Here is a 235967-nt window from a genome sequence, read left to right as displayed (position 1 = left end):
TTCAGTAGTTATTTTTCCTAAATGAATGTGAAAATTATCAAACAGAAAAAGCCTCCAGGGAAAGCAAGAAGCTATGCCAGAGATAGAAGGTATCGTTTGTTTTTTTTCTCCCTGAGTCTCAGCTGCAAATGTTATTTGCATGTTTGTAATGGTGCAAACACTGAATGCAGAGCCAACTGAGCCTGTCATTTAATTGTTGAGAGTGTGGTGGGGGCAGGGAAGCAGAGAGCTACATCTTCGCCTTCCCAAATGGGAAATCGACAGATTGTGACTAAAACTGACAACAAGCATACTGTTTAGAGTCAAGATGGTAAATACTAAAATAATCAACAGAAGAGGTGAATTCAGCTGCCTCTGGAGAGAAGAGTGAGTATGCTGTTGCTCTAAGTTGCCTCAGTCGTGTCCGACTCTGTGCGACCCCAAAGACGGCAGCCCACCAGGCTCCTCTGTCCCTGGGATTCTCCAGGCAACAACACTGGAGTGGGCTGCCATTTCCTTCTCCAATGATGAAAGTGAAAAGTGAAAGTGAAGTGGCTCAGTCGTGTCCAACTCTTCGAGACCCCATGGACTGTAGCCTACCAGGCTTCTCCGTCCACGGGATTTTCCAGTCTAGAGTACTGGAGTGAGTTGCCATTGCCTTCTCCAGAGTGGGCATACAGAGGGGCTATTTTTCTCCGAACAACTCAGGTGGGAACTATTGGAATCCTTAAAGTGGGGGCAGGGCTGATTTTAATACCTGAACCTCAGGATTCTAGATAGGATTCTTATTCTATTTTCCATGTCAGAGATTAGACTTGTTCATGGCCCTCTTCCTGATTTGGGGGACTTGAGAAGACTTAACTCATGTCTCCACCAAACACTGGCTTCTGCAGTTGAGTCTGTGTCCACATCACATCCACCCAGCTGTGGGGTCAGTGCTTTTCCTCAAGGCCCATCTCTGTGAGGTGGGTGCAGACTTCACCTACATTTGAGGAAGTGGAGGGATTTACACCGCAGACACCTTCTACTTCCAGGTCAGGTTTTTTTGTTTTTTTTTTTTAAATATGTTTTGAATCTTCCCAGAGCAGGGATCAAACCCATGTCCCCTGCCTTGGCAGGTGGATTCTAACCACTGGATGACCAGGGCAGTCCCAGGTCAGGCATTCTTGCTGCTGTTTCTGCAATCTGGGCCCTTTCTTCTTCTTCCCCTGCTCTGAGAAGGAATTCTGATTTCCACCAGCTCAGTGAGAACCATCTGACATGTGCTCCTTGATGAAGCCTTGTAACCATTGAGGACCATGCTCCCATTTTGCAGAGAGGATAACTGAGTCAGGAGTTGTGAGTATCTAAGTCACAGATTTCCCTGGTGGCTCAGACAGTAAAGAATCTGCCCACAATGCAGGAGACTGGGGTCTGGGATGATCCACTGGAGTATACTTGGCGACCTACTCTAGCATTCTTGTCTGGAGAATCCCATGGACAAAGAACTTAGCAGGCTACAGTCATAGGGTCACACAGAGTTGGACATGACTGCAGTGACTTGGCACACATGCATGCATTCTTGGAGCAAGGATTTGGAGAGTCCCAGTTCCTGCCAAGGATGGCAGGGCCCAACTGCAAACAAGGCCTCTATGCAGACAGACCAGCCTTCCTCGGGGTCAGCTCCGAGAATCTGACAGCCCCCAGGCTTCTCTCTTTTTCCCAAGAAGAGTGAAGAGGTCAGGAAGAAAGATCTAGAGATGCTGACTTGAAGGTTCTACACACAAATGGCTCAGCATGTTATCCACCGTGAAGGTCACCGATAGTCCCTGTCATGCGCTCAGAGCTTCCAATTAGCTTTTTAGTCCCCAGTCTTACATATGAGCAGAACTTTCAATGACTGCTGAGGAATAGCTCATACATTAGAAAGACCAAAAAATACAACCAACCAACCAACAACAGTAAAACAGAAAGCATCAGTGAGCGGGAGATGTCCAAACTAAAAGGGAGCAATCATTATTTTCAGAGGAAGAGGGTGAGAACAAGAGGCAAGCACAGGATGCTGTTTAAAAGAGCATTCAGAGAACAAAACATGGTTTGCGGAAATAAAAATATTATAGAAAAAAAGAAAAACTCAATAAAATGTTTGGAAGATAAGCTGAAGAAATCTTCCAGAAAATGGAGTTTAAAAAAAAAAATGAAAAAAAAAACAACAACTAGTAAAGAGTCTCATATGGGGATTTTACTGGTGGTCCAATGGTTAAGACTCTGAGCTTCCAATGTAGGGGATGTGGTTTTTCAATTCCTAGTTGGGGAACCAAGATTCCACATGCCCAACTCTGTGGCCAAAAAATAAAAAACTAAATAAACAAAAATTATTGTTAAGAAGTCCTATATGTCAAAGACTGAAAAACAGAAATTCCAGGAAAAGACAACAAAGAAAGCAGAGGAAAGGAAATTATAAACAAAGTAACATGAGGAAATTTCCCAGAAGAGAATGCAAGTTTATTGATTGAAAATATCACCCAAGTGCCTAGAACAACACATGAAAATAGAACTTTACACATGTTATTTCAACACAGTAGAGAGAAAAATCATGTTCTACAAATTGTGAGATACAGAGAGGGAAGCAGAGGGAAAGATCACATACAAAGGGTCAGCATATAAATGATCCCAGAGCTCTCAAAGCAACACTGGAAACCAGAAGCCAGACTCCAGTGAGTGCCATATTGGGATATTCACATCCTCAGGTGTAGAACTCTTCCACACTGATCAAACCAGTCAATCCTACAGGATAGCAACCCCGAGTATTCATTGGAAGGACCCATGCTGAAGCTCCGATACTTTGGCCACCTGACGTGAAGAGCTGACTCAGTGGGAAAGACCAGATGCTGGGAAGACTGAAGGCAAAAGGGGTGACAGAGGATGAAGAGGACGGTTGGATAGCATCACTGACTCATGTATGCACATGAACTGGAGCAAACTTCAGGAGATAGTGGAGGACAGAGCAGCCTGGTGTGCTGCAGTCCAGGGGGTCACTAAGAGTTGGACACAACTTAGCAACTGAACAGCAACATAGGACTCGGCTGAAAGGATGGGATGTGATGTGTGGCGAGGCGTTTGAGGCATCGCAGAGTCTACCTGGCTCTCTTCTGGATCACTTGTTCAGGGGGAGGTCACCCACCACAAGTGAGAACAGTCTCTATGGAGAGGTCCACTTCAAGAGGCAATGGGTCCTCCTGATAACCGCCTCCGTAATTTGCTAGTCCCGTGACTGAATCATCTTGGCAGCTGACCCTCCAGCAATAGCGACAGTTTTACTACAGCCTCATGAGTGACCCTAAACTGAACCAACCAGCTAAGTCACTCCTAAATTCCTGGCCCACAAGAGACATGCTTACTGTTACTCTTTCAACCTACTGATTGTTTCCATGTGCTACATTTCGGGCTAATTTTAAATGCTGCAATGATAAGGATGGAAAACAGCAAATCTCAAAATGTTGAAGGAAGATCATTGCTAACATATTTCTTTACTTACCTAAATTCTGTACCCATCGGTTAAGCATGAAGATGGCATAAAGAGTTTCATGGGTGTCAGATTTTTTTAACACTTTCATCTCTTGTCCCCTTTTCTTAGAAAGCATCTCAAGGATGTGCTCCACCAAACCAAGGGGGTAAACCAAGAAACAGAAGGATACGAGCTCAGAGAATCAAGAGTGGAATTCCATCTGGATAGTCAGGAGACCCAGAACAGACTTTTCAGAAAGATGGAAAGATAAAACACCTGTAGAGCCCAAGGATCCTTTAAAAAGCTTTTTTTCAGTAATCATTTTTCCTAAATGAATGTGAAAATTAAGCAAATGGAAAAAGTCTCCAGGGAAAGCAAGAAGCTATGCCAGAGATAAGAAGGTATCATTTTCTCTTTTTTCCTCTGAGTCTCAGCTGCAAATATTATTTGCATGTTTGTAATGGTGCAAGCACTGAATGTGGAGCCAACTGAGACTGTCATTTAATTGTTGAGAGTGTGGTGGGGGCAGGGAAGCAGAGAGCTACATCTTCACCTTCCCAAATGGGAAATCGACAGATTGTGACTAAAACTGACAACAAGCATACTGTTTAGAGTCATGATGGTAAATACCAAAATAATCAGTGGAAGAGGTGAATGCGGCAGCCTCTGAGAAGAGTGGGCATACAGAGGGGCTATTTTTCTCCTAACAACTCAAGTGGGAACTATTGGAGTCCTTAAAGTGGGGGCAGGGCTGATTTTAATACCTGAACTTCAGGATTCTAGATAGGATTCTTATTCTATTCTCCAAGTCAGAGACTAGACTTGTTCACGGCCCTCTTCTGGATTTTTGGGGACTTGAGAAGACTTGACTCACATCTCCACTAAATACCTGCTTCCACAGATGAGTCTGTGTCCACATCACATCCACCCAGCTGTGGGGTCAGTGCTTTTCCTGAAGATCCATCCTTTTGAGATGTATACAGACTTTACTCACGTTGGAGGAGTGGAGAGATTTACACAGCAGATACCCTCTACTTCCAGGTCAGGCTTTTTTCTGTGTGTGTGTGTGTTGAATCTTCCCAGAGCAGGGATCAAATCCAAGTCCCCTGTCTGGCAGGTGGATTCTTAAGCACTGGATGACCAGGGCAGTCCCAGGTCAGGCATTCTTGCTGCTATTTCTACAACCTGGGCCCTTTCTTCTTCCCCTGCCCTGAGAAAGAATTCTGATTTCCCCCAGCTCAGTGAGAACCATCTGACATGTGCTCCTTGATGAAATCTTGTAACCGTTTAGGACCATTGCTCCCATTTTACAGACAGGATAACTGAGTCAGGAGTTATATCTAAGTCACAAGTTTCCCTGGTGGCTCAGACAGTAAAGAACCTGCCTGCAATGTGGGAGACTGGGGTTTGATCCCTGCATTGGGAAGATACTCTGGAGGAGAGCATGGGAACCCACTCCAGTATTTTCTCCTAGAGAATTCCATGCACAGATGAGCCTGGAAGGCTACAGTCCATGGGGTTGCACATGACTGAGCAACTAACACTTTTAAGTCACAGAGTTAGTGTGACTCAGGTCCAGTATCCCCAGAGATGGAACCCATTTTCACTGCCTTCCTTCATTTCTCTGATCATACTAAGATGGGCCCTCCTGGAGCTTGGTCACTGTCGGGCCTAAGACGGGGAGGTAGGGCACGAACAGTGGAGGTCCGGGCAGACACCCTGCTGGGAGCACCAGGGTCCTTAGGCTGAGCTGCCCTGCAGATGGAGTGGAGTAGCTCCTAGAGGCCTACAGTCTGGTGTGGCCTTGGGAGGTCACCTGATGCTATGTGGAGTTAATAGTATCTACCTTCCTTCCTTCCTTAATTAAGGTTAAAGGAATTAAAGCAGGTGACAGGACAGTGCTCCTCAACTGGCCATCATTAGTCTTCCTTTGCCTGGTACTCACCTTGTAGCCCAGATAAGTCCTGACTTCACCGGGCCTCCCAGGGAGGAAGACCTGGTGTGGAATGGGGAATTCAGCTTGGGGTCAGACTTGCTGACCAGGGATGAACATCAAAAAGTGCTCCGAGTCCAAGAGCTTCAGGACGATGGAGAAGCCCAGAGAGGGTGGTGACTGGCCTGAGGCCACCAAAGGAGTAGGTGGCAGAGCCAGACCCCTGTTCCCACTCCCATTATGACTGCAGTCTTAGCCCCTGCTGAGTGGGGACTCCAAAGTGGGTGCCCAGGGTAGGGGTGGGGTTGGGGGGACCCTCCAACTGCCACCAGGTTGGAGTGACTCTCTTGTCCTGCTCCCTGCCCCCTCCGTCTCCCAGGTTAACGTGCTCCCTGGCCACACCGCTGCCGAGGGCAGATGTGGGGCCGGGATTGGTGAGGCCAGCTCTTGCAAGGAGTGAGGACCTTCCTTGCCAGTCCTGTCAGGAGTGGGCTAAAGGCCCCCTTCCCCAATCTGTACCCCGTTGTGGTGACTCTGGTCCCACCACCAGAGCCCCAGTCCTGGCAGCCAGGAGGGCTGGGGCGCCTGCAGGTTCAGCACCTTGGAGAGGGGACAGTCCTGTGCCCACAGAATCCTCGGGGGCAGCTGCCCACACCTGCTTTCTCAGCCTCTCAGCACTTGAGGGAAGTTTCTAGGAACTTACCAGAGGGGACACTCATGAGGAGGGGAGGCAGAATTTGAACCCAGGTCTAAAATCTGAGCCAAGTCAAGGTACCTAAGGTGCACGCCCAAGGAATTGGATCCCAACCAAGCTCCAGATAGCTGCCTCTGGGGTCACTGCCCCCACCTTCCCCATGATGGGACCTGGCCCAGATTCTTCTGAGAGCCCTGCTGTGCAGCCCCAAGGGAAGGCAAATCCCTTGATTTTGACAACTTTCCAGCCCAGACCCCATGGGTCTAACACCACCAACCTTGTGTGGGGCTTGGGGATAGAATGATTAAGGGCCGTTTCTCAGGACAGACTTGGGCCAGACTGTTGCATCTCTGGGTCCTACAGAGCTCAAGGGGCTGGCCCAAGGTCACACAGGGAGCAGCCTGCCTGCTCCCACAGCAGATACTTGGAGGCCAGACGGGGGCGCCAACTCAGGGTCTGGCACACAGGAGAACCCACTGATGGCTGAGGTAGCCCCTGCCTGGGCCGATCTGAAGTCCAGGGACACGCAATCCAGAATTTTGTTATAAATACATGTGTTTGGTGAGTGAGGGGCAACAGAGGTGGGGGAGATGCTGTACACAGCTGGTATAGGTTTGGTGGCTGAATGCCACCCAGAGGAAGACAGACAGTCCACCTGGCAGGGCCAGCCGGACAGCATTCTGGGGCCTGTAACAGTCAGTTGGTGGGCAAGCCAGCAGGGGTCTTGTCCGGGGCTGGTGGGACCCAGGTGCCCCAGAGGCTCCCTGTCCGAGGTCATGGGCGGCATCAGCAGCAGTACGCGGGCTCAGCTCACATCATTCAGGGCCTGGAAGGACACAAGGCCTCGTCAGGAGGGGGCTGGGCTGGGGGGGTGGGCAAGATGGCCCTTCAGGGAGCCCTGGGTATGCCCTGCCCCGCGGCGGGTGGGGCTCACCTTTCGGGCAAACTCAGGCAGGACGAAGGCCGCCCGGTGCACATCGGAGTTGTAGTATTTCAGCTGCATCTCTTCCACCTGCTTCTGCATCAGTGGCTGCAAGGGCTCCCGAAAGTTGGTGCTCTGGGGACAGGGGTGTGTCTCAGAGACATGCTCTCCTGGCCCACCTGCCAGGCTCCCGCCCCGACCCGGGGGCCAGTCCACTTCGGCTCACTGGGTTCTTGCTGCACAGCATGAAGCCGATCTGGCCGCTGGGGTAGGTGGGGATGGTGCAGTAGGCGTAGTCCACCACTGGGAAGAGAGACCTGCAGAAGTGCCGCATCTCCTTGATGAGGTCCAGGTGCAGCCATTGGCACTCACCTATGGTGGGGGGGTGCGGGGCGGGTGGTCAGATGATGTCAGCACTGGCTGGGGGCAGTGCCTGGTCCAGCCCCAGCCGGACCCCTCCCGGCGGGAGCCCGGCTCAACCAGCAGCACCCAGTCCACCCTAGCCCCCTCACCCTGGCAGCAGAGAATGCCGTCCTCCTTGAGGGCAGTCTTCATGAGCTGGTAGTAGGACTCCTTGAAGAGGCTCTCAGCAGGACCTGCAGAGGTGGGGGGCGGGAGTGGGGGGGGACAAGCACCAAGGGACACCGCCTGAGCCTGCCTCTGGGGGCATGAGGGCCACTCTCACCCCAAGATACACATCCACACAGCCACCAGGGGGCAGAGCTGGGAGTTGAAAGCCAGGCCTGTGGAACTCAGAAACCAACCAAGAAGAGGGTGCTTTGGAGGGGTGCAGGGATCCAGTGCCCCAGTGTGAAGGGGCTACATGTTTTAACCCCATTCCTGGGGGATTCTTGTTGGCACTGCATCAGGGCAGTCTCCAGCCTGGGCCTTGGTTTAAGACTGTATCACATGGAACTTCCCTGGTAGTCCAGTGACTAAGACTGCATTCCTAATGCAGGGGGCTCAGGTTTGATCCCCAGTGGGGGAACTAGATCCCACGTGCTACAACTAAGACCCAGTGCAGCCAAATAAAAATGAGTGTTAAAAAAGAAAAGAAAAAAGATGAGATCCTTGCACATATCCTGATGCTGGCCTGTCGGGGGCAGAGAGGAGGCTGAGAAGGAAACTGGGGCCTCAGTGGACCAAGGCCCCACTCTCCTCCAGGCTCTAAACCAACTCTGGGCAGTAGCCTAGTGGCCCTACTCTGCTGAGCCATGTTTGAGGGGGTAGGTGACACCTCAGAAGGGAAAAGAGCCGCACTAGTTCTGGAGGGCCCCTCCACCCTCTACTCTGCAACCCAGGCTTGGGACACAGATGGAGATGCTGGCCTCCCCTCTGGTGGCTGCCAGAGGCCCCAGGCCAAACCCGCTTACCCATGGGATCTGAGGAGTCAGTGATGATGACGTCAAAGGCGTCCTGGTTCTGTTTCATGAACTCAAAACCATCACCCACGTGTAGGGTCAGCTTTGAGCTGGAGTAGCCAATGGCCATACTGGGCAGGAACTTCTTGGAGACTTGAATGACATCCTGGGGAGGGGACAGGAGGTAACAGGTTGGGCCACAGGGGTTGTGGACCCTGGAGCCAGAGTTGAGTGGGACCCCTTCTCAGAGCCTGATTCACCTTAGACAAGCCATTCATTTGTGGAACCTCAGTTTGCACATCTGTACAGCAGGGAGCAGCTTGGTACCTCCCCTTCTCAGAGGGCTGACTCCCACCAACAGCTTGGCCCACACTTCCACCACCCCTGCTCCCCCTCTCCAAACCCAAGTGCCCCAGGAGAGTGGTTTCCTTACTATTTCAGAGTGAGGAATTTATTTCAGAGGGCTGGAATTCCACCTGGCCTGTATGCCTCACTACGCACACCTTTATCAGATAACCTTTGACTCCTAAGTTGAATGTCAACTCCAAGGAGGCAGGACTAGACCTGCTGATGTACCAGTGAACCTAGCACCTAAATGCTCATGAAAGCCCCCAGCTGCTGTAAAGGACAGGAGTCCCCGGGACTTCTGCAAAGCGTCAGCTCTCAGTGTTACTAAGAAATAGCATCAGCCGCACACCTACTGTGCACCAAGTGCTTTCCTGTCTGCTTTTCCTACTGAAGCCTCCAACGTGCTCTGGAGACCAAGAAACAGGCCTGGAAAGGTTAAGCAACTTGCCCGGTGGTAAACAGCCAATTCAGGGCAAACTGGGACTTGAATCCAGACCCACCCAGCTGTGCGCTCACCTCGTCAATCTCACACTGGACCACAGACTCCACAGAGGAATGCTTGACCACCTCCCGCAGGACGCCTCCGTCCCCGCCCCCAATGATCAGCACCTGCCAAGGAGAGGAAGAGTCAGCCAGGAGCGGCAGGAGCCCCACCAAATAGGCTCCAGCGGGAGTTAGTGGCCGGCCTCTCTGCCCCCTAAACCGCACTGAGCAGACAGAGCTCCCTGGAACAATTCCTCAGCTTCCCTGTGTCACAGACCTAATCACTTCATCTTCCACTTTGTCCCCTTTGCCTGGGAACTCCTGCCAAGGCTGCTCCATCTCAAGCTTCAGGTCTCAGCCTGGGTGTTAGCCCCCACCCCTTGTGAAATGGGCAGCTCCTCCCCTCTAGGCCCCTCGTCCTCGCTATCACTTCTCTGACAACCCTTTGGGGAGGGCTGAGCACTGAGCACTCCTGGGGCCCCGAGCACTGTTCTGTGGGGCTATCCCTCGGCCCAGGGCTGGATCTAGCTGGGATGGGGTACCTTGCGTGGGTTGGGGTGGCTGCAGAGGGGCAGGTTGGCGATCATCTCCTGGTAGGAGAACTCGTCCCTCTCCGTGCACTGGATAACGCCGTCCAACACCAGCACATTCCCGTAGCTCTTACTGAGGGCGGGAGTGACAGTCAGCGACCTGGGCTCCTCGGGAAGGGGGCAACGTGCCCCCCACTCGCCCAGGGTGAGAAGAATCTCTCCCAACCTGCCGAGGGGGCTCCAGGGGTGAGTCCGGGGGGTGACACGTGGCGAGGATCGGCGGGCGGGCCCGCTGGGTGGAGGCTGGACGCGGGGTCCCGGCTCTGACGTGTCCGGGACTGACACGTGGAGCTCGGCGCAGCGGGTCGGCGCAGATTCCGGCTCCCTCCCCGCCGAGGTGGACCGCCCGAAAAGCCGGTCCCCAGCCCAGCGAGAAGGATGAGGGTTGGGGAGGGGACGGAGGGAAGAGACGGGCCTAGTTCACGAGAACTTCTGACAGTTTTGCAGGGGAAGGAGCGGGCAGAGACGGCCGGGGGCGTCCGGAGGTAAAACGCGCAAGACAGGAGTCCGGCAGGAAGAGGGTCGGGCTGGGCCGAGCCCAGGGCTGGAGTGCCGGCGGGCTGCGCGGGGCCGGGCGGCCGGGGCGCTGGGCCGGGCGGGCGCGGGTACCTGCGGAAGACGAGGATATCCTGGTACCGCGAGCGTTGATGGTGTAGCAGCTGCTCCACCTGCAGAGACAGGGCCTGGCCGGGCCACAGGCTGCACGTCTCGCGGAACCAGCCCTCGCGGATGGCAGCGGGGCCGGGGGCGGCGGGGCCGTCGGGGCCAGGCTCCATGGCGGGCTGGCGGGCGGGCGGGCTGGCGGTGCGGGGCGCGGGCCCGGGACTGCAGGCCGCGCGGAGCCACAGCACAACGGGACCAACTCCGCCCGCCGCCCGCGCGGCAACCTAACCCGGCCGGCGGGGCGGGGCCTGTTGCCAGGGGCGGGCCCCAAGCCCCCCAGTGGCGGCGCCTGTGCGAGGCAGCCTGGCGGCCCCGCCCCCTCCGGCGTCCGAGCACACTCATTGGTCTCCGACCTGCAGCGCGGTGTCCAGTGGCTGCGGCGGGCCGTCCGTCTGCGGCAGCAGGCTAGTGCGGCAGCTTCCCTGGGCCACGTGGGGCCGGGCTCGGGGAGGCACGGACTGGCCCGAGAGGTAGTGAGGGGTACCCGACTCCGCAGGGGAAACCTGAGCTGACATCTCGGGCCCGGCGCGGCGTGTCGGAGCGCCGAGACGTCAGGGCTGCCGGCTTGAACCCTTGGGCTGGAAACACTGGACCGGGTGGCTACACTGTCGAAAGAAGAGTTACGTTGTTTCGCTGGAGCTAGAGTAGAATGAATCATCTGTACCGCGTCCGCAAATTTGAGTCCGTGTTGGACTTCAGCACTGCAGTGTGCTTGGTCGGGGGCACAACGAGGGTTATATTTACTTGAGAAGAGCATCACAGCCCCAGGACTTAAGCTCGATTTAGGCATTTCCCCTTAGATTCTCTGATCCTTGGGCGTATGGCTGCTGAATGAGAAAGAGTTCTTTTCTAAATGAGTTTCTAAATTTACCAGCAGTGTCCCGGAAGAGGCCAACACATGCATATTCAGCACCAAAAAGACTGGCACACAGGGTTTTTGTTTTTTGTTTTTTTTTGACAAACTGGGCCTCGCTCCTTGAAAGGTGGGCGGGAATGTGCTTTCTGATTTTGTGAAAATGTCAAGGAACTTTTCTGAATCACATTAAGCATGCTAATTACCAAATATTAAATGCTAATTGCTCTACATGCTTAGTTCTTCGCATGCCAGGGCAGGGAGGTGAAACTGGCATAAGCCACGGGTGACATTATGACAAGGGTGTTTTTTTTGAGGGACTTTTTGTAATGCTGAAAGCTCAGCTTCTCTGTATACTGGTGCAGAATCAAATCTCAGAGACAGTTTTGGGTGATACTTCACCCAAATACTATACCTTTTCTACCGGAAAGGGTAGCTTTCTTGCTTCACCAGGTAAAGGATACAGAGGGCTCATGCCCTCAAAACCATGTGTCCCCAACTTGGGGAAGACAGTGACAAGTTTTCTAGTCATTGTTTAAAGAGGGCATGATCAGCTCGTGGACATTCTTCTAATGGGTTGGTGGTAAAGTAAGTAGGAGTCCACATGGTCAACCTTCAAGTCAAACTGGTATGGGGTCTATGTGCTTGTGGGCAGCATCAGATCAGTTCAGTCACTCAGTTGTGTCCCACTCTTTGCGACCCCGTAGACCGCAGCAGGCCAGGCTTCCCTGTCCATCACCAGCTCCCAGAACTTGCTCAAACTCATGTCCATCGAGTCAGTGATGCCATCCAACCATCTCATCCTCTGTCGTCCCCTTCTCCTGCCTTCAATCTTTCCCAGCATCAGGGTCTTTTCTAAGGAGTCAGCTCTTTGCATCAGGTGGCCAAAGTATTGGAGCTTCAGCTTCAGCATCAGTCCTTCCAATGAGTATTCAGGACTATTTCCTTTAGGATTGACTGGTTGGATCTCCTTGCAGTCCAAGGGACTCTCGAGAGTCTTCTCCAACACCACAGTTCAAAAGCATCAATTCTTCAGCAATCAGCTTTCTTTATGGTCCAACTCTCACATCTATGACTACTGGAAAAACCATAGCCTTGACTAGATGGACCTTTGTTGGCAAAGTAATGTCCCTGCTTTTTAATATGCTGTCTAGGTTGGTCACAGCTTTTCTTCCAAGGAGCAAGTATCTTTTCATTTCATGGCTGCAGTCACCATCCACAGTGATTTTGGAGACCAAGAAAATAAAGTCTGTCACTGTTTCCATTGTTTCTCCATCTATTTGCCATTAAGTGATGGGATTGGATGCCATGATCTTAGTTTTCTGAATGTTGAGTTTTTTTCTCCAGCTTTTCCACTCTCCTCTTTCCCTTTGATCAAGAGGCTCTTTTTTGCTTTCTGCCATAAGGGTGGTGTCCTCTGCATATCTGGGGCTATTGATATTTCTCCTGGCAATCTTGATTCCAGCTTGTGCTTCATCCAGCCTGGCATTTCGCATGAGGTACTCTGCATAGAAGTTAGATAAGCAGGGTGAAAATATACAGCCTTGATATACTCCTTTCCCAATCTGGAACCAGTCTGATGTTCCATGTCCAGTAACAACTGTTGCTTCTTGACCTGCATACAGATTTCTCAGGAAGCAGGGAAGGTGGTCTGGTATTCCCATCTCTTGAAGAGTATTCCCATCTCTTGAAGAATATTCCACAGTTTGTGGTGATCCACACAGTCAAAGGATTTGGCATAGTTAATAAAGCAGAAGCAGATGTTTTTCTGGAAGCAGATGTTTTCTCTTGCTTTTTTTATGATCCAATGGATGTTGGCAACTTGATCTCTGGTTCCTCTGGCTTTTCTAAATCCAGCTTAAACATCTGGAAGTTCTCAGTTCACGTACTGTTGAAGCCTGGTTTGGAGAATTTTGAGCATTACTTTACTAGCGTGTGAGATGAGGGCAATTGTGCAGTAGTCTGAGAATTCTTTGGCATTGCCTTTCTTTGGGATTGGAATGAAAACTGACCTTTTCCAGTCCTGTGGCCACTGCTGAGTTTTCCAAATTTGCTGGCATGTTGAGTGCAGCACTTTACCAGCATCATCTTTTATGACTTGAAATAGCTTAACTAGAATTTCATCACCTCCACTAGCTTTGTTCCTAGTGATGCTTCCTAAGGCTCACTTGACTTTACATTCCAGGATGTCTGGCTCTAGGTGGGTGATCACACTATCATGGTTATCTGGGTCACTTTTTTGTATAGTTCTTCTGTGTATTCTTGCCACCTCTTCTTAATATCTTCTGCTTCTGTTAGGTCCATATTGTTTCTGTCCTTAATTGTGCCCATCTTTGCATGAAATATTCCCTTGGTATGTCTAATTTTCTTAAAGAGATCTCTAGTCTTTCCCATTCTGTTGTTTTCCTCTATTTCTTTGCACTGATCATTGAGGAAGCCTTTCTTATTTCTCCTTGCTATTCTTTCAAACTCTGCATTTAGATGGGTATATCTTTCCTTTTCTCCTTTGCCTTTCACTTCTCTTCTTTTCTCAGCTATTTGTAAGGCCTCCTCAGACAACCATTTTGCCTTTTTGCCTTTCTTTTTCTTGGAGATGGTTTTGATCACTGCCTTCTGTACAATGTCACAAACCTCTGTCCATATTTCTTCAGGCAACCTGTCTATCAGATCTAATGCCTTGAAACAATTTGTCACTTCCACTGTATAATCATAAGGGATTTGATTTAGGTCATACCTGAATGGTCTAGTGGTTTTCACACTATCTTCAATTTAAATCTGAATTTGGCAATAAGGAGTTCATGATCTGAGCCACAGTGAGCTCCCGGTCTTGTTTTTGCTGACTGTATAAAGCTTCTCCATCTTTGGCTGCAAAGATGACTTGCAATCAATCTGATTTCAGTGTTGGCCATCTGGTGATGTCCATGTGTAGAGTCTTCTCTTGTGTTGTTGGATGAGGGTGTTTGCTATGACCAGTGCATTCTCTTGGCAGAATTCTATTAGCCTTTGCCCTGCTTCATTATGTGCCCCCTGGCCAAACTTGCCTTTACTCCAGGTATCTCTTGACTTCATACTTTTACATTCCAGTCCCCTGTAATGAAAAGGACATCTTTTTTTGGTGTTAGTTCTAGAAGGTCTTTTAGGTCTTCATAGACTTGTTCAATCCTGTTTCCCTATCCCTGTGGGCAGCATACCATTGTTAATCACTAAGTTCTCCCTCCTGGAGGGGGTTTCCATATCTGCAAAATAGTTCAAAGATAATATTGTCTACTGGAGATAAGCTACTGGAGATCAGTGGAGAAATAACTCCAGAAAGAATGAAGGGATGGAGCCAAAGCAGAAACAACACCCAGTTGTGGATGGGACTGGTGATAGAAGCAAGGTCCGATGCTGTAAAGAGCAATATTGCATAGGAACCTGGAATGTTAGGTCTATGAATCAAGGCAAATTGGAAGTGGTCAAACAGGAGATGGCAAGAGTGAACGGTGACATTCTAGGAATCAGTGAACTAAAATGGACTGGAATGGGTGAATTTAACTCAGGTGACCATTATATCTACTACTGTGGGCAGGAATCCCTCAGAAGAAATGGAGTAGCCATCATAGTCAAAAAAGGAGTCTGAAATGCAGTACTTGGATGCAATCTCAAAAACGACAGAATAATCTCTGTTCATTTCCAAGGCAAACCATTCAATATCACAGTAATCCAACTCTATGCCCCGACCAGTAACGCTGAAGAAGCTGAAGTTGAACAGTTCTATGAAGACCTACAAGATATTTTAGAATTAACACCCCAAAAAGATGTCCTTTTCATTACAGGGGACTGGAATGCAAAAGTAGGAAGTCAGGAAACCACTTGGAGTAACAGGCAAATTTGGCCTTGGAGTACGGAATGAAGCAGGGCAAAAGCTAATAGAGTCTTGCCAAGAGAACACACTGGTCATAGCAAACACCCACTTCCAACAATACCAGAGAAGACTCTACACATGGATATCACCAGATGGCCAACACTGAAATCAGATTGATTATATTCTTTGCAGCCAAAGATGGAGAAGCTCTGTACAGTCAGCAAAAACAAGACCGGGAGCTCACTGTGGCTCAGATCATGAACTCCTTATTGCCAAATTGAGACTTAAATTGAAGAAAAGTGGGAAAACCACTAGACCATTCAAGAATGACCTAAATCAAATCCATTATGATTATACAGTGGAAGTGACAAATAGATTTAAGGGACTAGATCTGATAGATCGAATGCCTGATGAACTATGGATGGAGGTTCATGACATTGTACAGGAGACAGGGATCAAGACCATCCCCAAGAAAATGAAATGCAAAAAAGCAAAATGGCTGTCTGAGGAGGCCTTACAAATAGCTGTGAAAAGAAGAGAAGCAAAAAGCAAAGTAGAGAAGGAAAGATATACCCATTTGAATGCAGAGTTCCAAAGAATAGCAAGGAGAGATAAGAAAGCCTTCCTCAGCTATCAATGCAAAGAAATAGAGGAAAACAATAGAATGGGAAAGACTAGAGATCTCTTCAAGAAAATTAGAGATACCAAGGGAAGATTTCACACAAAGATGGGCTCAATAAAGGACAGAAATGGTATGGACCTAACAGAAGCAGAAGATATTAAGAAGAGGTGGCAAGAATACACAGAGTTCAGTTTAGTTTAGTTGCTCAGTTGTGTCCGACTCTTTGCGACTCCATGAATCGCAGCATGCCAGGCCTCCCTGTCCATCACCAACTCCCGGAGTTCACTCAGACTCACGTCCATCGGGTCAGTGATGCCATCCAGCCATCTCAGCCTCTGTTGTCCCCTTCTCCTCCTGCCCCCAATCCCTCCCAGCATCAGAGTCTTTTCCAATGAGTCAACTCTTTGCATGAGGTGGCCAAAGTACTGGAGTTTCAGCTTTAGCATCATTCCTTCCAAAGAAATCCCAGGGCTGATCTCCTTCAGAATGGACTGGTTGGATCTCCTTGCAATCCAAGGGACTCTCAAGAGTCTTCTCCAACACCACAGTTCAAAAGCATCAATTCTTTGGCACTCAGCCTTCTTCACAGTCCAACTCTCACATCCGTATATGACTACAGGAAAAACCATAGCCTTGACTAGACGGACCTTTGTTGGCAAAGTAATGTCTCTGCTTTTGAATATGTTATCTAGGTTGGTCATAACTTTCCTTCCAAGGAGTAAGCATCTTTTAATTTCATGGCTGCAGTCACCATCTGCAGTGATTTTGGAGCCCCCAAAAATAAAGTCTGACACTGTTTCCACTGTTCCCCCATCTATTTCCCATTAAGTGATGGGACAGGATGCCATGATCTTCGTTTTCTGAATGTTGAGCTTCAAGCCAACTTTTTCACTCTCCTCTTGCACTTTCATCAAGAGGCTTTTGAGTTCCTCTTCACTTTCTGCCATAAGGGTGGTGTCATCTGCATATCTGAGGTTATTGATATTTCTCCCAGCAATCTTGATTCCCGCTTGTGCTTCATCCAGCCCAGCGTTTCTCATGATGTACTCTGCATATAAGTTAAATAAGCAGGGTGACAATATACAGCCTTGGCGTACTCCTTTTCCTATTTGGAACCAGTCTGTTGTTCCATGTCCAGTTCTAACTATTGCTTCCTGATCTGCATACAGATTTCTCAAGAGGCAGGTCAGGTGGTCTGGTATTCCCATCTCTTTCAGAATTTTCCACAGTTTCTTGTGATCCACACAGTCAAAGGCTTTGGCATAGTCAATAAAGCAGAAATAGATGTTTTTCTGGAACTCTCTTGCTTTTTCCATGATCCAGCAGATGTTGGCAATTTGATCTCTGGTTCCTCTGCCTTTTCTAAAACCAGCTTGAACATCAGGAAGTTTACGGTTCACGTATTGCTGAAGCCTGGCTTGGAGAATTTTGAGCATTACTTTACTAGCATGTGAGATGAGTGCAATTGTGTGGTAGTTTGAGCATTCTTTGGCATTGCCTTTCTTTGGGATTGGGATGAAAACTGACCTTTTCCAGTCCTGTGGCCACTGCTGAGTTTTCCAAATTTGCTGAAATTGAAGAAAGTAGGGAAAACCACTAGACCATTCAAGTATGACCTAAATCAAATCCCTTATGATTATACAGTGGAAGTGACAAATAGGTTTAAGGGACTAGATCTGATAGAGTGCCTGATGAACTATGGAATGAGGTTTGTGACATTGTACAGGAGACAGGGATCAAGACCATCCCCATGGAAAATGAAATGCAAAAAAGCAAAATGGCTGTCTGAGGAGGCCTTACAAATAGCTGTGAAAAGAAGAGAAGTGAAAAGCAAAGGAGAAAAGGAAAGATATAAGCATCTGAATGCAGAGTTCCAAAGAATAGCAAGAAGAGATAAGAAAGCCTTCCTCAGTGATCAATGCAAAGAAATAGAGGAAAGCAACAGAATGGGAAAGACTAGGGATCTCTTCAAGAAAATTAGAGATACCAAGGGAACATTTCATGCAAAGATGGGCTCGATAAAGGACAGAAATGGTATGGACCCAACAGAAGCAGAAGATGTTAAGAAGAGGTGGCAAGAATACACAAAAGAACTGTACAAAAAAGATCTTTACGACCCAGATAATCACGATGCTGTGATCACCCATCTAGAGCCAGACATCCTGGAATGTGAAGTCAAGTGGGCCTTAGAAAGCATCACTATGAACAAAGCTAGTGGAGGTGATGGAATTCCAGTGGATCTATTTCAAATCCTGAAAGATGACGCTGTGAAAGAATACACAGAAGAACTGTACAAAAAAGATCTTCATGACCCAGATAATCACAGTGGTGTGATCACTCACCTAGAGCCAGACATCCTGGAATGTGAAGTCAAGTGGGCCTTAGGAAGCATCATTACGAACAAAGCTAGTGGAGGTGATGGAATTCCAGTTGAGCTATTTCATATCCTAAATGATGATATAGTAAAGTGCTGCACTCAATATGCCAGCAAATTTGGAAAACTCAGCAGTGGCCACAGGACTGGAAAAGGTCAGTTTTCATTCCAATCCCAAAGAAAGGCAATGCCAAAGAATTCTCAGACTACTGCACAATTGCCCTCATCTCACACGCTAGTAAAGTAATGCTCAAAATTCTCCAAACCAGGCTTCAGAAATATGAGAACCATGAACTTCCAGATGTTCAAGCTGGAACCAGAAATCAAATTGCCAACATCCATTGGATCATAGAAAAAGCAAAAGAGTTCCAGAAAAATATCTATTTCTGCTTTATTGACTATGCCAAAGCCTTGACTGTGTGGATCACAATAATCTGGAAAATTCTGGAAGAGTTGGGAATCCCAGAACACCTGATCTGCCTCTTGAGAAATTTGAGTACAGGTCAGGAAGCAACAGTTAGAACTGGACACGGAACAACAGACTGGTTCCAAATTGGGAAAGGAGTATGCCAAGGGTGTATATTGTCACCCTGCTTATTTAACTTATATGCAGAGTACACCATGAGAAACGCTGTGCTGAATGAAGCACAAGCGGGAATCAAGATTGCCGGGAGAAATATCAATAACCTCAGATATGCAGATGACACTACCCTATGGCAGAAAGTGAAGAACTAAAGAGCCTCTTGATGAAAGTAAAAAAGGAGAGTGGAACATTGGCTTAAAGCTCAACATTCAGAAAACTAAGATCATGGAATGTGGTTCCATCACTTCATGGCAAATAGATGGGGAAATAGTGGAAGACTTTATTTTCTTGGGCTCCAAAATCACTGCAGATGGTGACTGCAGCCATGAAATCAAGACACTTGCTCCTTGGAAGAAAAGCTATGACCAACCTAGACAGCTTATTAAAAAGCAGAGACATTACTTCGCCAACAAAGGTCCGTCTAATCAAAGCTATGTTTTTTCCAGTAGTCATGTATGGATGTGAGAGTTGGACTATAAAGAAAGCTGAGCACTGAAGAATTGATGCTTTTTGAACTGTGGTGTTGGAGAAAACTCTTGAGAGTCCCTTGGACTGCAAGGACATCCAACCAGTCCATCCTAAGGGAGATCAGTCCTGAGTGTTCATTGGAAGGACTGATGTTGAAGCTTAAACTGCAGTACTTAGCCACCTGATGTGAAGAGCTGACTCCTTAGAAAACACCATGATGCTGGCTAAGATTGAGGGCAAGAGGAGAAGGGGACGACAGAGGATGAGATGGTTGGATGGCATCACTGACTCTATGGACGTGAGTTTGGGTAAACTCTGGGAGTTGGTGAAGGACAGGGAGGCCTGGTGTGCTGTGGGCCATGCGGTCACAAAGAGTTAGACACAACTAAGTGATTGAACTGAACTGAATGTTGTATATATCTGTTGATAGAGAAACAGTATTGCTTGTTTCTCCATGATCTCGAATCCCCTCCCTTCCCTAATTAACAACTGGTTGAATCTGCCCACTGAAACTCAGAGAAGTTCCTGGAGGCTGAATGAAGGCTGTTTCCTATAATCAAAGGAATGGGGGACATGGAGGCCTTGTGCCCAGGAGCCCCACAGGGCCCTGCATGGGATCAATACTCTCCTTTTCTTTGATACTCCTCAACCTTGAGAACAGATGTTGGATGAGAAAAGGGAATAATTATTTTTGGGTAGAACTCAGCAGAGGATGGGATTTCCTGGTGGCTCAGAAGGAAAAGAATCTGCCTTCAATGCAGGAGACCTGGGTTCAATCCCTGGGTCAGGAAGATCCCCTGGAGAAGGGAATGGCAACCCATTCCAGTATTTTTCCCTGGAGAATCCCATGGATAGAGGAGCCTGGTGGGCTATACTTCATGGGGTCACAAAGAACCGGACATGACTGAGCAACACACACACACACACACACACACATCAGAGGAACTTGGTTTTGGGGGAACTCAGTTTTAATCCCCACTTGGTTTTATCTTTCCCCAAATCTTTCAGGGAATGAAGTGATGACCACTGTAAATACTTTAAGCTGAGATGGGGCATAGTCCTGCCAACTTTGAGGGAATAGATACCGAATTGGAAATAATTGAGTTCCATGTCCTGGATCCAGGTCTCATATGATTAAATCTCAATCCCTTGTTCTGCCATTTTGGTGCAGCAGACCCAGTTAGAGGTGAAAGGAATGACAGCTAGAACTTTAGTAGACAGAACAGATTTCGTTTCCTTAGGAATTCGGGAGAATAAGTCTGAAAACCAGTCTGGAACTGGCACTTCAGAGGCTTATTGTAGCCAGTTGTTTCCAGACCATTCCCTACATGGGGAAAACCCATCAGAATCCAGGGGAGACCTGGAAATAGGAAGCTGGCCACATAACTAGCAGTTAGAATGATTGAAAGAATCAGCATATGAATCTATAGGTAGAAGGTATAAGAAAGGGTAAGAACACAGAACTTTCACTCTGCTTGTTGGAACAATACAATGTCTGCTTCTCAGGAGTCTGCTTGCTGACTTGGCTGGTCATCTGGTAATCTTTTTACTCTGGTGTGATGTACCCACAGTTTTACCCCATCCAATTTTAAGAGAGGTGTGAATAGTAAGTAGTAAGAAGAATGTTATAGGGTCCCTTCTTTTATTTTCAAGCTGCAGCTCAGGTTATTGCTTTTTTCACATTTTCAGTAGCATTCAGTTTCTTGCTCTGAAGGGATGGAAGGAAGCTTCTGGGTGGGGGTGGGGGGTGGAACACAAACTTATGCATAGCAGTTAATAGTTGTCCAGTCAGTTGAATATAGAAATTGGCAAGACCTTGTCCCATTTTAGATGAGTTTTTTGCATTGCTTGGCAAGAGTTTTCTTTATAACCTTATAGTTAAGAGTTTTTCTTTATAGTTTCCTTAAGAAGGGTTTTTGTCACTTCCAATGCCTTTTCCTTTCTGACTGGAAAAGTCTCTATTCAACCTCTCAGTCTTTAGCCAAAATCTTATTGAAGAGGGTGGGGGAATTTTAAAATCCTTGTGGATTGTGATATAGCTCAGAAAATTCAAGTTTGCAACAATTCTGGAATGATCACATCTGAAATCACAACCACTATGGTCACCTAGTACTCCATTCTGACTTTCAAATGCATTCCCCTCCCCAGTGTTAAAGCAGATGTCACTGTTAATGATTTCATTGCTTTTCTAGATATGGGAAAATGCAAGAATTCAGGCTCATAACATCTTCTGAAAATATCTAACTACCTGAAGTCCTGTTCAGCCAGTTTTTCTCAGGGCACAGAGTGCCTCATTTCTGATCTCCATTCTTAATTCCTTTACTCAAGGGGTGTTGAAGTTCAATGACTGAAGTGGCCATTGACTTAATCTTTGCAGAGGCAGATGGCAAGCGCCAATTTTCATTTGGCAGGGTCCCTTCAGGGTCATGTATGTGACCATGGTTTGGGGGGCATTTAATGACCATTCCATCCCATGGTGCTAGGAATGCTTATTCCCAGGTCTGGTGAAGACAGGCCACTCAGTGTGCTGCTATTATTGGACCAGGCCTCCTTCTAACAGTGGCAAAAGACTCTGGACCCTTTGTGTCACTAGCCTCTTTAGGAAAATACTGCCTCTTATTCTTCCCGTATCTAGAGTTATACTCTTACAGTCATTGATCTCATATGGAACTATATATCATTATTTTATCAGAGGCTCAGTCACATATCTGATAATGCAGTAAACAATACTTTTGTAAAACAGGTAAAATAAAAAATAACATAGCTAGCAGTATTAGTCCTTAGTATGATTTAATTGTCCCCAGCATAAGGGACGGAGAAGGCAATGGCAACTCACTCTAGTACTCTTGCCTGGAAAATCCCATGGATGGAGGAGCCTGGTGGGCTGCAGTCCATGGGGTCGCTAAGAGTCGGACACGACTGAGCGACTTCACTTTCACTTTTCACTTTCATGCATTGGAGAAGGAAATGGCAACCCACTCCAGTATTCTTGCCTGGAGAATTCCAGGGATGGGGGAGCCTGGCGGGCTGCCGTCTATGGGGTCGCACAGAGTCGGACACGACTGAAGTGACTTAGCAGTAGCAGCAGCAGCAGCATAAGGAAGCCTGTAAATTTAAATGACCATGGCCTGGTGTTAATCTCCTGGTTGTAGATTATGGAGCATCTGATCTTTATCCAAAGATTAATTACATAGTTAGGCTTCAGAAACAAACTTAGTGTTCTTCTGACAATTAAATTTTGTAACAATATGATGCAACAACAAGGAAAGTGGGTAAACATAGACCTTATTTAACAAAACTAGAATTAACATTCAGTGAAACCTCTTTTTTCTAGAATCACCTCCATTTTCATCAAGTACAGCTGAGACTAATATATTTTTAAACTAAGTTTGGTCCATTGACCACATGGATTCATCCACACTGATTCTGGTGTAATTCCTCAGTAGGAGTCTCAGATGAAAGTTTCAAAAGTCCCCTCAAGACCAAGAAAGCCATGTCAAAGGCCTGCCGTCAGATTTTGCCTAGGTGACTTTTTGTCTTCTATAGAGGTCCTCAGACTATCAAGATCCCCGCACATGCCAGAAGAGTCTTTCCCATTTGTTTGATAAGGCTGCTCAGAACCCAAGAGTTTACAATGTTTGAAGGGAACAGGCAGAGGGAAAAGAAAAATATCTCAGTTTTACTCATAGAGGTATAATTTACCAAACTGTTGTAAATCATAACCAACTTGAGAAGAAGGGCTTCGCTATATCTGGAAAACATGAGTTAAAATCAGTGACATTTCAGATAAAACCTATAAAATTATTACCATATTCAACAGTCCATTTAGTAACCAATCCTGTTTTTAACTTTGTATGAAGCAATCAGGCTTTCCCTTAGGACTTTCTTCCTTACCTAGTTCCCCAGTATAACCTGAGATTTAACAGACTACAACAGTGTTGTCGTTGTTCAGTCCCTGAGTATGTCCAGCTCGTTTCGACCCCATGGCCTTCAACATGCCAGGCTCCTCTGTCCTCCACTATCTCCTGGAGTTTGCTCAAATTCATGTCCATACATGAATATACATGAACACAACAATAGCCATCTATAAATCACAGAAAGACTTTAAAAAGGAATTTAAAAAGTCATAAACATTTGGTCACAATGGGATTGACAAAATAAACTGAGTTATTGTGACATGCAACATTTTAAAACAACTAGAAAATATTGACTGATAACATTTTACTGGGGCATACCAGATTTTTAGAAATCCCATGAAATTTAACATACTAATTATTAAGTGTTTCTCTCTGAAGCCTTGACCTTCTGCTGCTGCTTAGTTGCTTCAGTCTTGTCCAACTCTGTGTGATCCTCTGGACTACAGTCAGCCAGGTGCCTCTGCCCATGGGATTCTCTAGGCCACAGTATTGGAATCGGTTGCCATGCCCTCCTCCAGGGGATCTTCCCAACCCAGGGCTCGAAGCCGGGTCTCCTGCATTGCAGGCAGATTCTTTACTGCTGAGCCACCAGGGAAGCCCTTTTAGAATCTGTCAAACAATATTTACTTAACCAAAGTAAAAGATTTCAATGGGAAATACAGATTACTTAAAAGCAAAGGAACTCACAAGCTGTCATGTAAGCAGAATTCCAAGAAAACTGAAGAGTGAAACCAAATCTCTAGCCTACTCCCAATTAAATCCATTTACCCAATTAGATTTAATCCAATCTAACAAAATCCTATGGAAATCAACCCTGAATATTCATCAGAAGGACTGATGTTGAAGTTAAAGTTTCAATACTTTGGCTACCTGATGCAAAGAGCTGACTCACTGGAAAATATTCTGATGCTGGGAAAGACAGGGCAGGAGGAGAAGGGACTGCCAAGGATGAGATGTTTGGTTGGCATCACTGACTCAATGGACATGAATTTGAGCAAACTCAGGAGATGGTGAACGACAGGGGGACCTGGCATGCTGTAGTCCATGGAGTCCCTAAATTGGGTACTATTAGCAACTGAACAGCAAGAGTTTTGTAAACATACCCTACGAGGGGGCTACAAGATGCAACAGAGTTCTGGTTGCCCATAACAAAGCTAGTCCAAAAGGGAAAATCCCAACCAACATTCCATCACAGGCAAAGCCTGATGCAATAGGGAAGGATTCCCTGGTGTTGCCACATGGGAGCCCTGTTGTTTAGTTGCTAAATCATCTCTGACTCTTTTGTGATCCAGTGGACTATTGTCCTTCAATCTCCTGTGCCCATGGAATATTACAGGTAAGAATACTGGAGCAGGTTGCCATTTTCTCCTCCAAAGCAGGAGACAGGTTCAAACTTTGGGTTGGGAAGATCTCCTGGAGAAGGGAATGGCTACCCACTCCAGTATTCATGCCTAGAGAATCCCCATGGACAGAACAGCCTGGTGGGCTACAGTCCATGGGATCACAAAGAGTCAGACATGACTGAGCAACTGACACTTTCACTTATGTTGTTGTTCAGTCGCTAAGTCGTGTCCAACTCCTTTCGATTCCATGGACTGTAGCACACCAGGCTTCCCTGTCTTTCACTCTCTCCTGGAGTTGGTTCAAATTCATGCCCATTGAGTTGGTGATGCTATCCAACCATCTCATTCTCTGTCTTCTCCTTTTACCTTTGCTATATCCTAATACAAAATAAAAAGTTGTTTTTAAAAAAAGAATTGCTAGGAGATGGCTCCCTTGGAACTGTTAACATACTCAGGGTCGGGATCACACAGCCAGCCAATGAGAGTCAACCCATGCCAGTTACTGCAGGCTGCCTGGGTTCAGCCCTGTACTCGGGTCATGGCGCTCACATCACAGCCTGCACATCAAGACACTTATACATACTCTGAGTTGTGACAGTCTGCTTACTTCTGTGTGGCCTGAGCCAGACTGTAAGCAGACTAGGGATGGTGTTTATAGCTGGCAGCACTGGGTAACAGGCTGAACATGGGCGGCCAGGACGCGGGCCCAAGCACCCGGTGGAATCAGCTGTCTTGGCTTCCACCCAGGCACTGCACAGCTGAGCCCAGGTCAGGGCCCTGGCATTCCTGGGGCACTGCATGGGGGTGGGGGTGGGGCAGCGGGAGGTCAAGTCTGTCCCGTCCCTCCTGCAAGCTACACAAAGCCGTTCTAGCACGTGCATCCGCAAATGAGGACAATAAATGACACCCTTGACCCTCCTGTAGAGGAGATAGAGCTGTGGTCTTGGCCTCAAATACCAACAGCAAGCGGGACCTCTAGGATAATTTGTACAGCAGTAGCCCAGACCTTCCAAGTTGAAAGAAAATGAAGGTCCTGAATACATTTTAGGTATGAGCCCAGAAAGGTCACCCAGTTTCAGATCACAAGGAGGAAAAACTGGTTTTGCCAGAAGTAGCCACTGTCAGATAGCCCCCTTAAATCTACAACTGATAGGGAAACTCAGGACGGGGAAACCTGAAATGTTCCCTTGCATTCAGACCAATGTGTGTTTACAACTCAGTGGTAAAGCGGTACCGTTCAGTAGGTCAACTGTCTCAGCCTCCTAAGGGTAGCTAGTTTATAAGAGGACAGGAGGGGGTGAATGGCTACTGTCCAAGCCGATGGGGCTGCCACAGGGCAGGAATGTGTTTCTGTCACTGATTAGCACTTGGGAGTCATTTTTTTAAGCATTGTGTGTAGCCAGGTAGACAGCTGTGGTTCTGAGTGTAAACAAATTTGGCCAGTACATGGTGTTACTCGGTTGAAAATGCTTATGGCAAGCTTCCTAAGGGCCACAAACAGCAGTGTACCTCCTTGAGCAAAAAGCCCTTCTGCTCCGCTTCTGCTCTTAAATTCTCTACCTCCAACCCCACCCGGTCCTGCCAGGTTGTCTTCCCAGAGCGCAGGGCCCTTCACAGACTCCATGGTTCGGAATCACCAAGCAGTTCCTGACTGACATGTACCCCCACCCCCCACCTCACGCTCCTCCCTGGCCCTTGAGCATCCAATCAATCTCCCCACGGCTTCAAGCTTCAGTGAAATGGAGCTACAGATGTTCTCCAAACCCCCAAGGCTCTTGGCTCCATCCCTTGGCTCAGTGGTCCTGGACTTTGGGGTTCCAGGGACCCGTAAAATTTAAAAAAACACACTGGGGCACTGATATCAGGTTGCCAACTTTTTTTTTTGCAAAATAAGACACTTAGAAAAGACCTCTACTTGTACAGTTTACAGTCTCCATCTTATTAAAAAACAAAATCACGACTTCCCCGGTGGTCCAGTGGTTAAGACTCTGCATCTCTACTGCAGGGGCACAATTTGATCTCTGGTTGGGGTGGAAAAAACAAAACCAAAATGACAACAAAATCCAGACAAAATGAGCAAGGATAACTTCCAAATTCAGGACAAGGAATCATTTTACCTCCATGAGAAATTTACTACATTGTCACCACTATTCATTTCACCTCTGAAAGGTGGTGAGCCCCCTAAACATGAGGCCCCCTGCCTTGCGTTCAGCACTTGGTCTTCAGAGTTAAGCACACACAAAAGAACCACCAGGAGAGTTCGGACGGGGTGGGCCCACTCCCCTAGCCTGATAGGGCTGGTCTCGGGAGAACCTGGGGCTCTGCCCACTCTTTGAGTAAAGCTGGCAACAAGGTTCTCTGCACTTCTTACCTTATGAAGCCTCCTCAGGGCATCCTCAGTAGAATATAATCTCTTTGGTTAAAAATTTTTTTTGGCTGGGCTACGTGTCATGTGGAATTAGTTCCCCCGGGATCAAACCTGTAGCCCCTTGCATTGGATATGTGGAGTCTCTACCACTGGACCACCAGGCAAGTCCCATGAATATAATTTCTTAAAAAAATTCCCATCTTTTTTTTTTTGACCAGGGATTGAATTCAGGTCACAGCAGTGAAAGCCTGGTGTTCTAACCACTAGACCACCAGAGAACTCCCTCATCTAGCTTTTATAGTGGAGACTCCTCTCATTTTCTGGCAGATGACTGCCTCAATGTCCATTCTTACCAAATTCTGATTAATTATAGAATTACAGAACCCTGGATTTTCAGCTGGGCATTGAACTAGTGAGTTTCTCAGTATCCTTTGATGTGGTCATGTGGCTAAGTTCTGGCCAGTGGGGAGTGGAGGTTGGGTGCTGGTCTCCCCTCCTTCCAGCTGAACAGAATGAGGATGTGGCAGGTGGCATGGGGGCAGTCACCAGGCCCGGGAGGTGGGAGTCCTGTGCTCGAGTTAAGGATGGTAGAGCAACAAGATGGCAGTCAGAGTCTGAGGACCACGTCACTGCACCAGCTCTGGGCTGACTGCATTTACAGAGAAGTGAAGTCATTCAGTCGTGTCCAACTCTTTGCGACCCCATGAACCATAGCTTGCCAGTCTCCTCCATCCATTGGCTTTTCCAGGCAAGAATACTGGAGTGGGTTGCCATTTCCATTCAGAGAAAAGACATCTTTTGCTAAGCCAGGGATAGTTTGGCTTTTCTGTCACCTTCGACCACTCGAGTCCTGCCTTGTTCACACTCTGGCTGTCCTGGACTGCTCTCCGCAGCACAGCCATGTCTGGTCTGGCTTGGCAACCCTGCGGGGTCTCACACACAGTCAGCCCTCTCAATAACTCATGGGAAAGACTTCCAAGAAAACAGGTTCCTTGTTTAAATATTTGTTAAAAAAATATTGGTATCATTCTGTGCTTTCTTGATAGCCCACCTAAGGACTAAAATCAAATGGAATTTTGAAGAATAATCAAGAGACTGGGTCAGGAATTTATACAAAAAATTCAGTGTTACATTAAGCATAGTACAAAAATGGTGGTCCCACGGTTAAGAATCTGCCTGCCAACAGGGTACACAGGTTCAATCCCTGGTTCGGGAAGATCCCACATACCATGGGGCAAATAAGTCCACGTGCCACAACTACTGAAGCCCGTGTGGCCCTAGAGCCTGTGCTCTGCAACAAGAGAAGCCGGTGTAATGAGAAGCCTGAACCCCGCAACTACAGAGTGGCCCCTGCTCGCTGCAACTAGAGAAAAGCTTGAGTTCAGCAATCAAAAAAAAAAAAGTACAAAATGGAAACCTAAATGTTGAATGATGTGCATTAGCTAAAATGAATTTCAGGATGAGAAAGGTCTCATAATATAAATTTTAAAGGTGAAACACTATAGAAATATAAGGTCATTTGGAAAGTATTCACAAGTAAGGTAAAAAGCCTTTCCATCAAAATAGTAAACATTCTCTCTGTGCCGCAAGATTAAAGATGACTGAATTTTTCTCTTTGCATTTTTCTATGTTTTTCTCATTTCCTATAATAAACATGTTATTACTTTTATAACGGGGAAAAAACAAATGTTAAAAAAAAAGAGAGAGATAGGAATAGAGAAGAGACCAGGCTGTCGAGAAGCCCCAGTGGCTCTAAGCACCCATCAGTCCCTCTTCCCGAAGGTACTTTTCACCATCTTGCTTCATTTGCATGATGTGCAGGCGTGGACAAGTGCGTCCTCTCAGGATGGAGAGTTGGGTGGGCATCGTGCCCTGGCCTGTGGAGGCCTCTCTTTCCTGAGTCCCGGGGTGTCTCCTGCATTCCTCCTCAGGGGAAGTTTTGGATTTCTCCGGAAACCACACTCCAAGGGCACACTTACCCCAGACCGCTGAAGAGGGTGACCTGGACAGGACGAGGTGTGTTCTTGCCTGCCAGAGCTGGAGTGGCCGCAAAAGAAAAGTCAGGCACCCACTTTCTTCCAGCAAGAATTATTTTTTAATGGTTTAAAAACGAGTCTGTACAAAACCAGCACCACTATCTGGTGCTTCCAGTCCACCAGGGGATCCTGAAGCTGTCTTCCAACACTATCTCTTTGGCCAATTGTGCCTGAAACCTCTGTAGAGACAGTGTGAAAACAAAAGGTTTAGTTCTTGCAGTCTGGCTGAATGGTGGCAGTCAGCCAGTTTATAAAACGTTGTGAGCCTTAACACTGCAGAACTGAGGGACAATGGTCTGTTTGGGGTCGAGGAGAACTGAGCTGGGCAGCAGAGTGCCCCCGGCACTCCAAAGGCACTCCAGGGGACAGGAGTGGAGGCGGGAGCAAAACGTTGTGAGCCTTAATATTGCAGAACTGAGGGACAATGGTCTGGGGTTGAGGAGAACTGAGGTGGGCAGTAGAGTGCCCCCGGCACTCCAAGGGCACTCCAGGGGATAGGAGTGGAGGTGGGAGCAGCAGCGCCCTGTGGCCTAGTGAGGGAGGGCTGGCCAAGCTGAGGATGGTCCCTCCTCTGCTGTCACATCCTGGGAGCGTGTCCTCCGACTTGAGGGTCTGCTGCAAGGATTAGGGTTTCAGGCTTTTAACTAAATTACCCTTCTCTGGGTGATGCCATGCGACTTGAGGGATCTTAGTTCCTCAACCAAGAATTGAACCCAGATTATCAGCAGCAAACACACTGGACTGCCAGGGAATTCCCTAAAATATTCTTGGACAACAATGACTATCCATATTTGCTTACTGATTTTTTTTCCTCTTTCCTCAGAAAGGGGCTGATGTAGGCAGATTTCAAACCTATTTGCTCTGGGATGACCCTAGGAGACCATGTGGTGATGGGAGAGGGCTGAGGGTGACTGGAGTCCTAGGAGGCGTGGTTACGACTGTGGTTTCCAGTGATCACCTCTCCTCCTCCCAGCTCAGTTTTCTGACTGACAAAGATGGGGATCAGGCCAGGAGATGTGCTCTGAGACTCTCTAGGTGAGGCCTCCCCGGGTTTCCCTGGCCACGATGGCGTCTTGCACGTACCTGTCTGACTTTCCAGTTGGAAAGGACATGCTTTTGTTTCCAATTGACTGTTTAATTTTTTTGGCTGCAATGCATTTCTGGAAAGACAAGAAACCATCTAGGCTGAGTGATGACCATAACCGCACGACGCACAGGAAAACCCGCCTAGGCTCACACGGCCCATCAGAGCCTCCAGTGCCAAGGGGATGACTCTTGGGTTTCCTTGCAACTGGACATTTCTGGGTGTTAGAGAAGGCAAGGCTGTACAGATGAGCTACTGAGGGAATGGCCAGGCTCTACACAGGGCTGGCTTGCCCTCCCCATGCCAGACGTCCAGTCACATTGCACTCTGGCGGCAGCAACACCCGCGGGGGCGACGGCAGGCCTGTACTGGTACCACAGGGAGTGCTTCCAGCCTGCTGCTGTAATTCCCAAGGCAGCAAACAGTAACACCCTTCAAAACCACACACCCACTTTTAGAGACACAACATTTTTTTTCTTGCTGAAATAGGTGATGGGTATTGTTTGTGCCTGGGAAGAAATGAGGCGAGGGAAAAGCTATGCAGACAGAGAGGATTCCTAGATGGGCCAGTCTTGCCAGCAGTGGAGGGTCAACAACATACACCTCAAGCCCCCTGGAATTCTCAGTCTGTTTCTTACCTTGCCTGACTGGGGCTGCTTGCTTGGGTCAAACTGGGAAGAAGGTTTGGATTTGCTGTTTCCTGAAAGGTAAGAGAAAAGAAAGGCCGGTGACCATGTGAGTGAGTTAATACATACCACAGACTCACTACCGGGCCAGGTGCACAAGATCCAGGCAGTGTGGGCTGTCAGCTCACTAGCCCTTCAGAGACAGAAACTTCTGGCTTGTTGTCACCTCACAAATCATGTTCTCAGTAGCTAAGGGCAGCCCAGAGGCCAGGCTCGTTTCTCATAGGTCTATTCTCAGGTCAGGGGCCGGTGGCTAAAGCACTGGCCAGTTCACATCAAGGAAATCCCTCTGGTTTCTGTGAAGGATGAAGCCACTGTCCGTAAACTGGGGCGAGAGGGGATGTTCTTGCAGAAAAGACGGCTGTGTCGCCAAGGAGGCTGCTCTGTCATCAGGAATGTCACTGCAGTCCTTTCAACAGACAGGCTCTCACAGGCTGAGGCGGCACACAGCGTCATCTTCTAGGCACCAGGCTGTCTCAACAAACCACATCTTTCTCAACAATCCACATCTTTCCTCTATGTGTGTATGTCTGAGAAAATGTGTTTCCGGGCACAACTTGTGAAGAAGGCTGGAGCCACAATTATTGACAGAATGGACACTACCTTGATGAACCACCAGAGCGGCTCCTGCGGCTCCTGGGGGCCGAGGGTGGTGGGCTTCTGCCCTGCCCCCATCATGTCCTTGTGTTGCCCTCACAATTCCAGGTTGCCTGCCTGGCCTTGGGTGGAGCTTAATCTCCACTGAAGTTCTGCTCTTTCCTCCCCTCCCTGTCACCTGCTTCCCCCCATGGGATGTGGTCAGGTGGTCCCTGCGGGACACCCCCTCCGGCCTCACCAGCAAAAGCCTTGAAATCCGACTTGCTGTAGTCATAGGGAGTAAAGTCTTTTTCTGGTGGATCTGGGTCTTTTGGCTTCTTGGAAATTTTGAGGCGTTTCTTCTCTTGCTTCTGTTCTGTCGTCCTCGGGTCACTCGTCGCCCGCTCTCTCTTCTTGGCAGCATTCTCTAGCTGTGGATTGAACAGATCTGTAAGAGGGAAGCACAGCCACGACCAGGGCAGGAGGCCACTCTGTGTGTGTGACCCCTGTGAGCACCCTGTGAGGCACACGATGCCTCCAGAGCTGTAAACACAGGCTTGGGGATGGAGAGAGGAGCACTGGCGGTGGGGGGGCCGAGCTCCCAGCTGGAGGATGACGTCAGGCCACTAGGAAAGGCCAGAGCTGAGCACTCCAGGGTGCTGGGGAGCCGGGGGGCAGTGGGTGAAACAGCTCCCAGGTGGAGTGGGACACAGAGTGGGCTTGATGCCTCACCTCCGTCTACAGGCCAAAGGCATGTTTATCCCAAATGCAGCGGGAGAACCATCCCAGATGGACAGTGATGTTAACCTTCTGGGGTGGGGGGAGGGGGACGGCCACGAGGCAGCACTACTGGACCAGCAACCGGAAGACGCCTAAAACCCAACGCTGAGGGTGAGCCCTCCCGACATTCCAGACCAACCCAGACCACGACCAGAGAAAGCAGAAACGCAGGCACGTACTGCAGCCTGCTGGCGGACAGACACAGCCTGCTCCGCGGCTGCCCTATACTCCTCTTGGGCCTGGTCCCGGGTGGCTGCAAGAGAGAAAGAATGGTCTCTGTGATTGTGGCGGCAGCCGGGTCTCTAGGCCACACTGCTTGCGGCATCACCCCTGCTGAGCGCGGCCACCCTGCCCCTCAGCCCCAACCCCTACATCCCTGGAGGACCCTGCCTCGCGGCTCAGCCCACGTTCCGCTCCTCATCAACCAACCTTGGGGTCCACACCCCTGCCTGCTCCTCTCCGTGACTCCCCTGAGGACGCGGTGTCAGGATCTCAACCTTAACAGGTCAAGGACCAGAACCAAAACCTCCTCCGCCTCTAACCCGGCCCCCTGCAGCCTCACTGTCCACACAGCCCCGCCTCCCAAGGCACTCAGGATAAAACCTCCTGTCCAGGACTACCTCACCCAATGCTGTCAGCTTCTCTATGCGACATGCCAGGCTCTGACTTGCCACCACCTGCCCTGCCCCCATGACGTCCACACCAGTGTCCCCCTTCATCTGCACCCTGTGCTGCCTCCTGACCAGACTGCCTGCCCTGCCCTCTGCCCAGCAGTTGGTGAGGCCTCCACACCTAAGTCAGGGTACGGCCCTCCCCTGCTCAGAGCCCTCCATAGCTTCCAACTCACTTGGAGTAAAAATCCCAAAAACAGACCCCTGCCTGCTCTCTGTCCTACCCTCCACCCACCCCCCGCCCCCATCCCTTTGGCCTCCTGGGTCACTCTGAGCAGTATTGCAAGCTGTGGCCTTGGCTTCGCTGGGCTGCCAATCTGAACACTCTCCCGTGATGGCTGCGGGTCTCGGCTCAATGTCACGTTCACTAGACCGCCTCCTGTACTGCTGTACAGAAGCAGCCTGCGCCCCATTAGGCCCAGCCGCAGCACTTCCTTCCTCTCTCTTTGCGTTAAGTACCTGCTGCCCTGATAGCTCACACATCTCCGGCTCACTGCCTGCCACCCCTCGGCAGAAGGGAGGCCGTGGAGGGGAGGGCTGGGGCTGCTCGGCTGTGCCTAGAGCTTTGCTCGAGTAAGTGGACAGAACAGTGAGCCAGGGCTGCTCTCAACCAAAGGTGCCGGCTGAGCTGACAAGGGGGTGTGCGCTACACTACCTGTGTGCTCAGCTGCCTTCTTCTTGGCAGTTTCTTTAGGTTCTCTTTGTACCTGTACTTGGCTTGCCAGCTTCCAACGGTTGCTGATCTATAAATGAAAACAAACACAACAAAAAATCTCCAAAACTCAGCTGCCTAGGCTGATTCTTTTAATGAGGTGATGCAGAGCATGCTGACTGGTAGCTATACACATTCTAGGTCCTAAGTCCCATTATCTAATGATCCTGTATCTAATGACATTAAAAATAAGACCTCATGCTGGCTTTATTTATAAAGTACTTATATTATCTAGGCACTGGGTTGGATGCCTGCATATCCATCCATTCAGCCCCTTCTATGACTCTGAGGCAGAGGTACCATCATCACACCCACTTTACAGACAGGAAATAGGTTGGGAGGAGCTAAGTAACGTGTCCAAGGGGACATGGTTAATAAATGGTAGAGACGGTGTTCAAGGCAGGACTCCTGCAAGTCTAATGTGCTTCTTTACAACACATTTACCTGGGGCATGAGAACACATCTCGGTGACAGGAAACGGTAAGTCTGGTGGGCAGGGCAGGGGGGTGGGGGGCACAGATGGCTGCCCTGAGTAAGCCACAACCGGGGGGAAGAGAAGAGACAGCAGAAACCTCACCTGACTCCCTGTTTCTAAAAACAGCAGGCTTACCAACAGCAACAGGGCAGAGGCCCATCAGGGTTTCAGCCTGATTCTCTTTTCTGTTTTGTTTTTTTTTTTTGGCCGTGCCACACGGCACGTATGATCTTAGTTCCCTGATTAGGGATGGAACTCTCGTCCCTGCACTGGGAAGCGTGGAGTCTTAACCACTGGACTACCAGAGAAGTCCCTTGGCCTGACTCTCTGGCCTAAAGAGAAGTGCAGGGGTGGGGGTCGGTCGGGGGCAGAGGGAGCCAGGCCACCCATCTGATCAGAGCACCACCTCCCGCAGGGAGGAAGAGGGCTTTTAACAGACAATTTACATGCTGGTTCCCAGGAATATCTCATGGGGATCCAGGGAAGATGGATTCTCATTCTTACTTAAAATGCTGTTAAAACAAACCACACAACATACAATAGAATGTTTCAAAATTTAAGCTGTCATCTTTAGGAGCGTTAAAGTAATATTCATAAATAGAAATGCATGAAGCTGTACATTTCATATCTGTATACTGTATACCTTGTAAATTAAACTTTAATTAAAAAAAAAACAAAAAACAAAGACCTGTTTCTTTAAAAAGTTCCCCAATGCTTTCAAGAATCTGATTAAAGTCTGGCTCCTCTCTCTGGAAACAATGCTTATATATGAAGTGTTTCTTGCACTCATTTTCAGGGAGGTTCAAAGATGGGCTTGTTTAGAACAGAAACCTGGTTTAAGAAATTAAGAAGTCCTCTTTTCTTAGAAAGTTCACTCTTATAAAGGGTGACAAATCCACTTACTTCATAGATCTTCGATGACGGATCAAACTTTGCTGACTGAGAAATGTGAGCCCGGTGTTCTACTGAAGGCAGAAACTGGAGAAATGGAAACAGTCATGTTAACTGCTGAGAAACAGAATATGGACCCAGAATTCGGTGGCACTCAGATGCGGGTGTCCTGCTGGTTACATCTTAGGAGGCCTCAATGCAAAGTGTCAGCCTGGCCGCAGCTGCCTGGCCCTCAAGTGGGGTCCTCTTGTCGATCTGGTCTCAGAAGACCTGACTCAGGGTCTTGACCGACTGCCAGGGATGACGTCACGGTGGTGAGGCTTCTTCGGTCTCTGAAGTCTCTCGGTTCCTTTTTCAGGCAAAAGGCACCTACAGCTGCAGAAAGCTCTGCCTTTTCTGTCAGCCCTTAACATATGCAACCAGTACTTACCATCCGAAATGGATTTTCAAAGGACTCCATTATGTTCTGGGCTTTTTTCTGTGCAACTGTTAATGGACTTTTTTCATTTCCTTCAGCACTAGGTTCCTGCAGGGACAGAGAACAATGCTTACAGTCGTGACCATTTTATGATATTAGATGCCACAAGAGGAGTAACAGTAATAGCAATAACGCCAACAGCTGGCTTTTTAAAGTTACTTATTTATTGGCCACGCCACACGGCACATGGGATCTCAGTTCCCCAACCAGAGATTGAACCCGTGCCCACTGCAGTGGAAGCGTGGAGTCTTAACCTCTGAAGTGCCAGGGAAGTCCCAATACACACTCATTGAATTGATGAGTTCTCACCACATCCTTACAACCTACAAGGTATGTGGCGTTACTCTCACCATCGTACACATGAGGAAACTGAGGCTGAGAGTGCTTAAGAAAGTCTTCCAGAGCCTTACAGCTAATAGGGGCAGATTAAGGATGTAAGCCCAGATCTGGCTGACTGGAGAACCTGGGGTTGTAACCTGAAATTAGCTGAAATTTAAAGTCATACACCTTTATAGGTGACCAACAAAACTATGCAACAGAATGTCGCTCTCACCAGGGACATCAGCCTGTGCTAGCCCCTGGCCTTCTCTGTAGTCAGGCTTCCTGAGCACCAGGAACACGGATGCAGCCTCTGCTAGACAACACACAGCACTTACACATCCATATAGCCGCAAGTTCATGCTCACATCTTTAGCTGCCTAATCACCTTGGTCAACTAAAGGTCCTAGACTTCTTTTTGCACTGGCTACTGAAACAAGACCAACTGTATGTAGTTAAGAGAAAAGGAAAGTTCACTCCCAGACAGTTAATACATCTTGCAGGTGGTACTTCACCTCCCTGGCTCTGGCGCAGCATCTGAGTGTGATGGGAGAGTTGTGAATGGGATTGGACCACCCAGCTTCTTACCACCTGAACACGTGCTAAGAAAGAAACTTGTTCTTTATCCAGACAGTATTCTTGCTTCTCTTTCTCAGTTCCTTCTTTCCAGAAATTATAGTTTTTCCTTCTTACCACATCTGTTGCATCTCCTGGTGGCTCAGACGGTAAAGAATCCGTCTGCAATGCAGGAGACTCAGGTTTGATCCCTGGGTCAGGAAGATCCCCTGAAGAAAGGAATGGCCACCCACTCCAGTATTCTTGCCTGGAGAATTCCATGGACAGAGCCTGGTGGGCTACAGTCCATGGGGTCATAAAGAGTTGGACACAACTAAATGACTAACACTTTCACTTTCTTTCACATCTATTATGTGCTGTATTCAGATTTTATCTGTGTGATTTCCTTTTTTCCTGGTCATCTCAGTAACTATCCATCCCGACCAGCACATACACCCTGGTCTTCCTTTTGCACAGAACCCAGAGCTCATGTCTGTAGTGGAAAGGAGAAGCATGATGGGTTGGATCGACCAGGACAAGCTCTATTGTGTCCCAGGCCGGACTCCAGGAACAAAGTCCCCAAGTGTGCCACACTGGATGGAGTCTCTACTCAGCCTCCCTGGGAGGGGGGAACAAGCTCCTACCCACTTCCTGGTACTTGCATCTCCTGCTGCTCACTTAATCTAACGGGCCAGATTGGGGAGAAATGCTTTTCTTTTTTCCTTCTTTTCATCCAAAGCACACATAGATGATGCTGGCGGTCGTCAGGAAAGTATACCCAGCACACGCTATGAGTTCACTGGAAACACTGTTCCACCCCTTCTGGGAATCAGGATAAACTGGCCCTCGATTGACCTTGGATGAATAGGGAAGAAAGGCCCCTGTTTATATGTCCCTGGAGCTCCTGTCCGGCTCCCTGGGGGCACTTCCCCTGAGGATTTCCTCAGGCAGCACACAGAACCCTCCACCACCCCTCACAGACCTCATCAGGGCAGCAAACACCATCCGGCCAATGGGCTTCCCGCCCACCCCCACAGCGACTGGCTTCCACTTCCGGCAGACGGCCTCCAGTCTGATAAAGCCAGCACACCCCCCCAGTCTGGGTCACGTCCCGGATGGTGTCACTCACGTTAAATAATGTGATGACAGCGGTAGCGACGAGACATCTGATGTCTGGCAGGGTCTCCTCGTCTTCTTGGGCGGAGAGGAGGCCCTCCTGTTTCTGCATCGGCACAGGCCCTACAGGGAGGGGAGTCAGCACGGGCCAAGCCTACGGGGCGGCACACCGGGCAGCCCCACCCCCAGGACGTGCCAGGGGCCTCTTCGTTACCGTCGGGTGGGACGAGAGGGTAGCCGTCTGATGGGGTATGGGAGCAGTCATGGGGGCCAAAGAGAACATTCTCCAATCTCTGTGTCAAAAAGAAAGCAACAGGCTGGCGTGAAGGACCTGCAGGCAGGCGGCGGCTCTGTGACTAGGTGACAGGCCCTGGTGTCTGTCAGGGAGGCTGGGTCTGTCCAGGCTGTGACTGGTTCCCCCTCCCTCCCTCTGAAAAAGCCACAATGAACACATCACGGTACCTCAGGGTTGGGCAGCGGCCCACTCTTCCTCACTCCCGCTGCGACTTCAGACTAGAGTCAAAACAGAGAGAATGTGAGGAAAGTTCCCTAAATTTGATGACACAATCATTCTCTTTTTTCTCTCAGTGCAGACGTGTCTCTTCACTAGACGGTGTTTCTCAAGCGCCCGAGACTTTCTCTCGTCCCTTCACCCCTTCCAGTGCCTGGTACCGTAATTACTTGTGCTCAGTAATTATTTGTTGGATGAAAGAATAAAACCCTTTATCACAGTGAGGCACAATACAGAAGGACTCCAAAGAGCTTGAGAAAGATTTTTGTCTAGTCACTGGCGTTTTGCTCTTTACTTGGACAAAGTATAGAGTCAAGAAAGAAATATTAGGATGAAGACATTAAATGTGCTTATCCTCAGATTCTCTTCTTTTTTACCTCAAAGGGGCTGATTTCAAGTCGCCTGTGATCAATAATCTTTCAAAAAGTTAAAAACATGTTTTACACATGCTAATATTATTACTGAGACAAAACATTAAAAACTGTGCCAATTAAAACACAAATCAAAACATGCATATCTTTCTGAACACCCTCTCTCCCACCCCATGGCAAGGGCAGAATAAATGTTTGTATGGATTAAAAACAACAACACACACACACACACACACACACACATGTAAAACTACACATAATCTTGTGTAGACATACTGTAATATCTACACAAGAACACCGGTGTGTTGGTATGTGTGTACGTATGGGTTTGTATTATGGGCTGGGCATCCTGCTTCCATCTAAATTTGCCTAAACTTTAGCAACTTCTTCACAGTTAGCTCTTTCTGAATTTCCTTCTCTCCGGGGTGCTCCTGTTTCTTGTCACCTCGGCTTTCTTGTGTGGAGTGGGTGGTCCTTAACTCCACTTCCATTATCTTCAACTCTACTTGCCATTCAGAGAACACCTCTAAAGTACTTAGCATGGTGCTCAGAAAAGAACCGTGGCCACTGTCACCACCTGGTATAAAGTTCCGTCAATCTTTGCTTTTGAAGATGTTTCCTGAACCTGTCTCTTCCCTTCTATTCCTGTGACCGACACACTCATCAGGGCTCTTATCATCTCACTTTGGACTACTGCCAGGCTTCCAAAATGCGGTCTCTGTGCTGAGATCCCCACTCCATTTTATCCTGCAAGGCTGACTGCCTCGGGACAACAGCTAACCAGCCCATCATCAGACATCATGAGACATCACTGGCCCTTGGATTAACAAAGATAAGGTTGCAAAGAAAGAAGGATGAGGGTTTCCCTGGTGGCTCAGTGGTATATAATCTGCCTGCCAATGTAGGAGACGTGGATTTTATCCCTGGTCTGAGAAGACCCCACATGCTGTGGAGCAACTAAGTTCATGTGCCACAACTACGGAGCCTGTGCTCTAGAGCCCAGGAGCTGCAACTTCTGAGCCAAACTACTGAAGCCCGTGCGCCTTAGAGCCTGTGTTCAGCAGCAAGAGAAGCCACTGCAATGAGAAGCCTGCATGCTGCAATGAAGATTAGCTCCTATTTGCCGCAAATACAGACAAGCCCATGCAGCAATGATGCTCCAGCACAGCCAAAAATAAACATATAAAATTTTTTAAAAAAAATGATGAACTTTAGCTTCTGACTATCATAAAGACACACCCACTGGATTTCCTAAATCCTATTATTTCCTCTGGCTTTTTTTCAGAGTGGAGACCAACTCACGTGTGAAGGAGACTATAAGGAGCAATACGCCAACAGACAGAGCTGAGAACCTGTGGAGTTGGGGAGCTTCTTACCTTGAGCAGAGGCATCTCTCGTGCCTGCTGAATCAGAAGGTGCATTTCATTGATCTGCTGACGTACAAGAGGAGGCACAGGGTTACAGCAAGCGATGATGCCCTGAGGTTCCCTGAAGGAAGTGAGAACACATTCAACATTGCCCAGGAGCTCAGCCCACAAAGGCTACAGGAAAGAACAACGACCCGGTGAAGCCAGAGCGTAGGCGCTCAGGTGAGAACTGAGGGAACACGGTCTGTCAGGGTGGCCCCGCTGGCTGTTCCAAGACGTGCTCTCTGCTGCACTTAGCCCTGAGCAGATGCCTCCTACTGCTGCCTCCTGCTCTCAGGGCAGGCTGGAATGCAGCCCCACAGCTCTGCTCACCTGCAACCCTGCAAGGAGGTGTCAGGTGATGATGAGCTTTGATTCTTTGCTTACACTCCAATTAACATCATAAGACATCTAAAATCACAAGCCACCTTAATCCAGAAGGAGGTACAGATGAAAGAGTCTGAGACACTTTCTCTCCTTTAAAGTGGATGCTCCAGGCTCAGAGACTTACACGCTGAGGCTGCTGTTAGGTCACTCGGTCGTGTCCAACTCTTTGTGACCCCCATGGACTGTAGCCCACCAGGCTCCTCTGTCCATGGGATTTTCCAGGCAAGAATACTGGAGTGGGTTGCCATTTCCTCCTCCAGGGGATCTTCCCCACCCAGGGATCGAACCCATGTCTCCTTCATTGGCAGGCGGATTCTTTACCGCTCAGACACCTGAGAAGCCCAGAGACTTACACGGGAGTCCATATAAGGGATAAACATGGAAACAGCTCCAGTTCAGAAGCTCTGCTTCCTAAATGGCAGCGCACGGGCAGAGATTCTGCATTCCTTGGACTTGCTAACTTCCTCAGAGCACTAATCTGCTCTGAGTAAACAGCCCTGAGGTAACAACAATCAGGGAAGCCGGATCTGAAGGACAAGTACTTTCTCTACTGAGGAAGTCAGAGCACATTAATCAGCCCTCACTCACTTGGGCAGCTCCTCAGCTATCTTTAGCATCATGTGGTTTGGCAGGACGTATCTGGAATAAAACACACAACAGGATCCCATTAAATTCTGCCAACAAGCTCCACGATGTGCTTTAACCCTGGGAAAACATAATCAACTTTCACGGTGAAAAGAGTTGAAAAAGCCCATTATTTCCTTGTCACCAGACCTAGCAAGAATGAAAGGGATCGACAGTCCCTTACCCGTAACTCTCATCTTCCCGACGAGCTGTTTTATCCCTCCAGGCAAACAGCAGCTGAAAGGCCGTCAACTGCTGTGTGTTCAGATGCTTCTTCTGCTTCCTATAGAGTTCCAGGTAAGATTCGTCTGTGAAGATGGGTTTGATGAATTTCTGCAAAATATTAAGGAACATTCAAGATAAGTGGGAATCAATACTGTGCCCTGGGCTCTTCAGGACACTGGGCTCTTTCATGAACGTAAACAGCAAAGCAGACATGCACCGCCACAACCACTGAGCCCTTGTGCCACAACTACTGAAGCCCGTGTGCCTAGAGTCCATGCTCTGCAATGAGACGCCACTGCAGTGAGAAGCCCGCAAACCCCAACTAGAGAGTAGGCCCCACTTGCTGCAACTAGAGAAAGCCGTGTGTAGCACCAAAGACCTAGTGCAGCCAAAATAAATTAACTCATTTTAAAAATTTTTTAAAAATAAAAGAGCAAAGCAGAGCACGGGGACCTGAGCAGAACCTGGGCCCGGGCTGTACCTTGAGGCAGATGTCGCGACTGCGCTGCCACACCACCTGCAGCTGTGTGGGCTGCTCGTTGCCGCGCTCCCACAGCTCCAGCCGCATCTTATCATAGATGTACAGCAGGTAGTGAGTGTCGTCTCGGGCGTAGCTCAGCATTTCCTCTGGCAGAGGTCTAGGGTTGCAACAGAGAACGCTGTTTCCCTGGTTTCCCCCGAGGTGGCAGTTTGACTCATCAACCCTGTGGGTTCCTGCTGAAGTTCAAGAGTCTCCCCTGGCCAATACTACAGCCCCACCAGCTTCTCCAGCATCCTCATGGGACAAGCCACTCTTGCCACAGCTGGGCAGAAGGGGCAGTAGGGCAACGATGTGGTTAAAAATCAGGGCCCTGTGTTGAATGTGAATCTTATCCCACTGTGTGGCATGTGGCAATGGTCAAGTAAAAGGAAGTGGCTTTTAGATTTTATCAATTTTCATCTTATAGTTCAACTTTACTAAATTCTCTTGAGAATTTCTGGCATGAGACGTGCAGAAGAGTTTGGTGCTTTTGCATACAATAGCTACAGCCTCAAAGAGGAAGCCAGCTATCTGAAAATGACCAAGGGGAGCAAGAATCCCACAAAGTGTGGCAAGACTCCCTAACAACCTTAGATTATAGTAAATACTATAAATTACTATACTATAAATTATTATATTTATATAGTATATATTTATGATGTGCCATATTTACTATACTGTAAACTACTCTACAGTAATTACTCCACTATAAATTATTTAGATTACAGTAAATACCGCTTACAAAGCTAAGTCAGCTCTGTTCTTAGACTTCTCTCACACTTATGGGAGACCATTTCACACACATGTACCAGGGAGATGTGGATTATAAACAAGAGACTGACATGGACAAACGCTGACATGGCATGGCAATTTCAACTATTTCCATGAAGCATGATGCACTATTTATTTGTTTATCTAAGATAGTAATTCCTGACTTTTTCAAACATGAAACATTCTTTTCACTTTAATTTTTCTTATAATTTATGTTCAAGTACAATCTAATTTCCTCCTTGATAAACATGAAGCATTTTTTTAAACGAAATGTACTTCCATTTTAAAACTTTTAAATATTTCACATCACAAAACTAAACTGAAATTTATTAACATTCTCCTCTATGTAACATAATCAGTCCAACATAAACTCTACATTATTCTAAACCTTCCAGCTGACCTTATGCCACTAAAAACAAATGGAGAAAAGCCCAATGACATTCAACTCAAGATCCAAATGGGGTACTTCCCTGGTGGTCTAGTGAGTAAGAATCTGCCAGTGCAGGGGACAGGTGTCGACTCCTGGTCTGGGAACTAAGCCCATGCACCACAACTACGGAGCCCACCCCTCGAGGCTGGGGTCCGCAACAAGAGAAGTCACTGCAATGAGAAGCCCAAGCTCTACAATAAAGAGTGGGCCCTGCTTGCAACAATGAAGACCCAGTGCAGCCAAAAATAAACTTAAAAAAAAGAAAGAGAGATCCAAATGGTGTTACAACCACCCAGGCCTCCCTCCGCCAGCCCTGTTTCCTCATCAAGAACAAACTGACCGTATCCGCCAGTCGGCCAGCTGGTACTGCTTGTTCGACTCCACGCTGCAGTAGAGCTTCAGCAGGTGGTCCAGGGAGTGCCTGCCCAGGTTAAGAAGGCGAGCTGCCTGGTGGGTATCAAACATGTTCACCACGTACAACCCGAAGTCCTTCTGGAGCCATTCTATGTCTGAATCAGCACCATGGAAGACCTGAAAATAAAACCAAAGCCGTGCAGTACAGAGGCACAGGGCCGTTCATGCTCTGAAATGAACTCTGTCCCTAGGTTATTAGAATACTGGAATAGATGCCAGGATAAAGATAAAGATGGTTCAGTTTTACATGCTTCTTTTAGTTTGGGCCACAGTCCTCTACAATCCTAATTGCACGCTTTTAAGTGCTAACAGCTGATGACGCTAAGAAAGCCACGTTGCTAGCTTCAAGGACAGTCATTAAGTCCAACAATCTTGAGATCAAGGGCTCGCTGCAGTATTCATTAAAGTGCTTTAACATTTTTCTGGGTGGTGATGAGCTAAGTCTTAGCTGTTCTAACAGAGGGTTAGAAACAAAAGCGTCTGGTACCCTACTGGTGTTAGTCGCTCAGTGTCCAACTCTTTGCGACCCCATGGACTATAGCCCACCAGGCTCCTCTGTCCATGGGATTCTCCAGGCAAGAATGCTGGAGTGGGTTGCCATTTCCTTCTCCAGGGCATGTTCCAGACCCAAGGATCAAACTTGGGTCTCCTACATTGCAGGGAGATTCTTTACCATCTGAGCCACCAGGGAAGCCCACCCGAGTGGAGGAAGTTACAATTTTTTCTCTCAGCTTTCCTGGGGCTATGCTGAAATGACGACAATAGTAAATTGAGAAGCACTTAAATCGTGTGCTCACATGTAAGAGTGGGAAAAGGCTGGCTAACCTTAACAATAGCTGGGTCTGTGAGGCTCTCGTTGAGAATATACATGTCGCTGCGAAGCTCCAGAGTGTCAATGATGAAGTCTTCTGTCCGGGTGGAAATCTGCATCAGGCAGGTGAGCCCCAGGAAGCTCCTGTAAGAGTGGTGCTAAAATACACAGAAAGAAGGGGAAACAGCGAAAAAAGGATTTGTATCAGGCTTACAGTTAAATTGATTTTGAAAAATCAGTAATAAATAATATGATTGTTACCAAAAAAACAGGTTTAAATTAGTATTAATTTTATACTTCTTGAATAGGTGAACTCACAGAAAATGTAAACACTTCCTTCTAGGTCACTAATAAGTTACCTCCAAGTCTACCGCAAATTCTTGACACTTCAGGAGCTTTTCGTTGAGTTCCACTAGTTCATCCAGTGTGGACACGAAGTGGCAGGGTGTCTCTCCTACGGGTCTGTATAACTGCATCACAAAAGTATAGGGAGAAGGAGAAGACTATGAACCATTGTCTTTCCCTAAACGACAAAGTGAATTATGAGTCCAAGAAATGATCTGAAGTCACACCCTTCTATTTGGGTAGCCAGAAAATTCGTTCGGCTTTCCATAACATCTTACGGGAAAACTCGAACGAATTTTTGGCCACACCAATACTATAAAAGCAACTAAAGAAAGCCAAAACTGCATCCAGTCATTGATGTACCTGCTTATTCCTGGGCTACCTGGGAACTACCATCAGCTGAGATCGGCACTCACCTGAGGCTCTGGCTTTTGAAGGACTGAGTCTGGTGGCGTGAAGTGATCTAGTTCATATTGATAAGGATGCGCAAACCTGAATCAGTAAAACGAAAAGGTACAAACAATAAATGCTGGAGACGTGTGGGGAAAGGGCAGCCCTCTTGCACTGCTGGTGAGATTGTAAATTGATACAGCCACTATGGCAAACAACATGGAGGTTCCTTAAAAAACTAAAACTAGAACTATATGACCTGGCAATTCCATCACCAGGGGTATGTATACCCTAAGAAAACTGTAACTCAAAAAGACACGCGCACCCCGCTGTGCACTGCAGCACTATACACAACAACTAGGACACAGAAGCAACCTAAATGCCTACTGATGGGTGGAGGAAGACGACGTGGCATATGTACACAACGGAGTATTAGACAGAAGGGAGCAAAACCGGGTCATTTATAGAGAAGTGGATGGACCAAGAGTCTGTCAAACAGACTGAAGTCAAGTCAGAAAGAGAAAAACAAATATTGTACATTAACACACATATATGGAATCTACAAAAACTGTACTGGTGAACCTATTTGCAGGGCAGGAAGAAAGATGCAGATGTTGCGAATGGACCTGTGGACATGGTGGGGAAGAAGAAGGTGGGACAAATGAAGAGTGGCACTGACATACATCCACTACCATGAGTACAACGGCCAGCTGGTGGGGAGCTGCCGTACAGCACAGGGAGTCAGCCTGGTGCTGTGACGACCTAGTGGGGTGGGATCTTCAAGGGGTGGGTGGGAGGGAGGCTCAAGAAGGTGGGAGGATTTATTTGTACATATAGGTGATTCCTTTTGTTGTACAGCAGAAACACAATGCTGTAAAGCAATTACACTACAATAAAAAACAAACAAAAAAAAACAAAAAGAAAAATCTTCGTGATTAACTCCATGATTCAAGGAAGAACAACTCTTTTAATCCAGTTTGTTAAAACAAACAAGAAAAGACCATTGTGAAAATATTTTAAAAAGCATCATTGCTTCAATGATAATTCAAGTGCATAAAAAAAAAAATTAGGTGCAACTTGTTCACCCTTAAAAGTATAACAATTAAAAATCTATTCATTTATAAACATTTGCGCACTAATTGGAAAAACACTGTATAGCTGCTACTGCAGATAATACAGAAAGGTGAAATATATAATTTTTTGTGATCTGGAATAATGGATCTGTGAGGTGAGAGAGGATGGGGCAAATACCTCAGCTGTCATATACTAAACGATGCATTTTCTTCAGTTCTGCTATCAGAATTCTGGCATAAGAATCTGCTATCAGATTCTGGCATAAGAATCCTGTCTTTTTTGAGTTCCTTGAGGACAGGGCCGCCTTTCAGTACCTTTATTTCTCCAGCACTTGATTTGAGGCCTCACAGTGCAGAGCTGGGGCTGAGGCATGAATGCCCCGACGCTCTGGCTAAGTGTGAGAGAAGGACCAACACTGACAAAGTCCCCCTCATCTTTTTTCTTTACACTGAAGGCAAAGTCCTATTGTCTGTTTATAGCAAAGTTTTTCCAAGTTGCTTATACTGCCAGGGAGAAGGCCTTTTCTGTGCTAAGTTTACAAGTGAGCCTTACCTTCCTGTGTGAGACCCCACCTGACAAGAGAGGCAAAGTGGTACAAAGGAAAGAAAATTCTAAGAAAATTTGGGTTTGAAGTTCTAGTTCTGTGGGAAGTTAGCATCTCAAGTTTGGTTCTTTCATCTGTATAGCGGGGACAAGAGCAACTGGCAGCTCTTAGGACTGTGTGAGGCCCTCTGTGAGCACAAGCAGGAGGTCAGCTGGTAAGATTCACCTTGGGTTGAGAGGAAGAGTCACCCACTCCTCAGGTTCTGCTCTCATTCATACATTTTACAAAAGTGACGCAGAGTGAAAACACACCTGGTGGTCAAGTCTCACAACAGGACACTCAGACAGGTGAACACTTACATGTCCTGCTCCACCTGCTGGGTTCTCTGCTGATGGATTAAATCTGCCAGGGCAGGGGGGACATCCAAGTCCTCAGGGCGGTCTTGTGGGCGTTCCCGCCTTTCTTTGGAGAGTGCTGGAGACCCAAGCAGCAACAAAGACAGGTTTACACTTTGTCTAGTTACCAAGGGTTAACTGGCTCCCTCTGAATTTGAACAAAGGAAGATGGGAGGGAGACCTCTCCCCCTTCACTTGTGTTGTTGGGCAGAGTTGGCACCACTTACCCTGAGGGAGGGGTTTCTGAGCATTGGGCTTAATGAAGATTTTGGGAAGAAATGGTGTGTTAGAGTTGTCGATCTTCTCTCGGAACTTAAGCTGAGGTCGGATGATGTTTTTTGCATGAAGCAGCCGGAAAGTTTCAGATTTTGTTTTTTTGCTATATTCTCCTGCCTATGATCAACAAATACAAATACTTTATAACACAGCAACTTGAAAACTTAGAAAACTAAATTCCGTTTTACGCCAACGGCCATCCATTAAAGAATGTATGTGTGACACTGGGGTTGGGTGGTGGCTGCAAAGTCGACTAGAGGGTGGAATTAGGTTGTGTTTGTTTATGAGAACAAGTTAGGCAGTGGCCAGTTCTGTGTTCAATAAATTAGAACAGAAATGCAAATGAGAAAGGGCAAAGGCCCTAAGGTTGGTATCAGATACTCCAGTGCCTCTGAAAAGCAGCCCTCACCTTCCGGTTCCAGCTGGATACTATGGTTTTGGGGACCTGTAATCCTGCAGGGAGGACAGGTTGTTGATTCTTATTCACGCCTGATGCTTCGTCCAGTAAAATGCCCTAAGAGTGCAAGAGGTATTAGTTTAGTATCTTCCTTTAAGGGTTAACAGAGTTAATTACCTAAAATTTTACGAAACATAGCCAGAGAATTACATGCAAGAGTACACATTTTTAAGAGCGAATAACTGTAGGAGACGTGATTTGAAAGTCAACCCAAGTAATTAAAGCATTACTTGCTCAAAGGTAGGGCAGTGATCAGGCACTCCCAGACCTTGACTGACTCTCTTCACAGTTCTGAATTGGGCTGAAAATTCAAAAGTGACTTAACAGGATGATGCGGCCTACCATCCTAGCCTGCATTAAACATTAGAGGAATGGTAATCAGAGTGAGAATGGCAGCTGTCCTCATCTACCCGTATTTTGTACAGCAGCACCACAGGTGGGGTCTCAGTTTGGGCACTACCAACAGTGCTGCACCTAGCTGACAAATGGTAGGACTTGAAATCAGAAAATTTGAGGAAACCACTGAAAGACCTGTGGGCATCTAGACCATGGAAGAGATGACTTCATGGGACAGGACAGCATGATTTAAACATCCACAGGACTGTCATATGGCTGAGCTTGTGTTTTGGACAAACTGTGTATTTTTGTAAGGAATATTCTGCCACAGAACTAGACAGAAGAAGACGGTTGGCTCGCTATCTCAATGAGCCACATCTCCCTCTAATCACGGAAGTCAGGGTAATTAGAAGACTGAATGTGTGTGTGCTCAGTCGTGTCCAACTCTTTGCAACCCCATGGACTGTAGCCCAACAGGCTCCTCTGTCCATGGGATTTCCCAGGCAAGAATACTGGAGTGGGTTGCTATTTTCTCCTCCAGGGGATCTTCCCGACCCAGGGAGTGAACACAAGTCTTTTGTTTGTGTCTCCTGCATTGGCATGCAGATTCTTTACCACTAGCGCCACCTGGGAAACCTAGTAAAAATGGATTAAATGTTGGTTGTGCCCTGTATCCAGAGGCCTCTTCTCCTGCAACAAAATGGAACTGACAAATCTGCAGGGTAGATTTCTGATAAAGGCACTTTAAAAACAGGCATCCCCAGGGGAAGTAATATTCTGAAGTGATGTATCTGAAGACAACTGTGTTAGTTTTTGGGAAAAGAAGCCAATCATCAGAGGAGGGAATATTGTTATGGGCAAGAAATGCTAAACTTCCTTTCTTTTCATTTCCTGAAGTGCCTGGGTTTTCTTTCATTATTTAATAATACAAAGGCTCTTCATTTGTTAGTTACCTTAAGAGTGAAGTGAAATACTCACCACTCTTTCCAGAATAACATCATTGGTGTCGACCAGCAAATCAAACTTGTCCTCCAGCTCGGTCACTTTACTCCGGTCCTTAATGTTGCTTCGGCACCCATGGTACTGCATCACCCTACTCATGCTGGGAAGGACAGGAAAACCCAAATCAGTCTGTATACTTTTGTCTGCTTGTTTACTCATCTGGCAGAAAGCTCTCAAGGCTTAGCTCAGACTATTCCCAACACTTTCTATAACAAAATATTTATTTATTTGGCTGTGCTGAGTCTTAGTTGCAGCATGTGTACTCTTAGTTACGGCATGTGGGATCTGGTTCCCTGACCAGGGATCGAACCTGGGCCCCTGCAGTGGGAGGGCAGAGTCTTAGCAACTGGACCTCCAGGGAAGTCCTCCCTAATACTTTTTGATCAAACTGACAAAACCTGCACCCTTATAGCAAAAAACATTGCTAGTTGTATGGCACTGGGCAATTCACTAAATCTCACAAAGACTTATTTTCTTCATTCGTTATTTGAAGGGGTGGAAGAAATTACCCCAAGGCTTTGTTTACATTCTAAAAAATATATAACACTATGTAAACGATATACTCTGCATTCACTGTTTTAACATGAAATCTAAAACAGATTCTCCAATTCTGTCATGCAACAGTTCAACAAAACCAGTGTCTGTGTAATGTCTGTCCTAATACACTTATTAGAAAGCCATTACTAAAAAATAAAATAGATTAAAAAAAAAAATAGAAAGCTAAAACTTGTGACTCCACAGGTTGTGTGAGAGAAGCTTGGCTCTAGGTTTTCAAGTCCCGTTAATTTAAAAAGATTCACTGTCTATAGCTGCAATAGTCAACATATATATATTTAAAGTTAAACTCAAAATTTACCAAATAACATTCCCTAATCAAAATCCATTGTCATTTTTACATTTTATAGCTCCAAAGCACAGAAAATTATGGTAAGAAAAAAATACAAATCTCAGGAAAAATCATCTACTTCTTCATAGTCATTTCTTTCAACATGAGAAAAGAATATATAGTACTTACCACTGAAGCAACCTGTCTCCCTGTGTTTCACAAAATGCCTGGAAGCCAGGAAAACTTCGGTAAAAATCATACTCATCACCAAACTGTGGTAGGCCCCCAGACGCCTTGGTGACTGCCACCACTGCCCCAAGAGCGAACTGTCAAAACCAGAAAAACAAGCATGTTTTAGACACGGGTCACCATTCATCCAGCAGCTCATTTTCTTTTCCATGATCTACTCTATATAAGGAACTGTCCTAGATGGTTGTTGGGGATTTTTTTCCCGGGACTTGGAAGTGACGAACCTGAAAGAAGGACACTCGGACAGTCTCTTGCAAGGACTGACAAGTTTATTTCTGTAGTCAAGCCTTTTTATACAAGTAGGAACAAAGAGCTTAGAGTATACAGCCAGCAGAGCGCGTACGGGGTTAACACCTAATCAGTAAAAATATTTCAAGGACAGCACACTCTAAGTGACCCATGTGTTTATCTCATAACCCATTTTTTCAAGCAACATCCTTAATATTTATTATTAAATCTTGGCGCCGGACATAACCAAAGGCAGGAGATGTTTTTCTGTCCGGGCACATCAAGCTGGGGTACTTCTGGCCCTTCGCCATTTTCCCAAGGACTTCTTCCAATCGGCTATTTTGTACTGGGCTTCCCAACAATGATGAAGAAACCCAATCTCCACGCATCATTTAGTGCCGATTTTACCCCAACCCTTATGATACACAAATGAACGTGAAAACGAGTTTTGGAGCTTACATTCTTGGGAGAATGGGTATAGATATAACAAATACATATATAATAAGGCTAAGATTCAAAACAGCCTGGTACTGTGACCTTAGGCAAGTTATTTTATTTATTTGAACCTTAGTTTCTGAATTTGATAAACAAGTGTAAGGGAGTTCCCTGGTGGTCCAATGGTTGATACTCCATGCTTCCACTGATAGGGGCATGGGTTCAATCCCTGGTTGGGGAACTAAGGTCCCACAAGCTGCATGGCTCAGCTAAATAATAATAATAATAATCATAATAGATACAGACAATATAAGAATATTCTAGATCTTTCATATGACTGATTTAGAATGGTTACTATCCACAACTGGACTTGTGTTTATGGCTCAGTTACTGTCAAGGATGTCTCTATTTCAATTTCTGTGTGGTAATGAGAAAAAACCTGAAGTAGCACTCATGGGTAAATGATGGTTGGTCACATGAAAGCCAAATGACATCACTGTAAGCTGTGTTATAAATGTTTTCCAAGAAAAAAAGAGAGAAAATGGGAACTTGAATCATGGTGGCATTCCTGGTAGCACAGAGCCACCCAATCAGGACCATGGCTAGTGGCCCAGGAATTAATCAGAACCAAATAAATGAATTTGTGGTAATGATAAATTAGACAAAATGCAAGTGGAGTTTTAGGGAATTTGTAGTGCTAACTTACAAGCTATTTTAGCTTCATGGTCTTGTAAGAGCTATGCATGAGATGTTTAATTCCAGATTTGTTTGTTCATATTTAAGCACCATTAGACAAATAATCCAAATGAACTCTATGGAAGGAGGCACTGATCAATGTTCTTTGGCACCTGCAGGAGGGACACTTGGTGGCAGCTCTACATTAAACCCAGGGTTTAGGATTATGTAGGGCTGGACCTCAGGAGAGGGAAGAAGGGCCATCCCCGCCGCGGGAGGGGAGGACAAGTGTGGGCAGCTTGAAGCAGCCGAGCCTCTCCAGAGAGTTGTTTGAATGGCTCAGGCCTGGGCGGGGTCGGGGTCGCGAGGACTGGGGGCTTCAGGGTGACCAGGAATCCCTTCCTATGACGTGGCGACAGCTCTCCATGCTCGGGACTGCAAGGGTTCAAACGGGAGATCCAGGACCCTGGGGTGTGGGGAGTCCCCCAGTGTCAGCGAGCGAAGCCCCGTCCCCGGAGGGTGAAGAGGCAGATTGTGCCGGGAGAGGGCACAAGCCCCTTTAACCCTCTCCCGGGGCTCGGCTGCATCGTGCACGCGGCCTGGTGGGCGGCCGCCCAGAGGGTCCAGGCCTGCTTCCGGTCAGCATCGGGCGGCTCCCGATGCCCTCGAGGCGTCACGAACTCACCTTCACGAAGCTGTCTGCGTCCGGGAAGCCCGGCAGCACCTTTTCCCCGTCAGACTTGGCCGCGGTCGTGGCTGACTGGGCCTTGGACTCTCGGGGACTGGGAGGCGCCATTTTTCCGGCTGGCGCGGCTCTTCTCGCGAGAGTGCCTCGGCCAGCGCGACGTGCGCGCACTGCGCATGTGCGGAGGCAGGTCTTGCTGGGGGCAAGCTGGGGAGTTTGAGTTGGGGTGGAATCAGCCTGAGAACCCGGCTCCTGCCGACCCCCACTCCGCCCCTACCCAGGGAGGTTGACATTTTTCTTTAACCTCGTATTATTTCATACCAACAACCCAGTGCTTTACGGTGAGACGCAGAGGACCCAGTAATTCTCAGATTTAAAGCCAGCTCTTCTTAGGCTCTGGTTTCGTGTCCCCCTGACCCATTTGATTTGATTCCTGCAATTCTCCCTGTCTGGTGTCTTCCCTCGTTGCTGGTTCTTCCGTAACAGACTACAAGTATGCTGGCATCTCTCCCAAATGAAAGGCAAGACAGAGAACGCCACTGCACCCCACACCTTCCAGCCACCGCAACATTTCTCTTGCGCTTCATAGGTAAGCTACTGGAAAAGGCGTCTGTTACCTCCAGCGCTCTGGAACTTCTCCAGTTAGAGGTTTCTCCTGAAAACACGACCGCTGGAAACACAACCTAAGGCACTTCAGTGTGAACTCAAACGTTTGTGAAATGAATATCTGCAAGAAATCTTGTTAGGAGGGAGGCAGTATTAGGCAGCTCAGGAGTGGATTTGGGATGCCTCTAGGGTGTATCCTCTCTCCTGAGATCGGGGATGACACACCCTTAATACAGTTTGTTTGGCTTAGTAGGTGTTCAATAAGTGTCAGCTGTTACCTTTTTTTTTATTGCCAGGCCTTGCAGGATTTTAGTTCCCTGGCCATGGATTGAACCTGGACCCTGGCAGTGAAAGCACTGAGTCCTAACCACTGGGCTGCTAGAGAATTCCCACCTTAGCTGTTATCTTAGTCAGAATATCTTTTTTTTTTTTTTTTTTTCAGAATATCTTATTAACAGGATGCTTTTTTCAGTCTCCCCATCCCCTCCCCAGCCATTTGTGTACCTCAGGTACACAGGTACCATGGCAGAACAAAAGCTAGCCTATTTCTTAAAAAAAAAAAAACAAACACAATATATTTTGGTTTGTTTTATTTTTGGCTGTCCTGGGTCTTCACTGCTGCACACAAACTTCCTCTAGTTGCTGCGAGTGGGGGCTACTCCCTAGCTGCAGTTCATGGGCTTCTTATTGTGGTGGCTTCTCTTGTTGCTGAGCATGGGCTCTAGAGTGCATGGACTCAGTTGCCCTGTGGCATGGGGGATCTTAGTTCTCTGACTAGGTATTGAACCAGCGTCCTCTTCATTGGGAGGCATATGGTTCAACCTAGGCTGTGCTGGGGTGCTTTACATGGATTTGCACCCCTCAAAACAATCTGATGGGGTAGACTCACATTTTCATTGGAGGAAGCAAACACAGAAAATAAGGAGCTTTTCTGAAGTCACACTGGTAGGATGAGACAGAGTTGAGATTTGAAACTAGTTAATTTGTTACCTAGTGGGCACAATAAAGGACAGAAACAGCAGAGACCTAGTAGATGCTGAAGAGATCAAGAAGAGATGGAAAGAATACACTGAAAAACTGTACAAAAAAGATCTTAATGAACTGGATTACTACGATCATGTGGTCAGTCACCCAGAGCCAACATTCTGGAGAGTGAAGTCAGGTGGGCCTTAGGAAGCCCTGCTGTTAATAAAGCTAGTAGATGTGATGGAATTCCAGTAGAGCTATTCAGATCCCTAAAGAATGATGCTGTCAAAGTTTTACATTCATTATGCCAGCAAATCTGGAAGACCCAGCAGTTGCCATAGGACTGGAAAAGGTCAAACCTCATCTCAATTCCCAAGAAGGGTAGTACTAAAGAATGTGCTAATCATCAGACAATTGCACTCATCTCCTATGCTAGTAAGATCATGCTTAAAATCTTGCATGTTAGGCTTTAGCATTATGTGAACCAAGAACTTCCGGATGTCCAAGCTGGGTTTAGAAAAGGAAGAGGAACCAGATATCAAATTGACAACATTCGCTGGATCATAGAGAAAGCTAGGGAATTCCAGAAAAACATCTACCTCTGTTTCATCGGGGGCACTTTCCTTCTAATGTCTATGTTAGAAGATTTCTCTGTCCCTTTTTATACTTTAGTAAAACTCTGCTACACAGAAGTTTTTGAGTGATCAAGGCTGGTCCCTGGTCCCGAAGCTAAATCTTCAGAGATCACAAATCCAATACTGTTCACCGTAAGCTATCATCTTAGGGGCTTGCCCGGGATCTTCAGGATAAGGTAAGAACCCTCAGAGCTCTAGCCTCTCTGCTTTCTCAGTACACACGTTTTCTTATTTACTAACTCTACGGTGTGCTTGTGTGAATGAATGACACGCCCTGTGCAAAGCAAGTGATGAGCCCTGTTCTGCGGTTTCGTGGTGCCTCATAATGACTGAAGGCAGCCGCCAAAAGGGGAGCCTTGTAGGGGGTTTATGCTGACCTGCCAGTGTCAAGAGACACCCAGCGTCCTTGAAAGGGAGGCGGCCAGAAAGGGCGAAGCATGTGGACCAAACTTTCCTTTCTGGGTCAGCTTTTCCTGTTCTCTTTGGCTGTTTCATAACTGAGTGGGGAATTAGAACTACTAACCTAATCTGTTGGATCGCAGACTTTCAAGGGACTTGTGATCCATGCTGTTACTATGTGCTTTTACTTAGACCCACGGTGTGGAAGCGCCTAGCCTTGCTAGGAGCTGAAAGTTGCAAGAGCATGTTTGGGAATGAGGTGGAACTCTAGCTCCAGGAATGTCTCTCAGGCTAGAGGTCACTCTCTTGGCTGCCTGCCTCAGGGTCCAGAGTCCTAAAAGTGAGTCTGTCATGGCTGTGCCTCCGATCTATGTGGATAGAAGCACTGCTGGTGGCCATGAAGTTTTTGAGGACGCAGATTGGGAATTGCAGGATCTGGTCAGGTTGGAAGTGCAATGGGCTTCTTTTGGTAGTACAGGGCTTCCCTTGTGGCTTAGCTGGTCAAGAATCTGCCTGCAATGCCAGAGACCTGGATTCTATCCCTTCATTGGGAAGATCCCCCAGAGAAGGGAAAAGCTACCCACTCCAGTATTCTGGCCTGGGGAATTCCATTGACTGTATAGTCCATGGAGTCACAAAGAGTCGGACATGACTGAGCGACTTTCACTTCTGTTTCATCAACTATGCTAAAGCCTTTGACTGTGTGGATCATAAAAAACTGTGGAAAGCTCTTAAAGAGATGGAAATACCAGACCATCTTACCTGTCTCTGTGGAAAGCTGTGTGCAGGTCAAGAAGCAAGTTTAGAACCCTGTATGGAACAACTGATTGGTTCAAGATTGAGAAAGGAGTATAACAGGGCTGTCTGCTCTCACCCTGTTTTTTTTAACCTATAGGCTGAGCACATCATGAGACACGTTGGGCTGAGTTACAAGCTGGAATCAAGATAGGTGGGAGAAACATCAACAACCTCAGATATGCAGATGATACCACTTTAATGGCAGAAAGTGAAGAGGAACTAAAGAGCCTCTTGATGAGGGTGAAGGAGGAGTGTGAAAGAGCGGACTTAAAACTAAACATTAAAAAAACTAAGATCATGTCATCTGGCCCCGTTACTTCATGGCAAATAGAGGGAGAGAAGGTGGAAGTACTGACGGATTTCCTCTTCTTGGGCTCTAAAATCACTGCAGATGGTGACTATAGCCATGAAATCAGAAGACGATTGCTCTGGCAGGAAAGCTATGACAAACCTAGACAGTGTGTTGAAAAGCAGAGACATTACTCTGACGACAAAGGTTCCTATAGTCAAGGCTGTGGTCTTCCCAGTGGTCACATACAGTTGTGAAAGCTGGACTGTAAAGGACGCAGAACACCAAAGAATTGATGCCTTTGAACTGTGGTGCTGGAGAAGACTCCTGAAAGTCTGCTGGACAGCAAGGAGATCAAACCAGTCAATCTTAAGGGAAATCAACCCTGAATACTTGTTGGAAGGACTGATGCTGAAGTTGAAGCTCCAGTATTTTGGTCATCTGATACAAAGAGCTGAGTCATTGGAAAAGACCCTGATGCTCGGAAAGATTGAGGGCAGAAGAAGAGGGCATCAGAGGATGAGATGGCTGGATGGCATCACTGATACAATGGACATGAACTTGGGTAAATGGTGAGGGACAGGGTGACCTGGTGTACTGCAGTCCATGGGGTCGTAAAGATTCGGACACGACTTGGTGACTGAACAACAACAATTTGATACCACAGCCTTAACTCTCACTGCTTTAGTTGTCTCTAAGGTATTTAAGGCCCTCCCCTCACACTGGTTACTTGAAACCATCCTGGATTAATAGGGGGATTAGGCTGTCTTTAAAAACTTCTACAGAATTCCCTGCAGTCTAGTGGTTAGGACTCTGAACTTAAACCGTCAAGGGCTCAGGTTCAATCCCTGGTCAGGGAACTCTGACCCCACAAGCTATGTGGTAAAGCATAATATTAATAGTAATAATAATATAAAAGCCTCTATTAGCACCTCACCTTCCTCTGCTAAGTCATTTCAGCAGTCAGAAGGTTTTGCTTAGATATAACTTAAAACCCATTGGATTCACCAAACATCTTAATGCCAAGAACTGTCCATGTCCTAAGAAATATGTCTTTATCATGGGTGGCCACCATTTTTCTGAGTCCATCCATTCTCATGCCATTTGTCTTACAGTGACGGTGACATCACTGTAGGCATTGATAGTTGTTTCATGTAGAACTTGGTCATATTTTGGGGAGCAAAGTGTTTATTTTTGGCTGTGTCAGGTCTTAGTTGCAGCACATGGGCTCCTCGTTGCTGCACACAGGCTTCTCCATAGTTACGGCATGCGGGCTTTGGCACGTGGCATCTTCGTTCCCCGACCGGGGATCAATCCCTTGTTCCCTGCATTGGAAGGCTGATTGCTAACCACTGGACCATCAGAGAAGTCCCACTACTGAGATTTAAGTCTATCTTTGTTTTTAACAGAGGAGTTCTCCAGTAAGTGTTTATGGAGCACCACGGTGCACCTGCTTTTCTGACGGATTTGGGGGATACAAAGTCCCATAAAATATGGTTCCTGGCCTTGTAATTCTCATCCAAGCGCAAGTGTTAGTCGCTCAGCCATATCTGACTGTTTGCGACCCCATGGACTGTAGCCCACCAGGACCCTCTGTCCATGGGATTCTCCAGGCAAGAATACTGGAGTGGGTTGCCATTCCCTTTCTCCACGGGATCTTTCTGACCAAGGGATTGAACCTGGGTCTCCTGCATTGCAGGCAGATTCTTTACCGTCTGAGCCACCAGGGAATAAGTTCTTTTTAAAAAATTCTTATTGAAGTGTAGTTGATTTACAATGTTAATTTCTGCTGTACAGCAAAATGACTCAGTTACTCTTTTTCAGATTCTTTCCATTATGGTTTATCACGGGACATTGAATACAGTTCCCTGTGCCACAGTAGGGCCTTGTTGTTTATCCATTTTGTATGTAATAGTTTGCATCTGCCGGTCCCAAACTCCCAATCCTTCCCTCCACCTCTCCCCCTATCCCCTGGCAAACACAAGTCTGTTCTCTATAGCTGTCTGTTTCAGTTCTGTAGATATGTTCATTTGTGTTGTATTTTCATTTTATTTTTTGGTTGCATGGTGCGGCATGCAAGATCTTAGTTCAACCAGGGATTGAACGCTTGCCCCCGTCAGTAGAAGCACAGAGTCTCAACCACTGGGCCACCAGAAAAGTCTCTAATTGTGTCGTATTTTAGATTCCACATGTAGGTGATACCATATGGTATTTGTCTTTCTCTTTCTGACTTACTTCATTTAGTATGATAATCTCTAGATCCATTTTACAAGTTCTTTCAATCACTTTTATGAGTCAGTAGTTCTCACTGGGTAGCTGTGGTCCACAGGAATTTAGAAAAAGAAATCTAGCTCAACAACTGAAAACAGTATTTTTTTGAAGAACTCGTTAGGCATGCTCTTTAGAGGAATCTACCTAGTGCTTGCCGGCTCTGTTTAAGTTCTCTCATTATTTCAACAGCTTTTTTTACTGGGTTTTGCAAACTTTTAATTTTCTTTCCACCTGTTTGATACTAGTTTCTTTAAAAAACCCTACTGAGATTCTACTTGTTTTAAAACTTCACATGGTTCCTTCCCTGCCATCTACAGCATCAGGTTCAGACTCCTTGCTGCTGGATAGTGAGGCAGCCGGTCTGGCCTGGATCTACTTTCTAGCCTCCTTTTAGTTCCTTTATTTCCCAGTGACCACTGAGCCGGGCATGCTGAGCCGTGAGGCCCCAGTGTGAGAAACCGCTGTTTTTATGTATAAAAAGCACCCTAATACCTGCAATCTCACATGGTTCAGGTTCACGCATGCCCTTCCTGCACGGTATTGTGCTTTCCACCTCTTTTCTGATGAGGACATCCTCACTTGCTTCATTTGACAGACACCCACTCCCATTTAAGACCCCTGGCCAGTGTCCCCTTTCTGTGAGGCTCCCAGTGGAACCTGTGCCCCTTACCCAAGGCTCTCGTAGCTTTCTCTTCTCACCAGGTGGCCAGGTGGCTCCTAAGAGATGTGGCTGTGTCTTGTCTGGCCTGGGAACACCCCGAGGACTGTCCTGCATAGTCCCAGTACTCAGTGAATGTTGAAGGAATAACTGTTTCTTTCATGAACTAATATACAGGAATAAAAAGCCACTTATATTCATGTTTTTAAAATTCTGATGTCTTTTATTGGCACAAAAATTATTCAGATACAACATGGTGTCTAGACATGGCTACACTTTATACTTTGTGCATTTCATTTAAGATTTCTTTTGCTCCTACTTCCCAACATGTTCTAGACCTTCCCTCTCTCTGTCAGCACCTCCATGACAGCATTTCTGTATTCCAAGGCCTTGCTCCAAACGGAGGGCATTCAGACCTCACTGAAGACATCCCAGAACCAGGCCGGGAAGGCCAGTGTGGGCCTCCTACTGCACTGTGATCCCCTCTGTGCGCCTGCCTAGCCGAGGCTGCCGGGAGATCTGAACAGACTCTCCTCTGAGTGGCTCGGGTCTTGGCTTGAAGTGTACATGTCGCAGCGTGGCGGGTGAGGCAGAAGACTGACCTTTCCCACCCATTTTGGCCCATCTTGCGAGGGTTGTTGCTGCATCCACGGACCAGTGAGGTAATGAGATGGGCGAAGGCGATGAAGTCAGCTTCTCCGTGTCTTTACAATCCAGAATCCTAATCCGTGTCCTCCATGACCTGAGGCTTTGTGACTGCGCTGAGTTTGCTGTGTCCATGTTGAGAGGAACGACTAGGCCATTCTCCTGTCAGCAAACACTTCTGAGTTCTTTTGTGAGTTAAGTCAAAACCCGTATTTCTAAAGTTAAAGATCTTCTGTTCCCCAAAATCAAGGGCTTGATTTCCGTAGTATTACTGTGTTTACTGTCCTGGGAACCAAATCAAGCCTTGTGTTTCTGACAATATATTCTTTAACAGCAGCTAGAAAGTTGGTTCAAACCAACTTATAATATACAGTAGTTCTTTTCATTTACATTTCAGAGCTGAACTTTCTGACCATGGTTTCAGTTTAGTGGAAGCAGATACCAAAGTACAAAAGCCTCAAGAGAAGTGCTGTGGGCACGTCTGTGCCTCCAGTTACCAGAAAGGACACCTAATGAGACAGGGAGAAAAGGAATATTTTAATAATCTGCGCTTCTTCAAAGCTTTATGCAGATATACTGAGAATGCAAAGAGCAAGGTCTGCCCACCCCTGGGACCCTCCCCGAGATCTCCCACAGCTAATTGTGCAGGACAGGCGTTATCGTTTCCAGCCCAGGCCAGACGCCTGCTGTGGTCCCGCAAGGACGCCTTTCTGTCACCCTCTCTCTCTAGTTTCTACCTTCAAGCATGCCTCAGGCGATTAATCAAAGCAGACCCCAGAGTGGTCCTTGAGGTTACAAACGTGGATGATAAATCTGTCTTTTCATCTCCTCTCTGTCACCCCTCTGGCTTCTTCTGCTTTGCCTTTCCTGTATCTCTGAATTGACAGCAAAACCCCCAAAAGAACACCCCCACTCCTCAAATAAGGGGGCCTCACCTATTCATCTAAGTCAATTTAACATGTCATTTTAATTCACTTTGGTGTTTTGCCTTCCAAATACACATCCATATGTCTCCATTTTCCCCTTTTTGGAACAATGAGCACACCCAGTCAGTATAAACTTTTGAAGAGATTTGAGACACAGTTTCCCTATATGGATACCCAATTTCCCTGTATGGATAACCCCCCATATCTTTTTTGTGACTCTGGCTTTGAGGCACAGGGTAGGGGCCTGATTGCTTATTTGAACAGAGGTGCTCACCAGCCAATGTAGCACTGGCAGAGGTTTTCATGGGATGTCGCTTGTTTGATGAGCAGCTCGACTTGTGTTGGGACATCCAGGGTTTCGTCATGAGAGAAGTCCCGACCTAGGACATGAGGAACAAAAGCGTCCAGTGTGCACCAGGTACCAACCACCCAGCTCCAGTCCCCCAGCCAGGCTCAACTGTCCACACAGCCTGAATCAGTTCCCCCTCGTACGTGAATATAAATGCTATATAATACTTGGATTTTTAAATTCACCTCCACATGACCCATAAACACCTAATATATACTAATAAACACACTAATATATACTCGGCTCTTGGTTTACAGAAGGTAAAGTCCTACAGTGGGCAGAGTGCAGGAGTAGCAAAGATCTGGCCAGTGGGCTTCTATTCCATAATCACCCCTGAGTCGGGCAAGTGGCCAAGAAGCCTCTTTCAATCCTACCAGCCTCTCCTTCCAACCCCTTGTCCTGCAGGGCTGCCTGCTTTCATCACACACTCATAGTCTCCTGCCTTACATGGGCGCTCAGCACTGCCTGGCCAGCTCCTCTGGCTATACGCCCTTCCATCTCCACCACAAAGTTCTCTCCTCTCCTTGAGCATCCAAACCTCCTCTGGCTCCTTACCCTCAGCAGGTGCCCTCATCTCCTCCTCTAGAGCCAACTGACTTACTAAGGGCAGAGTTCAGAGCCCTGATATGTTGGGCAATGTTCGAGGTGCCAGCTTTGTTCAACACGAGCTCCCCCTTCTTCCTTTCCATCACCCCGGAGAGTGGGCCCTCCTCCCATTTAAGGCCAAGTTCACTTGCACTGTGATCCACCGCCTCCTCTTTGTCAGGAGCCTTACAATACTGACCATCCTGCCTCTCATTCACGTCTGCACTGTGTCCCCGCCCGCCCATGTGCTCACTTTCTGTAAACACATTCCTCCTCCTGTTGAAGGAAACAGAGCCGTTTATCCAACTTCTCCCTCTTCAGCTATGTCCTCTCTCCTCCCTGCAAAGCCAGACTTCCTGAGAGCTTTGAAACTTGTCTCTGTTCCTTCTCTCTCACTTCGCATTCTCTTCCACTGCTTTATTCTGGCTGCCAGGCTCATCAGAGCTCTCAGAAGGCCACCAGAGACCTAGAACCACCCTTGATCCCTCCCCACCCCTCACGGCCCATCATCAGTCCTTTGCATTTTCCTCCTAAACAGCTCTTGACTCCATCTCCACTGCCATCCTTGTCTAATCAACTGTCCAACTGGCATTGACTGTGGCAGCCGCTTCCTCCCCTCCAGCCCCTGCTTCCCCCACAGTCAGAGCAGGCAGGATCTCACAATGCAAACCTGCCCAGTTCCCCTCCACCCCCTTAAAATTCTTCAGTGGTTTCTCACTGCCCACAAGATACAGGGTAAAAACAGAAGGCCCTGCATGGTCTGGCCCTGGCCCTCTCAGAGTCCAAACACTTTGCATCGTGCTCCTCTCACCTTCTTGGGGGCAGTTTGGTCTGCCAGGCTTTCTGACCTTTTATTCTTGCCATCCTGCCTCCTACCACAGGGTCTTTGCACATGCTGTTTCCTTTACCTGGAAGAATCTGCCCTAATTAACTTCTAGAAAATTTTGGATCCTAGGTAGTTTGCTGAGGGAAGCGTTTCTGGAACTCTTGGACTTAAATTCCCCTGTTACTGTCCTCACAGCCCTAGTCTTTCTTCCACTTACAACAGTATTCCTCTTTAGAGTCTAAGTCCCATGAAAGCAGGGAAGATGCCTGTTTTTAACCGACACTGTTTCTTCAATATCTAGCGCTTGCAGGTGCTCAATGAACCAATATCCCTTGATGATAGAGCTTACGTGCTGGGCCTCCCACGTCCCAGTTCATCCTCACCACCTTCTGAGTGAGGTGTTCTTGTCACTTTGTGGCCAGAGGAAGAGACACAGGCCTGTGGGGTCCCAGCAGTGGTGCTGGGCCTTTGGCCTCCCTGCCTCCCACCCCCATGTCACACCACTTGGTCAACGTGACACATCTCCTGTTCAAAAGTGCACGGTGTTCCCATCCAGGCTCTCCATTCCGTAACAGCTATCTGAGCACAGGTGGGCAGTGAACCAAGTAGTCAGATTTGCTCTAATATTAAGCCATGATGATTAATTTTCTTGAATTTGGCTGACTTTGGACTCAATAGAACTTTACTGTTAAACTTCGCTGTTAAAATGAGATTAATAACATTACTTAAAGGAAGTTCATTGGTCATTAGAGAATCAGAGAGAATCCTTCACTGATGGCCTCAGAGACACGCCAGTTAGCAGCACAGAGTCACAGTTTAGGCACCAATAACCACTGGAAACCGGGCTGAATACCCACTCAAGGAGATTTTATGTTCCTTTTAAGTAAACACATATACACACTCACCAGTGAGCTTATCTCGAACCCTGTTAATAATTTGAATAGCTTTCTTATTTAGGGCCTCTGGTTTCACCAAACCATCTCCAACTGGAATAAACAAAAGCAGAAATAATAGTAAGATTGGATCATCATAACAGGTTCAATGCACACCCCTGTTTTTCTCACATATTCACTTTTGTAAGTGTGGAGCAATTCTTCCTCTTTGTCTATCTTTGTCCTCAGAATATAATGAGAAATTCATGGGACCTTTGCTGCTCAAAGGCAGTTCTGTTGCTTCCTCTTACTGACCCTCCTCCTGGTGTTCACAGCTGCTCTTTTCTTAATGAGCTAGTCGCTGATGCAATTCCTCAGAGGCTGGACTTACTGAAAGAATGAATAGATTCTGGCACTGTGGTCCCCGTTTTCTTATGGGCTGGTTCCCCAAGTTCCACACCATCCAAAATTTCTAGGAGGAAACAAAAAAAATCAGCAGAAAATTCAAACACCAAGAAGCCACTGTTCCAAGGTATTGGCTCTAATTCTTCACGTACGATCTCTCTTTTAACACCTGCCCCACCTGTCTCAGAGGAGAAAGGAAATAGGAAGTGTTATGCTCTTTATGAATTTAACATTTTTTAGGGAGTTCCTGGGTTGTCTAGAGGTTAGGACTCAGTGCTTTCACTGCTGTGGCTTGGGTTCAATCCCTAGTCAGGGAACTGAGATCCCGCAAACTACACGGCACAACTCACCCACCCCCTCAAAGAAAGTTTTGAAATCTGCTTGAATTTGCAAACACACAGCATTAATAAAATGTTCTGACATACAGAATAGGCTCATAGGTCAAAGATCTGGCCACAAAATTTGGTTGGTTGGACCCAAACTGGTCATAACATAAAGAAAACTAGCTTTCAAAGGATCACACATGTGACTGAAATGTTATTCCTTGGAGGAATTTATACATCAATTCTCAGGAGAAGTCCACAGGCTTTAGGCTCACCCTCTGCAGACTGTGGCCTTCAGGAGAGGTATCTAGAATCAGAACTCTGAAGCTATTTACACACGGCCCTGGGATACGACAGGTCTTCAAACCGAAGCTAGTGATGATAATACTTTAATTAATGAGTCCTTGGAACTTAACTTTTGAGGCACATACAAGCAACCAGGGCTACACCACTGGTGCCCCCAGAACAAGCTGTCCTGACTCCCCTCGGTATATCACAGGCGGCACAGGGGAGTCCCCAGTAATGTATTAACAAGGCAGACCCTGAGAGTTATACCAGTAAGTGTCACATAGTCTGGGTGAGACCAGTCATCCGCACAAGGCCCCCAGACACTGTGGGTGATTCAGGGATTCCCAAGTCCTATCACGGTGTCCAGGGTAGAGTCCAAGCTATTTGTGGATGACATGGATCCAGGATGCCCATTTCCTGGAGAGAACACTCTCTTCCTTTCTACCCATCCAGATTCCACTCATCCAGTAAGGCTCAGCTTCAATTCTACCACCCCACGGGCTCCCTTAACCCTCGCAGTTCAGAGTGATACCTCCTTTCTAAGGCCTACCACCCCCTGGTTCCCAACCAAACCACATGGCACCTGCCTACACAGTGCAGTGAGCTGCTCTATTATTCCATATACACTCTGGGATTCTGTGCTTCCTCAGAGCATGCTCAGTATGTCACACTGTTTTCTTACCTCTGAATACCACTTGGCTTAGCTGGTAACCAGTTGCAAATGTTCCATAAGTATTTGGAGAGAATATTTAACTGTTTTACATCCCAATGGTATTTCCTAAATATGACTATGTAGGATGTTGTTGAATGTGGGGGTCAAAGGGTTGGGTTAGGGGGAAGGGGTAAAGGGGAAGGGTAAACAAGTCAAACAGCTTGACTCTAAGACGTCTGAGAGCAGGGAATACACAGAGCCTGTTCTGGCTCTGAGAGGCACATTATCTTCTTGTAACCCTGCTTTGCGGACCACATTCCTGGGAACAGTGTTTCCTGTGGCTTCCTAGATGCTCAGGTAGCAGTGTGTGTATATTTCCGCTGCTTCCATCTTCCCATTTCTGAGCTATTCCCAAAGCTTTAGAATGAAGGTAATGTAGCTAATAATTATCCCAGACACTATTAAAGGGCATGCTAAAGACTGGTTAATATTCAGACATACTTAAAAAAAAATTTTTTTTTAATTTATTTGACTCTGCTGGGTCTTAGTTGCAGCACATGGAATTTCTGATCTTAACTGTGGCATGTGGAATCTAATTCCTGGACCAGGGATTGAACCTAGGCCCCCTACATTGGGAGTGTGGAGTCTTACTCACTGGACCACCAGGGAAGTCCAATTCAGACATACTTTTAATTGATTTATGTTTTTACATGTAGATTAAGATTGGATAGTGTGATAAAAATTTCTGAGCTTTAGGTACCCACTTCTTCCTGAGAGTCATTAAATAAAAAATACATTAGATGCTTATTATTTAAGTCATGTCTTCTAAGGCAGTGACAAGGCTTGCCCTATTCTAGAAATACCCTGGACAAAAAGGACAGTCTGCAGCACTCACCTACTGACTGGCCAGCAGAGTAGGAATCTGTCCTCGTCCGTGATCGCTTGTTACCTTTGGTATTTGCTAGGGAAAGAAAGAAAAGGAGGTTAAAAAGCGCTTCAAACTTTGAAAAAACTTGGCTGATATACTTTCCCTTAATCATAAAAATATAATTTTCCCAAAAGCCATAACTAAGATAAAACCAAAAATGTACCCCTCAGGAGTACATGGGTGGATGTTCACAAGGCATCTGATCCTGAGGGGCATTTTATATGGCTGAGTGGGATTCAGACGATGTAAACTGGATAACAAGTGAGTGTGTGACGACTGCAGTAGAGAAGACGCCTCTGATTAGTAAACACCTTCTGAGGAGGTCGGAATGAAGAGTAGACTAAGACACTGTTGAGATAACACAACTGTTTGCAAATCCTGTAAAAATTCCATCTGCTATTCAACATGAAACCTAACAAAAGTCACTAGAGTACTTACTTATTCTGAAAAATGTTTTAATCAAGATCTAAACTGATGACCAGAGTTTTCTTAGTTAATAAAAATACTTGAAATTAATTTCCAGCTACCACAGCTGCCCTGTGGAAGTGTGGTGCAGCAGCTGAGTACTGGGTCTTGGGCTCTGTGTGTGAAGAGGGGCAGGACTGTGAACTGGCCACGCCCGTTGTTGGAGGGGGTGAACCCCAGCACCTGGGCTCTTGCTGAGACTCACTGTCCATCAGCCTCCAGTTCAGCAGGGGGTCATAGACGAAGGCTTCCAGCACGGCCATGACGCTGTCCTTGTGCTCCCGGAGCACCTCCATCACGGTGTGGCACGTGATCCTGTAGTTGCCATCAAGGCCCGTGACCTGCAGATGGGCCAGAGCTGCTCACCACGGAAGTCACCACGCTGGTTCCCGAAGGCCTTACCACCCAGTGTCACCTCAGAGGGTGTGTCACCCCACTCAGAGAGAGATAACATGGCCATCGCTGAAGGGCCAGGCTGGGAATGCCTCAGAGCAAAGGGTCAGGACTGTCATTCATATGAAACAAGGTCTGGCGTAAAGGCTGGGTAAGACTTTTAAAGACTGATCATTTCTAACAGGATGGAAAATACCAGGAGGATACGACTACAGCATAAGCTGGGCATTTGCGGAGCTGGAGATCTAACAAGGAAGGAAGTCTGTCCTTGGAGAGGGGATAGCTATACTGGTCCCACTTCAAAGCAGCTTGTTACCAACATCCACTCACCTCCATAGCATTGGTCAGCATTCTCGTTAGTCTAAATGGAATCTTCTCTGGGAATTTCTCTCTGGTCATAGCAACCTAAGGGTAATAAGGGAAAACTCAGGTCCACTGGTTAGACTGCCTTCCTCAGCTGGAGCCAGGTGCAGGTAAGTGGCTTTCCTTTGCATAACCAGCACTGATTTCAATTACAGCATAGAAAGGAAACAGTGTGAATCTAGTTTAGTGATGGGACTTATCGCTATAATTTAAGACACCTAAAAATTTAAAAGTAAAAAAAGAGAAGGTGGGGGAGTGGGGAGGGAGAGAGAGAGAAAAAAGATAAGTGTGTATCATGCACAGGCCTTCAACCAGCATCTCCTTTTCTGAGTCCTGTAACAGCAAGAATCAAATAGCACATACTTCATCTGTTAGACTGATGTTCTATCACCTTGAGAGAATACGGCATTTGGGCTTTTAAGTTTGCCTAAATGGTTGGAGCAGGGTAGAGGGTGGTCCTCTGGGTTCTGGAACATATGCTCACCTCAAAGCAGTCCCCAAAGTCAATGTGCAGGATCTTTCCACTCAGCCGGTCCAGCATCAGGTTGGATGGGTGTCTGAGAAACAGGAGAGAACAGCTCGGATGAACAAATCCCCAGGTCTGTGAGACTGTAGGCCAGGGGTTGGTAATGACAGCACTCAGGCCAAAGCTAGCACTCCACCCCCAACTTTTACAAATAATTTTTATTGGAACACAGTCATGCTCATTTGTTCATGCATTGTTTTGGGCTGCTTTTGTGCTGCAGCAGCAGAGATGAGTACTTGTGATGGAGACTGTAAGGCCAGTGAAGCCTAAGATATTTACTATTTGGCCCTTTACAGAAAAAGTTTGCTAACCCCTGCTCTAGGGCTCAAATGAGAATTGATCTGTGTGAATCACAAGTTGCCCCATGATACCAAGACAGTTTGTTTTCCCAAGGTCTTTGGTCACAGGATAAATGGTCACAGGTTCCTGGCAGCGCTGGGATCTCAGAGTGACAAGGCTCTTCGAGATGGGCTCTCATCTCCCTGAGTCCCTGAGCCCCTCCAGGCAGAATCATCTGGGTATTCTGGACAGGTGCTCTACTAAGTTTTTTAAAAACAGGAATTTATTATTTTTGTGGGATTCAATTTTTTCACTCTCAAATAATTGCATGAGAATGATCCCAGAAGAAAAATTGTAGACATCAGAATATTATTATGTTTTAAAATTTCTGAACATTCCTAAATGACTTTTGCAGTCAGTACATTTGATGAAATTTAATATGTAGAAATATCAGACGGATCTACTTTGGTTGGTTTTAATTATAGAAATAGGATTATTTGTCTTAGCATAGTGATGATTGATAAATGTTTATTGAATCAATAAAATCAACTGGATTTCATATGGTTTTTAATACATTAAACCAACCTATGGAGAAAGTACCCCTGAACTATGGTTTTTCTTCTCTTTAGTTTGACGTGTTGTTTTGATGGCATGGACAATAATAGGGACTAAGGTTGATGCTGCAAAAAACGGCTAAAGTACAAAATACAAATATTTACCAAACGGTCATAAAGCTCACTGGAAAACAAAATGAAATCATTCAAGAAAACCATGTAATGGAGAAAGAAGATTCAAAGAAACAAATTCACTCACCTATCGCCCAGGCCCAAAATATACCCAACCATAGACATGACCGCTAAAGAGCGGGTATAATTGGTTCTTCGATCAAACCACACCTAGAACACAGAAGCACATGCGAACCGAGGCTCTGAAAACTAACTGGTTTTCAATACAAATTATACCCTAATCAGTTGTTTGCTTACAGTCCAACAATAACCAGTTAGAATGTATGAGGGAACAAAAATCATTCATAATTATAAAATTAATAAACTGCTCAGAATAAACTTAATTGGAAATGTGTAGAACTTAGATGACTAAGTAAATTAAACTTTGCTTAGAAATATAAAGACTAGAGTAAATGAAAATATCCATAAAAAAAAAAAGAAAGAAAGAAAGAAAGAAAATATCCATATAAGGCTATCCACTTAAGATTGAAAAGATGTAATATCCTTCCAGATTATTTAATACATTTAATGTAGTTTCAATAAAAGTTCATTGGCACTTTCTTGGGAATCTTGACAAAATGATCCTAAAATTTACCTGGAAAAAAATTACATGTAAATAACTAGTGAGAAAAGACTTGTATTAACAGTGGGATACTTGAGGATAAATAGGCAGAAAAGATCAATGATATGGAAATTCTAGAAAGAAATTCAAGGGCATATAAGAATTTAGTATATAATAAAAGTTGATTCTGTTACAGGATGGATTATTTGGTAATACTGTGTGTGTGCTAAATCACTCCAGTAGTGTCCGACTCTTTTCGACCCCATGGACTATAGCCTGCCAGGCTCCTCTGTTTATGGGATTCTTCAGGCAAGAATACTAGAGAGGGTTGCCATGCCCTCCTCTAGGGGATCTTTCCAACACAGGGATCAAACACATGTCTCTTACATCTCCTGCATTGGCAGGCAGGTTCTTTACCACTAGCACCACCTGGGAAGCTCCTGGTAATACTGTCATGTTGGTTAATCACCTTAAAAAAAGAAAATCTATACCCTAACTTTAAATTCCAACTTGGGTTAAGGATTTAAATGTAAAAACAAATCTTATAATTAGTACAAGAAAATCTTGAGGTAGAGCGAGCCTTTCTAAATATAAAGCCAAAGAAACTTTAAAGAAAGGATTAAAAAAATCTATTAACTTCTAACATTTAAAAATGTACATCAAGACCAAAACAAAAACTTCAAACCTAGAAGCATACTATTAACAAAACTGAAAAACCAGATCTATAGGAAATTAATAATATATATGAAAAAGATTTAACAGCCTTAATAAAATACTGTTGTAAGCAATGGTTGAAACATGAAACTAACTACAGCTAGACTGCGTGGCTCAGCCACTTGGTTTCTGCTCTAAAAGACTACCCACCACCTACAGCTACTCGTTACAGGACACGTCCACCGGGCGCACAGGAGCAAACAACCTTCCTGACCAGAGGGGAGGTTGGTGGGGCAGGAGCGCCATACCTCGGAGCTGGGGCTCTTCAGCCACAGCAGTTTGGCCAGGTCGTCCCCAGCTGTGTTGTTGACGGCGTGCTCAAACACCTCGACCTTCTGCATCAGAGTTAGGTGGTCATAGTCCGGAGCCATCTGCACCAAGACACAAGTCTGAGACGAGAAACTCATATCCAGGAAGAAACAAGGCTCTGAGGCCAGGCAGAGATGGGTTCTAATTTCACCATTGCCACCAAAAGGAGAAGGGGAATAAGGAGAAGCAGTGGCCACTCTAACCTGAGGACCACAGGAGGGGCCAGGGCACAAGGGGCAAGCATCAGGCCTTGCCTTGGTACCAGCTTCAGTGTGAATGAGAGCACTGGGAGGTTCATAAACTTTCTCAGTTTTCTCCCTCACACACTACTGAACACCGCTTCCCTGCTTCCCCATTCAGCCAGTCAGCACTCTGTGTACCATGTTAGGATCAGCAGATATATGTTGCCTGATGAGTAAAATACTGTCCAGTCTCATGGAGGGTGATGAAAACCTAATTGCTAGGCTTTAGGATCCTGTTATCTGCTTGAAGACTCATACCATTAATTCTTCATCAATAGCTAATTCCCTTGAATAGATTTTTCAGTAATGGAACAAGGAAAACAGCTCTGTACCAATTCCTGAACTGACTTGCGAGCTTCACCCTCAAGACACTGAAGGGTTGGGTCTGGCAGCCTCATCACATACCCGCAGCATGATGCGATGCTCAATGTTGAGAAGGATCTTCTTTTTCTCCCTGTAGTCCCGGATGAGGGCGTGCAGTGTGTCACAGTGGGGGACCCAGCCGATGAGGCCCGAGTTGGTTGATAATGGAATGACAGCGTATCTCTGGATGCTAAAGCCCATAGGAAAGCAGGGTCAATGAACAGAAAACAGAGCAGACCTTTGAGCCACTCATGGCACATGCAAACTGGTTTTAATGAGCCTGTCCACAAAAGGCTATTGTGGGGCATGTGGTGAGGGACATGGTGCGAAGCATAAAGCCTAAAACACAATCGGGGTTGATGGTATAAAGGTACCACAGTGTTCCCAACCTGCCTAACAAACTCACCGCTTTGGGGGAACAATCCCATGATGACGTCTAAGCCTAAAATGACCTCCCCATTAAACATCCATGTTCTTAACAGAAAGAGGAGTGAAAGAAGCCTGAGGACAGGAAGGCTTATTAGGGCTGTCATTTCATTTGGCGTAGAACCCATCAAATTTGTCGAATCTCCCATCTAAAGGCCATGAAATGTTCCTTTCTGAGTCCTCTGAAGGACTTCCCCTGAGAACACTCTAAAACCAACGGAGAGTCTTTCTCTTTGACATCTTGGCTACTGATGACCTCCTGTCAGGTACAGAATCATTTACTTGGCAAAGGTAAGTGACGACCTGGAAAAGAAGTAAGAAATAACTAGATTTCTCTAGTTATCTAGGGCTGTCTCTGTGGCATCCTGAATACCTGAGGTTTTTCCGAAGAGACGTCGGGTCATTGGCCAGAAGGGTGTTGACCAGGCCGAAGAGCTGCATCACCCGTTCGTCCTGCCGCAAGTCCTCATGGCCCTTCAGGAGGAAGACAAACTCGTGCCCGTTGCTGCCTGCGGGGAGTGAAGCGGGGAGCAGTCAGTGAGGATCAGAGGGTTTCCATCCTGTCGGCTGGGGGACCACTGCTGCATTTGCAGGTCGGCAGACACGTACCATATCCAGTCACACTGTCCTGACAAACGGAAGAAATGTGCCCTAGAATGGGTGAAAAGAATGGCCTTCTTTTTGATGGTCCCCCAGTGAGATGTTCCAATCAACAGTATATAAAGTTTTTTAAAAAGCTCTGTCTTCAAGTGCCAGAGATGGTCACTCTACATGTTACTCCCCAACCCACTCTCTGTTCTGCTCTGACCTTAGAAGCCTGACTCCTAGAGACCACATCCCCTGGGCTCCCTGGTGTACTTGGCCAATGGGGTCACTGGCAGGAGGTTAGAGGGTGGAAGAGGGAGAGGTCAGAGTACCTGCCCCTGACAACTGGCCAGGTTCTGGTTCTAGAAGTAGCTCCCTCCCTTGGTCTGGACCATGGCATCAGGGGATGTCCTCTCTTTCTAGGTTACAGCCCTTGCCGGACTCGGTGCCCTCTAGGTCTGAAGGGCGGGGGTGAATAATTATACACTTCATACTGCTGGCCCTCTTAACTCAGCCATGCTTCTGAAAACAGTCCTTCGTTAAAGTCCCTTTAGGTAGAAGCTGCTGAAAGCTGACCAACACGCATGTTAGTATTAGAAGAGACCAGCCTACAGAAAGACAACCACCCAAGGACCAGCATTCGCCACTGCTGGTGAATAATCACTGTTTAAGAAACGTGAGTACTGTTAAAGGTGCGAGAGCTCCGAGTACCAGCAGAACACTCAAGCCTTCAAAACCACCCTCCTGGTAGCACACAGCACTGTCAGAACTACTGCTTCACTAAGTTCACTTTACAAAGCATCCCCGCAAAGAGAGGATGTGAAGTATAAAGAAGGACACTCCAGCCCAGGTGGCCCTCCTCAACGTGGCCTGTCACCTGCTGTGCTACATCCGCAGCCTTTTCCTCATCGGCTCCCTGACCGGCCCCCTGCCAAACCCACCTCCATGCTGTAGGCCTGCACGGTTCCCTTCCACCTGCACTGGGGTGGGGCTGATAGGCCTCACTTAAGGAAGCACAACAGTAGGAATCAACTAGAAGTCCCAGCAAGGATGTCCTCCACTCGACTCTCAATACATGGGAGAAAGGTTAGCAGTGTGGACAGCAAGCAGTCACGTCAGGAGGGGAGGGGTCCCCCAGGCTGGGAGGGAGACTCAAGTACCAAAAGTGCACGAGAGGCCTTACCCATAAGCGTCAGCTTCCGGGGCCTCTGCTTGGATGTGATGACTTGCAGAGATGGCGCGATGGACTGAATGCGAATGATGGGCTGGTTGGGGTCGTAAGTTCCCGGCACAGCCAGTTCCAGATCCCGGCACATCAGAAGTTTGGGGGAGACGTACTGCAGCTCTAAGGATGTGAGCTGTGAATAGTTACCACAGGGTTTAGCTTTCTGCCTCTGAAATGGTGTTTACATATTTTCAACGGATTGCTAGTAGCCATGACTTGTCCCAAAGTCCGCAGATAGAAGTGGAGCCAGGTGCTGGGGACTTAGTATCAGAATGTTCACAGGCAGCGGAACAGAAAGGACTATAATGACTGGTAACCCTGCTAGAGCCATGAGATCCTACCTGAGGCAGCTGCTTGGAGATTCGTCTGAATACGTGGTAATAGAGGTCCCAGGCTTGGGTGAGGTCCTTGACATTCCCTGATTTCATGTACTTCCTGCACCATTCCTGGGCCTCCATTAAATCTCGACCATATGCCTGAGAGGGGAAGCAGGAGAATGCGCAAGGTGTCACTTGCGTTGACTAAGCCCAACTCTGAGTCCCCAGCAGGCAGCAGAACTGCTCAGGAGGGTACGCTGGCTGGACGGCACTGGCTGGGTTGCTTGGCAGCTTTCCAGTCCTGGAGCCCAACCCTCAGAATGGCTTCTCAGGTAAAGTGAGGTTGGAAGAGAGACGAGATGGCCTTGTGAGGTACCTTGTGGTTTTCTAGTTAAAGTTTTGGAAGGGTTCTTGTAACTTCATGACAATTCTATTTCTGGTGTTTTATATCCTGTGACCTCCCTCCATCAAAATACATTTTATTCAAGTCAGCAGAAAGGTTAGAGGGAAAGGAGACTGCTAAGGACTTTGGGGTCCCATCAGTTCATGTCTTCTACCTGGTTAAAGGATGTTTCCTTCAGTGTCTGGGGTCCCCGCTCCATCATGGCGTGCAGGGGTTCCAGCACCTCAAACATGCCTTTCACGTTCCTCTCCCCAAAGTACAAGCGAGACGCCTCTTCCAGGCCTTCATGCCACATCTCGTGCCAGAGGATGGCCACTCGGATCAGCTCCTCACTCACCTGGATCAGAAAGGGGACAGAGGGATGTGCTCAGGGTGAGCTAAGCTCAGAAAGGCCCGTCTCGGAGAAACAGGAGGAACTCCTGCCATCAGAGGGAGTACATGGCCTCGCCCTGAGGAAGGAAGGCCGTCTCATTCGAGACCTCTGCTTGGTGGCTCAGGTGTCTCATTCGAGACCTCTGCTTGGTGCCTCCAGTCTGCCCGGACTCACCATCATGGCCTGCTGCACCAGGGTGTTGCTGTGTTCGCACATGTTCTTCAGGATTTTGTTGGCTGCGTTGTGCCGGGCTGTGGTGGTGGACTTGGAGGCCACTGTCAGTGGGTAGATGAGGGCCTGAAGCAAGCACAGAAGGAGCGTTTGCAAACGTGTAAAAGGAGGATGATAAGAGCATGGTGCTGACACTCATCCGAGTCTACCAGGCAGGGGCTGTGTGGCCTTGGGCGGAATTTTTTCTTTCCCAGAAGACCCTGGGTCCCTGAGCCTGCCAGCTGGGCAGACCCTCCTGGGGGCAGGACAGGACTCTTGGCTCCCAGGGGCATTTGTGTCCCTAGAGCAGTTTTAGGAAAGGTTGATGGCCAAATCAAAGGTCAGTGGTTAGACAGAAAATTGCCCGGGGTCTCCACGCACCTGGGGGTGGTACCGACCAATGTCTGTGAGAAGCTGGTGGATAAGACGTCCCACCAGGGGCCTTGGCGTATCAATTCTTGCAATGAGCTGAGGTATAACCTGATATTCAGAAAGACACAGTATGCAGCCTATGAGATGTGGAAACAACTCCAGTTATTCTTCTGAGACATGAACAGCTCTTGCAACTGGTTTGATAGATACTGCTGGGCATGGAAATGGTTCATCCTCTTCAGTTCTCTAAAGGAACTGAAGAAAATATGGAGTCTTGACCTTGGGGTTGATCGCTGCTTCCTTACCACTGTATAGTGCCTGCTTCCTTGCTCCTCTCAACACTGCATGATTCCAAGAGAGGCGACGAGCAAGACCTGACCCATCCTCACCTGTACCCAGTGCTCTCACCTGTAATCCAGTGCCCTCATCTCTAACCTAGTGTCCTTACCTGTAACCCAGTGTCCTTACCTGTAACCAAGTGTCAATCTGGATTGCTTTCACCCCTTCCACTAAGGCTTCATTTACATCTGGCCAGTGACCATAATCAAACCATAAGGTGAGGACTCTGGAAAAGAAAAAGGAAAGTCATAGAAACTTTAATTTGCCAGGTTTTGCCTGTTTTGTCATCTTTGAGACTCTTTCGAAGAGAAGTGCTGGCGGGGTCCCAGGTCAGTGGCTCCAGTGTGCTTGGTCCCAGGAGCACTTAGGAGTGGGGTGGTGGTGGCTGGCAGTGCCTGACTGGACACAGACCATCCCCAGGGAAGGCCTATGTCACTCCAGACAACAGGGAGGGATCACCATGCCACCAGTTCACACATCTAAGAGAGGAGTCCATGGATAAGCTTTGCATGTGTAGGAAGAGTTGCCTCTAACACAGCAGCAACTAGTAGACTTGGCACTTAGCTGGGAAACCCCCAGACGCAGGAGGGCTGGACACTGACAGCCTCTGGACTGACCGGCCTGTGCTATTTGTTTGGGCCTCTCAGAGTCACCTCCAAAAGCTGAAGGGATTCTAGCAACACTCTGAGAAAGAGCTGGGCTTCTTCTTCCTACATAACAGGTTACACACCGGAGTCCTCAGGCATTGCTCCTTCCTCTTTGCATATTTCACCCACACGAGTGAGGCCCAGTCAGCTGCGACTCTGGGATGTACTCATGGGGGTGGGGAGGGGAAGAGGACTTTATGGGTGACTCCTGTGACCTGCCCCCGACATGGCCCACCAGGACTTTCCTTCCTGATACCTGAGCGTGTCCTGGAGGTTGTTGCCTCGTGACAAGGAGATGGAACGGAAGAAGCCCTGGACAGCAGGGACAGTGTACATCAAGAGGGTTTTGGACAAATCCTGTTGGAATACACGTATGTTAGTGACACTCCCACCTCAGCTTTCTCATCTGTAAAATGGGCAGAACAGCCCACTAAAAAGCACATCTCCAAGAGTGGTTATGAGGATTAAATCAGTTAATATACAAAAAGCCTTTAGATCAGCATCTGACATGTAGCAAGCACCCTGTAACTACAATGGTGCCCTAACTGTTAATATCTTGGGCTAAGAGTAGCTTCCTGGACAGGGCGGCAGAGGAGGTGGGGCCAAGGCCCTGAACATGCTGATCTCTGGGCTTATCAGCTGCCCCAGAGCTTGAACTGACTGCCCCAGGGGAAGTGGAAGGGGACAGAAAAAAACAGTGGATTCTGCTGGGCTCTGTGCTCAGAGTGGGCTGCAGATGTGTAGGCCACCCCCACACAGGTGCCAGGCATTAGGAGAATGAGCTCAGCTATGTGGGAGGCATGACAAGGACCTCATTCTTCAGCACGGAGGCTACATCAGGTCCCCAAACACAAATACACATACAGAAGTACCGTCTAAACAATACCGGATGGCAAGCCATGCTTTCTGGCTTCCTCCAGGGCTTCAGAGCAGAGCCTCAGGCTCCTGTAAGGCTAACCAGGGCTCCATCCTCAGGGCGCCTGGTGCCTGGGTCAGTCCGTGATAGTGGGGGGTAGGGGTTGGGGGGCGGGTACCTCGGTGACCTTCTTCTGCAGAGGAGACGGGGTAGGGCTGTTCTCGGCGCTCTCAGCCTCGCTCTCGCTGTTGCTGCCCTCGGTGCTGGTGGTGGTGGCAGTGGCCGTGGCCGCTGTGGTGGCAGCAGTGGCTGCATTAGTGATGTTGGCCCCACTGGCGTGTCGCAGCTTCTTCTTCTCGTCGCGGGCTTGGTTCTGATGTTTGTAATGGAGCACAGCCTCAAAGTTCATCACTGCCCATGCATGCCAGGCCTGGGGGGGTGGGATGAGAGGACAGACACAGGGGCTGTGACAAGAGCTGGGGCAGGAGGCTCGGGTATCAAGGGCCTCAAGGGGTGTGAGGCCACAGCTGAGGCTAAGCAAGGGCTGCCCTTTCTTCTCAGTGGTCAGTAAAGCGAATCCTCACTTCACTTCAGCGGAACACTTGGGAATGGGGCGTTTCACTAAGTCCAATGTGATTCATTCATCCTGCGGTGCATCTGTTGCATCAGGGACTTCGGCGGATGACATAGGATGGGGGGGGCCTGTGAAGAGAAGCACGCCATGGGCCTTGACTTAGGACCTCTTCATCTAGAGAAGAGGTTGCTCAAAGACCTACAAATAGGCAGAATGGGACAGGGGCAACGAGAGAGAGACAACGGGAACGCCAGGTGCAGGGCTGGGAAGGCTTCATGGAGGAGGGATTTGGGGCAAGTCTTGAGCCATGCCAGATGGGTGAGGAGGGAATAGGAAGACACAGCAAGGATGTCCTGTAAGAACAGGGATGAAGATGCAGGTGGGCAAGCAGCGTGGTTCACAGAAAATAGACATGTGCCTGAAGCTCAGGACACACACAGGAGGGCATGGAATTCCCAACAGAGCTTTGAAAGATGGCTTAAGGGGCTTCCCTGAAGGTCAGTGGTTAAGAATCTGCCTGCCAATGCAGGGGACATGGGTTCGATCCCTGATTTGGGAAAATTCCACGTGCTGCAACTAAACTCGTGCACCACAACTACTGGGCCAGCACTCTAGAGCCAGGGCTGTGCAGCTACTGAAGCCAGTGCACCAGAGGCCTGTGCTCTGTAACAAGAGAAGCCACTGCAGTGAGAGGCCCGCGCACCACAACCAGACAGGAGCCCCCACTTGCTGCAACTAGAGAAAAGCAAAAAAGACCTAGCACAGCCAAGAGCAAATAAATAAGTACAGTTTAAAAAAAAAAGAGCTTAAGGAAATTCTCTGGTGGTCCAGTGATTAGGACTTGGTACTTTCACTGCTAGGGCCTGGGTTCAGTCCCTGGTCAGGGAACTAAGATCCTACAAAGTATGGCTCTGCCAAAAAAAAAAAGATGGGTTAAAAGCTGGGTTTGAAAAATTCCTTTGGCAGCAGATACAAAACAGATGATGGAGGAGAGCAGAAGTTCAGAGAGTGAAGGCAGAGGTCTTAACTAGGCAGAGAACAGTGGGAAAGGGGGCACACTAAAAGAATAGGCCAGCCATGGAGGGTGACTCGTGGTCACTGCTTGTCCCTCACACCTGGCTGAGGGCCTGTCAGAAATGAGTGGTCAGTGACTGCCAGCCAGAAGAAGCCTTTGGTGCCAACTACTCACACCTCTGAGGGTTTGAGCTGTAGTAATGCTTTGAGATAGCATTGCCTGGTGCACAGGGCATGAGGAAGAGTTTGATTTGGAACTTTGTAAATTTGCGATGATAGCAAGACATTAAATAATCCACTCATAGTTGCAACTTTCTGGATAACTGGTATATTTCTTTGAATCCCTTGCTAAAAACCTTGCTTTAACACAGAAGTGTCCATTTCCCCAGCTAAGCAGAGTAGATGAATCACAATCAACTTCTACTTGATGAATAAGAATCCTACAGTGACCTAGGCTCAGCTTTCCCATACCTTCATTTAATCCACAAATACCTGTATATGTACAGTGAGCTGGGGGGTCACAGCAAACAAGACAGAAAGAGTCCTGCAGGCACGTGGGACTACCATGCATCACTGATGGGAGACGACAGCACAGACTCAATAGGCCCAGACTAAAGCCAGTTTTTTTTTTTTCCTTTGATTCATTTCTTTCAGAAAAGTTGAAGGAAAGTAATCTGGTTAGGACACAGTTCTAATTAGTAAGGCTCCAGCTGGTCAAAGGTTCACTGGACATATTCTTCCAGTCCTGGACTGAAGCTGTCCTAGAGAGAATAATTACTGCTGCTTTCACAAAATGGGCATTTTTCAGATCAGACTGATACATGCTTAAAGCACGGCAAGAATTTTACTGTAGATGTTTCCAGGGCCTTCAGATGCAGGTTTTGACCCCAGAGGGATTCATTCCCAGAGTATTAGCAGGTTAAAGAGACACCGGAAAGGAGTGGATGACATTTGCCTCACAGGCAGTCTAATCAGGAGGCTCCTCAGAAAAGATATTAAAAAAACATGAGAAAGCATGCTGTCACCGGAGGTGTGTACTTCCAAGACTTATTCCTCTACCAGTCAAGCTTTTATACATTTTCTAGTTTTCTTTATCTTCTTGAAAAATTTTCTATTATATAACAGGATGTTACTCAGAGCTTTCCAACAGAAACAGAAAGTTCAGTTCTTAGATGAGGAGCAGGCAGGGATGGAAATCATAAAGAAGCTGGGAAGGAACAGATGACCCAAGGGAAGATAAAGTTTCAGAGACTACAAGGGAAGATAAAGTTCCAGAGACTACAAGGGAAGTATAAAGTTCCAAAGACTAACTGTGTGTCCACATGGTCTAGGAAAACAAGCTGCTAAGAGTCTGTAAGACTGGAGAGGATATGAAGAAAAGGGAACCTTTTGTGCTGCTGGTGGGAATGTAAATTGATAGAACCACTATGGAGAATAGTATGGAGGTTCCTTAAAAACTTACTAGAACTACCGTAAGAACTACCACAGGACCCAGTAATCCCAAGACTGGGCATATACCCTGAGAAAATGATAATTCAAAAAGAGATATGTACCCCAATGTTCACTGTAGCAATATTTACAATAGCCAAGACATGGAAACAATCTAAATGCCCATTGACAGATGAATGGATAAAGAGGATGTGGCACATATACACAACAGAATATTACTCAGCTATAAAAAGGAACAACATTGGGTCATATGTAAACATGTGAATGGACCCAGAGTCTGTCACACAGAGTGAAGTAAGTCAGAAAAACACATAGCATGTTAACACATATATGTAGAATCTAAAAAATGGTACAGATGAACCTATTTGCAGGGCAGGAAGAAAGATGTAGATGTAGAGAGTGGTCATGTGGGCCCAAGGGATTAGGGGAGGGTGGGACGAATTGGGAAATTAGGATTGACATACATATACTACCGTGTGTAAAACAGACAGCTAGTGCGCAGGGAACTCAGCTCTGCTCTGGGATGACCTATAAGGGGAGGGGGTGAGAGGAGGTCCAACAGGAAGGGGATATATGTACACACATAGCTGATTCACTTCAGTGTACACAGAAACTAACACAACACTGTAAAGCAACTATATTCCCATTTAAAAAAGAATAAAAAGACAACAGCATCTCCACAGCCATGCACACACTCATGGTGTAATAAATCTTTTTCAAGTGAAAGAATCTCTCAATCTTTCTGTATCAGTCAGACCTCTGACTGACTAGCTCTTGGCACTCAAAATCAAACTCATGGTACCAGACCAGGCCACCGAGGCTCTGCGGTGAAGCGTGAGCGCCCTGGGCCACACTGGCCGGCGTCTGGAGGCAGCGGTGGGGAGCCCGGCTCACTCCCGTCTCCGGTTACCTTGTACCAGCTGCGGTCGTGCTCCGTGGCGGCGCTGTAGTACTGCAGGACTTTGGGGATCGTGCTCTCGTTGATGCCCTGTAGGTTCAGCTGCCACTCCCCGAGTTTCAGGAAACATCTGAAAACAGAGAAACAAACCCTATGTTGCTCCCTCCTCAGAAGAGCCGTGCTGAGGATGACATCCTGGGAGCGCAATGGCCTTCCTATGGTTGACTCCCAGTCTACAGAGGCAACATGACTGAACCACCTGGATTCTCAGCCACCTGGAGGAAAACAGACAGGTTTTGGGCACCAATTTTTTAAGGGATGGTCTCTTCTTGCTCTCTGTCAATGCTAACATAAACCAGGTAACTGGCACACTGAAGTCTGAATGGACCTGGCTTCCCCAAATTCATTTCGGTGGGTGGCAGCTGCTGAGAGTAATTTTTCTTATCAATTGCTTTATGGCTTCTCCCTTATTTTCTGGCCGTGCCATGCTACATGCAGGGATCTTAGTTCCTTGACCAGGAATAGAACCCAAGGTCCCTGCAGTGGAAGCATGGAGTCTTGATCACCGGATTGCCAGCAACGTCCTCCTTCATTCTTTGTATGATGAAATTAACAGCTAACGTTCACTGGTTGCTACTCTGTTCCAGGTACTGCTCCAAGTGCTTGACATTTTCTTTCCACTAATCCTCACACCATCCTGTTCTACCCTAGGGAAAAGGAACTCTTACTATCCCCTTTTTATATAATGAGGAAGCTGAGGCACAGAGAGGTTAAGTAACTTATCTAAAGTCACACATCAAACCAGCAGCATTTGAAAGCTAGGAGTCTTAACTTGGAAGCTGGACAGCAGGAGAACAGCACACGGGTGCTCTTGGGCTATTGGATCCTGGGAAAATAAGTGGCAGAGACTGTGCAGCACTGGAAAAGGTGAGAGAGATGCAAGCAACTGGCTGCTCTGGGAGCCTTGACCATGACCATGGGGCAGAGGCTGCTGATGGGGCAGGGTTGGGGTGTGGCAGGCCTGGCCGTAGCGAGCTCACCGGGCCATGAGCTTGTGCAGCTCCTGCTTGTGCTGCTGGTCCTCGGTGGCGATAGCATGCTGGGCTTGCTGCTGCATGGTCTGAACAAAGTGCTGCATGTGCTGGAAGGCATCAATCTGTAGTAGGACAAAGCACAGGGAGTCACTTGGCGTCTGGCCCAACACCAGGGGAAAGGAACTGCCGTTCACCCTCTCCCAAAGAACATCCTAGAGCATGGGGTAGGACAGGGGGTGAGGGCATAATGCTGAGAGATGGCTGGACTTGTCAAGAGGATTCATATTTTTTTAACTCAAGGAGTAACTCTCCTTGGCCAACTGCAATTACTAGTTTAACAAGCCTTAGAAAATCTACTTGCCCAACTTCCCCAAATAACAATCCATATGAAGTAATCAGAAATCACTGCTTAATTCACTATCAATATACTGCCTTGGGGGAAATCAGACTTCTTGGGAGTTGTTTCAGGCTAGTGAACCCTTAGTATTTGTTTAAGACACTGTGTACCCTGGACAGTAGCACAGGAAAAATTATAGTGTAAAAAATCGAATAGATCCGGGGACAAACCACAATGGAAAAGAATATAAAAAACAGTGTGCCTGGTGTGTATGCACACACATGTCTAAATCACTGCCATATAGCAGAAATTACACAACCTTGTGAATCAACTATATTTCAATAAAATACATTAAAAAGATCTGACAGAACCCTCAGTACCCAAATAAGAACACAGAGATGGGGGTGAGGCCCCTCATACATCCAAGTGGAGTGGGGAAGACACTAGCCAAGCATTTAGTTGAACAGGTTGGCTAAGAAGCAAAGGCTTCAGAGGGTCCTCAAGCAGTTCCATCTCTTTACATGATTTTATACAAAGTGAGCAGGAGGCATCTGAGTTCATAACAGATAGTGGAACTAGGGAAGAGTAGAGCCAGAGTCAGAAGTTTGGGAGTCAGTTACAAGCCACTTGTATAAACCTGCCATGTCCACATGTACCAGCATCATGATAAATGGAGTCCAAACTCTTTAAAGGGCTTCAAGGATGAAGACAGAACACACAGACAGGAGAAGCACAAGTGGGAAAAACAGTGGATTCCAATCCACAGACACAGAGAGGGGAAATGGCGTGGGACAGAAAATGAAAGAGAATATGTATTCTCTGTTACAGGAAAGGAGAGAAAAACCCAACACTTCAAATAAATAAGGTCAAAATGATCTCCTTATAAATTATATAAGGTTTCCTTTCCTTTTTAAAAGTAGAAACATGTTAGTAATGATAGCTCTGAAGGAAAATGAAATTCCCTTGCTTGGGGGCCAGAACCAACCTCAGATACTTTTAATATATAAAGAATTAAGTAATTAATTGGCATCAAGAGACAGAGGGCTTTACCCAGAGGAAGAATGACGTGTCAACGCTTTACCAGGGAACTAATCCACACATGAGGACAGCGCAGACACACACATGTTCTAACACTTAACAAGAAACCTGTCTCCCTCACATCTGCCTTTAGTTTCATTCCTCACCACTGGCTTTGAAAAATGAACTATATTAGCCTCCCACACCTGAGAAGTGTAAGTATTCTTTTAGTTTTTCTTCTATGGAAACTACACTGACTAGACTTAAATCTGATTAGGAAGAGAAAAGAGAATTGACCTCTCATGACAAAGATGGAGGATAACTCTGGGGCTTCACTGGTGGCTCAGCTGGTAAAGAATCTGCCTACAATGCAAAAGACGTGGGTGTGATCCCTGGTTTGGAAAGATCCCACATGCTGCAAGCAACTAAGCCCACACACGAGAACTACTAGGCCTGTGCTCCAGAGCCTGGGAGATGCAACTACCGAGTCTACACACCACAGCTACTGAAGCCTGAGAGTCCTAGAACCTGTGCTCTGCAATATGAGAAACACTGCAAAGAGATGCCCGCACAATAAAGAGTGGCCCCTACATGCCGAAACTAGAAAAAAGCCCGTGTAGGAACAAAGACCCAGAACAGCCATAAATAAGTAAATAATTATAAAAAGACAAAAAAAACCGCCTTCTTTTCTTCATCTCCAGGAAATGAGGAGGGGGTAAAAATGATTCTTTCTCTCTTACAGATAGATCACTCACTTGGAGGATGGGGCTTCTCTTAGGCTGAGTGTGAGCTGGGCAGACTCTTCTGGCTCTTGACTGCCTGGGGGCTTGTGGGCAAGAACTAGGTTCTTGGCTTAGTGAAGTTTCACAGAAGGAACCAGACTGTCTCTAGATTCTGTGAACTGTCTCTTCTAGAAGAACACTGGCCATACACCTATTGCCTGATGTTTTCCTGCAGAAGGGGACCTGCTTTTCCCCATGTCTACCTGACTGAGGCAAGGCAGAGTCCAGTCCTTATTTACAGAGGAAGAACGTAATGCTCAGAGAAGTAAAGTGACTTGTTCAACAGCACAGTTAGTATTAATAATCAGTCTTCTTGGAGTAGCTCCTGAACTCTTATGAAGATGTGGCATCTCTAGCTCCAGGTTTGAAGTTCAAGCACCTAATTTTAAATTGATTTCTAAATTTTTAATCCATGTGGTTTTGTAGTCTGCCTCCAGAATGTGGGCTCCTAAGAAAAGGCCATAATCTGTGAAGTTGGGCTGTAGTCCTATGTTGAAAGAAGCCACTCCGTGGCTGAGATATTAGCCAAGATATTCCTTATGCTTGCCTTCGGCAAGACATTCAAAGACTTGGAGGCTACACATAGGAAGGAAACCAGACTACATTCAGATCCAGTACCTTCTGTTTTTCTCATTTGCCTGGAGGAAGAGCAGGCTTTGAATCAGAAGTGCTCTGGCCTGGGAGGCACACTAAACAGAGACTAAACAAACACGTTCTCCCAAACAACAACAAAAGAGAAAAACCTTAAACTGCACATTTGGAGGACACTCGGGCCATTACTTTTGAAGTATGCCCCAATCAAAGACAGGACCTGGGTGCATGGCTGTGGCTCCCACCCTGGGTGGCATTTAGAGTCACAGAACCCACTACCCACAAAAGAGGTCAACTCCCAGCCACAGTCCAAGGATCTCCCAAGTGGGCCTTCAGCTCAGACCTGACTGCTCTTCTCTCATATCTCCCACAGCCATGGCTTCAGTGGCTGCTCTATGTTCCTTCCTCACCTCAGGGACACTGTGGGCACAAAAGGGAGAAGACAGCTGGGACTCCCTCCTCTGTTTCCTTAGGAGGATGATGAGGAGCCAAAGCAGGTGCTGACGGTGCCTCCAGGATCTACTTTGGGTTAATCACCACCATCAGCCAGGGAGATTGTTTTTAAAAATAAAATAGAAAAAAATCCCACCAGAAGTCACATCTATTTCCCAAGGCCCTGTCTGTAAATAAAGTCAGAGGAATACCACATTGGCTTCAAGATGAGTTTCCTCACTGTTTCTAGCATTACACCCTGGGTGTTGCTGCTTGTGAATCCAAACTGACGAGTAGAGAGGAGACAAGAAGTCTGAAAAACCAAGTTGGTCTTATGAAAGCTTCAGTCTGTTTTCATAAATACACTGCTTTTTTGGGTACTTCTCTTAGGGAAAAAAACAAAACAAAACACAACCCAGAAACCGTGCTTTTTCTGTTGCAGCACATTCTAGCTGCTCATAAAAAAAAACTGATTACATGCATTGGTTTGATCCATGAGTATACGTGCATCTCCCTGAATGTGATTCACTTTTTGAAATCTGGCCCAAACAGCCTCCCCACGGAAGCAAACTCCCTGACATGGTGGTTTGGACACTGTCTACTTTCTGGCCTGGAGGAGGCAGTGAGAAGCAGACTAGGCGAGTGTTCTACAGAAACGTGGTCTGCTGCTGCAGTCGGGTACAGACCTTACGGGCGCTCTTCCACATATTTTTCATGTAGGCGTAGGTCACCTGGGGGTGAACCGTTGGCAGAGGATGGTCAAGTTGCCGAGATGGATCAACTCCCAGGAGCAGCACTAAGGTTTTGTGAGCAAGCGCCTTCAAGACAAGGGGTCAGGTTAGACACAGGACTGGAGCAGGAGCAGGATCCCCTCCTCAGCCCCCACCCCAAGGAGGGGTGGGACACTTACCAGCCTGCCACTCTTGCCACACAGGCTTGCGTACTTGAGCCAGGTCCTCATGTCCTCGTGAGGGCTGACGACGAGTGACCGCACCATGAGGATTTTCTGCCAGTCCTCCACAATACGCTGGCAGCCCTGGGATGTTCACAAGTGAGGATTAGATATGTGCTCTGCTACATCTTACCCCCTCAAGGGCAACAGTGAAACCCACCCCGAAACAAAAAAAGAGATTCATTTTTTTTTTTTTTTTTTTTGAGATTCATTTTTATAATCTCATATTTCTCAAGAGAAGGGTACTGTGAGTGAACGCCTCTTAGGAACTTTTCAAAATTCGAGAAGCTACAGAGCAAGACCTCTGGAGCCCGAATCGCGGCCCATCCACTTACTACCTATCGTGACTCTGGATAAGTTACTTAACCTCTCTGTGACTGATCTGTAAACTGGGATAAGAACCGTACCAACTTCATGGGGCTATGGTGAAGTTTAAATGAACTAAATTATTTAAATTTCTTTTCTGCATTGTAAATAATGTATTTTTAACTTTTTTTGCCTCAGTCTCTCTGGTTGAAGATGACTATCGCTGACAAAAATTAAAGATGTATCATTCAAAATTTTAAAAACTACCTAAGCGTAAAAAAAAGTTTAAATAAAGTTTCAACTGATATTATTTGAAAGTTGGTGGCATTTATATTCCTGAAATTATTAGAGCCTAAACTTGCACTCAGATCTTGGCCTTGTCTTTCCTCTTCATTTTTTTTTTTTTTTTAAATATCTCAGATCAAAAACCATACACAGAAGGGAAAAGACCTCATTCATTCACACGTATAAATTCTTTTAAATTAAAAACAGTGAACTAATCACTATCAAAAGGGCCAAGTTAATTTTATATTAAAAGACTGTTGAGAACACAGTAAGCCTCTCCTCCTCTACCTTCCTGATAAAAAATCAGATGCACAGACGAATACCGGGGGGACGGGGTTCTGAGATCTATCAATTCATCAGAGAATTCCATGAAACCAAACAAGCTGTCTTCCATGGAGATAGGTCTAAAAGTCTAGCAACAATGGTTGAAGGCTTTAAAATAACTTCACAAATAATTTTTATTTATTTTATTTCTGGCTGTGCTGGGTCTTCGTTGCTGTGCAGGCTTTTCTTTAGTTGCAGTGAGCAGGGGCTACTCTTCATTGCAATGGCTTCTCTTGTTGTGGAGCATGGGCTCTAGGGCAAGCAGGCCTTAGTAGTTGTGACACGGGGACTCCATAGTGTGGTTCCCAGCTGAACAGTTGCAGTGAATGGGCTTAACTGCTCCGCAGCACGTGGGATCTTCCCAGACCAGGGACTGAACCTGTCTCCTGCATTGGAAGGCAGATTCTTTACCACTGAACCACCAGGGAAGTCCAGTTGCAGGCTTTTAAACATGACAGGACACAGACTGAGTCTGAATAAAGAACCCAAGGCAAGAAAAGAACCCAAGGCAAGAAAAGAACCCAATGCAAGTAAGGCTGACCTCTCATACTGTCCCATGGGAGCTACTGGCTGGGGAGTTCAGCTGAATGGATCACAAAATGGCAGTCTTCCAGCCTAAGCAGTTAGTTGAGTGTTCGGACAGCAAGCCATCCATAAGAGCCAAATTCCTACTGCAAAGTTAACACTGTATTTTTAGCCTTTGGACCATCATCTTTCATCCCATTAACGACAATGATTTGGAAAGTTAGAAAAACACAACAAAGTACACTGAGTGACTGTTCTGGTGACTTCTCATCTGCCAGCTTCTCTCACATGCTGAAATCCCTTGGCTCTGGAAAGCAAAAAGTGTCTTCTGTCTCAAGGTAGGAAGGTCATGAAGGCCTAAGGTGATGATGGTATTATGGACACAGTAAAGTCAAACATGGGTCTCCCTTCTCTGAGACTCGTCTAGTCCACCCCCTTCTAAGTCTCTGTCTGGTCAAAGTCCCACTTGTTAGAAGATTCATCAGATCTCTGATTTGGAAACCCTTCACTCCATTACAGGCACTTAAAAAAATAAAATAAAAATGAGGGTGTGGACAAGCGGGAAATTCTGGCTTTGTGGAATTCTTTTCTGGGGTTCAATAGACAATTTTCCACCAAAACATTCACTGGACATTTCATAATTGCTAATAAAACATGGGAAGGAACTGCATGTGCTCATTTCAGAGCATAAACGACTGTGCTCATGGGCGAGCCTCTGCCCCACTCCTTTCCTTTCCAGAGGAATGTGCCCGGAACTCCATGGACAGGAATGCAACTTGGAGTCAGAAGGCTCTGTCACAGCCTGCTGAAAAGCTGGAAGCACAAACTTCGACTGGTCTGGGGACAGAATTTGGAATTAAGTGTGGATTGGATCAAGAGGAAACCGCTGACAATCGAGGGAGGTTGATTACGATGAACAGGGGGACAAGTGCCTTCTGGAGCAGTGAAGGCTTTGCCAATGAACTTCCCTTCTGTCTCCTCAGGGGGTGGGAGAACTGTCCTTTCCAAGAACACTTGAGACTCCTGACTCCCAGGTTGGGAATCGACAGCTCCTCATGCTAAAATGATCAGAATGTACAATGTGAATACTAATGGAGAATCTGGACTAGTCTCTCGGTGAGGGGAAACTTCGGTGGAAAAAAGTTTGCAGAGATTATCGTGTGACTAAGACCTGAGGAACTGTAAACCACAGAAGTTAGTAAATGAAAACATCAGCGCCTCCCCCCCCTCCCCCCCCCACTGAAAGGTGGCCAGCAAGTGGATTTAGAGCAGTGGATCTCAGCATCAGCCACATCCTGGAATTATCTGGGAAGGCTGGAAAGATACTGATCCTGGGTCTATCCCCAGGACTTTTGTTGATGTGGTCTGACGTGACCTGGGTATTTCAATTTTTAAAAGCTTTCCAGATCATTCTGGGCTTTCCAGGTGGTGCAAGTGGTGAAGAACCCAACTACCAATTCAGGAGACATAAGAGACCTGGGTTAAAACCTTGGGTGGGGAAGATCCCCTGGAGGAGGGCATGGCAACCTATTCCAGTATTCTGGAGAATCCCGCAGAGGAGCCTGGAGGGCTATAGTCCATAGGGTTGCAAAGAGTTGGTCATGACTGATCTGACTTAGCACGTAGTACCAGGTCATTCTATCACATAGCTGAAGTTGAGAACCACTGATTTTGAGGTCAAGATTCTCAACTGGCTGGCCATAATGTCACTTATTTAAGATATTTTCAAGAATTTCCTGGTGGTCCAGTTAGATTAGGACTCATTGTGTCCATTGCAGGGGGCATGGGTTCGATCTCTGGTTGGGGAACTAACAACCCACAAGATATGGGGCATGGACCAAAAAAAAAAAAAAAGATTATTTTCTTTTATTCCCTGAGAAGGGTAAAATGAGGTTGGGAAAGTGGTCATTCTCTCACAGCTAAAGGCTCAGGTGAAAAGTCTGTGGGTGTTCTGCTCTGAATGTATACCGGGCCTCAGTGAGGAGGCAGGGAGTGGATGCCAGCGGGGACTGAAGGAGTGGGGAGGGTGGCACAGGGCTTTCCACCAGGCTCACCTGCAGTCTCTCCCACCAGATCTGGCGGATGATCTCCCGTCGCTCGGGCACAAGTTTGTACTGGATAACCTCCTCCAGCTCAGACAGCATGTGGCAAGAAACCATGGCCTGATGGAAGCAAATCACATTCCAACTTAATACAGCATGAACAATCCAAAAGCCAGGCTTCATTTCAGTCATTCCTTCTGGTCCCACAGGCACACTCCCAGCAGCCTGTGTGTACTCATGAGCCCACTCTGCAAAAAGAACTGAACTGAGCTGGAAACCTGGCACTGCACAGGCAGTCCACACTCACCCCATAGGCCCGGCTGTAGCTCTCTCCCGCCATCGCCGTTAACTCCGCGTCCAGTAGGTCCCGGGCTTTGTCGATGCACTGGAAGAGAACGAGAAAAGCACAGGAATGGAGCTTCAGGCTTGGGAGCTGAGGGGAGCACTGTGATTTTTGGGCTTCCCCACCAGATGCACAAATTCCCTGTTTCACTGAAATCCCAGTGATGAAGAAGGGAAGAAACCTTTTACCTGATTTGAAAGCCCAGATAAAAGCATTCTCTGATTTCTCAGAAAAAACAGAAATATATGGCAGCCAAAAGCTCACCGTCTTAGAGCTTGGGTGACAAAGGAAGGGAGACGTGTGCTCAGAAAGAGAATCACTGTGCTCTCACATCTCAAGAGGACAGCCTGTGGATCCATCTGCTTTGAACTTCTTGCTGGGCATACTGATAAGAACAGACCGTGCAAGCACTCAAATGACCCACCTGCTTTTAAGCACCTTGTCCTCCTAAGAAAGGGTCTCTGAAACTGGCAGAAAAATGCCCGATCCTTTCCAGGTAAATGGGAGCTTTTGTGTCTAGAATGTGAATGGCCCAGGGCTGTTTTCACATAGTGTAAACCAGAGCTCATAGGACTGCAGTCTGAGGCTTCTCTGTTTGATCAGTTAAAACCCCAGCATGGGGAACTCTTCCTTTCTTGAACGTTTCAGGTTAATGACTATGTGCCCGTCCTGGAGTGCTCAGGGCATTCACCCAAGAACCTCACCTAAGACAGTCTGGTGCCCGACAGGGTGGGTGTGATCACCTCATTATTTTAGTCTGCCAGACAGCAGAGGATTTCCAAATAAAGTGCTGGCTTCCCTAGAAGGTGACCAGTGTGTGACATACCCTTACAGCCAGAAGAGGTGGGATTTCTGCTGCAAGGGGCGCACTGCTCTCTGAATCCTCCTTTAGTGGATAGTTTCTCTCCACCATAGGGAACACTAAAGCAACATGGTAAAAAGGAGGCCATGATGACCCAAGAAGCCAACTCCAAAAGCAATCTACATGGTAACTTTCAGAACAGGTGTCCCTCTCAGAGCAGAAAGTGGCTGACGTGCTAGGAGTTGTCTTCTCACTGAGTCTTAAGCTCCTAAGCCATTCTAGCGAGCCCACAGAGCCAAATGCCAGAGCCTGTTTACATAGGTGCCCTGTGCTTAGCAGCTGACTGGGCACCCTTGATTACCATTTCATACTAGAAGGTTTTGGTTACACATAGATTTTTACCTGTTGTGCCAAGGAGAAGAGGTCCTGATGTAGCGCCAGCACGGCTCTATAAAATGCCCCGTCGTGGGTGTCCCGAGGGATCATACAGGTGTACTCTTCCATGCTGTCCCACTGACCTACATGTGCATACACGCACACGCATATACAGAGAAAACATCAGAGTGGTAAGCTTGCTGGGCTAAAGGCAGTATATCAAATAGGCCTTGTCACTGTTACTTGCATTTAGCTTGGGGTTCAAATAGGACAATCTAGAGGCTGATGCATCAGAATCCTGCAGAGAGCCTCTATACTCTGTGAGGCTGAACAAGCCAATTTAACAACATCATAGCTGTCTTCCAAACACAGGCCTCTGTGGCTGCCCCTGGGAGTTAGTTCCATGAGAGATGGAAGGAGCTACATGAGTATGAGCCCACAGGTCAGGAGGGGGAGTGCAGCACCTCATTAACCTAGAGAACTCACCAGGGACTCTCTCAGTGAGACCAAGAGCCTTTCCCCTACCAGTGGAGCATCTCACAGTTCAGTAATACCTTGGAAATTACATTTTCCCGCAAACAACTGATATGGATCATTATCTGGACAGGGGACAGGATGAGACAGTTAACTCGTCTCATGCTGGCAGCACCTTTGCCTCAGGAGGCGATAAATATTTTAAGAGGCTCCATTACAACAGAAAGATGGGCTAGGTCATAGCACAGTAGTCCTGTATCACGGCAGGCTGGGGAAATGGTGGCATCTGGGAACGATATTTGCTTCCCCTGGTAGGGTGAGCATGTCTCAAATGCCAGGATTTCTATGACCATCTGCAGAAAAGACACTGGCTTCATTAGTTGCACGCTGCAGGGCCCCCAATTTTATGAGGCCTTTCCCTGCCTTTCACTCCAGACCACCGGTGCATCCATTCTCTGTGCCTCTGGGCAAAAGTGAATAACAAAGAGTGACTCCTCAGGAAGCAATTCATTTCTGAAAAATGTTCTGGATCCAGCTCAGAGCTCATGAAAGGAGAGGATGTGAGCTCTGTGACTCAGAGGGTGGGGATGGAGGCGGACGTTATGTAACCTTCCTCTGGACTCCACAGGTGCAGCTTCCACCTGGGACACCCACGGACCCTCCCTCTCTGGCCAAGAGTACTTCTGGGACAGACGGATAATCCTCTCTGCTGGGGCCTGAGATCAGAACGTGACACTTTTCTGTGGGGATTAAAAGGAAATCGCTGCTTGAAAACACTCAGGGAGTGAGAAAGGTGGGTGAGTGTTGGGCAGCAAGGAGGAGAAGAGAGAAAACAAGACTATCAGAATGTCTGTAACTGCTGGAGGAAGTGAACAGCATATAGGGACTCATTGTACTATTTACTTTTATCATCGTTGGGAAAATTCTACAATAAAATTAAGAAATCAAGGAGATAGACAGCTGACTTCTTTCATTATTCCTGTGGAATAAAAACATGCTGGTAGAACTCCAGCAATCATACTGGATCATGACACAGAGGCCCCAGGCAAAGCAGAAACGCAGAAAGAGGCTAATGACAATGGAGCCAGAATGCAAACTTCACTAAGCATCTCAATGTTGATGCTTGCGCACTGTTTTCCCTGGCTTCCCTGTGAAGAGAGATTTTTATGCATATCTAACAAGTTAATCAAAGCCATGAAGACAGAAAGGACCGACGGAAGAGGTGGAAGTGGACATGAATGGCTTCACGCTTCTGTAGACCTGACACTCTGCCTACAGCCACAGTGCCTTGCTACTCAGAGGCGAGCCTCCAGCTTCACTGTCCTCCCCATGCCTGGGAGGGCAGCCTTACCTAAACCCCACGCAGCTGCAGCAGCCATGCGGGCCATCTTGGCTTGGGTCTCATCATTAACCAGAGTCCATTTTTCGCAGCACTGCTGGTGAAGCTGCCCCCTGAAGGAAAAGAATTATACAGTCAGGTTAACTGAAATCACCTCCATGATCTGCTCATCTTTCTCTCGAGCCCCTTGGGTTAGCTGGGGGGTTGCAGGGGAACTGGATGATAGGGGCCTGCCTTCATCTGGAAACCTTTAAAGAAAAAGTGCTTTCATGATATAATTGAGAAGTGTCTGGTGATTTGTCGTTTCTATGGCCTGGTGGCTCAGAATTTTCCTGACAATGAGTTTATCAAAGAGAGGGACTGTGTCTAACTCGATGTGACGTGAAATGTCCTAAACATCTGGCCCTCTTTATAAATATTAAATAACTTCTTTCCTATGCCAATGACCTCTGGGCTCTTTCCCTTTGGCAGGCCTACAGAGAAAGCAATCAGAAGAGACACATCTGGACATTCACTTTGGGTTCAAAGCTATAGGGACAATTGGCTCTTATAAGTATTATACAAATGGCTGCAGTCTGAAATGAAATTCAAATGAAATCAATCAGAAGGCCCTACAACGGTCACATCCAGCAGAAATCCAGATGCTGCTTACTCTCGGAATTTTGTACAATTGACTGTGAGTGTAGGTGTCACTAGGAGACAATGAGATGCATTCGATACACAGAGCAGAATCCCTCGAGAAGAGACGTCCTGCTGGCAGTTAAAACTGCTGCCCTCCTATGTGGCACTTCTGAGTGAAAGGAAACAAAACTCTGCTTCTGTGGGAATACGAGCTCCTGCATTCATGTGAGCTTCAAGACACACATGGGCTAGGAGACTCCTCAATCTCTCCTGCTTTCTGAAAGAGATACTGCAGGATATTTTAGCCTGGTATTGGGATTGGAGTCAAGAGAAAAGGTACAAGCTCCAAGTGGCCCAGCTCAGAAGCCTTGGGGCCATAAGTGCATTGTAAGGTGACCTGGGGGACTGTGAATAGGGAGGAGATAAAGATGCTGAAGGGATCTAGGCTGAGCTCCCCTAGAAGCTGACTGATGACCACATCCAGGAGAACTGCTTGGGGCCACTATCCAGCATCGCGACCTGGCAGTCATCACCTTCCACTGTCTCTCTGGCACATAATGAAGACAGTCAGGGACATGAGCATTCTAGCTTAATACATGGCCAAGATAAAAAAGAGGAGGTGGGCAGCCATCCTGCCCCATGGACTTAATGAAGCTCAGTGACAGCAGCTGGATGACCTCAGTGCTGGTTTCTTGCCACCTAAACCTAGAAACCTTCACTCTGGGTCCTGCTGAAGGTTCTCCTACAGTAGCAGCTCTTCCTGCAGAAGACTTAAATTTGATCCCTGGATTGGGAAGATGTGGAGAAGGAAATGCCAACCCACTCCAGTATTCTTCCCTGGGAAACCCCATGAACAGAGGAGACTGGGAGGCTACAGTCCACGGAGTCACAAAAAGACACGACTGAGTGACTAAACAACAAGTTTCCTAGATGACACAGATGCTGTGATCCAAGGGCCACCGTTTGAGAACCACTGGCTCAGGGCACAGCACAGATCCTCTGGGCAGCGTATTCTGGTGGGAATCCTGCCTGGAGCTAAAGAAAAGCGATGTTCTGTCTCTGAATGGTCCTTCCAACTCTAGAATTCAAATCTGTACAGCTCACAGCCGCAGGCACTTCAGCCTCCCTCTATTGTTTCGTCAGGACATTCCATTTCTGTGTTCCAAGTCTGAGATTTTGCTCTGCTCTTCACCTTGAGCCGGGGAGTGAGTTCAGTGTGAAACACCACATACTGTCACCTCCAGAGACAAAGCAAGGAGCACTGGAGAGCGGCATCTTAGAGAGGAGGCCCGCCAGAGGATACGGGCACCGCCTTCAAGCTGCAACTGTGTCAACAGCTGTCAGACCCTGGTCAGTGTGCACAGAGGCAGGGTTCCTCTCCTACAAAGACTTCTTACAAATAAGAATGCAGAATATACTAACTCCTAACTCTCAAAGGCAGGGAGGGGAAGAGAACCAAATAGAGAAAAAGTATGAGACTGTCTATGGGGCAACCACGAGGAGGTTCTCTGACAACTCTTTGTGACTCCAAGGAGGTTTGGGTAAAAGGTCCTCCAAGACTTTGACTTTCTTGCCTAGAGCATCAGCCAAAAGCCTGGGGGAGCATTCTTCGATCTGGAACACCTAAGTACTTGGCTGTCTGGGATCTCATTCGCAAGGAATCTGTCCTCAGGATGCAGAGGCCACGCAAGGGAACTGTGGGGAGGGGGCTTACTTAGCTTCATGTGGCTGCAGGTGTGGCTGGGGCTGGAGCTGGGGGAGAGGGAGCTATTTCTTGTAAGCATGGGGAAAGGGGGTCTTCCACTCACTGGTAACCCCAGATCGTGCCAGACAGCCACCTCCGGTGAACACCTGCCTCAGGCACGTTCAGGATATATACTCAAAGCAAAAGCAATTTAAACACTGCACTCTAAATAGAATTGACTGAATAAACCATATAAAAAAAACCTGCATATGATCAGGAAAAGAATTCTGCTTCTTTCATCTCTTTTAAAAATCTCTTCTACTCTGCTGCATTTTTAAACCCCTTGGTCAGCATCACTGGCCACTTACACTTTATAGGTAATTATAAAGCTGGAAGGAATCCAAGACTTCAGGGGTGGATGGCACTGCGAAGTGCAGCGTCAGGAGGCCCAGAAGACTCTGCTCTCGAGAGGCCTCAGGGCAGAGACGTCAACTCCTACGAGCCTCAGTTTCCCAACTGTCACATGCGGAGATGAGACAAAATCACACCTAAAGTCACTTCTCACAACCAAGCCAGCCCTGGGTTGGACAGTGGTTGTTTTTAACTGTGAAAGGGGGAAGGCAGGACAGGTTTCCAAGAGGAAGAAACAGTTCAGGTGGAGCTTGAAAGATGCAGAGAATTTCAAAGGAGAAAAAGGGGAAGAGGTGAGCAATCCAGGGCAATGAATGAAAGAATGCAAAGAAAAAAATTCTATGGGGTTTGGAGAATGGCCTAGCAACAGCCCTTTGGTTAAATAAAGTTCAAGCTCTAACTTGTTCTACATGCCCGACTTGGCCTGGGCCTTGCCGAGTTCTCCTGCCCCACCTCTTATCTCTTTTCTGTATCACACCTGACCCCACAGCCACACTGAACTTTCAGAACCCATAACATAATACTGTGCTCAATCCTCCTCACTGTCTAGGCCAGAGTTAGAGCACTTCTTCCTGGAAGCCTTCCAGAGCCTTCCAAGTCAGGATTAGGGCCCCTTCTTCTATCCCACCAACCCTGGGCTTCTCCTTTATAACTATATTCACTCAGTGCTACAGCGGCCTGGTCATCTGCCCTGCCGGCTCTGAGAAGGCAGGGGCTGTGCCCTTCTTGTTCACACTGTGTCCTCAGGGCCCCAGCACAGATGCTGGCAGTGGGCAAGCACTCAATAGTGACTGGTTGAATGAATGAATGGAGGGCCCTCAGTCTTACAAGCAAGAGAAAGCGGAGATATCTGCTCCTGGGGAGGTAGTAAGGCATTTGTTATTAAACACTGTAGTTAAACTAGTTCATGAGTGTGGTATGGCATTTTATTTTAGCTATTTAAAAAAACTGCACTTCATGCTGGAAAACATCTCCTAACAACTCCCCAGGCCAAGACCATGGCAAATGTCCTCAGCTGAGCATCGCTGTTGCTTCCACCTGGAATACCCCTTCCCCTCTCTCCACCTGTCTCCCAGCCTTGGTCCTTCCTCCAGGAAAACTGCAAGGTTGCCCCACCCTCATGTGTGTCTTTCAGAGTTGTCTACAGACCACTGTCCCTGTACCCTCAGTAATTGTACAGTAACTGCCTGCAAGCAGGCATCGGTTCTTCTTTCCTAAAATCACTAGCATATAGGTAATAAAGAGAAAAAGAAAAATCAAGGTTGCAGAGTAAGAATGTGAAGTCTTCATCAGCCAGTCAAGGTTAAGAGACAGAAAGAACAGGTGTAGATCCTAGGAACACACCCATTCCTGTCCTGTCCTAGAGCATTACGAAGACTAAGTGAAAGAGAGAGAGAGAAAGAAAAGAATCTTTCTATTTATCACTGAGACAAAATAGAGAAACACTCCCAAGTGAGAGATGCTTCCTGGGAAAACAAATGAAAGCAAAAGCAGGAGTCTTGGGAGAGAGCTCTGGGAGAAGTCTTTCCAAGGCAGTTGGGCCTCCATCCCACTGCAGCTCACCATTCCCCCAAGGCCTCGAGGCAGCGCATGCGGCCCAGCATCAGTTCTGGGTCGTCTTTGTTGGTGTCCATTTTCTTATCATAGGCCACGAGAGCATCTTCCCACTCGTGCAGCTTCTCATACCAGGTAGCCTGGATCTCCTGCCAGGGAGAAAAGAGAGGACTGCTGTGAGGCACAGAGAACATAAGGCTGTGTTTTGTTTATCCACAGACTTTCCTTCCTTGAGCATGCCATGTTGTATGCGTGACACCGCACCCAGCACAGTAGGCCTTCAGAGTATTCAGAGGTATGTACAGTGCTGGTGGGGATGCTGGCTCCTTGGCACAGTGTTGGAACAACCCGGGGATAACGTGAGAGCAGCTGTCAGGCCATGTCTTTCCCCATCATTTCCTGCTCAGACACAGGAGTCACCAGAACTCCAGCATGTGGGCATGCAAGGACAGGGCAAATCATCTGGATGGCAGGAAGCCCTGACAAGGGCTCCCGTAAGGAGGCCAAGGCCTGGATCTGCTGGAATGCTGACAGTGGGCCGCCTGGCAGGGCCAGCAGCTGCTTTCCTGATGAGGCCAGAGAGACCAGGCCACATCTGCATATTTGCTGGAGGAAAACAACTCGCTTTTCAAAAGCTCTTTATTCTCTGCATTACTTAATACATTTTTAAACTTTCAGGAAATAATAATTTAAAATACAATATAACACTGCCACTTAAAATTCTTTGGAAAAATCTTCCTCCCTTCTTCTACAGTCTCCCATCCAATGTTCCCTCCTCTGACCACTTGGCAGCTTCATCACTGGCAGGGGCCAAAGGACGGAGTCCATCACCCAGCAGATGGCGTGCCACGCTGCCATTCGGTGTTGGCCACGTGAATGAGCAGCCACTGCAGTCTAGAAGGTGCAGACTACGGTTCTCTGAATGGCCCGAGGACTGTTTTATGTCTCTGTCTGCCCTCCATCTGCCGCCACCCCAGTCTGTCTTCTGGGCTTCTTCCTCGCCAGCTTGGTGACGACTAGTTCTCTACCAGGCCAGGGAGCGGCTCTCCAGGGATTTCTTTAACAACAATCTGATCCTGCAGCAGCGTTCGTGTGACATGATACAGGGCCCCCATTCATTCTCCACATTACGCTCCTTCTCCTCGCCAAATGAAACTCTAATTTGAGTAGCATGTATGAGCACAGCTATGTGCTATTAAGCTCTCTGAAAGAATCTTTTCTTCTTGAACGGCTGTGAGGAGGTCACGTCTATTTTAGGCCATTAACCTGTGCCTACTTCCCCTCATTTGTCTTCGGCAGAGCCAGTCCCCTCCGCTTGCCCTGTCCTCATCTGCAGCCACAACAGCCTTTGCCCCAGTGTCCGTGTGAGTGGAGTTTGCCAAACTGGGCTCTAAGCTTCATTTCCTGAGCTCGTTTAGAATCATACTGCTCCACTATGCCTAAATATGAAAGACACAACTTAGAAAAGAGTGGCTTCAGAGACTGTAACATTAAAAACTCTTAAATTAAAAAGGAACACTGGTAAATTTCCCATTTTGAATTTCTATACTGGGTGGAAAAGTGGGTACTAACATATGGTACCCACTCAGTATGAACAAGCAGAAAGTAGGGGGAGCAGCGTATGGAACAGGTCAGGTAGGGGGCAGGATATTTTGAGTTGCAGTAGACTGCAGGAACTATAAGGTTTAAGCAATGAATCACACACAATTCTAATGAGATTGCTGTTACATAAATTGCGCTGAGAAAGCACAGGCTCTGCCAAGAAAAAGCAAACCATTGTCGAATTTAATATGATTCAGCTACCTAAATATAACAGAAAATCCACCAGGGTTTAGCAATAATCCTGGAGCTAACGGCCACCTTCAGAACCTGGAGATGGGGATCTTTTCATTTAAGATTGGCATTCTGAGCCACCAGCATATAAAATCACCCAAATACCAGATGTTTGTGGAATCCTTGTTTCAACTACTGCAGTCTGAGGTCTAAGGATATCAAAGGAGAGGACATCTCTGTCTGAGTGGACTACATTAAGCACCCTCTCTTCTGACTTTCTTCCCTCTGCAAACAAGGTTGTGGCAAAGATGGATGAGACACAGTCCTTTCTGTTTTGTCATCTGGAGATGCTTTCTTAGCTGAGTTACAGGCATGTGCTCAAGATGGCAAAATACTCCCTTAAAATTTTCAGTCCAATTGACCAGCCATTACATAAGGCAGTGAAGTAGTCAATTTTCTTTACTCTAACACACTGGGCTCTTGATTAAGGCAAACCGGAGTAAGTAACTGGCACAACTAATAAAAGGTTCCTCATCAAATATATGGACCCAGAACTTCTTGAACTTCCAGGAAGCCAATGTTAAGTTGATTAAGTCAATGTTTATATATGGTTAGGAAGTTACCAAAGCACCCGCCCAAGACCACAGAGAGTAACGGAAACATTTTAATATTGGTTGGGCAAAGATGGCAGGAAGGAAGAAACTATATAAGCAATAATGAAATGGAACAATCCCTCAATATCATGTATAAATTATGGCATATTTTTTCTGGAGAATTAGTCATGGTTTCTTCCGAAGTATATACTGAGCCTCTAGTATGGGCAATGGTAATGCTGGTTGTTAGACAACACAAAGATAACTCGGGTCATAGTTAAACATCTGGGCTCTGACACCAGGTTCTGCCACTTATTCACTCTGTCAGCTTAGGTAAGGCTGTTATCCTGTTGGGACTATAGTCCCTCTCATTCCTGTAAAATGGGATAACAATAGTACCTGTTCACAGGTTGCTGTGAGGACTGAATTAGATGAAGTACATAAAGCACATAGCAAAGAGCTAGGCACATGCTATTTGATAAATACAAGTCATTACTGTTCATTAGATTCTGTCCTCACAATCTCTGTTTAGCCTGAATATACTCTATATGGCCACTGCTTCCCTCAACCTCAAGATACAGGTAAGTCAGCATCAGGCTGTTAATAATTGGGGAAAAACAGAAAAGGAAAGTAACTTTCTCAAGGCTGTGGCCTAGTGCTTCCCTAGCCAGGTAGCTGCCCCTTGCTCTTCTAAAAGGAATGAGACACTTACCAGCTCTCCAAAGTGCTTCATGGCATACTCCAACACCCCAGCAGCTGCCTCTGGCTGCTGCAGCTTATTATTAATGCTGGGAAAACAAAAGGAAGCGGAGGTTATACTCAACACGTCGGAGGGTGGGAAGGGCAGGGTCGCTTGTAGGCAGATGGCTCACCAGCACGTTGGGGACAACGTCTTACAGAAGCAGAAAGAACATCAGTTACCTATTATATTACCACTCGGGAAGCTTGGCCTGATAATTTCATCTTGACCTCACACTCCTTATCTTGAAGGGGCCACATCTGGTGGACAGGAGGCCTCACCTGCCTGGGGCCCTTCCTCCAAGCAGCTGACTGACTGGTTTCCTCTCTGATATCAGACGTCAGGCAGCACGCGTCTGTTTTTAAACTAAGAAACCCTGGCTCCAGAACCATCCCAACCAACACAACAGATGAGGTACCTCTGAACTTTTAGCTTTTATGTCTCAATGATAAGAATAACCAAAACAAACAGAAACCATCAGGCTCTGTGGGAGACACAGAAGTGGCCCTGAGGCTGGGTCATCCACGTCAGTGACAGAGAACCCTGGGGCCTGTGGCTGTGCAGCTGTCGCGACTGCTCACTGATGAGGTCCACGGCTTTCAACTCCAGATGCCCCCTTATCCCTCACACGACTGTGCTCTGCCTCTGAAGCAGGCTGTGAAGGGACCACATCCCAAGGCACTTGCCTGGTCTCTGGTGGAGAAATGTTTTTCATAACCACACACAACGCTGCTGATGTCATCCTAAGGGCAGTTGGGGCTGGAGGACTGTAACTATATTGGGGCAACTAGGCAGAAAAGCTGGAAGGCTTGCTGCCTGGAGTTGGTTCATCAGAGAGGCTGTGAAGACATTCTGAAATGGAGAGGAGCTGCAAGGCTCAGACCCTTGTTCCATAAGGTAAATAGCAGCTAACCCTACACTAAACATGAGCTTGAGTTATGAGAAGGAAGGAAGAGAGGGAGGGAGCAGGCCTGAGAAAACTATAGGATAATAATGACCGTATCTGTTCACACGTAGGGAGCTGTGACAGACCAGCTTGGGAGTCCAGACTGGTTTAACAAGCTAGGATCTAATTTATTGCCCTAAGGACAAACTGTCTACTGGACTCAAATTAACTTTTAAGTGGTTTTGGGAAATTCCAGGACGTGGGTTCAACGTGGTAATATGGCAAGAGATTGGTGTTATAAAATACTATTTTTAAAAATTCAAATTCCACCACATTTCTTCCAATAAAACTGAGAGGTAACTGCCCAGAAATCTGATGAACTAGAAAAGTTAACATTTGTGAAAGTAATAATCGAATGCCTCATGTTTGCAAATCACATCTCAAACAATCTTTCCAATCTATTGCTCCTCTGACCTCATGCATCCCTGAGAGGGTGGGTAGGGAAGGGTATTATTAGGCCTGTTTTACTCCTGGGGAGACAGAGGCCTGGGAGGGCAGTGACTTTCCCCAAGGCCCACATGAACGGGGACAGTCTCCATACAACCTGAAGCAATCTTACTGTCTCCTTCACGGCATTCTTCAGGGAATCAAATGAAATAATGGATATGAAATTAAGCATATAAGCAGGTTCTTATATGTGCTTCTTCCTTCATCTGTTTTTGTCCAAGGATAGAAGCTTCTGGAATCTTACTTATATGTTTGTGTACAGAAAAAACATATGTCTAATGTTCAGACTTTTTTTTGAAGTGGGGGGGCTCCAAAATCACTGCAGATGGTGACTGCAGCCATGAAATTAAAAGACGCTTACTCCTTGGAAGAAAAGTTATGACCAACCTAGATAGCATATTCAAAAGCAGAGACATTACTTTGCCAACAAAGGTCCGTCTAGTCAAGGCTATGGTTTTTCCAGTGGTCATGTATGGATGTGAGAGTTGGACTGTGAAGAAAGCTGAGTGCTGAAGAATTGATGCTTTTGAACTGTGGTGTTGGAGAAGACTCTTGAGAGTCCCTTGGACTGCAGGGAGATCCAACCAGTCCATTCTGAAGGAGATCAGCCCTGGGATTTCTTTGGAAGGAATGATGCTAAAGCTGAAACTCCAGTACTTTGGCCACCTCATGCGAAGAGTTGACTCACTGGAAAAGACTGATGCTGGGAGGGATTGGGAGCAGGAGGAGAAGGGGACAACAGAGGATGAGATGGCTGGATGGCATCACTGACTCGATGGATGTGAGTCTGAGTGAACTCCGGGAGTTGGTGATGGACAGGGAGGCCTGGTGTGCTGCGATGCATGGGGTCGCAAAGAGTCGGACACGACTGAGCGACTGAACTGAACTGAATGTTCAGACTTGAGCCAGCACTAGGCAACCATCCATGCAAGTTCCATCTTGAACAGGACTATTCGAGTGGGCTCCAAGCTCAAGGTCCAGGCTCTGCAACCAGAGGTGAAAGTAGCTGTACAGATGCCCTTCTCCTTTACTTACAGGAGTAGACGGGTCACCTTGTGTGGAATCTACTGCACAGGCTCTTTGGCGCTTCTAAGCGGGTCCCAAGCAAAGCACTGAACCTGAATGTTTTCCATAGCTTTCTGCTGCAGGATTCAGAAATATTTTTAATTTCAAAGTGATGCTGTAACGTCATGGTTTTCTTTAGGCAGCCCTGTGAGAGTTCAAAGCTGAGAATGAAAATCCGAGTTCGAAGGGACTCCCTCCACTGCATGCTCACTGTCAGGCAGTTTCCTATTCCTCTTGGCCTCAAAAGTCAAGTTCTTAACTTTGTTCTCACTTATGTGGGGCTGTGCAAACTGTATTAGTAATCAACACTACTGGGTATATATATTTGTGATCATCTAATTCCTTGAGCCCAAGTAAAGATTTGGCAGTATAAGAAGACAGGAAATAAGAAATCCAGTATATATTCTACATATTACTTATGATATATTATACTGGGCTTCTCTGGTAGCTCAGACGATAAAGAATCTGCCTGCAATGTGGGAGACCCATGTTCAATAGCTAGGTTGAGAAGATCCTCTGGAGAAATGAATGGCTACCCACTCCAGTATTCTTGCCTGGAGAATCCCATGGACAGAGGAGCCTGGCGGGCTACAGTCCATAGGGTCACAAAGAGTCAGGCACGACTGAGCGATTAACACTTTCATACTGAAATATGTAATATATCATATGTAACTATCTATAATGATATAGTCTATATACTACTTTGAGTCCTAATGTGGACTACTGGGATGGCCCTGGTAGGAATATAAAGTATTTTGATGAGAAAGATATGGAAAGTGTTCTTTGCCTGAACCAAAAAAAGTTAACTCTAAGAATCAGACATAAAAAGTCCAGGAGTTCTAAGAACTGTCTTCCAATCTCATGTTCTGGAACATATTCTATTTTTAAGATCAATTTATAAACATTACCAAAACTCGCCTTCCTCTGGGATAAAGCAACAAAAACAAAAGCAAGCGAAAGCCATTTCCCCCTTCACTCTCCTACTTGTTATACATAAAAAGGAGAATTTTACAAGAAACTGATCAAAATCAGGAAGTTGTAACTAGAGCCCTCAGAGGAGAAATACAGATTTTATCTTACTATTGCAATGACTTTGACCTACCTACTCTAAGGACAGACCAACATAGCTTTGCAAATGTGACAAGAAAACTCATCACATGGCCCCAACTCCTTTAAGAGCAAGTCCAAATAAGACACCTGTATAGTACTTCCCACTTGAGTATGTGTGGAGGCAGGTGAGGATGCAGACAGAGCCCTGTGGGAAGGAGAGGGGTTGGGCTCATTGAGGACTTACTGACCAGCCCTCCATCAATGGTCAGGAAAACTGGGCATACAGCTTGACATGCAAGCTAAGCTCTTGTCCAACTGTAAGGACAGTCACTGAAAAATGACAACTTTGACTAAATGGACTAAAACATACCCATGAAAAAGGAGCGTGAGCAGAGAAAAAGGGTCCCTTTGATAAATTAAGTTCTGGTTTGAGGACCCGAAAGAAAGGAGACCGTATGCACCTATAGTCAACTGTTCAGAGAGGAGAGATTTCAAGTTAACTGGCTGTTCTCTCCCTGTTAATTTTCTCCTGTTGCATTTTTCTTTCCCACAGAACTTTCTCCCTAATGCACCTCTCTCTTCTTTTCCCCCAAGGGAGTCTCCCACATGTGCCTGCAAGGCTGCTGGAGGACACAAGTGCAGGGCTGAGGATCTGTAGATTCTCTCAGTGCTTCAGAGAGTCTGCCACCTCATTTGAGATCTTAACTTTTTATCCCTTCTCCACGGCTTCTGGCACTTTGTCATGCGAGGCCAAGGATTATAGCAACAACAAAATACCTAAATTTACTGAGAGCTCTGTAGGTGCCAGGCACTGTGCTGACTACTGCTGATCCATGATCTCTTAACCCTACGAAGTAGACACTACTATTAACATTTCCATTTTGCATAGAAAGAAGCTGTAGCCCCGAGGGCTATCCTGTCACTTCAAAACTGTACGTTTAAAAGGATCTCAAGTAATAACTAAGGGTACAGCTCTGCAGGAGGAGGAAAGTGTGTCAGCTGTCTACTCCCCGCATCAGTGGGCGCCAAGCAAGTACATGTGAAGTAAGTGACTGAAAGCAGGGAACAGATGGAAGTGGGGCAAGGACGTCTCCATGAGCTAATTCCACATGCAATTCACCATACAGGACAGGAGCCCTACTGCACTTCACTTTAGCCTCCTCACTCATACTGTGGTTGACACCCTGCTCTGACCCCTAAGCTGCCATTCCCTAGTTTTGTTTTTTTTTTTTGGCTGCATCACCTACCCTCTGGGATCTTAAGTTACCCAAGGAGGGATTGAACCCGAGCACTCTGGAAGCTGAAGTTGTAACCACTGGACCGCCAGGGAAGTCCCTCCCATTCCCTATTTTTGATTTCCCTTCAGAAGCCACTGCCTCCATGCCTCCCAGGAGGACAGTCCCCATGCAGCCACAGCGGATTTTTCTGGGGCGCTTGTTTGAGGCTGCCAGGCATACAGACAGAGTCCAGGCTATGAAGTGGGGCATAAGTAAGCCTCCATGGAAACGCAGCAGTTCCCAGCTACTAAGTCCCCCGTTGCCTGCCTACTTGGGTGACACAAGACCATCCTTTGAGATACTGCCCGCTGAAACTCAGATGTGCTTTTATGAGACTGGAGGGAGAGACAGTATGTGTGACTCACGTGCAGACTCACGTGCAGAGATCACCTTTGCTCAGAAGCCCCCCTGATGAGGAGCTCTCGTTTACAGGGCAGCTGGGAGTCTTCCACAGCCTGTTCTATAAACGTTCCTGTGTGTACCCTGGAGTCTTTCCCTATTAACGCTGGAGGCTTATAAAGGGCAAACTGTTCAAAGCTTAGCCCAACAGCACAGGAATGCTTAACGACACAAACCAGACCTCACTGACGCTGGTTGGGCTGACAAACAAGTTTAGAGAGAGGGAGGCTTTGACAGTAATATGCCCACGACAACATAGAGATGACAGTCGGCCACAGGGCCTATCTCTTCTCCATGCCCACTGAGGCCAGAAGGCTAAGATGTCTTAGCTGCTGTCTTCAGCATCAGTGTCGTGGTATATTTATATTTTACTTCATATCCCAGTGAGAAAAACCAGTTGAGGTTTCATATAGTTGCGAATCTATACAGCAAACAGAAGCTGCCTACCCACAGAATAAAACGCTGAGCCCACAAATGAACCTGGTGTTAGAAATACAATGAAGACAGGAAAACACAATGAATTAGGATGTCAAGAAGGGAAAAGGCAATTATTCAGACATATTCACTCATTCATTCCCACCTCCCCTCTCCTATTCCAAGATTTAATTTTTATTAAAGGAAGCTGAGTTGAAGAGCTTGAAACTGGGAAAATTCACAAGTGAGGGAAGCACTTTCTAGAACTGAGTCAAATTAACAATAAGAAATGGCCTCATTGTCTTCTACATTACACAGATTACCCCAGGCATCTTTTCTTCACTATCCGAAAATCTCTTTCCAAATGTAGGGAAAGTGTGTAAGTGAGCAAGGAACTCAGGCATGAGGGAGCTTCTCACTGCCTTGGTGGGTTTCCTGTCAAGAGTGATGGACAAGAAGCGAGTGCTCGGTGCAGGGCCTGTCTGCTTTCCCATGACTCTCCCTTTTGAGCTCTTCCTCAGGGCTTTCCACAGGCAAGTGGCGACCAGTGTCACTGAGGATGCGCCTGAACAAAGGGTAGATCATGAACTGCTCCAGGTTCTAACCCCAACTTGTTAGCAAACCAATAGGGGGGTCACTGGCTCAGCATCCAAATGCCATTCCTACCACTGGAAGGGAAACCTGAGGAACTCTATCGTCTCCTAAGTCACTGTTCCACAGGCTTCTGGACTGACGTCAGATCCAAAATCCTCTGGCCTGGGAATTCCTCCCGGTAGAGTTCATTTGGTCATCGACCCCATCTCTCAGCCTTGGTGACCTTTGGCTACTAAGAGCAAAGTGATGCAGGCGCACTCAACACTAGCCGGAACCCACAGCAAAGCCAGTCACACGAGGAGCGTCTGCAGTGGCATCTGGGGGACTACTCAGGCTTCCTGGTGCTCCTGTCAGGAATTTATGAGAACGTCATGCACTGGCTTCCCAAATGGCTCTGGGCCTTCTCTCTCCTGTCTATTTCTAGTGCAGACTACTGTCTGCATTTTATTTGGTTTCCTGTCAAGGAAGAATTCTCTGAATTCCCTCAGTGCTGGGCTGGTGACACGCAACACAGTTGACAGGGGACCTCAGCAGGTCTCGCTGAGGAGTTCGTGACCAGCCAAGTTGTGAGGCCAATGGGACCCATTTTACGCTGAATCAAGCTGTATCTTTCTTATTTCTCTCTTAGAATCAGTAGCTGCTTCAGACCATCCCTGTCACTTCTTCTAGCACCAAGATTCATCTCTGTGTCCAATGGGTGATTAGAAACACAACCGCTTGATTCCTGTACAGAGTCAGGAAGATCCAGGGTTTGTAGGGCCCTGCTATTTTCATGAGGCAGCTCCCTGGGGCTCTGGGGAGCTCAAGGGGATGACAGTGCCTTTTTGAGCAGGACAGCAGTGAAGACAGAAGGCAAGGTAAGAACGTCTAAAATGCACACCAGAGAAAGGCAGTGGGGCAGCTCAAAAGCAGGTGGCAGGGAGAGCAGAGGGAACCAGCAGACGTTATAGTTCCCTCACTTAAAGTCACAGTCAGGTTGTGAAGATAGCACCCAAGATCTGGCAGGTCAAACTTTCCTTTCTTACTCCAAGAACTTAGGAAAAGTAACTTTACTTCTCTTCTAAACATTAAAAAAGTGGAGGCTGGCCTTGTTAGAAGGTTTCAAAGCTGGGACATTTGGTGTCCCTGGAACTCTTGGGGGCCTAAGGCATGAAGACAAAAAGAATGTGATACAAGAGAGGTGGGCTGCCTCGACATCAAATGGGCTCCTGACGCCTTACCCCAGACTGGATTAAGACAAGTCAGAAGAGTTCTGACTTGTCTCCACTTTTTCCTTTGGTCACGGTATAAGTGACATGTCTGTCATAGTATCTAGAAGACTTGCCAGATCTGTATGTGAGGAAGTGGGACCTTAAAAATAAAAAAGATAGGACTTCTCTTTTGGCCCAGTGGTTAAGAATCCATCTATTTGGATAACAGTATGGTGATTTCTTTAAAAAAAAAAAAAGAAACAACTAAGAAGAAAACTACCATATGACCCAGCAATCCCAAGACTGGGCATACACCCTGAGAAAATCGTAACTGCAAAAGACAGATGCGCCCCAGTGCTCACTGCAGCACTGTTTACAGCAGCCAAGGCGTGGAAGCAACCTAGATGTCTGTGACAGATGAGTGGGTCAAGAGGCTGTGGTACATATATACAATGGAATTATTACTCAGCCATAGAAAGGAATGAATTTGAGTCAGTTCTAGTGAGGTGGATGAACTTAGAGCCTGTTATACAGAGTGAAGTAAGTCAGAAAAACAACTATCATGTATTAATGCATATATATGGAATCTAGAAAATTGGTACTGATGAACACATCTGCAGGATAGGAACAGAGACTCAGACACAGAGAAGAGACTTACAGACACAGCAGGGGCAGGAGAGGGTGGGATGAATTGAGAGAGTAGCATTAAAATATATACATTACTATAACGTAAAATAGCTAGCTAATGGGAAGTTGCTGTATAACACAGGGAGCTCAACCCAGAGCTGTGTGACAACCAAGAGGGCTGGGATGAGGTGCGAGGGAGTTTCAAGAGGAAGGGTTCATATGTATACCTATGGCTGATTCATGCTGATGTATGGCAGAAACCAAGTAACAGTATAAAGCAGTTATCCTCCAATTAAAAAAATAAATAAATTTGAAGGAAAAAAAAGAGAATCCACCTACCAATGGAGGGGGCACAGGTTTGGTCCCTGGTCCAGGGAGAGTCCACATGCCTCGGGGCAGCCAAGCCCGGGTACCACATCTGCTGAGCCTGTGCACCACCACAAGAGAAGCTGCCTCGATGAGAAGCCTGCATACTGCAACTAGAGTAGTGCCTGTTCTCCACAACTGGGGAAAGCCCGTGCACAGCCAAAAATGAAAAGCAAAAAGAATTTAGAAGACAGACGCTAACAACTGCAGATTAGGGAAAGGAGAGAAAAAAATTCCTGTCTTTTCAATTCTGGTGCATATGTGCTAAATTGCTGCAGTTGTGTCTGGCTCTTCCATGGGCTATATGTAGCCCACCAGCCTCCTCTGGTCCATGGGATTCTCCAGGCAAGAATATTGGAGTGGGTTGCCATGCCCTCCTCCAGGGGATCTTCCCAACCTAGAGATTGAACCCACGTCTCTTACATCTCCTGCATTGGTAGATGGGTTCTACGTCACTAGCACCACCTGGAAAGCCCCTTTCAATACTGGTAGCGGGAGGTGTGTGTGTGTGTGTGTGTGTCTGTATATATATATATAAGACATTTTTTAATTTAAAAAATTGGGATAGGAGTTCACGATATCAAAATGATACTTTTGCCTATGCATATTCTGTATAAATGCATATTTTAGACATAGTGCTAGTCAGACTGATGATATAGTACTGTATTCTGCTTTTTTACATGACACAGGCATTTCCCACTTTATCTGGAGTCTTCACAAAAACTTTTTAACAGCTGTGTAAGAAAATGTCCTGCGCTGGATCTTATGTCTGAACCAGTCTCTTGGGCACACCCTTGTGGCCGGGTGAGAGCAGCAATAGCTAAGCCACCAAGGTGTGGCAGGAGCTCACAGGGGATTCATCCTGCAGATGTCTGCAGGCTTGCCCCTAGGAATCAGAGCAGCCACCCAGAGGATGGACACAGGTCCAGCAATAAGCTGGACAAGCTGTCCCGTTTCACTCATCACTTCCAGCACCCCCTGGCTGGATAAACGGGGCCTAAATGCCCTAGCACAACCAGCGTGAGGCACTGAGAAGCCGCAGAGCCCTGGAGTGTCAAAGCACACGATTTGTGCTGGCCAGGTTTGCAACCCAGGGGCCTGTCAGAGGCGTGTTGTAAAAATGATGAATGGCTGTCACATTTCCAAGGCTCTGGCTGATTTAGGGAGCCACTGGCAGGCACATCACTCCCAGCGTGTCAGCCAGTTAATTACTTCTAACTTTATCTTTCTTGTCAACACTTCTTGACAAATTGGCCATTATCTTTTTATTCTACAACAATGAGCACTGCTTCTTTTCTGGTGAGGCCTGGAGGATTTTCTCCTCATTTCTGCTTCTTCATATCCAGAGTGAAATGAAGAGATCTGAGAGAGAACATTAGGGAAAAGAAGCTGTCAGGGAAACAGAACAAAGTGGGGAGGGTTGACAGACGGAACCCAAAACTTATTTTCAACTACTTTGACTCAAAATAGAGTAGATATTTTGGGTAAAAATCCATCCTGATTTCTTGGCTGCTGCATGTCCAAGAGCTCTGACTCAGGCTATTATGTGGATGAAGTTGGGAAACAAAAATTAAATGAGCTGGCATCCAGGGACTTGGCAGCTCTGAACTCTCCTCACTTATAACTGTGTAAGGAGATGTGCCCTGGCCCTGTGCTCTGGTAGAGTGAGGCCACACTGTAGAAATACTGATGCCCGTCCTGGAATCGGGAAAAGGAAAATATGCCTACCTTCCTGGTAAGGAAGAGCTGAAAGATGAGGACTACAACACACTAACTGAATCATCAAGATTTACAGCCAGTGAGATGTCCAAAAGAAGCTCGAGAGACCAATGGTGTCATCACTGACACTTTTCACTGTCACTGGGACAGACTGTCAGAGACGGCCATGGGGCACCCACTGTATTTCATCAGTTCTAAGATGCACCCCTCTTAACATTTCTGAAATCATGATACAGCTTATGATTCAAGGTTTCAGAGTACCATGTCCCAGCTTAATTGCCAGTAGTCTGCCCCTCATCATACAGGTACATAAAAATCAGAAGCACCTTTGCTAACTCACCATAAGAGTGGTCCCTTTAAATCTCTACCCATTCCTGGGGATGAGCTAGATGCAGTGGAAGGGCAGAGGTTAACTACTAACCAACAGCAAGCTTTTCACTGTGTTCATGGGGTTGCTGAAGCTGAAGCTCCAATACTTTGGCCACCTGATGGGAAGAGCCGACTCATTTGAAAAGACCCTGATGCTGGGAAAGGCTGAGGGCAGGAGAAGGGGGTGACAGAGGATGAGATGGTTAGATGGCATCACTGACTCAATGGACATAAGTTTGAGCAAACTCTGGGAGACAGTGAAGGGTGGGGAAACCTGGCCTACTTAAGTCCACAGGGTCACAAAGAGTCGGACACAACTTAGTGACTGAGTAACAACAGCAGCAGCATGCTGTGCCCTTTAGAATGGTCATGGGTGCAATGGAAGACCCTCTGTCTTTCTGGTCAGCTCTGGGAGAAACCCCAGGTCTCTGCCCTTTGAATAGCTCCTCACTGACAGCCAGCTTTCTGTACTGAAAGCAGTTTTCCTTGGAGTTTGTAAGATACTCTACAGAGGCAAGCTGTTGTAAAGTGAACCTGTAAGAAGTCTTCAGAGTGGCCAGAAATAAATTTAAGCTCTACTGGTGACTGGTGAGGGACTTGGCCTCTTGGGTAATGGCTGGATGTAAGGGCATTAAAGAAAAAGATGGGTTGAGAAAGAAAGATACAATCTGTGCTCGTGCTCTGCTTACACTAGGGTTTCCTTCGTCTGCCCCCTCTTTGCTGCCTGGAGCTTTTCTACAGGGTACAGATTCCTAGAGGAACACTGGCACTTCTGAAGGCAGCATGAGTCCAGACATTTGGAATGTGTTTTTACCAAGAAGAGAGGAGCTTTGAGCAAATCCTCACCCCCTGCACAGAGTGTATTCTCTTCCAGCAGAGGTGCGGGAAAGAGAACAAGACTTTACCTTTTCAGGAAGCCAGGAAACAACTGTAAAGGCTAGGCTCACGCTTCCAAGCAACACAACAGACACCTTGGGAACATGTGTTTAGAGTTAAGACAGAGTGGGCTTGTTTGTCATCCAGCCTCTCGTCTGTAGGCTGTAAAGCCCAGTCACCCTCACAGTTAACTGGTTGCTCAGGCACAAACTGGCTCAATTTCTTTAACATTCTCAGAGAGTTACAGGCCATTTCCCATTAGTGCTGCCTAAGTCAGGGAAGCTAAGGCCCAGCCAAGGGGACACTTCTCAGTCCCTGGGCAACTGCACATGGACTTGCCATCTCGTCCTGCACCCTGGCTGGGATCTGTCTCTGGTGAAGGGTGATTTTCTACAATTACAAGGTAATGTGTGTGTGATTACCCTTTGGAAACAAACAAGATCTGTTAGGTTCCTGGATTAATTATGGGGAACACAGCTGCTCAGACATACGACATGTTACTTTCTCTTTCACATGAACCTCTGCGTGTGGCTCCTTGGGCTGTGATGAGGGTTAACTGACAGGCCAAAGCAGGGTCAGGCTATTGCATATGCCGTTCATACAGGCCTTCAGAAGATACAGGAGCGGGGAAATCCCTACCCCAGATGCTCTGAGGCCCTCTCACTCATCTTCACATGTAACAAAAGAGGTTGCCACTGTTTGCTTTAGTCTTTAACTCTTTTGTGATCCTACAGACAGTAGCCCGCCACTCTCCTCTGTCCATGGAATTTTCTAGGCAAGAATACTGGAGTGGGTTGCCATTTCCTTCTCTGGGGAATCTTCCCCACCCAGGGATCGAAACTGTGTCTCCTGTATTGGCAGGCAGATTCTTGACCACTGAGCCACTGGGGGTGAGATGTGAATCCATGATTTTGAGGGATATAAAGTTATACAGTAAAGATGCTACTTTAAGTTATTGGTTAAAAAAGAAGAAGCCTGAACCAAATGATCCCAACTCTCCCAGTTATCACTTTCTTTGATTCTATAACTAAAACCTATGGAAGAAAATGTTAAAGCAGGAGAGAAGACCATGCCCTGCAGTGAAGAACTCACCATGATGAAGACTGGCAATGACCATGGAGAGAGATTCTAAGTCTCCACAACATATGCTTATTTAGCGGGAGACAATCTTCTTCTGGGAAGTCATTCTTACAATTGGCAAGTATCTCTTTTGTCCCAGCCTTTGTGCTAAGTGCTGGATGCTAGATCTACTGTGGGAGATAAACCAGGGCAGGTCTCTGTTTTCACAGAGCTTACAGGTCAGGGAAGTAGATAAGCAAAATGCAAATGGAAATAAGTGCTGTGCAGGTAAGCACCCTGAAGAAGACAACACACAAAGATGGAAAATAGATTTACGTGGGCAGGGAGGTTTTTCTGATGAAATGATAATCCATCACCTAAATTAATACTACTTCAGATTTGCTAGATATGGACTATGTGTCAGACACAATTCAAAGTGTTTTATAGCTCATATAACTCAATAACAAAAAAACAAACAACCCAATTGAAAAATGGGCAGGAGACTTAAATAGAAATTTCTCCAAAGAAGACATACAGTGGCCAACAGGCACATGAAAAGATGCTCATTATTGCTGATTATTAGAGAAAGGCAAGTCAAAACTACAACAAAGTGCCACCTCACACCAGTCAGAATGGCCATCATTAAAAAATCTACAAATAAAAAATGCTAGGGAGGGTTTGGAGAAAAGGGAACCCTCTTACACTGTTAGTGCGAAAGTAAATTGGTAAAGCCACCATTGAAAACAGTACGGAGGCTCCTCAAAAAACTAAAAATAGAGCTGCTATTTGATCCAGCAACCCCACTCCTGGGCATATATCCAGATGAAACTATAATTTGAAAAGATACAAGCACCGCTATGTTCATAGCACCACTATGCACAATAGCCAAGACATGGAAATAACCTAAACGTCTATCAACAAAGGAATGAATAAAGAAGACATGTAATACTGCATGCAATGGAATATTACTCAACCATAAAAAGGGATGGAATAATGCCACCTGCAGCAACATGGGTGGACCTAGAGATTATCACACTAAGGAAAGTAAGAAGTCGCTCCATCATGTCCAACTCTTTGTGACCCATGGACTGTAGATTTCCAGGCTCCTCTGTCCATGGAATTTTCCAGACAAGAATACTGGAGTGGGTTGCTATTTCCTTCTCTTAGAGGATCTTCCTGACCCAGGGATTGAACCTGGGTCTCCCGCACTGCAGACAGTCTCTTTACTATCTGAGCCACCATGGAAGCCCCAAGGAAAGTAAGAAAGAGAAATACAAATACAATATAATAACATGTATATATGGAATCTAAAATACAACACACATAAGTGGAAACAGACTCACAGACATAGAGAACAGACTTGTGGCTGCCAAGGGGAGTTTCTGGGGAAGGGAAAGATTGGGAGATTGGGAGTAGCAGATGCAACCTATTACATATGGGATGGATAAACGAGGTTCTACTGTATAGCATAGGGAGTGAGGGAAAGTCACTCAGTCGTGTCTAACTCCTTGCGACCCCCATGGACTACACAGTCCCTGGAATTCTCCAGGCCAGAATACTGGAGTGGGTAGCCTCTCCCTTCTCCAGGGGATCTTCCCAACCCAGGCATCGAACCCAGGTCTCCCGCATTGGGCACATTCTTTACCAGCTGAGCCACAAGGGAAGCCCAAGAATACTGGAGTGGATAGCCTATTCCTTCTCCAGCGGATCTTCCCAACCCAGGAATAGAACCGGAGTCTTCTGCATTACAGGCGGATTCTTTACCAACTGAGCTATGAGGGAAGCCCATATAGAACTGTAGTCTATATTCTGTGATTAAACCATAATGGAAAAGAATATGAAAAAGAATACATATATGTATAACTGAGTCACTCTGCTATAAAGCAGAAAATAACAGTGCTTTAATCAACTATATGTCAATCTAATTTAAAAAAGTGTTTTAGGGGCATTATCTATTTTTAAAGAAACTTTCAGACTGAAGTACAACATACAAGAAAGTATACACTTAATTGTACAGCTTGATAAATTATCACAAAGTGAAGTTACCATTATAACTACCAACCAAACCAATAAACAGAACACACTGCCAGCACCGCAGAAGCACTCAAGCCTTTTCCCATTACAGCTTCCCTCCTCATCCTCAGAGGTAGCAACGATCTCACTCCTGACCCAACTGGTTAGTTTCACCAGGTTTTGAACTCTATATACATACTCATCATTGCATTTACGAGATACATCCATGTTGCTGCATGCCATGGCAGCTTGTCTTTTTATTGCTGAATAGTCACTGTATGAACCCACCACAAGTGAATTATCTTACTGTCGATGGAGGTTTTAGGTTGTCCTCAGTTTGGGGCTACTGACGTTACCACAAACATTCCTGTTTGTGTCTTTGCTCCTACTTCCGTTGGGAACAAACCTCGCAGTAGAACTGCTGGGTTTCAGGGCATGTTCAGCTTCAGAAGCTACTGACAAATGGCCATTGTAAGTGGGAGGGTACAGGAATCTCAGATGCTCCACATGTTTGTAAACACTTGGGATTCAGTGTTTGCCATTTTAGCCATTTTGGCTGCTTTATAAGTTGCATCTTATAGTTTTAAATTTGAGCTTCCATAATAACTAATGAGCTTGAGCAGTTTTTCATGTGTTGACCAGCCTTTTGGATATAATCTTTTGTGAAATAAGTCCTGTTCACATCTCGTGCCCATCTTTTTAACTGGCTGCTTTTTGTCTGTTTGTTTGACAAGAGTTCTATATATACTCTGGATATAGTACACACAGAGGAATGTACAGGAAATATCTCATTACCTTTACACTCTCTTCATGATGGTTTCCAGTGAAAAGAGATGACTCCCTATATTACATTTGATAAAGTTTTCCTTTATGGTTAGTGTTTTTCAAATCTTCTTTAAGAAATCTTTGCTTATCCCCCAAATGCTGAAAATAATCTCCTATGTTATCTTCTGGAAGTGCTCCTGTTTTCAGATTTATAATGTAAATCTCCAGAACTTGAGGTTTTGGGTGTGGTATGGGGTGAGGGTCAAGAACCTTTATCCCCCACGAGGCTAGGGAGTCGACCCAGCAGAGCTCACTCTTCTGTCATAAACCCAGCTCACAAATGTGCGGCTCTATCGTGGGACATTCACGTCTGCTCCATTTATCTGCTCCTCTACCCTGTGCCGATACCACATTGACCTAGTCACTGGCTGCAGCTTTAAGATAAATCTTGAACCCCAGTATGGTAATGCCTCCAAATTTATTTTTCTTTTTCAAAAATGCCTCAGCTATTTTTAATCTTTTGCTATATTTAACTTAGTCTTCACAAAAACCCTGCAAAACAAAGTAGTTATAATTTTAACTAACATTTTTTTGGGAGCTACACTGTACGGCATGAAGGATCCTAGTTTCCCAACCAGAGACTGAACCTGGTCCCCTTGCAGTGGAAACATGGAGTCCTAACCACTGGACCATCAGGGAAGTCAGGAGTAGTTATAGTTTTTATCCCATTTCATAGAGTGGTCAACTCAGAGGTTAAGTTGCCCTGGGGTCATATAACTTATCAAGTGATGAGAGGGGATTAGAACCCAGAATTATCGGATTCTAGACCTAAGACTTAGAAGTCCTTCAGATACTGCTTCCTTAATCCTCAAGCCAGATGAGCCCTCCTGGGCATTTAATATGAATGCATTACAATGTTAAGAAATTCCAATGTTCTAAGCCACCAACTTCCAGTTAAAAATCTTGTTTGGCAACTACAAAGAGCCAGTGTTCTGGTGAGACTCAAGAAAACAAAGCAAGAAGTAAAAGCTTCCCGGCTTTCTCCCACAGCCCCTGTCTCTGGAATACAAGGGCCTGGGGGCCCGGTGCCCCTCCACCCCTCCAGCTTTCATTTCAGCCACCACTCCTCTTCCTTCTCGCCCCCCCATGCCACTCTTGACTACTTAGATTGTATAAGCCCAGGCTTTTCATACAGCTACACTTTGCCTCAGGATGTTCTCTCCAATCTCTGGCTGCTACTTCCTTAAAAAACAAAACAAAAACACCACAAACTCTGGGTATCGGGCTGTCCAGAACCTCATCTGGGTTGGGCATTCCCCCTCTGCTGTGTCCTCCACTCCAGCCTGTCAAACAGCCCTGCAGTTCAGCCGTCTGTCTCTCCAACTAGCCCGTGAGACACGTGAAGCTTCAAATTCCTAAAAGGGGTCAGAGACAGACTTTTTTTGCTAAGCGCTATAATTACATGGTAGACTCTAAGAGGAGGCCTGAAAGAAATGGTTTCTGATAAGTCCAGGGTGCACTCGTGGGTGCATGTGTGTGAGCTCAGTTGTGTCCGACTCTTTGAGACTCCATGGACTGTAGCCTGCCAGGCTCCTCTGTCCAAGGGATTTTCCAGGCAAGAATACTGGAATGGGTAGCCATTCCCTTCTCTAGGAGATCTTTCGGACCCAGGGATCAAACCCACGTCTCCCGTGTCTCCTGCATTGGCAGGCAGATTCTTTATCACTGTGCCACGTGGGAAGCCCACACTCTAGGTATGAGAGGCAGTTGCTAGGAGGCTTAGGGAAGAGGTGGCCATACCTTCTGTGATACACTTGGGCTTTGTGCTGAGAAAGAAATAGGACTAAGTGGTAGATAGGTCAGGATTAAATGGCCACATGTAGAAAGGCAGCTGTGGCTCATTAGAAGACTTCAGAAGTAAAACATGACCATGAGCACACAATTCAACTAGGAACAAGGCAGGTTCTTCTGAGATGTATTCATTCAACAAACTGAGAGTCTGGCACTGAGGGCAGCTGTCCCTCCCTCACCAGTTAGGAAGCATGGTGTAAGAGCAGGCTGGGGCAGGAATACACTGAAAAACAAGGAGTCTCTCCAATAGGAACATTTTCAAGAAAATGAGATAGGAAGTCCACACACTGGGGTAGAAGGAAAGACCACCTCTAGGCCCTTCTGAGCTTTGGACTCCCCAGGCTGCTCAGATACCTCCAGTCCTTGGTGCCAGCCCAAGGTGGCACAGCCAAGAATGTAAGATTGATTGATTGGTTGGTTGGTTTTTTTGGCTGTGCCCTGTGGCACGCAGGATCTTAGTTCTCTGACCAGGGATTAAACCCAAGCCCCCTATATTTGGAGCACAGAGTCTTAACCACTGGCCTGCCCGGGAAATCCCCATAAACTTTATTTTCATAAACATCTTTCCCAGGAGCACCAAGCTGACCCTCTTTCACCACCAGAAAAATGGAGAAGTGGAAAAACTGTACAGTGTCCAACCCAGGTTTTTCATATTTTCTTAATTAATTTCCATTTCTTATGGCCACTTTGTTCACCAAAGGGCAAAGAAAGGATTAAAAGCCTCTCAGAGAAGGGAAAACCACTCTAGTCTTCCACATTTGTTCTGGTTTTCTCTACTGGCTTAGCTGTACTCAAAACAAGGACTTATTTTTCCTTCTTTTAGAAATTCAGAATCTAGGACATTTAGGGTTGTGGATGTTTTGGAGAATAGATCTTCTGGCATGGGATATATGCCTAATTAGCTATTTTTCTCAAAGGAGCAGGGCGGGGAGGGGGAGGATTGAGATTTGGGCAGTTTAGATAATTTAAGAAAATCTTCAAATAAAAAAGCTTCTGTCTCCAACTTTTATGCCTTATGTTAGAAATAAGTTTCCAGAAAAGAGATGTCAGAGAGGAGGTACTCATGCTAAAAGTTCCTACCTTTCCTGGAAAGGATTACTCCACGGGTTGCTAATATGAATGACTTCAGAGTGCCTGAAGAACTATGGACAGAGGTTCCTGACACTGTATAGGAGGCAGGGATGAAGACCATCCCCAAGAAAAAGAAATGCAAAAAGGCAAAATGGTTGTCTGAAGAGGGCTTACAAATAACTGTGAATAGAAGAGAAGAGAAAGGCAAAGGAGAAAAGAAAAGACATACCCATTTGAATGCAGAGTTCCAAAGAACAGCAAGGAGAAATAAGAAAGCCTTCCTCAGCGATCAATACAAACAAATAGAGGAAAACAATGGAATGGGAAAGTCTAGAGATCTCTTCAAGAAAATTAGAGATACCAAGGGAACATTTCATGCAAAGATGGGCTCAATAAAGGACAGACATGGTATGGACCTAACAGAAGCAGAAGATATTAAGTAGAGGTGCTTAAAAAGAATACACAGAAGAACTATGCAAAAAAGACCTTCACAACCCAGATAATCACAATGGTGTGATCACCAGCCTAGAGCCAGACATTCTGGAATGTGAAGTCAAGTGGGCCTTAGGAAGCATCACTATGAACAAAGCTAGTGGAGGTGATGGAATTACAGTTGGCTATTTCAAATCCTAAAAGATGATGCTGTGAAAGTGCTGCATTCACTATGCCAGCAAATTTGGAAAACTCAGCAGTGGCCACAGGACTGGAAAAAGTCAGTTTTCATTCTAATCCCCAAAAAAGGCAATGCCAAAGAATGCTTAAACTACCGCACAATTGCATTCATCTCACACACTAGTAAAATAATGCTCAAAATTCTCCAAGCCAGGCTTCAACAGTAGGTGAACTGTGAACTTCCAGATGTTCAAGCTGGATTTAGAAAAGGCAGAGGAACCAGAGATCAAATTACCAACATCTGTTGCATTATCGAGAAACCAAGAGAGTTCCAGAAAAATATCTACTTCTGCTTTATTGACTACGCCAAAACCTTTGACTGTGTGGATCACAAGAAACTGTGGAAAATTCTTAAAGAGATGGGAATACCAGACCACCTGTCCTGCCTCTTGAGAAATCTGTATGCAGGTCAGGAGGCAACAGTTAGAACTGGACATGGAACAACAGACTGGTTCCAAATTGGGAAAGGAGTATGTCAAGGCTGTACATTGTCACCCTGTTTATTTAACTTATATGCAGAGTACATCATGAGAAACTCTGGGCTGGATGAAGCACAAGCTGGAATCAAGGTTGCCGGGAGAAATATCAATAACCTCAGATATGCAGATGACACTACCCTATGGCAGAAAGTGAAGAAGAACTAAAGAGCCTCTTGATGAAAGTGAAAAAGGAGAGTGAAAACGTTGGCTTAAAACTCAACATTCAGAAAACTAAGATCGTGGAATGTGGTTCCATCATTTCATGGCAAATAGATGGGGAAACAGTGGAAGACTTTATTTTCTTGGGTTCCAAAATCACTGCAGATGGTGACTGCAGCTATGAAATTAAGACACTTGCTCCTTGGAAGAAAAGCTATGACCAACCTAGACAGCATATTAAAAAGCAGAGACATTAGTTTGTCAACAAAGGTCCATCTAGTCAAAGCTATGTTTTTTCCAGTAGTCATGTATGGATGTGAGAGTTGGACTATAAAGAAAGCTGAGCACCGAAGAACTGATGCTTTTTGAACTGTGGTGTTGGAGAAGACTCTTGAGAGTTCCTTGGACTGCAAGGAGATCCAACCAGTCCATCCTAAAGGAAATCAGTCCTGAATATTCATTGGAAGGACTGATGCTGAAGCTGAAACTCCAATACTTTGGACACCTGATACAAGGAATTGACTCATTGGGAAAGACCCTGATGCTGGCAAAGATTGAAGGCAGGAGAAGGGGATGACAGAGGATGAGATGGTTGGATGGCATCACCAACTCGATGGACGGGAGTGTGAGTAAACTCCAGGAGTTGGCAATGGACAGCGAGGCCTGCACGCTGTGGTCCATGGGGTCGCAAAGAGTTGGACACGACTGAGCGACGGAACTGAACTGATTTATTTTCTACAGATATGAAAATCTATTCATAACATTTTTCTGTTTGGGCAGGGGAAGTGGCTACTGGAAAGAAAAAACAGAAAGCTGGCCAGAAAACCACAAAGCACCTTTCTTCCAGGATGTTCTCTACCAAGATGGCAGGGTCACGGGTGATGCCGCACAGGAGTGTGTGACACATGGTTTGAACTCAGGGTCGTTTGCTGGGTAGGAGATCATCTTGAAGATGCCAGTGGAGTTTAGCAGACCCTGGTGAACCTGGTGGTCGTGGCCAGGTTCACCACAGTGAAGTGAACACCATGAGCTAAGGCTGCCACGGCCAGACATATGCCAAGAGAGGGCAGGGGTGGGCTGATGGCGCCAATGCTGAACAAGCCCAAGAGTGACAACTGCCACAGGGCACCAGCAGCACCCTCGCTCCTAGGCAGGCACCGAAGACAGGCAGTAAGCAAACCAACCCTGATCCACCTGATCCACTCCTGCTTTTTGATTTACTGGGGAAAAAAAAAAAGTGTCTGGTAACTCCAGCTGCCTGAAAAGTAATGACTTTCGGAGAAGCAGAAGCCCTGACTAGAAAAGGGCTCTGGGTCACGGCAGGAAGGAGGGCCTGAGGCCAGGCCTCACACTCGTGTGTGAAGGGCCCACACGGAATAGCCACAGAACATACAACAACTGTACCTGGAAATGACAAGCGTATGTTCCAAAGACAGTTACCATGTACAGAAAGAGGGACCTTTGTTTACATTCTTAGTGAAAAGCTCATTTTAAAGATTTAAAATGTGCTGAAAACCCAGTCTTTTTTCCCATTTGTTTTCAAAGGAGGAATCTCCTTTAAATACAGGACACAAAAGATGACAATATCCCTATTTTCAGGAATATAGATCATATATAATGAATCTGGAAACCATATTCCACAGGAAAAGGGAAATGAGACTCTAGATGTGCATTATTAGGCCATGGGGATTCTTTTCTCTATGTTTTAACTTTCCAGATTTAGAACCTGGGCTGTGGCTGGGCCTGTGTCTTGCTCTGCCTGAAGACCATGGACATGCGGATGCCCACGCAGGTAACAAGTCCTGTAGGGATCATGCCCTGCGTTTCTGCCCCACTGTCATTGCTGACACACCTGTGCCAAGAGGCTAACACTGGCCCACTCCTTATTGAAGGAGAAAGTATGTAAAAAGACAGACAACTGGGTAAACCCTGTGAGTACAAACTACAAAGTCCTTTTTCACTTCCTAAGAACTTTACTCTATCCTCCTATTTCTAAAGCTTTTTCTAGGTTGGAAATATTCAAATGAGAGATGGCATTAGATCCTAGCCAAAAGAAGGTTTTGTAAAACACTGAATGCTGATCAGAGAAAGGAATAACCAGCCTTGTTAAAAGCACACTCAGAAGGATGCCAAAATAGACTAGAACCACATATAAACAGCATGGATTGCATTAACAGGTCTCCCGGGGTGAGTGGAGAGTCTTATCCCCACTCTCTTTGCCTACCTTGTGCTCACCCCGTGGTTATGTAACCTTTAGAATGGAATCTGGAAATTCTTCTGACCCTGCCCTGCTCACTGATAGAGCTGAGCCAGTGGCTGGCAGGGGCACAATCTAATAGGCAAAACTGGAAACGCACGAACTCAGCCCTCTGGTCTCGGCCCAGAGACTGTGCAGGCAGGGAAAGAAAGACGCGCCCCTGTCTCTCCCCTCCCCTCCTCTGGCCTAAGTTTGCACTGACTTCACTCAACAGGCACCTGACCCTCCCAGATGAGCTGGGAGGGGCTAAAGCGCCCTGCTTGGCCATGGTAGGGGTGGAGGTGCAGCAGCAAACAATATTTAAGATGCTCAGTTTGTTGAGCATTCAGACTTGGGAAGAAAAGCTACGGGCTACCCAACTGAGCTGTACTTTCAGAAACGCGAATTTTGAGAAAGGCTAAGAAAGAGCAAGGAGAGCGAGAACAGCAAAGTGGTAAGTCCATACGAGTGAAAGTCTTAGGTTTTAATCTGCCACAGCTTTGCACACCTCAGCTGGGCATAGATAGCTAGGTTCCCCTGAGGAAGAGCCTTCCTCACCCAGGCCCACGAAAGATGCTGAAAAAGACTCTCTCGGCTGTGGCGTGGCTCTGCATTTTCCTCGTGGCCTTTGTCAGCCACCCAGTTTGGCCACAGAAGCCCCCTAAGCGCAAGACCCCGGCAGAGCTCACCGCAGCCACCTGCTGTGAGGAGGCAAAGGCGCTCCAGGCCCAGATCGCCAACCTGAGCAGCCTGCTGAGCGACCTGGGCAAGAAGCAGGAGAGGGACTGGGTCAGCGTGGTCATGCAGGTGATGGAGCTGGAAAGCAGCGCCAAGAGCATGGAGACGCGGCTCACTGAGGCCGAGAGCAAGTACTCCGAGATGAACAACCAGATTGGCATTATGCAGCTGCAGGCAGCGCAGACGGTCACCCAGACCTCGGCAGGTAAGGAGGACGCAGGCTCACGCTGCTCGCCACCTCCCGCTCACACAGCTGAGTGCCTTCCGTCTGCAGCCCTGCTTCTAGGTGATGTGGTCAGAATGCTCCCTGGGGTTTCTCATGGAATTTAGTTTCTTGGGTATGTGCCACCAGCTCTAGTTTCTCTTTTGCAAAGGCTTACAAAGTATTTCTTTTGATTTCTAAGATGCTGTAAATTTACCCAGGTCTATCTTTACTCCTGCAATGTTTTGGCATACTGAAGGTATGAATCGCCATCCTGGAGCACAGAGAGATCAGGCGGTCTGCCCAGAGTCACACAGCAAGTCTTAGAGCTCACGTATTCCTGATTAGTCCATTTCCTTGCCCAGAGCTGACTGGCTGTCCCCTCAGTCCCAAGGAAGTAGGAACAAACACCAAAATCATAACATCTCTAGAAGCAAAGTTTTTACCAAAAACAGTTTTCTTGGGTTCCTGGGATTTAGTGGGCTGGGCAATAATGGAACTTGGTTGTCCTATTGGCCAATCTCACTCTTCTCACTGGCTCAGAATTAAGTGCACAGACACTGCTCAGGGCATCTAAGGAGTCCTTTGTGTTCAAAAAGGACTGGTTCCTCAAGGTTCCTCAATTCTATATTTCTACTTTTTTCCCCCCACAATCTCAAAATTGTCCCTAGTCATACAGGAAAACGCAATGCTGAAATTTGCATTTTTTAGTAGGCCCAAAATAAGATACGTTTACTACTCTTTTCTTTTGCAAAACAATTCTTAGTTTCTAGTTAGCTTGGCTCAGACAGGCCAGGTGAATTCGTTGTTTAGACAGAAATTTGGTTTTCTGAAAATATCAGCAAATTATTAGTTACGAGGAGCAGAATCTATAGATATGTCACTTCTTACTGATACAAGAACAGAGTAAGTCACTGGTAATCCTTAGTTCAAATGAAGAAAAAGTTTTAACTGGAAATTAAGCCTAAAATTTTGTGTAAATCACTTTCTCAGTATGTACTTCCTGACCCTCAGCTTGGGACAAGAAAGGTATTTTCAGTCCATTTTTCAGACAAGTGAGTCCTGATTTGGGTCTGTGAGATGAAACAGATACGCAGGTGACCAGGGAAGGTAGAGGAACCTGACCTGTACCACCTCCAAACAGGTCAAGGAGCTTCTTGGGCGTCAAGGGCAGCTCCCTTGCTGGGCCTCATCCTTCTACTGCCCAGGCCCTCATTCCTTACTTCCCTTCTCTACTAGCAGATGTGGGGGCACCTTTACATTTTGTAAGGACTTAGCCCCTTGGAGAGAGCAGTAACAGGAAGTGAAGAACTCTGATGGCAAAGACAAGGGTCTCCCATTTCCCCTCTGCAAAGCACTCTGCCTCCAACAATTCCCACCATGGAAGAGTCACCATCTGCAACCGTGTCCTCTTCTTGAAGGCTGAGTGCAGTGATCACCAAAAAAAGAACTCCCAGACAGAGAGGCAGGGAGCATCTTCTGGCCAGGCAAGGGTTTCTGCTTTCTGATCCTATTTGGAAAGGCTGTCCCTTCCACAGTGCTCTCTGATATTCAGAACAGGAGACACAATCCCTCCTAAGGCACTAGCCCCCAGGGCAACTGAGGAAACATTAAAATCAACCAGAGAGAGAAAGCCAGCCTGCTCAAAGCTCTCATTTCCTTGTTTTAATAACAGTGCCAGGGGAAGGCCTGCAGGGGTTCCTTAGACTGTTTGCATTTTCATTTGTCGAGCAGTGTTGAATTAAGGTGGAGAAGATAAAATTATAAATCTTTGCTAATAAGGGATCTGGTAAGCAGTAGCCATTACCTCTGAAACACAACAAAACAAACAGAGAAACAATAAAACCAAACCCTCTGAGATCCTCTTGACTTTTCTGGGAATAGAGGTCTGCTGTCCCAGAAGCTGAATCCATTAAACAGTAGCATCTGTTAGTGGCCCTCATGCATTATAAAGACTCCAGAATTCATGCCCTAGAACCACAGCAGGATAATTTACTTCAGCACAAACCTTAAGCATGTTTGTACTGCTGTGCAACTCAGGTGAAGGGCTTCCCTACCTCTCAGCCCTACCACCATTCAGGCCAACATATACCTATTCCAGATCTCCTGATATCCATGTCTCCCAAGTCTGGACACTGGCAGCAATGAACACTCCTATGAATTTTGTGGTAGAAGGAAGTCTCCCTTTTAAACTTTCAGTGTAGATGCAGCAGGGGTGTGGCCAGCGCTGGAGCCTGGGCCTGGATGCTCACCCTGTGGCTCACTCCTGCAGATGCCATCTACGACTGCTCATCCCTCTACCAGAAGAACTACCGCATCTCTGGAGTATATAAGCTTCCTCCCGACGACTTCTTGGGCAGCCCTGAACTGGAGGTGAGGCCGTCGCAGCTCACTGCCTGGGTTGTCATCTCTTCTCTACCTACTCAAAGACTGGGACAGCAGGGCTAGTCAGTCTAAAGAGTGGGAAACTCAAGACAGGGACGCAAGCACACCAAATACCAGAGAGCGATCTAAACACTCCATTTACAGGGGGGAAAAAGTCCAGCCATCTGTTTGGCTCCTTCAAATCATTACCAACCAAACACTAATCCTTCTGATGTGGTTAGATCACGTTCTCACCACAACCTACGTGCTGTGAAGTCTCGCCACGGCCTACGGCAGTTACTCTTTGGGGAGGAGAAAACAGAGAACATGTAGGGAGCATGTCAGAGGACCTGGATGCTTTTCCTTCAAACTACGTGCACTTGCTCTCATCTTCGATTTGATCTTTCTCAGCAAATCACCAGCCTGCCCAGCTTGCCAATACTGGGGAGAATTGCTACCTAGTGAGCCAGTGGCTGTGGAAGGGCATATGTCCATCAACTCTGGGGGCAAGAGAAGGTGAGAAGCCGTGCTCAGGCTTACGTCGCCTGTCTCGGCGGGTCCTGACCAGGGCGTCCCCTCCGTTCCAGGTGTTCTGTGACATGGAGACTTCAGGCGGCGGCTGGACCATTATTCAGAGACGGAAGAGTGGCCTCGTCTCCTTCTACCGGGACTGGAAGCAGTACAAGCAGGGCTTTGGCAGCATCCGTGGGGACTTCTGGCTGGGGAACGACCACATCCACCGGCTCTCCAGGCGGCCCACTCGGCTGCGCGTGGAGATGCAGGTGAGCACGAGGCGCAGTCCCCAGGACTGGACCAGGGCTGCCACACCCAACTCTGCACAACTCCGGGGTGTCATTCCTATTCCTTTCCACCATCGGCTGGGATACTTGCTATGATGGTTTTCCTGCAGGTTGTAGGACAGTTGAGGAAGAATAGGTTTTTTTTTTTCACCCCTGTATTTTTCATAAAAGTGAGACTGCAGGTACAGGAGAGGCCAGACTCAGGCCAGAGCAGAGGAATCCAATAGTCAGCTGGGCTGAAAGACTGTTCCCTGCCCTGGCCTGGGATATAAGGACCTCTGCAAGCAAACCTTATTGATGTCAGTTAGTTATCTTCCTTAAAGGCCCTGAAGCGTCACTATATTCTCAAGTTATTCTTATGACACCTCAGAGTAGGATACAGCAAAACTCAGGTCTACACTTCACAGACAGCAGAAGAGAGAATGAAGGGGAAGAGAAAGAGAGACTTATCAAGCCATATGGGGACTAAGGAGGGAAGCCTGATCTAGGACTCTTGCTGTCCGATTCCCAGGTTAGTGTGTTAAACTAGAGACAGACAAGTAAAGTCTTGCTACGTTCCCTGCAGTAAGAAGACATATGGCTGCAGCTAGAGAGAGAAAAGAGGGGCAGGGTGGTATGACAGGAGGCCCTGCCAGTTTTTCTAAGGCTCTGCCTCTCCTGACAGGACTGGGAGGGCAACATGCGCTACGCCGAGTACAGCCACTTTGTTCTGGGCAATGAACTAAACAGCTATCGCCTCTTCCTGGGGAACTACAGCGGCGACGTGGGGAATGATGCCCTCATCTATCACAACAACACAGCCTTCAGCACCAAGGACAAGGACAACGACAACTGCTTGGACAAGTGTGCCCAGCTCCGCAAAGGTGAGAGTCGGGGTCTGGAGCGGGGAGTTCAGAGGCAGGGCCACAGTCCTGGTGGAGGAGAAAGTGGATTTATAGCTGCACAGTCAGTTTTCTGGCTTTGTACTCCTTTGTGACACTGACCCTAAAGGCTTCAGTACATCCCTGCTGCCCAGGGTGTCAGTGGTCTCTGAGGACACCAGAGGACTGACTGTTTCCCATCGCAGGTGGATACTGGTACAACTGCTGCACAGACTCCAACCTCAATGGCGTCTACTACCGCCTCGGGGAGCACAGCAAGCATCTGGATGGCATCACCTGGTATGGCTGGCACGGCTCCAGTTACTCCCTCAAACGAGTGGAGATGAAAATCCGCCCGGAAGACTTCCAGCCGTAAAAAGAGGCCTGCTCTGGAGGAGGACTGGAGAAACCAGAGGCTGGGAAAAGGGCAGAGGAGGAGAGGGAGGGAGTCTAGAAAGGGGAGGGATGGGAAGTGGCCCATCATCTTCAAGGAGAGGGGGGTCTCTTAGGAGAACAGGACTCTGTGCTGAGAATGTTAAAGTATGTGGGAGGAAGTATTTAAATGCACCAGGTCCAGACACACTCTTCTCAGGGGGTTGGCCTGAGGGGGGCTCCCTGCCTGTGATCCCTGACGTAGCAGCAGCTTCTCTTTTCCACACAATATTTCTGTGGAGGAAAAACAATTGTGAGTTCATTTTAGCCATTTTGCCTGAGGCCGAGGTGATGTGAGGGCAGAAAATGAACCGTATTGCTTTGATTCTCTTGGGTGTTAGAGAAAGGAGTGAAGGGGGTGGTAGGGGCGAGGGGTTTCTATTTTTAAACCCAATGAAATTACCTTCAGTCTACACACTTTTTTTTAAAAAAAAGACAAAAATTGTTCGGCTGGAGGTGAATGGACCCAGGCTGGAATTGACCGGAGGAGGCTCCAGGGTTCTGGGCCTTGCACTGGTCTCTGAGCACCTCCCCTGCTCAGCCTGGATCAGGCGCAGCACTGAGAGGCAGGGAGTAAGCCCAGTGCTGGCAGGAGCTCAACTGGAGGGGAAGATAAGTCCCTGTGGACCCTCGCACAAAACTGACTTAAAATTTTCTCAGTCAATACAGATACATCTATTTTTATTTACTTTATGAGAAAAGGGATCAAAAAGCTTCCTCTTTTATCTCGTCTGTAAAAAAATGGCTGAAACAGGAAAGTAAATGGCACCATGGTTAATAAATAATTCATGCTGCATATAAATAAGCATTTTGCTTTGTAAAAATAAAATACTGTAGTTTGTTTTCAACATTCAGTTTTTTTCTTCCTTCCACAATAAAGTCTTTTAAATCTTGTTCCTTTTAAAATGATTACTATTACCACTGAGGGCATGGTGAAAAGTTTTAAGTGAAAAATCAGAGTGAGCCATGAGGACGAGACTCTGGGTGTGCTGCAGTCTTCAGGGATGCCCAGGGAGGAGCAGGAAGCTGAAGACAGAAAAGCAAGGGAGAGAAAGGGCAGCAGGAGCTGGACGAGGTCAGACTCTGGTCTACCCACCTGACCCCCCCAGAGGCTGGGGCCACTGCCTGGATTCAAAATATTCTGCAAAGCAACACTCCTACTTTCTACCTGAGCAAACTTACATACACAGAGGGAAAAAAATATCTTTAGTCATCACAGATGTCAAATAATTTTGGCCTTCAGGAAGTAATTTTTCTTTCCCAAAAAGAACCATTCCCTTGAACCAGTCAGGGTAAGGTAAGCATAATTCTCTAAGTGACTATTTTCTAATGTACCTAGGGTCCTTTGATTGTTGGGAACCCACTTGACCTTAAAAACAAGATCATCAGGATTTTCAAAGAAGTAAAGTGAGTAGAGAATAAGTATATTGAAGCAGGGCTTCCTATGGGACAGGCAGTCAGACAGAAACTTCTTGAAGCAGGCAAGGGATCTGAGATGCTCAGAAGCGGGCACAGTGCTGTTTGGAGAGAGGAGAAAATGATTAGGAGATGAAGAGAAGGAAGAGCACAAGATGACTGGGGCAGAAGAAGCTAGTAATTCTCTCATAAACTATATACCCCACAACTAAAGAAAACGGAGGCTCTAAGCAACAAGAACTAAAATAATTAAGTGGGACTACCTCAAACTAAAAAGCTTCTGCACAGCAAGGGAAACAATCAAAAAACTGAAAAGACAATCTACAGAATAGAAGAAGAATATCTGTAAACCATAATCCCTGGGTTAATGTTTAAAATATATATAGAACTTACATGACTGAATAGCAAAAAAGCAAATAATCCAGTTTAAAAATGGGCAAAGGACCTGAACAGTTCATTTTTCCAAAGAAGACATTCAAACGGCCAATGGGTACATGACCAAGTGCTCAACGTCACTAATCACCGGGGAAATGCAAAGCATAACCACAGTGAGATACCAACTCACATCTGGGAAGACGATGATTATTAAAAAGACAAAAGATAGTAAGTGCTGGCAAGGAACTGGAGAAAAGGGAACTGTTGGTGGGAATGTAAACTGGTATAACCACTATACCAGTCTGGCAGTTTCTCAAGAAATTGAAAACAGAACTACCATGTGATCCAGCAATTTTTCAGTTCTGGGTTCATATTCAAAGCAAACAAAAATCACTGTCTTGAAGAGATATCTGCACTCCCAGGTCCACTGCGGTATTATCCACAATAGCTAAGAGATTGAAACAACCCACAATGTACTTTAGGCTTTCCTGGTGGCTCAGAGGTAAAGAATCCACCTGTCAATGCAGGAGACATGGGTTCAATTCCTGATCCAAGAAGATCGCACATGCCTCAGAGCAACTAAGCCCATGTATCAGAACTATTAAGCCAGTGCTCTAGAGTCTGGGAGCCACAACTACTGAAGCCCATGCGCCCTAGAGTCTGAGCTCTGCAATAAGAGAAGCCACTGCAATGAGAAGTCTGCGCACCGCCATGTAGAATAGTCCCAGCTTGCCACAACTGGAGAAAAGCCCGCACGGCAACAAAAACCCAGCACAGCCAAAAACAAATAAATAAATAGCACATGTGTGTGTAAATATATACACACATATATAATATAAACAATGGACTATTATTCAGCCACAAAGAAAGAAATTCTTCCATTTGTGACAACATGGATGAATCTGGAGGGTATTATGCTAAGTAAAATAAGACAGAGAAAGACAAATAACATATAGTATCACACATGCAAAATCATGTTTTTAAAAGTGATTTCATAAAAATAGAGACTAGAATGGTTGTTGTCAGGGGACAGGAGAATGGGAAAATGTGGAGATATAGGTCAAAGGGCACAAACTTCAGTTATAAGATGAGTAAGTTTTTAGGATCTAATGCACAGCATGGTGACTATAGCTAACAAAACAGTTTTGTATATCTGAAATCTGCTGAAAGTAGATCTTAAGCATTCTCACCACACATAAAAAAATCAGCCATGTGAGGTGGTTATGTTGATCTTAGTAATCATTCTATAATGCATATCAAGTCATTATGGTATACATTTAAATATATACAATTATATTTGTAAATCATTCCTCAAGATAGTTGGGGGGACAAAGTACCTATATCAATCAAAACCTATAGTTCCTGAAATTGACTCATATTTATATAGATATGAAATTGAATAACTGAAATAAAAACCTTTTTGTGGCAAGGTTAATGTCGAAAAAAAAAAGTCACCATAAAAAAAACAAAAACCAAACACTGAAGCTCTAATTCAGCATCTGCGGTTTACTTCACCCTTCTGGGAAAATGTCTGAGAGATGAGGGAAAGCAGGTGGAAGGAAAACACAGAACGTAACCCACAGAGGTGCAGGTTCTGACAGTAACGATCACTTTTAAAACATTTTGTCGGGGGCAAGGTGACATGGATTCCAAGGACTTGAAGGTGAGCACAGCACAGCCTCTACCTTCAAGAGGACAGAAGCACAAAAAGGAGAGCTCACCGCTCCTGAAGGTAAAGAGCACTGTGTTCTGACACACCCTCCAGGGTGTATGAGAGAAGGTACAAAGGGTGTGAAAGAGAACAGGACTGATGGGCAGTTGGCAGAGCTGATGCCAATTGTAAGCACTGGAATTTTCTCAATCAGAAAATTTTCTTAAAATGGGATAACATGTCAGGGGCTGGGCAGTGAGAGCACCAGTTTTGATCAGACCCTGTCTTCTATTTTGGGTGGAGAAAGAGAAGCAGGTGCTGTGGACAGAATCTGCGTCTCCCTGATGTACTCCCCAACCCCCCCATTCATATTTTGAAGGCTAATTCCCAATGTGATGGCATTTGGAGACGGGAGCCTTTGGGAGGGGATTAGGCCATGACTGTGGAGCCCTCATGAAGGGGATTAGTGCCTTTATAAAAAGACCCCAGGAAGACACACAGAGCAACCAACGTCCCAGAAGAGGGTCTTGCCAGAACCCAACCATGCTGGCACCCTGATTTTGGATTTCCCAGCTTCTAGATTTTTCTCCTAACTGTGAAAAATAAATGATGTTCAAGCCACCCGGCCTATGGTAATTTGTTATACAGTCCTGAATGAACTAAGAATGAGCAGGACACCAGATCTTATCCTAATGCTAATACACCAAGTAAAAACTGTGCACATGTGTAAGTACAGGAGCACCTGTGTTTCAAAGTACCTAAATACTCATTTAACTCTCTGCTCCCCAAATAAGCAGTTATACTCACTGATACATACAGCGTTGAGAGTTTGTAGGCCCCAGTTTGGGGATTACATGTGGATTTAATGTGTCCTAGAGCAGGTGGATAAAAATTCCAACAGGTAGGACGACAGATTGAACCAGTAGCAGAGAACAGTACTGTCAGCACAGCACAGCTTTTTATAACAAAAATAAAAACTAAGAATCAATTGTGCAAAGATGTTTCTGTGTACGATTAATCTGATTGCTTCAAAAAGAATTTAAGGCAGTTGACTCAAATGTATATACTAAACTTTAAAATAAATGACAAATGCTAAAGAGAAAGTAACAGAAGGAAAAATAAAATTAGAGAAGGGAGTTGGACAGTAGAAAACACAGGTAAGATGTCTGCAATGTGATACAGGTGGGCCAGGAATTGAGCTTTGAGCTCTGTGAGGAAGGGAACCCAACTTCTTAGTGAACAGTAATGCCTCCAAGACAAAACCAAAGTCATGGAGGAGGGTCTGGGCCATGGGAGGAGTGTCTGTGAGGACTGGGGTAGCGCCGAGAGCAACTTCTGAATAAGCAGCTTAAGGCTGTTTCTTAAAACTTTCTTCACTGAATATGACGGCATAACGTGGCAATTGTGCTGAGAAAAAGCAGTTTTACAAATTTAGTAGGAAAAGCTACAAGCAGAAACAAAAAAGATGGGTATTGGGAAGATACAGGAAACCAACCGAAGGGCTGAGCTGAGCTGAACCTGAACCAGCTGAGCTGAACCAGACTTGGAACCAACCAGAGTGTAGAGGCCCTGGCTTCACTGGGACCAGAGGTTTTTGTTTGTTTTCTTAAAGCCAGTATCAATCTGCAGGGAATTCCAAGGATGTATTTTCAATTACTGGAGAAGGAAATGGCAACCTATTCCAGTACTCTTGCCTGGGAAATCCCATAGACAGAGGACCTGGCGGGCTACAGTCCAGATAGCAAAAATCAGGAACGACTCAGCGACTCAACAACAACATTTTCAATTACACTGGCTTTAAGAAGTTAAATGACCTTCTGGAACACTTTTCCAGGCCTCTGACTACATCTTCTACTACATATCTGCATAAACACTAATACTTCAGTGATTGTCTCAAATATGGAAAAAACTGGGGGTTGGATGAGGGAAGTTTCAGAGAGGTATCAAACAGAAAAAGGCAAGCAAGGAAATTAATGTTCAAAAACTAGTTACTTAATGCTGAGTCACAATATTCAGCTATGGGGTCTTCTTCCAGTTCTGAAGCAAGATTGCATTATATAAGCCAGAGACGGAAGGAAGGAAGGAAGGTGTCCGCTTCTGCCTAATTTGAAACTGAGGCCTACCCATAGGATGGCACATTTATAACCGTTCCTGTGTGGTATTTTAGAAATCAGCATTCTCTCCAAGTCCAATTTATTTGGGCAAAAACACGCTTCTATTTCTTTTTGGTCACTTTGTAAAGCACTCAAAGGAACAGAGTTTAGCATCTACTCAAAAGCAGAGCTAGCAGAGAACTTGTTATTTGATTATCCTTACAAATGAAGGTAGCGCCACTCACAGCAGGCTGTTTCAGCCACAGTGGAGGTCCTGATTAGCTGCATGAGTTTTCCTAAACTATTTGTAGTGAAATAATCTACCATGTTAGCATTTACATGAAGATAATTAGATCTCGGAGTTAATATTCTCCGATAATCATTAGGGGAAGTAAACAATTCTCTAGGAGCTGTGGAGCTAACATTTAAGGCTGCTTGTAATTTCATAACAGCGAAAAATTTATTAAACAACCTATTTTTTCCATACCCAGAAGACTCAAAACAACCTTATGAGAGAACATAGCAAATGAGAGGAAAAGACCACTGGATTTCAGACATGGCTCTGCCTTTTACATTCACACTCCACAGAGGAAGACTCAGGTACCAACATATTTAGTCAATAAAACCCTAGCCTGCCTGTGGCTGGTCTCTGAGGCACAGAAATCAGCTCCTACTCCTAAGCCAGAGAGTGCGGTCTAACCCAGACATAAAATCTATCTTTCCTAGGCTGCTCTGGTCACAGAACTGCTTTAGGCTGATTTCATCAGGACAAGTAAGCACAGGTTGGAAAAGAATAGGAGCCCAAGTGCTAAGGGTCAACAGAAGTGACAATTCTGGCTAGAGTACCAAGAAAGGCCACCTGCAACCACAACTCGTTTACACATGTGGCAGACCCGACGGCAGATTTGACAGAGCAGAGGTCTCCAAGGGCCTCCAGGGAACTGGCAACAGGCAGTGGGAGAAGAGAGGTCATGTGAGACGCAGGCATCAAGAGAAAGGGTTTATGGCCTACCTGATGAGAGACTCGAGAATGGCGGGGGTGGGACCTTTCTGGAACTCCAGTTCTTTGTAGTGCAGCGCTTTGGCATATGCTCGGCACTTGGCAGCCCTCTCGCCCAGCAGGACAATGCCATTGTCATCTCTCAAAGGCAGGGGGCCCTGGAGGAGAGCAGAACCCCACAGCATAGGAAACAAATGGCAGACAGGCCACAGGCCAGAGTGGGTTATGCGGTGCTTCCCCTCTTCCCGCCAGCTGGCTCCCTGACAAGCTCACCTTGTCACTGTGTTCCATGAACTCAGCCAAATTTAAGAGGGTTTGCGTGACTTCTGCGATGTCTTGAGAGGTGAGGGCCAGCTCGATGCTTCTGATGAGCTCATCCTGCTGGTCCTCATTCAGCTCAGACCAGCAGGACACAAACGCAGCGTTAAAGAGATCCCTGAAGGCAGACAGGAGTGGAGACAAATGTTGGAAATGCCCCTCCTGCCTCTGACTGGTGCCACAAAGCCACAACTTAACAAGCTACTCCTGGCACTGATAATGGTTGTACAGGCCAAGGCAGTCCAACAGAACTTGCTGGAAATAGTCCCTATCTTCCCCACCCAATATGGCAGCCACTGGTCAATGAGCACTCGAACAGTGATAAGTATGACTAAGGAACTGAATTTTAAGTTTTAGTTACTTTTAATTAACCTAAATTGAAATAAGCACATGTGGCTCTAGTGACTGTTCCATTTTTCAGCACAGGTCCAGGGAAAACTGTGGGGGCAGGATGGAGTTGGAGAACGAAGAGCAAAACAAAATGACTTGTCTCCACAGCGTTTGCATCACTCTTTTTCATTGGAGGGGATGGACAGAAAGGGACTTTTAACATAGAAGCTGACATAACAGATTCAGTTAACATTCATCTTCAAATGATTCTTGGGATGTTTCTTCTCAGGCAATGTGAAAACTAATACCAGAAGTAGGCATCTGCTATTGCTTTTGAAAACATAAGCAGAACCCTTAGTTGGGTGGTCATAAACAAAGTGAAAACAGAGCTTAAGAAACTAGAAGCATCAGAAAACAGAACCCAAATCCGTAAGTCTTAAAACATTCCCTAAGCCAAACCTCTAACAGCTGGGGCCTTGGGAAGACCTGGGAGCAGGGGTACCATTCCCAGGATCACAACAACTATTTAAGACCACTACAGCACCACTTGGGTGGACACGTTTGCTACCCCTGACATCTGGACTTCAATCCTACCCTCTCGCTTTTGGTGAACGTGTGGAGAGGGAGTTGGAAACTACAGGATATGCCTGTATAATGTATGGGCTTAAGCACCTGACGCCTATACATCTATTTTTATTTACATACTTAAAAGGTTAGATCAGTTCAATGTATACATAATTTTGGAATCTGATGAAAGAAAACAAAATCTGAAATTCATAGGGTAACATGAAGACCAAGAGAAGCCCTGTGTACATTAAGAAGTAAGCTTTCTGATCTAGTTCCAAGGCTACGGGGGCTCCCAAATGAACATGCTTGGCATTAAGGGGACAGACACATATGTGTGTATTTATCACAAACCTCTTTTGGATGAGGGTGTGCTCAAAAAGGACTTGAAGCAGATGAGAGGAAACACTATTTTTGCATACTATGGAAATAGAGAATGTGAAATCTGCACACTATGGAAACAGAGACTCCCTAGGAACAATTTTTTTTAAGCATTAAAAAATATTTGAAAGAAATCAGATGAACCAAATCATGGCATCCAAGTAGCAGTCTCAGGGACCATCTCTATTTCTGCTAAATACACTCCAAAGAGCAAACCAGCGGTGATGATGAAAGTGAAATGGAATACTTCACTTTTTTGGTTCCTGCTAATGAAAAGATAGCTAATGAAATCATGCTTCATTACAAATAAGCACTGTCCATTGTAGAAAAACTTAGAAAATAATGAAAAAAAGAAAATAATTGCTCCTTAAATCCTCCTAGAGATAATCATTATTGTATTACTTTATAATCTTTTTCCTAGGTACACATATTTTTAATAGTTGAAATCCCACATTTGCACCATTTTGTATTCCATTTTATTCACATACATTATACCATAAATCTATATGTGTTACAACTTTTTATAAACCAAATTTTCAAGGACTATTTAAGATTCACTGTGTAGGATTTACAGTATTTTTAAGGTAAATTCTATTTTCCAAAGATGCTGCAGCACTAGCTCCTGTTCCACACATTCTTCTATGATCTGTCCTGCTGCTGCTGCTGCTGCTGCTGCGTCACTTCAGTCGTGTCTGACTCTGTGTGACCCCATGGAGAGCAGCCCACCAGGCCCCTCCATCCCTGGGATTCTCCAGGCAAGAATACTGGAGTGGGTTGTCATTTCCTTCTCCAATGTATGCAGGCATGCTAAGTCACTTCAGTCATGTCCGACTCTGTGCAACCCCAAGGACAGCAGCCCACCAGGCTCCTCTGTCCACAGGATTCTCCAGGCAAGGATGCTGGAGTGGGTTGCCATTTCCCTTTCCACTCCCCTATAAAAAAGTGGCATCCACATCTCCTCTCCTTGAGCCTGAGTGGGTCTTTGTGACTTCTTTTGATGACAGAATGGGGCAGAAGTGATACTACATGACCCCCAAGGCAGGTTGTACAAGCACCACACACTTCTGTGTCATGTGTCAGTCCCTTGCGGTCACTCACTCCTGAATTAAGACAGTATTCAGTGAGGAAGCCCAAGCAACCCATGGAGCAGGCCACATGGAGAGGAACCAAGGCCCTGGCCAGGGCTGAATCTTTGGCCAACCGTCAGCCCCAACTTGGCAGATGTATGAATGGGCCATCTTGGAGGTCAACCTTCTAGCCCCGGGACTAATACCCCTGCTGATACTGGGTGGGCCAGAGACAAACTGTTCCCACAATTTCTGCCCAAACTGCAGATTTGTGCGTAGAATAAATAATTTTAGATGACTGTTGTTTTACACCACTAAGACTTGGGGACTTATGCAGTCACATGTAACTGGAACATCACTATTATTGGAAACAGATTATATTAAACTATTACATAGTTGTTTTCAGAGTTATAAATGACTTTGTAATTAAAATTTTGGACCTAAATCTACTAATGAAAGGTCTATTAGCAAGGTTAAGATGGATCTTCTTCCTATAATAAGAGCATGTTCAATTTGCCTTTTTATTTTTTACCCCAGAAGTTAACAAAATTAAAAATACCTTTTTACTCTTACTGTTAATAAAAACTAATTATTATATATTGCTTTCTACAGGCTAGTCCTCTTGATCACAATGTGAAGCTGGGAAGAAGGGAGCCCTGACACACCGCACCTGGCCATCGGGTTGTAGGCCTGTGCTAGGGCCCAGCAGGAGCGCAGGGAGGGTGACGAGGAGTCCTTCAGCAGCTCCAGGCTCAGCCGCCGCAGCCATTCCAACCAATCATCTTTGGAAACCCTTCTGGCAGCTCCCCAGGCCTATACACCACAGGTGACAAAGGAAAACCATCAGCTGTGAGGGTCTATTGTAAGGAGCCCTCGCCTAACTAATGATTATCCCACTTCTTTGGTTTATACAATTGTACCTCTCATGACAAAACTCCCTGAGTACAAATACAAAAGAGTAATATTTAATTAAAGTCATAAAACAAAAGCAGCAACCTCTGGAATATAACACAATATAGAGAACGCCTGTTTTACAACTCATCTGTGCTCAACTCCATCTGCCAAGCAGAGAGCTCCACAACCCCAGAGTGGATGGGGATCATCACACTAAGAACGGCTTCCAGCAGTGTGGGAAGCGCCCAGGGCACCCTCCAGTGGGACACTGGCTCATCTGACAGTGCAGTCACACACGGAGGGGGAAATGCTCAGATCTGCACCAACATCAATAGTGTGACAAAGCCCAGAGGACACAGCACTATGTTGGAATGAGACAAAAGGAGCTGAACAGATAGAACTTTTACTTTGCAGTTAATCCCCTTCAATTTTCCTCAAAACTCTGAGCCCTCCTGGCACCAAGAGTTACTAGCAGGGGCAGCTTAGGGAAGTGGATGGAAAGACTCAGGCCCTGGGGCTGGGTAATAGAGGGTACTGGCCAGAGGCTACATTCTGTGGAGCTCGGCAACTTGAGTTCAAATCCCAGTTATGTAACGTATTGGGTGCCTAGTCTTGGGCAAGTTACTTAACTTTTCTGTGCCTCAGTTTCCTCCTCTGTAAAGTGTGGATAACAGTCCCCACTTCAGAGGGTGTTTTAAGGATTAACTAAGTTAATATGTGTAACAGACTTAGCACAGTGCTCAGCACAAGTTACTGCTCTATGTGTGAGTGCCTGTCTGCTACTCTGAAGTTAGAAACACCTGGCTGGAATCCTGGCCCTGCCACTCAGCTGCTGAAGAAACTCTGGGCAAACTACTCGTATGCGGCATTTGAGTCTTAAATCTTCCTCCTCCAGGAAAAATGCATCTAAAGGGTCTAGCTGGAATAACGAGCAAAACATTGTTGCTTTTATTATCAAAATGACTTCTCTCTGAATTGGCCTAGCCCTAACTACTAAATCTTTAACTTCTAAAATATATTCTTAAAAGATTTTTCTGGCAGAACAGACAGGTCAATCCTCCCTCAACTAAGGGAGGATCAGATAAGTTACAGCAGAAGTTCTCAAGGCAAGTCGTCCAGGGAGTGAGAGACCTGTGTGTGCTACATAACCTGACCACCACTAATCCAACTCACCATTTTCCTGGGATGAAACAGAAGTCTGCTGTAGCTTATGACGAGTTACCAATAAGTGACAGTACATCAACTATTACTGTACATCAAAAACTGAAGTAGAGATACTGTAAGAGACAGCTTAAAAATTTTTGTCAATTCTCACTGACACAATGAGAATTCCTGAACTAGAAAGAAGAGTGACACTAGATACCAAAGACTTTTAGACCTTATTCTGTGAAATGAAATGGGAACATCAAGTCCTTTTCAATTCACAGATTGCTGGTTTCCACCCTACACAGTGAGTCTCTGCATAGCAGCACTATATTACAAGGTATTTAAAAGTCAGTCATATACAAGGAAGTAGTACTAACGTCTTTCGCCCTCTAAAGATGTGAGGCTGAGTTTGGGTGAGGCAAAGACAATGCAGCACAGTGGTTAAGAGACTGGTCTCTGGAGTCATACCTGGCTCATATCCTTGGCTCCTCCATCTACTGGCTGACATTGGACAAATTTCTCAACCTTTCAGTGTCTCAATGTCCACATGATAAAAGAGAGATGGTAATGACAGCACTGAACTCACATGGTTACTGTCAAGATTAAATGAATCAATACATATAAAGTGCTCACAACAGTGTCTGACAGACACATGGGAAGTGCCCAACAAATGTAGATGGTGGTTACTGCGATCATTAACATTAGTACCATTCGATAAATGGTAGCAAATAGCTCTCCAAAAAATTTTGGCTTAGTGAACAACTGCACAATCTATCAAACAGAATATGTGCCTCACAACGGCCTTTCCCCACTGCTTTGTAATTTAAAACATAATCAACTCTCAATTCTCTGAGTTTTACAGCAACTGTTCAAACTCCAGTTTCCTCTCATCACCCACCTTCTGCTGACTGCCTTATCTGTAACACTGGTGCACGCTGATGGAACACCAGCTCATTCATTTAGAAGGTAAGCCCGAATCAATTACCATAAGACAGGAAAGCAGCTGAGAATCTTGGAGGCATGCTAGAGGTATATATAAATGGTTTTTATGTTTACTGTACTATGTAAATCCTCTATTAGCATAGCCAATAGAAGGGTGACTGAGGTGGCAAATTATTATTTTGAAGGCTGGTTAAAACTGACAAATACACCAATCCCTAGTTGTCATCACATGAATACATAGAAGCACAATTTACTTTTCGATGAAATGAATCTGAGCTTTAGGTGTAGAGAACTTTGCTTAGGGTTTTTGAACTTGATCTGTTCTTTCAGGTGAGACAAACTAAGATGCCTTCTTTTTCTCAAATCCTGGGTAAAAGGCAAAACTTCCTGGAAGCAAACTAGACCACTGGCGAATTTCCTAAAGCAGGGCGGACAGCTGCCTGGCTGGAAGGACATTCTGCACCAAGGCAGGCTGAAAATACCTGGGTGGAAACATGCATCTGGCCTCCTTGTCCAGCCCCTCCCTCCAGGGTGAGGTGTTAGCATGGTGGCCTCAGCAAACACTTGGGAATGCCAGGTGTCAGCCTTTCTCCTCCTGAGGTCTGGGACTAGCAATTACAAAACACACATAGGAGAGCAACATCATTCCTGACCCAGGGGTATTTTACCACTTTCATCTTAAATCATCAAACTTTTCTCAGTAGTGGTTACTTTGCAGTTGCCTATGTGGGTAAAGGCTGATGTCAGGAGTAAAGGCCAGTGTTCCAAAGCTGTATGTGAGCACATGCACACAGGTCTGCGTGCAAATCTTTATGGGTTTGGCCAAGAGACCAAGTCAGCTGGGACCAGCCCTGCCTAGTTCTTTACCTCTATCTGCTGCTGCACAGAAGTGCAGCTGCCTTGGGTCAACTGGTAATAAAGGAAAGAAAACTATGTTGAAATACAAACCGGGAGCTGTTTTCAGTCACCAGAAGTACTAAAGACTGATGCAAAATGTGGAAAATAAGCAACCTGATAAATTTATTTAAAAGTCAGTCAAGTATATGATTACTCTGTTTAGATCCATCAGAGATGCTTTGAACTGCCTATTTGTAAGTGGATCACTGGTGGCATACGTGATGAGAAGCTGGTTTTATCCCGGGCTTTGGTCAGCACAGAGAATCCAGTATCGACCTGCAGAGATCTAAAATCCTTGCTACTCAAAGTGTGGTCCCGTGGACCACTGGCATCAGCCATTACCTGGGAGCTTATTAGAAATAGAGACTATCAAGGCCTGAGCTTCAGCTTGAATCAGAACAAGCATTTTAACAAGTTCCCCAGCATATGGTTAAGCCCAATGAGTCTGAGAAGTTTCTGAAGGACTGCTTTCAAGAGCCTGCATCAGTCTCAGTGCTAACTACAAGGCTGACTGGTTGTGTTCTATTCATGTAAAAAATGAGAATGCAAACTGCAACAAGTTCCACTGGGCTTTCCTGGTGGCTCAGTGGTAAAGAATTCACCTGCCAACGCAGGAAACACAGGTTTGATCCCCGATCTGAGAAGATCCCACGTGCCATGGTGCAACAAAGCCCATGCGCCACAACTACTGAGCCTATGCTTCAGAGCCCAAGAGCCGCCACTACTGAGCTCACGTGTCCTACAGCCCGTGCTCCACAACAGGAGAAGCCACTGCAATGAGAAGACCATGACCCACAACTAGAGAGTAGCACCTAGAGAAAAGCCCGCACAACAACAAAGACCAGGGGAGAAGGAGGAGGAGGCGGTGGTAAATCTTTTATAAATGGCGCCGAAGCAGGACCCGAAGCCTAAATTCCAGGAGGGTGAGAGAGTGCTGTGCTTTCATGGGCCTCCTCTTTATGAAGCAAAGTGTGTAAAAGTTGCCATAAAGGATAAACAAGTCAAATACTTCATCCATTACAGTGGTTGGAATAAAAAGGATGAATGGGTTCCAGAAAGCAGAGTACTCAAGTATGTGGATACCAATTTACAGAAACAAAGGGAACTTCAGAAAGCCAATCAGGAGCAGTATGCAGAGGGGAAGATGCGAGGGGCTGCCCCTGGAAAGAAGACTGCTGGGCTGCAGCAGAAAAATCTTGACATGAAGACAAAAAAGAACAAACAGAAGACACCTGGAAATGGAGATGGTGGCAGCACCAGTGAGACACCTCAGCCTCCTCGCAAGAAAAGGGTTCGAGTAGATCCTACTGTTGAAAATGAAGAGACATTCATGAGCAGGGTTGAAGTAAAAGTCAAGATTCCTGAAGAACTGAAGCCATGGCTTGTTGATGACTGGGACTTAATTACCCAGCAAAAACAGCTCTTCTATCTTCCTGCCAAGAAGAACGTGGATTCCATTCTAGAGGATTATGCAAATTACAAGAAATCTCGAGGAAACACAGATAATAAGGAGTATGCAGTCAATGAGTTTGTGGCGGGGATAAAGGAGTACTTCAATGTGATGCTGGGCACTCAACTGCTCTACAAATTTGAGAGGCCGCAGTACGCTGAGATCCTTGCGGACCACCCTGATGCACCCATGTCCCAGGTGTACGGGGCGCCGCATCTCCTGAGACTGTTCGTACGAATTGGAGCAATGTTGGCCTATACATCTCTGGATGAGAAGAGTCTTGCTTTATTACTGAATTATCTTCACGATTTCCTAAAATACCTGGCAAAGAACTCTGCAACTTTGTTTAGTGCCAGTGATTATGAAGTGGCTCCCCCTGAGTACCATCGGGAAAGCTGTGTGAGGTGTGTGTACCCACCCATGTTTGATCTCTGTAAACACCTTTTTGTTTCTTAGTCCTTCTCTTGTACAAACAATGTACTTTGGAAATGTTCGTGTATAACAAAATTGATGTTTGTTTTCTGTTTGATTTTAAACAGAGAAAATAAAAGGAGTTACAGCTCCTTTTTTCTTTCCTTTTTTTCATTTCAAAGTTGCTACCAGTGTATTCAGTGATGGACAACAGAGAGACATACTGTAGAGTGTTTTATTGCTTAGTTGACAAAGCTGCTTTTGAACGCTGGTGGTTTCTATTCCTTTGACACTACGCACTTTTATAATATGTGTTAATGCTATATGACAGAGTGCTCTGATTACTAATGCCAAAGGTTCAATTCAGTGTATATAACTGAACACTCATACATTTGTGCTCCCCCCCTTTTTTTTTATGGTGCTTAAAGTAAAGAGCCCATCCTTTGCGAGTCATCCATCCATGTTGTTCCTTAGGCATTTTATCTTTGCTCAGATTGTTGAAGAACAGTGGCTTGTTTCATGGTTTTTGTATTTGTGTCTAATGCACGTTTTAACATGATAGACGCAATGCATTGTGTAGCTACAGTTTTCTGGAAAAGTTAATCTTTTAGAAATTGTTTTTCAGATCTTCAATAAATTTTTTCTTTAAATTTCAAAAAAAAAAAAAAAACGAAGACCGGCACAGCCAAAAATAAAATAATCAAATAAAATTATTAAAAAAAAATAAGTTCCACTGCCAAAGCTCCAAGGGAACATAAAAGGACACCTTGTTCTTTACTTTCCTTATATTAAAAAACTGTATAATTCAGATAGTTGGAGAAAGACAAAATGACCTAAGTTCATGGTATCTAGATTTTCAGAAAAATGCTTGGATTTTGGTTATTTTAGATAGAAGATAGCAAGAGCTGAAAGTTTCAAACAAGCAACAAGAGCAGGGCTCTCCTTTCCAAGCCCCCCAGGACACAATGGACTTGCCTTTTGGAGGTTGATGGTGCTGACGTGCAGTTTCTTCATGGGCCCCGTTTCCACTGGTCCACTGGCTAAGGCATCACCTTGGCCGCTCCTCAGCATTCGATGCTGGTAAATCAGAGGGTCCTCCTCCTCATCAGCCAGGGTATACCCCTGCAACCAGAGTTTACAGAACACCTGCGACTCCGCAAGCTGCTCCAGGTTAGAAAACACCCTTAACCCTCAGGTGGGTCCCACCTTTCAGAAGAGCCAGGATTTAGATATGATTCCAGGTATGGACAGAATGAATCATGAGTGGGCTGTATTCTGCACTGAGACCAGTCTGCGTTGGTCAGTCCCAGTTGCTGACAAGCACTGACTTAGTATGAGCATGCAACTGGCACATAAGCAATAAACGTGATGAAGAGCTGGGGCAGCAAGGAGCTGCTTGCTGCCTGTTTTTGTCAGGCCTAAGGGCTAAGGCTGGTTTCTACATTTTTTTAAATGACTGAAAAAATAATTGAAAGAAGACTGATATTCTGCAACACATGAAAATTATTAGAGAATCATATTTTGGTGTCCATAAATAGTTTTACTGGAATGCACCCTGGCTCATGTGCTTATGGATGCCTATGGCTGCTTCCAGGTGGCAGTGGCAGAGCTGAGTAGTTTCATCAGAGACCACCGAGCCTGCAAAACTGAAAAAATGCACTCTCTTGACAGAAGTTTGCCAATTCCTAGTTCAGAGCTAAAGGGCTTCCTCAGTGGCTCAGCGGTAAAGAATCTGCCTGCGATGCAGGAGCCTCAGGAGACAGGTTCGATCCCTGGGTAGGGAAGATCCCCTGGAGGAGGGCATGGTAATCCACTCCAGTGTTCTTGCCTGGAGAATCCCGTGGACAGAGGCGCCTGGTGGGCTACAGTCCATAGGGTTGCAAAGAGTTGGACACGACTGAACCGACTTAGCTCAGCACAGCATAGCACAGCACAGTTCAGAGCTAAAAAGCTGCATATACTCCCATTGCTAAGAATACCAGTTAAGAAAGATGATGAGGGGGCTTGAGAGCAGAAACGAAGCACAGCTCACCTTGACTATCCTGCAGATGAGGACGTCGTAGCGCTGATGGTTGATTCGGTGTCTCACCAGAACTTTGTTCACCATTGGAATGAAAATTTGGTACTGCAAGAGGAGAGCAAACAGATCAGAAACCATTACTTTGGAGAGTGGGAAAGAGAGAAAAGATTATTAGCACTGCCTTATTACAGCTATTACTTCGGGGTTTGGGACTAGCTCTGTGGTTGCAGGAGAATCCCTTTCTGGCCCCTGGGCTATGATCCTCACGCCCACCGCCTTCCATCTGGGTCACTGCAACTGGCTTTTACTGTAATGGTCTCTCTGCTTCCACTCTTGGCCCAGTCTGTTCTTCCACACAGCACTAAGAGCCATCATTTAAAAATGTTAGGTCAGATCACAGTATTCCTGTGCTCCATCTCTCCAGAGACTTTCAGTGTTGCTCAGAGTAAAAGCCAAAGTACTTACAATCAAACAGCGATGTGCAAATTCTCGTGGGCATCAGAATCACCTGGAAGGCATATGAAACCAGAGACTGCTGCGCTCACAATCAGAGCTCTGGCTCGGCAGGTCCTGGGGAACCTGCAGTTCTAATGGCACCCAGCTATGTAGATACTGATGCTGCCTGTCGGGGAATCACATTCTGAGAACCACTGGTCACAATATGTAGCTTCCAGTGGGCCCATCGCCAGCCCAGCCCTCACAAGGTTCTCTATGATCTTTCCAAGCCCTTTCCCCTGCTCCCCTGCTGAAGTCATTACTCTGCTGTTCCCTCCCTTCAGGTTCTGCCTTCTGGAACCTGTGCCTTTGCTCTTCCTTGTGCCTGCAGCCAGCTCCCTGGGCCTGGGCCTTTCTGTTACTTAGGTCTCTGCTGAAATGTCACCTTATCAGAGTGGTATTCCTCACCTCCCCTAAAGAAACAGTGTCTCTCCCCACCCATCACCCTCACGAGATAAATGATGTCTCAGAGTTTGCTTCACTGGAACATGAGCTCTGTGGGAACAAGGACATCGTTCTGTTTACTGCATCGTCCCCAGAACAGCACTAAGCCCACAGAGGTGGCTCAATAAATACTTGCTGAATGAAGAAGGGAAAAAGGGCGTAAATGATTCCCCTCTCTCTGAGAGTGGTTGATGCCTACAGACTGACAAGCGAAGAAGTTCGCTAAGACAGAAGAGCACGTATGTCGAGGACTCCCGCCTCACCTTCTTTCCCAGCTGAAAGACGAGTGAAGACAACGTGTCCATTGCTGTGGAACGGAGTTCTGGGCTCTGGTCCAGTGTGCGTACAATCGGATGAATGATCCGAGAGGCATAGTCCGTGAAATCCAGAGACTCCGTCAGACGGTCCACAGTCTCTAGCGCGGCCCTACAACAACCGCTGAGATATAGTAACTACTGACACATAGCCCAGAGTAACAGAAACAACTGAGGGCTACCTTAACAATTGGCACCTATTGGGAAGGAATGGCTTCTGACGTTATTTTGGGTGCACAGAGCCAACACACACTGCAGTGGGATGGGGACAGTTAAGATTTCCAGAAGCCTGGTACACTTCTGGACTAACCTAATGGGAGTACATTTCTGGACTAACCTAAAATGACAAAAAAAAAAAAAAAAAGAAAGATGGCCCAGGAACTTAGGAAAAGGACATTTTCAACAAGACATTTTAATGGTTAACTAGATTGATGACTGTTAGTCCCAGAGGGCAGGTGCTCACTTTCGAGAAGGCAATGGGGCTTCGGGGGCGTCAAATAACTTCACTATCGGGGGCAGCAACAAATGCAGATAGTCGTCCAGGTTGGCACCGAACAGCTGGATTGCAGCCAGCAACTGCAAAGAGGAGCAGAGGCACGGCAATGAACAAGTACAGTCAGGGACCAAGTTCCTAAGTCCACAAAGGGTGGTAGTGGTAGGATAATTGAAAATTTGGGGGGCACTCTGAACAGACTTTAATAAGTGACTTAGAATTACATTCTCTTGGTAGCACAGTCTCCCCTCATATTGTTTTGCTTATATGCTACTTTTCTTTCTCTGAGCGTACTTCAATTGTAAGGAATCAGTGGCTGGGTAATAGAGAAAACTGCTCTGCCATAAACATTTACCAAGATTATTCCATTAAAGGAGACAAAACATAAAGATAATCAAGAGAGGGTCAGAAACATTGTATAAGCTGCACACTGCACACTTCAGGTACTGAAGTATTCCCTAGATTCAGTCTTTTAGGCTGAGCACCACCCTGTCACTCAGAACAGGTTCTCATCTCTTAGATGACCAACTGGGGACTCTGACAGACTCTGGAAACCTCTCTAGAGGATGCCCTGGGATACTTACCTTGATGGAGACGATGCGGCCTGAGCTATTGTCATGCATGAAGACACGAAGCATGTGTGGAATCAGCTGGGGCAGGTAGAGCTTAAATTCACCCCCGAGGGCTACCACAATCTGCTCAATGAGGAGAATGATTGTGCTCTGGATGGAGGTGTTCATGACCCAGAATTCCTAGGAAGGGGGAAGACAGAGGAGCAAAGTCAGGGGCCCTTCTGTTGAAATAGGAACCAAGGAACTAAGATAGCTAAAAAGAAGCAGAAAGGCAGGGAGCATGGTCTGCCCCATGGAACCCTTCCCTGTCCTCTGCTCCCCAGGTCCTCCTGTACCCCACATCACAGTGAACAGCTAAGCTGTATCTCCCCGAAAGCACCAGACTACTTTCATCCTCTGTGCTTCGCTCATGCTGCTCTCTGCTTAGATCCCACCTCTTGTTCAGCTAAGCCCCACCTCTTTCCAGACCTGGCTCAGGCCTCATTTCTACTCAGAAGCCTTTCCTGTCTCTTTCCATCATCCACTGTGGGTCCCTCTGCTCTCCTCTTTCCAGCACCTGCAATACTTAATTTTTTTTTTTTTTTTCTATCCTCCCTCTATTCAACTGTAGGCTAGTTAAGGGCCTGAAACCTGCTGATACATCTGTCTCCCTGAATCCAGCAGAGAGCTTGGTATATTCCAGCCACCCAAACCCATTTACAGAATGAATGGACCACCAGCTCTGCAGTGCTCTAGGAGCTCGCTAGTTGTCCAGGGTGGTTCTGCTTTGGGTACCACCTGGGCTCTGCCAGGGGGCAACTCTAGTGTTAACAAGATTTCCTGCTCTTTCTAAATAGACTTCGCTCAACAGCATCTCACATCTGTCCCAAACCATTTTCAGGACAAGAGAGTGCCACAAAGAGTATTTTTCTACATTCATCCAATTATATACCACATAAGTTACTAAAATGAAAACCTGGCCAACTGGCTCCAAATCCTGTCTTAGTACTACAAAGCATATTGGTCTAACCTCTCACTCCAAGGAAAGCTGTCACTTCAAATCAATTCAGAAAGATCGTTGCCTAGTACCTTATTTAAAACCTCCAGACCAGGAGACTTAATGATGGCAACATATGCATATTAGTACTCTTGGTTGTTGCTAAGTCATGTCCGACTCTTTTGTGACCCCCATGGACTGTAGCCCACCAGGCTCTTCTGTCCATGGGATTTCCCAGGCAAGAACACTGGAGTGGGCTGCCATTTCCTTCTCCAGGGGATCCTCTTGACCCAGGGATTGAACCTGAGTCTCCTGCTTGGCAGGTGGATTCTTTACCACTGAGCTACCAGGGAAGCCTGTTGGGCTTCCATTTAAATCAGAGTAGAAGTCAATGAAAAAACAAAAAAAAAGATAACTCCTTGGATGAAAGGAGTTAAAGGAAGTCTAAGTGGCTCAGTGGGCCTGCCAATGAAAGAGATGTGGGTTCAATCACTGGGTCGGGAAGATCCCATGGAGAAGGAAATGGTAACCCACTCCAGTATTCTTGCCTGGGAAATCCCACAGACAGAGGAGCCTGGCGGGCTGCAGTCCTTGGGGTCACAAAGTATCTGGCATGACTGAGCAAGCACACATTACAACTACTACTCTCCACTGGAAGACTACTCTCCACTGGAAGACTACCGGGACTCCTCACAAGGGGTTTCCTCTACCTCAAAGAAGCCAGACAGCCTCCCCAGGGATGTCAGCTGGATCACTGTTCACAAAGCCCAAGCTCTCCCTGGGTTGGGGGGAGCTTACTAAAATGCTGGATCAAGAGCCAAGGCAAGAGCCTTGTTGCACCTTCTGTATCCTGAAGGGAGTGAAAGCTGGATTTGGCAGGCATAAGGCTCCCTGCCCCAAACCCCTATGCTTTGGCCAGAAGTCTTTTTTTGGGAAGCAAGTCACAGATTACTTCAGCTTTGACCCAAGAGCACACTGCTTCCTCCTGTGCCACTCCCCACTTCCCTAATTGCATCCGACAGGCTCTTCAGCCCCCTGCAGCTCTCACTTATTTATACATATAGGAGTTATTTGGTTCTGAGGACTCATTTTTGGGGAAGCTCCATTTTTGAAGCCAGTCATTTGATTTTAGTCCTGCTGCCTCCTTCAAGCCAACTACAAAGCGCTGGTGTAGAAGAACAAAAATGACTGGAAGAAGTGTCTTCCAAATTTTTTAGGACACAGCCATCTCTGCAAAGCAACCTCCCCAGCAGAGACACTGAAATTATAAAGAACAGTAGGAAGCAGCCTCCCCCATTTCAAAACAGAAAAACGATACTATGGGGTCAATGGGGTGTCCTGTGTACCTGCTTAAAGCACATTATAACATCTGGGATACGAGCCCCCTCTCAGATGTGACTGCAGTCAGAAGGCAGCAGTCAGGCTGTAGAAAGCATCAGGGGAAAGCATCACCTTCCTCCTCAGAGTCTGACAGGAGCCCATCATATTTAATGGCCCCAGGAAGGCCCAATCCTCAGTCCTCTCTTAAGGCCATGGTTTTATAGGCAGTAAGAAAGAGGGCTTTTGTGGGAATACTGAAGCACTGCTGTGATATTAAAGTGAAATTGCTCTGCTGTGTGTGAGGCAAGGATCTCAAGTCTATTTCTGGCAGAACAATTACTTCAGGATTTCTCCTCAGACTTCACACCTTGAACTCCTGTACCTGGGAGCCTGTAGCCACGGCCCCTCCACCCTTTCATGATCCACTGGGATACCATGCTTCACTTTTCATCCTCAGGTTGTAACAGCTCTATGATGACCCATAAAAAATATGTCCACGTCATCCAAACCTGCTTCCAGACGCTCCCGGACCCAAACCCCAAGAAACAGGCCAAAGCATTCATTTCTACTCACTCTCATGAGTGTGACTATCTCATCCATGTAAGGTCTGATGTGGCTCTTCACAAAGGACACCAACATTCCCAGCTGCTGGAACAGAAACTGAAACAGAGAAGAGGTCAGCATGCTGGCACCACAAACGATGTGGAACTCCCAGGCCTACCCAGGGTCCATGTGAACCAATAAAGACAACCATGGAATTGGCTTCTGTACCACCCTATCTGCTGAGACTAAGCTTCAAAGAATGAAATTTAAAACCGTCGGCGGGAATGGTGGTGGGAGCTGAAACAACTGTGTGAGGCAGTTTCTGCTCAGCAGGGGCTTTGGGGCCAGACTAGCTGTTCTGAGTCATTTCTGTTACCTACTAGCTTCATGACCTTCATTTAACTTCTCTGCACTCAGCCTCTTCAGTGGGAAAATCAGAGATAACAGTTCTTATCTCATAGGCCTGGTCTAAGAGTTAAATGTGCTGATACCTGGAGAGCACTAGAACAGGGACACAAATACTGTTAAAAACCCAGCAAACATCATCTACTGGTGAAGGATTACTAAAAACGTAAAAAATGACATGAAATTTTTAATTAACTATAAATGTATCTTTTATTAATTTAGTTAATTAACTGTAAATGTATTATTTTGCTTATTTTGTTTGTCTTAATTTACTACCACTTACTTTCTAAAATAAATACTTCTAACCATTATGGGCATCGTGATTCATTTGTAGTAATTAACTTAATTAGGTCTTAATTAATTAGCTAATTGTCTCTCTAAGACATTGTAAACCAAAACAGCAAGCAAATTGAGGGATGGGATGGGATAAGGAGATTCTATTTAGGATGGTATCTTGCCACTATCAAGAGATGCCATTCATGAAATAAAGTTAGGAGTAAGGACAGCTTTGGTAAGAGAAATCCCAACTCTTTCCAGGTTTAAGATGTCTTCGAGGCATAGTTTTTATTTTGTTATGATCCTCAGATAGTGCTCCATGTCAACATCAAGTAGCAAATCATACTCTAAACCCATGCCCCCAATTTTTATAGCTCTCTGCCTTTGCTGCCCTCCACTAACAAGGATAATTTCATACATATATATTTCCACCCTTATCCATGTTTTAAAACTTGGGTAAGTTTTAAAAATAAAGTGCTTCAAATAGTGAGTAATGGGCCGACAGAACTCATTACCTAAAGAAGTGAGATTGACAAGCCTCTTCAATTATAGGACTGGGCTCACAGAGTATGGAATAATTCTCCAAGTTCAATGACACCAGTGGATTCTAAGGGGGTTAGAATCCAGTTCCACATGGGACACAGGCCTGACTCAGTGGAACTATCTCTTCCTAACTCCTGGGCACCTCCTCACAGAACCGCTGCTGACAGTTTCTGTGAAATGGTCCCTACAGTACATTACAGAGATCAAGGGACAAGAGACTCTAAAATACAATAGTTCTTGAGTTAAATTTGTGTGATGCACAACATAAGAGGAGGCAGAAAGTCTAAGCTGGAGGAAAAGCAGGGCACTGCGGATGGCAGGGAGGTCAAAGGAAACCTCGAGACAAAAGCATCCTGATCATGCTGTCGTTTCCCATGAGGTGTCCAGCGGCAGCCTCTCCAGTGGCTGATTCACAGGATATACACAGGCAGGCACATCAGTCCCAAGCAGGGAGCCCAGGCAGTCACCTCATTTCTTCTCCCTTAGATTCTTTCACAAGCTTTTTTCTCTTTTTCCTCCTGAATATTAGTATTTTAAAAGAACACATAGTTTTGTTCCTGAAAATACTTTCCTGGTGGCTCAGATGGTACAGAGTTCACCTGCATTGCAGGAGACCCAGGTTCGATCCCTGGGTTGGGAAGATCCCCTGGAGAAGGAAATGGCAAAGATACTCCAGTATCTTTGCCTGGAGAATTTGTGGACAGAGGAACCTGGTGAGCTGCAGTCCATGGGGTCACAAAGAGTTGGACACGACTGAATGACTACCACTTTCACTTCGAGATGCCCTCCCAGGTCCCCTTGCTATGAAAAGCCTAAAAATAATGCATAAAAGATGACAAACACTGTTGGTAGATTATCTGAACTGAAACCTTTCACATAAAGCCAAACCTTCAAAAAGTTACATATTAAGAAAAATGGTGAGGCTCTCCACCCCACAATCTGTCCACTGGCAAAAGGAGACAAATAATCTGCCAGTCTCAACTTGAGGTCGAGATAGAAGACAGTCTTCCTAAAAGTGTGTAATTTTAGGCCACACCCACACGATGAGTTTAGTTAACTTTTAACTACCTGTGTGGCTTGAGAAACTCTAAGCCAAGAATCTAACTTCAGTTCTCCTGGACCACGTGGTAGAAGCAAATGCAAACCCTCACTGGAGAGACGCAAGTTCAGAGCATATATTCCAGTATTACTGCTCCAGGGGGAGCCCAGCTGAATATAATGCATGATCCAAAATTGTAAAACATACAAGGACAGACTTACAGGCTTGCTGCCAGCATGACTTGGCAAAAACAATAAACAACGGAATTAGACCCATCAAAAATCCTATATATACTAGAATTCAGTTCAATTCAGTCACTTGGTCTTGTCTGACTCTTTGCGACCCCATGGACTGCAGCACTCTAGACTTCTCTGGAATTTGTGGACAGAGAATATAAAACAAATCTGCTTAAAATGCTTAAAGGAATAAGAATGAGAATTTTTAAAAATGAGTCAGGAACAAAGTACTATAAAAATATTAGACGTGTTGGAAAGAGCCCAGGATGACTTTAGAAATTATAAAATGTAGTAGGAACTAAAAACTCAATAACAGATCAAAAACATGGTTAAAGAATCAATGAACAGAAAATGGATGTGAAGACACATTCAGAATGCATCTCTGAGAGACAAAGATGAACTACATGATAAGAAACTAAGAGACATTAAGGAGAAAGTGAGAAGCCCCACATGTTGAATCAAATTCTGGAAGAAAAAATAGAAGGATGGAATCTTCATATTCAGACAGTCCACAAATCCCCAACAAGGTAAAAAAGAGAAATGCAAATGCAGGTTTGCAGTCCTGAAACCTCAGGACAACAAAAACAATGAGAAGATCCCAAACAGTCACAAAGGAAAGGGAGATTAAATACAAAGGAATGATAATTTTTCAAGAGCAACAAAAGAAGTCAGAAAACAGTGGGATAACATCTATAACTGAAGGAGAACCCAGGATCGTATTCTCAGCTAAAAAGGTTTTAAAAGAAGGTGAAATAAAGATTTTTTTTCAGATAAACAAAAACAGCATTTACTTCAATGGATGCTCAGAAAAGGTTATCTGCCTTAGAGAGAACGAAAATGACCCTAGGAGGAAGCTGAAGTGAGATTCACTTCATAAGAAATAAAGTGGCAAATGTGGATAAATATAAACAAATATTGTTTGCATAAAATAATATAATAAGGTTTAATTTGGTGTTAAAAAAAGTGATACTACATAATATAAGAGGGAAGGGAGGTACTTTGAGCAGTCATCCCAAGTTCTGTATATTGTTCAGTGAAAAGGCTAGACATAATGATTAATTTTAGACTTTGCTATATAAGATATGCAAATCGAATTTTATGGGTGAAAAAGATAAATTTGGATCCGTTTCTCAATCTGTACACTGGGACATATACCAAAGAGCTCAAAGATCTAAATGTAAAAAGTGAAGCCATTTAAGTATTGATACAAGAAGAAACAGAGGTGAAAACGATGTATACACAAAGCTTTTCATTGGGGGATTATTTTAAATACCAAAGACTGGAAAAAATACAAACAGTCATCAGCAGTAACTGGTCAAATAGCTATGGTATGTTCACACAATGAAGTCCCATGTGTCTCTAAAGGAACGAAGGCGTTTCTCAATACACTGCTATGGTGTGAACTCCAGGATATGCTGCTGTGAAAGAGGGAAAAAAGCGAAGTTCCGAAGGTTTATATTATGTTACCTTCTGAGGAAAGGATGCAGTAGACAAATATTTTCTCAAATTTTCAATAATAAACAGTGAAAACATAAAATTTAAAAACTGGAAAAGCTGGTTACCTTAGAGGGAAGCGTAGTAGGCAGAATTATGGCACCCCCCAAAGACGTCCAGGTCCTAATCCCTAGACCTGTGAATAAACTACTTTACACGACAAGGGGGGCTTTGGAGGATGTGATTAGGGGGTCAAAACGCCAAGATACAGAGATTATCAGGGTGGGCCCAATCTAATTACAGGGATCCTTAAAAGCAGAGAGCCTTTACCTGTTATGTTCAGAGAGAAAGATCTGAGGACAAAAGAAGAGTCAGAGATACAGTGTTGCTGACTTTGAAGAAGCAAGGAGGTGGCCAAAGAAGGCAGGCAGCCTCTAGAAGCCAGAAAAAGCAAGGAAAAGGGTTCCCCCTAGAGCCTCCAGGAAGGAACACAGCCATAAGCGCACCCTGATTCCAGTTCAGTATGATCGATGTCAGACTGACGACCTAAAGACCTGGACAATCAATCTGTGTTGTTTCAAGCGCCTACGTTGGTGGTGACTTGCTACAGCAAGGCGAATGACAGAGGAAAGAAGAAACAAGGTATGAGAATGGAGACAGAAACTAGTCTTTGCTGAATATATCAATCTCTTGTCTTACAGTTTTGACTTAGCAATTATGCTAATGTCTTACAAAACTAGAATGAAAGTTAAAGTAGAAAAACACAAGAAATTTCTAAAAATTGAAAGGAAATAGGAATATATAAATTTAACTATAAACCAAGTTGGTTTCACATCACTCAAAGGATTATTTCAAGTGACTCTGAACACAGTATTTTGGTGTATATTCCCAATAGGACACATCTTCAGAACAAAAACAAACTGCAATAAACCTTGACCTGCACTCAGTAATCATAGTTAATGCTTGGTCATTTACTGTTTATATGTATACACAATACATATACTCTGCAATATAAAACAAGTACTTACAGAGATCTCAGAACAAAGGAATCAAGATTTTCAGTGTAACAGGAAAGAGATACAAGTATAAAGTCAAAGAAGTAAAAAACAACTCTTTAATCTTAAATTTGAAATATCAGTATTAAGGTATGGATTATTTTTCCTTTTTAAAAACTACATATTTCTAGTTCTATTCACTGAGAAGGCCTAGAAACAGTGACACAGCAGCAGCAAAGAGCATTCTAGCATACAAACTGCTGTCTCTATGTTCCATCTCTTACTTGAAGAAACCACAGCTCCTTGAAAGTGGCTATGCCCAGGCTGGAGAATAAGTCTGAAGTATCTTTTTTTTTTTTTGCCAGAAAGAAAGAAAGTGATCAAAGACTAAGATCACTGGGCAGTTTAAAAAGAACACAAAGCTGGGTAGATTGAAATAATTAGATCATTAAAAGAAGACTGTCTTCAATACATAAATCCATGCATTGGCAGTGATATTCAAAAAAATGTCAGGGGGTCGAGGGGGTTGCCTGGGTTACCCTTTGAGAGATTGTCAGGGACCTGATTCATTATTCTGAAAAAGCGATGAAAGAATCCTGCGTCTGTTCTGCCCTTCCTGAATGAACTATCCTTTAAATTGACTAAACTGTTGATGACATAAAGTTTTTTATAGATGATTTCTAACTAATAAATCCAGAAGGAATAACAGAAAATCACCACTTTGCAACTGCTATTCAAATAACAGTTCTAGGAAACAATAATCAATAAATACTAAAGTGATTGAGATAAAGGTGGATGAAGAATGCAGAATCACACCGCCTGAATCCTCTGGTGAACCTGCACTTCACTAGAAGTGGATCATTCAGAAAATACCTGTTTACTAAATGCCCAAATACAAAGTATATGGTACCACCTATGAAGTATTTCTTGCCGAAAGAATAAAACCTGAAAATAATGAATCCTCTAAATCTAACCGGTCTACAAGAAACATTAAAAGACATCTTGATAATACAAGCAGGCAAATCCAGAATGGAAAATTCTATAGGACAAATGACCTGGTTTCTTCCACAAATACACAGAATGAAAAGCAAAAAAGTGAGGGGAAAAGGAGAAGATACAGAAAGAGAATTAGATATATCAGCCAAGTGCCATGTTATTTGGATTCTGATTTGAATAAGCCAAATGTGAAAAGAAAATTTTAAGACAAACAAGGATATCTGAAGAAGGGTTGGTATTAGATTACATTAAAGAATTTCATTAATTCATTAATTTCATAGGTGTTGTAACTGTGGTTATACGGAGAGGCGAGAATTGAATGGTGAAATATTATTTTATCTGGAATTTGCTTTAAAATGCCCCAGAAAAAAAGTGTGTGTGAATGTGTGTGTGTGTGTGTGTGTGTGTGTGTGTCTAGGGCGGGAGGGGGGTAGGTAATAAGATGAAACCAAATTGATAAGATACTTATAACTGTTGATGAGTATGAGAATTTAATATAAGTTGTCTACTTTTCGTTTATGGTTAAAACATTCCATTACAAAATAGAGGGCAAGAGATAAGAAAATGAAAGCTCAATCAAGTCCCAGAAAGAAAAGAAAGAAAATACACAAGGTAGGACAAAAATAACGCACTATGTAAGATGGTGGGTATCAACCTAAATTTATCAGCAATCACAATAAATGTAACTGGACTGAAATGTACTACTTGAAAGACAAAGATTTTCAAATAGATTAAAAAGTTAATCTAGCCATATTATTATATATATTATTATGAAATACCAACCTGAAGCAAAAAGTCACAAGACAGTCAAAAGTAAAAAGATAAGAAAAGACACGCATCTCCAAAAAAAGCTGGTATAATTAAATTAACATTAGTCAAAACAAATCTCAAGGTATTATCAAAGACAAAAAGGGTCTATAAAATGATAAAAGTTTCAGCTCACCAGGAAGATATGATGATTTAAAATGTGTATGCACCTAATGATATAATCCCCAAATTAACTACACTATGAGAAATTTATAAATCTATCCTTGTAAAAGAGAATTTTTATCTCACTTCTCTCAGTACTTGATAGATTAAGCAAACAAATATTAATAATGATATAAAAGATTCAAATACAAGTTCAAATCTAATAACATATGTAAAATCTTGTGCCTAACATTAGCAAATACACCCTATTCCCAAGTGCAGAGGAAATGTTTGCTGAAAACAATCAAGCATTAGATGATTAAAGCAGTTTCAGCTCACATCAAAGAATCATAAACCCAAAGTAATTGAGTTAGAAACTGCTATCCAAGAAAGAAATTTAAAACCCTACATTTGCAAATTAAAATACCTACTTCTAACTAACTCGATGATGAAAGAAGTCATAACAAAGATTAGAAAATACTTACTTCTGAACAGTAATGAAAATACATTATTATTCAGCAATAAAAAAGGAATGAACAACCTGAACAACATAGATCAATCTCAAAAGTGAAAGAAGCCAAACACAAAAAACTGTGTATGCTTCTAATTCTCTGAAATGTCCAGAAAAGGCAAATCTACAGAGGCAGAAAGTAGGTAAATGGTTGCCTAGGGTCGGGATAGGAATGGAAAATGACTGCAAACGGGCAGGAGGTTTCTCTCTGGGGTTATGAGAATTTTCTAAAATTAGATTGTAGTGATGTTGCAACTCTGTAAATATACTAAAAATCATTGGATTTTACATGCAAGAAGGACATAAGAAGGATATATTTTTACGGCATGTAAATTTCACCTCAATAAAGTTTTTGAATGCAGCAGCTACATTTAATTTGCAAATTAAAATATACACATCTAATTTAATTTGGAGTTAAATTTACAGCCTTAACAGATTACATTTAGACAAGGAGAAAGATCAACCATAAAGAAGCTAATATCTAATAATTCTTTTTTAAAGCAGAAATAAGAAAATAGGAGCAAAGTAATAGTAAAGAGCAGATTAATGAAACAGAAACAAAGATATAAGAGAGAAGAGAAACATGGGACTTCCCTGATGGTCTAGTGGCTAAGACTCCCAACACAGGGCGTGCAGGTTCGATCCTTGGTCAGGGAACTAGATCCCACATGACACAATTAAGAGTTCCCATGTTGCAACTAGATCCCTCATGCTGAAACTAGGATCCAGGGCAGCCAGAAAATAATACACGTAAATTTTAAACTTTTTTAAAAAGAAGAGAAACAAAAGCAAAAATTGGTTCTTTGAAAAATACTATGACAAACCTCTACCAAAAAATTAAAATATAAAACAGTGAACAACTTCATACCAATAGATTTTACTATTCAGATAAAACAAATACTTTCTTAGAAAAATGTAACTCAAATTGTCTTAAAAAGAAACAAAAAAGCTAAACAGATCTTTGAAACTGTGGTTAAAAAAAAATTATAGGTCAATTCCTCTCAGGAACACAGAGGTAAAAATTCTAAATTACATATTAGATAGAAAATCAATGTATTAAAAAATATCATAACCAAGATGATTTTGACACAAGATATCAAGGGTATTTTAGCATTAAAACATGTATCAGTGTAATTCAACATATTAATATATTAAAAGAAAAAAGGCATTGATAAAGCTAATACTTATCCATGATAGATACTCTTTAGCAAATAATACCATAAGGGAATGTTTATACCTTTAAAAAGCTACCTATCAAAAAACGACAGCAAACATTATGTTTATTGATGAAATTTTAACTGCAGACCCATTACATCAGGAACAAGATTAAAGGTTTCCTCTATTACAGTCTACTCAACACTACAATGAAGGTCCTAGGAAGAAAAGTAACAACAGCTTTACAGACTAAAACAAAAAAGGCAAAACCGCTTTTTATTTTCTGCAGACTATATGATTATCTAGTGAAACCCTGGGAAAATATACAGGTAACTTATTAGAATTAGTAAGAAATCAATGAGGTTGATTATGTAAAAATAAACTGCACTTGTACACTCCAGGAGCAAAGTTAGAAAATACATTTTCTAAAAAACATACTATCTTTTCTGAATGTACATCAAGTTGACCATATGATCAGAGAAGGAAAAATAATTACTTCCAATATCTTTTAAAGGCAGTACTCTGACTGTATACCCTTGTGGAATATATTCTAAGAACAGTAGGAACTGCAAAGCCACCTTGAACTGTATTCAGTAGGTCTGCTGTGGTACAGGTATGGTAATCACAGAACCACAGTGCGGGCTCTATGGTTTAGAGAAAGAAAAAGACCAAGAGAGAGGAAGAGAAAGGGGAAAATTATTCTTTACAGAAAAATGCCAGCTATTAGAAGCAGAAGGAATAAAAGAACTAAAGTCATTACTTTACAAACAGCATGATAACTGATTTCAGCAAGGATCCTCAATGGAGGCTAAAATCACTGGGTGAAAGGTAGCTGGGGAAGAGGACAGTTACACAGTCTCAAAGTTATCACCCCACACGCTAGTGATGACTGAGGCAAACAGGTAACTTTACATGGAGAGATCTGATAAACATCAACCTTACCACGTGCTCAAACTTAGGACCAACAATAACAGGACAAACTGACATTACCAGATCCAATAAGAAGTACTGTAACTGCACCTCTGGAGTATTCCCACAAGCGTGTGACTTAAATCTAGTCATGAAGAAGAAATCAGAAATCCACTGTGGGATGTTCCATCAGATTACTGGACTGAACACTAGATTACTGAGAATAACAATGCTGTCCCGTCCCACCAGCCACTCATCTTTTAGCCACTCTGAATGATATGACAGGAAGCTGGGCTGAGTTGATGAATCCTGCACACCTAGGTGTCTGAAACTCAGGGAAGTTAATGGCGAGCAAGCAGAGTCCATTGTAAGGAAGCCAAGGTGCAGATGGACCTTCCACACAGGCACTGGGCAGGGAGGAGCAAGGGTCAGGGGTTTAGGCACTTACTTCCCGGATGGCCCCGTCACAAACCCGAATGACATTCAGGAATGTGGGCATGACCTGTGGCAGGAACTGCACGCACTTGAGCCCCAGGGACTTGAAGATGAAGGTGATGGCCTGGACAACCATGGTGTGGTGGTGAGAGAGGGACTGGTCTCGGAAGATGCGCATCAGGGCCACCATGGACACGGCCGGGTAGAACTCGTCTAGAGGCAGGTTCCCCATGTTGACCAGCATCTCACTGGTGCTGTAGTCAGCTAGGACCAAACAGCAATGAGGGTCATGAGCTACATGCGACTCGCACTGTGGACAAAGCATGGTTAACAACAAACAAAAATCCTCCAGACACTCATTAGCATTCGTGTCTCTCTCCCTGCCACATTCTAACAGCACTGGGAATACAGGGTATATTAGGAACCAATGAATAGGCTCTCACCATGAAGGACACACAGTTTTTGGCTTGTCTGTTATCTAAACTATGAAAGCCTAAAACAGTACATGATAGGTTTGCTTTAAATTGCTGTGTTTAATTTAGCTTCTTATCATTCCAGTTCACAACTTTGTAGCTGAAACCATCAATAAAAATAATTACTCCCCCAAGTGAAAGTAAGGGGGATTAAATTAGGCAAACATCTGTTCAGCAGTTGCTTGGTCCCCCTGGGGAATTCAGACAAGTTACCAACAAATGCTACCTGACCTGAACAACAAGGATCTCAAGGACTGGGGGTGGAAAGGGTATGGAGGGTGGGGGAAAAGGACCCTGAGAAGCAGAACATCCAAGAGACCGGATGACACGGTGCTGAGGGTGGAGGAGCACCTGGAAGACATGGCTCGGGCTCCGCTTGACAGCTGGGGGTCTGACAGAGCATCATCACAGGCACACTTCTCTAACATACAGAACACACTGGAAGCAGAAGGGGCCCATCCACAGAGTTCAGAAACAAATTAGTTTATTTACTTTATTTATTTATTTTATTTTGCTGAACTGGATGGGGAAGCCACTGTTGAACTTTCCTACTTTCAGATAAGTCTGCCTGATGGAGACAGTGGGTTAAGTCTAGAAAACTTGCCCGCATCCCCAGGCCCTACCCAATCTCTCAGGCTATTTATCTAAAGGCAAAGAACTCCAGGGCCAGACCACTTGATGGAAAAAGAATTGTGGATTCGGATTGCTACCTGCTTTTCTATGCCCTCTGAGCCTTGTATCAGATTTCCCTATCAATTAAAATTGGGACAATCAGTTCTACCCTCTTCCTCCTTGGGTGCCACAGGAAGAGAAAACATCAAACAGGCACTAACAAAGAATGACAGATGAACAAAGGTGATGGGGTGGGTGATAATTCACCGCACATAGTCTGTTAACCCTTAACAAAGAACCCAGGCAAACAGGGAGACTCTAGACACAGCGCCCTTCCTATGATTCAAGAGCAAACTACTGACGTTCCATTCAAAAGTCACCAAGTGAACCAGTGAGGGATCATTTCATAGTTATCCAGCACCAGGCTCTTTCTAAACACGGCCAGTGAGGGCTTTGTGAGGCAAGCACTTGGCAAGCCACTCACAGATCCCCTCAACTTACAAGAATCCTGACTTGACTTGGACTCTGACAGGCTGACGGCAGAAGCGTCCCGGGACTGGTCGATCATGCCAATGTTCACTTTGTGCTTGTAGGGATCCAATGCCCCCAGGAGCCCCAACACACGGATAGCCTGCATGGGAAAGGGGTGGGGGAAAAGGAAAACATTCATCACAGCACCTGACTACAACAAAACAGTGCTCACGGACACTCCTCTCCTGTTCCCAGCTACAGGGACAAAACAGAAAGGGAGAGGAAGTCTCATCAGCACCGCTGGAATGTGTTAATGCCGCAAACATCTCCCACTCTCTCTCCATTCTCCCAGCAAGTCAGTAAAGACTAAGTCTGACAAGCTTCCTACCTCCCGCCGTGTACCCTGGTTTTGCTCAGTCTTCAGAAAGTTCAGCAGCACCTCCAGCAACGTGGGGTACTTCCTGTAGGGCTCAACCACGTAGCCAGTGCTGGCCACCAACTGCCCCAGGGTCCACAGAGCCACCTGGACAGGAAAAAGGTCACATGACTCATACAGCCAGTAAGAGAGAAAAGAAAACATACTTCGTACTCTTTGTTAAATGGTTATAACAAAGAGTTAAAGGCTACTACAAGAAAAGAATTTCCAGTGAAGACACTAACCATAAACACAAATCCTGAGAGCTGGGACATAAAAACAAGGCTACAAATCAATACAACCATCACTGGATCAAAGGTAAAGAGCAGACCTGCCTTTCTCAAAGGAAATACACAGTCCTTCTCACCATGGATGATTGATAGAAGAAGTCTGACCCAAAAGGAAATTAAGGTTGGTCTTACTTTTAGTCTAGGCACCTAATGATCTCAATGACCAAAGTGAAACCAGGGCTGGGGAGGGTGGGCTGGAGCTCTGTTGGCCTCTACAGCCAGAGGCCAAGGCACTCTTTTTCCTTTTAGGGGGCCGGAGCTCTGATGGGTGATCTGTAATTTTTTTTTTTTGTCTAGAGGAAACGGCACTGGTCAGCTCTAACACTGACAACAACTCTGGGTCAGGATGACAGCTAATTCGGTTCCAAGTCTTTCTTCTATTTACTAAGTCAACAAATGTTTCCGAGTACCCACTATGTGCTAGCCATTGTTTGGGGACACTAAGGTGACAGAGGTCCCTGGCCTCATGGGCCTGTCCTGTTCAAAGAGGAAGTAGTGCTACTCACCTGCCTTTTGGCCAACAGAGAGGAGTCTTGGAGCATGTCCATGATGATAATAAAAAGTTCATCAACCCATTTCCTCATTTCAAGGCCACTAACCTACAAAATGAAAAAGGAGGTGGCAGACGGCATTAGAAATTACGGCATTAAGAAGTATTTTGACCGCATCAGATGTATCATCACACTCTTCCCATCCTAAGGAAACACAGTTGTCACCTTACCTGAGCCAACTCTCCTATTGTAGCCAAGACATTATTGATCACACCCGGGTTTGGATCAGGGTCTGGATCTTTCAGTTTCAAAATTAAAGCCTATGGAAAGAAGGTACAAGAAAATGAATCCTGGTGAGAGTTGACTAGGAAACTTCTTTTCACATAAGTAAAGTTCACCCCAGAGACCATCTCAGACACAGGTAAATTACTTCTCCGGCTTTATGAATCCAGGGTTCCTCTGGAATGTAAATTCTCCTTTCTCCATACTGTACAAGTCTGACGTAGGAGGGAGCTGGGAAGTGCCATGATTCACAAATGTTTCCTATGCCTTTTCTAAACTGTATCTGTGTGGCCATGTACCCACATTCACATAGGTTGTGACACGCTTCACATGACTCAACATATCAGATTTGAAGGCTGTCTCAGATGAATATATATTTTTGCCTGTGTCCTGCGACATATGGGATCTTAGTTCCCTGACCAGGGCTTGAACCTGTACCTCCTGGACTGGGAGAGCAGAGTCTTGGCCACTGGACCACCAAGGAAGTCCCACTGCCTCAGATTTTAAAGCTCACTTATTTCTTCACTTTGGGGGAGCTACTTTATGCTGCTATTTTCTCCTCTCCAAGAACATTTGATAATTGATGATGTGCTTGAAACACTACATCAGGAGGAGAGCGCTTTCCTGCAACTGGTGAAATTCTTGGTATTCTTGAGCTGCAGGTGCTTGATGCAGCTCTTGTCCCTGAGTGTGGGACCAAAGAAATGATCTACTTTGTTCAGTGTACCAGTGAACAACGAAACACTCCCTTTGTCCCAAGACAGCCTGGAGAGATAGTACCTGTCTCTGTCTGCTGCAGATTACCTTCAGAATAGGCTCCATGTAGGGGCGGATGAGTCGCGGGGCGTTGGAGACCAGGTGGCCCAGCATGCGGGCACTCTGCTCCTTGATTCTTCCAATGCCGCTGTGCTCCAGCTCTGTCAGAATCTGTAAGTAAGAAAGGCTCTCTATGGCAGAGGAAACTCAACAGCTGCTGTGTGTCTGAAGGGAGAATGAGGCGGGGACTAGAGGAAGGAACCAGAACTGGGGATACTCCACAAGCAAGGCCATCTCTGCCGCTCACAGAACAGTCCTGGAGACAGCAATGACAAGCAGAAAAACTGCTTGAAACCAGCCCTTCCGTCATACTGCTCCACGGGCCCTTGGTCCTCTGTGAAACATAGCATTTAACAGTGTAGACAGTCATAGGAGACTGAGAAAACGCAGGGCTCACTGTCAACAGGGTTTTGCAAAAATAAAGACTGATGGAAGGGCTCTCTGCAAAAAAAATCTTTGCAGATTCCAGTCAGCAAATCACTCAGAGTGGCTATAAATGATAACAATGGAATCAAAGACCGATGATGTTGAAAGAAATACTGAAACTTAGCAGTGCTTCTGGGCACCTCTAGATAAACCTAAACAGGGATCATACCAACAGGATCCCCTTGAATCTTAATGAACAGAGATAACACGTGTGATCTAACCAACCTGCTGAAAACACCAGCAAATCAGCATGTTATACTCCTGGGGACACAAACAACTTAATATAGACAAACTTCTGAAGAGCTGAAGTTGCCAGAAGGAAACCTCTGCACAGTGGGAAAAGGGAGAAACAGAGCTCATGTTAACTCAGCTACCCAGAGGAGGAGTCCCCAAGTTAATGTTTCATCTTAGATTATTGCTTTACTAATCTCGATTTCCTGGACGCCCCAGCCTGTTGTCAGTAGGTCACAATAGATAGCAGTGAGAAGGGATGGAGAGGGATACTAAGAACAGACCTGTAACTGCAAGAAGAGATGGCTGTCTGGGAGGAAACGGCTCCAGGGAGGAATGCACAATTCTCTGGGACAGCGTGGTGCCAAATCAGAGAGTCCTCAATTTACTCCAGAGCCAAAGAGCATCGCTAAGCAAGGGCAGTGGGTAATAAGAATACCCAGTGCCCTCCCTGATGATCAAGACACCAAGAAGAGACCACAGCACACTTGGGTATGGTCCCTTACCAAGGCATGAAAATGTAGAATTCAGCATGGGGAAACTTGTATCAAAGTTTAAAACCAAGAAAAATTATTTAAAATTTTTTCCCAAGCAGCCCTTGTTTTATTCATTCCTTTTGCTAATAAAGTGTTCCCAGATTTGAGCCTTCTGATAAAACAGAAAAAATAAAATGAAATAAAATTCTGGTATTTCAAGGGCTGAGTTCAGTACAGAGTAAATTCATTTAATGATGCTTCACATTTTCCAGTATCAGAAAAATGAGAAGGCCTGACAGCTTACTGTAAACTTCTCGATGACACAGGCTACCCCTGGCTGCTTCACTGACGTGCTTCCAGCACCCAGCAGTACTTGGAACATAGCAGGTCCTCAAAACATCTGTTGTCTGAATGAACATACTGATATTCTCATTAGGAATTATATCCTTATCAAGCTTACTTAGTACAGTTTGAGCTGGCAGGCTCAACAATGATTTCTTTTCCTTCCCCAAACTTTACTTATTTCAAGAAGACTTAAAATGATAGGCACCCCTAACACAGGCCAGCAGTTAAGAAATAAACCATTAAGCTAAAAGCATAAGTGACAATATAAGTATAATATTTATTTGTTCACTGATGACTTTATTCACTGTCACTTTAATTACGATAAACTGTGAATAAATGATATTTCTTTAGGATAAAAGTTACATATATTTATAATTTTCTATGTTTAAGTGCTTTATTTGTTAGAAGCGTTTATTTACTTCAAAAGAAACCATGGGGAGGGTCATGAAGCTGAGGGTGAGGTAGGGACAGGATGGAGTGAAGGGACGGGAAATGACTAAGCCATGCTGAGACCCAGAGAGGTGGGTGGAAGTAACGCAAGGCAGGCAGGACTGGACCCCAAGCGTTGCTCACAATGTGGCCAGAGAACTTACTTAGGTAGATGAAGACAAAAACCAGGGGATAAGTTTCAGGAGCTCAAGCAGCAAGGTCAACCTGAGGCTCTAGTCCAATCAGCTGAGCTTGGCATCTGGCATTATTGAGCAAAGACAGCCAGGGAGCCAGGGACCACAGAGCACGGGCAGTGATAATGAGAAACAGAGCTGGGACCTCTCCTGTGCTTGGCCTCTGTGGCCGGCCTGGCATCAGTGGGAGAATTAGGAGGGGAAGGATAGGGAGGCACTGGGCCAAGTGACACCCTCTGCAGCAGATGCAGAAAAGAGGAGCCAGAAGTGGATTTGCTGGTGACTTGCCAGGAAAAAGGAAGAGCTGCATGAGAGGTCAGCCTGGGCCTAGGAGGTCTCCTGGAGTCACACCGACAAGAGGCCTATGAGGTGATAAGCACTTGAACCACAATTACCAAGCTGGGAAAACATGTGGACTCTTGGCACCAAATGTGGCTTCTACCAGGCGTCTCAACCCTTCTCCCCCTTCCTCCTCTCTTTCCCCAAACAGTGCTCACGGGAGCGTGCCCTCCCCACCACCCCGAGGGGTGGCCGTCACACCCTCACCTGGATGAGCATCTTGCGCAGGAAGGGCATGACAAAGGCTGGGTTCATGCTGCTGAGCCGGCCCACAGTGCAGATGGCCAGCTCCCGGATCTCAAACACCTGGTCATTCAGAGCCACGAACAGGGCCTGCAGGTTCTCCGCCTGGGCCAGGTGTGCATCAAAGCGCTCATCCAGGGACGCCAAGACACAGTAGCGGATGTCGGGGTCTGCAAGAGCAAGTGAGCCTTTCAGTGCTTCTACTCTTTCATCCCTCCAGTCCTTTCCCACGTCTGCCTCCACTGCCATCATCCTAGAGGTGGACTCCAGACACCCTCGTCTCACCGAACTTGTCCTTTTCTTTCTCTACTGAAAGGACAAAGATGACAGAATTTAAGGCTGATTATCTTACACAATAGGCTGGCGTGGCCAAACCTAACGCCTTGCCAGAAGAGCTGAACATCAGTTTGTTGAGGCCAAAGGATTCCAGAAGGACCATGCAAGGAAGCTGGCTACTTCTAACTGCACCTGGCACCTACACTTCCCTCGACTGCCTGCATCTCAAACTTTACCAGGATCGGTTATCCCAACCACGAGCAGTTTGCTGAGCACATCTGCCACCACTTGCACTGCAGTCTGGCTGACCACATGAGCGTGGCCACTGATGAGGTGGACAGAGGGTGTGAGCAGACGGGAGCAGGTTCGGGCAGCCTCCATACGGATCTCCTTGTGCTCGCTGTTCAGGAAGTGATCCGCACAGTGGCGGACAAACTGGGTCAGAGAGTGGCCTGGATACAAGGGCAGAGAGAAGACAGAATGAACACCGCTGCTTTGGACAGCAGCTCTGTGACTCACTGTTAGTGGCCACTAATTTAATTTTCAACAAGATATTGATCAGCAAGATACTGACGCAGAACTCTTCTCTTAAAAAGGTAACAAATGGGATTCCAATGTGTAGAAAGGCAGATGGAGAAGGAACTAGGAGACGTACAAAAGACAGTTCCTCCCAGGCTTCCATCCTAATCTTTTATTTCCTTCAAAAAATGAATTATTTTCTTTTATTCTGACACTGTTTTTCATATTCCCAGAGAGAAAAACCATTTTTGATCAAATTTACCTTGTCTATTTTAGTTTCCAGATTCAAATACCAAAAAGAGAGTTTGATGTAGGCTGAGTTTAAATATAACTCCTTACTATTCATTAGAAATAAATTATCCTGAGTGTTAATCAGTGTAACTGGAGGAACTGAAACAGGAAATCACGGATGCCGTAAGTACTCAGACAGCACATCTAGACTTCTTATACTTGCTGTTTCTTTGTAGTCTTGACCAATACCACCTACGTGATCTTAAATTTCATCTACGTGTGCATTTTTCTCTCCTGAAATATATCTCCCTAGGGTGTTAACGTGGGTTTTTCTGCAACTTGGAATTCCAAACTGAACTGCATAGTACAGTACTCTTAGAAATCATACAGCCATAGTAACGAAAACACCCCAAGCCCTGCTTATACATTTTAAAGTATTAAACACCATCTCAGCTACAGGGAGGTAAGAAAGTACAGAGTCCACCTCTGTAGCATTAGTTCTTTGGATTAATGCATACTATTCTTCAAAATATCTGTACCCCCTATCCACTTTTCCTGTCTTTGTATGAGACAAAGAAACAAAGATAGGAATTAACAATATACAGAAAGAATATAGGAAGGATGAGCTGCTTGCAGAATCAGCCACCCTGTCTCCAGGACCCAAGCAAGAGCCAGGGATTCTAGGCACCTCAGTCTGTTCTCCAGGTTCCTAGTGTCACTGACTTTCTTGGCAAGAGTCACCAACTTACCTTCAAATTCAAAACTGCCAAGAGTTCGGAGAGCAAGGGTGATGCTGCCCACATCACTGGCCTCAGGGAGGGTCGTGAGGCCAGGGGAAGCCAGCTGATGGGCCAGGCCCTTGGGCATGCCAGGGTGCCGGAGGGGTTTGTGCATAAGGACCAGGGACAGCATCTTCAGGAGCCCGTCTTGGATGTCCTTTTTCAGCTGTGGAATCTGACGGCTCAGGTCGTACAGCACAGCTGTGAGGGCAGGGCTGAAGGGTGGGAAACCAGTCACGACAAGGGCATGTGACATCTGGTCTGTTCTGGAGAAGAAACAGCCCTTTCTCTCCAGAACGGGGACTGGGTCCCATCTCTGCTTGGTTTTTACAGCAGAAAGAATACTATAAAATTGAATATATATCCTAAACTCTCTTGGTCTGATTCCGGATTTCAAAACAATCTATGATTTTGTCATGAGCAAACCTGTTTACTATAATTTAGCCACTAAAACCAAGTCTCAATAAGTCACCTGAGCAGCAGATTGATAGCATCGTCCTTATTTTATAGATGAAGAGAACGAAAGTGTAGGGAGCTTAAGTAATTTGCCCATAATAATATAAATGACAACTGCGAACATTACCAGAGTGCTTCTTAAACACACAGCACTTTGTGAACTCTTCTACTTAATCCCCAGGACAAATCCAGACAATAGGAATTGTTATTGTACCCACTTTTCAGACTAGAAAGCTGAGGCTCAGAGAAGTTAAATAATTTAGTTACAATCACCAAGCAAGCTAGTGATGAAACATGGATTTGAAATCAGCCTGTGTATTTAGTGTGAACTATCCTACCTAGTCAATGTTATATGCCAATAGTCATGCCTCTTTCTTTCCACATAGACCCAGGAGTGTGGCTCGAGCCTCATACTAACTGAGACAGGGGCAGCTCAGGTTCCTGACACCTACCTCAGGCCCACTGCCAGCATGGGCTCCAGCAGCTCCTTGATGTCCTGTTGGATGCCTGGCCCCATGGCTCGGGCCAGCATGCTGATGCAGGTGAACACCGTGGCATCCACCTGCATAGCCTTCTGTCTCCTGCAGAGAACCCAAGTGTGACCAGTTTAGACATAATGGCATTTTGTGATGTCCTACCTCAAAATCACCATGGGGCAAGGAGGGCAGGCTACTCAAACGGGGCCACCCCATGTGGGTGTGCAGGTGACCTAGTGGGGCCCATCACACAGCCGTCACTGCAGACTTGTATATTTACAACAAATGTCCAGCAGATGGCAGTAAAGTCTCCTGAGTAAGAGGCCCCACTTCAGAATTCACACAAAAGGCGCCACATGGGTTAGTGTGGTGCTGGCCAAGGTACCGATTTAGGAAGCAAACTGAGCAACATGCAGGTCAGGGACCAGGAGTGAAGGGCACAGCCAGCATATGGGAAGAAATTCTTCTCCCTGTGAGGAGAAGGCTGGGCTTGAGATGGGCGAGGCTCAGTAATTCACTTAGCACAATCCTTGCTACTAACACAGGGAACTATGAAGACACAATTCTAATGAACTCTGACCCCATGAGCCTTAGAGAAGATACCGCAGCCTCGCCACTTTGCAGGGTGCTCAGGTCTTTCTCATATTTTATTCATTGGGAGGTTTCGAGAGGAAGAATAATGTATCCAACTTCAGTGATGAAAGGGTGACCATTAGGTCCCCTCATTTCTAGTCTGGGAATCCTCACTTTAGTTGTTATCAGAATAAGACCTTTGAAAGCCAGAGAAAAGAACAGAACTAGGAGATTCCCAATAAGTAATATACATATTGACAACAGCACTGGTATCTAATATGTTTGCAGGTATTCAAGCTTCCCAAATATTTACATCAATGTCACTTCATTTGGAAAAGGCCAGAGCTCAATTGAGGAAGGGCTATTCATTATATAATTTGCTGGTTAATGATGCAGAGAACAGGATTAAGCTCCACAGAAACTGGAATGGAGCATCCTTTCTCTCCAACCAAATGGGGTGGAAGGTGAAATAGTAATAAAGATGCTTACTTATGGGCGAAGTCCTTAGGGGGCAGGGCTGCTCGGATGATGTCCAGCACACGAGGTAAATAGACCTTGAACTCAGACCTCACAGCCACAGAAAGTAGCCCCAGGGCTTGAAAGGCTGCTGTCCGTTCCTTCTCCTTCTTGACGCAGCTCAGGACATGGTTCATGGTATCCTGGAGGTACTGGGTATCTGAGCACAGAAACGACAAAGCGTATATGGCTCAAGGTGAGGGCTGGTCTCTGTGTCAAGGTCAGGGTTCCTATGGAACATGCAATTTAAGAATAAATCAAGAAAGCCTGTTGGAAAGGCATTAAAGAGAATTGAGAGAATGTACAAACCAAAGTCTTATGCTTGATAATCACTCCTCTGATAAAGCTTTTAGAAATATTAGATATATAAGCTATTTTTCTCCTTTAATAAAAAAAAAACTTAATCACATTAATTGTCCCCATCCGTGTTACATTTTGAGGGAAAAGATTATATGCTCTTGTTTAAGAAATATATGTTAAATCTTGGTTTAAAACGAGGAAAGGATCAATTAAGCTATTTTATATTGAAATTTACAGTAATATTGAAAATTGTTTCCAATAAACAGGCCATTCCCCTCAGCCTAGGCCTAGAAATCACTTTGCTATCACCTAGAGAATTCTGTACAGTTATATTTAATAGAATAAGATTTAGTCTGTAATTTGGAAAGCCACATGTGTATTTTCATTAAGTTTACATAAGGCAATGTGCACGGGTAGGCGATTCTTGGGCAATTTAAGCTAAAGTGCTATGACTCCTCAGAAGGCCGGAGCTGCCTGCTTCGCGCCTTGCTTGTTTCTCCTCTTCCATCTCGCCGGCCTCAAGGCCGTGCACCAGCAGCACATACTTCGGAGCGGAGAAGGCAAGACCATATGTCCACTATCCCCGAGAAAGTGGGGCTGTGGAGGGCCACGATGGCTGCACTCAGCAACACGCCACTGCGTTTCCGCCATCGACGGATGTCTCCTCTCACAGCTTGAGGCCAGGTGAGGTGAGACCACACATCCCCCGTCCCCAAGTGAGCACTGGAGAGGGAGGGCCACCAAGACCACACTCAGCAACACACATCACTGCGTTTACACCACTGAGGAAATGTCTTCTCTCACAGCTCGTGGTCAAATGAGTTGACCTCCCACCAGCTGAGGCACGCTGGGGCTTGAAAACAGGCAGAAACCAAGGGGATACCACCCTCAAATCAGAGTGCGTCTATGAGGAAAACTAGACCTGCAGAAGGGCAGTGTTTCAGCAGGAAATGAGCTTAAATGATAGTGGCAATTTCCTTTTCCAGATTTAGCACCCCAAGAGACTAGGAATCTGGCATTGCTAGATTCTAGCCCAAACCCAAGGGGAGTATTTTTGACATTCCCAAAGGCTGCATCATCAGGAAGTGCAAGCAATGACTTCCAAACTGTTAAGCTTTAAAAAGTGGCACTTTCCCAATGAGACTGTACTTACACAGGCCGCTCAGGCTGAATTCCAAGGACATATTTTAGTATATTATTTAATAAAACAACAAAACCCACATCAAAAGAACAAACCTGGGGGCCTTCTGAGCCCTTGTATCCTGCTGCTAGGCCATCTTTTGAACTTACTAGGGTAACTGCTTCCACAATATGCCAGACTTTGATCAAATATGGCCTACTTATTACTCTCTTTTGAACCACAGACTTTCAAACCAAGATCATTTAAAGCTCTACTGAATAGGGGCATGTCTGGTTATTAAAAACAGAGAAAAGCTGCTGAACACCAGGAGAGAAGAATAGAAAACTGAAAAACTACGGATGATTTTCATTACATCCTTTCTTTATGGTTCAGTGATTTTATGTGGCTATTTGTCTCATCCTCACTCAGCACGGCCTGTGTTCACACCCCACACATTAACACTTCACCAGCTGTATTTTGCTGCTGTCTCATCTGAGCTGAGCAGTATGATGAGTCTACGCCAGGGAAAGGCATCTGTGGAGGGGCAGGCTGGCCTTCCGTTTTCCATCTCGGCTCTCACTGGGTCCTGTACGCTTATGAAATGCAGGCAGCATGCACCACAGTGAAGACCAAAGAGATGTAGGGCCAAGGTCTCTACACCCAGCAAGGAGGGAGGTGAGACCAGGATGTTAAGTATGAACAGGCAACTGGAGTAATAGTATAATTTTTACCTTTACCTTATTATTAAAAAGGCTTTGAAGTAGCCAGAGGAGCCAGCAACAGTAATGGTTTCTATTTCTTGGAGCTCACTCTGCACCAGGCACTTAGAAAGGTGCTTAGACATTAAGGCAGCCCATCTCGTGGTGCAGGAACTGTCACTCTAACTGGACCCATCCAGAAGTGAAGGTCCAGGAAGGTCACACAATCTGCCCCAAATGTCACAGCTAAGAACAGAGGCTGGGACTTTCCCCCTGGTGGTCTACTGTTTAAGACTCTGTGCTCCCAATGCAGGAGGCGCAGGTTCGATCCCTGGTTGGGGAACTAAGATCCGGCATGCCTCATGGCGCACCCAAGCAAAAAGAACAGAGGAAGATTCACTCCAGGTCTGATGCCGTGGCCCTTCCACAGCTGGGGGTTATAATGAGAAAGGAAAAGCATGCTTCCAGCTGAAGTGAACCAGGCAGGCCTCATGGAGAAGCCACTGTCCAAGCTGGGCCAGTTTCAGGAGCTAGGAATTCACAGCAACCGGTGGGAACAGGGCAGGAAGGGGGGAAGCCACAGTCTGTCACCCGTGAAACCAGCCCCTAAAGCGTCTAGTCCTTCCTCCTTGTGAGCGAGGAGGCAGCCTGGTGCCCACCTCAGGGGCAGATGCAGGACTGCATCGGCTCCTCCATGCCCCACAGACTAGCCACTGCACCCCACAGAAACCCAAACTGCCCTCCCTTCAGTCTATCTGGAGCCCATTCGTGAACGAACATGTTGGCTTCCATGTGAGAATTTGCTTGGCTCTAGCAGCACCTCTGCCTGCACATTTGGACTGTCCCGGTGTCTGCCACATTTACAGAAAACCCAACTACGTACCGCTGAAACTGGCTAAGAAACCAGAGACTGGCCTTTCAGCAGTCACTGCTTCAAATGAGAAGCAGTTGTAACTTTCTGCAATCATGTCTTCTCTGTTTAATTACCCCTGATGGGTAACAACACAACGCATCCATGGACATCCTCACCTGTGAAGGCAGAAGGTCGGAAGGCAGCCAAGCGGGGCAACAAATTAAGGATTGTCATTTGGATCAGCGAGTTCTTGCTATTCCTGCACTTCAGCACCCACTGGCACACCTGAGACAGGAAGAACACAGGGTTGGTAAAGGAAGGGGAGGCATGGAGCTTGGGAAAAGAGAGAGCAGGCTTTCTGCTACTGACCTGATCAAATTTCTCCTCCATCAAGTCCCTGCAGCAGCGACTTTCCACCAGCATGGACTTTGCCGGGCTGGGGGAGGCCCCAAAGCCCATGAGGCCTTGGTGAGAGCTGTACCCCAGCAGTCCCACCAAGGCATTTGACTGCTGGGGCTGCACGGACTGGAAACTGGTGAAGGGGGTGATATGACGGGGTTTCGTTCCAAAACCCATGAGATCCTTGCAGTACTTGTCATGGACCAACTGCTGCTGTGTGATTTCTTCCATTTCTTCTCTCAGGCGCTGTACACATGAGGGAAAAATCACCTTTACTCACAAGAGGCATTTACCCGGGCACCGTGGAGTCTATGAGCAACACACACCCAACCCTGAAATGCAGCTCTTCCCACAGGGGATGGAGGCCACTCTTGTTGAGGATTCAGGTTTCCCTAGAACCTTGCAGGGGGCCTGATTCTAATTTAGGTAGAAGAGCACCACCTACTGAAGGATGGAGCAGCAGCAGGGGGCTGGCTCCCAAGGACCCCTAAGCTACCCTTGGTGTGGGAAAGCTGACTGTTGATGGCTATGACAGGAGACTCCTGAGAGGGTGAGGGGCAGCCCCACTCCAGCACCCTGCTAAGGAAGCTCTGCTGGCCCTCTTCTCACCTGAAACCCAGGTAGAAACAGTGGAGGCAAGTGATATTCTCAGAGGCCTAGGAATTCTGTAAGAGGCATGGAACAAGCTGATTGGCTGAGAACTCACACCTCTTACCTATTCAAAGGACTGCTCAATAACTCGTCCTCCAGCAGTCCAAATTGAGAAAGATAAGAGAACAATTAATTTCCAGACTTCCAAACTCTTCTCACAGATATTTTCATTTTTCAGAAAATCTTGTCCACTATTTTTGTCAAGGTCACCAACATTCTTTCATTGCTAAATTGAATGGTCAGTCTCAGTCCTCATCTTATTTGACTTGTCTGCAGCATCTGATCCAACGCAGTGTTTCCTCCTCCTTGAAACCCTTTACTCACTTGGCTCCTTGGACCCTGAGCTTTGCTGGCACCCACACCCACCGCCACCACTACTCCTTGGTCTCCCTGGGTTCCTCAGGATCTCAGCCCCCATCTCTCCCCCAACCACCCTAGTTACCGGGGAGTTCTCATCTAGTCTTACGACTGGAAATAACATGCACATGCCAACAACTCCCACATCTGTCTCTCACTCAGATCTCTCCCCCAAACTACTCAACATCTCCAGTCAGATGCACAATAACAAGTTCAAAAGCAAACCCCTGACCTTCCACCCCAGACCTCATTACTCCCATTTCAGTAAATAGCAACTCTACCCTTCCAGTCACTGAGGCCCCAAACCTGGACTCCTCTCTCTCCCACCGACCTCCAAATCCCAAATTTAGAACCCAGCCCCTCCTGGCACCACCACAGCTCCCAGTATGGTCTAAGCTGCCCAAGTCCTCTACTGAGATGCTACAGTTCTGTCCTGACTAGACTCCTGGCCTCAGCCCTGGCCCCTCCAGTAATTTATTTCCAATGATATGTGCAGGGGCTTCTGACATCCTATGTGATGAGTCCCCTCCTGCCCCAGGTATTCCCTGGACCCTGCCTCCCAACTCCTCTCTCCTCTCATTCAGCTCACAACAGCAAGCTCGCTCCCTTCATAAAGCAGCACACTCCTACCATGGGGCCTTGTGCTTACAGAACCAGCTGTCTGGAAGGGGCATCCCCAGATGTTTGTATGGCTTTGTCCTTAGCTTCTTCACGGCTATGCTCAAATGTTACCATATTGTATAATGTAATACTTGATCCATGCTAGCTTCCCCATTCCTTTCTCTGCCCTACTTTTCTCCACAGCACGTATCGCCATACGCTGTACTATATATACTTTTATTGATTTGTGTATTGTCTGCCTCCTTTTGCTAGTATGTACTGTTTTATTCACTGCTGTATTATTCTAGCTCTTAGGACACAGTATAACTGGCCTATAGTAGATGCTCATTCTATTCTGTTAAATAAATGAAGAAGTTATGAAATTATAATACTTTATATTTGTATGGTGGTGATGGTTTAGTTGCGAAGTCATGTCCGACTCTTGCAACCCCATGGACTGTAGCCCGCCAGGCTTCTCTGTCCATGGGATTTTCCCAGGCAAGAACACTGGAGTGTGTAGCCATTCCCTTCTCCAGGAGATCTTCCCAAACCAGGGATGAAACCCAGGTCTCCTGCACTGCAGAATTCTTTCCCGACAGAGCCAACAGGAAAGCCCTTACATTTGTATAGTTCTTTATAATTTACAAAGCACTGTCACAAAGTACTATTTCATTTAAACCTATGAGCTAGGTGATATTGTCCCATTTTTCTGGAGACAACGAAGATCCCAGAGCTGTGTGGGGTACAGTGGAAAGCATGTTATACTCAGGTGGGGAAATCTCTGAGGATGATCATTTACGCAATGCCCACTAGGAATCAGGAGTTGTGCTAAGCACCTCATATATATTTAGAAACCTTACAGGAGCTCAATGAGGTGGATAAGACCCTTTTAAAACTGAGAAAACTGAGGGGGTGAAGTAATTTACTCAAGTCACACAGCAGAGAGAGGAGTGGGGATCCAGAGCTAAACTCTGTGCTTCACACGCTGCGGCACACACTGTGCCCACACCCAGGACACAGGCACTGACAAACGTCACTGGGCCTCCAAAAGCAGGAAGCCCTGGGGTAAAATTCCACAGCAACCAGCTCCCCACTGGAAGACTACCTCCCAGATACGCCCTGAACCCAGCACGAGTGGACTGACACTGAATCCACTCCTGCGTCTACACTACCAGAGTCAGTGGAAGCCGTGTCTGTGCCACAGCCGCACCTTCCAGGGGCCGCTTCCAGCCGAGAGAACGCAGTAAGAATGCTATGGCGGGCCTCCTCTGACAGCCAGGTCTGGCCTGAGGACCCTGGGATGGCTCTGCATGGTAGATTAGGACGCTTCCATCCCATTCTTCCCGCTCTTGTTCACTCAGGGTCAGACACGCTCTGAGGCCTGATGGTTCTCCCAGCCTCTTCCAGCTCCCTCTTCATTTTCTCTCACAGGCTATTTCCCTAATACAATCCTTGTACTTTTAAACCCATCTTTGTAGCTGCTCTTTGAGCCAATACACCTCCTAACTCATCTTTCTGCTTTCCTCCCTGCCTCTCCACAAGCTCTTCCCCACAAGCAGCCAATGACTGTTGGAAGACACATGCCGTCATATCATCCCCTGGGGTAAGAATAAGAGCCTGGGTGGACCACAAACTATGAGCTTCCCAGTGGGGCCCCACCCTCCCTCTTCCCACTCATGGTGCACCAGCTTCACTTCCCTTCCTGCTTGAACTTGTCAAACTCTCTTTCACCCTCAAGTCTGTGCATGGATAACCTCCCTGCCGGCTGCTAGGCTGGCTCCTCCATGTCATGTGGTCTCAGCTCAAATGGCATCACTGCAGGGAGGGAGTCACCCCCTGCATCCTATTTCCCTCCACTCCATTTCTTCATAGATCTGACTGCTGTCTGAAATGCTCTTATTTCTTTGTCTATTACCTGTTTCTCTATAAAATGTAAGCTTGTGAGGATGAGAATCTCGCCTCATCTCAGTCTCAGAATGGCATGTGGGAAGCCTGGAACCCCTGACCTCACTGTTCCTCAGAAGTGGCTTCTCACCTCTCCCTCCATGCTACTGATCCGGACCAGCTCATTGAGGATAAGCAGGGCTCCATGGATCCGGTCATCCCGATTCATGCCTTTCTCCTTGGCCAAGGTCTCATCAAACCCTTTCTCTGCTTCTTCAAACGTGTGCTACAGAGAGATGCAGAATGCCTTCATTACACAACATGCAGAGTTAGAAAGCAGCCCGCCCATCTATGTGGGGGGTTCCGAGGTTACCATGCCTGCTCAGGGACTCGTGCTAGTATCACAAACAATACTAACTCATTGAGCTCTTTCATCTAATTTAGCTTCAACTCTCACAACGCTACCATGAGGCAGATTAAAAACAGAAACTAAGTGACTTGCCCAAAGTCACAGAGCAGCCAAGACTAGAACCCAGGTATCCAAGCCCATGTTCAAGGCTCTTGGTGTAGGACAAGCCTCAGTAGGTTCTCCTGGCAGCAGCAGTCAGCATGGGACTCGCAACACTAGAGGAGAACTGGTTATTTTCTCAGTATTTACCGCATTTCATTCCTCCAGACACGCCCGTTTTTCCCTACTTCAACATCTCTGAAAAGAGACCCCTTATACTTGTTGTTAAAAGGCAGTGAGTGTAACTGGCACTGCAGTCTCACTATTAGTGGTGTGTAAAATAATGGCGTAGCTATGGACAGATCTTTGCTTTCGTGGAAAACAACAAAATAACTACTAATTCACAGTGAGCTTAAAAAGTCATGTAAGACCAAAGCAGACATGACGCTAGCTCTGTGGCCAGGGGCCTACTGCTGCTCTTTAAGCCCAGTGACGCTCTAGGCCGAAGTGCTTTGCTGGAGGCTGGAATGGAACCATCTCCTCACCCTGTACCACTGCGGCTTCTGCATCTCTTTTGGCTCCCGCTGGGTGGTGAGGATCAGACAGGCACGAAGGGCGGCGACGGCTCCCTCCCGGATGGCCTGTTTGGGGTCCCACACGGCGACAAAAATATTGTCAAAGAAGGGCTGCACTTGCTGGAAGAAGAAGGTGGGGACGCTGATGGCCAGCTCACGGAGCACCAGGACCTGGGAGGAAAGGCACACAGAGATCTTGCATCTGGATCAGAGAGCTCTGTTCTCTTAGGAACACAGCCTCTTTTCATGCCAGAGCCAACACACACTAGGAAAACAGCACACTTGCCCACTCTTGTAGCTCAGAATTCCTGGGGACCTAGGAATGAGAGTAAAACTGATCAAACATCTCAGGGTCCATTATCACAGGGTGTTTAGAAATAGAACGCTTGTACAGGAAAGTCAGGACACAAGTTCTGAAAGCACAGCCGTGCTTGATGTTTTATATACTGCTCCACTAGAAGATAGTAGATAGATAAATAAATAGCCTAGAATGTACCTGGACTATTTAAGCAGTCAATAAACCTTTACTGAATGAATGTTCCTGTTTAATATTTAATCTTGCTTTTTTCATTTGACCATGGAAAAACGGAAGGTGGGCGGGAGGGTCTGCCCCAAGTTAGAGTTAGAGAGTGGCACCAGAGGCAGGCCTCTCACCCAGGCAGGCTCCTTTCTCATGGTGCTGCCTGCTAAAGAGGGAAGCGACTGGAAAGGATCCACCTAAAGCTTCTATTCCTACCACATTGGTTCATAGATTCTGTCTCTTAAGGACAGACTCTCCCCCGCCTCCCAGCCTGGATTGTTAGCCCATCAAACAAGTCTTTTTCAGGGATGAGCCTTGGAGAGTGAGGAGGATGTGCTCTAGAAGAAGAGGGTAGAAGCCACCACTCCCTCAAATGCAGAACAGCCAAGGGGAAAGAGGAAGTCTGGACTGTGTACTGACCAATCAATAAATGACTAAAACATAAACAGGAAAGGCCTGGGAGAAGGCAGACCCACTCTCCCAGCAGGGGGAGCGAGTACCTCCCTTGCTCCTCTCTGCAGCCCAGAACTTCCTTATTCCACAGGATATTGAGGGACCTTGACAGAGGGATGCTGCATATAGTGCAGCTGTCTAAGGCTTTGTAAGCCTCTTAGCTTGTGGCTTCTCTTCTTTCCTGTGGCTGAACGGTGCCTTCTGGGGAAGTGTTTTCGACTGGAAAATCAGAGGTCAGGGTAAGAACTGCACACAGGTCTGCCTCTCAAGCAATGAAAGAGAATGTTAATTTTCCTCCTCAGGAACGGAGCTCAGGGTGAGGAGAGAAAGGGATCCGGGGCAGAATTCAGGGCCACCAAGAAGCACAGTGCCTCTGCCTGGAGCGACCCTCTCACTCTTTGCCTTCCAGGGCCCTAAGCACATCACATAAAGGACCCTGACACAATGCACTGCTCCCCAGACACTCACAGCCGCATGTCTCCGGCCCTCATTGCGGTCAGCACCCAGCCATTCCAGGGCTCGCTTCACCTCAAACTCCACATACTCAGCAGTGAAAGTGTCCCCTGCCATGGCAAGCCGACCAATGGCCTTGGATGCCATTTCCATGACAACTGGGTCGTTGGAGGGAAGGAGGTTCCGAAGGTAGTTAGCAAATCTTCCAATTCGAGTGGCATTCCCGCCTTCCACTCCTATGAGGCTGGCTGGAAAAGACAGGAAGGCAAAAGGTGAGGAAGGGCACAGGCTGCCCAGGAAAGTAGGCGGCTTTCAGAGGGACACAGCCAGTGACCTCTTCCTTTTCAGTACCGACTGAAATCTCCAGACAGTAAGGACGCAAACAATTTTCATTTCAACCAACAGATCTGGCATTTGTGCCAGAACTACTTACATAAAGCAAAATGACCTCATTTTAGTAAATACAATTTGTTTTCCCAAGAAGAAAAGGAAAACAAACTGGGACTGAATAATAGTTCACAGGATGGATGACTAGTTCCTGGGAGCTGAAAATTACCTGCCTTTCATTCAATGCATCCCAGCTCTACTTTTCTGTTTGTGAGTCCTGCTATGCCACACCGTGCTATGGAGAAAACAGAGCCTGGAGTGAAAGCAGGCTTCTAGTCTCAGCCCTGGTGCATTGGCCCTAGAAAAGTTGCTTAATGGTTCTGAGATATGGTTCAGATATATGGATATCTGAAAATACCTGCTTTGCCTATGTCCCAGGACTACTGCTAGAATAGCCGAGTAAGGACACTGAAAGCCATGAGGCTCCTTAAAATTCCTTAAACAAATGTGAACTAAGTATCCAGTAGGAAGCAGACACAGGGTGCAGTGGACACAAAAGTGAACAGTCCTTTATTTCCAGTTCCCACCTCACCAGAGACTCTGTCCTTACCTATGGCCAAAATGCCACCTTTCCTCTCATTGGCGTCTGAGCTGGACACCAGTTCAAAGATGTGATGGTTCAGCTGATCATAGAAGCGAGTAGACTCCTCTTGACTCATCTACAAAAGAAGATGTACTCAGCATAACTGCTCATGTCTCCCTGATGCTGGGATGGCTCCCAAAGGTTAGGACCTGAAAGGCAGCCGGCAGGTACAGTTCAAGCCAAGGGGGACACGGCTGCTGCCCATTTCTAGTTTTAAACTGTACAGCAATTCATTGGTCTATTTAACAAATACTTATTGCATATCTTATTCAATAGCAGGCCACCCACCGTCCTAGATTCTACCTAGTATCAGAGGTATAAGGACAAATAAGACATTGTCCCTGACCTCAAGTCTGGTCTCTGTTTAGAAAGCCCCAAGCAACCAACTCTTCAAAGCCATGCCAACCACTGTTATCAGGCAGAAAGAGTGGAAGGTCTGGAATGTGGCATGAAACAGAAAAAAATGAAAAGAAACAGCCATCTCTATGCTGACTCTTAAAATACCACACCTCAGGAAATGCCACAGAAATGTGTAACTGCTGCAAAGGAATCCGCACATTCTGTGGACATGAGAAACTGGGCGCCTTTCTGAAATGGAATCTTTACATTTTCTGAATCCTCACTTAGGGGTCAAGAGGCATCTAACCCAGGGACGGTACAGGTAGCCCCAACACTCCATGATGAATGGCCCTAATGACAACAGTCCGAACCTCTCGGAGCTCCATGGTGACATAGTGCTGGAGCTCCTTGGCAGCTTTGGCCCTAGTCTCTTCATTCCGGCTCTTCAGGCCGCTGGCAAACTGCTGCAGGACGCTCACATTGCTGGATGTGGTGGCAGCTGTGGTGGCGGCAGCAGGGCCGGTTCCAAGCATCTTGCCCTGAGGTTCTTTGGAGAGATGCTTCCTTTAATATTCTGAATAACAAACTATGGCAATGAACTTATATATGGTCCCAACTCCTCAACACAGATCTTCATATACCCAAGTTAAGCTGGGGAGCCAAACAAGGTTGGGAGACCTCACTGAAAAACACGCAAAGAGCCTTGAGCCATTCAACAACGACTGATGTTTAAAAGAGGCAGCACAGTAGCACAGGTCAAATTATGGGCTGTGCTGCCAGACTTACCTGGGTGAGAATTCAGTCCAAAATTATATATCTTGAGGAAGATACTTAATAGTTTCCTTAACTGTAATAAGAGGATAATAGTACCTAACTCATAAGGTTGATGTGAGGACTGAGTGAGTTAACCCATGTTAAAAAATGATTAAAACAGTGCCAGGCACACAGTGAATTAATTGTTACTAGGTATGATTATCTTTATGACTACTACATACAGGGCACAGTCAGGTACTAGAGTGGGGAGGCAGAGGGAGAGAATAAGCATGCCTAAGGCTGCCCCTTTCCTTGAGGAAAATTTAAAGAGGGGCACTGTTTATTATTCTATAGCAGCACTGCCCAACAGCAATATGAATCACAAATGTAACTTTGAATTTCCTAGTAGCCATATGGAAAAGGTAAAAAGAAACAAGAAAAATGAACACATTTAATCCCAACACATCCCAAATATCATTTCAACACGTTATCAATACAAAAAAATTATTGACATATTTTTTCATTCTTTTTTTCTGTACTGAGTCACCAAAATCGAGTGTGCATTTTACAGTTAGGTCAATTTCAACTCTGACTAGTCACATTTCAAGCACTCTAAGCCTCATGTGGCTGATGGTTATTGTATTGGGCGGCGGGGTTCTGTATTTTTAAAATTTTTTATTATTTTCTATTTTTATTTTGTGGTCCTGCCCTGCAGCATGTGGGATCTCATTTCCCCGACCAGGGATTGAACCCGTGCCCACTGCATTGGAAGCAAGGAGTCTTTTACCACTGGACTGTCAGGGAAGTCTCTGCTCTATAAAATGTACCTGGAACGTGAGCTAAAAGAGACTGATATGTTCCTGAGATCACGCATTTATTCTTCAATTATGTACTGTCCCTTCCCTCAATAAGCTTACAGTCTAGGGGGAAACACAAATAATCAAGAGACCATAACAAAGTGGCTATGATAAAGCTCTGCCAGACTGCTATAGCAGTAACATATACACCCGTCCACGTTTTAACAGAAAATCAAATTTTCAAAATTTCTTATTTTTGAAAGAATCTGTGAAATCCAGACGGGTAAAAAACAGTAATAATTGATTCTGAGAAGCTTTTAAATACTCCAGCATCAAGAAGACTACAAAAAGAAGTGTCAGACTTTAGGGCTGAGGAACCCCAAGGATTCCAGAGAAAACTACTACAGAGAGTGTGCACCTGGCTGTGATGAGGGGGAGGGAGGCTAGCAAGGAATTTCCAGTCTCAGAAAGGAATCAGCCTATCTTCATAAGGTCTAAGGCCCACAGGCTATCTGCCCCAGGCACAATTCAATGAAAATACTAGAAGTTAAATACACGAAGGGTCTTGGCGAGGGCTTACAGAAGTTAAAGCCAGGTGCCCAAACTAGGGATGGGGGCGGGGGACGGAGAGGATGAAACTCAGGGTGGAACCGAGCTCAGCTCCGGGGAATGGGTCCTTGAGAGGCATCCACAGTGGAGCGCAAGGGGCTGACACTGACGTTGGTCCTCTCTGAGGACAATGTGTATAGGTGGTTCAGAAGAAGGGTTGACTGATGGGTAGAGACCCAAAGGCGCCCCAGCAACACAGGAGCTGATGGGCCGGCCTTCTGGCGCCAGAAACGCACGATAGGCTAAAGGGTCTGGGGGTTTCCTGGAGGTCCGGGAGGAGGTGGGCGTAGCCTTGCGAGGTGAGGGTCAAGGCCTCCGGCGGCGCCCAACTCCATGGGGCCAGTACTGAGGGGACCCCAAGTCCCAGACGGACGGCTTCCCGGGGTGCCCCCACGGACCAGGTTGGCCGGGGGTCTGAACATTCCGCCGCCTTGGAGGGGTCGGTGCCAGGCTCCAGACTCACCGCGCGGCTTCGGCCAAGGCCTCAGCTGCCGCCGCCAGCGCCGGTACCGCCGCTTCAAGGCCCGGTCCCCACCACACGCCTTGCCCGCTGTCCTCTAAGCCGGGCGGGAGGGAGGGCGTACTCCTAGCCCTAACGACCAATCGACGGGCATAAGAAGAAAATAGACAGGAAGACAGGCCAATAATCATTTAGGAGAAGTTAGGCTTCGGGACCCGGCTTCTCCAGGGGGCGGGGACTGTTCAAATAGACAAACCCCGTGGCCAGTGGCAGGAGAAAGGAGGCTTAGGTTCTCTCGGGAGAACCAATCATTCGTGAGTTGACTTCAGTCACTTCCACGCACACATCCGGTGCATCGTTACTAAAGTTCCCCACTGCACCTGGGCCGTGGCGGTGCCCATTTCGCTGTCTGGGTACCGCGGGATGGGACCACGAAGGACTAGGCGGAGGTTCGCGACCCCAAATTTAATTTTCGAGAGCAATGTGTGAGCGAAACCGACGCACTAGCACTAGTCTATCCATGATTTTTCTTCTGTGAAACGTAATTCGCATTTTAAAGCATTTTTAGTTAAATTTCCCCACTTTCCCAATATTATCTAGCTCCCAAGATCATTCGCCAGAAACCGTGGGCAAAATTTAACTAAATGAGCTACTTGTGACTAAATAATTTCGAAGCAGTATCATTTTTTAAAAATCCTTTCGAAAATCAATAGAAATGGAATTTGACTACGTCTCATTTTTAAAAAATCACCGTCCATTATAAAAAAAACATTGAAAAAATTTAAATATCTCACAGTTCGGTTCAGTCCAGTCGCTCAGTGGTGTCCGACTCTTTGCGACCCCATGAACCGCAGCACTCCAGGCCTCTCTGTCCATCACCAACTCCTGGAGTCCACCCAAACTCATGTCCATCAAGTCAGTGATGCCATCCAATCATCTCATCCTCTGTCGCCCCCTTCTCCTTCTGCTCTCAATCTTTCCCAGCATCAGGGTCTTTTCAAATAAGTCAGCTCTTCACATCAGGTGGCCAAAGTATTGGAGTTTCAGCTTCAGCATCAGTTCTTGCAAAGAACACCCAGGACTGATCTTTAGGATGGACTGGTTGGCTCTCCTTGCAGTCCAAGGGACTCTCAAGAGTCTTCTCCAACACCACAGTTCAAAAGCATCAATTCTTCAGTGCTCAGCTTTCTTCACAGTCCAACTCTCACATCCATACATGACCACTGGAAAAACCATAGCCTTGACTAGACTGACCTTTGTTGACAAAGTAATGTCTCTGCTTTTTAATATGCTGTCTAGGTTGGTCATAACTTTCCTTCCAAGGAGTAAGCGTCTTTTAATTTCATGGCTACAATCACCATCTGCAGTGATTTTGGAGCCCAGAAAAATAAAGTCAGCCACTGTTTCCCCTTCTATTTGCCATGAAGTGATGGGACCGGATGCCATGATCTTAGTTTTCTAAATGTTGAGCTTTAAGCCAACTTTTTCACAATGGGAGTCCTATTAAATAAAATATGATGCATTTATATTAAGGAAAATACGTGCAGTCACTAATAATCATAATTAGGTGAATATTTGCTAAGAAGGAAAAAGGTTAACAGTTATACAGTATAATATAACCTATTAAAATTTTGGGCTTCCCTGGTGGCTCAGATGGTAAAGAATCTGCATGCAATATAATTCTTATATGTCAATGCTCACATGGGGAAATACAAAAATAAGATGCAATGGAATTTGGGGAAGGCATACTTTTTTCTTTTCACCTTACCCTCAATTACTTGTATAATAAAAGCAGTGTTTGTTGAACAGGTGTAAGTTTCTAAAAGTACTAAATTGACAAAAGTGGTTTCATGGTATTCTGTGGCTAACAAAATGCTTTGGCAGATTTAAAAGAAAAAAATTATGACTACTTTAGGTTTAGAATCTTTTCATTACATTGATTCTTTTATGAAATAATTATTCCTCTGAATTTCACATTTTTCACTTGTTTTCAACATCTCTATATTTAGTCATTAAATATTTTTGAATGCATAATGCATTCACTATTCAAATCTCAAAATAAATAAAAATTATATTTATCATTAAAAGTCTTGTTCCACCCCTGCCCCTTCACTCGTTTCTTAGTTCTTACGTATCCCTACTTTCTTTTTATGTAAATACAAAACATATAAATAGATCCTCTCATTTCCCTCTTTTGTTACACTATGTACACTGCTATGCACATTTTAAAGTTCTAGAGTATCTTGGGGATCTTTCTATTGTAGTGTATAGAAAGCTTCTTCGTTCTTGTTCTTCGTTATTGTTGTAGCTGCATAGTATTCCATCATGTGACTATATCACAATTTATATTTTCAGTTCTCTGTTGAAGGACACGTGTTATTTTCAAATCCTTTTTTATTTCTCTTTTCTTTTTGGCTGTGCTGGGTCATCATTGCTGTGAGCAGGCTTTCTCCAGTTTCAGCAACGGGGGCTACTAATTGTAGCATATAGGCTTCTCCTTGTGGTGGCTTCTCTTGTTGCAGAGCATGGGCTCTAGGGCACTTGGGTTTCAGTAGTTGTGGCACATGGGCTTAGTAGTTGTGGCACTTGGTCATAGTTGACCTGCAGCATGTGGAATCTTCCTGGACCAGGGATAGAACCCATGTCCCCTGTGTGGGCAGGAGGAGTCTCAACTGCTGCACCATTCAGATCAGATCAGATCAGTCGCTCAGTCGTGTCCGACTCTTTGAATCACAGCATGCCAGGCCTCCCTGTCCATCACCAACTCCCGGAGTTCACTCAGACTCATGTCCATCGAGTCAGTGATGCCATCCAGCCATCTCATCCTCTGTCGTCCCCTTCTCCTCCTGCCCCTAATCCCTCCCAGCATCGGAGTCTTTTCCAATGAGTCAACTCTTCACATGAGGTGGCCAAAGTACTGGAGTTTCAGCTTTAGCATCATTCCTTCCAAAGAAATCTCAGGGCTGATCTCCTTCAGAATGGACTGGTTGGATCTCCTTGCAGTCCAAGGGACTCTCAAGAGTCTTCTCCAACACCATTGTTCAAAAGCATCAGTTCTTCGGCACTCAGCCTTCTTCACAGTCCATCGAGGGAAGTCCTATTTTCAAATTCTTGTGGTTACTAATGATGCTGCAATGAATGCCTTTGTATGTACAATTTTATTCCCTGGCATCTATACAAAATAATATCCAGAAATGTGATTATAGAGTCATAGGGTAAATGCCTATGTAATTCAATAGATTTTGACTTACTCATCTCACATGCTAGTAAAGTAATGACTAAAATTCTCCAAGCCAGGCTTTAGCAATACATGAACTGTGAACTTCCAGATGTTCAAGCTGGTTTTAGAAAAGGCAGAGGAACCAGAGATCAAATTGCAAACATATGATAGGTCACCGAAAAAGCAAGAGAGTTCCAGAAAAACAACTATTTCTGCTTTATTGACTATGCCAAAGCCTTTGACTGTGTGGATCACAATAAACTGTGGAAAATTCTGAAAGAGATGGGAATACCAGACCACCTGACCTGCCTCCTGAGAAACCTGTATGCAGGTCAGGAAGCAACAGTTAGAACTGGACATGGAACAGTAGACTGGTTCCAAATAGGAAAAGGAGTACGTCAAGCCTGTATATTGTCACCCTGCTTATTTAACTTATATGCAGAGTACATCATGAGAAACACTGGGCTGGAGAAAGCACAAGATTGCCAATCAAGATTGCCAGGAGAAATATCAATAACCTCAGATATGCAGATGACACCACCCGTATGACAGAAAGTGAAGAAGAACTAAAGAGCCTCTTGATGAAAGCGCAAGAGGAGAGTGAAAAAGTTGGCTTAAAGCTCAACATTCAGAAAACTAAGATCATGGCATCCAGTCCCATCACTTCATGGCATATAGATGGGGAAACAGTGGAAACAGTGGCTGACTTTATATTTCTGGGCTCCAAAATCACTGCAGATGGTATGATTGTAGCCATGAAATTAAAAGACACTTACTCCTTGGAAGAAAAGTTATGACCAACCTAGACAACATATTAAAAAGCAGAGACATTACTTTGTCAACAAAGGTCAGTCTAGTCAAGGCTATGGTTTTTCCAGTGGTCATGTATGGATGTGAGAGTTGGACTATAAAGAAAGGTGAGCACTGAAGAATTGATGCTTTTGAACTGTGGTGTTGGAGAAGACTCTTGAGGGTCCTTTGGACTGAAAGGAGAGCCAACCAGTCCATCCTAAAGGAGATCAGTCCTGGGTGTTCTTTGGAAGAACCGATGCTGAAGCTGAAACTCCAATACTTTGGCCACCTGATGTGAAGAGCTGACTCATTGGAAAAGACCCCGATGCTGGGAAAGATTGAGGGCAGGAAGAGAAGGGAACGACAGAGGATAAGATGGTTGGATGGCATCATTGACTCAATGGACATGGGTTTGGGTGGACTCCAGGAGTTGGTGATGGACGGGGAGGCCTGGAGTGCTGCGGCTCATGGGGTTGCGAAAAGTTGGACACGACTGAGTGACTGAACTGATTGAATTCAATAGATATTGTCAAATTCATTTCTTATCAGGGAAGTACCAATTTTGATTTCCGCCAGCAATATATAGGATTTTTATCTTCCTAAGACATGGTAGGGCCCTGTTTTCTAATGAACTGTCAAAGATGGTTTTACAGCAATAGTCATCAGTACATTTATAGGTCTCTTTTCAGGTTACAGAGTTTTCTTGTCCATTACATTAAAATAATAGTTAATATTTATTGAGCACTTAGAAAGTATCAGTCATTTTGGTGGATACCGTAGAGTAGTGGTTAGCTCCAGCATTTACTGTATGAGCTATATGACTATATAAGCAAGAACTTATGTACCTAGTTTCTTATCTTTAAAACTAGAAGGATTATAATGTACCTACCTCTGTAGGTGGTATTGTGTGGTTTCAATGCTAATACATGTAAAGTACCCAAAATACCTGGAGAAAGGGGTGGCAGCCCACTCCAGTATTCTTGCCTGGAGAATTCCATGGACAGAAGAACCTGGTGGGCTATGGTGCATGGGGTCGCAGAATCAGACACAACTGAGCGACTAACATACACACACACACACACACACCCCAAAATACCATGTGACACATATGAACAGTCACTAAATGCTGTTACTGCTATTCCTGAACATTATGAATGAGGCAGGTTGTGTTGTTCCCACTTTGTACATGAGTAATCTGATATCCAGAGGGATTGGGTCACAGAGTAGGTAAGTGATGGAGCCAGGATTTTAATATATCTGCTTCTTCCTCTTGTCTGATTTGGCAGCATTGAATATTCAGATTTCGCCAGCATTGCAAGTATGTGGTGGGTGGTGGAATTGTAAATGGTTAACAACCAGATGTGAGGGGAGGGGGGCATGTATGTATATTCAGGGCTTTCTTCATGCTGTGTGACCTGTGAGGTCAGAATGCTCTGTCTTGAAATTCTTAATGATTTTTGAATAAGAGGTCCCAAATTTTTATCTTGCACTGGGCACCAAAATTACATAGTCAGTCCTGTGTACATATATATTATATGTGTATTACAACTTTCACTAATATGAAGGATGTGTGGCACAAAACTTACAAATAATAATAAAATAGACAAAACTCTTTATTGTAAATTCCATATAGCGAATTGATTCTAACAGTATACTTTCTTTGATATTGTGTAACCTCCCTATGGTTGCATTGGCCAATGTGTGTAGTTCCAACATGAATGTCAGTTGGTTTTTTCTCTCTTTTTAAAAAGTATTTATTTATTTGGCACAGCCAAATAAATGAAGTAAGTCAAATTTTGTTGTTGTTGTTCAGTCACTCAGTGGTATCCGACTCTTTGTGACACCATGGACTGAAGCACACCAGGCTTCCCTGTCCTTCACTTTCTCCCACAGTTTGCTCAGACTCATGTCCATTGAGTTAGTGATGCCATCCAACCATCTCATCCTCTGCCAGAAATCCAGGATACTGGGGTTGTATTTGGTTACTAAGTCATGTCGGACTCTTTGGCTTCCCAGTCTTTCACTATGTCCTGGAGTTTGCTCAAACTCATGGGCATTGAGTCAGTGATGCCATCCAACCATATCTCATCCTCTGTCACCCCCTTCTCCTCCTGCCCTCAATCTTTCCCAGCATCAGGGTCTTTTCCAATGAATCAGCTCTTCTCATCAAGTGGCCAAAATATTGGAGCTTCAGCATAAATCCTTCCAATGAATATTCAGGGTTGATTTCCTTTAGGATAGACTGGTTTGATCTCCTTGCTGTCCAAGGGACTCTCATATATGATATCACATAATATTTGTCTTTGACTTACTTCACTTAGTATATAATGTCTAGGTCCATCCATGTTGCTGCAAATGACAATATTTCATTATCTTTTATGGCTCAGTAACATTCCATTTGGGGGCTTCCCAATTGGCCCTGTGGTAAAGAATCTGCCTGCCAATTCAGAAGATGCAAGATATCCCTGGGTTGAGAAAATCCCCTGGAGGAGAAAATGGCAACCCCCTCCAGTATTCTTGCCTGGGAAATCCTACAGACAGAGAGCCTGGTGGGCTACAGCCCATGGGGGTCACAGAGACTCAGACATGCCTGAGCAACTCTACACATGGGCACCATATTCCATTTTAGATATATCTTTATCCATTCAGTGAATGCCAACACACAATATTCCATTTTAGATATATCTTTATCCATTCAATGAATGCCAACACACAATATTCCATTTTAGATATATCTTTATCCATTCAAATTGCCACCATCTATTGGATCATCAAAATAGCACAAGAGTTCCAGAAAAACATCTGCTTTATCGACTACACCAAAGCGTTTGACTGTGTGGATCACAAGAACTGTGGAAAATTTTTAAAGAGATGGGAATACTAGACCACCTGACCTGCCTCCTGAGAAATCTATATGTAGGTCAAGAAACAACAGTTAGAACCGGACATGGAACAACAGACTGGTTCCAAATAGGGAAAGGAGTACGTCAAGCCTGTATATTGTCACTATGCTTATTTAACTTATATGCAGAGCACATCATGTGAAATGCCAGGCTGAATGAAGCACAGGCTGGAATCAAGATTGCTGGGAGAAGTATCAAAAACCTCAGATACGCAGATGACAGCACTCTTATGGCAGTAAGTGAAGAAGAACTAAAGAGCCTCTTGACCCAAGTGAAAGAGGAGAGTGAAAAAGTTGGCTTAAAACTCAGCATTCAGAAAACTAAGATCATGGCGTCTGGTCCCATCACTTTATGGCAAATAGATGGGGAAATATGGAAACAGTGAGAGAGTTTATTTCTTTGGGCTCCAAAATCACTGCAGATGGTGACGGCAGCCATAAATTAAAAGATGCTTGCTCTTTGGAAGAAAAGCTATGACCAATCTAGAGAGCATAGTAAAAAGCAGAGACATTACTTTGCTAACAAAAGTCCATCTAGTCAAAGCTATGGTTTTTCCAGTAGTCATGTATGGCTGTGAAAGTTGGACTATAAAGAAAGCTGAGCGCTGAAGAATTGATGCTTTTGAACTGTGGTGTTGGAGAAGACTCTTGAGAATCCCTTGGACTGCAAAGAGATCCAACCAATCCATCCTAAAGGAAATCAGTCCTGAATATTCATAGGAAGGACTGATGCTGAAGCTGAAACTCCAATACTTTGGCCACTTGATGCCAAGAACTGACTCATTTGAAAAGATCCTGATGCTGGGAAAGATTGAAGGCAGGAGGAGAAGGGGACGACAGAGGATGAGATGATTGGATGGCATCACTGACTTGATGGACATGAGTTTGAGTTGGTGATGGACAGGGAGCCTGGCATGCTGCAGTCCATGGGGTTGCAAAGGGTCGGACAAGACTGAGGACTGAACTGAACTATCCATTCATCTATGGATGGACTTTCAGTTTTCCTTCCTGTCTTGGCAAAGCTAATAATTTCTTAGACAGCATTTCCCATTTCAGAGCTTCAGTTTTCCCACTTGAAAATGAAGGGATATAATTATACCTTCCTTATCACCCTCAACGTGCTCCCTGGTTTTGTCCATTTTGTTCACTGCTGCATGCAGTAGGTGTTCAATAAATCTTGCTGCACACAGTGGGGGCTCAATTAACTTTTGTTGAACGAAAAACAGAATGAGTTCTATTTCCGTGAGAGGTAAGTCGTAAAGCGACATGCATTTGTGGTCGTTCGTTAAGTTAGGCTGTTTTCAACAAGACTCAAAGCAACTGCGTCCCCGACCTTGGGCAGGAGAAGGGCGGGGCTGCTGGGTCACCGCTCTACCTCGGCCCCGCCCCTAGACCTCCGGCCCCGCCCCTCCAGAGCCCCGCCCCTAACCCTGCCTCGGTCCTGGCCCAGGCCCAGGGCCGCGCTGCCGGCCGGTGTTTCCCGGCGGGTTGAGGTGGCGGACGCACAAGATGGCGGCCCCGGCAGTCCTGGCAGCCCCGGGGTGGCGGTCGCGGCTCGTGCTCGGGCTCTAGGGCGGGCGGGGCTGGGGTCTGGAAGCAGGCTTACACAGGTGACAGGAGGTCGGGGCGGTGCCGCCGGGCCTCTTGGGGTGTCAGGCCCATTCGCTGCATCCCCCGGGCCCCGCCGCCTCCCAGTCCCTGTCCCTGGTGGAACCGAAAAAGGTCAGGTCCGTCGCCCCGCCCCGTCCGTCCTCGCCCTAGCGCGAACGCTACGCAGTGGGTGGCTCACTACCACTGACTTAACACACGTGCAGCCTCCATGGCGGAGAAGATTAACATCCACGCTGGAGAGACGGCCAAGGTCGAGGACAGAGACCTGCTGGGGAACGGCTGTCCTCAGCAGGACAGACCTCCGCAGCGCTCGTGGAGGCAGAAGTGCGCCTCCTATGTCCTGGCCCTGCGGCCCTGGAGCTTCAGCGCCTCACTCACCCCGGTGGCCCTGGGCAGTGCCCTGGCATACAGATCCCAAGGCGTCCTGGATCCCAGGCTGTTGGTGGGTTGTGCCATAGCTGTCCTCGCGGTGCACGGGGCTGGCAATTTGGTCAACACTTATTACGACTTTTCCAAAGGCATTGACCACAAAAAGAGTGATGACAGGACCCTGGTGGACCGAATCTTGGAGCCCCAGGATGTAGTTCGGTTTGGAGTCTTCCTCTACACCTTGGGCTGTGTCTGTGCCGCTTGCCTTTACTGTCTGTCTCCTCTCAAACTGGAGCACTTAGCTCTCATCTACTTCGGAGGCCTGTCTGGCTCCTTTCTCTACACAGGAGGTAAGTTGGCCTATTTGCTGCAAGTCTTAATTGCATGGAAACTACAGTTTGTTTAGGAATTATAGGGCTCTCGAAGAAGTGTCAAAGGTTATTTTCTGAATTAGGCCATTTTATGTGAAATCTGTAATGTTTGGACCATGTGGATTTGGGGGATAACATTTTTGGCTTGGCTTATGGATGTTAGGAATAACATATATACTGTATATACGGAAATTTTTGGTATCTAATTTCCTCTCATTCTTCATAACTTATAATGCCATGTGTGTGGGTGCTAAGTCGCTTCAGTCATTTCCGACTCTTTTCAATGCTATGGACTGTAGCCCACCAGGCTCCTCTGTCCATGGAATTTTCCAGGCAAGAATGCTGGAGCTGGTTGGTCCCCTCTCCTCTGGGGATCTTTCCCACCCAGGGAAAGTCGCTTCTCTTACATGTGTGTTGGCAAGCTGGTTCTTTACCACTAGTGCCACCTGGGAAGCCCTTATAATGCCACAGTGTCAAATTTTAGTGGAATTAAATTTGAAGAGCTCTAAATTATGCACCTAATTACTTTCAGCTAGTTTGCTAGGTGACCCCTTGCAGCAGGCTGATTAAAGTGCTGATGGGCAGGTGTTTAAGCCCTATTTATTGAGTGCCTATTATGTGCCAGGTTCTGTTCTACCTGAACACAACAGTCAAGTCCCTGCCCTTCTGGAAGTGATTTTATATATCATGAGGAGAGATAGAAAATAAAAATAGTAAATTATGGTTAGGATGATCAATATCCTGGTTTGCTCAGCACTGAGAGTGTTTCCAAGATATGGGGCTTTAGGAAACCAGGGAGTTCCTGGCAAGCCAGGATGAATTTGTGCCTTGGTTACAGTACATGAGAAGATGAACATGAGAAGATGAACTGTACTATAGGGAAAAAAAAAAAATTAAGTAGAGCAAGGGAGGACACAGACTAATTTTAATTAGTTTGATCAGGGTAGGCCTCATAAAAAAGGTAACACAAGGGACTTCCCTGGTGGTCCAGAAGTTGACTCTGTGTTTTCAGTGCAGGAGACACAGGTTCTGTCCCAGGTTGGACAACTAAGATCCCACAGGCCCCTTGGCACAGCCAAAAAAAGACAACACGTGATCAGAGATTGTGAGAGGGAGGTGAGGGAGTTGGCTCAACAAGTATCTGGAAGAAGGTAGCATTTGAGCAAAAATTGTAGGAGGTGACAGGTGAGGGAGTTGGCCGAGCAGTTATCTGGAGGAAGAGTATGTTGGAACAGCAATTGCCAAAGGCCTTAAGGCAGGAGTGATCCTGAAAATGTTGGAGAACAGCATGGAGTACAGGGTGTGCACGAGGGAGACAGTAAAAGGAGGTGAAGTAAAAGCGGTATGTTTGGGCATGGCAGTGTGGCACAAAGATGACATAGGCCTTAGTGTTTTGAAACAATCACTCTGGCTAAGTTATTGAGAATGGATAAAGGAGGGCGAGGGGAGAAGCAGGAACATCTAGGAGGAATCTGTCAAGTAAAACAGGCAAGAGATGTCTGGTGGCTTGAATCAGGGTGGGATTAGTGGAGAGTGAAGAAGTAGTTAGATTCCCAATATATCTTGGAGGTAGGCAGGGTTTGCTGATAGATGGGACATGAGGCAGGAGAGGAACAGGAATTAAATACAACTCTGAAAAAAAAACTATCCAAACAAACGTAACTCTAAGGTTTTGGCCTGAGCAACTGAAATAGTGAAGTTGATGTGGAGTGGGAGAGAGAAGATTGAAAACAGGTTTGTGGAGAGAAAATGGAGACATTGACTTTGGACATCTTAATATATCAGATCTCCATGTGGAGCTGTCAAATTGACGGTTGGATTTGAGTCCGAGTTCAGAGGAGAGGTCTGACCTGGAGGTAGAGACTTTTGAGAGTCTTTGCACATAGATTAAGTTGTACGACAGGGTGAGAGCCCAGAGGACGGATTGTTGACAGATACCCTGCTACTGCTAAGTCACTTCAGTCCTGTCCGACTCTGCGTGACCCCATAGACGGCAGCCCACCAGGCTCCCCCGTCCCTGGGATTCTCCAGGCAAGAACACTGGAGTGGGTTGCCATTTCCTTCTCCAATGCATGAAAGTGAAAAGTGAAAGTGAAGTCGCTCAGTCGTGTCCGACTCCTAGCGACCCCATGGACTGCAGCCTACCAGGCTCCTCTGCCCATGGGATTTTCCAGGCAAGAGTACTGGAGTGGGGTGCCATTGCCTTCTCTGACAGTACCCTGGGCAGCCCCAATATTAAGTGAGGAGGGGAGAAGACTGGCCAAGGGAACTGTGATGGAGCATCAGAAGGAGAAAGAAGAAAAGCGGGACTAACTGTGGTGAACTGGCAGCCAGCTGTAAAAAGTTGTGTGAGGGAAATCAGTAGGGCGCTGAAATAGAATGGATGTGTAAGGTGCTGGTGGAAGAAAGAGGCCCTCTGCGAAGGTGACATTTAAACTAAGCTTTGAAGGACAAGGAGCCACCGTGGGGCAGAACTGGGGTCTGAGTCAGGGCCTCCAGGACTGCAGCAGCAGCAGATGCGAATATCCTGGGGCAGGGAAGGGCTTGGCATCTCAGGATTTGCTGAAAGACCAGCATAATCAAGAGGGAGACTGAGATGCAGCCGTCCAGGGAGGCAGGGGCTAGATCATACTGGTCTCACAGGGCCTCAGTCTCGGCTAGTTCCTCGTCACTCCCAAGCCTAGTCCTTAGACCTCTTTTCTCTAGCTCCATTTACTCCCTTGGCAATTTCAGCCAGTCTCATGGCTTCTGTCGCCATCTATTAAGCTGGTGAGTCTCGGATTTCTACCTCTGGACCAGGTACCTCCACTAAGGTACTCCAAACTCAGATCCCACTTCTTTTTTACTTATTTATTTTTGGCTGTGCTGGGTCTTGGTGGCTGTGCACAGGCTTTCTCTAGATGTGGCGAGCTGGGGCGACTCCTCACAGTGATGCTCGGGCTTCTCCTTGTGGTGGCCTCTGTTGTTGCGGAGCACAGGCTCTAGGCACACCAGCCTCAGTAGTTGCGGCTACAGGCTCTAGAATGTAGGCCCATTAGTTACGGCACTTAGGCTTAGTTGTTCCTTGGCATGTGGGATCTTTTCAGACCAAGGATCAAGCCCATGTCCCCTGCACTGGCAGACAGATTCTTAACCACTGGAGCACCTGGGAAGCCCCAAGGTCCAACTAAAGTAACTTCTCTTAGAGGTTATAGGCATCTCAACCTTGACGTGTCTGAGACCAAATTCTTGATCTTCTCCACCCCCAAAAACCTGCTGTACCCTCAGCTTTCCCCTTCTCACTCAATGGCAACTCCATCCTTCTGGTTCTTCAGGCTGTAAATCATGGGCATCATCCCTGACTCTGCTTTCTCACATCTCACATCCAGACCGTCAGTAAGTCCCGTTGACTCTCCTTCTAAAATGCATTTGGGGCCAGACCACTTCTCATCCCCTCCCACCACTGCCACTGTCATTTCCCTTGATTATTGTGGCTGATGCTTTACTGATCTCTATGCATCCACCCTTGTCCCTTTCAGGGTGCTCCTGGATCAGCAGCCAGAGTACTCCTGCAGCCGTGTCAGTCCTCTGCTCAAAACTCTCCTTGGCTCGCATCTCGTTAAAGTCTTTACAATGACTCCCAGGGCCTGACATGATCTTCTCACCCCCCACCTCCCCCAGCTCTCTGACCTGTGCTCCTCCTCACTGCGCCCCAGCCACACCACCCTCCCAGCTGTATCTGGAATGCATCAGGCGTGCTCCTGCCTTGGGTCCTTTGCAGATGCTGTCTCCTCTGTTTAGGATGCTGTTTCCCCATCTATGTGTATGATTTGTTTTCTAACCACCACCCATTTGCTCAAATGTCAGCTGCTTGGTAAGGCCTTTTTTTCTACCCTATTTAAAACTACAAAACAATAAGGCTTTCTGCAGCAGCTAAAAAAAATAAAATCACACACCCTCTCTGTGTTTTCCCTACACTATCTTCCTCTACAGTATTTTCCTTATTGCTTTTCTCTGCTTTTTCTACACAGCACACATCACTTTCTAACCACAGAAAGTATTTACTGTGTTAGTTACCTTCCCACTGATACTGTAAACTCCCTGGGTGTAGGGATTTTAGTCTCTGTTCTCTGCTGAACCCCATGGTGTCCAGAACAGTGCCTGCCTGGCATGTAGTCAGTACCTAATATTTATTGGATGAATAAATGTGGATACATTGAAATATATTGAGTGGAGGAATGACATAATCTGACTTATGATTTTTTTTGACGTTGACTTTATTGATATATAATTGACGAACAGTGGAATGCATGGATTTTGAGCCTTATAGTTTGATGAATTTTGACAAATATTAATAAATAGAGCTGTATAACTCATGTTGTTGTTGTTCAGTTATCCAGTCGTGTCTGACTCTTTGTGACCCCATGGACTGCAGCACACCAGGCCTCTCTGTCCCTCGCCATCCCCCGAAGTTTGCCCAAGTTCATGTCCGTTGCATCGGTGATGCCGTCCAGCCATCTCATCCTTTGATGCTCTCTTCTTCTGCCCTCAATCTTTTCCAGCATCAGGGACTTTTCCAATGAGTTGTCTGTTTGCATCAGATGACCAAAATACTGGCGCTTCAGCTTCAGCCTCAGTCCTTCCAATGAATACTCAAGGTTGATCTCTCTTAAGATTGGCTGGTTTGATTGATAACCCATACCCCTGTCATAATACAGAACATTTTCATCACCCCCAAAAGCTTCCTTGTGCTTCTTCCGTTTCAACTCCACTCTCTCCATCTAGTGGGAACCACTGCAACCACTGTTCTTACTTCTTTCACATGGATTCCTTTTGCCTGGTCCAGAACATCATGTACATGGAATCATTCAATATGAATTCTTGTGCCTGTTTTTGAGTTTCATTGTGTTGTGATGTGATCAGTAGTTCCTTGTATCTCTGAGAGGTAGCCATTGTATGAACATATCACAGTTTGTTTATCCGTTATCCTGTTCAGTGACTTTTGGATTTTTTCCATATTTTGGCTATCATGATTGAACATTCATTTTCAAGTCTTCTGTGGATATTTGTGTTTGTTTTTTCTTGGGTAAATGCCTAGGAATCAGATTACTGGGTCATAGGGTGAAGTGAAGTGAAGTGAAGTCGCTCAGTCGTGTCCGACTCTTAACCCCATGGACTGCAGCCTACCAGGCTCCTCCGTCCATGGGATTTTCCAGGCAAGAGTAGATGACGTTTAACTTTATGAGCTGCCAAAGTGTTTCCTAAAGTGCTTCTACTTTGTTTACCTTCCCACCAGTAAGGCACGAGAGTTCCAGTTACTCCATGTCCTTGCCAACATTTTGATTTGTTTTAACAAATTCCTTCTGGCTGGCTCTGTGGAGAACTGGCCCAGGATTTCACTGCGCTGGCCCCTGTGGAAAGTGGTGTTGGGAGGAAGGGATGCCTAAAAGGAAACTCCCAGGTGGGCCACACCTCTGAATCAGGTGGAACTCGTGAGCCTTGGGTCAGACACTCTGAAAACAGGACTTTCTGCTCGAGGGCTATGTCATTTTCTAGTGTCAGATAACCTCAAGAAGGTTGACAGACCTCTCTCATCCTTAGCTGAGCTTTGTGGTTTTTTTGTACAAGGTCTGTTGAAGGTGGGGGCTTATCTTTGCAGGCACAGGTTTCTGTTCAACCTTTTGTTGTTCAATTGCTCAGTTGTGTCCGACTCTTTGTGACCCCATGGACTGCAGCATGCCAGGCTTCCCTGTCCTTCACTATCTCCTGGAGTTTGCTCAAACTCATGTCCATTGAATCAGTAACATACTCCTTTCCTGTTCAGCCTTGCTCACGTCTTTTTTTTTCCCAGGCAACTTAAGGAGGTGCTCTTGGGTACTCTCGCCAGATGTCAATCAAGGCTATAGAGCTGTTCTGTTTCTTTCCATAGAGTCCTGAGGTCTGCCTGGAGAGCTGAGGAAATAAAGGGATGGGCAGCTGGTAGAGAAACTTGGTGGATCGGTAGTTGGAGCAGTCCTGCCTGTCAGTTGCCTAAATGTGTGAGACATCACACAAGACATCAGTTTCCTCATTTAGAGCTCATGTGCTGCTGGAGAGACCTTCCTCCTGGAGGGCGTGTCCTCACACAACCAAATTACTTATCAAAACACTGTGTGGGGAGTACAGAATGAGTTTACTGGGTGTTGGTGGGACTCAGGGACCATGCCTGTTGTAGCCTATCCTGGAGATGCTTCATTTCCAAGAACCAACCATGGTCATTTAGCGCTAAAGAGTCCCAACCACAAGTTTGGAGGTAAACTTGCACTGCGTCTTGTTCTTCAGCTGCCAAGCCTTTAGAGTCCCTACAGATAATGTCTCTCATATTTGTTTAAAATGCAATTTATGACCCGATAGTTTTTTTTTTTAACCTTCTGATCCTGGGGCCATGTCTTAGTAACTTCTTTAGATCAGAGGTTTCCCAAGCTTCTGTAGCAATATATATGTGGGTCACCTCTTTGAGTGGGTGCCTCTCACTCTTCCTGCGCTGCTTTGCCTGTTTCAGTCCCAGTGGGACACTTTTCATGATCTTGGTCCCAAATTTCAGGTGCTTGTTACTGTAGCTCTGTGTTCAGTTCAGCCTGTCAGGTTTGAGGAGCCAGCTGTGCCCTCGTGAAACCTACTGGTTTGTGGGAGAGAGGGAGATGAAGAATTAGAAGTGTGGGAATTCCACAGCGAGCCAGTGCTTAGGACTCCGTGTTTCTACTGCAGGGGACATGGGTTCAATTCCTGGTTGAGGATCTAAGATCCTTCATGCCACTCGGCACCAAAAGAAGAAAAGAATTACAAGTGTGGAATTTATGAAAGTCAGGATGCTATGGTGCATATTGCAAGGGGGCTGAATATGGTCTCAGGCTGAGAAAGGTGGCTGAAGAATGACCTTTAAAGTCTTGAGGGTTGAACAGGAGTTGACCAGGCAAGGGGCTGGAGGTGGGGGAGTGTCTGAAGGCCCTGAGGAACTGAGAGGAACTGAAGGATGTAGTGGTGGGTAGGGGAGGAGAGCTCAGAGCAAGGCAGGAGGGAGGCAGGGCAGGGCCAGGCCAAAGCTGAGTCAGGTAAAAGAGTTGGGGCTGTTCTTATCCTGAGGACAGCTTGTTGATAAGGGTGTTCTGGTATGTGTTTGCAGAAGGGCACAGCCAGCTTAGTGTTTTGAGAGGACCATTCTGGCTGCAGGGGCTTCCCAGGTGGCTCAATGGTAAAGAACCCGCCTGCCAATGCAGGAGACGCATTGGGTCAGGAAGATCTCCTGGAGAAGGAAATGGCAACCCACTCCAGTATTCTTGTCTGGGAAGTCCCATTCACAGAGGAGCCTGGTGGGCTACAGCCCATGGGGTCACAAAGAGTTGGACACAACTTAGCGACTAAACAACAAAGTCTGGCTGCAGTGTGGAGATTCAATTCGGGATGAAGGAGGGGAGGCAGTTATGAGACCTGAAGCTGAGGGACCAGTTGAGTGTCACGGTGGGTGAGGGGTGGGAGTGTAGTGCATAAGATGACCCTGACTTGGACTTGGGGATAGAGTGAGGCAGGATGGAGCGTGGCTTTGGGGATGGAGAAACTGGGCTGGTTCGAAAGATAGGATTTGAGGTCGATCAGCAGCACAGGAGGAAAAATGAGGGAACATTCAGCATTTTAACTTCACGGGAACCAGAGACGGGGGAAGCAGAGTTGTAACTTCACCTTCTTAGCTGTCTTCCTTATTATGTGGGTGAAAGTTTCTCTGTATGGAGTTTGGGAACCCTGAAATTTTGCTGAGGTTAACTGGGGGCTTTCAAAACCAGAAGATGCTGCCAGAGGTTGTGGCTGAAAAGGAAGAAGCTGGGATGGATATTCCATGAGGGGCTAATCTCATGGTGTTCCTGACAGGAGCAGTGTCTTACGGGGGGCTGGTGGATGGTGAAAGAAAGCCAAGTCCTGGACTGTAAGGCCTGTGAAAGCCTTCATGGACTCCCCATTGAACTGTGTGTGACTGGGAACTCCCTGCTCTTCTTTTTTTCCAAAAACGTTTCCAATTTTTAATGTACACAATTTTTAAAGATTATTTTCCATTTATAGTTATATAAAATATGGGCTGTATTCACTTTGTTGTACCATACATCCTGGAGCCTGTCTTACACCCAGTAGTTTGGACCTCCCCTTCCCCCACCCTTGTTCTGCCCCTCCACTCCCCCTCCAACTGGTAACCACTAGTTTGGGAAGCTCCTGCTCTTTGTGTCAGAGCTTTGTTGGGGGATGTGGATGCAAAGTCACTTCAGTCGTATCTGACTCTTTTTGACCCCATAGACTATAGCCTTCCAAGCTGCTCTGTCCGTGGGATTCTCCAGGCAAGAATACTGAAGTGGTTTGTCATGCTCTTGTCGAGGGGCTCTTCCCCAGCTGGGGATCAAACCTGTGTCTCTTATGTCTCCTGCATTGGAAGGGAGTGTTCTTTACCACTAGCCCCACCTGGGAAGCCCTTTTGTTAAGGGACAGCAGGAAGGAATACTCAGGGATGACTCAGACTGAACTGGGTGTGAAAGGATTAGTCTTTTCTGACCCTCTCCGTCACCAGAGGAGAATTCGGATTTTGCTCTGGAGGGGAGGGGAATACAACCACTGCCCCGCCTCCCAGTCTGAGAAGAAAATGCCCTGCCCAGCCACAGGCAGCTGGCCTTTCCACTGGAGAGCAGCCCCGCAGTTTCCAGCCCTGATCTCACACCAACTCTCTGGGTTTTCTGGCCATAGGAATTGGACTCAAGTACCTGGCTCTGGGGGACCTCGTCATCCTCATCACGTTCGGCCCGCTGGCTGTGATGTTCGCCTACGCCGTCCAGGTGGGGTCCCTGGCGGTCTTCCCACTGCTCTACGCCATCCCCCTCGCCCTTAGCACGGAGGCCATCCTCCATTCCAACAACACCCGGGACATGGAGTCGGACCGGGAGGCTGGCATCGTCACCCTCGCCATCCTCATCGGGCCCACGCTGTCCTATGTGCTCTACAACACCCTGCTCTTCCTGCCCTACCTGGCCTTCAGCATCCTGGCTGTGCATTGCAGCATCAGTCTGGCTCTGCCCCTGCTCACCATCCCCATGGCCTTCTCCCTTGAGAGGCAGTTCCGAAGCCAGACCTTCAACAAACTGCCCCAGAAGACTGCCAAGCTCAACCTTCTGCTGGGCCTCTTCTATGTGTTCGGCATCATCCTGGCACCAGCAGGCAGTCTGCCCAAACTCTAAGGGGATCAGTGCCCACCTCCCCACATACAATGTGCCCCCCTTTCTTAGGATGTATTGAAGGCAGGGTCTGAGGAGAGAAGGTGATTCAGCACCGAGGGGCCTACAGATGGCTTGTGAACTCCCACCTTTTTTTTATTATTACGTTCTTAAAGAAAATGTTTTGTTTTTGTTATTTTACTTATTTTACTCCGTTTTATGGGGACTCCAGAAACCACTCTGGCCTCAGAAGGTAAATTGGACACACAGCCCTTGTTTTATTTATAATTTCCACTAGAGGGTGTTGTCAGGTCACTTTTAAGTGGATTAAAATGCCCTGAGACTTGGCGAAGGAGCTGCCAGGATTGGCCTCCTGTCCCGGAAGAGCCGTAGTAATTGAGCCAAATGTCCTCCGTACCTTGGTCTGTCAGGATGTGTGGTGATGATCCCCCGTGACCAGCAGCGCCTGTCTCACCCTGAGCTCTCGGGTCCAGTAATGCGCTGCTTGAGAGAGGACTTTGCTTATTAACAGCCCGGCTGGGCTCCTGGCTTTTTGCCTAAATTGTGACTCAGACCCTTTCATCCTCCCTTCACTTATTGCCACAGTTAAGGAAAAGCGTCAGGATTGCCACACAACAAAGCATTTGGGCTGGGGACTTGGAAGGAATTTAAAACCACCCTGGAGGTAGCTGAGAAAATCACTCTGCTTTTGGAGAGAAAACTGGCAGGGCAGCTGGTTTCCCTGTGGAACCCACTGGTCTGACAGGAAGGGACCCCCTGCCCACCTCCCGTCCTTTTAGTGACTAGCAGGTGCTGTGAAATTGTGGAGGCCTGCTGGCCTTGCTGGCTACTGGAGGCTCACAGGGTGCCCTCCTTGCCCTTCTTTGCTGTTCCTCGCGCTCCCCTATGTCCATCCTCCGTTTCTTCCTGGTCCCCATTTGTGTATTTCCCATCCATTGTTTAGTTGCTAAGTTGTGTCCGACTCTTTGCAACTGTATGGACTGTAGCCCGCCAGGCTCACCTGTCCATGGGATTTCCCAGCAAGGAATACTGGAGTGGGTTGCCATTTCCTTCTCCAATCTATGGAGCCCTGCTATTTGGGCAGCAGCTTAGCAAAGATGAGTCAGGGATGGTTGCCCCTTTTCACAGAACCACAGGATGAGCTGACCCAGGACAGTAGCCCCTCCATGAGTGAATAAGCCAGGGGTCAAACAGTCCTGACCCTGATCACCCAAAATGTCAGGCCTACCAGTAAAGAAACTACGTCTTCCTCCTTGGGGACTTCTGTCCTGTACTGACCCCAATTCTCCCGAAGGCTTCTCTTGCCTGGTGTGGGATAGTTTGCACCCAGAGTGGGGAGGGGGGCAGATTCCAAAGCTGATCCAAGCTGCTTTTCATATCATTGTCCATGCAATATAACTTTCTGGGCTAGAATTGCTTGGTTGCCTTGGGTCCAAGACAGAACTAGATCGAGGCTGTTGTCATCATTTTTTTCTGTTGTGATTAAAGCCACTCTGGTGGGTCAGGGTCTCGACCTGCAGAAAATAACATCAGAACGAACTCTTCATCCTTAAAATCAGGCCAATTATAACTTGGCTTCTTGAGTTAGAATTAGGCATCTTACTTGGAAAAAAACGTATTTGCAGAAGTTGGAAGTCGCAGTTCTTCTAAAGTTAAAGGTGGTTTGTCTGCAGAGTTCCAGAATCCTCGAAGAGTGGTCAGAGCCCAGTAAGGAGGGTGAGGAGGACAGCACTCTCTCCTGCCTGTCTTCCCAGCACCATTTTTGTTTTATGCCAGGCTTGTGGCATTTTGGTGCTCTCGGGAGTCCTGCCTTCAAAGACCAGCAGGGCGTTGTCACAAGTCTTACCCCTGAAGCTGTGGGCCTGAGAGCTCCCTGTGTCCATAGACCAGACCACCTTGGTAAGGCCTTCTGTCGGGGCTGTCAGTTAACTTCTGCACTGTTTCTGGTGCAGGTTTTAATGCGTATTTTTATATATAAATCTTTCTAAAAGGCCAGATTCGTTGCCAGGCTTTATATGCAGGTCCCTATAATTTGTATTACACCCCTTGATTCAATGAAAGTTTTCTTTAGACTTGTTAATAAAACCATTTTTTTAATTAAAAAAAAGGAAAATGTGTATCAGTGGTCTGGCTTCCAGTTTCCCTGTGTTTTCCTCGTGCTGCTTGTCTCATCGTCTGCTTGTGAACTCTGACTCATAAACCTCGAGACCAGCACGGGCACATAGGTGGGGTGGGGGCGGGATGCCTGATCTTTGGTGATGAATTTGACTGGATTCGACAAGCCCTTAGAAAAGATAGTAGTGACCTCTCCAAGCCAGTATGGGTTTGCCAAGAGCCAGTCAGGCCAGATTAACCTCTGCTCTTTCCTACTTTGACTTTTCTCCAGCGGGTCACTGTGCTGATAGATGGAGAACGTGCAGACAGAGGACATTTGGTTTTCTGCCGGGCATTTGACAGTATGTCCTCTAGAACACAGCCAGCAAAGATACATGGAATGGATAACAGTCTAGTTAGGTGAATTTCTGCAAGACTGAAAAGGCTGCTTTGCTGTGTCAAAGGAAGACTTTACCACAAGTGAATATGAAGCAGTGGGCTTGGGTCCCCCCAAACCACTATATGCCATCAGAAGGGGAAGCTCCACGGAGTGACGGCAGCAGACGTGGTAGGTGTTGATGACCCTGAGATACAGCTTCACGTGCTTTTAAATCTGTGAGTCAGACTTACTCTGCCCCCCAGTGGACATGGATGGAAATTCAGCCTCAGTCATTTGGGTCAGTTCTCATCTCCTTAGGACTCCCCAGGACCCCTGTGCCTCCGTGGGGCCAGAGCCAGGAATATTGGCTGGGTCCTAGCTCCATCTGCTCACTGTCTGTAAGGTTGCTTCCCTGCTATTTCAAGCTTGGGGGTGGCCCTGGAATTTACCCTTGTTTCTTGGACACTCTGCTCTAGAAGGGTTCAAAATGCCCCCCGACAGCAGCCTTCCTTGCTGAGTACCATGGGCCTAGGGGGCTCTTGTCCCAGCCACCCCATCCCCATTTTGGCCCAGTCCTGCGGAAGCTTTCACTTTGTCCCTGAACTGCCTCATCCACCTGACCTACTCAAAGCATTTCTCTCCTGCCTCACCCTGGCAGCTCAGACGGTAAAGAATCTGCCCGCAATGCCGGAGACCCAGATTTGATTGCTGGGTCGAGGAAGATCCCCTGGAGAAGTGAATGGCTATCACTCCAGTATTCTTGCCTGGAGAATTCCATAGAGAATCCTGGTGGGCTGTAGTCCATGGGATCACAAAGAGTCAGACATGACTGAATGATTAACGCTTTCACTTTCCACCCCTTCAGGACCTTTGCACAAAATCCCACCCAGCAGGCCTTTAGAAGCTCAATGCTGGCCTCTTCTGGAGTTGGGCAGTGACATACATCATGTTATCTTAGTAACTCTTCTGTTGTGTGTGTATGCTTAGTTATGTCCAACTCTTTGCAACCCCTGGAGCCCACCAGGCTCCTCTGCCCATGGAGTTTTCCAGGCAAGAATACTGGAGTGAGTGGGTTGCCATTTCTTCCTCTAGGAGATCTTCCCAACCCAGGATTCAAACCTGCATTTCTTGTGTCTCCTGCATTGGCAGGTGGGCTCTTTACCACTAGCACCACCTCCTTTATTAAAACCAAAATCAGCCTGTTACCTGGCCTGAAGCTCAGTTGGAGTCAGTGATGAGCTCTGGCTTTCATGTTGGTTAATGTGACCTGAGGTAGAATGAATAGATTAGTGTCCAGGACAAGGAAGGCACAGGTCCTGCCCATCCCTGTGTTGTCGACCCCATGTGGTTGGCTAAGCCCATTCCTGGGTACCCTTCCTTCTTTCTTAGTTCTTTTCTGGATAGAGCAAATGTGATAGATCAGGAGCAGGCCTTGGATGTAATACACTGGGATTTCAGCAAGACGTTTGAGAATATGGGATGAAATGTGAAATGCATGAAAATACAGCTCCAGGAACTTAATCTCTACCTGCATACACACATGTGCATCTTCACACTGGTAATAGCTGCGGCAGAGATTTTACGTCTCTCATTGTGGGACCCACATTCTGAAGATATTCCTAAGCTGGATCTTGTCCAGAAAGCAGTAGGCAGACTGGTGAAGACACTTAAAACCATGTCAGCATGGAAAGGAGGTTGGAGAGAGGTTGTATGTGTGTGTGTGTGGGTGTGTGTGACATCAAAGGCAAAGCTAGGGACTTCCCAGATGGTACAGTGGAAAAGAATCTGCCTGCCAATGCAAGGAACATGGCTTTGATCCCTGGTCTGGGAAGACTCCACGTGCCATGGAGCAGCTAAGCCCATGGACCACAACTACCAAGCCTGCAAGCCCCAGAGTCTGTGCTCCACAGCAGGAGAAGCCTGTGCATTGTGATGAAGAGTAGCCCCTTCTCACTGCAACTAGAGAAAGCCCCTGCAAGGCAACGAAGGCCCAGTGCAGCCAAAAAAAAAAAAAAAAAGGCAAAGCTAGGAGAACAGGTAGAAGTTACTTGCCCCAAATTTAAGCTCTTAGGTCAGGAAGAACTTTCTAGTTGTTAGAGGAATTGGAAAGGGATATGTTTGAAACGTCCCAGTGGGTGGTGAGTTCCCTGTGACTAGAGGCATTCAAGAAAAAGGTTGATTCCTTGTTAGGAACACTGAAGCGAAGACTTGGACATTGGGGAGGGGGTATATGAGAAGACCTTAAGGGTCTTCCCATGCTGTGATGTGGGTGCTCTGTTATGGGATCATCTCTCAGACCTGCCCCCCAGGGGCTGGGAGGACAGAGTACAAGAAACATGTTGACACTTCTTGATGTCAGGTTGTTGTCTGTCCATGTTAACAGGCACTGCTGTGATTGATATTACTTTCTTTTTTTTTCAAGATCACACACATACATGCACACACAGTTGATTTCCCCTCTGAAAGCCCTTGAAGGGAGGTAGATGACAGCTCCTTTCCTCTGAGCCCCGCAGACCACTCTGCAGCTAATGGACTGTCAGCCTGTTTCATTAAGGGCTCCAGACTGTGCAGGCTGGTGTAAAAGTAGTGCCTCTGGCAAGAACCTGGCACTTGGGTCTCAGCCAGTTGACATTTGTGATTTGCCCTTTTTCAAATTGGGACAGCCTTCCCAGCGTGAGGGACTAAGCCAGGATGCCAAACAGTGGTACAAACCGAGTCAGGTCCCCTGCTTGACAGCATGACAAGAGCCAAGCCTGGCTCTTCAGGAGGGCCCACAGACAGGTTCCCAGGGCCAGGGAAAGGTGGTACCGCGGGGCAAAGCCCCCACCACCCCGCCTTAGGTGCCACTGACCCACTTCAAGATGCAGGAGCTCCGGGTGGGTCCCCAGGGTCCTGAGAGGGACAGTGAGGGTCTTGATCACATGTGCTCAACCAGATTTCAAGGGTTAAAGGAAGATGCTCTGTGGCCCTCCTATGATGCTAATGTTGAGTTGGCCAGAACTTCACTGGAGTTTTTTGTAAGAAGGTACGGGAAACCTGGGGTTTCCCAGGTGACTTAGTGCTGAAGAATCTGCTAGGCAATGCAAGAGAGGAAAGAAATTCAGATTTGATCCCTGGGTTGGGAAGATCCCCTGGAGACAGAAATGGCTACCCACTCTTGTATTCTTGCCTGGAGAATCCCATGGACAGAAAAAACTGGTGGGCTATAGTCTACAGGGTTGCAAAGAGTCAGACACAACTGAACGCCTGAGCACACACACACAGCACCTGGGAACCCTGAGTGAACATTTTAGTCAACCCCATACATCCAGATAGGCAGCCCCTCTGTGTGCTGTGACTCCAGAGGCACCCTAAGTCCGCACCCCCTTACTCCTGCCATAGCCTTGTCCCTGTCTCCTAGCCTGCCTTAGGATTATCCCCCTTAGGGTCACAGGGGGTGTAACCGGGTGGGCCTGGGCATGGTGTGGGTGTCACACGCCTGTTAGTTTGTCAATTGTCTATTGTCAGCACCCCCAGGAGCTGGTAGGACTAGGGTACTTTATTCACCTAAGTCATCCCAAGCACAGGGCTTGGGGGCTCAGAGCAGGAGCTGAAGGACCGAGCCACCTCTGGGAGCAGCTGGACTTGTAGGGCTGACTGGCAGGTGTGAGAGTTCTGACCGTTCACATCAGCTGCCCCTGAGCAGCAAAGGGTTGGGAGGGGAAGGGAAGCTGGCAGTACCTCTTAAGATCTTTTAAGATCCAGCTCATCTTCCTGGTACACGTGCTGCGTGCTCAGTTGTGTCTGACTCTTTGCGATCCCACAGACTGTAGCCCACCAGGCTGCCCTGTCCATGGAATTCTCCAGGCAAGAATACTGGAGTGGGTTGCCATTTCCTTCTCCATCCTGGTACATGGAAGCCTCTAAATAAATAAATGTTTCCTGAAATACTTAGTGAATGACGGTAATAAAGCTATCATGTGCTAGGCATTATTCTCAAAGCTTAACTACATTATTATTATTTTAAAAATTATTCTTTTTTTTTTTATTTGTGGCTGTGCTGGGTCTTGGTTGCTGCGTGGGCTTTTCTCTAGTTGCGGGGAGCCGGGGCTACTCTCTCGCTGCAGTGCACGGGCTTGTCATTGCAGTGGCTTCTCTTGTTGGGGACACGGGCTCTAGGGTGCCTGGCCTTCCATAGTTGCAGCACATGGCCTCAGTAGTTGCAGCTCTGGGCTCCAGAGCACAGGCTCAATAGCTGTCATGCATGGGCTTAGTTGCTCCGTGGCGTGTGGGATTTTCCTAGACCAGGAGTTGAACCCGTGTTTCCTGCAATGGCAGATGGGTTCTTTACCACTGAGCCACCAGGAGAGCCCTAAATACATTCCTTTAAGCCCCAGAAAACCTCAGGAATGGTGTATTAAGATCTTTTTTTTTATCATGAGAGAGGAAGCTGAGGTTGAGGGAGATGCTTACATTTGCCCAGGGTCACCCAGCTAGTTGAGTTTCCTAGGTGGCGCTAGTGGTAAAGAGTCTGCCTGCTAATGCAGGAGATATAAGAGATGCAGGTTCGATCTCTGGGTTGGGAAGATCCCCTGGAGGAGGGCATGGCAACCTTCTCCAGTATTCTTGCCTGGAGGGTCCCCATGGACAGAGGAGTCTGGCGGGCTACAGTCCATGAGGGTCACACAGAGTCGGACGCAACTGTAGCGATAGCATGCTCACACACACCCAGCTGATAAGTGATAGGGCCATGGTTCTTACCTGAACTGCTTTGATGCAGGTTCTGCACCTCTTCTGTGTCTTTGCATATCCTGCAGTGCCTTGTACACTGGAGTCTCAGTTAATTGGTCTGCCCTGGGGAGTGGGTGGGTGGTGAGGGAGGGGGAAGCGAGGCTGGGGGTGTGGGTACCTGAGAAGGGAATTTTAGAAGCATCGAGAGTGACACAGTCTTCATCGCTTCCTCAGTCCCACCAATGTTCTTAGGCAGGGGCTCCTGGGGTGGCTCCCAAGAGTATGCAAGCGACCAGGCCGGCAGTGGGCCCAGCGAGGTGGCTCAGGGCTAAGGAGGTGGTTCCAGGTAGGACAGTGTGCTCCTTGCTGGTGGCGCTCTAACACAGGAAGCAGAGAGCCTGAGACCTGGCCGAAGAGTCAAGCAGTTGTACATAGAGGAGGTAGGTACCAAGGGTTGGGCACTGCCCTTGGCCTTGGCATTGGGCTGCTGCCCTCTGGTCTTCTAGGTTAGGAAGACCAGAGGGCAAACCCTCTGCCCTGTGCCCTCCAGCACCCCCAGGAGGCCAACTCTGTGGAGATAATAATTAAACCCACTTGTCTAACCTGCTCTGGCCGTGTGGGCTGAGGTTTCGGGTCAAATCTACCCCTGCCCGCCCACGATGACACGGGAAGGTCCTAAAATTTCTCCTCCTGTTCCCCCAGGTGCCTACCTCCATTTTCTCTGCTTCTTGCCGTCCTCACCCAGCCACTGAATCCGAGCGCTCACATCAGGAATGTGGGTGACTCTGCTTCCTGAGCATGCGGCTAGGGGAGACTTCAGTCTCTTCAGGCAGGCAGAGCCTCTCCCTGCCTTCAGGATGAGCAGCATCCGGAGCTGAGAGTTACATGTGTTTGCAATACAGTAGACTTACACTCTGTGTTCAGTGAGGAGAGGCTGATGCATGTCAATGGTCAACTAACCCCTGACAACCACAGCACATTGAGGGTAGACATGGGGTGCTGGATGGAACTGATCAGGAAGGCTTCCTGGAGGAGGTGATGATGAGTCATGATTAAGGCTTCCAGGAAGAGGTGGCCATGAGGGTGATGGTTTTCTCAAAAGCTTGAGGTGCTGGTGGACAGCTGTCCCCAATTTGCCTAGCTGGAGAAAGTCCCTGGGATGCTGCCCAAGAGTGCATGCGAAGTTTTCCCTAATCAATGTCATTGGCAACACAGCACACAATTGCAGCACTGAGGCAGGTGTGCTGAGGGCTGTCACATCACTGCCAAGGTCAAAGCCTGAAGAATGAGGAACCCTGACACCTCCTCACGGGGACACAAACAGGAGGGGAGGTGGGGTATTTAATCAGGCAAGGCTGCCAATACCTAATCAAGATGAATGGCCTTGAGAGAAAAGGCCCAGGGAAGGCATCGTGTTGGGAGAATGGGAAGACTGCCTTGCCCCAGGCTGCACTGAAACTGGGGGATAGCAGGTGAGGAGGAGCCCAGATGTGGGGTCAGAGGTCATCAGTGAGGGCCTTCTAGCCAATGCTTCTCCTGGCCAGAGACCTTCACTGAGAACCTACTGGGTGCCAACTCTGTCCTAGGATACAAGATAAATGGGTATGCCCTTGCCTTTTAGGCTCATAGTGAACTGGTGGGGAGCACACATACACGTTTTATTCTGACGTCATCCTGAGTGTCATAACAGAGGCACAAGAGCTGTGCAGAGATTAAATTCTCCACTCCCCACTGTCCCAGACTGATCAATTCACTGGTTAGGATAAAAGCCTCTTTCTCACCTCTGCTTCTCTCTGGCGCCACCTGCAGGCAGCTGTGTGAAGAGACAGTCAGTTACAGTTAAATGAGCAAGAATTATGTTCCAACCCTCCACTAGGCTCTGGGGTGTACTGGTGAGTGAGACCAGTTCCCTATCCTCAGGAATCTTACAGTCCAAGAGGAAAGACAGACAAACAAGCACTTCCGACATCACTCATGGAACTTCACTGTGAAACACTCATGGAGTCTGACAGTACTGGGTTTAATTCAGTTCAGGCTGTATCACTCACCCTATGGATGTGCTCAGCCAAGCCATGAGCTTCCAGTTCCTTTGCTACACAGGAAGATGATAGTATTTGCTTTGTAGGGTACTTTTGAGTTTAAATGAAATATGTTCAGAGCATACTTAGCATGGTACCTGGGATGTAGCAGGCACCTCTTGTTGTTATTTTGTTGTTAAGTCATGGTTGACTCTTTCCAACCCATGGACTGTAGCCTGCCAGACTCCTCTGTCCATGGGATTTCCCAAGCAAGAATACTGGAGTGGGTTGCCATTTCCTTCTTCAGGGGATCTTCTTGACCCTGGGATGGAACCCGCATCTTCTGCATTGGCCGGCAGATCCTTTATCACCGAGCCACCTGGGAAGCCCAGACATTTGTTAGAGTCCCCTTTCCTCTCTTACTGATGAATATTTTAGAGTGTGGTTGTTTCTGTATGATCTCAGACTTCCCCACTAAAGGGCAGAAGACCCACAGCTGACATCATGGTGTTCTTCACAGCGCTGGAGCAATACCTGGTACAGTCATTCATTCACTCAACAAACATTCACTGAGCATCTGATGAGTGTCAACTGAAGCTGTATGTGCTCAGTCGTGTCTGACTCTTTGTGACCCCATGGACTGTAGTCTGTCAGGATCCTTTGTCCTTGGGATTTTCCAGGCAAGAGTACTAGAGAGGATTGCCATTTCCTGCTCCAGGGTATCTTCCTGACCCAGGGATTGAACCTGCATCTCTTGCATCTTCTGCATTGGCGGCAGATTTTTTTACCACTGTTCCACTGGTAAGTGTCAGGTACTGTGTTAAAAGCTAAAAATACAAGGTGACCAAGTCCGTGCCCCACTGGGCTTATAAAATAGTAAGGGAGACTGAAGAGAAATGAAACTATTCATTGTGAAACTCTATGTGTGCGTTGGGGAGGGGATCCATTTAGTAATTTCCTGGGGGGGGCTCTGCTTTGGCACCCACACAAGGTTCTATGAGGAAACCCATTTAGAACCTTTGTCTCAGGAGATTGGAATCCCAGTGGGGTAACTAAGGGAAAGTTGGCCCTCCCCTACCAGAGCCTAGTACCCCTAGTACTTCTTCCTCAAGAAGCCTTTTGTCTGGTCTAAATGGCTTCCTCTTTGAATGCCCCATGGCACTGGGAGCCTGACCATTGAGAAGGTGCTAAGAGAGTATTGGATGGAGAGACAGATGGTCTTATGTACGGATGTAAGTGGCCTGTCATGCAGAGGAGCTTCAAGAATCTCTAAGTTTGGGACTTCCCTGGTGGTCCAGTGGTTAAGACTCTGGACCTGCCTGTCAATTCAGGGGACACAGGTTCGATCCATGTCAGGAAACTAGAGCCTGCATGCTGCAACTGAAGACCCAGTGCAGCCAAATAAATAAAGACTCCTCGTTTCCTTTGTGGGATGTGTGGGTTTGATCCCTGTTTGGGGAACTAGGATCCCTCATGCCACACAGTGTGGCCAAAAATAAAAAATCTCTAAGTTAAAGGAATTTTCAGGGCGTCATATTTCCTAAGTGCCGTGGGGAGTGATGCCCTCATCTCCTTGGGCTCCTGTCAGGGTTCAACCAGTGAAGGACATTCAGCAAACATCTGAAGTCTGTTTTACCAGGGTTGTCATTATATTAAAGAAAAAAACTTGCCCACATACATGTGTGTGCACCTGTGTACACGTGTGTATGTGTGTGCATGTGTATACATGCAGGGACACCCACTCCTCTGCTTCCTCACTGACAGGGCAGTTATTGCTCTGGGTGTTCAGGATGGGCTGAAAATTAATGAAACTCAATGCAATGAGCGACACCTTGTAAAACAATCTCAATTACCAGATAACCAATCTCCGTGCAATTCCAGAGAGGATAAAAGGAAACCACGGGGGCTGTGAGCAAATGATAGCCCTGAGCCGCTCGGGCAGAGCAGGGAGATGGAGCAGTCCGTTATCCTGCCAGCTCAGGACAGAGGTGGGGCATGGGGCGGGCTGCTTTCATGAGAAGAGCCATTCCTTTTCTGAGAAGGGACATCGGGGAGGTGTTGAGTGGATTAGTCAGGTGGGGAAGACTGCTGTGAAATCTGAGCCCCCAGCCCTCGGTTGCAAGCTAATCTTGTTCAGCCTGCGAGCTGGGAGAAGACCTGCTTCCTCAGGTGGGACCCCGCCCCCCACCCCCGGAGAGGCCAGGCCCTGCCCCAGACACCCCACTGCCGGCCGGGGAGATCTGCGCTACCCATTTTCCAGTCCCTTGCAGAGGGTCTGATCACCCAGTCTGGCTGGCTGCTCTTGGAAGTGGCCTGGGCTGCTGGGAGGAGGGGGTCTAAGCCGTGGGAGTGGTACAGTCCACACCGCCCAGGGGTACAGTCTCCATCCTCCAAGTTTACCACACCTTCTCTGGGAGGCTTTCCTTCCCACCTCCCCATGACCTTGAGACCGGTGCTTGCGCAAGGTCACAGGGTCACAGAATGGCAGATCCTCCACCTGAATCGGCTCTTTTACTCTACGCAGCGCTCATTTGGTTTAAAATCTTGTTCATTTTCAATGCTTCTCCTTACAAAGGCGGGGAGGGTGGTGGAAAGTGTGATGGGTTGTTTTTGTTTTTTGTAAACCTCATTTTCAATTTAAATCTCCTTTAAAATATGGAAAGAACCACAGCTGCTTCTCTCATCATTGTCTTCCTCTCCCATTCCCTTTCCTGCCTCTCCTCCTGCTTCCCTCCCTAACCCTTCTTCCAGCTCCCCCTGCACACGGGGCCTTCTCGAACTAGTTGCCCTGTGTTTATTGAAGGAGAGGTAGAAGAAGCAGGGTTGAGGGGCCCATCAGGGAGAGCATCTTGGGGTTACCACTGCTGAGAGGAGGATGGATGATTCTATTTGCTTTGTGCAGCCTGAGGTCATCTCAGCCGTCCCTCCAGTCTGGAACAGAAGCATGTCTCCTGCATCTTTGGCAGATATCATCTTTGGGCTGAACAGCCTCAGACAAAATTTCCTACCAAAACCCACACGGCAGTGCCTCAGGGCCCTTGTCCTCAATGCTTCTGCTGTCTGACCTGAATTAGGTTCACATCATCGGGCTTCCCGGGTGGCTCAGATAGTAAAGAATCTGCCTGCAGTGCAGGAGACCTGGGTTCGATCTCTGGGCCGGGAAGATTCCCTGGAGAAGGGAATGGCAACCCACTCCAGGATTCTTGCCTGGAGAATTCTGTGGACAGAGGAGCCTGGCGGGCTACACAGTACATGAACTCGCAGAGTCAGACACAGCTGAGTGGCTACCACTTTCACTTCACTTTCATGTGTGCATCACACGTGGGACTCATCTCAGTTCCAGGATGCAGTCATGATATGTGTCGTCCATCTCATAGATGAGGAAACCGAGGCTCCTGCTGCAAAGTTAAGCACCGTACTCTCAATATCCCTAGACAGATCCATCCTTGAGAGGTCACAGAGCCAGTGGCCAAGCTGGGATTAGAAGCCAAGTCCTTTGACTCCTCACCCAGTGCTCTTTCCACCAGGCTCTGTGGTGTGGACCAGCATCCTGACCTTGGTCCCAGCCTTGAGAAGGCAGCACCAAGATCGGAGGACTTGAGAGTCCCAACTTTCTTCTGAAGCAGAGGCCCAGCCCATGACAGAGATAAAAAGCAAGCTGAGAGGCAGGTCTGATCCTGCAGAGAGCAGTGATAGCTCCCCAGGTGAGGATAAAGCAAACAAGCAGGAGGCCGACGGGGAGATAATCTCAGAAATGATGGAGTGCCGGTTGCTTCTGCAACCGTGGGGCTGCATCTGGGCGCCTGTGCTGACATGAGCTCCGCCCCCGGATCCGCATTGTCACGAGCTTGTTGGAAAAACAGATGTTATTGTCCTCTGTTCCTGTCCCTTTATCCCTAATAGGCACTTAAGTGCAGAAGGGGGAACAGAGAAACCGAGACAGAATTGTGTGTCTATTTCAGGCTCTTTCTGGAAGGTTGAATTTCTGTGGGATTTGGAGTTTGGGATGGAATGGGTGCAGGAAGGACCTCCACCCTTGCCCTGAGTGGTCTGGGTCAGCCTTGGGGAGGAGCTGCCCTGGCTGAGGACTGGTTCCTTCCTTCTCTCTGAGGTCCACCACCTGGACTGGACACTTAATTGACATTAGGGAAAGGGATGATGGGGACCTCTGGTCTTCTGCCTTGACTCTCAGAATCTGGGAGGTTGGGTGGGGTCAAGGGGGCTTCCCGGCGGCTCAGTGGTAAAGAACCCTCCCGCCAATGCAGGAGACACAGGAGAGGCAGGTTCACTCCCTGGTTCGGGAAGATCCCCTGGAGAAGGAAATGGCAACCCACTCCAGTGTTCTTGCTTGGAGAATCCCATGGATAGAGAAGGCTGACAGGTTACATACAGTCCATGGGGTTGCAAAGGGTCAGACAGGACTTAGTGACTAAATAACAGCAGCAACATGAGGTCAAGAGCTGATGAGATCAAAGTCCTGGGTTGCATTTTTGTTTGGGATTCAACCATTCATTCGGTGATCTGCTGCTGAGCACATTCTTAAAGGCAGGACCCTACACGTGACAGCAGCATGCTGGTTTGCGGGTGAAAACTTTTCAAGGAAAGCGCAGTATATCCTCTTACATCAGGTCACCGTGGCTATGATTTAATGGAAGCTCAGAGGCTCTCCTGCACCTAAATAGCTCTGCAGCAACCTGCCTGGTGCCTCAGATTCCATCATCAGTCAGCCCTGTGAATGAAAGCGTTACATCTCCCAGAGGTCCTTGCTAAAATATAAGTGTGTAACTGAGGAGGGCTCACAGAGGGCAAAAAAAAATCTACCCGTCGCTATGGAGAACAGGCGATGGGGCCCAAAATGAGTGCTGTGTGAGATGGTAAGTTTTGATGGGAGACAGAAGAGAAGAGAATTGTCCAGCTCATGGGCTGCTGCCCTGGGAGGGAGAGCCTGAGGGGTTGGATGAGAGAATGAGGGATTTAGGGGAGTCAGTTCTCAGGGGGACCTGTTTCCATGCACCACTGGTCGCCCCATTGTTTTTAAAAAATAAAGATTCAACTCAGGCTTTATTTATTTATTTACTTTTGCCTGTGCTGGGTCTTCACTGCTGCACGGGCTTTTCTCTAGTTGTGGTGAGCGGGTGCTACTCTCTTGTTTTGGAGCATGGGCTCTAGGGCTCAAGGCTTCAGGCTCAGCAGTTGTGGCCATGGGCTTAGTTATTCCATGGCATGTGGGCTCTTCCTGGATCAGGGATCGATCCCATGTCTCCTGCAGTAGTAGGCAGATTCTTTACCCCTGAGCCACCAGGGAAGCCCCCATTCTGCTTTGAGACTGACAGTACAAGACTAAAGAACTATCCTAGCCCTTCTGCACCTGTTTGGAGTATGGGGAGAACTTTAAATGCTCTGCTGACCCCTCTGTCCCCACTGGTGCCTCCTCCACATTTCAGTGGGATAGATGGGGCAAAGAAGGGGCGGATGGAGGCCCCAGTGTCCTGTCCATCCCCCATGACCCTGAAGCCTCACCTGGAGCCACACCATACTCTCTGCCTGCCTCCTCCCCTACTGGGGTCCAGGGGCTGATTACAGGTGAGCTCAGGCCCCCAGCCAGGGGTTTCCCAGGGTGGCAGAGAGCACCCTGGTCCACCTGGACAACTTTGATGAAAGAAAAGAGAGCCTAATCCTTGAGTGGGATCTGGGGAGACCCTGTTCTGCCATCCTCCCTACCTGATGGGTATTAGGGAGCTAATTAACTGGGGATGAGCCCACCCAGCAGAGATGCCCTTTGTAACCTCTTATTACTTAATATTCAGAACCTCTTTCACCTCCCTGTAGCAGAACTTCTAAAAAAAGTCACATAATAAAGCACATTAGAATTCATCTGAAATGGTCTCCATAAAGATGGTTATTATTGCCTAGTGATGATTCTTGGTGAGCGCGCAGGCTCACTGAACATCAGAGCTGAGGGAGGGCTCACCCCTCCCCCTGTAGCCCCTTTGTCCTGCTCTAGGAAGCCCTCAGAAAGGGTCTCTCACCCTCCCCTCCTCTCTTTGTCTCTGCCAGCTCGCCTAACTTCCACACTGTCCAATAGCTTGCCATGCTTTCCAAGTGACAAGGGTTGGATGATGACTGCTGTGCAGGAGAAAATGGAAGGAAAGTGGCCTCAAAGGCTTGCTCACCTCCAGTCACTCCTTCCCTCCTCTCACTCTTCTGCCCACCCCTGCTGCCACCACACCTGCTCCCATGCTCGGGTCTGGTGCAGCAAAAGGGGTGCTCTCTGGAGCAAAGGGCTTTGCCCTAAGGATGACAGTCAAGGACTTAGGATGGAGAGGAGCTCTGAGAAGCCGAAAGACCATTTCCCTGTCCCAAACAAGGCCCCTGATCCTACAGCCCTGAAGGTGGTAATGATGCCTTAGTCATGACCCAGGTTTGGGACCTGGGCACAGATGGGTCTTCTGAAAGCATTTTCTCTACAAATATACATTTCAAAACTAATCTATGGGACTTCCCTGGTGGTCCAGGGAAGCCATTGCAATGAGAAGCCCTCACACTGCAACGAAAAGTAGCCACCACTCACTGCAACTAGAGAAAGCCTGTGCACTTAGCATGGCTAAGTCTCCATGCTCCCAGTGCAGGGGACTCGGGTTCCATCCCTGGGCAGGGAACTAGATCCCACATGCTGCAACTAAAATGTCCCATGTGCTGCAACTAAGACCTAGTGCAGCCAAATAAATACGTAAATATTTTAAAAACTAATCTATGGTGTCAGAAGTCAGGAGCATGGTTGCCCTTTATGGAGAGGCATGGATCAGAGGGGGCTTCCTGGTGCAGACTACACAGGTGCATTCACTTTGGGAAGATTCACTGAACTATGTATACCTTGCTGTTGCTGATGCTAAGTCACTTCAGTCGTGTCCAAGTCTTGGTGACCTCATGGATTCTAGCCTGCCAAGCTCCTCTGTCCATGGGATTCTCCAAGCAAGAATACTGGAGTGGGTTGCCATGCCCTCCTCCAGGATATATATATACCCTTACAATTTGTGAGTTCTTCTGAATGGACATTACATCTCAATAAAATATTTACCCCCAAAGCCCTTTGTCAAGTAGAGATTGTTAATACTACCATAATTATATCCCTGAAATAAAATAATTGAAATAATTGCTGTGAGGGTGGAATGGAACAAGTAGTCAAAAGCAGTGGATAATCCACAATTATTTTGGATTTGGAACTGGAATGAGCACCTCACGCACAACATGCACTTGTTTGGAATGTATTTACTTCTGTGTGTGTGCTTTTGTTACTATTAAAATTAATTGTAATACCACTCACCCCTGCGGCTGAGATGGCCCAGAAGCATCCCCTGGGGCACTGAAGTCCGATGGAGGCAGGATTAAGACTGTGACGTGAAGACTTCCCTGGTGGTCCAGTGGTAAAGAATCAGCCTGCCAATGCAGGGGACACGGATTCAATCCCTGGTCTGGAAAGATCCCACATGCCATGGAGCAACTAAGCCCGTGCACCACAACTACTGAGCCTACCCTCCAGAGCCCTTGAGCCACAACTACTGAGCCCAGGTGCCTAGAACCTGTGTTCCGCGACAAAAGAAGCCACTGCAATGAGAAGCCCTCACACAGCAACCAAAAGTAGCCACCACTTGCTGCAACTAGGGAAAGCCTGTGCACACAATGAAGACCCAGCGCAGCCAAAATAAATTAACTAATTTAAAAAAAAAGAGCGGATATGTGTATACAGAGGATGAAATGGTTGGATGGCATCATCGACTCAATGGACATGAGTTTGAGCAAACTCCAGGAGATAGTGAAAGACAGGGCAACCTGGCATGTTGCAGTCAGTCCAGGGGGTCACAAAGACTCATACAAGACGGTGGTTGAACAACAGCAACAATGTATATGTGTATAACTGGTTAACTTTGCTGTACAGTAGAAACTAACACAACATTGTAAATTAACTACATTCCAATAAAATTTTTAAGAAAGAGTTTGATGTGGGTCATCTCCTCTCCCCACCTGCTGTCCCCTCCCTTAGCGTTGGGTGTGGTCACTGTTCATGTCACTGCAATGCACATTTCATTCCTGCTTTGGTGGATACCAAAGTCAGGTCTTCAGTGATTGCCATCTCCCCTTGGCATGAAGGATCAGGAAGAAACTGTCCATTGGAGGGGGGCCCGAGAGCCTGATCCCAGACTGGTGACTATGGCACCCTGTTTGGGACAAGCCCCCTTCCTGTGGCAGGTCCCCTTCGCAGGGTGCTTTTGCCCCACTCTTCTCGTCATGATGCAGAGCCTCCTACCCAGTCCCTTAAATCTGAGTCGATCCTTGACTTACTTTGACCAATAGAGGAAAATGGAAAGGAAGCTGTACACTGTCCCAGCCCAGACCTCGACAGGTCTTCAGCTTCTGTTCTCCTCCTTCTGGGCGGATAGCCACATGAAGGAGGCAGGTCCGGCCTCCTGAAAGGAGAGAGGCTGCATGAAGCAGAGAGGAGTTGTCCAAGCTGAGGTCCCCAGACCACCCAGCCGGCAGCCTGCACCAACCACCGGACATGTTGGTGAGGCCAGTTTTATTTTTAAAATTTTTTATTCGTTTATTTTTTGCTGTGCTGGGTCTTCCTTGCTATGCACGGCTTTCTCTAGTTGCGGTGAGTGAGGGCTACTCTCTAGTTGCAGTACTCGGGCTTCTCATTGTGGTGGCTTCTCGTGTCGTAGAGCATGGGTTCTAGGTGCACCAGCTTCAGTAGTTGGGGTGCACAGGCTTAGTTACCCCATGGCATGTGGAATCTTCCAGGACCAGGGATTGAACCCACATTCCCTGCTTTGCCAGGCAGGTTCTTAACCACTGGACCACCAGGGAAGTTCCAGGCCAGTTTTAGACCCTCTGTTCTTCCCAGCCACCAGCTGACTGCACAGGAACCCAGAAAAGATTGGCCCAAGTCATCCACCCACAGAATCACGAGCAAACACCTCCGTTGTTGTTCCAAGTCACTAAATTTTGGGGTGGTTTGTCACATGGCAATTCATAATGGATGCAGTTGCTAATGCCCCCACCTGAGCACCTGCTGGCCAATGCCAGCATCCCAGGGACAAGACTGTGCCCCCAGGGCTGTCCATTCTTCCATACGCAGGCCCCAGAAGCAACTCTTTGCCCAAGATTTCTTTCTTTGTGCCTCCCCACTGGTTTCCAGGGCAGACACGGCAAGTGCCCATTGCTCTTTATTAGTTTAATATATGTTGAAGCCTCCAAATGGATGCTGGGGCCCAGGTGGAACAGATGAAATGTGACTAAGTTCTAGGGGGATGATTGATAATGAGTAGGGACTGGAAAATCAATTGTGTTAATTCCTGGTCTGTCACTGGGACCGAGAATTAATGAGAAAATCTGTCTAACTTAATGGTATTTACACATTATACAGAGTGTGATAAAATTGTCCACAGGTGCTGCCTGGCATTCCAATTACATAAGGCCTGCAAAGCCTGAGGGGCCAGCAGGTCTGAGCTGTCGAAGACCTGGGCCAGGCATGTAGAGACTTACACAGATGCCCCAACTACCACACTAACCTCTCAATGGGTCCAAGGCCTGGCATGGGCCTCACTGACATGACTGGTCCCTGCCTGGTGTGGGCCATCCAGCTGGCAATGTCATAAGGATGTGCTGGAGGGCACATTTATGAGCCTGCTTTGAAGATAACCACTCCAGAAGCCATGTGGCCAGCTGGACCACAACCAGGGATGGGTTCTGTCTTATGTGTTGGCATGATTTGAGAGACACAGATGGTCCTTCTGGCCCTAGCCCTCTGGCCCCAGGGTCAGTCAGCACTAGCCTGTCTGACACCACAGCCATGGACCAGTCACTATTGGAAGATGCCTTGAAAAGTCTCATAGAAACTGATGGAAAAGACTGCCTCGGAGTCTGAGTGTCTGCTTCCCTGAAATTCTGTAGAAGGGCTTGTCCCCACTAGGGCTATCAGGGAGGTATCCCCGAGAACCCCCAATCCCTGATATTCACACCCTTATATGGTCTTCTTTCATATTGAATGAGGGTTCAATAAGATATTATAGAAATTACTGTGACTTCTGAGGCCAGTTCAGAGACTTCCCTGGCGGTCCAGTAGTTAAGATTCCACCCTTCCAATCCAGGAGGTGTGGGTTTCATCCCTGGTTAGGGAACTAAGATCCCATATGCATGATGTGGCCAAAAAAAAAAAAGGCCAGTTCACACACACACACACACACACACACACACAAATATACATATACATAGGGTTTCCGAGGTGGTACCAATGGTAAAGAATCTGCCTGCCAGTGCAGGAGACACAAGAAATGCAGGTTAAATCCCTGGGTCGAGAAGATCCCCTGGAGAAGGGCAGGGTAACCTACTCTGATATTCTTACCTGGAGGATCCGATTGCCAGAGGAGCCTGGTGGGCTACAGTCCATGGGGTTTCAAAGAGTCAGACACGACTGAGGTGACTTAGCACTCATACATGCATACATATACATAAAGGCAGCTTCTGCCCTGTTCTCTCATATCACTCACTCTGGGGAAGCTACCACCATGTGAGGAGGAACTGAGGCCTCCTGCCAGCAACCAGCCCCATGAAAATGTAGCATCCTGGAGGTAGGTCCTCCAGCCCCAAGCCTTCAGATGACCACAGTCCTGGCTGACATCTTAACTGCAACCTCAAAAGAGACCCAAAGCAAGCTTGCTCCTGAATTCCTATCTCGCAGAAACAGAAAGGGATAATAGATTTAGATGTTTGTTGTTGTTTTAAGCTGCTAATTTTAGGGGTAATTTGTTACATGGCACTGGATAACTGATACAGGTGAGGAAGGAGATGGGTGGGCAAGGCCAGGGATATTTCACCGGGGATGTGGAGCTGATGGAAGACACCCCCTTGTACCTTCTCTGCACAGTTTGCATGAAATCCAGAAATCCACTGGTATATTGTTGTTGTTTGGCAGCACCGCATGGTATGTGGGATCTTAGTTCCCTGACCAGGGACTGAACCTGCGTTCCCTGTATTGGAAGCTCAGAGTCTTAACCACTGGATTGCCAGAGAAGTCCCCACTTTTATATTTTGCTGATTCCCCAAATACCGTAACTTTCCCACCTCTGTGCCTAAACATGCTTATTCCTCTGCCTAGAATGCCCTTTCGCCTCCCACCCACCCCGCACTGCACCTCCTCTTCTTCTCTGTTTCTTTCTTCTCCTGAGATGAACTCCTACTCAGCCATCAGGACCCAGCTCAGATTGGCCCTCCTCTGGGAAAACCTTCCCAGTCTTTCTTGGGCAATTTTTGTCACCTTCTTTGGCACCCCTGAAAGTGGCTCAGTCATGTCTGATTCTTTGCAACCCCATGGACTATACATGGAATTCTCCAGGCCACAATACTGGAGTGGGTAGCCTTTCCCTTCTCCGGGGACCTTCCCAACCCATGGGTTGAACCCAGGTCTCCCACATTGCAGGCAGATTCTTTACCGACTGAGCCACAAGAGAAGCCCTTGTGGAGACCCTATTGGCATCCCCGGGGAGACCCTGTTTTTCAATGGATACCTGAGGAGGTTGAGCTGTAATGATTGGTGCCATGAGTTCTAGCTGGAGTTTAGAACTTGAATTTCATTAATCAACTCTGCCCTCCCTCTCTGTTCACTGGTACCCAGGGGGATGCTCAATGGAAGGGTGTTGAATGAATAAATGAATGAATGAGCAAGCATCCAAGGCCACTTTGGGGAGGAAGAAAGGGTCCGCATGAAACCCGCCTTGTGGGTAGGAGGGCAGAGCTTGGCCTGAACGAATGGAAGGAGTGCAGGCTGGTTATTGCGTCTGTAAGTTTCACATCTGCTCATCCCAATACCAGTGAGAGAGCTCTTACCTCTGGCTGCCCCAGAGCCTCCCGGGGTCAGGAGAAGGGGTCTCACTTGGGACGCCCCCATGCCTGTGTGTCCCATTCAACCCCTTTCCTGACCCCGGCCCTTCCTGGCTCTGTTTTCCATGCCCCGCAGGCAGCCTCCAGAGTTCCTTCCTTTCATACAAACCTAGAGGGCAGGTGAGTGGGTGGCCAGACAAATCTGATTTCTGAAGCAGGTTTAAAGGTCTCTTCCCAGAGTTCCTGAGCTCATCTCTCCTTTCTCTGTCTCCAAAGTGCCAGGGCAGCAATTCAGAGCTCAAATGCCCGAGCAGGGGTGCAGCCAAGTTCTTTACAGCACAGAATGAATTTGTTGTGTGGGGATTCTTTGGCCTGAAGGATTGCTTAACATCCTTATGTCACCCGGCGTCCCAGCCTGGCTGGTGCTCAGGAGAACTGCCTTGCGTGCCAGTTGACTGAGAGGAAGGCTGAGGGGGGCTGAGGTCAGGGAGGCGTCACCTGCACTCTAGCCCTACTGCTGGCCACTCCTATTTATTGATTTATTCCCATTGTAAGCAAAGCTTATTTCTTTTCTTTTTAAATGTTTTAAGTCTTTATTGAATTTTTTACAATCCTGCTTCTGTTTTATGTTTTGTTGTTTTTTTGGCCACAAGGCATGTGGGAGCTTAGCTCCCTAACCAGGGATCATACCAGCATCCTCTGTATTGGAAGGCAACGTCTCAACCACTGGACCACCAGCGAAGTGAAAGGTTGTTGTTGAATCACGTGAAGACACCGAGATTCTTGGCCCCCGGAGGAGAAGAATTCAATCCGGGGCCAGAGACGAGGCTTGATCGCTCAGAGCTTTTGTGTAATAAAGTTTTATTAAAGTATAAAGGAGATAGAGAAAGCTTCTGACATAGGCATCAGAAGGGGGCAGAAAGAGTACCCGCTTGCTAGTGTTAACAATGAAGTTATATAATCCAAAGAATGTCTAGAGGTTGTAAAGACCCCATCAGACCTACTCCCATAATTTACATTTTAAGATAACATTGTCCTCAGGCAGGATACATCCTTGTAAAGACCAGGTCTACTCCCATAATTTACATTTTAAGATAACAGAAGGTTTACTCCAAAGACTGTCCTTAGGCAGGATACATTATTGTTATATAATCCTAAGGAATGTGGAGAAAGAAAAAAGTTTGTCCTTTCTTTCTCCTTGAGAATTCCAGACCCCTCTCTCCTTGGGGACCCCTAGACTCCTTATCAACCTGCCTAGGAAATGACTCTCTCAGAAGTCCCTATTTCTTTTTTTTTAATTGAACTATAGTTGATTTACAGTGTTGTGTGAATTACTTCTGTACAGCAAAGTAATTCAGTTATACACGTATTATTGTTTTTCAGTCGCTAAGTCATGTCCGACTCTTCTACTGTGGACTGCAGCATGCCAGGCTTCTACTATGGTTTATCACGGGAAAGTTAATCTAGTTCTCTGTTCTATATAGCACGTGCTAAGTTGCTTCAGTTATGTCTGACTCTGTGACACCATGGACTATAGGCTGCCAGGCCCCTCTGTCCATGGGATTCTCCAAGCAAGAATACTGGAGTGGGTTGCCATGCCCTCCTCCAGGGGATCTTCCTGACCCAGGGATCGAACCCGTGTCCCTTGCATTGACAGGTGAGTTCTTTACCACTAGCAACACCAGGGAAGCCTGTGTTATATAGTAGGACCTTGCTGTTTATTCATTCTGTATATAACAGTTTACATTTGCTGACCCCAAACTCCTACTCGATCCCTCCCCAGCTCCCCCAACCCCCTACTCTTATTTATTGAGTATGTAACAAAATCAAGTCCCAGAGAAAGAAATCATTTGTTTGAGGTCCCATGGCAGGAAGTGGCAGAGCTGAGATTTGCTCCCAGGCCTGTCTGACTTCAAAGACCCCTTCTCTGAAACCACTGTCTCAACCTGACCCGGCCACTCCTGGAATCATGCAGCTCCCTCCCATCCCCTCCCACCCCCATCCCCAGCTCCCAGCCCATCCAGGGGTCTTATGTGTTTTCAGTAGGACTGAGTTAGAGGCCAAAGATAATGACAGCCTGGGCTGGAGGGTCCTGGGTCCCTAACACCCATTGGCCCCTCCAGCTCCCAGAAGGCAAACGGAGATCCTGGGATTTCCTGCTCAGCTGAATTCTACTCCCTCTGGAGCAGAGAAGGGTGGTTTGTCATGTCTGGGGGATGTGGGGCATAGCTTTGGAAACTGCAGTGCATGTGGAAACCTATGAACCAGAAGAGGTGGAGGAATGATTAAAGAGAGAAAGGATTAAAATCTACAGGGCTCCCCATGCTCTGCAGAGCCTCTCCCGCAAGCGGTGCTGTGATCTCTCTATTAGACAGCCAGCTGGCCGCCAGCTGCAGCGGTAAGAAGGGCTGAGTCCCTGACCCCAGCCTTAAGTCTTGGAGAAAGCAGTGTTTGGGGGCATGGAGGTGGGAAAGGCAGGGTGTGTTTGGCAAGCGGCAAAACATAGAAGTGGAATTCACTTGGCTAAAAATCAGGGTGAAGTGAAGGGGAGACGCATGGGAATGTCTTTATTTTATCAGCTCCACACCCTGGGTAAGATACCCCTGACCCTGCCCACCTGTCTCCCTCCCCGTCTGTATCAGTTATCTAGTGCTGCATAACAAATCAGTCCCCAAACTTAATAACTTAAAGGATAACGATAGTCTATATATATTAACTCTTTCTGTTTCTGCGGGTCAGGTACTCAGGAGCAAGTTCACTCTGGGTCTCTCTTGAGGTTGCAGTCAAGATGTCAGCCAGGGCTATGGTCATCTGAAGGCTTGACCAGGGCTGGAGGACTACTCCCAAGATGCTTCACTCCCACGGGGCTGGTTGCTGGCAGGAGGCCTCAGTTTCCCAAATGGCGGTGTCTTCCTCAGAGTGAGCGACATGAGAGAACAAAATAGAAGCTGTCGTTTTGTTTTTTTTCAATGCACTGGCCCCAGAAGTCACAAACAGTCATAAAGGCCGGCAGTTACTGTTTCCAGCTTCTCCTGCATTCCAGACAATCACTGCTGATAGCATGGCTGCCTGGGGTCCCTGGGGTGACTGTGTCTGCCTCCAGAGTGGCTGGTCCCTACAGGTCGGGATATCAGTGTTCCTATGACTCCTTTTCAGAAATCATGATGTGAGCGACCACGGTCTGGGAAGGCAGACCTTTGCTGCACACCCATTCCCAAGTCTGCTGCCATCCCCTGCCCTCCACCCACTTCTACCTTCTACTTGCTGCCACCCTCCCCTCAATTGCCACATCTTTCATATCCAAAGACGATGCTCTCAGCAGTGATTGGAGCATAAGGAAAGCTGGGAACAATAGTGAAGTGAAGTGAAGTGAAGTGAAGTCGCTCAGTTGTGTCCGACTCTTTGCAACCCCATGGACTGGAGCCTGCCAGGCTCCTCTGTCCATGGGATTTCCAGGCAAGAAGACTGGAGTGGGTTGCCATTTCCTTCTCCAGGGGATCTTCCCAACCTAGGGATTGAACCCAGGTGTCCCACATTGTAGGCAGATGCTTTTACCGTCTGAGCCACCAGGGAAGTCTCAGAGAAGTGGGAACCATAGGAACCCACTTTTATGGAGTACTTACTATGTGTTAGGTTCATATCGAGCATGGTTAAAGTGCTGACTACTTACAGCCTCTCAATGGGTAGGTGAACTGAGGCATAGAGAGGGTAAGTGGCTTGCCCAAAGCCACACAGCCCAGAGCTAGAGTCTGCCTCCAGAGCCCACTCTGCTAACCTCACATATACTGCATCTGTGATATGAGGCAACATTCCCTTTTTAAGGAAGCTACAATTCATCAGACAGAGATGAGGGTTTGCAGCACAGCAAGAAAGATGGAGCTCGGACACCTGGAAGATCCTCCAGACCACAAGCTGTGAGGCCTCAGAGCAGCTTTGTCCCTGAGTACAAATCGGGTCTTCTGAACTGCAGTGAGCACTGGAGCAGCAGCTAGGTCAAAGGTCTATGCTAAGTCACTTCAGTTGTGTCCAACTCTGTGCGACCCCATTGACAGCAGCCCACCAGGCTCCGTCGTCCCTGGGATTCTCCAGGCAAGAACACTGGAGTGGGTTGCCATTTCCTTCTCCAATGCATGAAAGTGAAAAGTGAAAGTGAAGTCGCTCAGTCGTGTCCGACTCTTAGCGACCCCATGGATTGCAGCCTAACAGGCTCCTCCGTCCATGGGATTTTCCAAGCAAGAGTACTGGAGTGGGGTGCCATTGCCTTCTCCGAGGTCAAAAAGAAAAAAAAGTTTTTAATTGCCTGTGGTTCAGATGGTAAAGAATCCACCTGCAATGCAGGAGACCTGGGTTCGATCCCTGGGTCGGGAAGATCCCCTGGAGAAGGGAATGGCAGTCCACTCCAGTATTCCTGCCTAGAGAATTCCATGGACAGAGGACCCTGGTGGGCTACAGTCCATGGCATCGAAAAGAGTCAGACATGACTGAGTGACTAAGACTTTCAGTTTTTCACAAAATACACATAAGATAAAATTTTGCATTTTAATAAACATTTTGAAGAGCACAGTTAGTGGCATTGAGCACATACACAGGCTGCACAACAATCACCATTCACCATGTCCAGAACCTTCCTGCCATCTCGAGGTCTCTGCTGACCCCCCCAGTTCTCCTGCAAGTCTGGACCCCCTCTCTGCTGCTGGCAGGGATGGCATGCCACACAAGCAGGCTTTCCGCTTCCGAGGGGAGGGAGGTTTGCCGTGATCCACTGCTGAGGTTCACTCTCTGCTGCAAAGGCCCAGAAGGGCTGTGCAGACGATGAGCTAGAATGACGGCATGAAAGGGAGTTTATCAATAGTACCTGGAGCTCAGTAATTCATAAACCTTTCATTAGTTTTACATCGATGACGGCTCAAGTTCTAGGAAGTAGATTTAGGCTGGGAAGACAGCCGTCACCATAAATCATCATCTCTGAACATTAGGGAAGTGGAGGGAGCCTTTTTATAGGATTTCCCAGCAGCTCACTTGGGAAGCTGTTCTTTCTAATTCCCAACCCCTGCTTTTTTTTAATTAGAAAAAAATTTTTTAAGTTTTAATTGGGGTCCCCACTGCAGAGCTGCTGCTGGACGAGCAACTTAAAGGGCCCGCGCGCCACCGCCCCCTCGGCCCGCCATGCTGCTACCCGTGCCGCTGCTGCTTGGCCTTCTCGGCCTGGCCGCCGCTAATCCCACCGTTTACTTTAAGGAGCAGTTTCTGGACGGAGACGGGTGGACCGAGTGCTGGATCGAATCCAAGCACAAACCGGATTTTGGCAAATTCGTTCTCAGTTCCGGCAAGTTCTATGGTGACCAAGAGAAAGATAAAGGCCTGCAGACTAGCCAGGATGCCTGGTTCTACGCTCTGTCGGCGAGATTTGAGCCCTTCAGCAACAAGGGTCAGACGCTGGTGGTGCAGTTCACGGTGAAACACGAGCAGAACATGTGGGGGCGGCTATGTGAAGCTGTTTCCAGCTGGTTTGGATCAGACAGACATGCACGGAGACTCCGTAATACAACATAATGTTTGGCCCGGACATCTGTGGCCCTCGCACCAAGAAGGTTCATGTCATCTTCAACTACAAGGGCAAGAATGTGCTGATCAACAAGGATATCTGCTGCAAGGACGATGAATTCACCCACCTGTACACGCTGATTGTGCGGCCTAATAATACCTATGAGGTGAAGATTGACAACAGCCAGGTGGAGTCAGGCTCCTTGGAGGACGATTGGGATTTTTTGCCACCCAAGAAGATAAAGGATCCTGATGCCGCTAAGCCTGAAGACTGGGACGATCGCGCCAAGATCGATGACCCCACAGACTCCAAGCCTGAGGATTGGGACAAGCCTGAGCACATTCCTGACCCTGATGCTAAGAAACCTGAGGACTGGGATGAAGAGATGGACGGAGAGTGGGAACCACCTGTTATTCAGAACCCAGAGTACAAGGTGGAGTGGAAACCCAGGCAGATCCACAACCCAGAGTACAAGGGCATTTGGATCCATCCAGAGATTGACAACCCTGAGTATTCCCCCGACAGCAACATCTATGCCTATGAAAACTTCGCTGTTCTAGGCTTGGATCTTTGGCAGGTCAAGTCTGGCACCATCTTTGACAACTTCCTCATCACCAACGATGAAGCATATGCTGAGGAGTTTGGCAACGAGACGTGGGGTGTTACAAAGGCAGCAGAAAAGCAAATGAAGGACAAGCAGGATGAAGAGCAGAGGCTACACGAGGAGGAGGAGAAGAAAGGCAAGGAGGAGGAAGAGGCAGACAAAGATGATGACAAAGACAAGGATGAGGATGAGGAGGAAGAAGATGCTGCTGCTGGCCAGGCCAAGGATGAGCTGTAGGGGCCACCTCCGCTTCCAGGGCTGGACTGAGGCCTGAGTGCTCCTGCCGCAGAGCCGGCTGCGCCAAATAATGTCTCTATGAGACTGGACAACTTTGATTTTTTTCCAGGTGGGTTCCAATTTGGGGTGGATTTTGTTTTTGGCTCCCCCCTCCCCCCCTTTTTTAAACTTTTTTTTTTTTTTACTGGCATTTTGTCTCTGATTCTCTTCAGCCCTCACCTCTGGCCTTCATCTGTCTTGATTGACATCTTTGCTTTCTTCTGTCCCCTTCACTCCAGATCCCTAAGTTCCCTTCCAGCTTGGGGACTCAGGGTGGGATGTGGTGTGGAGGAGAAGCCCCAGGCCCAAAATTCCATCTATTCTTCCTGGATCCCAGAGGGTGGGGTAGGAGAAGAGGGTGGCATCCCCAGCCCCCCAGCACTGAGGAAGAATGGGGCTCTTAAGGCCTTAGCTCTGATCCCTTCCCCTTTCTCCCTGCCCCCAGGACTGGGCCACTTCTGAGTTGGGGCAGCGGGTTCTAGCTCAGCTCATGCTGAGAATGTAAGAACTACAAACAAAATTTCTATTAAATTAAGTTTTGTGTCTTCAAAAAAAAAAAGTTTTAATTGGAAGGTAATTGCTATACTATGTTGTAAATGTTAGTCTCTGCTGTACAACGTGAGTCATGTGATGTATACATATATTTCCTCCCTCTTGAGCCTCCCTTCTACCCTCAAATCCCATCACACTCCTCTAGGTCACCACAGAGCACAGGCTGAGCTCTTTGTGCTATGCAGCATCTTCCCACTAGCTATCTATTTATATGATAGTGTGTGTATATATATATATATATATATATATATACACACACACATATATATGGGCTTCCCTGATAGCTCAGTTGGTAAAGAATCTACCTGCAGTGCAGGAGACCCCGGTTCAATCCCTGGGCTGGGAAGATCCCCTGGAGAAGGGAAAGGCTACCCACTCTAGTATTCTGGCCTGGAGAATTTCATGGACTGTATAGTCCATGGGGTCACAAAGAGTCAGACCCGACTGAGCGACTTTCACTTGGGCTTCCCAGGTGGCACTAATGGTAAAGAACCCGCCTGCCAGTGCAGGAGACAGAAGAGACACGGGTTCGATCCCTGGGTCAGGAAGATCCCCTGGAGGAGGGCATGGCAACCCACTCCAGTATTCTTGCCTGGAGAATCCCATGGACAGAGGAGCCTGGCAGGCTACAGTCCATGGGGTCGCAAAGAGTCAGATACGACTAAAGCGACTTAGCATGCAGTGTATATATGTTGATACTACTCTCTCAGTTCGTCCCACCCTCCCTTTCACCTGCTGTGTCTTACTCCCTTTCTGAGCTGATGTTGAATTTCCAGCCTCATGTCCTTGGACAGAAAACACAGTCGGAGGCTCCAAGGAGGGATTAGAAAGGGAACCAAATGCCCCTGCCATTTGCTGAGGCGCCGCCAAGCCTGCGGGCTTGTGTCGGGGTTACCTGAAGAGGGCTCAAGGAAACAGCTCTCCCTGGAAGGTGCTTCTGTGAGAGGAAGAAACTGGAGCAGCAGGAGGAGAGCACACAGGGAGGAACTTTACAATTCAGCTCTCACAGAAATGAGAGCAGACAAAGCCTTTTTCTCTTTTTTTCCCCACATTCAAACATTTAATTCAAACTTGACTTGGCCTTTGGCTATAAGCATTCTTATTTTTTTCTCATTGGACTTATTTTATTTTTTATTGAAGTATAGTTGATTCACAGTGTTGTTTTAATTTCTGCTCTACAGCAAAATGACTCAGCTACGCATGAGTACGTGTGTGCTCAAGTCGTTCAGTCGTGTCCGACTCTTTGCAACCCTATGGACTGTAGCCCACCAGGCTTCTCTGTCCATGGGATTCTTCAGGCAAGAATACTGGAGTGGGTTGTCACGCTCTCCTCCAGGGGATCTTCCCTGATCTAGGGATCGAACCCGACTCTTACTTCTCCTGCATTAGCAGGCAAGTTCTTTACCACTAGCGCCACACACACACACACACTCTCTCTCTCTCTCGTTTTTTATAGTAGTAGGTGCAAGATAAAGCCTTTTGCCTGCTAACGAGAACAGTAGTGACCACAACAGTGCTTAGAATAGTGTCTGCCACGGAGACAACTCTCCACATTGGCCAACACAGAGGAACCCTCTGGAAGGTAGGGTCTACACAGACGGGCTGTCAGGGCGCAGTCCTCACTGCTCCCTTTCCTCTGGGCAGGGGTCCTCTTAGCAGCCTCCCATCCGCTGTCTGCTTTGCTTTGCAGCCCCAGTCTCGGTGCCCCGCCCGGTCCACCCCTTTTCCACATCACCCACGGGCTTCTCACCCCGCCCCGGCCCGGCTGCCTGCAGTAAAGGCTCGGACAGGCTAATTACAAGACAGAGAGGAGAGGCACTGGCAGAGACCCGGGTGGTGATTTGGCGGCCCGGGCCTCTGGACTCAGTGATGTTCTGCGGTGGGGGCAGCGCTGGCGGGCTCGACAAATCAAAGACTTTTCAATTTCCTCCCTTCTCCCTGTCTCTTGCCCGTGGAGGGTGAGCCTGCGAGCGCGGAGCCGGAGGTGAACTGCCGCAGTGTTTGCTGCGTCTGGCTGTGGAATGAGACGGCTCCTAGCAAGAAGTGTCCCAGGAGAACTTTTACTCAGGAATAATCTGCATGAGTATTTATTTCCTCCTTGCTGGGCTTCCCGCTGAAGTGCAGGCTTATTTCTGCTAGTTTCCGGCAGGAGGAGAACTCCGCTCAAAGATTTCAGTGAAGCTGCCAAAGATTCAGATTCAACGAGTGTTCACTGAGCATTGACTGTGTGATACCCTCTGCCCATGGCTTTGCCCACTCTGTCCTGCTTAGCCTTTCTAAAAGCTTTCTGAGTTGTATTCGCATTCTACAGATGGGGAAGGTAAGTCCAAAATTGGTAATAACTCCACCAGCTGACATTTCTTTATTGCATTTACTTGCCATGTTTCAGTTCTATTCACTGAGCTCACTTAATTCTCTGACAACCCTATGATATAGATACTGCTATTATGCCCATTTTACAGCTGAGGAAACTGAGGCCCAGTGAGGTTAAATAACTGCTCCAGGTTACAGGGGTTGAAGGTAAGGGGCTGGGATCCAAATCTAGGCTAGCTGGCACCAGAGCTAGAAATTGGGTCCAGTTTTTCCGATTCATGTCCAATTCCTAAAAGCCATGCTTATTCTTGGCTTGATGCCCATAGGAGGGATGGACTTTGGGGGATGGCACCCCATATACCTAAGGATCCCAGGAACTATAAGGCCAAGACTTGATTGTGTGTTGTGATCAGGCTATTTAAGAGGCAAGCTATAGAAATCCAACTTAAGTAGCTTAGAGTAAAGGAACTTTATTGGTTCCAGTGAAACAGGAGTCCAGGGGTGAGTCTAGGGATCATATGATGTCATCACAGCTCTGTCTGACTTTCTCTTGAGTTCATTCACCAGCTGCTTTCTTCTGTCCTCAGGGCAGGGAGAGTGGGGGCGGCATATATTGGCAGTTTAGGAACTGCTCAAGTCCCCTGCTAAGGGGCTGAGTGGGAGCTGAAATACCTTCAAAGCTCTGCTTGCCAAGCTCTGTGCCCTGGTACAAGGCAGTGTTGGGCACTTTCCCCAAGTCATGTGCTAGGAAGACTCACTTATTCCTAATACATGTAAGATGCTCTATATGTTACAGGTTACCCTGACCCCACCTCATCCACTCAGAATATTTATGGAACCCCTATCACAGGACTCAGGTACTTCCCTGCCCTCTTGCAGCATATATTTTGTGTGTATGCTTAGTCGCTCAGTCACGTCCGACTCTTTGTGACTCCATCAACTACAACCTATCAGGCTCCTTAGTTCATGGGATTCTCCAGACAAGAATACTGGCGTAGGTTGCCATTTCCTTTTCTAGGGGATCTTCCCAACCCAGGGATCAAACCTGGGTCTCTTGGGTCTCTTCCAGTGGCACAGGTGGTTTCTTTACTGTCTGAGCCACCAGGGAAGGATCCGACTGGCTTAGCTTGGGTCATGTAACCACACTTGAACCAATCACTTTTGCCCAAAGGAATGAGTGGATACAGTAGAGCCAGGTGCCCATCCCTTTGGGGGAGATTGGCACTTGATTGGCAGTCTTACCAGTACCACCTGGAATGGGGGTATTTTCTCAGAGGAAATAGAAGGACTAGGCTGTAGAAATAACTGACATTCACCCAACTGTGGGAAAATTATAGTCCTAGGACTGAATTTCCTTTTCCTGGGACAAAAATATTCCTAGGAAAATTTCCTCTTCCTTGACCAGTAACCTTTCCATCTGCAGTAGGCGATGGCTGGCCTCCTATACTCTGAGAGGAGTGGATCAGGATGTCCCTAAGGGTTTAGTCATTGGTCTTGTTCAGGAAGATCAGGGGTCAGGACTGTTTACTCAGTATCAAGGCAGTCTGACCTTAAATTTGAGGAAGAAGAAAATTGATGGGGCATCGGGCAGTGTCAGGGGTGTGCACATCAGGGAGCAGGTACTGAGTGGGGCTCCTGGTCCCATTGTTGGTGGAAGGCTTGTATTCCATATTTACTGAGTACTTGTTATGTGCCAGGAGCTTCACTTCAGTTCACTTCAGTCGCTCAGTTGTGTCCGACTCTTTGGGACTCCATGGACTGCAGCATGCCTGGCTTCCCTGTCCATCACCAACTCCCAGAGCCTCCTCAAACTCATGTCCATCAAGTCGGTGATGCCATCCTACCATCTCCTTCTCTGTCATCTCCTTCTCCTCCTCCCTTCAATCTTTTCTGGCATCAGGGTTTTTCCTAATGAGTCAGTTCTTCGCATCAGGTGCCTAAAGTACTAGAGCTTCAGCTTCAGCATCAGTCCTTCCAATGAATATTCAGGACTGATTAGGATTGATTGGTTTGATCTCCTTGCAGTCCAAGGGACTCTCAAGAGTCTTTTCCAACACCATAGTTAATTTCACTTGCTTTGTCTAATTTAAGCTCCACACCTATCAGATATGTGTTATCACTTTTTGTTGGTGAAGAAACTGAGGCTCAGAAAGCAGGAAAAGAAAAATGCTCACTCAGGTGTGCTGACTTCCAAGGTCCCTTGACTGAGCCCACAGGGCCCTGAGGTCACAGAGGCATCCTCAAGCCCCCGCCCACATGCCCAGTGAGGAACCTCAATTGGAACCCAGTGTGGACTCAATTTAATATCTTGATCCCTGGCCTCCCCTTCTCCAGCCCACCCACTCCTAGAGACCCAGCAAACCCTCCTTTAGCCTCTGCTCGCACCATCTCCCCTGCTCCCACTTGCAGCTGGCAGCATCTTGCAGTTTCCTGAGCACTTTCCTGTGTTCTCAAAGGATGAACATCTTCTGATCCCTGAGGCCACCTCATGGTCCCAGGACACCCGCCTGCCCATTTCAGGAGGAAGGCCAAGCTCAAGCTGAACCGAGGGGCTTGTCTGCCACTGGAGAAAGCTCCCAGTGTGGCCTTGTTCCTTTTCAGGGTGCTGAGAACTGGGGCCTGGGTAGAGGAAACAGCCCTGTGGATGCATTGCCAAGGGTCTTCTGGGGACAGGATCACCCCTCCTGGAGACCCGGAGGCTCTGCTCTGTGAGATCAACGTCTCCTTTCTCTTCTTTTCTTTCACTGAAGTATAGCTGATATGTAATACTGTGCTAGTTTTAGGTATACAACAAAGTGATTTGGTTCTATGTACATATGTGTGCTTGCTTCTATATCCATGTTGTTGTTTAATCACTAGATCGTGTTCAGCTCTTTGTGACCCCGTGGTCTGTAGCCCGCCAGGCTCTTCTGTTTGTGGGATTTCCCAGGCAGGTAGACTAGAGTGGGTTGCCATGTCCTTCTCCAGGGGATATTCCCGACCCAGGGACTGAACCTGCGCCTTCTGCATTGGCAGGTGGATTCTTTACCACTTAGCCACCCGGGAAGCATCCCTGCCCCTATATATATATATATATATATATATATTCTATGTATATATATGTTCATTTTTCCAATTCTTTTATAAGATATCAGATATAGTTTCCTGTGCTATACAAGCAAATTCTTGTTATCCATTTTGTATATGGTGATGTGTATCTGTCAAGCCAATACTCCTAATTTATCCCCCCACCTTTGGTAACCATAAAACTGTTTTCCACACCTGTGAATCTGTATCAGCTTCATAAATAAGTTCATTTGTACTATTTTTAGGTTCCATGTATAAATGATATCATATAATATTTGTCTTTTTCTATCTGACTTCATAAGCTCTAAGGTAAGATCACATAGTAATCTCTAGGTTCAACTGTGTTACTTTAAGTGGCATTATTTCACTCTTTATTTTAATGGTTGAATGTCTCCATTATTAAAATGTGAGCCTCGGGAGGTGGAAGTGACTGGAAGAGGAGCCCCAGCACCCAGGGCTGGGGACTCCAGTTCTGCCTCCTCTGCCCTGTCCATGCCTGCTGCTCGTGCCCACTTGGAATCAGAGAAGAGCAGGTGAGACTCAGAGCAGCCCATAGCTGGTTTCCCATTCCTTATTCATTGACACTGACTCCTTTATTCAACAAATATTTTGTGAGTACCTACTGTGTACAAGCACTGGGCTAAGCCTTGGAGATACCATGATCCCCCTGCTGTCATGGAGAGTTCAGTCTTGTGGGGAGAGAGGGAGATACATAAACAAGCAATTGTTATGTTATGTGTTAAGTTCTAGTACAGACGTAAGCACAGGAGACTCCAGGTGCAAAAGGGAGGTACATAGCCTCTACTTGGAGGTTTCTACCTCTACCAGAAAGCTTCTCCGAGGAGAGATGATATCTTAGTAGCTGAGACCTGAAGGATCTGAGGAATTAGCTTGGCAAAGTGAAGTGATCCAAGCAGAGGTATCAGTTTGTGATCAGTTTGCCTGAAAGTGAGAGAGTACGCATGTATGCATTCACTCATTCATCCATTCATTCAACAAATACTTTCCCAGCATCAGCTGTGTACCTAGCACTCTTTTAGATGTCGGAGCTGACCATAGCCGTGACCCAGGGAAACAATGTCCATACCTCATGGCACTTACATGCTAGTGGGATGGGGCCATTCACTTAATCCAAAGAAATCTTGATGACATGGGTAGACATGTGGAAGGGACAGGGGCCTCTCCCCTGCTAAGGTTCCCTTGGGCCCCAATCTCTATCCTCCTCCTGTCAAGCCTGGCAGCCAACCCCTGAGCCTGCCTGCACCGGTCAACTGTGGGGAGGTCACCCAGTCCATGGGGCAGCCTGTGCCAATGTATTAATAGCCTGGCTGAAGGCCTGCTGAACAGTTCTGCTAATTACAGTGATTAATGGCTTTAATTTACTTAGTAAGAGTAATGTGCTGTCACTCTGCTGTCAGAGCTCAGTCCCAGTGTCTGCTCCTTCCTCTCTCCTTCAACAGGTGGCCACCCAGGTTCTTACAGCCTCCCCACTGATGGCCCGGGCTCTCTCGAGTCCAGGTTCCGGCCTGCCCATCATTGTGTCAGCTTGGAACCTGTCTGCTGCCCCCTGGTGGCAAGGGGAGGAGAATCCTTACCTGTCCCCACTGTAGAGGGGCCACAGTCTCTCTGGGGACATAGCTGGTTGAGTCCTCCCCAGCCCTCCATGTCACCTCTGCACAGGGCACAGAGAACCTCTGGTCTCTAGTTGATCCCCCCTCTCCCCAGCTCTGTCTTATCCCTGGGGAGCGTTCACCCTAGCTAAAGTCATTTTACGTGGTTTCCTATTTCATGACCACCCTCTGGCTCCAGAGCACGAGCACCTTTGAGGACAGGGACCCTCTCAGGTGCTTCATTTGTCAAATGAATGAATGACTACATAAGGGTCTTACTCCCCCATTGCATGAGCCTCAGTCTTTGTAACAAGATGACTTTGGATCTGGTGTTTTTCTTCCCCCAATCCCTCCTCAGCACCCCTCCTAGGTGATGTCTGTAGGTGACAAGAGGCCCAGTGTCTTCATTCTGCTGCCTGAGAAATGCAAGATCACGCAGCACAGAGGTTGAACAGGAGCCGAGGCCTGATGACCTGAACCCGTTGTCCACTAGAGCGGGGACATCAGGACAAGAGCGTTCACTGAAGCCCAGGTGTCCATTTCTGGGGGATGTTTCAAGCCTCCAACTAGAGCTTCCTTTGATTGCGATCATTTTCTTTTCTGTTCAGGGTGGGGGGCCAAAACTTCCTTGTGATCGGAGTCTTCTGCGGTCTCACCTGACTCCCTCCCTTTGTCCCCAGTAACTGCTCTTCATCATTGTAGTTGGGTTGGGGGATAAGGACGGACTGTCTTCTCGGGGGCAACCTTGAAGCTTTCCTCCACTTTCCAGGCCAATCCTGAGACCAGGAGGCGCCTCCATTTCCTTCTGGCCCCAGAATTGTCTTGTTGCCAAGCCTGCTGTAGCTTTGAGCTGTAGCGT

General features: G+C 46.6%; 6 protein-coding genes, 2 long non-coding RNA genes and 1 pseudogene across 11 annotated transcripts; 5 read left to right on the top strand and 4 right to left on the bottom strand.

The window, feature by feature from the left end:
• Positions 1–6644: 6644 nt before the first annotated feature.
• On the bottom strand, positions 6645–10679 carry SRM (spermidine synthase). The gene is made up of 8 exons (XM_055582336.1): positions 10407–10679; positions 9750–9870; positions 9241–9333; positions 8389–8542; positions 7528–7611; positions 7242–7387; positions 7028–7150; positions 6645–6919 (listed from the first exon to the last, which is right to left on the bottom strand). The coding sequence occupies exons 1-8, from the start codon at positions 10571–10573 to the stop codon at positions 6899–6901; spliced, it is 909 nt and encodes a 302-aa protein (XP_055438311.1). The 5' UTR covers positions 10574–10679; the 3' UTR covers positions 6645–6898.
• Positions 10680–28904: 18225 nt separating this feature from the next.
• On the bottom strand, positions 28905–52330 carry EXOSC10 (exosome component 10). Of its 2 annotated transcripts, XM_055582325.1 has the most exons (26): positions 52215–52330; positions 51598–51804; positions 49515–49651; positions 48476–48599; positions 47114–47218; positions 46656–46821; positions 46393–46507; positions 44442–44517; positions 44040–44150; positions 43695–43838; positions 42796–42986; positions 41216–41372; positions 40694–40842; positions 40474–40524; positions 39469–39580; positions 37673–37723; positions 37425–37503; positions 37224–37333; positions 35174–35269; positions 34756–34830; positions 33321–33408; positions 32174–32247; positions 31474–31645; positions 30591–30652; positions 29952–30028; positions 28905–29047 (listed from the first exon to the last, which is right to left on the bottom strand). In XM_055582325.1, the coding sequence occupies exons 2-26, from the start codon at positions 51706–51708 to the stop codon at positions 29017–29019; spliced, it is 2664 nt and encodes an 887-aa protein (XP_055438300.1). In that variant the 5' UTR covers positions 51709–51804; positions 52215–52330; the 3' UTR covers positions 28905–29016. The 2 variants fall into 2 exon arrangements, with proteins under 2 accessions (XP_055438300.1, XP_055438299.1); XM_055582324.1 differs by lacking the exon at positions 52215–52330 and having other exon boundaries at positions 51598–51836.
• Positions 51813–58424, top strand: LOC129653058 (uncharacterized). Its single transcript, XR_008714943.1, has 3 exons — positions 51813–52186; positions 53842–53980; positions 58264–58424. It is a non-coding gene; the product is annotated as an uncharacterized LOC129653058 (long non-coding RNA).
• On the bottom strand, positions 58411–181726 carry MTOR (mechanistic target of rapamycin kinase). 2 transcript variants are annotated; one of them, XM_055582322.1, is made up of 58 exons: positions 181579–181726; positions 179328–179503; positions 178585–178693; positions 177663–177895; positions 176192–176392; positions 175350–175484; positions 171677–171952; positions 171484–171592; positions 168310–168496; positions 167224–167352; positions 166286–166530; positions 165023–165238; positions 164475–164680; positions 161816–161938; positions 160960–161049; positions 160745–160837; positions 159922–160056; positions 159564–159693; positions 157991–158241; positions 148165–148251; positions 145308–145475; positions 144694–144806; positions 144180–144342; positions 142990–143082; positions 141933–142079; positions 135888–136030; positions 132831–132993; positions 132570–132715; positions 98956–99031; positions 95887–96026; positions 91620–91720; positions 89822–89937; positions 88582–88659; positions 88287–88394; positions 84751–84876; positions 84527–84658; positions 80688–80803; positions 79660–79777; positions 75891–76142; positions 75113–75213; positions 74339–74435; positions 73880–73978; positions 73463–73585; positions 73070–73252; positions 72537–72671; positions 72154–72328; positions 70759–70894; positions 70002–70149; positions 69294–69416; positions 67858–67940; positions 66724–66796; positions 66207–66281; positions 65689–65824; positions 64986–65051; positions 62814–62894; positions 62456–62536; positions 60065–60170; positions 58411–59373 (listed from the first exon to the last, which is right to left on the bottom strand). In XM_055582322.1, exons 2-58 carry the CDS (start codon positions 179487–179489, stop codon positions 59358–59360), a joined length of 7653 nt encoding a protein of 2550 aa, XP_055438297.1. In that variant the 5' UTR covers positions 179490–179503; positions 181579–181726; the 3' UTR covers positions 58411–59357. The 2 variants fall into 2 exon arrangements, with proteins under 2 accessions (XP_055438297.1, XP_055438298.1); XM_055582323.1 differs by lacking the exons at positions 175350–175484; positions 176192–176392; positions 177663–177895; ... (1 more) ...; positions 179328–179503; positions 181579–181726 and adding an exon at positions 172422–173640.
• Positions 120693–135884, top strand: ANGPTL7 (angiopoietin like 7). Of its 2 annotated transcripts, XM_055582326.1 has the most exons (5): positions 120702–121569; positions 123839–123939; positions 124518–124712; positions 125395–125593; positions 125797–126911. In XM_055582326.1, exons 1-5 carry the CDS (start codon positions 121200–121202, stop codon positions 125964–125966), a joined length of 1035 nt encoding a protein of 344 aa, XP_055438301.1. In that variant the 5' UTR covers positions 120702–121199; the 3' UTR covers positions 125967–126911. The 2 variants fall into 2 exon arrangements, with proteins under 2 accessions (XP_055438302.1, XP_055438301.1); XM_055582327.1 differs by lacking the exons at positions 123839–123939; positions 124518–124712; positions 125395–125593; positions 125797–126911 and adding an exon at positions 135830–135884 and having other exon boundaries at positions 120693–121569.
• LOC129653504 (mortality factor 4-like protein 1) lies at positions 139949–141002 on the top strand. Its single transcript, XM_055583239.1, has one exon. The coding sequence runs from the start codon at positions 139980–139982 to the stop codon at positions 141000–141002; it is 1023 nt and encodes a 340-aa protein (XP_055439214.1). The 5' UTR covers positions 139949–139979.
• An 8207-nt stretch (positions 181727–189933) lies between the features above and the next one.
• Positions 189934–202177, top strand: UBIAD1 (UbiA prenyltransferase domain containing 1). The gene is made up of 2 exons (XM_055582321.1): positions 189934–190819; positions 199580–202177. Exons 1-2 carry the CDS (start codon positions 190309–190311, stop codon positions 200065–200067), a joined length of 999 nt encoding a protein of 332 aa, XP_055438296.1. The 5' UTR covers positions 189934–190308; the 3' UTR covers positions 200068–202177.
• A 4361-nt stretch (positions 202178–206538) lies between these two features.
• LOC129653054 (uncharacterized) lies at positions 206539–208094 on the bottom strand. Its single transcript, XR_008714940.1, has 3 exons — positions 207958–208094; positions 207278–207370; positions 206539–206842 (listed from the first exon to the last, which is right to left on the bottom strand). It is a non-coding gene; the product is annotated as an uncharacterized LOC129653054 (long non-coding RNA).
• Positions 208095–226228: 18134 nt separating this feature from the next.
• On the top strand, positions 226229–228126 carry LOC129653994 (calreticulin-like; annotated as a pseudogene).
• The last annotated feature ends 7841 nt before the right edge of the window (positions 228127–235967 follow it).

Source organism: Bubalus kerabau, chromosome 5, assembly GCF_029407905.1.
Source record: "Bubalus kerabau isolate K-KA32 ecotype Philippines breed swamp buffalo chromosome 5, PCC_UOA_SB_1v2, whole genome shotgun sequence".
NCBI lineage: Eukaryota > Metazoa > Chordata > Mammalia > Artiodactyla > Bovidae > Bubalus > Bubalus kerabau.
This window is presented reverse-complemented; position numbering and strand designations above follow the sequence as displayed.

Bases quoted from the DNA above. Each gene is read 5' to 3' on its own strand.
- SRM (XM_055582336.1), bottom strand. From the start codon at position 10,573: ATGGAGCCTGGCCCCGACGGCCCCGCCGCCCCCGGCCCCGCTGCCATC. The intron at 9,334-9,749 runs GTACCCCATCCC...TCTCCTTGGCAG, and splicing joins GCCACCCCAACCCACGCAAG to GTGCTGATCATTGGGGGCGG. The intron at 6,920-7,027 runs GTGAGCCCCACC...GTGTCCTTCCAG, and splicing joins TGCCTGAGTTTGCCCGAAAG to GCCCTGAATGATGTGAGCTG.
- EXOSC10 (XM_055582325.1), bottom strand. From the start codon at position 51,708: ATGGCGCCTCCCAGTCCCCGAGAGTCCAAGGCCCAGTCAGCCACGACC. The intron at 37,334-37,424 runs GTAACGAAGAGG...CCCTCCCTGTAG, and splicing joins CCCTCTCGTCCCACCCGACG to GGCCTGTGCCGATGCAGAAA. The intron at 31,646-32,173 runs GTACGTGCCTGC...TTCAATCCACAG, and splicing joins CTGTCCGCCAGCAGGCTGCA to CTAGAGAATGCTGCCAAGAA.
- ANGPTL7 (XM_055582326.1), top strand. From the start codon at position 121,200: ATGCTGAAAAAGACTCTCTCGGCTGTGGCGTGGCTCTGCATTTTCCTC. The intron at 121,570-123,838 runs GTAAGGAGGACG...TCACTCCTGCAG, and splicing joins GGTCACCCAGACCTCGGCAG to ATGCCATCTACGACTGCTCA. The intron at 124,713-125,394 runs GTGAGCACGAGG...CTCTCCTGACAG, and splicing joins GGCTGCGCGTGGAGATGCAG to GACTGGGAGGGCAACATGCG.
- LOC129653504 (XM_055583239.1), top strand. From the start codon at position 139,980: ATGGCGCCGAAGCAGGACCCGAAGCCTAAATTCCAGGAGGGTGAGAGA.
- MTOR (XM_055582322.1), bottom strand. From the start codon at position 179,489: ATGCTTGGAACCGGCCCTGCTGCCGCCACCACAGCTGCCACCACATCC. The intron at 165,239-166,285 runs GTAAGTTGGTGA...CCTTGTATCCAG, and splicing joins TGGCAGTTTTGAATTTGAAG to GCCACTCTCTGACCCAGTTT. The intron at 88,660-89,821 runs GTAAAAATCTAT...GTTCTCTTCCAG, and splicing joins TCTTCTCCTTGGCACAACAG to TGCATCGACAAAGCCCGGGA.
- UBIAD1 (XM_055582321.1), top strand. From the start codon at position 190,309: ATGGCGGAGAAGATTAACATCCACGCTGGAGAGACGGCCAAGGTCGAG. The intron at 190,820-199,579 runs GTAAGTTGGCCT...TTCTGGCCATAG, and splicing joins CTCCTTTCTCTACACAGGAG to GAATTGGACTCAAGTACCTG.